The following is a 280,264-nucleotide window of genomic DNA, read 5'->3' as shown; positions in this document are numbered from 1 at the left end:
TTGGGTGTTGGAGGCTACCAAACATGCAAATGCACTTGAAAAGCTGAATTTTTAATTCCAGTACTTTTGGTTTGTAATTTGTGACTGACAAAATAAAGCCACCTTCCTGATGAATCTACTGTTCACTGTGTTCTCTGTCACAAATTCAGTTTTCAGGTGAATTGGAAAATGAATCAAGTAAAAGATCAAGTATGTTAAATACTGGTTTATTTTGCTTTCCAATGCACCATCTAAAGGTTTGCAATAGGCATCCCATGCATAACTAGAACACGTGAAAGCCCAACATAATGAATTGCGAATGCACAAAGAATTTGGTGTTTCATTAGTTTTTCATAGGTGCAACCAATAAACATGTGAAAAGCTTTGTAATATAAATATACTATGCCCATTATTTTTTTTAATCTGATTAAGCAATGAGTAAATTAAAAAATAAAAGTAAATACAAAAATAAATGGAATAACCACCAGTAGTGACTTTCACTATCTAAATTACATAAACCACTTTTTCATGTTATAGCTTTGTCCCTATGACTGGTGGTCTATTTTATTTTCTCTTGGCTTTCTTCCCAGCTTTCCTATGTCTTGTTTTGGCTTGTTATTGCAGCTTTCCGGCCTTCCTGCTTCTCTCCCTGAGCTCGGCTTCCCTGCCTCTCCTAAGGCCCCAGATGAAGCACAGCTGCAGCATGTCAATATTGCACCTTCTCTCTTCACCGCTTCCTCAGCCTGTGTCTGCTGCTCACACAGCTTCATATTCTGTCCTGTGCTTCACTGTTAACCCTACCAAAGACAGGGAGTCAAAAAGCACTCGAATCCAGGTCATATTGGAATTTCCCTCAAGTGGCCAGTAGTTTGGAGTAATTCTTTTTTTATATATTACAGTATATGGGAAGAGGGAATAAGTTCTACAGTTGACTCTGCATATTATATAGTCACCATCAGTATGGAAGCGCCTGTAAAACACTGCTGCCTTAACCTTTTCTGTTTAGGCCTCGATAAAACTTTCTGTAAATATAACTGAGAGAATGCCCTAATATTGCTATTCTGCTTAACTTTCAACCTCAAAACATAGCTGTTCAAGGTGGTAAAATGTTTAAGTAGCTTCTGATGTTCTTTACTTATTTTTTTACCTTACCTTTTTAGGCACAGGTTATGCCAGGCAGATTCTGACTGATTCAGAGAAAGAATAGCAGTCAAATTTAATATTTGAGCAACAGAACCACTTACAGATTGTAAACATCATAAAAAGGTGAGAAAATGAATAATATTCCCCTTTAATTTGGCACATTCCTGGAATAACACCCAAGTGTAAGAATTCAGTAACTTGCTGGGCCAACTTTTACATGCTGGGTCAACACACTTACCTCCTGTGGGTTGTTTTTGCCATTTATTTCAGTGCTGGGTTTTGTCTCCAGTCGTCTTGGTAAGTGGACAGCTTACATTATGTGGCAGACAAGGTGCTATAATATATATGCAGATATTCTTCATGTTACTAATTTTCATAATGACTTAGTAAAACCAAATTTTCTGCAACTAACTTGGGATCAGTAAGGGATTTGTGAGGATTACCCAGCACTGTAATGGTAATTAAAAAAAATAAAAAAATAAAATATATATATATATATATATATATATATATATATATATATATATATATATATATATATATATATATATATACTGCATTTCATAATCTCAACTATAACAATAAAGGTGTGTGTGTTCCCTACAATAATATCATCCTGTTACAGTGGTAGAATCTATTAAGTTATTTATACTGGCTATAGCAATGTATTGATTTATAAAGCATTTGAGCCTCATCATTTGTATGGTTATTTTTTATATCTAGTGAACTGTGTGGACTTGTAAAACTGGAATCTGAAGCAGGTAAAGCACAAGCAGAGTCCATGTGAGCTTCCCCTATAAAGAGCAAGTAGCGGGGTTCTGAAAAATACAGCATTACACGTCCCCACGTGTTGTTACAACTGTTTAAATAACGTACCTGTCATTTTTCCTTTCATTGTTGTCATCCCGTCAACTTTTTACACGTATGACTTTAAAGTCTGTTTCAAAGCTCTTTTCAAAATGTCTGCTCTTGTGCACTGGGGTTTCAGATCCCTCCTTGAGATCTGTCCTTCACTGTATGAAGAGCAATTAAATAAAAAAAACATGTTCGGTACCACATCATGGATAGTTATTGCCGTGGAGACGTCTACATTTTTCAGAACTCCGCTACTTACTCTTTAAGAACTCCACTAACAACCCACGTAAACTATTCTCTACCTTCTCCTCCCTCCTAAACCCTCCCCCCCCTCCTACTCCCTCCTCTATCTCCCCTGACGACTTTGCCTCCTTCTTCTCTTCTAAAATCTCAGATATCCGCAAACTCTTTAACACCTCTCCCTCCCCCGCACCCCCTCCTGCTCCAACCCCTACACCCACTACATCCCCTACTAACTCGCCCTCCCTCTCCACCTTCTTGCCCCTCTCAGACTCTGACCTCTCCTCCCTGCTCCAGGGTCACAAACCCACCACGTGTGCCTTGGACCCCCTCCCCACTCACCTCTTTCAAGCTGCTGCTCCTGCTCTACTCCCCTTCATCTCCTCCCTCCTCAACACCTCTCTACTTTCTGGCATCTTCCCCTCTGCCTTCAAAAAAGCCTCTATCACTCCCCTCCTCAAAAAACCTACCCTCGACCCCACCTCCCTCCAGAGCTACCGTCCTGTCTCCCTCCTACCCTTCCTCTCCAAAACCCTCGAGCGGACTGTACACCGCCAGCTCTCTGCTTTCCTGTCCAACCACTCTCTGCTTGACCCTCTCCAATCTGGCTTCCGCTCTGCTCACTCCACTGAAACCGCCCTTCTCTCTGTCACCAACTCACTTAAGTGTGCCCGAGCTGCCTCTCTCTCCTCTGTCCTAATTCTCCTCGACCTCTCTGCTGCCTTTGACACTGTTGATCACTCTATTCTACTATCATCTCTTGCTGACCTGGGGATCTCTGGCACTGCTCTGGCCTGGTTCTCCTCCTACCTCTCCAACCGCACTTACCAGGTAACCTGGCGTGGAGCAACCTCCACACCTCACCCTCTCTTGACTGGAGTCCCCCAAGGGTCAGTCTTGGGTCCTCTCCTGTTCTCTCTCTACACCCGCTCCCTGGGCCCCCTCATCGCATCCTATGGTTTCTCATACAATTTCTATGCTGATGATGCTCAGATTTTCCTCTCCTTCCCCACCTCTGACTCCACCATCTCCTCCCGTATCTCTACCTGTCTGTCTGCTATTTCCTCCTGGATGCACTCGCATCACCTCAAACTCAACCTCTCTAAATCTGACCTCCTTTTCTTTCCCTCCTCCTCCCCCTCCTCTGATCTCTCTATCTCTGTTCCTCTGGAATCTACCACACTCTCTCCCTCTTCCTCAGCTAAAAACCTTGGAGTCACCCTGGACCCCTGCCTCTCTTATTCCCAGCACATCTCCACTCTGGCACGCACTTGCAGATTCTTCCTGAGCAACATCCGAAGAATCCGACCCTTCCTCACCAACTATGCTACCCAGCTCCTGGTCCAGGCCCTGGTACTCTCCCGCCTAGACTACTGCAACTCCCTCCTGGCTGGCCTCCCTGCGTCCGCCACCCGTCCGCTCCAGCTCATCCAGAACTCTGCTGCTCGCCTGGTGTTCTCTCTACCTCGCTTCGCCCACGCTACTCCACTACTCCGCTCGCTCCACTGGCTCCCGATCACCGCTCGCATCCAGTTCAAGACTCTTGTACTAGCCTACAGATGCCTTGATCAGACTGCACCCAGCTACCTCCAGACCCTCATCTCTCCCTACACCCCCACTCGACCTCTCCGCTCCGCCTGCACTAGAAGACTGGCTCTACCTCCGCTACGCTCCCCTGCCTCCCGAGCCCGCTCCTTCTCCACCCTTGCTCCGCAGTGGTGGAACGACCTTCCTACAGATGTCAGGACTGCCCAGTCCCTGACCACATTCCGGCGCCTCCTTAAGACTCACCTCTTCAAACAGCACCTGTAGAACTCCTCTGTTGTATCCTGGGACACTATCACCCTTCATTTAAATATGCTTTATTTTGCTCTTATCTGCCCCCTATTTTACTGCATTTAATCCTGTACCTCAGAATATTGTAATCTCCCAAGTGTTTAATCTGTAGTATTTTGTACTTAATCATATCCTGATGTAACTATCACTACTTAATCATATCCTGATGTAACTTTCACTATTATCTGCTGTATTATTGAATTGTGGTTTGTCACACTTGAGAATTATTGTATTTCTTGTTCTTATTGTATGACTTATATTGTAACACTTGAATGTATTTGTATTTGCTTGCGATTGTAAGTCGCCCTGGATAAGGGCGTCTGCTAAGAAATAAATAATAATAATAATAATAATTAAGCATGAGGCTTCTGGGAGTTTGGCTTCTTTTGAAACTCTCAGAAGGAAGTCCACTGTTGTCCATCTCTGCTTTTTGATAACGCTCATGTTCATGAAATCTCCATGTGACCTCTTCAACTGTAATACAGGAATTCAGGAAACTGCAGCAATGAAATGTCAGGCCTATATAGTGATGACAATACCTACGTTTTTTTTTTTAACTGGAATTATTTTCTTAGCCCTATGTACTTTAAAAACCTTTGCTATTCGAAATAAATATCCCTAGCTATTAAAAACTGAATTGTAAGATCTGAACATTTTGAGCAGTGGAAAAAAACGCAGCTGAGCACTGCACAATGGAAAGACGGTTTTATTTTGTGTGGTAAGACAGATCAATCCAGAAGGAAGAGGATGAATACTAAAACCAGTATGTTTAGAAAGTGGAATATGAAAATTACTTTTTTGGGATTCTATCCGTTAACTTTGAAAATGTTCTGTGTGGCACAGGAAACTGCTGAAGATTTGCATGAGCTGAGCGAACAGCTGTAAAGCTCTTTGTGATTGGCACTGTTTGAAATGGAAATATCTTCACCTCAGAGCATCAAATAGAATTAATTATATTTTAGATTTGTTAGGCGCAATGTTTTTTTTCCCATATCAAACAAATTCTAAAGCAGAATGTAATGGAAAAAAATTAATTTACCCGGTGTCAAGGACAGTATTTGAATTCCCTTTGATCATTAAAATCTTTTGATTGCTGCCTAATTGAAACTCAAAAGACAAGATGAATGGCATTAACGGTTAGTAATATACATTTTTCTAATACCTTATTTCTTAGGTAAAGCTGTGTTTTGCATTCGTATTTTAGTTTTATTTCAGTAAGTAGGGTGTAATTATTATTAATGTAGGCGTCCTCAATTATTTTTGTAATATTAATGGAGGAGAGACATAAAGCAACAAAGAACAATCTGTTCTGGTAACAATTATTAAAGTAATATGAGCAGCCAGGGAGCTATCTGTTAAAAGACAGATGCTTTTTTCTGCATTTAGTTTTTAAAGGGGCCTTTCCTTAAAATTGTATTTACTGTATTTTCAAGGTGATTTGGAGTTTGATCCCTAGGTGTCCTGAATATTGCCCAATTATACAGTCTATTGATACAGGTCTATATATTGCTAGAACTAGGATATGCAAGGAGTGATAGATCTCTGAGTATTTTGCATACATTTATGTAAACTGTTATATATTAAGTACCCTGCAGGTGGTTTTGGTTTATGTATTTATGGTTTAGTCTTTGTGTTCCAAAGAAGCTGGAAGTGACTTGATCAAGTGTTTCCTTTAACCATTACTGAATGGGTATTTACCTCCTAAAGACCCGAATCCGGAATATTGTATACCAAAGCTGCTGTTTGAGCCTGTGACACAGTCGTGACCCCGCCCCCGAGGGATCAAAAAGGATTGCACTCACAGATCTCGGCGCCACTTTTCCTTTCAAGATTGACCTGATCGGAGAGCCTGTTCAGATACGTAAATGTTTTCTTATTAGTGTATTTTTTCTCATTTTATGTGTTTTTACACATTTTGTATGTGATAATTTAACAAATTGCTGTAATAGTTTTTCTATTTACACATATTTGTGTGCACTACAGCCTTTTGCTAGTTACGTCCCATTACGTCAGGCAGGACCGGGCCAAGGTGCTCCTAGTAGCCCCATATTGACCCAGGATATTGATCCTCGCTGGTGGCTAAACGTGGTGCTTAATGCACTCATGAAGCCTCCATTTGAACCCCTGCATTCAGCTGAGCTGAAATTGTTATCTTTTAAAGCTTGCTATCATCTCAGCAAAGTGGGTGAGTGAGATGCAGGCATTATCTATTGCAAAAGCTTGCTTGTTTTTTAGAGAGGCCAGGACAAAGGTCGCGGTCCGTACCAATCCTGCCTATCTTGGCCTTCCATGTCAACCAGTCTGTGGAATTGGAAGCTTTACATCCACCTGCTTTCCAGTCTGACGGATCAACAATTCCATATGCTTTGCCCAGTTCAGGCCCTGACTGATGATGTTGACAGGACAAAAAGTTGGAGGCAGTCTGAACAATTTTTTAAGCAGCGGCTGCCCAATTGGATAGCAGACACAGTCAGGTCTGCCAACTTGCCCCCTCCAGAAAATCTCAATCTGACCATTCCTCCAGGGGCCTTGCAATGCAGCAATGTGAGCTACTCCCCATACCTTCTCTAGGTTCTACAGGCTAAATGTTATGGATCCTCAAAACCCTGATTTTGGAGCTAGAGTGTTAAGGACGACTTCCCAGTCGACCCTTACAATACAGGGACAGAGGTGAAATTCTCCTTCAATTTTTACCCTAGTTACTTGTTACTGGGGTACCGAATGGTGACGCACATGGCAGCCTCTTACCTTCGTCTTGTAGCATTCTGGTCAATCTGCAATAATGCTCTTGCGACGGCTTGGGTATACTCACCTATTCAGTAATGGTTACAATTCGTTCTTAAAAGGGAACATTAGGTTATTATCATTATAGTTCCCTGAAATAGAAATGTAACCATTAACCTTCAAGGTCGATGTGTCCATTATTTGCAGCAGGCTTGAAGGAAAAATGACACTGAGATCTGTGAGTGCAGTCCTAGCGTTATGTGTAGACTAAGGTCATCCTGTGTTTAAATACTTGAGACATTTTGAAAAATCCAATCAGGGCAAGAGAATGACTGATTCTACAATAAACCACAAGTCAATAAAAAATTGAATTTTTTAAAACCATCTAAAATAAAATATGCCACTTATTCTTCCATATCCAATCTCAGTATAGATTAAAAAATTGGAAAATGAAAATTGCATGTCCTCCTGAAGATTTTTTTTTTTTTATTATATATCACAATTACATTGTCAAATTTCTAGAATCTTAGAAAAAATTATAATTCAATGTCCGTAAAGGAAACTCCAGAAATCACTCGGCTTGTCTGTCAAACATGTTTCCAGGGAGTCCTGGCCAAGATGTCATTGCTTTGTACATGATGTGGGACACTTTAATCAATTAAAATACCAGAATATCTTTGTTCTGGTCAGAATGATGCAGTGTACATTCTGTTCGTCTGTCTGTTTCACACTAGTATCTCTGTCTAATTGGCTGTGTACATGAATGATATACATTCCTAATGTAATGATGGATATATTTCTTCATGGATACTGTAACTAACATTAGATACAGTAACTAACTAACTCACAGAAACCAAATAGTTACATTTCATTCAAACTTCATGAGGTACATCTTTCATAATATAATGGAATTATTATTTTTGATTATATAATAATGTATTACCTTACATACAAGATGCAACAGCTACAGAGTAGGTATTACAAAGTGCACCCACTAGATGCTGCTCTTAGTACAGTCAATCTCACAACAAATAATTATAAGGGAAGAATTGTGATTATAGGCTGTACTCTGATGTACTCTGCAGTATATCTTGTCTCGAGTCAATAGGTCACACTGGATATACTTTTTTCTTGTAATTCAATTTGTAAGGGTTCCATTTGAGAATGTCCACTGCGAGTAAACAATTTATTTATATAATCGTCGGAAGACCAATTGGTCCATATAATTCCACCAGGTCATGCACTGTATAACTGTGGAAGCATAATGAAGAGATGTAACATTTCTAAATTTGGTATTTGGTGCAGTGCAACTGTATCTAAACCTCTCAGCAGAAGATGCAATTTAGCAATGTTTCCATCAAGGGCTTAAGCAAAGAGTTCAGTCACAAAACATTTCACCAATTTAATTGGAGACTTCAGTTGGAGATCATTAGGAAGGATTATTTCCAATCACAGGTGAAATGTTATAAAAAGTATTAAGGAGATATAGCTGCCACACAATCAAAGTAATTGCTTGCTTTCTGTTTAATAGCTAGGCTGGACTTTATTTTAACATTTAATTTTTTCATGAATTTCGGTCCCCCTGACAACCTAAGAGTGTGGCTTAGAGATTGAAGCTGACAATGGCCTTCCTTACAATCCCTTCAATGTAGATGAAAACATTCAAGTGCAGGCTTCCAGAGGCAAGCAGCTTCCCACTGCTTGTCATAGCATAAGAACCTGTTCATGATGATCTAACTAAGCAGTAACTACACATCTTAGAGGTCCTTAACTGCCGATAATGACAGTGGTTGGGCGCAGAGCCCATAGGGTCGAGGGCCTTCAACAACCAATAGGTCATTAACAGTTCTGTTTACATTCACTGGTCAACCTTGGTTATCTGAAGAGAATCTTGTGTCCAATGTTTCATTATGTTTATGATTATGTACCGATGACAGTATTTAATTTAATTATTCAATATTCATTAGGCTGCAGCAAGGGTTTTGACCTACATCCAAATAGCTTTAACGACTGTACACATTTCCTCAATCATTTTGCATCATTAAAAAAATGGGGGGGGGGGGGGTCTACCTACAAATCTGTGAAATTAAGCTAGCACAATAAACGCTTCTGTGTCATCGTAGCCGCTTGTTCTTTTTCAGGAAGGTTGTTGCCAAGGTAACTTGCTTGTGTGTGAGAGAGAGTGTGAAGTGTCTATAGGTTTCAAGCAGTGTATAAAGACAGGCTGTTCCCTAATGTTCCCTAAATCTGCATGTCCTTCTTTACAGGACTGTGCCCTCCCACCCCCCCTGCATGGAATCTTTTTAAATGTGTTAGATACGGTAACCGATAAAACATGTGTATTTTCAACTCAATCCCCTAGGTTATGCTGTTTACCCAAGAACCAAGTGTGAACATTTTGACTAAACCCAAATCCTTCTAACATCCACTCCAATACTGTACTAACCCGAGGTGACTTGTGGCTGGTTTCACAGACTCCAATTAGCAGCTGTATGTAATTCTTTTCATATTTAGACTTAATTTCTATAAACCCCTTCTCATTCTGCGAAAACATGGTGTCCCAAAAGCACATGAACATATATGCCTTTGCCAGTGTGCATACATGTCATAGTTTATTTATAGATCACATATATAATACTGTTAGTGTTGGTAAAGACTTTAATCATGCATTGCTAGTAATGTATTTCCACAAGGTGGCTTTTTTTTCTTGTAAAAGTTTTTTTTTTCCACCAGATTTATACCTTAACATAATTTTTGAGTAACAGAATTAGTTGCAGATTCAAATTAGGTATTTTAATGGACGAAGCAAGAAATGATCAAATAAAGTATCAGATATCATACACTGGTCTTTGTAAATCAGAGAATGTTTAACAGTGAATAAAGATATTTTAATGACTGCATTTTGAATATAGTCGAAAATACATATTCAACCTAGTGTGTATATATATATGAAATATAAATTAAATTAAAAAAAAAAAACTCAAACAGAACTGTATTTATTTTGTAGCTCTAGATGAATGTGATCCCAGAACAATTAGCGAATCACCTACTGTGCAATTATGGTTGTAGGGAAAGAAAAAAACTGTTAAATTACAAATATACCCTGCAGAAATATTGCTATACAATGGGGTTAACCAGTGAACAATGTTATTTAAAACAGTTCTAACCAAGGTTTTGAAATCCGTTTCTTTCTGCTGAAGATCTTTTGGTTTATTTGTACTTCAGTTTGGAATATGCAGCTATGTCAAAGCCTGTGCTATGTAACTTAATGTTGCTGCTGCTTCCTGGTGCCAACGTCTTCCTGTGTTTGCAGATCAGTTTCACTCCAGTTGTCTAGCTGGTGGCCATATGAACTAGCACATAGAAAGTAATTCGATAGCAGGAAGAAACAGGTTCATTTATTTTGATCTTCAACTTCTCCATTATACAGATCTAATTGTGTACATGCACCCATGGTGGTGGGGGGGGGAGTAGCTGTGATGTTGCAGAGACCCTCCTTTATGTGAGGCATTGAAGGCGTATGCTATTTGTTTAATATCAGATGATCTGTGTTTTATATAATTCTCTCCTGCTGTTTCTGCTTTCTTGTTCAACTTTGAGGGCTGCTTCTGAAAATGTATTTCATGTAATATCCACACTAGGGTACAGCTGTCATTTTTAGCTGTGCAGCAGTAAATGTGAGCTGGTAAATAGAAACTCTCCTCAAAATCACAGTTGAGAAGAGGCAGAAACTGTATCCAGACATTATGTTGAAGAAGATCTTCCCCTGGTGTCTTGGCCATTTCAAAATTCTGTCTAAATATTTTTATTGAATAATTTTATTCAAGTAATTCTCTAACAATTGAGACAGGACACCCCTAGAAATTAGATGTTAAATAATGAATAACATATAAATACACTTGTAGACAGCAGGTTATGTAAATAACCATTTATATTATTAGGTTACAAATACAGAAAATACAGAAATAAATAATTAAAAAATGAACACAAAGTATGTTTTTGTTCATGAAAATAAAAATGCTAACAAATATTGAAAGCAACTGACATTTTAAAATGTGTTGGTATTAATTCGTTGGCATAGATTGTTGTTCATTTGTAGATGTTCTCATACTGTACATCAAATGCACTTAACTGGTTACCATGGAGAATATTACATGATAACGGCATCTAGGAACCCAGTATATTTTTGAATGTTTGTCTATGCATGAGTTTTCATATTTCATAAATGATAACAGTGGCCTACTGACAGATAGACAACAATTCTACTTCAGTAAAGAAAAATAACTGGTTTTGTTGCGACAAGTTGTTATTTTGCATATGTCACATCTTTCTATCATCCTCACTCGTGTGGTAAAACTCATCCCATAATGAACCATGCAGTATCTATTAAACAATGATGGTAACCAACAGCAACACATTATCACCTTCCTTTATTATCAACTTCTATTATGTTTAGATAGATGTTAAAGTCATTTTTTGTATAATTTCCAAATCAGCCAACATGCAGGTGCAGTTGTGCAGAGGTTCCCAATTTCCAGAGAAATATCTCCCAAATTGACACTGGCGAGAGAATCAATTGATATACATGACCACTGCTGTTAGGTTCTTAGGCTTATTTTAAATGTGAATACTTACAGTACTACTAAATTAGCTCTAATGTACATTTATAATTTATCAGCCAGGGTGGCCAAATAAAGATTGGAAACCCCTTAATCTTCCAGATGCATTTAACCTACATAGATGTAAATCGGCTAAATTCTAATAATTATGTAAATTGCACATCCATGCAAATCAAACACTTCAAAGGAAGTCATTTTTGTTATGGGGGTTTGCAGGGCATGAAGTTAAGGTCATGAAGGGCAAGGCAATGTTGCCTTTTTTGAGTGTGAAGATTCAGGGGCACCAAGGCAGTTCTAGGGGGCAAAAAGGCAAAACATAAATCCAACCCAAGGGCACAGATTGCATACTCATTCATAAAACAACAAAAAAGAAATACAGAGAGCCAATTATGTTGATGCAATTTTTATTCAAACAAACACAAATCAAGTGATTCAAACACTAATGTAAAAATAAAATGGTATAAAAAAAATCAAATTTAAAACAACATAAACTTTCATAAAGAAAAAAATACAAAGTGTAATTTGGCAAAAAATAAATATTTGGGTATTTTTTTTTACTACACTCCACACACCACTAATACAGAGATTAGATTAGAGGCTTAGATACAGCCTTAAGTGCTACAACAGCACAAATAAGTGATGTCAGTGAAGGGAGAGTTAAAGATAGATTTTCAGGCAAACTGGCTGAAGATTTACCCATGGCTGGAGTTCAATAAAGAAAGTGGTCAAACAAGTTGTTCGGTCTGCAGTGTCTGCGGAAATGTAGTTTGCTAACCGCTGTTAAAAACCTGTACAAACAATGCGGCTTTGAAAAAAACAAAAAATAGAAACTTGGAGAGTGCTCTGCATCACAAAACAGCTGGATGATGTTAGACGTTTACATTTGAGCCATTTGAGAAACTTTATATAGTTTCACAGTTTTTGAAATGTACAGTTGTAAAGGATTTACAGTTGTGTTATGGTGCATTGCTGGAAACTCGATTCAGGAAAAAAAAAGCTGTTTTTAAGCATACTTCTAACCCCTTTTGTGAAAGTGCACGTTTTACTAGTTAAAAAACAGAACTACGTAAGGTAGTTACAATGTATTACACAAAAATAAATGAAAACAAATCGATGCACTTATTAAGATTGTGTTTTGTCACGCCCTGGGTTTGTTTTTTGGTTCTGATGCCTTTATGATTTGGCTAAAATCCAGAAACTCAAAATAAATAGTGTTATGTGTTGTTGGTACGCTTGGCAAGCTTCCCCTGACAATTATGAATCATGAAAGCAGAACAGCTCTATAAATAACAACGTGATTATACATGCTATACAAGCTTATTTTACATATTAAGATTACATTTTGATGGCTTTAATTTCAAGCTTTAAATATTCTTCATATACCGGTTCTGTCACAGATCATATCCTTATCAGTTTTAGTTGGTTAAGAAAAAATATATATTTAAATATAATAAAGACTCAAGAGGCAGGTGCAGGAATTGTATTTTCTTCAATTTATTCACTGATGAGAATCTTTTCAGATTTTTACTGCAGTCTGTGATTCACTCTTAGGAGAAAGTACAAGTTAATTTTACAAAACTAGAACAGAATTACTTCTGTGCCATTTTTGCGGGGTTTGAATATTACAAAATATTACAAATCCAATAAGGTTTTGATGAGGTTGTATAATGAACTGATGATATCAAACTTGGAGTACTGGTCACCACAATAACAAGGAGACCTTGTGGGCCTGGAGAGAGTCCAGCAAAGAGCAACCAGACTAATCCCAGCAGGGCTTAAAGGACTGAGCTCTGAAGATAGTCTGAAAGAACTGAATCTATTTAGCCTAGAACAAAGAAGAATTAGGGGTGGGGACATGGCCAAAGTCTTTAAAATCTTAAAAGGAGTTGATCAAGTTAACCCTAACCAATATTTTAAGTCCTACACAGAAACCAGGACCAGAGCACATATTTTGGAAATTATGTGGAGATAGACAGGGAAGGAGACACTTCACACAGAGAGTGGTGAGGGTGTGGAATGGGGTTTGCATGTTGTTGATGCTGAATCACTTGGATCCTTTAAGACCCAACTTGACAGTCTTGAATGGCCTCCTGTCGTTTGTAAATTTAGTTTTGTTCTTTTGTTCTTATATTTTTTGTCTACACAAAAATAGATAAATACAGAGGGAAAGACATCTTGTTGCATTTCTTATACTCACATCTTCTACACACACACACACACACACACACACACACACATATATATATATATATTAACCAAATAGACAAATTGATCAATTAAATTTGCAGGCAGGAAGTGTTGATTATATGCCGTGGGGTATAGGGTTAGGTCAAGTAGGTTAATGATTTCAATTGCTATGCATGTTGTACTCGATAGAACAAGCCATCCGACTCAAGGAACATCTGCCATGTTCAGGACACATCTGCAGGCAGTGAAATGGCAAAGTAAGAGGAATATGGTTACAGAACATTCTAGAGTATAATTTACTGAAGTTTGATTATAATTTATTTGCAAAGAATAACTTCAAATGGGATTTTAACAACACTCACTCACATTTAAATTATTGCAATAATAGTGTCCCCTCACCTATTTGTTAATAATTGGTCATTTATTAATCACTACAAGTCAACTGCTAACAAATACTTCATTCTGTGTGTAGGATTTTTTTTCCTGCTTTCTAGATAATGCTAGTCATATGATGGTGACTGGAACAAAGAAACCAAAGAGGAGCAGACTGACAGAAAATTACATCAAATGTTATCAACTGTATAGTATGGAGAGTGGAAATGAAAGTAGACAGAGCTCCTTTAAATGCGAGACATCTGAAGACTACTCTGGGTTTAAAAGGTCGTCCATCTGCTGCACCCTGTTGTTGGTAGCTGATTGGTATGAGAAACCGCACATGACCAGGGCTGAAAATGGTCCGATTGTAAGAATGATATCCTCGGGCCCCCTGATGATCAAAGCAAGTTACTTTCACTCAAGGCTGTTGGGATACAGGCATAATTCATCTTTCTCAAGGGCTATGCACTCATATGCCTACATACTGTATCTGTTCATTTAACCCAAGAGGGAAGAATGAACAGAGACAAGCATTGCAGTTTTTCGAATGTAGAGGTAAAACTTATTTTTAAAACATATTTTTTATAAAGTCAAGTACCAGTAGATAAATGTTTTGGCGAATGATATCATTACTGATTTAATTTTATAAGAGTTTATGATTGAGTTTATGAAGTTATGGATGAATGTTTTCTTAACAACATAATCTACAGTATGGATTTTTGTTAAGTAAATCAAGACCTAACTATTGCTGCGCCGTCCACAGAGGTTGCCCAAAGACAAAAATGACCTCAAAAGTGAAAATCACAAACTGAAGTGTTGATAGATCAATAAACTCACAGTGCTAATTGAACAGGTCATTAATCAAAATCAGGTTTACAGGAAATGGTGTTTCTGAAAATAAATACAAATGTAAAAAAAATGAAATATGACAATAAATAGTAAATCAAGTATGCTTTGAAAAAGAGTATGATACTTTAAATGGTAAACACAAAAGGTTTTAATGTTTAATCGCCTGCAAGTAACACATGTGGCAGAAAACCTAATGCATTCTCCCTGCTGCACTTCCTCTAATATGTTATTTTTGTGTGACCAACTTAACAATCACATAGCTTCAATTCTGTACCTTTCTGTACCTTACCTTACAGTAAAGTGCAATATAACTGAGCAGGGCAGTGAGGCATTCTTAACTAACTGAACCTGCACGGGTTTATGGGTACAGAAATATCTATTTTATGTTCCAATGCTTGCAAACAAAACCCCAGTGTGCACCATTAAGTAGTAATGTGCAGACTCCCAGTCCTTAACTATCCAGTTAATGACTGGCTAGAATACTTACAGTACCTAAGGGAACGCTAAGGGCATGTAGCCCTCTAGCCCTCTTGTCATTAAACTGCGCTGGTAATAGATTGACCTAATATATTTTATTACAAACCTAACTCTTTTTAACCTTTTCAGGGAATGTTACTGTCTCTCCAAAAGTGTAACTGACAAGAGTTATTTTCATAAACAAATTGTTAAATAACGGTTGTAGCAACCTACAAACAAAGAACTGTGGTCTCTTTAAAAACACTGCAGTTGTATTGTTACAGGTACACATGTGATCAGGATTTGACAGTACTCTTATTGAAAATGACAACACCCACAGTCATAAACTTCCCAGTTGCTACAGATTTCTCATTCCCTGTTTGAATATATATGTTATCACTGCACAGGAGTGTTTTCTCTGAGGTCATTTGAACAATTTGAGTGCCTTTAAAATGCTTAAACAAAGATTTTAACAGAACAATGTAAAAGTGCAATTTGTACTGTGGAACAGCAGGAACGCAAGCGCTGCTTGCATGGTAGTCAAAAGGTTAAGGGGTTTACTGTTAACCAAATATTCCACCTAGCAAAAAGTTCAACATTAAGGAGACCATGATTTGGTTGACCGCTTGAATAATGGTCTATTTCATTTTCCAGGAGATTTTTAATGTTCAGAGGTACTGAAACATAGAAGTGGATAATACTGAGTGGGTGCAGTTCCCTTTCAAGTACGAAATGTACCCATTACCTAATGGGACATAATCTCTTATAGCGGAATTACCTGGGCACTTTTATACAAGCTACTCCTTTAAGAGCCCAGTATGCGTCAGACGTCGTGTCTGCTCCCAGGACATAAATACAAGTGATGCATAAGGCTTGCCACCATTTTCTCTTTCAGCTTTGCCTGAGGAAGGAGTGAGCTCTGACTAAGCCTTAACTACAGAGATGAGTTGATTAATTCTCTCTCTTGTTTCATATTTGATGAATTCTTCTTAGCTTTAGGTTCTGATTAAGTCCTCTCTGCCCTGTGTGTGAAGCCCGTGGCTCACACTCTCTCCTTTGCTGCTTGGCTCTTCGTCAGTCGATATTAAATTCTTGCTAGCGCCTTTTCATACATATTTATAAATATTATATATATTTTTTAGCAAGTTTCTAATTTTTTTCTGTTTTTCTTTCAGAAACCCAGTGCGCGCGTAGGCTGTCTTTGTACTTGAGTCCGCCTCGGTACACAGACAGTATACTGAGCAAGCCATCTGGTTTCTTCCAGTCAGCTTTTCTCGCTACAGAGACACTGCCAGTGTTAATGACTTTTTAGATACACTGCGCTGTCAAATTGGAGAATATTCTGAGTGTCTCTATGTTGTTGCTCTGTTTGTTTTGCTGCACTGACTATGAAGGCGACTACATTATTTTCTAGTTAGCAGGCAGCTGCAGCCCCTGTCTGTTTTACAGAGCATGCTTGCAGTTTACAAGTGACAGGAGCACACTTCCTGGCAGGACAGCTTTTGAAGGGTGCTCAGAGGTTAAGCCCCCCTAGAAAGGACCTTGTCCCTCACTGGCGACTTAATGTCGTCTTGGATGTGCTTACAAAACATTTGAGCCCCTACATTCAGCAGAGCTGAAATTCCTGTCATTAAAGACAGCTTTCTGGCCTGCTATTACCTTTGCTAAGCAGGTAGGTGAAATGCCAGCATTCTCAACAGTGAAAGCCTGTTTGTTTTTTGATGAGGCTAGAACTAAGGTTACTCTCTGCACTAATCCTGCTTTTCTCCCTAAAAGCATTTCTGCTTTCCATATCAACCAGTCAGTGGAACTGGAGGCCTTCCATCCACCTCCTTTCCAGTGTGAGGGAGAGGAAGTTCCATACACTCTGTCTGGTTAGGGCACTGGCGTATTATGCTGACTGCACCCAGAGTTGGTGGTAATCAGAGCAATTGTTTATTTGCTTTGGGTCTAAGTTCCACAGACAAGCCCTGTCTAAACAGCAGCTGTCAAGGTGGATTGCAGACACGGTCAGGATTGCATACGATCTAGCCAACCTGCATCCACCAGAAAAGGTCACTGGTCACACCACAAGAGGCCTTGCAACCTCTTGGGCGTTATTCCAGGGCGCATCTGTCGCAGACATTTGCAACGCTGCAGTATGGGCCACACCTCATACTTTTACCAGGTTCTATTGACTGAATGTCGTAGATCAGCAGAACCCTGGTTTTGGGACCAGAGTGTTAAGAGCAGCCACTCATTCTGTTCTATAACACATTTTTTCATTATTGTTCCATTTTAAGTCCTGGGGTGTTAAATACTTGCAGCATATACACTGCATGATGTTTCTCCCTCACTATACTGCAGACTTTATGCCACAGACCCTTATCAGTTTTGTTAAAGTAATATATTTATCAATAGAGATGAAAGCCAATATTTGTATCCCAAGCCTTGCCCAAGTAATTGTATCTCAAAGCAGTGCAGTTGTTAGCTAGTATGGCTTGTATCTTTAGAGCATTAATAGCTTCTGACAGCAGATGCCACAAAAAATATATATATATTGTGGCACAAAGGACAATAATGCCTAACCCTTACACTCCTCTGGGGAAGTTAGCTAGACTAGGCAGAACACTAAAGTGCTTTGACAGCAGTTGCACGTTGTTAGCAGTATTTAAAAAGTGCAGTTTATTAACCTTCATTCCTATACTGTGCATGCATGTGTTTGTGTTACGTCCCCCTTAGGGTTTAAATACAATACCAGGAATACGATAAGCAGTAAAACAAGAGCAGCAATAATAAATATGCTTATAAGCATGTTTTTTAATGCCAGTGAAACATAATTAAAAATACACGCAGAATCCACAATGCTTTTAACTTTCACTACTCAGGATCTGATAGAGTGTATGCACAGCAATTATGTGAACATCATCTCACTGATGCAACCCTGCAGGCAAGAGCCCAGTCTGGGAAGCCTCAGATGGGCCTGTTGGGCACCTGACCAATAGTGATCTCTTGAGTGCTGTGAGGCAAACTAGCTCGGTCTTTTTTCTACCCTAACCATGGTTTGTAACTAAGTGGGATGTGAATTGTATGCAAAGATTTTTAGAAACACCTGCAATTTTCTTTTTAAATAATCAGTTAAGAACAGGTGTGTGGAGACACGTTGCTCATGGTGACTGCACACCTGCAGCTGCAGTTTTAAATTTTAAATATTGCTGCTGTTTTGTTTCATGCATTCTTCAAGTATCTGAAGCTGTTATTTTAATTGCTACACTGAGTCATTGATACATGGCTAAAAATACGATTCTATTAATATTCCTTGGTAAAAAAAAAAGAAACGCAGGGTTGGGAATACCCCACACCCCCATCGTAATTAGCATTGTCTTCTCTTTATTTTTACATTCTACTTACTTTGTGACACATCTTCACTCAACACAAACAAAACTGTTTACTGCATTTTAATACACACTGCATTTTATTGTAATTTACTTTATAACTTCTTACACAGACTTTAAAATCTGAACCTAATTGTTATTTATTTATGTATTTATTTATTTTATTTATTCAATCCACAGTCTCTTTGTTGTTAAGGTCCGACCCATCCACGCTCTACACTGGCTACAGAAACTGCAGATCAGCTGCACTCAGTACTAAAGACCAGGGTGCTCTCGCCACAGCCGATCGAGATTTTGAGAGAAAAAATATATATATGTAAGGAAATTGATTATCATTTTAAATAAAAACAATTCTGTTTAACTTCTGACAGTGTTAGACCAATGTATAATTATAAAAAAGCTGAATATGCAAGTAACCTGTAGTTCTTAATTATGGCTATAATGGCGGCAAAGTTCACTTTTTAAAAGCTGTTGACTCAGACTCTGTTTGATCTTTATGTAGTTAAATAAATTTTTCTTAATGTAGTTGAACTTACATTTCTAATGTTACAAACTCGCCATTTAAAGTGAATCATATTTACAGAGTATGGCAGAAACATCAGAGCAATGCAAATACAACATATTTCAGTTTGACTGTTGAAATATGTATTCGTCATACGTAAATCGGCTTTGTATTGCCGGTAGCAGACACATTCCATATTATTGTAGCAATTGATATTCCATTGCATTAAAATAACAACAATGCTCTTAAAAGCTTATTTCAGAAAACAACCAATCAACAAAATAACACTGGCATTCTTTGGCTTAATATTCTGTCAAACACTGGAATGTACAATCAATCAAATTCTAACCTCCTTAGGAAATGAAGTCAGCAGAGACCGCTACCTCGGTGCCAAGCTCTAGCTAGTTTTTCTCCAGGTCTGCTGAAAAATGACTTTATAATTCGAATTGTACACAGGGGAAATTTTTACTTTTAAAATATGAATCCTATTGAAAGACCATTTAAAGATTTGTAGAGACAATGTCACAGAGTGTTTATTTTCCAAAGGATATCACTAACAAAAAAAATAAATAAATAAAAGGTCTGAGTTTAACATGGAAACAAAGTTGAAACCACAACTATTGTATATGAGGCTATGGCATCTCCACAGTGCCCTACATTCATTCTCATTATATTGATATTGTATGCTGTTGCTTAATAATTTTTAACCCACTCTGGCCTACACTAATCGATTCGACCAAATCTAATGACTCTGCTTGAGGTCAGGAAATATGTCTGTTAGCTTTGATCTTAAGAAATATAATTTGTACACAAACGTTCTTAATGGTGAGTACAGTACATATGAGTATGCTTTATTGATCAGGAGCTATGATTAGTTCTTATCTACCCCAATTAGAAAAAGATGTTCAGTTAAAAAAGGTAATCTTATAAGGATAATTACAGGCTAGTCATGACTAAAATCTAAATCACAATTGTTTATTTTCAGCTAGTAAGAGAAAGTGCAGTATGCAATTCCTTTTCCTTAGTAACGTGTTTACCTCTTCTGACGTCTGGAAAATCAGTTATACCGTTATTATTATTATTATTATTATTATTATTATTATTATTATTATTATTATTATTTCAAGCAGGACTTAACATGGGTGCATAGATTTTCTTCATTTAATAATAAATGTATTACTTAATCTTACCTCCATGCCTGTATGATTGTACAACTTGATCTTTTTTATTTTTGGTTTTGATGGATTTGATGCCAAAATATATACAGTAGTGTAATTATCCAGATTCAGATAAGTAATATGACATATAAAACTACACCCCACAATGCAGTAAAACTAAGTTTGTATATTATAATATATAAAAAGATTTCTATTGAAAATATTATCAAGTGTTTTACGCTTTATTTTAAGCTGCTGTAACCAAAAGTGTTACCCAGGACGCTGAACACAGGCTGTTAAAAATGAATGTACTAGGAGTGCCGTGGGGTCTTGGAGCTGACCTGTGAAAGTACCATATGTGTCTAAATCCGTGCAGCATTTTTACAATGCCCCCTCTGTGTGTGTTTCTTGTATAGTGAAGTTAATCAATGGCTTCTAAACTTCTCTAAGATGGAGACAAAGATCTAGAGATTTACATACATACCACTACCAGCATGGGAGAAATGTATTTATTTGACTGATTTTACTGATTATATAACATACAATTTGACATGTGAAAAATCAGTGTGAATGTGTCTCAGAACTGAACAGATCTGCTCATTCATCTTAGATATGATTATACAGTATATAGATATATAGCTCCTGGAGGAACACATTTAAGACACTTATGTACTGGTACCGTAAACAAAACATATCACCCTTTTATATAAAAGAAATGTTAAATTGATAATGGAAAAGCTCAGAACATGCGTTTGTTTCCTAATTAGTCTTATTAAGAAAGGGTCTCTTTCACATTAAAATGATTGATTCCCATGATGCCGGTATGGTTACGTTGGCATATAAACAATGCTTACATTCAATGATTATTAATGTGTCTTATTACATTTATATCGCTGTCATTTAAGGTTATTTTACAGCTGCATTATGGTGTTAATAAACAAGCGCCTTTTAAAATAAAGCACTAGAGGGTGCCCAATAACTTTTAAATTACAAAATGAAATCCAATTTCTCAGAGGATTTGGTATTGCACTTTTGCAGATGGTGTATTTTCAGTGCATTTTTACTTCAAAATACTTAAAAGCCCTCAAAACACCATCTGCACAAGTGTAGTATTGAATCACAAAAACATCATCTGTGATTTTATATCAAGGGCTTTATACTGTGTCTTAACACGCTGCACGGAAAGACCCAGTGCTCGAGTACTTTTTTTTGGTTCCAGCACTTTTTGGAACCTTTTGGACATTAAATATAAATATTTTCCAGTAAACTATGTTCGAATTTGACCACACACATATGACAATGTATCAAAGAATACTGCTGTTGCCTCATTCCGGACGTTGCGACAGCAAACTCACGCTGCCTGAGCGTGGTCACGGACTCGCGTCAACCACCACGTCACGGACCAGCAACCTCTCTGGATTGGACCTCATGAAACAGTAAATAACATTACTGGTAAATCTCACTGTTCTGATACATGGTTACAAAGGAGTTTTGCTAGCCATGCATTTATGCATAAATCCTAGTCATGATACACAGTTGTCAATTGAATTGAAATTGCCGACCAACCTATTATGAGATTCAGAAAAGAATCCTGGTGCACTGAACAACAATGCTTTGAGTACCTTCAAAGGGGAAGGTAACTTGATCAATTGCCTTATCTCTGTTAAAGCTAGTGGCACGATATTGTATCTAAACAATAATGTTCAATGTAGAATGTAGTGTTTGGTATTTGGAACTAATAAATGGTAAACATTGTTAAGAGTTGAAATACGGTCTGGTCTAATTCTTATTGCGTAACAAAGTAGTTCATTCCATCTTTAAACCTTACAATGCTAATGCAAATCACGTAAAGCAGTATCCAGCAGGAGTTTTACACAGCGATGGAGATAAAGTCTTCTGTACGTCCTGCAACGTTATTGTAGATCACTACCGAGAATCGGCTGTTAACAGGCATTTAGATTCAAGTGTTAGAGAAAGGCGGAAATCCAGAGCAGTACTGCAACTGCTTTACTTGCAAAGAAACGAAAAACGGTGACTTCCATGTTCAATTTTGACCTGACAGAGGTGTTTGTTTGCACAAATATCCCTCTTGAAAAATTGCACAACCAAAAGTTACGTAAATTCTTGTGTGGATTGATTCCTTCATCAGCCCAGCTGAGACATGAATACTTACCTAAAGTTGCCTAGTATCACAAGCAGGAGATTATGGAATTGGTAAAACAGTCTGGTTGTTAGTCAGTGGTCACTAACGAGTCGACTGATGCCCAAGATCAGTATGGGTTACGCATTGTATTTGTTTTTCAAGACCTGACTGGTCAACATGCATCTGACGTACTAGATCCGAAAGCTGTCCTTGCAGATACACTTTACCTACAGGCTGTTAATTACAACACTGTTTCATAAGCTACGGTACAGAGCTTGAATAACTTTGACAATGATTTTGATGATGTCAGTGCATTTATCTCTATATTTGATGGTTAAAAAAATAATAATAATCCGTATACATAATTTATAAAATAGTTCCGTGCACATTCCACGAAATACATTACTTTACCTGTGACACTGTAGTGAATTTTAAAAAAAAATTCACAGGGCCTCAGTTATAATAAATCCTCCTTGAGGCACAGGTCTGGGCATGTTTTGCGGACTGTACAGTGGTTATATTGAAATAAGCACTGTTACAGCAGGGTAAGGGCATATATATTGGAGACTTTGATGTAAAAAATGGTAACTCTAACAGATATATCCTCAGGTTCCTCGATCTCAAGGAAGTAAGCCACAGCTTTCACATACCTAAGGCATTCCTTTATTCGTCAGTGATATGTTCTTCGGTTTATTTCTGGCTTAGAGCCAGTGAATCCAGCTTTCAAAGTCAGCTCATCTCCATTGTCGTATTTTCCTTTCCAACTGTGACTCAGATTCACGAAAAAGTTAAAGTAAATGAAGAAAATAAACAATGTGGGCCACAATAGAGACCTGACATAACAATTGTAATATTCAGGGGAAGTATGTTTTAAAAATCAGCAAACATTTTTCGTTTGAGCAGCAAATGCCTCTTTGAATACTACCTGGGGCAGTGGTACTCACTTGTGGCATTTTCAATCAATTCCAAGATTTTGTTCCAACTGTAAGGTGAAGGGTTAAACAAATATATGTATATTGCGCTCGGCACAGCTGCAAAGTAAGCAGTTGTGGGAGGATGTTTAGATTCAGGATACAGACGAACAAGGAACTGATAAAGAGGGGTAAATTTAACCTTGAGCAGAAGATGTTCTGTGGCTGAAACAACATTGCTGATACACAAATAAATTGATATTATAAAGAGAACAGAGTAAACAGAGTTCAGATTAACACACAATTAGGAGTGACAGGGCAGTGAAAAAGCATACCTGAATCCTCCCCTGGCAATAGACTATTGCCATACCAGGCTGCTTTTCTCAAAATAAGGTAACCATTCATTATCGCTACATTAGTGTCTAATGGTAACGTTTAAGCTATATGTGTGTAACTTTTGAATATTAGAATTAATAAAGGAAACTATGTCCTTAAATAATGATTGTGATCTAGAACTTCTTGAACCCTTTAACAACCTAGTCGTTGAATGTTTAATTGAATCTAGGTGTTGGAACAAGTTCCTGAGCCTATATTTACCGTTCTTGTGTGAATAAATAACTTGATTTGTTTGTACCCATAAAGTTTAAAATTGTCACTTGCATAATTTAATCCTGGTTTATCAAGTAAGGTACTCGTTTGCACATTTCTAAGTAATATGAGTTAATGGCCAGGATTTTCAAAAACCAGTGTTATTGTATCAAACCCATGGTATAGTAACGAGAGCTTTAGTAGCAAGTGATTTTGAAACAAAATGTGTTAATTAAATCAATAGGTTAATGCTTTGAAATTGAGTCTGTTAATGAACGCATTTCCCGTTAAAAAGTTTAATTGTCGCAGGTCACATACATCACTTCCTGTGTCAACGATAAGGGGAACTCGTTAATCAAAATGAATGGAAGCATAATTTGCTGTTATGGAAACTACTACCATACAGGGAGACAGCTCTCCCACCAGCGAGCAGCAGCCAAATGGAAATAAAAAATAATGGGGATATCTATTTTGTGTATGATAATCTGTAACCGAGTGTACTTAATTTGATAAATGATTGTGCAGCCTAATGTGGGGTTTTAAAAATCTAAATCGACCATAACTAGGACTGATTGGTACAATATAGTCTAGCATTTTGATTTTGTTTGATAGCATGCTAATACAGTTAATCTACAACATAGTGCTGAAAATGATTGCTTTTGCCATTTTATTTCTTTATATTCAAACCTTATAAATTAGCATTTAATACAATATATTTTTATGGGAAGTTTAAACTTCAGCTGAAAGTTAGCAAATTCAACTAGACAACTGCATTACAAAAAAAAAGTTTAATGCACGTTTGAAGAGGAGCCAGGGGAATGCTACATTTTTATTTTATTTTCGATCGCCTGCATTTTATCCTCCCACTACCCCTACAGAATATGTTGTAACCTAGAAACTACTTGGCATGCATTGTCCATTAACACCCACATATTTTTTAGACTGTAACCTGCTTCATTCAACCCCAAGCTCTTCTGTCATCTTTGAAACATACACTCAGATAGAATAGCTTCAGGCGATGGCAACCCACACTGTGGTCAACAAGTATAATGGAATAGAATTACAGAGACCAGATGAGGGATTCTGAAACCCTTCAATTACCGCAGGTTATATCAGAGTAGCCTGAAACCTACTGGAGTACAATATACTTCTGCATATATTTTCAGTGTAAAAAAGTCAGTGTGGACTGTGTGATGATAACTGGAAGGACAATATTTGTTAATATTAATATTTACTCCATGTATCTGCTATGTACCCTCATGGAAAAGCAGGGAAAGAAATAACCACAAAGCAGTTCAAGTTACTGGGTCATTCCAGCTGAAGTGGACCAAATTCTGGTTTAGGAATCATCAGCCAAGTTTTTGCTTTATTTGTGGTTGATGATGGAGATGGAGATGATGGTTCAAAGTTAGATGTGTGCAAAAGAAGGACTTTGTATGTATGCCCCACATGGTGAGAATGTGGCCAGATCTTTGACCTGTTTTGTTGGGGTGGGCGGGGCAGGGCAGGGGGGTTGACCAAGAGAAATAATGCTATGTATTATTTATAGCTTATTTCAAAGGATTTCCAACCAAAAATACTGAGTTAAGGTGTTGAGCAACCCCGTCCACTTGAGCTGGAATGACCCTAAGTTTTATTGTGAGGATTCTTATTGGGATCTTTATGAATTGAGCCAGGTTAATACATAGTTGAAGTTCTCAAGGATCTAAAAACAGCCTTACGACAAGCACACCACATTTTTTGTCAAGGGAAATGCACACTGAGTTTCTCTTGGCTTCACCTGCAGAAATGTTTTTGAAAATGAAGACCTCATGTCTAGTCCAGAAGAAAACTATTGCTCAAAAATAAACTGTGCAGATGTACAGAACCAAATAATGGGAACTTACAAAATTAATGTTTTGTGGCTTGTCCATTGCCTAAAATCTACAGCACAGTACAAAATAACCCAGGACTGAAATCACATGCATCATGCAACGGCTGCTTTCCTAATTTCAGTGTATATGTTCATTTATCATTGAAGCCATCGGTAAAAGTCTCATGTTATCCTCTCAGTACAGTACAGCACAGCAATCAGACCACAAGAATGTTATTTCCCTTTACCATGTCAGTAACTTGAAATGCGTTTTCCTCAGTTTAAAAAAAATGGAATGTATTAAATACTTGTGTTGATGGCTTCAATTAATATTGGGAATACAGTACATATGATTAAGAGCAATTTGGAATCATTAGTATCTGTAGAGTAAACAGTGGGTTATAATGATTTGCATTTGGCTAATAACTAATGTGCATATGCTCTATTGAGATCAGTTAGGTTTTAAAATGTTGTTCCTAATTAGCTAATCTAAATGCAAAACAAGTCACTACTGTATTCTACAACCAAGCACATACTCAAAATAAATTTATTTATTAAGTTACCCTCTTACGTTAGTGCGGTCAATCTAGAAATCTGTTGAAGAAATCAAGGGCTGCAACAATGCCTTTAAAAAAAAATGAAAAAGCATAACCTTGTATTCAAGACAACTAAAGCCACCCTACATGAATGAATATTTCAGTCTTGGTTTTGCTTTTTTTATATGATGAAAATGTATTAAAAATATGTGGTGGAAGAACTTTATAACCCACAGACAAGTGTATTTAATTATTAATAAGAAGAAATAGGTTATCTAAAGAAAATGGAATTGTGGTTTATCATGTTTTTCCAGACTGCCTGTGAATTTAATGTCATTTATTTAGGAGCAAAAATAGAAACATTAGGGCTCTCTATATGTCTTGTTAAATGTGTTATGACAACATCAAATGCTTATAATGTAGTAATAACATAATATTACATTGTTATAACATGTAACAAAAGCATACAAATAGTTGGTGTTAAAGTTTTTGATATTATTTGTCAATATTATTTATTCAAATAAAGTATAACCAAACAATGAATCTCTGGTGCAATAGATAGATTCATGTAAATAGTGTTCCAAGTTTTCTCTGAATGTCCCAACACCTTTTGTTCTATCTGAAATATTATTTAAATCAGACCCTTAGTCTGAACCAATAGTGAAAATCAGAGCTTCAACTTACAGCTTAAGAATAGAAAAATGCAAAATATAAACTGCAGCAAACAAGCCAATTATGTCTGGGTAAAGTTTTATTTAGAAGAGTCCTTCATCAATGCACAATTTAATTAAAACACGGTCCACTGAACCTTTCCGGTTTTGTCAACACTGCTGTAAAAGTATCAGTTCCACTTGCCTGTTTTAGTGCATCTCTCAATACTCTCCTACATGAAAACCGTCAGTTTAATGTGTTTGTCATGACGCTTTGGGTATGCTCACTCACTTTGACCTGTCTCAGCTCTCAATGTGATTAAACTCTTCAATTTGAAACCCAGTGTACAGTTTGTGGAAATCAAGAAAAAGGCATATCATTACATTATACAATTGTACCACAGGAATAAGACTAGGATATGTCATCTGGTGGTAATGTAACTGCTGGGAAAACAATAGATAATTGCCTTCGTTTCTCAGTTGCCTGAGCATATGCAGCTCACCTAAGCAAGTTCCTGGCATTGTGTCATCATTTACATATTTAATTAGCCAGAAACTGTAATGGATATTGTTTGGATACTAATGGACCTATTATTATATTTACCCTACTCATAATGTAAAGGAATAACAAATATATTTGTATTGAATGAGGCACACATATTAACTACAGTCAGACTCAAGCAAGGTAATGAGATCTAATAGAATAAAATGAGTTATTAGATATATCTCTCTACACTGTATATAATATCATATAGGGATGATGACTGCCGACATTAACCCTTTGTACAGCAGCTAAGGAAAAGGTCGATAAAAATGCATTTTTTTTATTATACAAGTCCAAAAATAATAGTGTTTAATGTATCTGCATGCTGCATAACCCTCCTACTCCTTCATGCTCATCCTCTGCAAATTAATCACCACTAAATGGCAGTGTGGTGCCATTTGCCCATTCTAACACAGAGTATCATATGTCCAGTTCCAAGAATCTCTATCCCTGAATTGACAAATGCTGTTTTCAGGCAAACTGGCAGCAGTGTGGAGTAGTGGTTAGGGCTCTGGACTCTTGACCGGAGGGTCATGGGTTCAATTCCCGGTGGGGACACTGCTGCTGTACCCTTGAGCAAGGTACTTTACCTAAATTGCTTCAGTAAAAACCCAACTGTATAAATGGGTAATTGTATGTAAAAATAATGTGATATCTTGTAAGTCGCCCTGGATAAGTGCGTCTGCTAAGAAATAAATTATTATTATTATTATTATTAAACTAATTAAGTTGAAATAATTTTCAAGTGTCCCATGGGGATCCCTATAATCTTCTTTAGTTTAATAATTGTTTCCAATGGGAGAGCGTACTGATACAAATATTCTACTGTGCAACTTCATAACCTCACTGCAGGCTGTACGTTTAATCATAATTACACCACACAAAGCTACACATGCCATACTAATGGTCCTATGAACAAAATATAAACATATAGAAATTGTTAAGTGGAATAGTGACATGGTAAATGTAGTTCATTGTTAGACATGTCATGTTATGCATTATAGGAAAGAATGCTAGATGGTGCTATTGGTTAACATTACCTGATTATTTCACATTTTAAAGTCAGAGTGTATGCATGACACAGACTCAAGAAACATCTGGTTAGCTTTGCTGGGTGCTTTCATTACATTCCCATGACTGGCCACTGCACAATTTTCCTCACAACTTTAATTGGCTAAACACTGTTGATCAGTGAAGCTTTGGAACGATACTGCATATGTTCTGAATGTGACTGCAGAAATGATTGCTTTGTTGGGACACATTCCCAACTATCTGTGCATTTTGTTCTACTGCATTATGAGTGAGTGTGATTTTTGACATGTACAAACTAATTTACTAATACTACTTGTAATACTCTTGACTTTCCTCGCCTTTTTACACGTATAACTTTAAAGTCTGTTTCAAAGCTCTTTTCAAAATGGGAGCTCTAGTGCATTGGGGTTTTTGAGATCTGTCCTCTAAATCACTGCAGGAAAAGCGATTTAAAAAATATATAAAAAAACCAAACACATAACAACATGCCCTCTGGCTTTTCTGTTCTTTACCACATCATGGATTGTTATTGCTGTTTTACCTGTTTGACAATGTGGGCAATAATCCTAATACTATCAGTGCACTAGAGCAGACATTTTGAAAAGAGCTTTGAAACAGACTTCAAAGTTATACGTGTAAAACGTTGTCAGGATGTTAACAATGAAAATTAACAATTACAGGTATATTATTTCAACAGTTGTAGCAGCACGTGGGGACGTGCAACGCTATATTTTCAGGACCCCGCTACTTACTCTTTAATATTTATTTCAAATGTTAAGATTTTACCCAAATTGAATGTCATTCTGTCACACGTACATGATTTATATATACTGTGTATATATATACATATATATATATATATATTTATAAATATATATATATATGTGTGTGTGTGTGTGTGTGTGTGTATATATATATATATGTGATGATGCATCTGTCGCCTGGTTACCTACTGCCACACATTAAAAAAAATAAAAATAATACAATCTAAAACAGATCTTTTTTTATATATATATATAAACTCTTGACTGCATTGATAGTATGGATTTTAATAGACACTCATTTTACATTTCTTCATGAATCAGTTTAATTGAGTTGCTGTCATGATGGTTTCTACGGTTTGACAAATCATCACCAGTTTACAATAATTTGAATACATGTTAAAAGTATATTCAATTCTACCAAAAAAGAAAAATGGACTTGTAAGAATATGACTATATGCCCATTAAGCAAGCCATAACGTACCACAGCTCATTTCGAAGTGCTCTTATTTTATTTAAAATTATGTGATAACTGCAATATATACATATATATATATATATATATATATATATATATATATATATAATATATAGTGTGTGTGTGTGCATGCATGTGCCTAAAACTGCTTCATTGAGCATGTTGCATTATCTTTTTATTTATTTTACAGGCATATCCATTAAGTATTAAAGTGATTTAAAGAATGGCTATTTGACTACAAACAAGCCTTACAACAATCGGGAGAATAATAAGGTGCTGCTAGGGTAATTGTCATTATATTAATGATGTGCCCTTGAAGGGTCATCTTTTTAGTGTACTCTGTAAAGCATATTTTCCTATCATACAGAAGACTGATTATGCACCATGCTAATATCCCTCCTTCCCAGCAGTTTATCTCCTTTGCCCATGACTCACTCCCCAAGGCTGTAATCTTCCTTGGTTTTACCAAACGTGGGTGACACAAAGATTGAGGTTATTACAGTACATTTCCTGCAAGATGTAATTTCGAAACTAGGACTTACCTCTTATATTGTAGAGTTTCATTCTGGTTTCCGCAGTCTTCCATGTTTTTTTTTTTTTTTTTTTTTGTTATATTAGGAAAACCATATTAACAGATTTGACAACATTTAATTAACTGTAATGTAGTTTAAGATGCACAGATTAATATATATACATATATATGTACTCTTCTCAGGGAAAAAAAAGATTTAAATCTAAAAAAAGGGTTTCAATATATAGGAATTACTTTAATAGTCATACTAGAACTGTTAGCAATTATTGTTTAATTAGCTTTGGTGGGTAGTGAAGATTAGATGAGAAATTATGCATTTACAGAATACATTTGTTTGTAAAATCCCATCAGCCATTTAGATTCAAATTTTGAACTGCTTAATTCAGGGATACTAATGCATATTGATAAAGGATTATTGAACTTGGCTTTGAGAAAATAATTATTAGATCAATACTCTGAGTAGCTGTAATGATTCTGGTATTTCACCACCAATTGTTTTAGGTGGTGATGACTGGGATGCCAAATGGTAATGATCCAGTGCAGACAAATGTACTTGAGACAGCCCTTAATGGTGACAAGCTAATATACAGAGGCAGTCCTATATAGCTGTATATCTGCTGCTTGCTGGAGTTAATAAGTCTTGTTTCCAAGTACCTGCCCAACAGAGATTGGGTTTCAAATTAACTGGATCAAAATACAGTAATACAAGATGTGGATCTGGAACCAGTACCAATGGATTTAAAAAAAGAATCAGCTGTATAGATCTGGACAGATGGAAACACAACTGGACTTTTCTGTCTACGATAACAAGGTAATACAGTAGTGTATTCATGCAATGGGGACCTCACATACTCCTGACATTTAGAGTAGGCTCTATACCAAGCACAGCAAACATGCCATACGTTGCATGCTGAGATTTACACGTCTTGTGACCACAGACCAATAAAACAACCAGAGATTTTGGATAACAAGAGAGTTCTGTTGTGTTTTCTTGAACCTGAACCTGTTCTATTTAAAAATAGATCAGTAATTTAGTTCCAGGTCCATATGAACCAAGCTTTTTGGATCCAGCCTAGACATTTCTGAGTGGGTACATGGGACACAACACAGAAGTCTCAATTATTTATTTTAGATTTCTATTGCACCACCTACTTTCCTAATAGTCTTCAGGAACAGATTCCATAGGTAAGGAGCACTATAGCTAAGAGCCCTGTCAGACATTTCTCCTGGACTGCCTTCATGTAATGTTAAAGAAAAACAAAAATTTTACAGGAAAAACATGTATAATTGACTGTCCCTTTTCTTTGAACTGTGTAATGTATGAGGCAAACTGTCACAGTAAAATAACATTGAATTTAAAAATATTCAGAGCAGCAGGATATTTACTCATAGCCTTGCCAGTTGCTGCTTGGTCATCTTGTGCACTCAATTAAACATTACAGGCCATTTTGTTATGTAAGACCTCATTAGGAGTCATATATAAAATCTGCTGCATATATTGCTATGGTTATGATAGTTATTCCCCCAACACAGAATCATTACAGCATACTCATTTCATCTACAATTCATTTTACCAAGTAGCCTTTTAAAACATATTCAGTTCTTTTACAAGAGCAGAATATATAGTATTCATATTCATATGTCTACATTAATCCTGTTCATTTTATACGTAACATTAAAGGGCTTTAGAATTCTAATTGCAATGTGTTGTTTTACGAATATACATAAGATTACACGGCATGCATAATAATTAAAAACATTACATTGGTGTGTTTCACATGTGGTATTGTAGTGCTGAACGAGAAGGCTCAGAGAATCCGAATCAATAGATTTTTTTTTTTGTTGAGGGGGGATATGGGTAACACTTTAAAGAGTGCATCGAGTGTGCAAGGAGATAACAGTCTTCCAAGTGGATGAAATGAGAAACACTTGATGCATACTCAAGTTATTGCTATTATATGACAAGTGCTGGGGACATTCCTTTTTTTTAGGACCAGGAATTGAATAAAAAAATCATCTTTCGCTCTGAAACTGACTTCAACTGAGTCAATGACTCTGAATCTGTGATGTGCTGTAAATGACAGCTCTTGTGATGCTTGCTTATTGAAACTGTACAGTGTCCTGTGTAATACACCGGCAATAAAAATAATAGGCCATGGCAACACATTTTTATAAAACTTATATTTGAAAGCATTGTAAGAAACCTTTTTATTTCTTTAACACTGTTCAGAAACCAACAACATACCTCTTTTTGTTGTTTTAATTAATAAAATGAAGCTGACACTGTGATAGGTGACATTGATTCAAGATATGGACATTAATCAGGTTTTTTTTGTTTGTTTTTGTTTTAAAAAAAGGTCCAGTTACAGTATGTTTAATTAGTATATCATGGAATTTAAAAAAAAAATGTTAATGACAAAACCAATGAAAAACATATAAATGTTGAACAATAATGGTCCCAGTATATCAACACAATGCTATATAGTACAGCTAAACCATGGACTCGTTGATTTGTGATAGCCTGACGTTTTCTTTTAAGTCTCTTCCAGGTGTTTTGGAAAGCATTTCTTTAGAACAACTGATGATATATGATTATAAGAGTATATTCACTTGATCTAAACAGAGATAAAAAAATCGTCAAGTGTATGTTAGTTTCATAGTTTATTTCTGTCTTTAAAAATTATATACATGATGGTATTTAGAGGCACCGTTGTTTAGATCTATTGAATACATCCAATAGTTGGTCATTTCAGGTACAGAATTGAATTATCAAAAGTATCACAGCAGTGTTACCATATACTGCAGAGCATATTACAAGTGCTCATGGTCAAGCCAGTCTCCTATCCTAATAAACAGAAGGGAGTCACTCCGCTCTCTTCATAAATCTCAGAACACATTACAATATTCTTATCATTAGCCGGTGAGCTATGGCTTTACAATGCTCCTAATATAGTTCAGAATGTCCCTAGAAGAAAAGAATACCAGGAATAAATCAGGGTTTGTGTATCATTCATCAGATCCCGAGGCAATTGTGGATCTGTCATCTTCAATGAAGTTTGTGTGGGGATGATGCTTTGCAGTTTGAATTCCCATCACAAAGACGGATAGATTTTTTAAAAAAATGCCCATCGTATCACTATGTATATGTTGGTCTGTCTGGACATGCCACAGCAGTTGAGCTGTAGTTCCCAATTCTACAGAATAAATGCTTGGCTTTTGCAAATGTAGATATTAGAAAATATAATGGCCAAACGGTATTAAAGTCACAGATTAATTTAACATTTCAAAGAAGGGACTACAGATAAAACAATGTAGGTTGTTTATTAAATCAAAAATCCACCCAAAATAACTGCTTGAAAATGGGCCATACAAGAGCACTTAAAATGTTATTTTATGCCATTTACTCTTTAAAATCTCCCACTGTTCTCTGCTTCTTTATTGAAGGCCAATGTGGGTGTAACTAGAATATGAAAATACAAAATGATTGTACATGGAGGGAGGAGTGCAATTTGTACTAATGTACAGCATACACGTTTAACTGTTCTCAATCAATCAATCTTTATTTTATATAGCGCTTTTCATAGTGTACCACCATCACAAAGTGCTTTACAAGATACAGTAAAAAGAAAAATGCATATACATTAAATATAGTGAAAAACAATGCATAATACATTAAATACAAGGCTAGGATGTAAAAAGAATTTTAAAACATTGTGGATGTTAGAAAAAAAAAGTAGCAACGATACAACAGCTAATAACAGATATCAGGCTTAAAGAGCATGGAAAGCAAGATAGAACAGAGAGTCGGTGCCATGAAGCTAATGGTGCATACTGTCATCATTATCATACAATAGATATTTCTGATCATTCATTTCTAGCCTTTATAACTACTATGTACATCTACATACATCTACAGTCTGTGTATCTTCAACTCAATAGATCTGAAAGCGACACATTTAGTTTTACCCACCCAAAAATGCTTGGCTTTGATGAAATAATTAAGCTAATTGCAAAACCCAGAATGTCGCAATTTGAAATTATAATCATGGTTGCTTTTTTTAAACAGATGTCAAATTTCCATGTGTGCTGTTGGTGAGCTTGTCACCAACCATGTCTTTGTAGTTTCTATAAAAAAATCACATTGTCTCCACTATGCAGCTGACACTCAAGCTCAAGTAAAGGCCTTTACCAGTTTTTTATGTCTCAGTTTTGTAATATTGCTACTTCTGTATGTATTTTGTTCTTTTATTTGAAATGTAAAATCCTTGCTGTGCACGTTCTGGCTGTTAATGAATGAACATGTATTGTAAGTTTGGTATGGTGTCTTCAGGAAGAAGACAGTAACTTAAGGATATTGTGGATATTGAAAGCACTTTATCATCGCCAAGGCAATACGGGACACATGTATAAGATTTGCAATGACATTCCTGAGTAATTGTACTGCATCAGACCAGGAGAACTGTAACCTTGTCATGAACAAAAGGGAAGTTACAATAAAGCTGCAGATGCAGATTATATGTTTATAATCCGTCCCCGTGGTCCTTTTACAGGACAGGGCCGGAAAATTAAACTTCTCACCTGCAGAAGAAACCTGTTCTCTGATTCTATTAAAAGCACAAATCCCTTTGCTGTACATCTCGTTCACGTTTATGGACCAGCACGTCTTATCCTACTCACTGTTGATCCAGGAAGTTGATACTCCAACTCCATATTATGTGGGGCCTTCTTTTCAAGAAAATAAAAATGTGACATTATACATTTTAGAGGTGAAGGAAAAAATATTCAACTCATTTATGGTGTTAAATAAATTATGTATCTATTAGCAGCCAGTCAAGTTATAAATGGACAACTCACAAACAATTGAGGGCTGTAGTATATATTCTGCCTTTTAATAGTACCTGGATTTGTATATAAAATGCATTAGCTTGAGTATCATCTTCAGGTGTGATGTGGAAATGGTCAGTTCAGTCTTTAATTTTATTTATTTTACTTTTGTAATGTTCTGAGGCTGAACTCACCTTACAAGGCACTATTCTGAAAAAGAGGCCTTTGTGGTCTCAAAAGCTAGTGTATTTTATACAAATGTATCTGATCCTACTACAAGGTAACAGCAAAAAACATCCAATATATGGACCAGCACTGCCTAGCTTTTTCTACGGTATACATACCTGTAGTGGTAAGAAAACAATTTTGCAATGACCCTGATATGGACTTTCCTTTGGTTTTAGGAAAAGTGTTTCTTACAGGCTAAGACCACAGATGTGCTACTTGTTGGGTCAAGTCATAAATTGCGATTTTACTGGAAATTGCACCATCTGACCAGAACACCAGCAAAATCCTATTTGTGCTGACTCCTACAGGAAATAACTAATTCAGAAACTGTTCAGAATTACTCAGTGGCTGTCAGTATTGTTTAAATAAACAATCATAAACCAATACCATAAATGTAACAAACGGAATAAACCATGAAATGATAAAATTATTGTCAACAGTATTTATTGTTGTCTAGCTTTGCATGTACCCTATGTACAAGCTTGCCACACCAGATCCACAATGTGATGGATGGTATAAAAGGCTTAATCACATGGTAAGGTGACAATTGATTTTGACAGCTACATATTTATTGTCTGACTGTTTTGAGCATAAATAGCTAGCTGCAGGCTCAGCAAGTCTGATTAATGGTGTTGTCTGGCACTGTATAATTACTCCGGCTTTCTTATTAACACGCTGCTGAATTCACATCTGCCACAGGGGCTGACTTTTCCAGAAAGTTGGCAAATACAATCTCATTTGTCCAGTGTGCTTCTGACTCCCTGCCGGTTTCAGTCTGTTGTTTGGGAAGATTGTACCTGTTTGCTCTTCATTGTCTGGTGGGTTGATGGTCTGTTAGTGGCATCAGACTGGCAGCTTCCCACAAGTTTCCACTCCCAGACACAGCTGTAATACATTATACATGTCAACTGCTGGGGAAAAAAGAACTATTCCTAAATGCTTAGTGATTATGTTTTCACTTGTAGATTTGTTATCATATTTGAGCGGTGATAATGATGCATGCTATACATCAACAGGCCAATGTTATTGCTTATTATACCAAGCCTGTCACATTATGTCTGTCTCCATCAATCCACTGCTTTACGCTATGTGTTGTGTTCAAGGATAGTTAAAAATAACAGACTGCTTTTGAAAAGCAGACAGGTGTTACCTTTGTTTGTCTCTGCTTTTAGTTTAAATCTTTGCTATAGTCACTCCCCTTTTATTTTATTTATTTCTTAGCAGAGGCCCTTATCCAGGACCACTTACTATTGTTACAAGATATCACATTATTTTTAATTACCCATTTATACAGTTGGGTTTTTACTGGAGCAATCTAGGTAAAGTACCTTGCTCAAGGGTACAGCAGCAGTGTCCCCCACTTGGGATTGAACACACAACCCTCTGGTCAAGAGTCCAGAGCCCTAACCACTACTCCACACTGCTGCCCCAGCAGTTGTAAAACAGAAAAAGCAACTCAAAGTGTAGTAAAAAAGCAATCAAATTCAAGGTACCAGAAGTGTACAGATTGATTGTGAATATGACATTTTTTAGAAGTAAATCACAGCATGCGAAGAAAAGAACATTATCATAAAAAAAAAAAAATGTTTTTGCAGGTTACTGTTTAGTAACATTTGAAATGTAAAACAGGAAATCCATACTTTCCTTGAAAATCGCTGAGCTGTGATATAAATTCACTGTTCTAGTAAGAATGACAGGGTAAGCTGCCAAGGCACAAGCAGGAGGCCAGTATAGCTGTGATATGGAAAGCAGGTCTCTCCTTTCTGAACTCGCTTTGCCTTCCACTGGATCAAGGGAACTGGAGCACAGTGCGGTTATCAAAGAGATTAAACCTTTAACATATAATACCAGTGTTAGACATTCTAGTATATTATAGACAAATTTGACAGTGAGACTTCAGAGCTGTTCAGGTACCTCAGCACACCTGAACAGTAAAGATAACTATTTTCAGTCACTCTATTTAGCTATTTACCAAAGTATAACAACACACGCTTTATAATTATGCTGATATTCTGTTCGTGGGTGGGTGAAGATACTCAGCTTTTTGTCTGTGAATGCAGCATAACAGACAAACTCTTGGGTGCAATTATTTTTTATTTGACAGTATAGAAGAAGAAACAGCCAAGTTAAAATAATATATGGGTAAATATATGTATGAAATAAACCATGTATAAAGTAAATTAGATAAATACAGATGATATGCTTTTTTGTTGATGTTATTATTGTAACACACAACATAGAAGGTATTTATTAGTATGCTGTGTTAAATTTATGTTTATTTCTGTACCTTTGGAATATATATCAACATAGAAGTCAAGTTTCCTGTTGTCATTTACATTACCATTAAAATGGTTTGTTGAGTATTTATCAATACACATAGGCCTATATGTTCATGTCACCACACATAAGGAAATGTCAGTGACTTGGGACAATAGGATAATCACATAGAACTGTCAATACATTAGCCATCTATTCATACAACAGGAGCAGCATATTATTTCTTGTTAATCAGCTCCAAATTATTTTAGGCCCAGTTCATTCATACAAGGCTGAATCAGTGTTAATAATGAATGAAATGTCTTAACATGCATTTGCTTTTTTTTTTTTTTTAAAAAAAGGCCCCTAGAATTCTAATCACACTTTTAATAATGATGAAATTAATAAATTCTGAATTCTTGATGATTATATTGAAGAGCAAGTAGCTTCAAATGTCATGTTATTTATTTTAATTTCTCTTACTGTTTGCAATCATTGAAGTTCTTGGTTCTCTTGCTCTGAATCTGCCTTTGTCTGACTTTGAATTGAATTCTGCTAGCCCCACCTACTCTTTATTTGTATATTCGAGAGTTGATGGGGCTGGCCCGGGAGCTCCAGGTTCCCTCCCTATAGACATATGATTCTGTTATGTGTATTATTTATTAGAAATGTATGTGAGTGTTATATCTATGGAAAAAGGAACTTGAGTTCCTAGGATGTATTTATAGGTATAAATGATTTCCATTACATGAGAGTAGGTGTTAAAACCTCTGATATTGGACTCAGCTCTCACCAAGATAAGCACCAACTAAGACATAGCTTCTTTTACTGTAAACTAATGTGATCCATTTGCGTTTCCTTCCATCTGATGATGTAGATATCCTTCTGTCTGGTGTTGATGGCTGAAGTGTAAAGCTGGCTCCAGGGATCAGCCTATTTTGCCTCCCTGGCACATCAGCACACACAATGGCTGCAATGCTGGCTCCAGGGATGAACCACAGTGCAGCCCCAATGGGGTCTATTTCCTGTCAGCTGTCTCTCCAGACTGTCACAAGTAAACCAAGGCAGAAAACTAATAATGCCTGAACACCTACCACTGTATCTTATAAATACAGCCAAAACACTCAATAATAGTGATTAGGGGGGAAATGAAATCCTTTCATTTGTAGTCAGAAAACATAAATGACTTCTGCACAGTTTGAAATGCATTTATCAGGGTGCAACAATATCCCCGTTCAGCTGTTCTCTGCAGTTGTATTATATTGGCTGAGTGTAAAAGATCCCTTCCTGACTGCAGTGGCGGCCCGTCTGCTTAGCCAACTGAGGCACAGCTTCACTAAGAATTAAACGGTTCAATTATAATTCCAAAAGATTAATATATATATATATATATATATATATATATATATATATATATATATATATATATATATATATATATATATTTGCATATTCGTTTTTTAAATGAGTTGATAGAAAATACACAAAATTAACTACAATTGAACATATTCATTGAATAAAATTCCCAAAAGCGCTCGTGACAATACTGAAAAGTTACCGGAGCCTCCACGAAACCGGAAGCTCATCACCAGAGAACAGAAACTAAGTTGATTTTATCAAGTGGTGCTGTTACCATGGCAATGGAACACGCATAGCAGTTCTGCGTGAAGGCGTTGCTACAGTAACCGAAGGCACATCTTGAAGGCGGTCAAACTGACGGGGTGTGTAGCGTCGGAGGGAAGCGACGCGCAGGAGATAAAATATTTTCAACATTTGCCGCACCATGCCGTGACGTATACCACTAATCAGGGGAAAGTACTCTGCATGGAGGGTGACGGAAGTAGAGGCGGAGTTGAAATTGAACGTGACAATTTTGTGGTTTCGAATACCGGTATCTTTGGTTTTGGCCTTCACCTGCCGTAACATCTTCAGCATCACCGACATTCTGTATGATGTCCTTCAGAAAAAGGCTGTCGATGTAAACTACTGCAGTTCGCAAATTCAGTCAACAGTTGCCTGGATTGGTGAACTGCTTGAGGGAGAGTAGTTCAAAGAAGTGTTTAATTCTGCAGCCACTGCCCTCGCCAACTGCCCTGCACAAAGGCCAACAAGGAAAGGATCCTCTGAAGACAGTCAGAACAAGGTTTTGCCACTACTTTGAAATCCTCAATAACATCGTTGCCCAGCTTTCTCTCCGGTTACAGACATAAGAGCCCTCCACTTCTTCGATCTGTCAGACTCAACGCGATTTCCAGCTTTCAGCAAGCAGTTCCCCATAGATGCCTTCAACTTGCTCTCCAACTCGTACGGCAGCTACTTTGACTTTGATCATCTGAAAAATGAGTTTGGTGTGGTTTTCAGATATGATCACTTTCAGGTGATATCCTGCATTTAATCAACGGAAATGGACTGCATGAGGTGCTGAAGGAAGTGTGTCGCTTTTTCTGTTTAGTTGTCATGATACCAGCAACAACAGTCAGTGTGGAACAAAGCTTCTCCTGCCTGAAGCACATCAAGACCTACCTGAGGAGCACTGTGAATCAAGGTTGTCTAACTGCACTGAAAAAGAACTGCTGTCTTTCCTGGAGAAGCAACCGACATGGTACGATGATGTAATCGCACGCTTTGCTTCAAAAAAAGAAAGACGGATCAACCTTCACTACAAATAAGGTAGGCATACATTTATTTATTTATTTTTGAATGGACGTATATGCCAATTTCTTGCCACAGCATCACAAACTGTCTAATTTTGAATTAATTATTCTTTAAAAGCCAGGAATCTTGGAGTTATTTTAGATCCTGCTTTGGCTTCTGAGGACCATTTACATTTAATTACTACGATTTCTTTTTGGCACCTGAAAAATATAGCTAGGTTAAATCTTATGCTGTCCCAGGCTGAGGCTGATACATTAATTCATGCGTTTGTAATCTCTAGGGTATATGGGAATTCCTTGTTTGCTAGTCTCCCTGATGCCTCATTAAATAGGTTGCAGCTAGTACAAAATGCCTCAGTAAGAATACTTACACACACTAAGTCTATTTGCAATGTTTCCCCAGTTTTAAGGTCACTACATTGGCTTCCAGTGAAGCAGCGCATTTCAAAACGCTGCTACTCACTTATAATGCTATTCATGGTTCTGGCCGTGCCTATTTACAGATATCGTACTTTGAGATCTGCAGATGATGGTCTCTTCTTGGTAATTCCTGGAACTCGTTTAAAACCTATGGTGTGAGGCCTTTTAGTTCTCAAGCTCCCTAAATGAAATTCTTACGGTATGGTATGATACAAACTTTAATTACATGCCACTTTTAAGGAGCAAAACAGATGATAACATCAAAGAAAACTTGCTTATTGTATACACTCCATTAAAATGTCTTTATTAACTCAACTGCAGGAATACTGACAAGGTCAACATTTCGATCAGAAGATCAGCAATTGACATATGTTGTAAACATAGTTTTCTATTAACAGCGTTTGAAAAAGGACATTGGTTAGCTTGGTAAAGAAAATATCTAAATTGAGAACCAAATAGGATATTGAAAATATCACATATGACCAAGAAATATTAAATTGTGGTGTAAATAAAAATGTTCAGTGACAAAATACAATTAAATCCAATGGTCATTGTTTTTGTGACAGGAAAGTTGCTTCCCTACTAACTTACTGGCATGAGCACAACAAAAGGACAAAGTAGCAGGAATCACAGAATGGCAAGTATGTATAGTATTTGTATTCTGTATTTAGAATTAATTAAAGACTAGCCGCTATCCGAGAGACGACAGCCCCTCTTCTACCCTTCATCGGTTTACCCCAGTCCTCCACCCTTCTGTCTTGAAGTCTCTTTCCTTCCTCCTCCCCTCCATCTCCTTTGGCATCACCCAAACTTGCTTGACAGCCATTAGAGGTCTCACTACTTTCAAAGCCACGCCTATCCTACATGTGTTGACAAATTTGTTGTGAATACTGTTTTCTAAAACTTAATCATGACGTCACCTTGCTTTTTATTGCATTTTCACATTGTGATTAGATGAATAATATGAATGAATTAATCATTATTTCATATTCTAATAATGAGTGTTTGATTATTGCCCATTTCTGTTACATTCATATCAAGGTTATTTTGTATCTTCAGCAGTAAACATTGATTAAAAGTAATGCAATTTATTTTCATATTTAAGTTTTAATTTTAACATGCTTAGGCATCATTGTAAAGGTCCTGCATATTCAAAAGGAGTACTCTTACAGCTTATCATTGTAAAAATATAACTTCCTGGTACTCTTATTTGTGTAGATGTAGTTTCCTGTAGAATTATTAAACTGAGAGCACCTGCTGCAGCTTGCATGCTGTTTACTATCACCAGGAAGGGACACACACAATATGAGACAATAAATCCATTTCCATTAAATTATCATTCTCATACAGCGCATTGATGTGCCGGGTGACCTGCATCTATCTCAGGAAAAGTGACTCTGCAAGGTTTCATTATAGGTATTTTATTAGCCTGTTGATGGGACTGCATCTGCTCTGATTCGAGTCTTGCTCCATCTTTATTATGTTTGTTGTCAGAAATTAAATTACATTTGGAACCATTTGAATACTAAAACGTCTCTGAAAAATATGCATCTGTATTGCTGATACAGATTTCTTAATTATGGTTTATTTCATTCAGTGTTTTTTGTTTTTAAATACCTTTTCAGCTTGTGTAGGGTTGACTGTAGAGATCTGTTAACCAGCGGTATAGCTGTGAAACCAAAAGATGTTTTCAAACTGGTTTTCATTTTGTTCGTCTTTGCCTGATAATCCTCCCTGAGGACTCAGTAAGTATTCCAGAATAAATTCCATGCAATCATGAATGAGTTTGAAAATACATGTTTCACAGTAAATGATGTGTGACTGAAAATTATACAGTAGGTACTACAATGGGTCCTCGCAGCTGGCAATTTTGAGGAGCAAAAAAATCAGAAGGCATCTACAATTGTATTGTACCATCTTTTAAATGTACCATCTTACAATTGTGTCTACCATCTTTTCAAGACATTTAAAGAGTCAGGAATTGTACGTGTGAGTGCTTCACTAACCAGGACAATGTCTGGTTGAATGGTGGCGCAAACATGAGATAAGGGAATAAGAGTCATACTGAGAGGTTCAAATACCTCTTCTGAAATGTTCCTTCTGTTTTTCATTCAATTTTACAGTGTTTAAGAGATCAATGAGTGTGGACTGCAGCTATTTAAACAGCAGAGAACAAGTAATGGTATCTGTGGCTTAAAATCAGTACGTTCTAAGCGCAAAAAGTCATTTTAATAACAGCTAAAGGCATTTAGGTAATGTATTGTGCAGTTAACAAAATAAATGTTGCCCGTGAGACTGCCTTGAACCATGTGTGTGTAAGAGAACCCAAAGCACAGCAAAGGGACAGGCAATAGCTAATGACTGTATATTCAATCAATCGCAGAATACAAAAGCAAAGGGGTTGGATTCAGATTTTGTAATCCGATTATTTTCTCTGAATGGCTTGAGAATTCTCACTGTCCCCAGGTAATTGCAGCCAATATTTTCATGCAGTTTGCCAGCGCTCATTTGTTTTCACAATAGAACCAAAAATGTAACACTGCAGCAAACAAAGTGTTAATTATTGCTAGCTAACTTTAGTAACATACATCTGTTAGGTAAATAAACTTCATTTTTTAAATGTTTTTTTCCCTGTGAAAGTTGTGTTGCTTGTATGCAGGTACCTGGTATTTGGTTAAAATGGTACATAGAGCTAACACAATAATGACAGTACATCTTACCTAATATGTATTGCCAGCATTTCATTGATCTCATATGGCAAATATGTATTTGATTTTTAAATTAATGTTATGAATTGTATTTTTTTTTTCAAAGCTATTAATGAAGAAAAAGTAGTGATCGCTCCAGATATCTTATTGCAAAACTTCCGCCAGTTACATGTGAGACACTGGAAAAGCAGCGATTGGAAGCATAAAGCAGGGGTGTGGCAGAAGTGTAGCAATGAAAAATCTACAAGGAGTGATTGGCAAATTGTTTTTTTTTATATTAATATATGTGTCAGAACGTATTACCACACAATAATATCTCTCGAGTTGGTTTTGAGCTGTATTGCACGAGTGCATTACTACTATCTCTTTTATACAGGAATAAAAATGTGAAAGCATACAAATTTACTAGGCTTATTTTGTTATATTTATCTATTCTGTATTTCCCCTCTCCTCCCTGTAAACAAGATGGATTTGGTCATTTCTAGCTTTTCTGGTGCAAAGGCCAGAACCTGACGATAACTTATTTTGTGAAGTGGAGTATGAAGCAGCCTCTGAATCATTACTTAGAATATAATCACCATCATCTCCCTAACAATCATGCAACAGTTCACCTAAACATGGCATTACACTTAGAAAAATCAATGTGATTGGAGTGGGATACAGTTATATCCTGGAACATAGGTGAAAGCCATACAACTCATTGTCCAAATGCTTTTTACAGCCATCAGTCTATAATGATTTTGAGTCACTTGTTTGGAAAAGATTTCATTAAAGATCCTGAAGATATATGCAGTCTTACAGAATCACCTATTGATTCACCAAAAGTGCATTTGTACAGGGCAAAAGTTATTGCAGGTCAAAAGTTTAGGATAAAGAACATACAGTATAGTTGAGTGTCTCTAATATCACTTCAAAGGGACAAAGTTGACTTTATCAGGAGTTCACCAATAACCTGGTAAAATAAGCACCAAAACACAGAAGAAATGCTGATACAACAGGTATGCCTATTTTGTTGTGGAACAAAGGACAGCCCAGCACAGCCCAATGTCCGTTTGAGCTCCCAAGACCTCCCCAATTGCCTTGCCAATGCTGCACTCCCTATGGAATCCCCAGCGAAGACTGGTCTTTTTGATGTTGATTAAAACAATTATTAACGAGTAGTGTATGTCAAATGACATTTTCTTTGTTTAATGCTTCCTTCCCCATTCTGAATGGTTCTCACTGCAAGGTACATGTAAGCAAAGCATACAATAAAAAATTTCTATAGATTTATGACATGTTTAGATAAAAATCTACATGTTTGTTTCCTTTTTTTTCATTTATCTACATTTGAACCTGCTTCAAGGTCAGCATCATTTTTCACATGACTAAAAAAAAACAGAAGATAAAAACAAATCATTGAAGGCTGTCTGGAAAGAGCTCAATATCGAAACATTCCTCCATTAATGCCTGGAGACTAAATAAGATGAGAGTGTGAAAGGCTTTTTATTTCTACTGGTTTAACAATAGCAGCTGGCAGGAGGCTCCAGCACTGGTCCTTTTAGATAGAGTATCTTTGTTGCTGCCTTTTTTTTCTGTTGATCCTGCATGAAAAAAATAGGATGTATACACATTAACAACAACATAAAAAGAAAACACAAACTGTAACACCAGCTGAGCTGGATAGTACAGGAAACAAACAGGGAATAGGTTACAAGCCACATACAATATACAGTTTGTAATTTTATTCTGACACCACTGAGAAGCAGTTTCTTCTTTCCAGGAACACTATAACTGCCTTCACCAAACACAGATGTTTCGGATTGCATTTGTCCGTAATCCGATAAACTCTCAATCTTAGACACATATTTTAACCTTTGCAGTGCTGTGCGATTATAATTCTATTTCGAGACACTCTGTATGTGCGTGCACTAGTTCATGTGTTCACCCCCTGCTGTGAAATCATCAACCTGCTCAACCCATTCTGGGGCTTTTGCATTATTTGTGGAAGTACTTCATTAACTTCCATCCAGTTATTCAGCACTGACAGATCCATCTCCCTCAATGGGTTTACATTACTTGGACAATTTTAACAATTAGATGTTACATCTCTGCAATTGTTTCATGGTTAACAAACTCAGTAAATAAATATACATGTAGTACCGTATCCATGTAGTACGAAACAAATTGCAAAAATGCACCAGTAACTTTCTGAGGTTTAAGAATTCAGTCCCCCTTCCGTTGACAAGCGTGATTCTTCTGCATTTTAATCCACAGTAGTGGGTACTCTACAAAATGCACATAATTGAGAGTAATTGCAGTTATTGGGTTAGTGGCTGAGGGACTCAAATGGATTTGATGGTGAACATTAAATAAAAAAAAAAAACACCACACAATTAATTTAATTGGTCAGTCTCTGCTTGAAATGAGAATGTTGTATTTTTGTATTATTATTATTATATTCTTATTATTATTATTATTATTATTATTATTATTATTATTACTATTATTAATATTATTATTATTTACAATGTGTTACCGCTACTGTACATGGAAAAGCAGACAAAGCACCCACACAAAGCCATGCCTTGACCTTTAATGAGCATATCACACTACCCCATGCATTATTCTCTCTCTCTCTCTCTCTCTCTCTCTCTCTCTCTCTCTCTCTCTCTCTCTCTCTCTCTCGCTTCCCCAAGCACACACAAGATGCCAATTTTGGAAAATGTGATCATCAAAAGATGATCAAGATGAAAGACAGCAGCAGACCCTTTATTTTTTCTTTCATTCATCACAGTGGATTGAGATCCCTCAGTTCTCTGCAGGCACCTTTCCTCAGCTGTGACAACTGTTATCTTAGGCTCTTCAAGTCTCTGAAGTCACTGGTGCACATCTTAAGTCGCCAGACAGGTACTTCTAACTGAAGGGCCTCTCAAGAAACATGTTCAGCTCCCCTGTGTATCCAGAGACATCACCATCGACGAATAATTGTTGAATTACAACAAGTTCAGATGTAGAGAGAAGAGACAATGACATACATATTTCAGAAAAAAGAAAAAAATATACATAGCTTTCTGTCACAGGGGCAGAAGCAACAAATGAGGTTCCCATCAGATGAGATATTTCTGTTGTCACAGCAGGATCAAGTTACAAAAGTAGCAAGAAAAATACTATAATTAAACATTGACAGAAGGTGGATTAATGGATCCACTTTTGTCAAAGTCCACAATTTGATTCCAGACGTATTAACATTATTAGTACCCTCATTCATGGCACTGCTCCCTCCCAAATTTTGACCAAAATCCAATTAATGTGCTTGGAGGTGTTCTGAGAAAAGAGCCAGGTCGAGCCATGTAAAGAAAAAATACAAACGGTACTGTAAAAGATTGTTAGAATTTGGGGATTTATTGCACACTCAATCAAAATGTTTGTATTAGATTAAACTAAACCTGAACTACAGAGTCTTAAAAACTGCACATGTTTGTGTGAGGCAAGGCCTACCCACCTTGGACAAAGACACACTTTTTCTCTACACGTGTGATAATCAGCACTGTGGACCTGGTTATATCATGTTGAGCCTTACCTTCTGTACATGTCTCCTTGCTCCCCCAATCAACTACTGCAATGATACATATAATTTCCTCATTTATTTTAACCAAAAGCAATCAGTGATCTTGCAGTGATGCAACTACATTAGAGCCATATTATATCCCTTTGTGTGTGACTTTTGTCTTATACCAGGGAGGAATTGGATTGCAATAATAACTGGTTAACTACAATGGTTTTGCACAATGGCCGCAACAGAGCTTTTGGTGGAACGTGCCGTGTCTCTTGCCATGTTGCACAACTTTTAATAACCTTCCTTCACTTGTCACGCTCTTTACTGCATTATATTCAACTTCAACATGAATGCTGCCCAATACCCTGAGAGGTGCTTGAGACCACAGTTGCAGAGCAGAATTGTCTTGGTTCAGTTTTGGCAGCTTGTATCATCACTAATAAGTGAACAAGTTAAAAACAACTTCCATCCTGTGTTTTATTCCATGAAATGGTGCCTTTCTCTGGCTGACTAACACCACCTTTGAAGTTAATCACATATTCTTGTGTGCTTGTCTTACTTGACTTCAATAAAGTCATACAGGCACAAGCAGTCAGCAGTGAGAAAACGGCATTCTGTAGTCTTATGTCCTCCACAACGAAAACAGGGCTTCCTGGTTTCCGATGTCTCTTTGGACCTCTGAAACTTTTTGTCCCCCTATCTCCGAAGGTTTTGCCTAGTTTGATAAACCTTGGTCAATGTAGAGGCAACTGATGCTGTCGCAGGGCGGAGGACACTGGCATTCATTGATGCAATTTCAGCGGCCAGAGCTTTCTCTTCAATCATTCTGAACGTCAGATTAGGTTCAGCCAGCAGTTGGCGTTGCAGGGCTGCATCCTGTCCACCACATATACACAACACACAACGGAAAAGCAACAGTTATTGTGCTGAAAGGGTCCCATCTTGTCGCCAGTATTATATCCCTTTCTTGTGCGGCTGTTGTCTGTAATAAGCAGGCAGGAATTTAATTACAATGGTTTAATACAATGGTTTAGGAACACCGGAACAAGAATGTGTCTTTAACTCAGTTACAGCTTCTCTATAGCTTAACTAGTAGCACATGCTTGTAATGTCACACACTGCTTTAGAATAACATAACCCCATCAATCAGCTCACAGCACATTCAATACATCACATGCCACATAATGGGATTTTTAAAATGTGCTTTTCTGAAGGTAAAACCTTTTTTTTGTTTAGATTGCATTATACATAGTGCTGGGACAAATATCTGAATATTTGAATGAGTATTTTTGGACATGTATTCGGATACAAGAATCAGATGTTTGTATTCACTAGAAATGACAAATACCGCGACAGTTTCAAAACTGGCAAATGAAAAAGAGCTCTGTGTGATATGTGAGATTACATATACAGCAGCTCTTGAGCCCCGGTTTAAAAGTTTTAGACAGCAAAAAGTAAACAAACCAGATTATGTGCACGCGCGCATAGTGATCTCTATGGAATGGCATCTGGGTTAAAAATGTGTTGTGCTTCTTTGAGCGAGTCAGAATCTCATGAGACAAAAAAAAGGCAAGCACGTCATTCTGAAATGTCTCGCTTAAACAGTGCCCAACTTGCTGGAAATGTTGTTGTGACAGGATGGACCGAGGTTTGAGACTCAGAGACAGTTGAAAGTTCAAAATAAAGATTTTAATAAACAAAAAAACAAAATAAACCAGCACAAGGGCCAAACAAAGAGATTTAAACACAAAATACAAACAAAACAAAAACTTACAAAATAAAGTTTCCAGGCTGGGCCTTGCCTTCACTGGAACAGAAAAACACCACATACAAACACACTCTTGCTTCTGGAACTCTCTTTCTCCTACTCTCCCCTAGCCAGGGCCTCTCCCCTGGCTTTTATCCCCTGTGGCTGGAGCCCAATTATTCAATAATTACTGATTAGTCAATTAGGGCTCCAGCCACATTCTCACATGTTTTTCTGGCAGGGAGGAATTTTAACCCCCTCCCTGCCAGTCCCAACATTGATCATAAAGACGGGGCAGTACCCCGTCACAGTTGTGTAGTGATTTTTATATAAATTGTATATAATATATATTTTATGTTGCAACTTTGTTATGTGGAATGTAATAAATGAGAACCAAAATGGTGAGTTTGTCCCCCTTTTCCCTATTTTACAACACCATTTCCACGTTTGTTTTATTTGAAATGTTTAAAGTAAAATTTCAGTTTTCTTTCGCTTGTTCAGCTACAAAAAGGCACAAGTAAACCTCATGTTATTACTTTATGAAAACGTGTCTAAGGCCACTGTTTACTGTGAAGAAACGGCAATGGCAAGAAATGAAAAAAGTTAAAAATAAATAAAATGCAGTGTCAACTTTATGTACTGTTTATTTTGGAAATAAACAAAACAACGTCTAACTTGAACTGCTGTTTGGCATCCTTTGTTTTGTAGTTGCACTGGGTTAAAGTAAGGCCTACACAACATATTCTTTACTCCTGGGATATTCTTTTACTTTAATGTGCTACATATTGTAATGTCTTGCTATAAAATAAAGGCACACACACAGTGGCCACACCCCACAGACCCTACTGCTATGCTGTCTGTGCCTGCGTTCAGAGCAATATACCGGTAATGGCTTTCATTACTTTTTGAAAATGAACAAATATCCAAACAAATATTTAAATTATTAGCAAATATCCGAACATGAAAATCCTGTGTTTGTCCCAGCACTAATTATACAGCAGCTTTATTACCATAATCATTGCTGCATATTATCTGGTTCCATTCCAATTTAGTACCCAATTCAAGAAAGAAGCTGCAGAATCCCATTACAACACCTACTGTCATCATTTGCAATGCATGTGACTTTCCTATAACCCCCACTTTGCACTTCATCAACGGGGCTGTGCTTAATGAATGTGGGGTCTATTCAGATGATATCAATGAGGTTGCTATTAGGACAATGTAATTAAGGCTGCGGTATCACTGACATAAAGCTACTCTTTTCTATTCAATTGTTTTTTTTGTGATGGTAATAAAGGTCGGCAGTAAAATACCTCTTTGCAACATATTCTATTCTTAATCAAATATGTTATTACTGATAATTATTTATTAGCAAGTCCTTCCAAAGTGGCTTTTAAACACAGATTATTTCTCTTAAGACTAAAGAAAATGAAATACTACACCAGACAAATGAGTATCAGCATTTGATTTAAATATATTTTATTATTCCATTCATTAATTTAGTCTTCCATCATTAATTATTAGGACCTTACCGAAGCATATTTTTTTTCATTCCATGTAGATAAGTCGTGAATTAAAAGTGTCCATTCAGAATGTGGAATGGTAAATGATTTTGCTCCGTGGAGAATTTCATTGTATGCAAATCTTCCTATGTTAGAAAGTGTTTTGTTTTTTTACTGAGTGGCATCATGAGACAGTAGAGGACATTAACCTTGCCCTTGCCTCGTCTGACCTGCCCCATGATGTATTCATTAATCTCCAAGGCTAGCAGCTTTCCCATCTCCCCTGTCATTGCTTGAATTGCTCAAGCAACATCAAACACAGAATGGAGAGAACATGACTGGAATTTAAACAGACATAAAAATCACCAGAGCCAGTGATTAAAGGAGCACTAAAACCTCCTCAACATAATCTGAAACTTGAAAGGTCGCTGGCTGTCAGTTATACTATTTTCTTTCCCCATGCATTGTTGCTGCCAAATTGGTGGAAAACTAATGCAGACTGAAATAAATAAACCAGTCTAGTTCACTGTGGCAAAGTGCCCCGCCCCTGTGTGCATTTGTGTGTTCTGTGTATGTATGTATGCGTGTGTATGTTAATGTTGGTGTATAGATTGGTACACGGGATATAAACGGGTCTGTGTTTCACGTGTGTTTAAAGTGTATAATTATATTTAGGCACGAGGATGGCACATCACTTCACGTGCAGATAAAATATGTATAATGTGTGGCACGGGGTTGCACGTAATGAATTCACGTGCTGGGATTCAAGTGAATAATTAATTGGTAATTGAATCCCAGCACAACAGTATAAATAGGCACATTTTTAGTCACTCGTGGTTGGGTGTTCGGAAGAGGAGAACGGGTGAGAGAGAGAGGAGAGTTAAAATAAGCAAAATCATAAACGTAAAGTGTTTGTTCTCACCGTGTTTGTTTGTCTCCGTGCACCGTTTGTTAAGTGTCAGTCGTTTTGTCTGTCTGTTTATTTTGGCGTCAAGTGCCGTGTCCTGTTTTGTATTCCGTTGTTCAAACCTTTTATTTGTTAATAAACGCTGAGTGCAGCCATTGCACTCAGCTCATCACAACCACTGTCTGTGTTTGAATTCCTTTCTGGTCTGACGCAACCCACTCTGGCCGTCTTTGTGACATTCACATGTTATGTTTTTGTCATTTTCCCTTTTCTTTCTTTCTGTTTTTTCAGCTAAATGTTTCAGCAAATGCTTTCATCTTAATGAGCATAAACAGCTCACATTGTTATTTTTTCTTTTTCTAATGGATCAGGTATTACATTCAGTACCGGGTATCAAACTCACTTATTGTATTTTGTCCTGCCAAAGGATTCCTTAACAGTTTTCTCTCTGCTGAAATCTTTAGAACTGTGAATTATTTCTGGACTAGCTTTGAGTTGCCATAACAACAAGGTATGTAAGTAAAATGCATATTTCTGGCAATAGATATAAACAACCCATTAGAAGTGTTGTACCATAAAAAAAACAGGTCATCATGATCTACACTCACAGAACATTTTTGATGTGTCTATCTCGAGCCAAATGATCCTCGAACATCCACACTTCCAGGAGTATCTGGTAGAGGACGAATAGGGAATCTGTACATCCACCGCATTTGCAATATAATCTCATAAATAAATGCTCAAACATTGTTTCATGAACATGAACAAAAAGACATGCCAATCTGATAGCTTCTTCTATCCCTGACATAAACATTTTTTGTGGTACATTTATTGGATGAGCATTGGTCCTACAGCCGCTAGACCACTGGAGACAGCAGGCACTGGCAAAAGTAGATAGAAAATGCCACCCCCTAAAGTCTCAGATCTTTGCTTAATATAGCATTGATGTATTGTTTCTTTTATAGCAAAACCATCAAATCTAATTGTGAAGATATTGAGATCAATTTAATTGATCTAAATGCTGGGGGATCTGTTAAAAAAAACTTCCATCTCTGGCATTACAACAACATCTAAAGACAAAAGAGATGCACAGGTACTCTTAGATATGTTAGTTTTTACAAAGTGTACCTCTTTTAATGATTCAAATGACAAATGTGTAACCTTTCAATGTACTGGTATTTAATACCAATTTAAAATCACTTGGGTATTGAGAAAGAAAAACACATTTGATCAATGATTTGCCCTTATAGGCTGGCAATAGACTGAAGTATTCTATAACTGTCCTTAAAATTTCAGACCAGTGTAATTGGCCTTTTCTTATATAGTCATTAAGCAAGTGCCAGGGCTGATTAAGCAAGTGCCCCTCTGGCACAATATAATGGCAGGTTATGAACGACAGACAGAGTTTGATGAAATGAGGACCATTTATAACTGTAAACTACTTGGGCTCCTATTACTGCTCAATGGAATGGAAAAAATAATGCAAGCACTTAAAGTGTTAAGGTGGATACCATATTGTTCAAGAAAAAAATACGTTTTTGCAGCAGAAATGAAAATAAATGTGTTTAAGACTGGACCAAAAATACAAGCTATTGTATTATGTGGGTAAAGGTTTGACGTTATTTATTTTTTTAAATCCAATAATCCAATTAATATGTTGGTGGTTTGTGCTTTTCTTGTCATCTGTGATGGTAGTGCATGTTCTTGTTTTGGAAATCAGCATGGTTTTCATGGGATTTGGGCTCCGGCATCTTGCACATGTTAACACCTTGCTTGCTATGTTGTAACACAATTCTTTCTGCACTGGATACTAAAATCAGTATATTAACTTACAGCATGATACACGTGTAAAATTCAGATAATAACATTGGAACCAAAACACTGTATAATAAACATTAACACACATATTAACACACACCAGAGAATAATAACAAAGCCTATGCTAAATACTGTAGTGTCTATAACAATTATTATTTATTTCTTAGCAGACGCCCTGTGGCAATGTGCTCTGCCCCTGTGTGCATTTCTGTGTTGTATGTTGCGTGTGTTAATGTTGGTGTATAGAGATTGGTACACGGGATATAAACGAGTCTGTGTTTCACGTGGTATTTAAGATGTAATTGTATTTAAGCACGAGGTTGCACGTAATTAATTCACGTGCTGGGATTCAAGTGAATAATTAATTAGTAATTGAATCCCAGCACAACAGTATAAATAGATGCACGTTTCATTCACTCGGGGTTGGGTGTTCGGTGAGTGGAGAACGGGATTGGAGACGGAGGTAAAGAGAAGAATAAGAATAAGAATAATAGTAATAATAGTTAAAGTATCTGCTCACCGTGTTTGTTTGTTTGTCTGTTTACTGTTTAGTCCGTTTTTGTTTATCTATTTATTTTGGCGTAAGTGCCGTGTCCTGTTTTGTGTCCTGTCTGTTTAAACCTTTTATTTCGTTTAATAAACGCTGAGTGCCACCATTGCACTCAGCATTACTCATCACCACCGTCTGTCTGTTTCTTCCGGGTCTGACGTGTCACCACTCAGCCAGCCTTGTGACACGCCCTTATCCAGGGCGACTTACAATTGTTACAAGATACCACATTATTTTTACATACAATTACATTATTTCTGTTTTTACACATTTTACAGGTGGGTTTTTACTGGAGCAATCTAGGTAAAGTACCTTGCTCAAGGGTACAGCAGCAGTGTCCCCCACCTGGGATTGAACCCATGACCCTCTGGTCAAGAGTCCAGAGCCCTAACCACTACTCCACACTGCTGCATGTATATTGCAATTATATGAATATTCATTAGGCCTAATTGGGTCGATTAAGCGCTTGGATTCCTGCAGTCTATTCATTAACTTAAAAGTCAATGCTTATGTGTTTAGAAGCAAGGTAGAAAGTTATAACAGCACACAATGATTCAACCTTATTTTTGCAAATTGTAATATATTCTTCTACCGGCATCATCATAATAAAAAATACAAAACCCTGTCAGAACATTCCGTTTGTGCATGAAGTGACCATTGCAAACAAATGTGAATACATTTGAACACTGCAGTGTAGCTGTCATTCTTATCAAATTAATGTGTGTGTCAGAATCTGTATAGCAACTTGGTGGTGAGCAATAAAATAATGGCTAAATTAAAGCTGATGTTTGAATGAATGAGTTACCGACATGCCGTTTTGCGAATGTATTCAATCCTAAGGATTTCGAAATTGGTCTTTCACTGTGGAGTGACGGTGAGTGACTGTGTATGCCATGTGAATTGCAATCGGTTTTCATTGTCAAGCAGGATGGGCGACACAGATTCTTTAATCTGCAGCGAGATGTCTTAACTAAATAAAAACCGACAATACAGTTTTAGGATTTCAAAGCTGAATATTCCACATTGAGGGGAATACTGAGTAGGTAAACTAAGAAAATACTGAAATAGTTTCCATTTATTACCAGGTCATTTTCAGCTGATACAAAGAAATACAAATATGAATTGTACAATGTGATGTGATACGGAACCCCATACTGTGTATTATGTATCTGAATCCCGGGACACAAAATAAGACTGGTGTTAAAAAGCACTGCGCTGTTGGAGAAGCTGTGGTCCTTTCTGCCCTGTGGGCAATAAAAATAGCAAAATTACACATCAAGTGACTGTATGTTAAAGAGCACATTTAAATCTAAACAACAAGTTAATATATGTTGTCCTGCCCAGTTTATGTTATACATGTACATGAGCTTTGATTAAAGGATATGCTTTCTTTACCCGTTCATCCCACTTTTATCCTGAGCTTTATCTATCATTATAAACCATTACAAGGCCAGCTTTAGTGCTTCTCTTTCATATGCAACTGCTCATGCATATGAAGGTGAAAACAGTTACTACCTACTGTGTATTTGTTAAAAACATTATTGTTGCAATATCTTAATTACAACTTATTATCATGCTATTAGTCCTGTGATTTCTGTTATCTATTACTGTGTTGATATAAAGAGTAATCATCTAATTTGACAGAATCTAACAGAGGCAGACATTAATCATTCTGAAAGGAGTCAACCACCAATTGAATTAAATTAATGATTTATTGAATTGACAGATAAACATGCCCGTAAATGATTATGTTATTTGAATCTGGCCCATGGCCTTGCCCATTGGAGCTCGTTAGCCACCCCTGCGCTGGCAAAACTACAATAAATTAAATATATGAATTACATTAAAACTAATGCCAGCGGGCAGGACAAGTGGCACCCGAGGCCAATTTCTCCCTAGACAAGGCATGCTGCAATCATCGAACCCTATAAATACCCTCTTCATCTACGACCCTTATCGTTCGGCAGGGGAGGAGGGGGACAAAACAAATACTGAACAATAAGGGCCGTAGATGAAGAGGGTATTTATCGGGTTTGATGATTGCGTATTTGATTAGGGGAGCGGTTTCTCCTTTCAGAAATACAACTAAGTTTCCATTTCTAGTTATTTATTGGGGTTTATGAAAGTCACTTGACCAATCAGAAACCTAGCGTGCAGAGGCACAGACAATGGACAACAAGTTTAAACATTAGAGAACTCTATAGCCAATGCTTATACAAGATGTGTTATTGCATTGCTCAGAAGAGTTTAGTCATAATCCCATAGATGGTAGCTTCACACCATTGGCTTTTCTGCCAAGCACAGACACCAAATGTCTGAACCTGTGGTTCCTCTTGTACTATTGAAACAATACATCACCAGTAGGGTAAAACTAACTTATGATGCTCTTGACCCAGCTCCCACTCCTTATTAGTAGGTATACTTTCCAACGTTTGGTGAATTCTGCTTAACAATCCGACACTAAAGGGTCAAAAGCGATGCCAGTATAAACTCTTGGCTTGGCCTGTTATCCCTGCTGTCACTTTCCTAACATCCTGCTTAAACCCCAAAAGTCAGAAAATCATCAAACAACGTAGTCAAAAGTTGCAGATAATGTTAAAATGGCTTGAAACTTTCTACTGACTCAAATTCAATGTGTTGTGTACAGACAGTGCCTGCCAACACTTTTACACATACTAAAAAATGTTCAGTGTTGGATTGTAAACACATTCTATTCTGTAGAAACTATTATGTATATTGAAGTCATGTTTATTATTAATATTTTTTCTTTTATTTTACCACAAGTACTGTAATTATCTAATAAAAAAATTACCATTAAATGATGCTTCACACATTCTAATCCACTTACAGCCGTACAGAAGGACATGTCAAAAATGTGTCAACTAAACAAAAAAGAATCCTTTTGAACCTTTCAATTTTTGTGACAAAAATGCACTGTGCAGTGATAAAAGGTATCCTTATCTTCTTTTCAGCTTTGAAATAACATCAACACTATTAGGATATAATTCAAAATAGATGGTTCTTTGCTGCCAGAATAGTGTAAAAGTACTGATGTTACAGGTGGAAAATGACCTGATTGCTTAATACAACGTTACTAACAATATTCAGTAAGTCCAACAGATAACTCAATGTAGATTCTTGTGAACAAAGTTCTTTCTCAGTGAATCATCCATTCTCCCTGCTTGCTGGGAAATGGCCTTTACACACCTCATCCTCTCCCTCTGCTTTTGCAACTCATTGACTACCAGCTCCCTCCGTTGAGCTGGGTTTGCCTTGTGCCATGTAGGAGGAGCTAAACTGAGACCAAGACCCCCTCTTCCATGCTGAACCTGCCTCATGATATCACCGATTCAAAGGGCAGCCTTTACCATAAAGTCCCACTCTGCTGAGGCAACATGGAACTCCCAACCATTTCCTGATGTATGAACTGATTAAAGCTTCCAGCTTCTCAACTGTTGTCAAAGAAACCTCATACACAGTCAATGACCACAGCAGCCTTGACAATAGACCAAACTGAAAGCACCAGAGTTTCAGTTTGCCCTGTAAAGCGCTGCTGTCTATGCTCTTCCACCCTTCCGCTGCTTGTTGTCTAACTTCTCCCACATGAGCTGTGTCCTTTAGATCCCCGTCGTACCATCTCCCAAGACTTTTCACTGGCTTCTCAGACACTGTTGGTATTGCCTCAACATTAATGTAGAACCTTTTATCTACTACTTTACCTTTAATTATAGAGATGCTCCTTGATTTAGCGGGCTTGAATTTACTTACAGATACAATTATTACAGCAAAAATAGCCTTTCAAATTATTTGAAATTATATTTAATTGATGACTCACTAATTGGGCTTGACATTAATACACTCACAAATGATTTCACAGCTTGAGTAATCAGATGCAGTTTTAAAGTACAATGGACCACAGCTGAGACTCTTATTTATACAAAGATAATAAAGATAATAAAGTGGAACCCACTTAGACGATGACTCATCAAGAACAGGGGAAAATAATAGAGTAGAAAAGAATCATAGAAAGAAATATATACAAAACCAGAACAGAAAATATTTTTGTAAGATATTTTTTGTATTACTTTGTGAATGTTTTAAAATAGCTATCTAAAAATAGCTAATATATCTAACCCTGTTACCAGTCACTGAGATACAAATTATTTTAAAACATTGGAAAGCACTCATTTATACATATACAAGGTAGCCTCAGGTCATTTAAATGGGGGCCTGATCATTTTTAATTTTAAAAGTAATGTGTTAAGAGCACTTTCTATGAATGGTGTGTAAATGATCGGTGAGAAGGGTGAGCAAGCAACCTGACTGAACAAATAATCAACTTCTTTTGTGTTACGTGGGAGGAAGCATTAGACTTCAAGACTTACGTCGAGCTGTATTCTGATGAATAGACATGATTTTGCTGTATTTAAAAATACATACATATATATATATATATATATATATATATATATATATATATATATATATATATATAATTAATTTCTTAGCAGACTGCTGCTGTACCCTTGAGCAAGGTACTTTACCTAGATTGCTCCAGTAAAAATCCAACTGTATAAATGGGTAATTGTATGTAAAAATAATGTGTAAAAAATAATGTGATACCTTGTAACAATTGTAAGTCGCCCTGGATAAGGGCGTCTGCTAAGAAATAATAAATAATAATATTTTACCATATATTTTAAATACAAGCAGACCATTTGAAATAGCTTGCAAATATATATATATATATATATGGGTCATATATTAAATGCCTTAATTAATACATGTTAAAGTTAAAGAAATTAAACACGTGTGAGTGTTCAAAGATACTGAGCAAATGTTAATGTTAATTTTTTACCTAAATGAAAATGAAAAGAAAGAGAATATAAACAAATTAAGTAGCTTGATGAGCAGCATCATACTGGTTCTCAGCAGGTGTAACTGGTACAACAGATGGAAAGATTGTTTTTGATGGTTTTTCAATTGACAGTGGTTGCATATTTATGAGTCCTAATGTTCCTGAAAAGCAATGGGAAGCTAGTTTGAGGATAACTGCTTTTGATCGACGGCACCCTTGCTGAATGATAATATTTTGTTTCTTGTTACTGTACGAATGCAATATGTATCACCTATCAGTATTTTATTTGGACATTTTAACTGTTTTATTTTAGTTAAACCCAATATATAGGTCAATGTCCATACATTATCACTGATTTGGTCCACATACAATATGTACAGAAGTTTTTAAGGCCTTTCATGTTTTAATAGCATAAACTGTATACATGCAATGTGATATACATCTGATACTGTTAAAAATACTTGCCACATCATGTTGTACCGCCTTTGTAAAAGACAATCTGTACGCTTATTGTTCACTTGCATCTATAATGCTGAATAAAAGATGCAATGCACACTTTCTTCAGCTATTCTGCCATGTAACTGTAAATATGAATTTAAAAAGGCAACGTGTTCCTTATATGCTAAGTAATAAGATTCTGTTTTTACTACCTGTAAATGTTTCCCATCATGTTTTATTGCAACGAAAGAATAGCCAGTCTTATATATCCTAATTTGCCTGCAACAGCGACCTTCCCAGCCTGAAATCTCATTTAGGGCTCATCTTCAGCCCTGGGACAATGCTAGGAATGATAATGAAGAGCTCCATTATCTTTGTTATTATTCATGTTTTCCATCCTTTAACATACAGTATGTGCATTGGCAGTAGGCACATATATTGACTTCTTGTATACAAAGCGCCCAAGTTTTTTTTTTAATTATTATTATTATTATTTTGTTAGTAAATGTGGTTTGAAATGTATAATACATTATAGAAAAATCCATATTCACTTTCTAAAATTAACATAGGCAGTATCCCCCATTGATATAATACAATTTAAAATACCCTAAAATTGATTTATAGGCTGCATTCACACTGGGTCCGTTTCAAACGGACTCAGTCTGGTTTGTTTCGTTTGAAACAACGTATCAATGTGCTTGCTGTTTAACACTATCTGAAATGTCTTAACCTGCTCTGCTGTAAAGCCAAAACTACATGTTGTCTCTAATACAGACTGGAAACTGTACATACAGTACGTTGGATAATTTGCTTATTGAATTAATTATATCTGACCACAATATTTTGCAAACTTCAGTCAAGTTTGAAAAAAAAAAGCTGTAGAAAAATATGATACTACATAAAGGACACAATAAAACAGACCCTGTTTTTAATGCATGATTCCTTTTCCTCATATTGGAGCCACATGAATCAAAGGGGTCATTCTCTCCAGTCAAGAATTCTATATTTTGGTCTACTGTTAGTCCATGGTTTCTCTTAGTTGTTGAGTGAGCCAAGACGATTTATTTATTTACGTAACCCTTGAAAAGTTTACTGTATAAATGCATGGTAAACATGATTAACCATGAAAAATAGCAGCAACTGCATAGTATACAGTATAAGCACATTTAGCCTTCATTTGAGAATTGTCACTCCTAAAAGAAAGAAAGTGGCAATGCATTTTCATGGAATGTCACAAATGTCACTTGGCATCTCTGCAGCGGTATATTTTAATCATTTACATAATAGACCGTTTCTGTTTTCATTGTGTTTTATATTGGTTTTATATTCTTATTTTTGATACATTTTATTTCCTGTTATTACTACAACTGACTCTGAGCCTTCAAAATAATAAAAAAAGAAATAGTTAAAAAAAATAGCTGCCTTGTTTCCTCAAAATTTCTAAAATATACTGTGTCTGTAACATTTCATTTTATAGTTCAACTGAATTCCCAGATATGGGTTGATTTGAAACGCAGTGACTGAAATTCGTGCATTAGACCTTGGTGACTGATAGAGATCCTCAATTACTCAACAACAGGGGTGAGAATTCTTGTCAGTTTACATAAAGCACAAAAGGTTGAGCATGAAATGAAAATAAAAACCTATTACAACAAAACATATACACATGGATGTATTGGTGTTCGTCACTCCCAACTTGGCAGTGTGAGATTATTTGCATATAAGTTCTTCGGTGGTGGCATGTCATCACAGATAAGTTGTTTTTAATAAAAAGAAGTACCCAGAAGGCCAGATACTGAATGATAACCAAGAGCACCAACAAAATATTATGTAGTATACTGGTACTTATACTGTGGTTCCTGTTAGTATTGGCCCCCTAATGGTTTCAGGTTATTTAGCTGTCTGAATGTACTGCTGATAGCTAATGACATACTTAATTATCTTTCAGTGGTAATATATATATATATATATATATATATATATATATATATATATATATATATATAAATGATCATAAATAAAAATGAACAAATTATTTGTAAAACACAGTCTTGGTCATAAGTATTGACACCCATTCAGCCTGTCTACATTAACATTCTAAACCTTCATCACAACTTCTAGACAAGTCATTTTTGCACAAGTCAGGGGATATCTGTGACCAATTAACAGATCAGTGTGGGAGGTACTGCAAAGGGCGACAGGGATGACACAGTAAATAAACTGGACAGCTCTCTTTATATGCTCCATACTGCACCCCTTGAATCAGAGATACACCTATCACTAGCTGACAGGTGTATCATATAACCCCTGACCCTATGGGGTGGAGTTTGGAGCACATGTGTGGTTTCCCTTTACCAAGATGGCCACCACAACCCGACCATAGACTTAAGGTCTGGTCCATCTTGGAGAGGAAGTGGAAGTTAGAGAGCACTGTGCCCCTACGCGTTGGAAGGCCGAACTTCACCACTGCGGAAATCCCTTTACCCTGCCACAGTCAGTTTCAACTGCTCAGTACCTGAAGACTGTCATTTTACACTACCTTCCCCAACCTGATCCAGCAATGCTCAACTGGATTAAACTAAGAATCTGAATGTTTCCACTCTAGTGTTCATATCTCTTTACCTCTTTTTTACAACAGTGGTCAGAAATACCAGTAACGAAAGGGCATCCCCTCATACAATATGACCTGCTTCACTAGCCTGCCATTGAAATGAGACCAGAGAAAATACCAGGCTAGGTTCCATGTGATACAGACCGTCATTCATTCCTAAATAAATATTATCAGCCTCTTAATTGTAATGAACCTCTTAGATCCAGCAGTGCCAGACAGCGAGTATCGTAACATACTGCGAATGCCTTTTACATCAGAACAACAGTAGGGAGTTTAACGATGTCTGCATGCATTTGCCAAGTAGCAAGACATTAAATTGTGCATTGAGGTGGTAATGCAGTAAATATGAGCAAACTGACACACTGGCAACAGCTGTGAGAACAATGCGTTCACTACCTATGACTCAATGACACCCATGTCCTTGTGGCTTTAGCAGCTGTTTGCCACAAACCAATGACAGGTGCCTCTTGCTAAATGGTTGTTAAATTGAACACAGCATAACAATTTCATGTTTTTAGAATATATATATATATATATATATATATATATATATATATATATATATATATATATATATATATAGCATAGATTATCACAAGTGCTGTACAATGTAACAAAACAATGTTACAATGGTAATCAAAGAGCAGAAATAGAAATATCAGGATTTTTTTTACACAAATAAATAAAGGCTGTGTGGTCCAGTGGTTAAAGAAAAGGGCTTATAACCAGGAGGTCCCCGGTTCAAATCCCGGCTCACTCACTGACTCATTGTGTCACTTAACCTCCTTGTGCTCCATCTTTCAGGTGAGACGTAATTGTAAGTGACTCTGCAGCTGATGCATCGTTCATACTTCCTAGTCTCTGTAAGTTGCCTTGGATAAAGGCGTCTGCTAAATAAACAAATAATAAATGCCTCTGTTGTTTCCAAGGTGAAGTTAAAACAACTTAAAACACCATTCTAGATATATTTTAGGTATTGTCCTGGGCTAAGGATCTGCACTAAGGGATGAGCCTTGATGGACAGAAAAGCCTCCTCTCATAGTATGTGTTTGTGCAAAGCCCTTAATTTCAGAGAAAGAACTTCACAGCCGTACGTCTCAGCTGATGGTACCAGTGATGTGTTGTGAGTCAGTACAGCATATTCAACACAATACAGTATATTCAACAATCTCCTTATACAAATAATGCAGTGTTTTGCTATTTTAAGGATGTGTTTTCAATGTTCAAGAATAACAGGAGCAACAACCTCAATGCCCTTTATAAAAAAAAATGGTTTCTGTGTACCCAGCTATTAATCTTGTCTGTCATTTAAATAGAGGACCTACCTCCTTTGGCTGTGATTATGCAGATAATGCCAGTTACCCTGTATGCCTGGAGACAAGTTAGGTTGTTTATTAAGGTCATACCAGAGGGGCAGAGTTTAGAAACTTCTGACAGCTATGCTAGATGTTACTTAATTACATGCTGCCACAGTTCGGTGTTTCATAATATTTACTTGTATCTTCTTATACAACATATTATTCACACTTTGTATGAAAACAAACTTGGTATAGGAATATCAGGGATCAAGGACAACGATATGGAAAAATGTATGACATACATAACAACTTAATTTTCTGCCTTAACTATACGTTTTTGCTTTGCTTTTTGCAGTCAGTTTATTAAACTAACTCAATGTGCATCCTTCAACAAAGAAAACTACTGTAAGCTCAATTCCATATAAACTAAAATGAAACAGCCATTTTTCCAGGAGCTTACACATACAACTAATCCCAACACATTTTTACCACAAATTAATTTAATCGCAACTTTAAAATCACTATCATATAACAAAATTGCTATTCAGTCCCCCAGTGGGACGTTTGAAATATTATTCTCTATAAAACAGATGCTATTCTAAGTGTGAATGCTCCCTAAGCCTTTAGTACCGGAAGAATAAGAGACTTGCATGCAAAGTACAGACGTCATACCAGAAATTTCCAATACATTTCAAAATGTGTTTTTGTTTCTTTTTTTTTTAAATGCACTAATAGCTAAAAGCGGTTTGCACACAGATATAAAAAAATATTAAAAAAGAAAAAAAAAGGTTAAAATCTCATGCATAAAATGAAATGTGAATATATGCATAACAAATAAGGGGCTCAGGAGATATACCTCCAAGCAGGAATTTATTTCATTTCATGAATCTTCATAAGGAGAGTAAAATAGCTTATTCCCGAAGCCTGTATATTAAAAAGGCCCCCTTGTTATTTTCAGAATATAGAATGTGTATCCAATGGCAAGTACGATTCAAATCATTGGAGCTCACACCCCTGTTTGCTGCTAACTCCATGACAGCAGAGGACTTGATTCATTATAACAAAAGAAAAGGATGAAAGCTAAAGTGAAATCTTCACTTGGCTGCTTAGTCCCGTCTCAACCAGTTTTAATTTGCGTCTTTCCACCTGCTATCACAGTCATTACTGACCTGCTTGTCAGCTCATAAAATCACTCCAGTTCAGCTCAATGCATTTTATGGATGATGCTCAAATTTGTTTGTTTTTTCTTGTTGATTTTTTTTGTGTTTTGTTTTTGATTACTTAAAGGGACTCCATAAATCTGTGTTGCATTTCCATTCATTATGTAGGACTCAAATATGAAAGAATGTTTTTTTGAAAACATGATATCTGGTACTACACTACTTTATAGAAAACTGTTTGCAAGTCATGCTCTCAGACAGTTTTGCAGTTCTTTGGACATTTCACCTGGAGGGGAAAGTTGTCTCCACCCCTTCACAACTTCTTTCCTTTTATTCCCCGATCGACTGACATGCTTTCAGACAATGACATTCTTTGATCCAGAAGACTGAGCTGAGGTAAAACGCAAAGAGAAAGAACTTCACAGCCGTACATCTCAGAGTGCAAATGTAGCAGATTTTCTGAGAGTAAGGCATGGAATTTGAGAATTCTCCTTAGTAGTAGACATCATGATTAAAACCTAAAAATACATGTTGACAATAACATGCATGCACATCTGAAACCTCTCTAAGTAATAGAAGTGCAAAACAGGTAAGAGTTATTGAATAATTTTGCTAGCTACAGTGACTTAATGCCTATTTACTTTTCATGCAGAAAGACTGGATGGGTCATTTTTCTTATTCTGCTTTTTTGTTTTACCACAGAAATTGGTTTCTGCCATGGTGACAGCCAGCCTGGGATCACATTGGATGAAACATTGCAGAATAACATTTTTGAGATAAAATGAAGAACAAATACCATATTCTGTCCTTCACCATTATTGGATAGCATTACGGGTACCCGTGCACTTTCTAGAGAATTTGCGTAACCTGATAAAGATGAGAAGTTGTATAGATCAAATACAAATATGTGCTTACTTTTATCTTTGAATCGATTTTATTAGTCAGCTCTGCAGTTAAAATACATTATTTCAGTTTATTATTTCTTATTATCTATTTAACTGTATGCATAAAAAAATATGCATTTCAAAATATGATCATATTTGTTTTTTTATGATTTTCTGTATCATAATTTGTAAAGGGCAGTATATCAGAGGCAGTCCTTACAAAGGTTGAAAAAAGGTGTTTTATGGAGCCTGCCAATCTGTCCAGTTTAAAAAAGAACCTTAAATAGGAATATCTAAGGAGAGAGGCAGTTAACTTGTATTATGTTTACAGGAAAAGGCAAGAAATACAGGTATTTCAGTAACTGTAAAACAAGCATATGGAGTTTCAGTTTTCTCTATAGATTGTTAATCATTTGATCCATACTGATTGCAATTATTTTACTCAAAAGGACATCAAATGAAACATCTGAATCAAATTTACTGGACAGTGACATTGGCATTCTGCATTAGATTTAGGTAGGGGGTTAACAATCAAATCATTGTCCCAGTAGATTGTGCTTAACCCTTGTCAGACATCATATAATGCATCATAAAAGTCACAAAACGTTTTTTTCTTAGCAGGCATACAGTACCATCTTCTGAACTACTGCTGCTTTCCTCACCAGTCCATTTTCTCTCAGACTATCCTTTAAGTGACTATATTATATATCATTTACATGTATAACCTTTATTCTGGTAATTGTGTCATTTATATTTTTTTTACAGATATAATATTTGATATGTATTTCAGTATTTTGACTTGACTTGTCTTGGTATTTGGTCTTGCCCTTGAACCTCAAATTTGGATATTTTGAATTTTGAGTGCCCAATTATTTTAATTGACATTTTTTTTCCCCAATTTAGGATCCAACTATGCTCCTTCACAGCAGCAATTGCCCACAACAGCCCAGGAGAACTGATTGTCAGTGGGTGTCCCCTGATCTCACAGCCAAGCCAATTTGTTCTTTACACCCAGAGCTTGAATGGATGTCAACAAGCTACCGGCCTCAGGAGAACAAAGAACTGCCATGCAACTTTTCACTTGAGCTCAATGTTGGGTCCAGTTTGGTCCACTGTAGCACAATGAGTAAAAACAGTCCCCTAACCCAGTGTTGTGCAGTGTGGGGGTCGGTAAGGGGGGACGCAACTATGACTAAAGGGGCAGTTCTGGAATTTTTATTTTTTTTTAATATTAAATGAATACATAAATGACAGCTAATTAGTCAGTGTTCTTACCTTTCAAATGAGTTGTTGACAATCACTCTAGGACTTGTAGAACCAGAGAACAGCAATATCTTGCTGCTGAGTGACAAAATGTCTGCATTTCACAACAAATTTGTGCTGTGGTAAAATCAGTTTGAGAACGCCAACTGTGAAATGTTTCCATGTCTCAGTGAATTCCTCGAGGAAAATGAGTTGACATAGTCTTATTTATGGTGTTGTTTCTACTCATCTCGAAAATGATTTGAATCACAGTGTTAATCATAACGTTGATTCTACTCATCTCGAAAATTATTTGAATCACAGTGTTAATCATAACGTTGTTTCTACTCATCTCGAAAATGATTTGAATCACAGTGTTAATCATAACGTTGTTTCTACTCATCTTGCAAAGCTTCAGCGTCAATTCGCGGATCAATTTCAAGAATCCACAGAAGAATATAATTGGATCTGGACTCCACTCGATGCCGACATAACAACAGCTTCCCATCGGTCAATGGCACCTCAAGAAAAGCTTATAGAACTATCTAGTGATAGAACTCTTCAGTTCTCTTATTCAAGTCAACAAAATATATGCTAAGAAAAGGGGGAGGCATTTAAAAAGTTTGTGCACCGCTGCCCTAGCCCCCAGAGAGCCTGGGCCAATGGTCTCTGTGGAATCACCAGCGAAGACCGGCTTCTTCGTACAGCCAGGACGGGACCTGCAAACCTCTGACTGCATGACTCACTTTACACATCATTCGGCCGCATCTTGACCAGATGATTCCATTCAGGGAACCTCAAATTTGCTTTTTTATCTAGAGCATTAGACAATATAATATCAAGCATCCCTACAGTAGAACAAAGAGTGCTCAAAGCCAGAAGATGTTCTCCTGATGTCAAAATAAAATCACAAATTGCTCACATTTTATTATCTTGACTGCCACACAGTTAGCTGGAAAGCATCAGAGAACATGAGAAATAAATTCGAATATTGTTTTGCAATTTAACATGCAGTCTGTAGAGAAGGAAATTGAATTACTTGCTCATTAATAGCTTAATGTTGTTTGTTAAGAATGAAATCTCCCCATTAAAGAGTACTTACAGTAATAAATTACAAATATGTCATTACACTGAGTAATTGCTATCTTACATATGTTACAATTTGATTATGCATGGATATACATTTTTATTTTTAAATCTAAGCAACCATTAAAACTAAATACATCTAGTGGAGGACCAACTGTGCCATTATGTGGGAAATGTATTTATTTTTAACAGGGGGATCTTAAGTGCAAGTTATCATCCTGTGCCAATTCAGATGACTGACATCAATATTTACATTTTGCAATAGCTAACACATTTGTATCCACAATACTGTAGTAGTGTTCATTTTAAAGTAGATTTTCTATATATCATTGTTTTTGCATAATTAACATAGCTTTGTCACATTGTGACACAAATAAGGATTAATAGTTAAGCCTCAGTGAATATAACCATGTATTTAGGTTTGCAGAATATTATCTGGAAATACTGGAACTAAACAATGTGGCTTAGAATTGCCATCATCATCATCATCAAAGACAATTTGAAAGAATTTCAGAAGTCCAAAATATCCAGAAGCATGCTCATTAAAAGCAATGTTGCAGTTCCTGATTTAATTTCCCCCAGTTGTCTCCTCAGTCTTTATATTGAATTTCAGAGTTCAAGATCGTAAACGAGCAGTTTAAAACCATACAAAGTCTTGTGCCCATGGCAACTATGATCCTTAAATGCAAATGTACCTTAATTAATACAAGAGGGCTGCCTCTATTGCAGTCATCATGAATGCTGTGCTACTCTAAGGAGACAGTTGGCATTTGAATAAGGGATCATAATTTCGAGCCAGTGTAAATGTTAATGTTTAAAAATACGACCACTAAATGACAGTTCATAAAAATTACACTTGAACAGTACCATACTACACTGATTATATTCAAACTCTATGGACTCCATATATTCACAAAGCTTCACTAGTTATTTAAAACAAAATCTATTTTAGTTTATTAAACAAAGATGTTCATGAAACTGTTCTCGACTGTTGTTAAATAAGCCAACACAAAGTGAGTAGCAAACTGTTTTTTATTCATAGAAAAACATTATTTAAAAAAGTAAAGTCCAGGTGGTGTATATTTGATTGAAACTGTTGGGCAGTCCAAAAAACATATGTAAATGTGTTCCCACCACTCCCTGTTGGCACCTGGGAAAGTCTGGAATCAAGCAGATGCCAACCACATTGCCCTGCACTTTCTAAATCATTTTGTTCATATCTGAGTTAACTAATGCCAACTGTCTGCTCACTCTCAGTGGTTCTAGGGGAAAATTCAATTACATGTTTTTAAATGTGAGCTACCATTTTGAGCATTGGATGGTTGTGAAGGGTACAGCTCTTATTGAGATCCTGGAAAGTGTGTAGTTCATTATCTATAAACATAACATTAGTGTTGATGCTATTAGAGGGTGGTTTGTAAATGTAAGGTTTGCCTAATATATGCAGTCCTCACAATCTTCATACATATCTACCCTGTTTTGCTTTAATCAAACCTGGTTGTGGGTTTGGGCTTTTCTGCTTTATCTATTGGCTTCTTTTTCCTTTTCTAAAGGTCTGATACTTGAAAGTGTAACCCTGTCTTTTCTGTACTCTGCGTTGAACTTTTTTTTTTTTTTTTTTTGCTGTGTGTGTGTGACCCCTTCTCGCGCTGCAAGCCCCATACAAAGCAGACTGGAGACCGGTTTCTCAGTTCAGGTCTTGTTTTATTGCTCTGACAAAGTCACAGACATGTAGCAAACATGCTTTATCATTCTCAATCAATTACTACAGTGGTTAAGAATCTATTACATCTATCCAAGTACAATACTTTTATTTAAATGTTTAAGGAAAGATTATGAAGTCACTATACAAACAGGTAGTAATAATATGGAACAACTCAGATATGCAGCGTCACCTGAAAATTGCACGCCCGGAGTGACTTTCTCCCACGCATATGGGCAATTGACCTTGACCTTTACATCATTAAATGTTTTTATAAATTTAACAAAACAAATAATTCATTTTGAGAAATTGTCATGACGATACAGTTTTAACAACAACAATACCATATAAATAAAAATGAGAAATGATTAAATCCCCAAATTATTTATAACACATTTAAAGGAACAGTGCGTATTAATTTTGCACCTGTTACAAAAGCATTTGGGAATTGACAATCTTCACACATTCTCGGTTCCTAGCATTTTATTTATATCAGTGTATGATGAAAAACTGTCTGGTATTCTGAAAAAGAAGTGGGCCAGTTAAGCTTCTGTCCCTTTCAGCTAGATCCATTCAAAGAAATGTGTCACGTCATAAACCTCTTTGGTACAATGCTTACCTAGGCTTGACCATGGTTTCACTATGCTTTAGGGTAAGGAGCCATGCTTTCACTGTGCTAAGGGTAAGGAACCCCCTAAGACCACGGAGGTGGCCCTAGAATCTTGCAGCCCTCTTGTTTTTTAAACCTGCCAAAATTTAATTTCTGTAGTGAATAAAATAGTTTTACACCCTTTCAATATGGCCGACATTTTGAAGTGTTGGTATTGAAGATTTTCTTGTAATCCATTTACCACAATTTTTCTTGTCAACCATTTACCATGATTGTGTGCTGTGGAGGCCAGGAAAATTGAAAAGTGCACTAAGGGACATTCAGCAAAGTCTTAAAATCGTAAACATCAAGCACACTAGGCGCCCTCATTACCAGAACATTTGTCAGTCAAATGGCTAGTATCTCAAAACTCATTCGATAAAGAACACGTCCAGAGATCATCTAGAAAGGGCTTTATATCTTACGTCAATCCATTTGTCCCTGTTGTACAGTATGTCAGAGTTCGCCTCCTCCTCCCCAGCCTCCACCTGTTTTTTCAGATTCGTCTAAGGGGGAGGGCAGCTATCCTGACTCCCTGCCTATGGCTTCCCTACAGTCAGCATCTCCACTATCAGCAAACTAAATCATGGGCAAAGGCCAAAGAGGTAATGAAAATATTTATAACGTAGTATGTGTTGTCTAAGCTGTAATAAATATTATTCCTTCTAACAGATGAGGTTTTCTGACTCAATTAAAGTATTCTGCAATGTAAGCATTCAACCTGCACTTAAGGCATTCAAGGAAATAGTAAATGCTTACACAGTTGAAAGTGCCTAATTAAAAAAGCTATTTAAATTAATTTAATTATTGTTTTTACCCAGGATAGTTGACTGGGATGCTGAATTTTAATTAAGGTGCTCCTTATAAAAGGTTATCATCCTAATAAAAATTGGACATTTTTGTAAAGCAAAAAAGTAAAGATAAGCAAAGATAAAAAAAAGTAAAGATAAGCAAAAATCAGAGGTCTTCACAGCTCTGGGCAGACCTGAGGACCCGAGACCCAGTGCATCCCATCTCCAAGATGCAAAAAGCTACGCATTACTGATACACTTCCCACAGTACCAGACTTTGCATTATTTTGAGATATGCGCATGTGTGTTCCAGCTTCAAGTGTTGCTAGCGAGGCCGCTTTTAGTATTGACAGAATATACTAATATATACAAGTATAGGAGCAAGTATATATTTTGTTTGTAAGTATGTTTGATTCAATTATGCCTTTACTTTGTATTTTTTTAATATTATGTTGTGTTTGTGTGTGAGACAAAGCGCCTCAGGATTGGACTTCTGAACTCTAATCCCACTGTTTATGTGTGTGTGTGCCTCTGTGTGTCTCTGTCTATGTCCCCTACGCAGTGTTTCTACGACCAGGTATAGTTTATTTTTTGGGACTGCACTCATGGGGAAAGCCTGAAAAGCACATGAACCATTATTGTTATTATTAAGAGTTTTACTTCGGGTCGGGTCAGGTCGGGTTTGGTATGAACGATGCCGGTTCCGGGTCGGATCAGGTTTGTTATTTTGGACCCGTGAAGACTTCTACTATAAATACTAAATGTCGCTAAATATTGATTTTAAAATGCATTTTTAAATAAGCACTTTTAGAGAGACATTTAAATGCTTATTAATACTTTGTAAACAGTAAAACAAAATTAGGGAAAGTTTCCCCCACCAGTTCCAGCACGTTGCTTATCCTGTATGTGATGGAACTGAGAAGTTCTTCAAAATGTCTTTCTACCCACCCCTCACCATCACATTAGACAGCCTCGACCCCATCAGGTCGGGGTTAATTACATTTCCAAGACAATGTGATATGTTCAGATTGTTTTGTACTTGTCTGTATTCTTGCAGCAGCAGCATTCAGCAGCATTCTGAACCAGTTGCACGATTCAGATTATTTTAATGGCATTATTTGTTAGAATTAAACAAATGTAGAATATTTAGGTTGCTATTTAATGTATTATTGTATTCTGTTGTGTTGTGTACTGCACAGCTAATGTGGTACTGTAGCTTTAATTAGAAGCCCGACATGCACTGTTGAATGATGTTCTTCAGATCGGGTTTGGGTTTGGGTTCTGCATCGTGATGGGGTCATTCGCAAGACAACCCCACCCCAAACACGAAAAGATTCCTGGGTTCTAAATATTTTAATTAACCCCAACCTGATGGGGGTGTATTTCGGGTTGGGGTCCTAACATATTGTGGCAAACTTTGGTTCCTGCAGGCAGGGGCTTCTCACAGGTGGAGGTCAGACACGAACCCGGGACCTCCCACTTTCAAGCATAGCGCCGATACCACTGTACAAAAGAGCCGAGCTCCCTTGCAGGAGCTAGTATCGGATTTATGTCTTCATGTTTAGATTGCAACACCTATCAGCCCTGACCCCTACCCCATGCACGCTATAATATATATATATATATATATATATATATATATAATATATATATATATATATATATATATAAAGAGAACATCTGACTCCTGATTCTACGATTGACGCTATGTGAAAAATGTGCAACCTTTGGATCATATTGAAGTGGAGGAAACCCTCACCCTCCAAAAAAAGTCTTTCCATTTTAACAATGCAAATAAATTGCAACTTTTGTTTATGATTCTTTTCATTACTTGTTTTGTTTCAGTGAACCCCTTCAAATACTGTGCATGGAACTTTCAATATTACTTTCCTGAAAACTGTTCGTTTCAGGCTCTCAAAGGACAGACTAAGATGAATGAGGGCATTACTTTTGATATATAATGGATGTTCATAAGTACCCATTTAAAACAGCTTGAAAAGACAGGAAGTTTCCGTAAAGAAAAAAATAAAACATGGCATAAGTCATAGGTCATTACAGCTTCTTTTGACAAAGATAAATGGCTAACAGACTTGAGTTATTGCAACAGACAGGTCAAAGATAACAAGGTACACTGAGGTGCTTCAAATTAGCAATATTACACAAACCCTACTAATCTGATAAAACTAGAAGACTGGAAGCAGTCCAGGAATACATCAATGCTTTATTCTCTTGTATAAGAAACAAGAAGTAGAGGCAATAACATAAAGTCTATATTAGAATGTAATTTCCTTGAGTTGTCTCTGATTTTGAATTGTCACAAGGATATTGTGTTATTATATTTGTGTGTGTGTGTGTGTGTGTGTGTATATGACACCGATACATTAAAATGGCACCAGCAATGCTAACAGCAAGCTGAACGTGTCACTCCAACCCTGTCAACCAATCAGAGTTTGTGCATGTTCAAAGTTCTGAAGTAAAAAATAATTATCGGTCAAATATGCTTAAAAAATTGATCAAATAAGTTGGTTTCTGTGCTTTTACCTCTGAATTTATAATTGAGTCTTAAAAGTTGTGGATAAATCTTCTATCTGCAAAACCATTTTTCAAAAGGAGGGGTGACAGTAACATACAAGTAAAAACTTCAGACTGTTAAAACAATATTTACTGTTGTAAAAGAAGGATTTTTTTTTATTATAATGTGCTTCCTATAGTCCAGACAGTTAGAGACTCAAGACAGCAATCAGAAGCTCATATGTTGTTTCTTAATATAGTAATGTTTTAAATGTACTGTGTTTCACAAAATGCTGCCTGCTAATTAATGTAATAGTGCACTTATCTTTCCTGCCTGGGTTTTGTTGAAAATGATAAAAGCGCCTTGGCTGTTTCAACCATTACCTTGAGTGAGGCCAATTAATTTCAATAATCCACTCCAATGCCATTTGTATCCTGGTACAAGTGTGCTCTGCTAGTCCTTTTAAATATCCGTCAGTAAAAAGGACTACTGATGTTCTCTGTTCACTGTTTTGCATGCAGTGGAACCATAACAGCAAAAATCTTTTGGAAATGATGATTTAATTTTCTTCATTTTCTAGTGACTGATGAGTATCCTATTGGATCCTGATCCTGATTCTCCTTAGATATAGAACTGTTTGCTGTTTTTTAATTCTATCTATCTATCTATCTATCTATCTATCTATCTATCTATCTATCTATCTATCTATAGTGGTGGAGTGGCTGTATGTTTACGATTCCATAATAACGAGCATGGAGACTGCCAGTTGTTTTCCAACACAATACGTGATGATTCCTCTATGTCCAGTTGGAGCAATATCTAAACACAGGATCCCTAACGGAACGACTAATCCATTTATCCAACGGCAACCCAGCAGGTACCTTTATCCTTCGGCTCTATAGATTTTCTGCTCACACCAAGTGGTTTTAGCACCGTGTAGGTATACTGACTCCCAAGCATTTCCACAATAACATGTGTTTTCCTGACTTTTTCAGGATTTTCAGGAAACACTCCTCTGCTCATTCTTAGGCTGACATACACATTTTCAGCCACTTATTATCCTTATTATATCACACAATCTATCGATCTATCAATATACAGAGGAGCTTTAACAATTTTTATAGTGGAGGTGCTGAAAGCCATTGAGCAAAACTGTAACCCCTGTATATGATGGCAGCCATGCATTCAGTTGCTATTATGTTAAACAAGTTAATAAAGTGAAGCAGCATCAGCACCTTTTTATCTATTTAAGTAAAAATGCTTTAACCACAGTCCTGTGCTACAATGTTTACATCATACTCACCATAAAACGTTTAGGGCAAACAATCGAAAAGAAGCGTATAATGTTATGATCCATTTAAATACTGCAATTTAGGAATGTCTTGTTTACTTGCAAAAACAGGTTGAATAGTTCATTTTTTTACAGTACAGTTTTGATGTAGACAAGGACAGTCAGAAGACTGCAAAGGATTACTTAACAGGAATAGAGGCAACTTGTGTTTTAGTACTGCTCCACAAAGCAGCACCCCCCATTAACACCATTTGTGATTGGCTGATTTTAGTAGGTGGTGCTGCTGCAGGATTTACTTTTAAAAGTTCACTTCCAACTCTGTTTTCAATAAAATGCACAGTACTTTTACATTTATAATACTTTTCTGTGTTCTTCTGCAATTGAAATTTGATTTCAGTCTTACCGGTACTGTATCGCCAATAAAAACTGACAGTATGCATTTGTCTTAAACTCCCAAGAATTGCTGTATAACTGCAGTAGTACTAGAAACAGTAAAGGAAAAGTGTCAGTAACATGTCGTACAAGTTCTCAGGGACTGTCACGGACCCACTAAAAGACTAAAAGACAGGAGTTTGCTACTCTGCTTTAGGTAGAAGCAAATCTCAGGTTAAGAAATACCAATGTCTTTTCCATGTGATCACTGAGCCATAATCTAATGAACATTTCAAAACTCTTTGGGTTTGGACTGAATGTGTAATACCCTCTAAGTATGGTATGGCTTGAGGTTCGGGCTTCATGCACACCCAGACTTGCAGTTCAGCTGGAGGCTGGTACTAAGGTTGCACGCCTGTATCTGAGGAAATGTCCGCTGGTTGCAGTGGTAAGCCTGGGGGACTTGGTGTGGTAATTTGGAGCTGATTGGGAGTTTTGATTATAAAGATATATTTATATCAGTATGCAGAGCAAGAACCTGTTAACAGTCATTACTATTCACAGTCAGAAATGTCAAGTGTGTTTCTATGGGTTTAATAAAGTGATACTTAAGTACTATATAAGTACTTATAAGAACCAGAAAATTGTCCCTACTGTGCTTCAGAAATAGATAGGAATGGGATATATAAAAAAATGTCAGGATAGATGTCCTCAAGAAATAAGGAATTCACCATCAGTGAGTAAATTCTGGTTAAATTATTATTTAAATGCTGTATTCCTTGTAATATATGCTTTCCTGACTTCAATACTGCTCTGCATAAAGGCCAATATAATAATCTACTAATCAATTATTTATTTAAATTTATGTAATTAGTGATCAATGGATTTCACGGTATAAATGAAATCGTACCAGTGTTAGTATACAGCAGTCAAAAAGGATCCCCTTCCTTTTTAACCCCCCCCCCCATTTCATTGTATACATTCACGAGAAATATAAAGAGGTTTGTAATCTAGATACATCTCTACAATATATTATTAAAACAAACACAGTAGATGCTACATTATTCTTTTTTACTTTTTCAAAGTACACTACCTCCCCTGCATGTGAAAAAATACCTCATATATAATCACACGCCCTATCAGTGAAAATCAGTCAGAGAAAAATCAATTGACTTCTCTTCATCTGCTGCCGCCCTTTAGCTGGAAGGTGTTTAATTCTCTGGGTTTCAAATGAAAATGTCAATTTATTTAAGCTCACTTGCTTTTGAACAAAAGTTTGTCTGCATGAGAAACATTGACCAGTACCTATAATTCAATAATATCAATGTGTTTTAAAATGAGATTTAGTATTAAAAAAAAAAAAAAAACATACTTACTACACTGTAGGAAAATTCCAAATGTATGCAATCACCCTTCGGCCTTAATCAGTAGAAGAAAGCAATGCACCTTTTAAAATGACTTGGACAGAAATAGTTTACAGTAATTTGAAAATCATTATTGATTTTTTTAAAAAAAAAACATAATTTAGACAGCCCCGATTTTCTCTTTAATCTATGCTCCCTTCCTGCTGCAGTTCCAGACAACAGCTCAGGAGAACTGTAGGTCACTGGGTGTCCACTGATACCACGACCAAGCCAACTGCCTTTTTTAAACCAAGGACTTTGAGAATGGATGTTGGCGAGCTACCAGCCTCTGGAGGACAAAGCACAGTAACGTCTACTTTGATGTGATTTGGAGAAACAGCCCCTGATGATTTTGCTTCCATAACCCACAGGAGAGCCAGAGCCAAAACAACACTACCTGTGGAATCCCCAGTGAGGATGTAGCTCATGTTAATGGAATCAGTATTAAAAGACAGAGTAAACTTCATTATTAAAAAAGCAGAACATTGCAATTTATTATTATTGATAAATGGGACTGTAACAGGGTGAGATCTGTGCTGGCTGTCTGACGCATGCATGGTTCTGGAAGAGGGCAGGAAGAGGGCAGTCACTCCGTAGGATCCACCCGTCAATCATGGCAGTGGCACAGAGAGGTTGGGTGAGGGTGTGCGGTCTCTCCCTCTCTCCGAGTGGTTGGGAGGTGGGTCTTTGGGGGGTGGTGCTGGGCCTATAAAAATGATGCTGTGTTGTTCCCTCAGCCCAGCCCAGCGGGAGCTCTGCTAGAGAACGGAGAAAGCCGGAAAAGAAAAGTAAACAAATAAGCGATCAATGTTGATGTACCCGAGGGGGAACATGTTTTGAGATAGCTGGGGAACCCTGGACAACCCCACGAAGTATAAAACAAAGGGAATAACACAGCGTATGCTGGAAACCCGGGCCGTGCAAATAGCGATGGTTGGGGATGCTGAATAAAGCAGCACCTTTTATTTTGTAGTTTTATTACTGTGTTTTATTTTCACTTTTCCTTTGTGCCTTTTTGTTTTCATTATTATTTTAAGCACCTGCGAGTGAACGGCCAACCTTTTACCATTGCTGGTATTGGCTTGTGCACTGCAAGCAATGCTACAGTGCCACCTTGTGGCGGAAATAAATCAGTGTGCCAAATGGCGTTTCAACTAAAGTTCTGTCTCCTGTGTGTCAGTGAATTTCCCCCACCCTTCCACAGGAACTAGACATACATTTTTTATGATCTGGATGGAAGTTTTATAAGCATGGTTGGAATGACATATATCAACTGGAGTGTTCCAGTTTTTGTTCCTCAAATAAATGATGGTCTAATCTGTTACACTGTAAAGAATATACTGTAGTAAGGTACTGTATGTATAATAAGTCAATATTATGCTTCCACTTACTACTGTAGCTTCCACACCAATCAATTACGTGAATGTCTTTCTACAATTCAATGAGCACTTGAAATCAATATTCTTCAGAGACAGATATTCTGAAATAATATGAGAAATAAAATACCTTAGTAATGCACCATGACGAATCGGATATAGATGTAACTAGATTGACATCATGTTAACCATTCCGTTTGACCAGAAAATGTACAATCTCAACAGTGTGTTATTCAAAATGGCATCTTGTCTGACAGTTAAACCCTTGGGAATACACCAAGTAAACAAAGCTTTAGCATTGCTTTGATTAATATACTATCGATTCTCAGATCACATTATCATGATTAAGAATAAGCAGAAACTCAAACTGAAATGTAAACGCATGAAGTAACAACACCTGCTGTGTCATCCTCTTAGAATTCCTGGCAAAGAACCAATCAAGTATTTTTTGATATGTGAGTTGCAGGGTTTCCTTTACTTTATTTTGATATTATTTTTGTGATATAGCACCAATTTTTATCTGTTTTAAAGAAATGTATTCACACAATTTAAGAAACAAACAAAAACCAATAGAAACAAATACAAATCTTATAAATGCAAACATATTGTTTTATATTGACCTAGAAGTGATTTCCAGTGAACAGTCAGACAAGACTTCAAAGTGCAGTAGTATAATATAAACAATGTGTGTTTAAAATACAAAACCAAAATAGGGTTGTTGTCCTTTACTGACTTACTTATCACTGAACTACCTGGACTGAACATCCACTGAACTTCAGCTCTCACAAGACTCTTTTACCTTGTTTTAACTGCATGTCTAAACCTCGAGAGACTGGTCTAGAAAGCACTAGAGAAGCCTGGTTTCCTTTCCACTGTAGGGCCACAATCCTGAAACTGATGCAATGCATACTGTATATAGTATATAGTACTTCCACAGACTTGTATGTAATTCAAATATACAACTATTGACAACAACAGCAACCACAATACATTATGAATGCGAATTGGTTAAGAAATGTATATAAGTTGGTAATATCATCAGAGCACAGATCTGAGAGTTAACATTGCAGCCCTATCCTCAAAATCCCAGCTCTCCTTTCCAGATTTAACTGAATCAAATATTTAGCTGTTAAAAACATGTTCCAATGAGTGAGGCTCTTGGTATTGTACTACTATCGACTATAGCACCAAAGACAGCAGGCCTTGCATATTGTTAAAACTAAAAAGCAGTGACGTGAGGATCTGTCTGAGCAGTGTGGTGGGACGGCTGAACTTTCAAATTTAAGATTTGTTTATTGTTTAACAATGATTATATATATATTTGTATACAATTGTAGTATCTGAAAATAAAGTTATAACAGAATGCAACTGGTATTTTAATGCTATACATGTAGCAGAGTTCTTCATATCTGTTATTGGTACAGTCAAAGATTAGAAACGTAAGATGAAGCCCACTGTTTGTTAATTAACTTTTAAAGGGCACAGAAGTGTTACTATGCAGTTTGCGTCAGACATAGGAAAAAAGGTTTTCTATTAAGTCTCTTCAGTCAAGAAAACTAAGTAAAGATGACTCACTATAACATCATTGATCTGTGTGCCAGTGTCACACACAGGCCCTGAGCTCCCAGTGGTCCTGCACAGTAATAGATTGTCACTTCACTTTAACGTACAGAGAATAGATCCACATAATAAAATGCTTTCTCTTTGAACACAATTTAGATATGAAATAAATTGGTACTGTAAATTACAAAAAGAAAAAGGTTTTAGCAAAGCAATAAAAATAAAAAAAGAAAAAACAATTGTATTTGAGGCTCCACAAATCTAAAACAAATAATATATTACTAAATGTATGGTAGATTTATCTTAAACATAAACGATAAATATTGCATTACTAATGTAATATATTGCACTGCAGGAACTTTTAAAGCATATATTTATATCAGTTTGCTCCCCCAGGGCCAACAGTTGAAACATTGATTTCTGTTTTTGTTTTCCTATTTCCCATTGTTTTACTTATTCTGTGTGCTGAGTCAGCATCCCATTTCTGCAAAGATTAATACAATATTTCCTATCAGAATAAATGTATTACCCTGTCTATTGATCAGTTTCTTCTGGAAATCATTTCATCACCCCTTGGTTAGAAGAGATTACATTTTTATTTATGCAACAAGAAGCTAATCTGATTAATAAAGTTAATTTGTCATGCAGGAGTTGTGTTTCAACCAAGTATATATATATATATATATATACTGGTACATAACCTCACCATGCAGTGCAAAATGTGTTAGAAACCAACAGAGTCATCGGTACATTGGTATTATTATTATTATTTATTTCTTAGCAGATGCCCTTATCCAGGGCGACTTACAGTCGTAAGCAATAATATTAGAGCAAATGGGATGCATGTGCTTGTACATTAGTCACAGTCCACTGTGTGAATACAATGTTAATGTGTGTAATAACTGGTTTACTTTTGACAGTTATTTTTTTTAACTTAGTGTTCTGGAAGGGCAATGAGTGAAGTTTAAAGAAATGAATGCAGAAAAGTCATTTATTTTTTATCAGACTGGCTTTGAGTGTCCTCATTTTTTTTTTAGGTATTTTATCGATTAATAGTAATAAAAAAATAATAAAAAAAGAAACACCTACTTTAAAAGTTATTAAAAGCCATTTTAAATAAAAGTGACATGAAAGTGACAGGAAAACTGCACCCTCAAATAAATGTAAAAAAAAAAATTCTCAAGGGAATATCCTTTTATGGTTGAGTCAGTTACCAGTAATACTTTGCTATAAGATATTATTAATGCATGTTTGATGTTTAATTTAGCATGTATTTCACAGGGTTGTAAGGTTAGAGTCTAGTACGCATGAAACTATGTATGAAATCGCAGCGGTAAATGTACAGAGGCAGAACAAAAAAGCAGAGCTTAAGAGCTTTATATTGGAAGGTTGGGTTGTCTTCGTGCCTTTTAGTACCTCCTTTAAAGGACACCCTTCCAGTTGCTGTGCCTCAGTCATCAGAGAAGAACGTGGGACAAGCTGGAAACAATATTACTAAAGAATACCTTTCCATGAAGTGTGGTTCTTTCATAACCAATAGTGAATAGCACAGAATTAAAGGTAAGACAATTCACGTTTGAAATGTTGACACCACAAGACAGCAACTCCCCTATATTTATTAACAGCAGGGAGGTATTCCCGACAGTTAACCTTTTGCACCACACTTGCAACATATTGCTAGGGTTGAAATACTATAGTGCTTCAAGTATGTATGCAATTTACTGAGATAAAATCACTCCCCGCTCTCTCCCATTGCACATATTACACACAATTTATAAAACAATTGACCTGATGGTATTTTGGAAGCTTCACATAATAGTAACAAGATGCAAGCACCTGGGATAAAGGGCACTGCAGTATAACTGTACTCCAACCAGCTCAATGTGGAGATCATTAAACTGGAGATAGACTTCAATTCAGCAAGGCAGGTCTAAGTCTTGTTCAAATCATCCATTGCCTCAATTGCTAGATTTCAGTAATTTGTTCCAAAGGGTTAACATTACAGCCACCCTGTACATTTACAGCAGTAAATTGCCGATTTCCCTTTCAGATACGCATCTGAGCATGACAGCGAACTCTTAAACACGATTCTATGGCCACTAACACACTTCACCAGATGGCTCAGAAGTTTTCCTAACATGGCAGTGTCCATGTTTACAATGACTTCTGGCACCCAGACTGGAAGATGCTTTTTTCTAGAATTTCGATGTCATCACACCATCACCCTACTATTCTTTTCTAGATTTTGGAAATATGCGCCTGGAATGGGTAGGCCAGTCCCAATTTGATACGATTAACTTCATTCCATGAATCAAATTCAGGGGAAAAACTGAAGAATGGTCATCTTTCTGAGACAGAAATACACATTCCTCATCATCTGTAATCCCGTTGCAAATTGTGTTAAAAAAATGCATATTGCACAATTTCAGAACAAATAACACATGGGGCAATGAAACTTGGTATAAAAAAAATGACCAACCAGGGAAAGGATGCAGAGCTACGTCAGTGCTTATCAAATAACCACATGACTATCAAAAATACATTCTTAGGAATTTAACAATCTCAAAATAGGTTAATCTGTTTTTGAAATATCATTCTACAAAGTTGTTGTAAACGTCCTTTTTAATGCAATGCGTTTTTAATTAATAGCATGGCTCTCATGATGAATGACATCCAAAATATTAGGATAGTCCCTCCTTCAATACCATAAAATGACGCCCGCTGGCACAGCACTTTGAAGTTTGTTGTAAACCAATGTCATGGTAAAAAAGGACAGGGTGAAAAAAATGTTTTCAACAATAATCGCGCTACAATCATACCATGTTACCTCTATTTTTGTGGTAAATAGAATGCTGCTGAAGATCATATTTTGGTTTTCCATGTGTTTCACAAAAAGGTTTTAGGTGCTCAATGTTAGAGTTTTCTATAGCGTACAGCTTCTTAATCATTTTTTGAATTCATTAAAATTAAATACATTTTTTCAGCCCTCCACTCTTTTTAAAATACATTTAAAATGGGATGCTTCAGAACAAACTTGGCCATTCTTGCAAATTCAGTACAATAGTATAATAGTTTCATCTTCACTAGAAGTGGTGTATGGTCTACATTAGTTTATGAACTGTTAACAACTAGTTTACCAATATATTAACAAACTGTGTTCATTTCATGTTAATAGTTAATCAATATATACTAATCTATTTATAAAATAACAAAAAAATATGACAAAATAAAATCTGATCTTCTTTTGCAAAACATTACTGCAGTAACATCTTTAATTAAAACACATTCAACTTGATTTCATTTTCAATGATAGAATTGACTTGAAGTTGATAACCCCGAAGTAGGGATCTGTTATTTGCTGAACAGTTTTAATTGGCCTTTTAAAAATACATTTTAAAAAAAAAGTTTCTTTATTGATAGTAAGCCAGATGTCAACAGTTAATAAACTAAATTGTGGTTTAATGAACTGAAATACAGTTGTTAAAAGAATGAGTACTGGTATATGAAAATAATAAGATTGTCTACACTGTTTTTTTTTTTTGCATGTGCAGCTGCGCATAGAAAATACGAAACCTTTTCTGAGTAATAAAACTGCATTCCACATAGTTACGCTGCTCCCATGAATCCCATGAGCCACACTTCAGTGTGCAAAGAAATATCTTTTGTTTTACTGAAATCCTTCACACTTCACTGCCATAATTCACATACAATTAGTAAATTGTTTGTGCCAAACTGGGGGATGCAGAAAGCTTAACAGTTACAAAGCTCAGGCAAATACTTAACAAGCTGTTTATTTTAGAAAGCTAAGCTCATTAGGTTATATTGTTTTTGAATTTTTTTTTTTGTGGAATTTTGAAATGCTTAAAAAGCATTTTAGATATCAACCCTTCTTCTTCTTCTTCTTCTTCTTCTTCTTCTTCTTCTTCTTCTTCTTCTTCTTCTTCTTCTTCTTCCCTGTGGTGTTCACCAGTTAACTGCCCAGGCAGTAAATCATGTCATTATAACTATTTATCCTGTGGTGTAATGACCCTCCAGAACCAAAGTTGTCAACCATTGCAATATACTGTAGGGTTTGAGTTCACAGGTAGTGCTGATAGGGTATGTCAGCACCCTGAATGCACTGTAGAGGGCGCAAGTGAGGATCAAACCAGTTTCCAGGTTCAGAGCCTTAACACAGACTGGACATGTCCTGCCACACCTTTATATTACTCAACTGAAGTAGCTACCAGAGAGAGTTCACCAACACCTTTTTTTTAAATAAATGTACTTACAACAAAATTATTTGATTGGGAAAATGACATTGTTAAATACCTGCTGTCATTGTATGAAGTAGGGCAGCAGTGTGGAGTAGTGGTTAGGGCTCTGGACTCATGACCGGAGGGTTGTGGGTTCAATCCCCAGTGGGGGACACTGCTGTTGTACCCTTGAGCAAGGTACTTTACCTAGATTGCTCCAGTGAAAACCCAACTGTATAAATGGGTAATTGTATGTAAAAATAATGTGATATCTGTATAATGTGAAATAATGTATAATGTGATATCTGTATAATGTGAAATAATGTATAATGTGATATCTTGTAACAATTGTAAGTCGCCCTGGATAAGGGTGTCTACTAAGAAATAAATAATAATAATAATAATAATGAAGTCCTATCCTCACAGTCACAGGACTGTCTATACTAAGGGCAAAACTACATTGGTTTAACATTCTGTTAGAGCATTTGATGTAAAATACCTTGTCAGTGTGTTGAAATGAGTTCCCCTGTGCTTGATCTGAGACAACAACAATGTGCTACAGCAGTGCAAACTCCTCTACATACTGATTAAGCTGTTTGGGGAGCTCTGGTAGATGAACCAATACAAATGAATTGGGTGCTTCTGATAAACTGCTGGTTTATTCCCTAACAAAAATATACAGTGGGGACAATATGGTTACTAGGGATTGTTTTATTCCCTTAAAGGTTTAATTGGTTACTTCCGAGAAGAAGAAGAAATTCATAGAAGTATATTACTTAATCAGGCATCAGTTTTAACAAAAAGAACCATAAAGAGTATTAAACATAGAATGGGGTTTCTAGCTAAACAATACTATAAATGGTGTTACTTCACATCCAAAGTCACATGAAAGAAAATATTTTTGACCAATAATTTGAATTGCCATGGCGACACCCATAAGTTTGTTCCTGTGTATATATGATACTAGTTACCTCTACCATGCCTTTAAATCACGTCAATGCATACACAGACATTGTACATGCCAATAAAATAAATAATCTAAGTGCCTTTAACAACCAGATGTGTGCACAAACGCAACCCCCAATACCAACGGCAAAAGGTGTTTAGCAAAACCTTATATCTTATCCTGGTATGTTAAAAAGTGGGAGAGATGACAGGAAAGTTCAACTTGATAAGAGTATTGCATATTAATAGTGGCGGTGCAATCCATCAAAGTCAAGCCTTGACTTCAGTCGGAGGTGCTTGTATTAACACCACCATGCTTCATTTCATCTCACTGCCATTTGAAACACTGGATTTTTTTAATGCAAATATGATAATTCTCTAACATTCTATTTATTAGGGTGATAATTAAAAATCCTACTTCATCATGTTCATTTCTTTCACCTAATACAAAAGGGAAGCAGATGTCAAAGGCACAATCTGTCCACACAAATGAGTGGCAGTATTACGTGAAAATACCCTGTGCTTGACCTATCCTTATGCTGTTTTAATGTGGGTACATATAATGGTGCATAGGCTACAAGAGGCACTGTGCTTCCAAACCTTCATTTTAAACTAGCAAACTGGGCAATAATTCATGAAAGGAGCAGACTTGTCCTTGGTTTTGGGACATTTTTAGGGTGTTTAAAGTCATTCTAAATCGTGGTGAGTTGCACCAATATAATTACAAAATAATGTAATTCTAAAATGTTGAACAGCAGAACATTATCAAGTTTGCAAGTGTGTCGATTGAAAGGTTATAATGGTTCTGCAATGGTAGAAACACCCACCAGATATTTTAGTTAAGGGTAGTCAGTTATTTTATGTTAGCGATGCATGTTATACATGGGAATCACCTTTTAACACCAAAATAGATCTTTCAGATAGAACATCTCATTTTCAAAGATTCCATGAGATTAAGATATCAACATATCCACATCAGTATTTTAAATAAGTAGGTCCTACCGTCCTATCAATATAACTCAGCCAGAACAGTTTTTAGTTACACATGTGTCTTGTTTTTCATGAGGTATGATGGATTTCTTCAAGGACAGCGTTATAAGCTGAAGCTGAAAATTGATCTGAATTGATCTGGTAAACATATAAGATTTCACTGGCCCTATTTTGAAGTTAGTCAATGACATTTTTCTGAAGATCATTATTGTTTTTTTGTAATGGTTTCAAACTAGTAAGAAACAACAGGTGGGCAATAATTTAGCTGCTTCTTCTATCCACAGTTAAACTGTTTCTTGCTAGTATTATATTGCTACAATTGTTTTATTCCTTTTAGAAAGCATAAAGCATGCCTTTGCTTGTACTTCAAAACAGGACCCTGCATTATGCACCTGTATTATCCTGCTTTATTGCAAGAACTTTGGGGGGGGGGGGGGGGGGGGGGGATATATAAGGAATAATGTACACCCAACTGTACATAATAAAGCTACAATTCCCTCAAGAGTTTTGGTGACATATAGGATGTAATTGCGATTTAAATGGAAGTACTGCCTTATTATAAGTTACTGTAAGTATTTTAATTGTTGCAGCATTTTCTTGAACTTTGATTTTTCTTTTTTGTGCCTCCTCATAAATCAAAATAATTTGAAATCTGGACATTTCTTTACAACTCAGCTGTGATCCATGTTCCTTTATTTGTACAGTCAGTGGTGTACACAAAACAATATGTATCACTTATACACTTATATGGAGGGTCATTAAAACAGCACCCATTATTTAGTTTTTAGTTTATGTGAGGATAAATACATTTACAAAAAACTGCTTATAAGAGTGGTCTTTAAAGCAGGCGCTCTTTTGTTTTTTTTTTAAAACTGGGACTTCATCATTAGTCACTATGGACTGGTGCAGTTATGACAACAATAATATATTTTATTTTCATATTTTAATTCAAACTATTTTTGTACACAAAAGAAAGACAAAAGAGCTCCTGGATGTTATTGTACTGGTACGATCTTTTCTATGTGGTATCATACCTTGTGGGAGAACAATAAATGAAAGGATTTGCATTTCAATGGTCTGCAGCAGAATACACTGTACTATTTTTCTAATAGCAGGTTGCTTTTATTAAAATAAATGGTTGGAATGCAGTTTTTCAAAATCGTTTATTTGTGGATCAAAGTAGATTAATAAATAAACATTACTTCTGATTTTAAACAGAACAGGAAAGGAATAAACCTAATATAGAGAATACTGTGTGGCCTACTGGGTCTGAATAAGCGAAGGGTGAAAAATGTTCTGAGATAAAGGAGTTGAGATTCATAACAGTGTTAAATAATGTTTTGATAATGAATTGTACATGTAATATGTACAAGGTGCTAATTGTATTAGTGTTTGTTTGATAAAAGCATTACTGCCACTTTGTGCTTTTACAAATGCTATAGTTCACAGGACTATTGTGTGCTATTACATAGTCATAGTGGGCAGTTTAATGCATTGTGACATTGTCTGAGACATAAAAAATAGCCCTAATACAGATACATCATGGTGTGTTGATTTGCAAGGTCCCAGATTAGAACACAGCTCAAAGAGTACCAGTAAATAACAAAAGACCCTCTGGCAGAACTCCCCTGCATTGCCTCGTTCAACATTCTACACTGATAAAAACTGACAGCAGTTATCGATTATCACACATTAGTAATTGGATTTGACAAATGACCTGATGTGCATCTTAAAAAGGTTGTGTAATGAACACCAGGTGGTGACAGACATTGAACAAAGGAAGACACACACTGGGGCAGGCGCATTGATGTTTATCTCTAGGGGTCCCTACACTTTACCTTCTCTCTTCTGCAAGCTATTGGCTCTTTCTTTTTATGTAAGGGCATCTCCCCCTGAGTTTTATGATCATACCTGCCCCACTTGTATACCACCTTCCTGAATATATATACAATAACTGTACTTAAAATATACAGCAGAGCATAATCCTGCCTGGTAGACCAAAATATTAGGTTTGACAGCAAAATGTAATCGTCTGACAGCAACAATTGCTGTTGTTAGGCATTGCACCAGCAGGAGAGGACGGAAAATCAATTGAATGAGAATGGCCCCCAAAGGGAGCATTTTCTTTTAGTTTAGATGTCATGGCAGCACCAAAGCAAATACGGGAACATTTTTTTCTGTGATCATTTTGATGTATCATTGATTATTTATCAATGCCATAGACAGTAAAATAAAGATTTGAGATTCATTTGCACAGCACTGGTTAACATATTAGTGTGCTTGATTTTAAAGCTTTATGTATGACTATTCCAACAGATGTCTGTGTTAGGATCCCAGGTAGAAATCTAACCCTATTAGCTTTGGGTTCATAGAGGATAATTAAAATAAAATAACTCTAACCCTCACCCTAACCTTAACCCCAAAACCGATGGGGTCATGTTTCACCTTGGGATCCAATCATATTATCTCACTATGGAAAACAACAAGAATTAGGTACAAAAAATATGATAAGGACATCACAACTTGACATAGTTAGACATAAGAAGAGAGGCCAAGGATTAGAGAAGGTATGGAGTCTGAACTGCTCCGTCATCGCCTCATAGAGGGGTCTCTCGGGCCACGCCTGAGGTCTCCTTGCTAGTTACTATAGAGAGGCTCACATTTCTACTGCTTGTACTGTCTGTTTTGTGGATATATAGCGGTCTATTCTTAGTCTTCATTGATATCAAACAGAATCTTTCAAAAGCCTCCAAATTCACCAAACCAACAACACCAAAGAATGTTAAAAAATTAAATAACAAACAGCGCTGACTCTAATGAGCAGGAAATTTATATACAAAAAAACCCCTGCAGGAACACCAATAATGCATTTCTGGCCTTTTAATACAAAGTCGGAGGAAGATTCCATATGGGGTCATCTGACAGATACGACTCAAAAGTATTCAGGTCAAACGGTGAAGGAAAGTTTGTTGAATAATGAGCATATTATATTCTCTGAATATGTGAAGGACCCACAACGTTGGATAAGAATTGTGGTTTCAGAAAGCTAGTACATTCTACATTCAATTATGAAAAGAAATCCCCTTATCTCATTATGTCCAGCTCTGCAGGTCATCACGAGACTCTGGAAACAACGTCTCATTCATTCTCTGCCTTGCATAAGAAATAAAGATTTGAAATGAGGTCTGTTTGGAACAACAGCACTGAAATACTGTACTGTAGGAGTGCTCATTGGTTTTAACCCCTTAAAAGTGTAATAACTATGGGACATCACAGACTCCCCCCATGCTTTGGGAGTGCACCTCAAGTGAGGTTCTTGTCAGGAATGAATGGGACAAGAACCTCATTCCCTGTATTAGGGAATACTATATAATGAGTGGAAGTGAATGAACAGAGGCAAAAAATTGAGGTTTGTTGACACTAATGGTATGGCATTTGTGACAAATTTCGCTTAGCTGTGTAAAAATGTTGTGATGTGTGACAAATGTCCACCAGGTAACCACCAAAATAATGTAAAGAAAACTTGTCTGGAAAATTCTAACTGCCTACAACTGAACATACTTCATCATGCCATTCAAATCATGTGACAAAATGGGCTTTACACTTGGAGGGTCCCAGCAGAATTGAAAAGTCACATTGTCACATGGTTTGAACCGACTGCGCCTGTTAGAGTTCACTGCCAAAATCAAGAGAAAAGTGGCACAAATAAATAAAATGACATCTGCAGCTACTTGCTCTTTAATGTATGACCTTCACACCTAGTCTTCCAGGGTTGAGAGTGAATCTAGTGAAAGAGCTGTATCCTGCTGTGCCAGCTTGCCACTCTGTATTTTTTACCAGTTGTAATTACAATTTGATGGTTCAATGGTAAGTGTTCCTGAATTTTTAACTGTCTGTTTTTTTCCCCTTTAATAGCAGATAAGAAGTTGCAGATATCCAAAATAAAGATGATAAAATTATAAACTGCTAAGCAGGGGCCGTATGAATGTGTGTGTACAGCACTTTCATCTGAAAATGGGTCTGTTGGTTACTAGGACTCTTTATGACCTGATTTCATAAACACAGACTAACAGGGATTTCCTAGCACAGTTTTTTTTTTCTTACAGTGCAGTTCAGAGGTATTGCAGTACTACAGAATGTGCTGATAGCAGATTATACATACTTCCAAAAAATATATAACGCCTGATTCTGTCTTGATTTCACCCGTCAATTTCCATCACTACACCAGTCTTAATGCACGCAACTAAGTAGTGGTATTAAAACAATTTGGCAGTGTAGTATGTTAACTTAGTAAATCTGACCAACAGTTTAACTGGATATACTATTCTTCATTGTCACATACTTTATAACATCATGTTACTTGGCTGTATTCAAAAGCCTGAATCAAATGTGACCACAGCATTCCACTTAAACTATGCTCCTTATTTATGGCCTAGCATGGACAGTCTTCTGTAGAAACTAACATGTATCATATGATCTTAATTAGAAGAAAAATAGGTTTAGTGTTTAATTGTGCCACCTACTGTGCTACTAGCATCAATAAATCTAATTCAGAACTGCTGTCATGAGAATTGTAATGAAAGTTTAATTCCAAGTAATCCCAAGCTCTATGCATTTCTAGTAATCATAATAGCACCTCTTTCCCTTACTAGGCTTTTTTCTTGCAGGGGGTCATTTTAGTGCATCAATGGAACATATATATATATATACTGTATATATATAGAAGTCAAAAGCCTCCACACATTGCAGTTTTACCCAAAGAGTGAAACACAGATGGGGAAGTAATCAATACATATGGTTTTAGTTGAAAAAAAAATAGAAACACACTGAGAGTGAAGGGCCATCATGACAGCCAGGCCAGTGCTGATTTGATGTGATGAGACTATGATGTGTTGTTCTGGAGAGATACATTAGCATCCTTCAATGAGTGACATGTAGCTTTGAGGACATGAGGAATTCGTTGTGTATGAGGGAACAATATATAATGAGTAGAAGTGAATGAACAGAGGCAAAAAATGTAGGTCTGTTGACATGCCTACCAATGTCGCTATAACCCATACACAAACACTTGTACTTTAACTCTGTTACATACTTCTTTACCGTTAATATATAAATTACAAAATCCATTTAGAAGTTTTCCAAACCGTAACAAAACTTTATTTAGTCCATGATACATTCAAAAAGGGAAAAGGTTGCTAAATTGTGGTGTCACTGGTTTGAATTGACTTTGCAGTTTCAGGAAGGAGACATCCACCATTAGAATGATAATGAACAAATTATTAGATTGACAGATAAATATGCCCGTAAATGATTACATTGTTATTTGAGTTTGGCCCATTGCCTTGTCCATTGGAGCACGTTAGCCGCTCCTATGCTGGCAGAAACTATGAAGAATATTAAATGAATAAATATAAATGAATAACTAATGCCAGCGGGCAGGTCAAGTGGCACTTGAGGCCATCTTCCCCCGAGACAAAGCAGGCTGCAAGGTGGAGGCAGGGAAGGAGGGGGACCAAACAAAGAAACCACAAGGGGGTGATACCATATACCATATATCGGGCGTGACGATTATGTATTTGATTAATGGAAAGATTCTCCTTTCAGAAATACAACAAAGTTTCCAAGGTGCCGAAAGGTACGTTTTTGTTTTCAACTCTACCCATATTGTAAAAAAGAAATGTAGAAACGTAATATGGTATGGTTGATGTAATGAATGGAGTGTTTGTGAGAGTTCTAGAGAAGGTCAAACTGGCCCTTCAATTCTCAAGACAGAGACATCTAAATCTAGACAGAAAAATAGATTCAAAATTAATAGAGTTAATATGCTTTGCTTATTTGCTTTTTAGAGGTTAAAAACAAAGTAAGACACGATAAATTGTTTTTACAGATATTGTTTATTAATGATCTTATATTTCTAGAGACAAGTACAATATTGTATGGATTAAATATATGTACACAGTATAATACTTTAATGCACATTCTCACTAAAATACACAATAGACTGGGATTGAACTTGTATCTTGTGGTTTTAAAGCCTTCTTTTCAAAACAGATTTGTTCTTTGCTCTTGTAGATTCTCATTGCTTCCCAAATAAGATCAATTGAATTGAAATCAAATCAATGTTATATACAAAGGCAACCTGTCAAGACAGCAGCACATTCTTCAGTTTGAGGCAAAAAAAAAATCATCAGTAACCATAAAATCATCCAATATTACCATACATTTGGTTACAGATTATCTTTTACAGTCAGGGCATTGAACACTGCCCAAACATACAGTGCAAAATCCAACAGTACAACCGTCTTTTGAGATATCGTAACATGGGCAACCAACCGGAGACACACTTGTAGGAATTCAATGAGAACAATATTTAAAATATTTATAATAGGCACGTGGGCACTGAAACTTTGAGAACCACGAGAGTAACCAACCTCTTAAAAGCACGCTGTAGATTGAGTGATTTAAAAATGTGAAAAGTCCATAACCTGCTCATTCCTGCAATTAAGTTGTTTCTTCTATATCATTACAACAAGTGATTATGGACGTAAAAAAAAGTATTGGTGCTTTTAAAAAGCCTTCAGAATATGTATACTTTTTGTTTAAGTAGTCCCAGTGAATTGTGGCTCCTTAAATAAGAGACTTAAAATGTTAAAATAAATACAACATAAGAAAACATAATAATTGAAAACCCTCCCAAAAAAGCAACATCTGCATGCAATGACAAGAGATGTCCAAAAAGATGGCTGAAGTCACTTTCCATTTAATATTACATTGTTTACCTACCTTTGATCCTAGTAGGATTTTTTCCCGATTGCCCAATATTGTCTGTAATTGCATTATTATTTTATGTTTCACATAAAAGGTAAGACAAATCTGAATTATCTGCTCTTCTCTGCCAATATATATATATATATATATATATATATATATATATATATATATATATATATATATATATATGTAGAAGCTAGTAGTGTTTTCATGACCTTTATATTACTAAAGAGCTTAACAGCAGAACAAAAAATGAATGTAAACAACTGATACATTTCATGTAATTAAAAATGCATCAAGTTCTTAACCCATTCTCACCACAGCTGTGTTAGAACAGCCCCCTCATAGAATTAAGGCGTAACAACTGCAAAGATCCAGATCTGTCTGTGTTTTGTTTCACAAGCTCTTCAAAAAGGCAGTGTCAAAAGCAATACAAGACATGCTGTTTCTGCCATTGAATCAGCATTCGACTAATGGACCAATTTATTATTAGTTTAAGCAGTATCAGCAGTGTTTTACCCAAGACCTGATGCTTTCACAATGGAATGGCACCATGTTCACAGCTATTTTTAAAATCGTACATGACACTTCACCTTTTTACTCTTTTATAGGTATTTCCTTGGTATACTCACTAAATAACACACTTTATTATTATTATTTGTTTATTTAGCAGACGCCTTTATCCAAGGCGACTTACAGAGATTAGGGTCTATGAACTATGCATCAGCTGCAGAGTCACTTACAACTATGTCTCACCTGAAAGACGGAGCACTAGGAGGTAAAGTGACTTGCTCAGGGTCACACAATGAGTCCATGGCTGAGGTGGGATTTAAACCAGGGACCTCCTGGTTACAAACCCTTTTCTTTAACCACTGGACCACACAGCCTCCTAGAAGACTTTAGAAAAATGCAACTTTAGAAGTTGCATTTTGGTATCGCTAGACTTGTTTTTGTTCTAGCCTTCGGAATGATGAGACATTTTTTTTTTAAGTTTTAATTTATTTTCTTATGAAAGAATTGAACCTCAACGCTGTCAAATCAATTCATGCCTGTAAACAGTGAGGCTCTGAGTGAATATTTAATAGCCATTTGAAAATCCAGGCAACTGCTTTGATACTCGGAAGGCCTCTCAGAGGGACTACTTAATCATATCCTGATGTAACTTTCACTATTATCTGCTGTATTATTGAATTGTGGTTTGTCACACTTGAGAATTATTGTATTTCTTGTTCTTATTGTATGACTTATATTGTAACACTTGAATGTATTTGTATTTGCTTGCGATTGTAAGTCGCCCTGGATAAGGGCGTCTGCTAAGAAATAAATAATAATAATAATAATAATTAAAGTCGTGTGCAGATATGTGTTCTCTGTTTGTTGAAGTGTAAACAGAGATGTATTTTGAAAGATTCTCAAGGGAACCCTTTCACCTCCACCCTTTAGCTCCATATTAATCCTGCAGCAACTTTCCTCCAAGGGTGATTTATTGGCCCCTTCGTCACATTACTGAATGTAACAGAAATACAGTAGGAAAAGCTCTACAGTAGAGTAGGATTATGGGTTTACAGCGCCAATATTACAATCTGCTTAAGAGACTCATAGGTAAGGTGAACATATCCTTTGGTTTAGTAATGTTTAGGGCTGTACCTGAACCCTTTCTTCATTTATCAATAATGCACATACACGATATGGACAAAAAACAAACAAAAAAAACAACCTTTTTGTAATACTGAGAGGTCAAGATCCCATTTGGTAGGCAGACACACACACAAACACCCACTCACACAATGCCACAGATTTCCATTTCAGTAGTTCAGAGCAGTCCTAGGATTTAAAGCATGCAGAGCAACTGGTGTTTTTTGTAGAGTTTAGCTGTGGAGACACGGTGTCTGGAACCTCAGACTGCATTAGGTCGCTTTCGTTGGCAAATATATGTTTCACAAGGCAGTTGGCTGCTTCATCAATGTTTACATTGTCCTGCAAAAAAAAAAAAACTTTCATTAAATCATTAAATTGTATTTACCGATTTGAAATCCAGTTTCACACTAAAAATTCAGTAAAGTAAGCAAAAACTCCTGTTGCTGGTATTGATTTCAGCAAGTCACTTTAAGAATAATTGCAGATAATTATCCCATTTCACAAGGACCCTTTTGACAGAAGCTGTATTAATGTCACAATAAAATGTTTGAAAAATTATTTTATAATAAGTATCGCACTAAAATTAACTACCATGGCTCCTAAAACAAGGGAATACATGGTTAATAGACCCTCTTCAGAAAGCAAGTGCTTTCCTTTAATGACAGTTTGTGGGCTAATATGAAATTAGTTCATCTGTATTGATTTGAAAGGTTATTTAATGCATTTATCGCACCAAATTGACCACTTCCCCCAGAGTTCCCCCAGAGTTAACCCAGAAGATTTCTCCTCTGTGAGTTTTCACCATGATGTGAGAAATTATTTGTGAATTTCCTATAGTGCAATCACTGTTTTATTGGTCATATGAGTTCATATTGGTTGATGCTGAACAATCTATCGTAACTGAATTTGCTGTCACACATATGTCCTCTATACTGGGTACAACCTGACCCAAAGCAGCTTTTTTGACTGAAAGTTTTGGGAGAACAAATTTGAGGCTGAATTGTTCATTCAATGTCATGTGTTCAGATGGGTCTAATCAAGGAAAGTCAACAGGAAAACAGCAGCTACTTGAGGTTCTTGCAAGGCATTCTCAATAATCACCAGTCAGGGGGCACTGGCAGCCTGTAGCTTAATCTCTATTACTTCAATAATCTCATGACCAAAAAGAACAATTGTGGTATGTGGTTATAAATATACTTGTGTACATTATGCATCAGAGTGAAGAGAACACAGGGATGATGGTATTTACCCTTAAGAGCAAAGTGCCTAAAGCTGTATTTGCATACTTTGTAACTGCATCTTTTATCAATTGAAATCCAAAGCAAATTGCTTCTGGGAGAAGGATCTTTTTCTCCACTATTAACAGCTCCTGTAGCATCATATTCAGCAAGAGAGGACTCCAGATATGTATCTGGGGACAAGTTAGTCCACCCGCACTACCATAAAACAGATGGTGTGATCTGGTTGCTAAGGAACTACAAGTGAAGATTTTGTACTACATCTTCCAATTAAACTTTAGTTGGAAAGTGTTTTGAAATACATACATTCATACAATAAACAGAGTTAATATGGATTCATTCAAATATAAAAATATCAGGTATGTGTTTCACTCATTCAGTTTGCTCTGGTTACTGTATAGATGTACACTGTTAAAAGGTTATTTGAATCAGACCCTAAGTTGCCTTAGTGGTTTAACAGATTTTATTTTATTTTATTTTTTTACTGTGCATGTAAAATGATGTAACACAGTTTTGCCACTAGAAGGAATTAAATATTACATCACAGTAGGAATCTCATAATAATACCGTATGATGAGAAAATCTCACTTTTCTAGTGATTGGTTTAAACATTCATGCAGGACACAGGATACTAGAAAACAGCAGGTGCAGTGAATGAAACATCATGCAAACAACTACAAATGGAATCAACACACATGAAGCAAAACCAATTGCCAACAATGGTAGAACATTTAAGAGATAAGTCAGGGAAGCTTAAGTGCGTTTGATAGTAACCCCATCAAATACAACACCAACAGAATATATGATATCCACTCCACAAAATGTTAGAGCAGCTACGTGGTGTGACACAAGTGTCATTACTGGCTGCTCTGACCTTGAGTGTCTGAAAATCAGCTTGTATCCTACACAGCACTGTAAACTATATATATTTCTAAAATGAATAGTTATATAACAATAATTAAAAAGTATAGCTAATCTTAGTGTGATGTTGTTTTTTATCTGATACAAATTTCAGATGGATGTATCTCATCAATATCAGGGTCTACTATATACGATAAACACTTACTGTATATTAATGAGGTTTAACAGGGAAGACTTCTGATTTTTTTCTAATTTTATTAATAGGGCCATACAAAATCATTAAAAACAAAAACAAAATAGCAGGTATTTTATTCATTTACTTGCCATTTACAGCATGTTTTTACTATTTATACAACCACTTGTGAGAGGATTTGTGCATGGAACACACAACTACTGAAACCATTTAATGATAGCTGCTTAAATCTATGCATGGATGTACTATATCTATTTTTTTGGATGCAGATAAAAAAAGAGGAAATGTTGCAGGTGGGTAACTATAAAAAACAAAAACATACAATGATGTTTCTTTTTGCACGCTTGAAAATATGCCTTTAAGGAAGTCACGGAGCAGGATGAAATAATTTGGTAGCAAATTCAGGCACCCTGTTCCACATTAATTTACTTGGTAGGGAGGTGTACTGTTCTTTTGTCCCTACTCTATCTGACTTAATACAGGCTCAATACCGACTTTATTCTTCCTGGATTATCCCTGATAACTCACATAGATGCTTGTATTGTTACAATTTTTTCTCTGAAAAGATATGCAGGTTCTTTTACAGTTCACAATTGTATTGCATTGTAATTAGCAACAATAAGAGTTCAACAATAAGGTTAACATATGTTACTATCAAAACCAATCAATCAATCCGATTCTGATATTCCTGCATCTGATCTAACAGGTCAGAGTGGACAGTAAATATCATGTTATGGTAACACTAATTCAATTGAGTAAACAATTGACTTCAGTGAACAGTCAAACAAAAGGGGACATTACACGTAACCATGGAGACAGATGAATGAGAAAGTGAAGTGGCTGAGGTGGGATTTAAACCAGGGACCTCCTTAGAAGTTGCGGCAGCTAAGCTTTTTAGAACAGTTCAAAATAATTTTCCTGGTCAAACACAATATTTGAACACCACTTACAGCTACTTGATTGCAAGTATCATAAAAAAGTTAATGGAAATAAAATCAAATAAAACAGTTAAAAATACATTTTAAGCTACTGTACTTGTTCTTTAAAGAGAGGAACACTGTCTCTAATATCTCTAGGCAAAGAATTCCACAACCTCTCCAAAAACAATAGATTTAACACAAAATACAAAAGAAACATGTTTGGCATGTAGTAGCATACATTTTGTAATGAAAGCTACTGTAAGCTGTGTAACTGGATTTTGTTTATAAAACCTGATCTCCCTTTGATTCTTCAAGAATGTGGCGTCATTTGCTAATCTCTTAGCACTTTGCTGCTGTAAGTCAACAAATAGTACACCAAAGCCTGCTTCCCCAATCCGCTGGATTAATAAGCAAGCTGCTTACAGAATACATGATCGATATAACCTGTCTGTGACCTCTCTGTTTAAATATATCCCACAGGCTACTTTAAAATCTGACATGAAATTCCTTTGATATTTAACAAGTCATTTTCACAAAGATAATTAAGGCCTGTTCACCAAGAATATTACTGTACTAAACACCTCTGAGGCTGCTTCAGTAAAGGAACTGATAAGGTGCCTTGTTTTTGTTTCAAAGGGGTGAAACATCAAAGAAGTTTAACCCTTTCAATACCAGGATTTATTCACGACTGGCCCCCTCTCATTATTCCACTGAAGATGTTTTTGGTTCTTCTTTGACATCCTTTATCCAGCCATTCATCAGGATGCAGGTTCTGTACCTTCATCTCACGAAATCCCACATTATTGTATACGATATTCAACCTATAATAAAAACATGTGCAAATCTCTCTCTCTCTCTCTCTCTCTCTCTCTCTCTCTCTCTCTCTCTCTCTCTCTCTCTCTCTCTCTCTCTCTCTCTATCACATGTCTTGTCTTGTTGTTCCTCTGCAAATACTGACTCATATATACAGCATAGCTTTTATAATGACCTCAGTCCTATGTACCACAGAAAGACATTGGAGGGGACACTGCTGTTGTACCCTTGAGCAAGGTACTTTACCTAGATTGCTCCAGTAAAAACCCAACTGTATAAATGGGTAATTGTATGTAAAAATAATGTGATATATGTATAATGTGATATCTTGTAACAATTGTAAGTCGCCCTGGATAAGGGCGTCTGCTAAGAAATAAATAATAATAAATAATAACTCCATTTCTAAACTCCTGCCATCTTGTGTAACTGTTCACACTCGAATGTCTACTCGACTATCAGCTCAGTGACTGAAGGAAACTCACATGCTTCAGCAACAAGTCGTACTACTGTCATTTAAAGTGGTGGCCATGGATACTGCTCCGTCTTACATTGCTTAGCCTTTCCTAATGATTTTTACCTTTGAAACATATCGAACTGTAACCATTTTACTATGTTGGCTGCAATTAGCAGAACTGAGAAGTTATTTGCCTTATGAAGCACTATGTTAAAACCAAGAGCCTTACATGCCCCATTAGCTTTTTTTATTTTAAACATTTTGTACAGTTGTTTATGGATTACAACATAATACGTATAGCAGAAAATAAGATATAGTGTGATATAGGTCACAAAACATTTAATCTGTCTGAAAAAATGCCCAAAATATTAAATACTCATTCATGGCTTGTTTGTTTTTTACTTACAGGAAGTTAATTTTGTGTGCCATGCTTTCCCGATATAGAATACAGGGTATTTCTCCATTTAAGACATATTTCAAATTTCACTTTAATATCTGTAATATCTTAAAAGCTGTATAATAACTGATATTAACAACAAAAAAATATATAATTATACATTATAATTATTTCTAATTTATTTAACTCAATACCACTTAAAACAAGTTTTTCTCAGTATGGTTTAAAATAAATACACAAATCCTTACCTTTGCAGATGTTTCAAACCAGCCAACAAACCCATTGTCTTTGCAGAACTGGTCCATTTTGATGCCGTTGTTCATGAACACCTCCCTTCCCTGATCACATTTGTTTGCCAGGAGCACAGCAGAGATGGGCTTGCCGTTTGAAAGAGTCAGTTTTGAGTCTAAATCCTCTTTCCATTTCGTCACTGCGTCAAATGTTGACAGCCTGGAAACATCAAAGACGATGAATGCTCCCATGGCCTCCCGGTAATAAACTCGCGTCATATTTCCAAAACGTTCTTGACCTTGCCAATCAAAAAAGAAGAAAAAAAATAGCTGTATATATATATATATATATATATATATATATATATATATATATATATATATATATGCTCTTTATCTTTCATTCTATGTAATTCCACCTACTAACCCTAGCACTATCTAAATAACACATGATCTATCAACATCTACCAACATGTCCAATAGGGGTCATGTCTAGGCTCTGTGTATTGCCGGTTCTGTGCCAGAGAGGTGCCATCTGGTAAGCTAGTAAACAACCTTGGATCTGTCTCCAGAAATGCAAGGTAGGCAAACTACACCTTTAACATGTAGGGGATGAGTATGATAATCCACACTGTCAATGCAGACACAGCCCTGGCACTCTGCAGGAACTGAAGATTCCTCTGCTGGACATTCTGTCCCACTAGATTGGAATGAATCAGTCTGCAATACTAAATATAATACCTGTTTTGTATGGCTGTTATGGATGGATTATACTGTTCCAGTACTTGTCAGTATGCAGTTTATATTGCATGGAAGGTGCTGTAAAAAAAACTGTTAGGTAATCATAGTGAAATTGAAAGATGTGGATGTCATTTGCATAAGGTGTTATATTGGAGGTTTTAGAGTGGTCATTAGAATGCTGCTGTTGTAACGAAGTTGACTTTTAAAGCACTGTACATATGTATAGCACACACAACTACTCTTATAAACCAAAGGCCAAAACAGTTGCAAAAGCCAATTTACAATAAAACATAGTCAAACCTACATTATAAAATGAAAATATACAGGCCAAAACAATTCAAAGACCTTCTTCAAGTTCATTTTGAAGGAATTGAGTTCTAGAGGCATACAGTTTCTATGCTCCACCAAAAAACCACAGGGCACTTCCAGAGACACGTGGAATGAGCAGCTCTTAAATATTGGTAGGAACAAGACCATGTTAGGTCTTGCAGGTCAGTAATTACATTCTCCGTTATCACACTGTAAGTCAACAAAGAGATTTCAAAACACAATGTGCTACCTAGCCATGGTTTTAGGTAAAATATAAGTTGCAGGGTTCTGAACAAGCTGCAACCTGATCAAAAGCCCATTACAGAAGCCAATGAAAACAGGAGTGCAATAATCAATTCAGGTCATAACAAATAACTGTAGGCTACAGCTGACTTGTGCTAAACAAAAACGCTAGCTACAAACAGCCTACTGTAGTAACGTGCCTCTGATGTTTTAAGTTGTTAATACAGTAAGCACCCAGCCAGGACATCATACAAGGACTGCAATCTCTATTCCCTAGTATTACATGTGCGCTGTATAGATCTCATGGTCTGGCATGTGGGCATACCAGATGAGAAGTTAAGTCATGTGCTTGGCAGTAATCTCATTGTGTCTGACCTTTAACATATGGCATTCAAATGGAGAAAAAAACATGACTTGTTTAATTTGTTATACAAATTTGTTATACAAACTGCATCCCTGCTATGTATTCTGCAAGTCAGTTTCAGTACTTATGGGAAAGACAAATGGTTTGACTGACTAGATAGAAAGCAGGTACTAGGCACTTGGTTGGTTGGGGCTTCTGTATCAAATACTGAACAAATAACTGATGTTTCTGCTTCACTGCAACGTAACTGACATTAATGGTAACCTATTTCTCAGCCATTACATGTGCCACATATTTAAAGTTTACACATCCAATCCAGTACAGTATATAATTATGTATTGCCATTATTAAAATACAATAAATAACCTACCTATATAAATTTATATAACTATTAAAACCCAACCAGTTCCTAGAACAAAAAAATATGCAATTTAACATGGTGGCTAGGGGTGCGCCAATACTCATATTTTCTGAGTAATTACCTTTAAGAAGTATTTGTCTGCAGGTATTAAATAAACCCATTTATTAATGTATTGATTTCAAAACAAGAAAAGCTGACCTTCCATCACCTTTACAATTGAGTACCAATCAATGGCAATTAACATTCACATTGAGTGTTTTAAAAACCGATTGGAAGCGAATTTTCCTCATCCTGGTTGCTGTCATTTTTACTGCCGAACTTCCATACCAAGGGTGTAAACTGACAATGAAAATGTGTCGTAAAACTAGCAAATGCAAATGATTCATTATGTAAATGTGCCTGTTCCTTAAACCTAACTCAAGAGCTACCGCTGTGGAAACTGGGATTTGTATTTCTTTATCGAGTTTAATCACAAATTACATCTTGCCCAGGACTACAATCCCACAATTCACTGCAGAGGTGATGCATTTCTAAGGAAAGTGAAATGAGAATAACTTCATATCAAAAGTATAAAAAAGGTAAGACAAATAATCACTTAAAAATATAAATTAGTTTTAGTTGGTTTGATCATTTGATTCAATTTTATTAATGCCTAACAACCCCAAATTTCTTAAAGATAATTACACAGAAAATATATGTATCGGCAAACTCCTAATGGTGACACATTTAAAATAATAATAATAATAATAATAATAATAATAGTAATAATAATAATAATAATGGGAACGAATAAAGAACAATAATACATTGATTTATTTCCAGTATACCATGTTTGGCCTACATTTCTCCAGTAGTTAATATTAATGATCCCTTGTAGAGGTCTGAATCAAAGTACAATTAATGATCTTAATTCTTTATTATGTCTGTGGTGTCTAAAAATAGGAAATAATGAAATTATTCGACATCCCCTTGGTTTCGGAACTTCACTGGGCGCTGAAATGAATTACAGTATTTTATTATTATGCAATAGCTTTCGAACAAGTTTTCTGGCTTCTGCTATACTATATTTTAAGCAAGTTTCATCTTGTATGCCATTTACAGAAGATCTCAAAGTGCTTTACAAACACCAGACTGAAGCACTTACACAGCCGTTGAAGTGCAGCCACCTTTGACGGGAGTGCACTTGGTGATGGTACAATATACTGCCTGGTCACTACATTAGGACCTGTCTCCCTGATTAGATTTGGAATCGCCCTGGTGTGAGCATATTCTCCTGCTATTCCCCGGGGCTTTTGATTACTCAGGAAGGCTGTACTAATCTCGTATTTTACTGAAGCATGGTCACGGACCAATTCCATCCAACAATGCTGTATTTTTTCCCTGATTTTTACTTGCACCCATGCACCCATCCACCATGCCAACATTGTTTTGAGGAGCATTTCAGAACCTTCAGTCATCTTGCATGGCCTACACAATCCCCGGATCTCAATCCAATTCAGGATGTTTGGCATGAACTTAAATGATGCATCTGTCTTTATGGTCCTCTGCTTACCTCTCTGCACCAGTTGCATCAAATATAGATGACTGAATTAAATAACATTACCCAGACACCTTCCAGCACCTGGTGGTGTCTACAGTGTGCCACATTGTGTCAAGGCTGTGATCAGGACAAACGGTAGCCCAGCCCTATATTGTATTAGGTGAATGTCCTTATAAAGTGGACAAGCAGTGTATATTCACCATAAGAAGAACATTCAAATTCATTAATTGTAAAGGGAACATATCAAATATGTGTACATTTATTCATAGCTGCTCTGGTATTAGTGAACCCCTGTACATGATTATATCTGTACAGTATAAAATAACCTATAATATTACAATAATTGTTCAAGGTTCCACTGTACAAAATAAATTATTTAAATACCATTTCCAAATTTGAGATGTAGTGCAAAGATATTTCTGCTAAAGGATTACTCTTCTGTTGTTATTTACAATGACATTCTGTGCCTGACTTGGAAATCTCTCTCACATGATACAGAAGCACATGACTTGCACACACCAAGGCCCACCGAGGCTACAGACAAGAAGAGACTTTTCTATAATTAAAATAGGGAGTTTGTCTAATGCTTCAGTAATCATGTGGAAATGATCATTAAGTGCAGGGTTTAGGGTGTATGACAAGAATGCTGGTGTAAGCTTGCCTCATTCCTTGTAAAGTTCAGGCTACAGCATTGTAACACGGTAATGAAAAAGAAAGATGTAGTATCTCATTCCATTTCAAAAGCTTTAAAAGGTTGCTATGTACAGAACATCAGCTGAATAGATGTTTCCTGTGAAATGTTTTCAGTATAAATGCTGAAAAATAGCTCTAATGACATAACATATAACCTCAAAATGCTGCAAGTCTTAGCATGACAATGCCAATTGGCAGGCAGGTTTCCTACTTATAGGGATAATAGTTTAAACATTTCCCAGGTGTTGAATGTTTTAGAATTTTTTGGTCACAAATATACATGTCAAATTATAGATGTTTGTTTGGGCTTATACAGTAGCATGCACAGGGGTAATTTTTGGTAATACTAACTTTAAGGTTTATTTAAGGTCTATTCATATACATATAACTGTATGTGGAGTATAAAAACAGAATCCAACTGCCCTAATAAACCACTGAATGGTTTAACAAGTATATAGGTGTATAATAAATATATGTTTAGTAATGTTCTTTAATTTATGGATCCCTTCAATAAAAAACAGTTTTCATTAAAGCATTGCTCTGGTGCAAATATCATAACGGTATTCATAAAATATTGGGAAATAAATCTTGTCAATTTTTTTTTTCTTCTTCACTTCTCAAAATGTATTGGTAGTAATCGTAGTGGTAGCAGTAAATGTAAAATAAATTGCATATTAGGCTACCGTAGAAGCTAGATCAGGCTAATAATGGTTTATTTATCAATCTGTATCAATTAATAAACCAATGAATTTATCGCCATAGTAAACTTTTATTCCCAACGTTCCTTCATTTTAAAAAGAACATGTTCCAAGTTCCAAGACTACTTTCTCACAGCCCTTTGACATTCCTGGGAACCCTGGTGGGAACCTCACTGAATTCCCATAGAATAATGAATGTACAGCCAACTGAATTTTCTTCTAGATGGGTGTTACCAATAAAAACGTGAACAGGACAAGACAAGTGTGCTACAATTAGAAACGTCAACTTCTACAAAACAGTCAAATATTTCTATAATGTACAAAAGAGAATTATGTGCCTATACCACTTTTCCTGGCTCCTGTTCCAGTATGGGCTATCTAATACCATAAGCTTATTATAACATAACATGATTATATAATGTATTTTTTCTAAACGGTAATTCAATTACAACTTTACAGTAAAATTACCATTGTAGTAAATTGCAATTGAAGAAACACAAAATGCGATCGTATTCTAATATTTTATAAGATACAAATGACGAATGGAAGATACAGTACTGGCAAATCTTTCAATACATTAGCTACAGCAACCCACACGTTGAAGATGTGGCGTGTAATTGAATATACGATGGCATTCTCGCCAATATCTGCAACATAGCCCCACTGTATTTAATATATCAGATTTTAAACAGTTGATATATACGTTTAAAACATGTGCAATTATTATTATTAGTAGTAGTCGTAGTAGTCCTATTTAAGGTACGTTTGGGGACTACACCAACTGTCAAAAGACAGCTGGAAAAAAATTCTATTTAGCACCCTTGAGGGTGCTATATTAGTAGTAGTATAATTATATTTCTAAAGAAGATTGTTCTTACCTGCTATGTCCCACAGCTGGAGTCTGACAACAGTGTCAGTGTCCCAATTCAAAACTTTTAAAGCAAAGTCTACTCCAATGGTTGCCCTGTAATTCTGAGAGTAGTTTTGGTGAACATAACGCTTAATTATGCTCGTCTTTCCCACTCCTAAATCACCGATTACCAAAATTTTGTAAAGATGTTCTTTCTGGTTGTTCTGCATGGCGAATCAGGCTGACTAATAATGATACCAATTATACCCCGTGTAATCGTTCTTTATGGAGTAAAATAAATAAGAAGCCGACTTCTTTAAATGAAGGAGGAACGCCCAGAGAACTCAAAAGGAGTGACAAGCCGATGCTAAAACTTGTGACTCCCAACTTCGCTCGCTAGTCCTCAGCAAATTTACAACTGTGACTAACCACAATACCATAGCAATTTAAGAGGCGATTAATTTGAAGAAAACGTTAAATCTAATGCTAAACCGCTAAAGTCTCCCTCGTTTCCATTGAGTTTTCTTTAAAAAAAAAACAAAAAAAAAAAAAAAAACGTCCTTTTTCTATTTGTAATATTTCACACACACACACACACTCACAATAAAAGTGATTTTATGGATGTGAGAGATGATAATGCATTATTTCGTGGTGTGTATCTTTTAAAATAAAAATAGCATTTTACGAATCCTGGGGTATAGTTTAGGCCAATAATAGTATATAATTTAGGATTAGGTAGGATTTGTATTTTGGTGTTACGTCTAAAAACTGTAATAATAGCCAATTTAGCATGAAACACATTTCTTATTCAGTTTGCAATTATATCCTATAGGAGTCAGAAAGGATATTTTTGTAGATTTTTTTCCTGACAAAGATACAGTAGGATATCAAGACAAAGTATCTTTAATCGTTTTTAGCCCAACACAATTATTTACGAGGTCTTAAGCCTCCAGGAAGTGAAGAATGGCTCGTACTGTACATCATTTTGTTGCCTAAATAGAATTTGACAAAATCGCCGTTATACCAGGCATCTTTCCGTGACATAATAGAAATACACAAATAAACACAAATACCTGTCTGGGAATCTAAAGTACCATTACAAATTGTAATGTTGTGTGATGCACTGCCGTCACAGATTCTGTCCTCAGAGTGAGATGAGATGAAGTTAAATGCACTTTAACCACGGAATCCAGTTCAGTTAAATGTGCTGTGAGGTCTAAACCTTGATCCCATTGTATTTTTGTCCACATTACAAAACCTCCACATAATTTGTCACAATTGGCTGCTGAGGATTTACTGGTACCAGATCAGCAAACGGAGGTCACTCATATTCACATTAACTGTAAAAAGCATCTTGTTAAATACAGATCACTACATACAGAAGTCACTTCACACGATTTCCTGCTGGCAGCACCATTCCCATTTCCAGTCCTGACCTCTCCCACTCCAACACTAACAGTGTTGTGATTTACACACCATCGCCATCCTAGGACTTGACAAAGAGGTCATCGTTTTAACAGACATTTAGAATGGCCATACAAACACACATAAAATACACCGTGTCACTCTCACAATGCTAAAATCTTGATTGTGGTGTGCATAGTGTAGCACCGTTATTGTAGCTAACTAAATAATTCCACATCTTGTTCCAAGTCTTTCCATTAGAGACATTGATTTCTAAGATGCAGCTTTTAAATAAATACATGTTTACTGCAACATGAGTTTTCATTTTAAAACATGCTATCTGGTACTAGATTACGTTCTCAGTTTCCATGCCTAATTCTCAGGAAATCTGGATCAAAGCACTAGGGGAATCAGCTAGTTAGTTAATGACAGGACAGAAGCTGTTGAAAAGAATGAGAACAATTTTACTCTCCAGGTGAAATGACCCAGGAAGTGCAAGACAATCTGAAAGCATGGCTTGCAAACAGAGATTTCCTTAACCTAATGTAGTACCAGATATCATGTTATGTTTCTTTCAAAACTGCACACTTGAGACCTATATAACGCATGGAAGTATGTGAAGTAATATTTATAGAATTATAAGGCACAACCTTTGTTTTTTTGTTAAGTTTTAAAATGTGTTTTCTGAAACAGGAGCAGGCAATACTGGTATTTCCCGTCCATGCTCTTAATTATAAAATTATACACACACACATTCTCCTGACCAGGCTGTCACCTGTTCTAAAATGTCATTAAAGTACAAATATAAAAAAGAGAGAAAATACATATAATGCATCAAGTAGACCTAGCAATCATCTTGACATTGCTCTTACGAACAAAAAAATACTCATTTACCCACTATGCCTCTAGCCAGAGACGATAAATAAAATGACAGTCAATAACATCTGTAATGATGAGAAAAAGCTTACTTAATTTGCTTTCACTGATGTGACTCGTCTTTAAAAAAGACAGATATAAGAATGTAAAAATAACATTTAAAAAAAGAGTCTATGCTAGTGTTAACCCCTTTAGTCAGAATCGCAAGCTGGTCCCAGTAAAACCTTTACACCCAAATAGAACTGGTTTATTGATTTTTTCTTAACTCAAATTAATAAACATACAAATCAATTATCACATACTGTAGCTTGTTAGATTAATAAAAAGGACTAAAAAACGTGTCTCTGTTTGCTACTAGCTAAATATGAACAGTGCACATTTTTTCTTCTATTCTTTAAACCCCTTGCTCAAACTGGTCCCCATGGTGCTTTCAATACAGCAAGCTTTGCAGACTGAGCACTTTCTTCATTTCTGTTTCTTGGTTCCAGAAGTTCAACGTTGTCCAAAATGGACAGGGAATAAAGTGTTAAGAAGTTAGCGGACATTGTTTTTTTGTGTAAAACCACTTTCATAAACAAGGGCTGGGGTGATGAGCTTGCTTCCCTTAGGATCCCATTGTTTACTTATCAGTCTAACAAGACATCACAGCTTCTGGTCACATTCATCTACAGGCTCAACATAAATTAATATATTATTTTAACAGCGATTTATACAGACTGCTGTTACATAGGGTCAATTTCCTCGATATGAATGTGAAGCGGTAGCATGACTTATGGTGGAAATAATGGAAAATTATTTTAAAAATCTGCTTTATTTTAATCTTTGCATATGTTAAACAAAATGGGCTTCCAAACTGCTCTGCCCTCTAGTGGTGTTATACCCACTTGTAAAACCCAAGTGTTTATACGGTCATTTCCATCTGATTTAGTAGCAGTCAGAAACCAGGAGATCTGAGGGTTGTATTTCAGAGGCCTCAAAAAATAAGATCTTCATAAAACATCCAGCATTACAATATTAAGGGAAATGAAAATGGAAAAAATAAATAAAAATATTAAAATAGAGAGTAAAACGTGTAACAAATACAAACTCATTTAAAATCACTGCACACAACTCTCTCTCTTGGTTACACTCCCATTTTATTTTTCATTTTAAAAGCATGATTTTCGACTTTAGATGTCTTCCATAGAGGGACACAAAATGTATAGATTAAAAATATTTCCTGACGTGTAAACATTTCATTAATAGGAAATAGTGATTTTATTTGCATATATATATAAAAAAACACAACCACCAAGGCACATTTTTTTGTATTTATCCCTTTTAAAACAAATCACAAGAGTAAATGTCTCCCTGTTTGAAGGGGGTCTCCTAATCAGATACAGCTGTTCAGAGATGTCGTCATAAAGAAAATGTATCTGGCTAGAGCTACTGTTAAATCTTTGGTGGAAAACAACGCCTTGTTCCAAGTACCTACCTAAAAGTCTGAGTTTTAAATGAACAGGTCCATGGAAACAAGGCACACAAATGATACTGTTACCCCCCTTTTAATTGCATGCCACAAATGTTTGTAAATTTTGCTATGTCCATTTAAATCGGCTGCTAATTGCACAATATACTGTATGTAGTGCTGTTTGGCCTTCATCGCTAAAATAGATTGGAATTTCTTGGGGTATAGGTTTACAGTACTTGCTTAATAAGGACCCCCTCAAATCAGTAGACACGTACAGTCCCATAAAAATCTACAGTTTAAGGATTGGAGTTGCAGCCACAGCAATGCTTTCTATCGCACACTCATCAGAACCTCTGCGGATTCTGAAGTACCCGTCCTCACCCCACCCGGTTCCCCAGCTGTTTTTCACAATCCAGTACTTCTCTCCTGTCCCGGGGTCACTGCCATACCCTACCAGCAGCACAGCGTGATTGGTCAGCTCAAAGGGGTTGAACTCATCCATCAGACCTGTGTGGTGATAAATCCCACCTTGATAATGCATGAAATCGCCATAGACCTCAAAAGCAACCCCCATGGGGCCGTACTTGACCAGTTCCAGTTTCATCAGCGCTTCGTTGCAGGCTCCATAGAAGCCGCCTACATAGTGGTACTCCGAGGTGTAGTAACGGAAGCATTCGGGCTTCGGTGTGCATGGAGAGTCCTTCCCAATGTAGGGGAAGCACTTTTCTTCAACCATGCCAAAGTCTTGGATGTATTTTCCAATTAGGTAAGGAAACCCTCCATCACAACCTGTAAAGATAGGATGTCAATGACACACAACATTGTGAATTTATTTATTTTGCATTACAAAACAGACTGAGAAATAGTTGTATACATTGGTTAATTGTTATGTCCCTCTTCCCTTCTCTGGACTTCTCTTAATGGTCTAAACTGGGGAACAGCTTAATACCGCGTCTCAGGTTTGATATATTGCTAATCTTTGAAGTTTAGGGGTTGAATAAAATCACCTCTGGGGACAGACAGACCACCTGCTGATAAAGGGCAGCAATCTTTAGATCAGGAGCCATTTAGAATTATTTAACTAGAACCATTATTTTATGTTCCAATAGTATCACATTTAAAAGGGTGTAAATTACTTAAACAGATTTTGTCTGTAATTTATTGTTTGCATAATTTATTAACACATCAGGTTTTAGTTTCATTACACAAGTTAGTTCCTAGATGGTTTCAGCATCAGAATTGCAAATTTAAGTGAGGCATTAGATACTCTTAGTTGGATAACAGGTGCATTACTATGTATGAGCTTGTCCAAAAGTTTTGAAAGAACAAGGTAACTGTTAAACAGAGGTTCTCACACATACCACCTGGAACAGTACATTTATGTATTACAGTCCCTTACTGCCCTACTTGTGTTAGCTCAGAATTGTTTGAACACCCCTTGACCTAAACAGACTGTCCTCCACCGCACTGACAGGCGCTGCTGTTTGCATGATGGTTGCTGTCCCAACTGTACACCGAGAGGCAAAAATGAGATGCCTGAATACATTGCACTAGAACTGCAGATCTGTCTAGAATGACAGCTAACTGGAGTTTGGGTCAGACTTAATTCGAATAATTGAACTTAGTATTTCTAGAACATCTCTTCTATGCATTTTACGCACCAATTTCAAATTGAGGACTTCTTAGTGCTGGAAATGCCACCACTCAAGTTCTTACAAAAAATATTATTATTATTATTATTACACTGAGCTTATTGTGGTATGACAAGACCCAAGCCTCATTTTGTTAACCTTGTAAGTTAACCATTATATTTTAATTTGTATTTGTGCACTCATCCGGCTTAATTACAAACTGATTCACTCCATATTGACATTAGTGTAATTTTTGCCTGAAAGGTAATTACAATTCTAAAACTAATAAGGACATGTTCAGACTATCTCAAGCCCCAAAATTAAATGATCCCTCGGATGCAAAGTTTGTATTGCTATGTTCATGCTACTAGCTTTATATTAAGGATATCTTTCCACATTAGGCTCATTAAGCTGTTGTTATTTTCCACAGAATACTAGTGTTTCCCTTATTTCATACACACATTTTTATATATATATCGAGTCTCATACGTTATGAAGAAATCTTAAAGAATATGGTCTAGAGGTTTATACAGTTACGAAAGGGAGAGGGACTAAAAGTAATAAAAAAATGCTGCCAGTAACCCCCCCCCCCCCCCCCGTCAGTATTTCTGTGACAGGCAGCCCAAAAGGACAGCTTTACCGGAGTGGAACGCAAACACAGTCCCGTGACAGAAAGTACACCTGCCTCTACCAGAGCGCATCATACATATCCTGAAATCAGCAAGGCTATCAGTCGCCAAACATCCAGGTTTACTGAAGCATGCGCTTGGTCTTAAATACCTTGAGAGTATTCACTACAGGAGACAACTTGCTGTGTGCTGAAAACGGGGGTCTGAGTGTTGTTGGTCAGGATACGAATGCGAGCCTCCAGCATGCCCATCGATGCAAAGGAATAGCAACTGCCACACGCAGCTGGAAAAAAACAGAAATACTTCAATTATTACAAATCTCTGCTTCACACTACTCTTACCATAATATTATACATGTAACACAATGCAATATGCCTATCCTGTACCTGTCAATCACTTCTACCCTGCAAAGGCATTGCATACAACACTGCTGTGTTTACCCCTTTGCTGTATCCCATGTTGTAAGCATCTTTGCAAAACAGTATATGTTTTATCCAGATCACCTTTGTTGCTGGTTCTCTATACTCACAAAAGCCGTTAATTTCAAATCAAAGCATTTGGGAAAATGAAACGGAAACAAATAAGTAAATATTTACTTGGATGGGATCATCCTATATAAATGTTTGTAAATGTGTCCGGTTTTATTTTAGGTGATCGTACACAGTGCTGGCACAGGTGAAGTAAGGACTCCATTTTAGATTATTCTCACACAATTTCCGGCTTCCTGTATTCCTGGCAAAAGTATGCCACCCACGCTGTATGCTTATTGTACACAATGGCTGCAGGCAGGGTAAAGGTGGAAACAATTAAAGAGATCCCCAGAAGAGTCCCTCAACGTTACTAACATAGATGAGGCTCAAATGGTTTAACTGACTCACTTCAGGCTCATTTCACCGGAGTAAAATCTAAAATAACTTGTGTAAATGACAAAGGGAATTTTGCGGCTGTTGATAAGTTTATAAGGCAAGAAAAGTACCCCTGGATCCAACTGATTGCGCAGAAAATTTCAACCCTGTTCCTGATCAGCATTAAATAAAAAAAATAAAAAAATGCTTTTTTGTTCACAATGGATCAGATACCTCTGCTTGATAATAGCATTAGTGGTGGAGAAAATGCTAACACAGATCCTTTCTGCCAACACCTCATCTGGCAAAGGTGTCCCCTGGCAACAGTGCCCTTTATATATAGGCTCTGCTCATTGCAAGCAGAGTAAATCAAGCTGGGAATACAACTACACCTCCGTTTCAGGATTCCTGTCCCAACATATTCCAGTAACTCTTAGATCATTTTCTTCTCTGCTCTAGTTTTTTTTTTTTTTTTTTTTTTTTTGTATAATTTAAGTGCCAATTCACTGGTACCAATCTGTACGTAAGAGTTACACAACACACACATTATGTTTGTTTAAATGAAACACTGCCACAAATCAGTGGCACAAATGCTACATTCGAAACGGTCCCTTGCATTTGGAAGTATTTTAGGCAAAAAGAGAAAGAGAACAAAAGATTACAGCATGGAGTATGTGGTCTGTGGAGATGATCACTATGTAAAAATACAGTAAACTCACAGAAACAAAAAACACAGAAAGACGTTGGAGAGAATGCAATTTGTTTGGTTATTGTTGACTTGGGGACAAACAAACATAACAGGATATATAAAACCACAAACTATAAAGCACAAAGTGGTTTAGGGGACAGCAAACAGCTAGTACATCCATCTATCTATATGCAGAATAACTACTATGAATACTTAACTAGCATGACAGGGCTCCCGAGTGGCGCATCCAGTAAAGGCGCTCCGCGCGGAGTGCAGGATGTGCCCTATAGCCTGGAGATCGCAGGTTCGAATCCAGGCTATGTCACAGCTGACCGTGACCGGGAGTTCCTAGGGGGCGGCGCACAATTGGCTGCACAATTGGCTCACCGCGCATCAGCGACCCCTGTGGCCGATAGGGCGCCTGTGGCTCTGCAGCGGAGCCGCCAGATCTGTGTTGTCCTCCGGCACTATAGGTCTGGTGGCATTGCTGTGGATCTGCAGTGTGAAAAATGACGGCTTGGCAGGAGCACGTTTCGGAGGACGCGTGTTCCAGCCTCTGTTTCCCGAGTCGGCGGGGGGGTTGCGAGCGGTGAGCCGGGGATGCATGCTAAATTGGGGTGAAATCGGGGTAAAATAATTGCCGATGACTAAATTTAAGAAAAAAAAAAAAAAAAAACTAGCATGATAAGAAAATTGGTCTTAAGTGGCTATGTTTCCACAAGGTTAACGCACAAAAGTGGTATATTTACAGCATGATAGATTTCTGCTCAAGTTTAAAACAATGATTCCATGTGCAAATACAGTAGGGGTTTAAAAGCATTTTAATGCAACTGGCATTGTTGTAGTGTTTAGCATTTATATATAACTGTGTGGAGACAAACATGGGGCTAATAGTACAGGAAACTGCTTCAAAAGTGAAGCAAACAAGGACATCTTCACACTACAGAGCACTTTACAAATACTTTAGATGGTTATTCAGACAAGAACTCTACTTTAGGTATAGTATACTGTAAATACTTTATTGAATAAAATATCCAGTCAGTGTGCAATCGTTACTATGCATGACTTGCATGTGTGTATATTTTTAGACGGGTGCACGGCATGACATATCACGCATTATGCAAGTTGTCAAGACATCTGTTGATTATGAATCATTCTTCACCACCAGATTATCGTTTTATTTGCATCTATAATACAGATGGGTGCTGCACACATTTCTTTTAAATAAGCTTACCAGTAAGAGGCAAGAGGATTACTCCAGGTGTCTTAATGTAACAAAAAAAAAGATTCTCTGCAATAAATTAATTGTCCACATTTTTTACGGCTCCACACCAAAAAAAAAAAAAAAACACCATCTACGTGCTCTTCAAATTGAATGCCGTAATTTAACTAACGACAGGAGGCAGGAAGCATTTCAAACCAGGCAGCGCGGCTGTATCATTAGCACAGCTCTTCCTGTAGTTTAAGATGCTTCATTTGCATATCCCGCCTGTCACAAGAATTTCCAGGAAAGCTCTGCAGAGATAAGCATCAGCCATTTAAAAAGGGAGCTTTTCAAATCAAAAGATCCATGTTACTTCCCCCCCCCCCAACGCGACTGCAAAATATGAGTTCATATGCAGGCAATACTGACAGCCCTAAAGTCTTATAACCTACTTTCCAACCATTTAAAAGCTTCAAGTGTACAGCAATTGCAAAAATGTTGGCTTTATCTGTATTTGGCACCATTTACCAGCCTATTTAAACCATCTCCCTCTTAATTCTGCAATCTTAATAAATGTATTATATAAGTAACACACGTTACAGGGTAATATTAATAAGAGAAAGTAAATGAATCAGTACATGTAACAATGTAAGCATGGCATAAATACAGGTAGTTTGGTTCCTCCATGTTCTGATGCTTTCAACACATATACAACTAACCACTTTATAGTTCCCGTTACACAGTTATCCCTTGATTTGTTCATTAGTTATTGTTTCCGAGTTCTGTTTATACTTAGGGGGTCTACCTAAATTGCGATTTCGTAGAAATCGGGAAATTGAGGGGTCACAGCAAAATTCACCTCTTTTAGGGGCCAATGCGTACCGGACAAGAACAGAGATAGCAAAAAAAAACAAAAACCTTGTTTAAATGAACTACTGCACAATGCAAGCGATGCAAACTACGTATCTTACTTCTGTAGACAGGCTTTTATTCCTTCGCCATCCTGCGTGCATTGCACTTATGAAAAAAAAAAAAATAACATCCTCAGACAAATAACATTTAGGCTGCTAAACAGAATGTAAAACAAACAACAGCTTTCAGAAAACAAACTCAAGCGCAGAAAAAAAAAAGTATTCCTGTCGGATTTAGCCAAGTTAAATCAGCACTACAGGTATGATCTAGCACAGGCACCTCGCTTCAAACAACCTGCTGCTGCATACTTTTTAAACACAGTTACAATTTTAGACCCGAAGAGGCATGTTTTCTTTGATTTGACTCGGTACTAATAAAATAAATTTGTGGATGGGACAAATAAAATGACAACGAACGTGCTGCATACATTGTCTTTATTAAAGAATGCCAGATACCCTCAGGTAACCGAGTTTTGGGACTGTTTCTAATCGATTTCCACATCTGTATAACTTGGCAAAGCTTTGCCTTACACTGCCAACCAATTCAGCGAGAAGGGTATGACTACAGCCTGCAGAAGCTGTCTCATAGCGGAAGCTGAAGTTATCACATGGTATGTGGTGGGCGTACTTTTATTTCAGCATGTGAGCTCTTTCTTCCTGAAGTTTTCAGCCACAGCAAAATGAAGATGCCTGAGAGTGATACATTTGGTTTTAAAAGCTGCATAAATGTATATTTTTCTTTAAGTATTATCCTGTTTAAATGCTGACTATGAATAAGTTTATCAATTTACTATAACAGATTTGTATTTATTTACATCCATACAGTATTTGTTTTATTAAAATGAGTTTGTACATAAAATAGAATGAAGTGTTTCTTTGTTTTGCTGCAGCTATTATCAGGCTGGGATTAAATCAAAACTAAGCCACCCACCAGTCAAATTACAAACCTGTACTTTCTTTTTTTAAAAAAAGAAGCTTCTTTGTTCAACTCATAAAAACACCTGCCATCAAATTCTGACTTGTAATTTGTGATGAGTGGATGGGTCAAAGTTTTGATTTAATCCCAGCCTTAAACACCAGCAATTGATATGTTTATCGATAGTTAATAACAATTTATTTCTGATATTTTTATGACATCAACCGATTTGTATGTAGTTATTTTAATTTTCTTTGTTAATCCCGTCGCTGTATGAGAATTCTGATCTAAATAAATTACATTAAAGAAGTGTTTCACTATTTAATTCCCCAATTTATACCGCATCATCGTTAACAATAACAACAGCAATCAGGTAACTTGAATCTATTTCCCTACTTAAGGGTTTGGCATCTGTCATAATTGACTTTGAGTAGTGTGCATGGATCCTATTTGTGTGTCAATCTTAAATGTGCGGTCTCTGTGATGACAGCTGCATTTGCCCAAAAAGTTAAATTGTCAGAAAATGGGGAAGCACAGTGGGTCTATGTGAAAGTGATTTTTTTTTTTTTTAATTTAAAGCAAATTTTTTAAAAATACTGTGTGTATATATATGTGTGTGTATATATATATATATATATATATAAAATCTCATTTGTTTGTTTTTTGTAAAGCACAAATGACAACGTACGTTCAATAAAGTTCTAAATTGTATATTGTTTACTTGTTTCTGGTGGAGTGTTTTAAACTGTCTCTAATGTTGTCAACAAAACCAATAAACACTGTTAGTTGGGTAGCATGCAGCGACACATTCTACAAAACACATTCAAATATTAACGAAGCACTGGAAATATCTCCAAGAACAGCGTTACAATTTAAAATGGTACAGGTCACAATTGGTGTTGATTATACAATAGAGTTTTTACACAATCCATGCCTTTCAGTATCTCTACGTAGGAAATGTTAGTCTTGAAGGGCTACTGCAACAAATCCCATCCTGCTTTCTGGTGGATGTGGTTGGAGGGTGTTGTAACGGTTCATTTAAAATCGGGCACACATTATAGCCCTTACAAAAAAGTACTACAGTATTACTATACAAAATATACTATAGTACTAAAGTAAAATGAGAATGCTATAGTAATAAAGTACTATAATACTATACTATTGTACAGTACTACTATTACTGGGCTATAATTAAATTACTATTGTACTGTGCAATACACAGTATTGCTTGCCCTAATGGTTTATTATAAATAAAAAAACAAAAACTCTCAAAAAGAGATTTTTTTTAATGAAAATTGTGTTCAGAACTTTGTTAATTAATGTATTAATAATGTCTTTACTTCCTTTGCCTTGCATGCAAAAATGCATACCTAAATGCTTTCATTTTGAAACTTGAATTATTTTTTTTGTTTTTGTTGGAATTAAGGGGCCTAGTGTTTTGATGTTCATTCCAAACTTTTACAGCATTCTCAATTACATGCACTGTATTTTGCTAGGGGTTGTACGGAAGTTAATCAATCTTTGGTTTGATCCTTCTAGCTCATCAAAACCTTATTCTTTACGTAGATATATCAGGAAATTAGACAATATGTTAGTAAACGTTAGACTTCCATCTGAAATAACACCTACACCTCGTTCCTTACAGCAAAGAATTTTGGAAAGCATCTAAGTGGAGAGCAGTTTTACTTTTTATTCAATGCCCTTGCTTTCACACTGTTTGTGTCATTGGTTCCTCTTTATGCCATTCATTTGTTGTTGGCAGATAAAATGACACAGTACAATTGTGTCAGTAAAGCATTCTCCTAAAAAATGTGTTAAAAAAATGGAAATGCTCTATGACTTAGAAAATGTGTCTTTCAATACACACCTGCCTTTGCACCTGTCAGATAATTGCAGAGATTGGGGTCCAGCATGGTGTATGTCTGCATTTCATTATGAAGGGAACAACAGAGTACTTAGTATGTCCCTCATCAGATTTGCAGTGCATATCTTATTAATAGTCTACCTCAGAAAGCAGAATCGTGTACGTATAAGGCCTCTGTGAATATTCTAAGAGCATTCAATATGATACTTCCAGATTTTAAATTGGATTCAACTATCACAGGTCATAAAATCATGCCCCTGGGAAGTGGTTTTAACAACTGTATGTCTGTCATTCATCGACTAGCTGTGGAACATGCTTCCAAAACAATCTTAATAAATACACTGCTTTGTTGTTAATCACACTTTGTATCATTCTATGAACTACATTAGAGCCACCAAGAGAAATGCAATTCCAGCAGTAATTGTGCATGTGTTTCTTCATACACATGTAAAAATTTTGATCAGTAAGTGTGCTGCAGTTGGTGATCGTGAACTTGCTATAGGGTGTGAAGGATTTTTATATGAGGTAGAAGAAGGTGTAGAGGTGTTTGCAGGTAACCCAGAAGCACTTAAGTGGTGCATTAAATGTATTGGTAGTACTTAAGTACTACTACATAATGCTATGATATACAGTATTAATATAAAGTACTAAAATATACTATCGTACTACTATGATGTCCTATAGTATTAATATAAAATACTATAAATTACTACAGTATTACTATAAAGTACTACAATATACCATAGTACTACTATGATGTACTATAGTATACTATAAAGTAATACAGTATTACTATAAAATATACAAATATGATGGACTATAGTACTACAGCACACCCTCGCTATAACGCCCTTCAACACAACTAACATTCAGCTATAAGTAGGATTCGATATATACATTCAATAACCTGCACAAGTCATTTGGTGACATACATGACAGACTTTATTACAGTCATTTAAAAGATTTCTCTTTTCCAAAAAACACAGTACATATCTTTACTCACCTTCATGTGATATGATCATAAAACACCTGATGTTTTTCACACCACTGAAATGCCAAAGCTAAAAATCAGTTGCAATAAAAGTTAAGGATGTAGGATTCCCCATGCGAGTGCATTTATTTTTTAAACTGTCTTGAAAGTGTTTCAAGAACAGGACTGTAACCATCCTTGGAGAAGTGTTAAATAAATTATTATTATTATTATTATTATTTATTTCTTAGCAGACACTTGAAATGTATTTGCTTACAATCATAAGCAAATACATTTCAAGTGTTAAATAAATAATTACCAGTAACTGTTCCCTCTATTAAATTCTCAGTTACAAATAAACAGTTTCATATGTCTTTAAATGTTAACCCGTATTTGTTGTTCTACTTGGGCATATACATTAGCTTCTAACTATTAAATTGCAGATCAAAATATCAAAACCCTTACCCTTTAAAATGTAGAAAAAGCACTGAAAATCACCAAGTACAGCATACTTTCAAGCTATTACTTTTGAGTACTTGATATTAAAATAGGTTTCAATACTATTGATCAGGAAGGAGAAAAAAAAACCCACTGTTTCCAATCACATATCAGTAATCATCATTCAGGATGAGCATGAAAGAATCAATACCTTGGTTCCGCACTGGGCTCACATAATTCACTCCCTGAACGTTCCTCCAGTCCCATGACTCTGGCACTCCTGCAGCAAGCTTGGCTACTTCTTCTGTCAACGGAGCTGGCTTTGGACGCCTGCCACAGAGCAAAGTCAACATAAGCAGACCGATCAGCATGCCAAGGATACAGTTATATTCTTTTCACAGGTTAAACATTATCTGCTGTTTTCACAGTTTTATTTTACCCAAGGAAACATTAGGTAGTCCGAGGTAAGTGCAGGTTTGGGTCTGTGAAAACTAGCTAGACGTTCAATACCCCAAAATTAAGATTTTAATGTATTTGTTTCTAGATCTAAAGGATACTTTATAGTGCCATCTACATGTTCTATATTATTTATTACCTTACCTGTTACCTTTTTTTTATGTTTCTTCTTGGGTAATTATGTCATGCATCTCTATTCCATTTGCTTCTGAAAATTCTCAAGGCTGATTTTGTGAAGGGAGGTGGGGAAGCAAACACATACAAACAGCTTTTTCCAGATAAAAAGTAAAACTGCCAGGCAATGCAGAACAGCAAAAGGGATAAATCGTAAAAACTGGGTGGTGGGATTCAATGAACAATCTGGGATAGCATTTTGCATCCATGTCACATTAATGCAAAACAACTAACCATTATTAGCATCATATCATTCTGCCATTAAAATTTCACAATGTATGTAACCGAAAGACAGACCCATTATTTGGTGAATGGTGGATATACTTTAGCGGATTTTAATGTCACAGAAAGGAAGCAAAAAGTAAATAGAAATTCAACATTATTCTGTACCTTGGAATTCGCGAGCCGCGACCGCCAGCTCTTCTGATCAGTTCTTCAATGGTAAATGTTTCATGCTCCTTGTAGGTGGTTGCTGTCCAGGATTTCTGCACTGTGTTGATTGCGTTCACATAGTTTGGGTTATACTTGTATGGTTGTTGATACAGCCTTTAAAAACACAAGCCACGATCAAAATCCAGTGCAAAACCACTTTTACAGAGTAGTAACTGCATAGAGCTGAGTAAAGTAAATCACAGATGTGATGCAGGGGTGTATGGCATCCAGTGTATTGAAATGAATACTCATAAGAAATGCTAAATCAAGGCTCATAATCAAACATATTAACAGCAGTGCCTTGCCATTAAGCTAACATTTTACAGACTTTCATTTCACTTTGACTCGACTGAAGCCAACTTACCATGCTTCCACACATTAAATGAAGTTATCTTGCAGCAGATATTAGGACCAGAGCCTGACGCTCATTGTGCTGCACATTTTACGTGTTGTCAGATACATTACAGTGTACTGACTGCAGCAAAATTAGAAACTTGTGAATATGCTGTAGTACTAATGAAAAATAAACATAGGCTTATTGCATAGGATTAGATATTCACAGGCAATATCCTACATTTTGGCAGAGTGCTGGAAAGCAGCAGGCATCAGTGGAACCCACTTATGCCAGCAATAAACAGAGAGCTCCAAAGCATATACTTACAGCTGCCACAGCTTGGGAGATGGCACAGTGTCGACCCTCTGGGGAATAGAGGACAACTTCTTTCCTACAAAGCATGCCCAGTTGTGCCCGAGTACATCATGCACCCATCCTGTTAAGGTTTGGTCGCAATAGCTGGTCACCTTTGAGCCATCTTGCTTATACTGTTAATAAATAATAGTGATTAAAAAAAAAAGTTAGTTGGTCAATGCCGTCCAAAATAGTTTACTTGCATTTCGTCATTACCAAATGCATTTACCTTGCATTTGATAATGAATTAGATAATTTTACAGCAAGATAGACATTTTGGTGTCTTTCTTCCTCTTTTTCTACACCACTTGCTAATTTTAAGGAAATACTAAGTGTGACCACAAAGTACTTCTTCAGAGATGGGGAACGTTACTTAAACATCAATTCTATCACCTTCTACTACAGAATCAGTGGAATCCTTTAGAAGTACTGTATCAGGGCCTACATCTTAGCGCTCCCCTTACTCTAGCATTAAGTGTCCTATAACATGATCAAACAAATAATATTCTATTAAACCCACCTTAAAAAATGCAAACCATTTGTAGTCAGACAGAACCACCTCAAATCCCTGATTATAAATTAAGGTGAAGAAACCAGAATTCCCCAGGTCATCCGACGCCACGTTCAGCTTTTCAAGATGGACAGTAACAGTTTTTACTGCAGGCCCTGTAAAGTAGGTATAAAATGCAGTCATAATAATAACATTTATGATTTACCTCAAAAGACGAGGGAGGGGGAAAGAGGGGAGGTAAGAAATAAAAAAAAAAAACAATTACATCTCAAATGCTTTTTATCCCCAGAAGTTGCAACTTAACCACTCACATTGTTGTGTTTTTTTTTCATAATTGAGTTTGGCTTCCAAACTGTGTGGCAAGCTTACATTGAGTAATGTTAAAATCAATCATGTTTTCCATTTTTGATGGTAAAATGACTCATTTTTTTCATATATCACACACAGTTTAACCAGAAAGCGAGCTTTACCAATTTAAGCCATGCCTGAGGATGTTGATGAAGGTATTTGTAAAACTAGTTTGAAAAAACTCCTTTTTGGACCTATTTGTGTACGTTTTCACATCACAAAGCTATATGTCGTTTTACTTCCTGGTTAAGTAAAGCAATGTAACAATACTATCTTTACAATATTCTATTTTAAATGTGTACGTGTAGGTTTTTTTTTTTTTTTTTTTAAATGATCGAACACTCCAAAGTTTATGCTACACAACTAGTTCATGTATACAAGTAGACACAGCATAATAGATCCTCAGCGCGAACAACTCCAGATCGGTAACTTACCCATCTTGGTGCAGTCGATAGCATGGTCTTGACCGCCGTTCGACACCTGAAAGACCCAAGTGCCCACCAAGTCTTCGTAGGTGCAGTTTGCCGGGGTATCGCAAAATGAGCTCCTCACTCCAAACAGAAATATGCATAGCAACACAGCTTCCAGCTTCATTATTATAACCTGCTACCGGTCTAACGCATGTAATAGAGTTATAGTAAAAAACCGATGTGCATATAGCCAGCTGTGGAAGTTCAGAAAAGTCTCTCAGACACCTTCCTGAACTCTAAAACAAACTGAAAGTAGCTACTCTGTACTTCCCAGTACTTGAGCAACAGACCACTTCCCCGTGTTATCACAAGACAGCTGCCATCACGTGATTTAGTCACATTGTCTGTGGGAGGCTGGGGTTTTGTGTTTTTCTCTGAGAATGCAGATAATAATACACACAATAAAATAGTCAGCTTTTTTTCTTTACAAATAATAATTAATAGGAATTAATGGTTTAAAAATGTTGAAAGAGGTAAATGTTTGAAACACATTTGCTAATCTCAGGGGCAGGCACATATGTGCGTACACAACATGCTGAGTCAAACGGAAAATACATGTACCCACTTTAGTGCAATGCACTAAAACAAGACTGCGTATCTGACATGCTAACATGCTATATAAAATACCAAGTCGTATTTTTTTTTTGGGGGGGGGGGGGCGTGTTACGATACCAACACTTTTTATACATGTATGTTACAGCAATAAGCTGACAATAGGCATTATACTGTATACTAATTCTTACATATATAGTAATTAGTTAATATATAGTCTTAACCTTTTTTTTACTGTGTTCCCTCAAGAGCTTGGTGTGTGGCAGACTTGGCCATCTTTATCAAGGCATCACTGGGCTTTACATTTTGAAATATGGTCTTTTTGTCCAGAAATCCTTGTACATTTCTTTGTTCCTGAAAACTCTCTTTGCAGTTTTGTTACTACCCATGATGGTATGGCATTCTCTATTGGATTCTCTGCTTTTCGTAATTAAAACTGTGTCGTGGCAGTTGGAGCCACCTCAGTTTTTACAGTGTGCTTACTTGCCACCATGTAGGCAGCAATTTGATCAATTGTGGTTCACCGCATAATACAATGTGTGGAATCATGGTAAGTTGGCTTCAGTCGAGTCAAAGTGAAATGAAAGTATGTAAAATGTTAACATAACGGCAAGGCACTGCCGTTAAAGATATGTTTGATTATGAGCCTTGGTTTAGCATTTCTGAGATTTTAGAAGCACATTCAGTTTTGATTAATTCCCTGTCTGAAAGTGCTGAGCAAAAATCATCAGCTAAGAGGTTAGTTAAGGGCAAGCAGCAGCAAAATAGTGTCAGCAGTTTCACAAATTGGGTGAAGAGTTGAGTCATTTAAACCACTCTGAAAGAAGGCTAAATCTGAACGTTTGTGCAATTATATTAAATTCAGTATATCATCTCATTGTTCCACACAGGTAAGGGTGGCAGCTGGGGAGTTTTTTGGATCGTTACACCAGCAGTCAATTGTACTGGCTAGCTCTCCAGTAAAATTAATTTAGGTCCTGGATTTGACAAAAAGGGATGCTGTTCCTGGTAAAAAGCTGCTGTTTCTCAAACATATCCTTACAATACCTTGTTTGGACTGCATCTCATTTAAATGGTATGTTTCTTTATGGTAACAAAATAATCTGCGGATATGTGCAGCAAACAAAAGGGGTTGATTTGAGGAATCTATAGCATACCCTCTAAGGAAAAACCACAGAACATTTTGCAGCACAAGGGAATCCCCCTGGATTGCTTTAACCTTATACCTTTAGGGGTAATCTAGGATAACCATAAGGTCGGTGCTTGAAGCAATCCAGTCCCAATGTACTGTATATATAGGACAAAGAAACTCAATATTTTATTTTTCTATTTTGAGTCTCTTGTTGGGCCAGAAAAGCCAGCAGTAACATAAAAACACCAGAATGTATATCTCAGTCACCTACTGTGGTTCCACCTTCTAATGCTTCCCTGCTAGTTTTTCAATATGGACTGTACTTGTACTGCTTTCTTCAGGAACTGCTGTGATTCATAAAATAGCAATTTAGACGGTTGTTGTTGTGCTTTTTCGTTTCCTAAACTGGCTTTTTTTAAATAAGAAAAACTGCATCTTCACTGAACACCTGCAGCCTTGTATAAACTGTGGAAGCTCTCAAGGCACCTGGCAACATTGCATCTGAGTGTAACCACTGCCACTACCTCTTATGTGCACTGAATTTTCAACAACCAACAACAACAAAAAAAAGCTTGTCAAAAGGATACTGAATATTTCATTTCTGTTAAATACAGATACATTTGTTATATATTTTAATCCCATGCAAAAAAAGTCTGCTTCCCAACAAAGCAAACTATTTGTTTTACAGTTTACCCTTTAATGATTAGCATATAAATAAAGAAACCCTAATTAAAATTCATAGCTATTTTACCCTGTTGTAACTGTCAGTTATGTAACTCTATTAATTTGAACTCAGAGCTAGGCCTCTTACATTAAATAGTCAGAATCCTAACAAGAACAAAAATCAACAAGACAATACAATACAATTAAGGTCTAAATAAAACCCATGTTATTAAAACATCTTATTATTTTAGGATGACTACAAACTGCTAGACAGCAGCTTAATCTACGTAGTTCTAAATGCAAACAAAGATGATTGTGTGGACCAGAGCTCAACCAATTACCCAAATGATGTAGAGGTCAGGTTTTAAACCAAGGGACTTATTTAATCTGTTTTTCATCCAACGCGGATGCATTCCATCCGCTCAAACAGTCCACTAGTGCAACGTTTCTTAAATGCGCTTTCATTCGGCACAGTTCGTGCTGCTTGCATTCTGTTTCCTCGTACTGCATCTGTTGCTGTTAGCTGCTATTGGTCACCATTAACATCAGTATAATCATTGCCTTTTGATTGGCCGAGCTTTCATTCTGATCAGATTTCATTTTGGCATGAGTCACAAATCTCCGCCCATTTCACTTTGTGTCAGTGCTCATTCTTTGATCAACGAGAGAAGACTTTAGCAGTGCAATGTGAAAACAGCAGTATGGAGTTATTATCATTATTATGAAGTAATCATTATTTTCTTTAGTGTGGCGGACAAACTATCTGAAATATTCTAAACGAACATTGCTGCACATGAATTTGAAAGCAAAGATACACATCAGTGTTCGCCATAAGTAAAGGCTGATTGCTTTCACAGGATTCTATACAAAGCTTTCCCAATGGTTTAAATACATGACTCCGGGAGAATAAAATAATTACTTTTTTATTAGTATTCTGGACCAAAGAGAGAACAAAATGTATAAACTGACATTGCTACAAAGTGAAGTGACAGTTAGTTTGGTGGGAGACCTCTAAAAGGCAATAGCTAGCTTCTTTAGTGGTGGTTCCTTATATGACATTTTACTGCTGCTGACTTTACTTATGAGTATTCTGTCTGCAGAACAATTATTAATAACCATTCCCCTGCAGGTATGGGCGTTTCAGTTACACCTCTATTCAGAGCAGTCCCCTGGTAACCTGTCATGCTGTGCAGACGCCTCTTTGTCATAAATAAAATGATCCACAGAAAGTGTGCATGAACCAGCAAACTAAAGCTAAATATTATGATTTTACTGCAATACATTATTAACAATCCTTTAAGGTTCAGGGAATGTCATGGAATATTACAGTGATTGTGTTTTGTATGCAAGCGAATCAAAGTGGTGCATCTTTAAAACCAGTTTGATTTTGTACAATTATATAGTTCTAGCTATGCTGCCAAATCATTCTTGTGTACCTTTCTTAACATTTCCTTCTTTACTGAATCAGTTTTCATCAAGTTCAAGTACCTGCACATACTTTACTGCTCAAGTTTCTTTGTTGATCAACAGCCAGCTGCTGAGTGGTCTTCAAGCTATGTACTTACAGTAATTGAGCCAAAACTGCATACTTTCTCCTCATGTTGCATGCATGCATTCACTTTCTTTTACTAATGATATTGACATAATGCTCCAGTTGTTACGTTTGGCAAATGGTGTTCCTTAATGCAGTAAAGAAAAATTTAGATTTACATTTAGTGATATTGGTCATATTGGTCAACTGTGTCAATATTCCTTGGAAACTAGAAGCCTCAAAGAGAATGCATTCGTCCCAGTAAACAATAGCTATTCCTTTGCTGTGATAAATGTACACGCTGCAACAAGGCTGCTGATCTGTCTGAATATTTATGGCCCAAACCTTGATATTCATAAAATGGAGTTGTTAAAATTTCAAGGGTATCTCCGCTAGGTCATCAGTGCTTGTAAAATTGAACATACTCTCCTCGGGCCTGTGATGTATGTCTATTCTAACCAGCTCTGTAAAATACTTAATAGTGCTTCTTCTTGTATTCCAGATCAGCTATAGTAAACTTCTCAGACAAAGGAAAGACATAAAATGCATTATGCTGAAGTGAAACAAAAAGTGTCCACAAGACAGAAATAATAACAGGAATATATAATAAGGACTCATCCTGTGCCCCTTTTGTTGACTGGAGGAAGTTATTTAACCCTTTCATACAAAAAGAACTCTCCACTATATGGGGACATATAGAAGATATAGGGGTGCATGGAAGATGCAAATGCATGATGGCCTCATATGAGGAGGCTATTTTTCCCCATATAAAGCAATGAAAAAATGTTTCACAGGTGCACTTATAAGATAATGGAAACATTTATTGTCTCTGATTACCATAGAACACTACTCATTAGCTGAATTTATGCAGTGCATAATATAAAACCCTGTAGTCTTTACATTTCCCAAGCCATTTTATATTCTCAGCTAATCAACTGTTCCAAGACTGAACAATAATTGCCGGCAGAACAGCACTCTAGGGCTATGTGTGAAATGCTGTGTGTGGACTTGAGGTGCTCTACTGAAGGATGCATGGGGCACTCAAAGGTGTATAAGAGCATACTTGAGATAGCAGCAAAAGCTTGTGAAACCGTAAAAGGAGAACCCACACCAGTCTGAACAAAACTCCAGACCCCCATCCCCAGAGGACATCACTGTAACTTAAAGCCAGTTGCAAAAGTTGCTTGCAAGACTGCAGTTACTGTAGGTATGATATTGGAAATTAGATACAACACATTTAAAGACAATAAAATACAAGGCTGTCGTCAAAAACAATGACTTCTCTATGTACCTTGTACTGCGTAGAAATCCATCATTATCATAGAGCAAAGAGACCGCTCGTTTAACTGTATTTGGCTACTGCTTTGATTGGTATAATTAGTTTGTTTCTGGATCACTTGGTTTTTTTTAGTAACATATTGCTAGTGACTGAAGATATATTTTTCTGGTGTCTCAGTTGATTTTGGAACAGGGACCACACTACACTGGAGGTATTTATAATACAGAAACCAAGTTACTTCTACTCAATTGTTTTAATGTCTGACTATCTAACAGGTGTATGTTCAGCTATAGTGACTACATTTCAAGATACTATTAGTCTTTCCCCTCTGTTTTACCCCAGCATTTGTTAAATCTATATTTAATCCTCTGGAGATGAGTTTCAATCCTTATCAAACAATTTTCTCTTCTAGCAAAAATAAGACAAATCCAGTTTAGGAAAAAATGAAACATTAACAGCAGAACTAAGAGAACAGTGACACGATTTTATAATTTTAAACAAAACATTTAGGTAAAATGCCAGACGCCCTCTATATGCAGCACTTCAAATGTTATTACAATACATTTGTAAGTGACTGATAAGCTTCATATCCTGTTCCACTGTTGAGCAAGCAGTGGCCATTAACTTCCACGCTAAAATGCAATTTTGGTTAAAAGCAAAATAAAACCAGAATTTTAATGTAAGGTCTCTAAAGTTATTACATTGCCTACATTGTTTGTAGCATGAATGTAGTATTAACAGTTTTGATTTCCCTCTCACAAAAACAGTGCAAATTGCATTTTGGTGTAAAGACTTTGATACATTTGGCCATTTAAGTTTTTCTAACTGTTTTTGGAATCTTTCCTTGCAGTAAGGGCAATAAGGTGGCAAAAGGCGTTGTTTCAAAAAGCGTTTCTAAGCAGATGCAGATCTTGATTGAAGGAAGGTAATTTTCTTAATGCATCTGTTTAATTTAGGCTTAAATAACTTTATTTTTCATACTGTATCACATCTTAACTATATAGTCATTGCAAATGCATTCAATGACATTACTATGGCAGTGACAATATATTCTTTAGCATACATGTCAGACGCAGCGGTCATAACCTGCTAGATAATTGACTGCGGCAATAGGGCCTAGAGCCAAAGGTGAGCGCACTTTATGAAAGTTCAATTATCTACAGGTACTGACCGCTGCACAGAATATTTATGCTGTTATAAACCAAATAAATGTTTGTTGTGCATTGACATTTTTTTAAAATTAGTTTTTAGGTTATATTTTGGTTGGACCAGGTTGCATGGAGTTTCAGTTTCCATTTAAAAGCAGGTTGTAAGATTCTAAAGTTGTATTCACTTTTAAAGGGCATGTACGTGTGGGATAATCACTGCTCAGAACCTGATACGATCCGCGAGGTTTATAATAGGTGTACAGTGTCACCAACCGAAGTGGGGTCCTTTAATAAACTGTTGGCATGCCATATGAGGCTCAAGGAAGAGATGCTTTAGTGTAAGAACTTGGTAAGATATGATTGACCTCCAGGTCATGCAATTACATTGCAAAGTGGTTATGTTATTATTTGCTTATGCAAGGTTCAGTCAATAACTGGAGGTAAACCAAATGTGCGGTCTGATAGTTTATACTCATGCAAACAACTCTTGTACACGAAAGAAGTAAAGAGGTACATACATTATTCTTTGGCAAATGCAAGGTCACTGCAGACTTGCGAATGATTAGTTATGTAAACACATTTCTGTTTGATATTTGTTGAATTGAAGACGACAATGTCAAGGTTGAAGAGCTTTTAATAGGCTGTGCAAAGATCCAGGTTTGGATTCAGAGAATGTCTGATGATTGAGTGACATTTGGTTACAACACAATAAACATGAATGTAATACAAACGTAGTGAACACAACACCTTATGCATATATCAGAGGTCTTTTGGAATGATTTCCATTCCTTAAAGACATTTGATACCGTGGTCTTTGATTTACTGGTTGCAGCTGCAGCAGATTTCGTATCAATGTCATATTGAAATGTGCTGTCCAACTCTCCCCCCTGACTTTTAGTTATTATTAGACTTGATTCTAGGATAAGCAATTACCCAGACAAGCTTCCATAGACTAATCCTTGTATTTACTGTAATTGAGATTTCAATGCCTCAGGCCCAGTCATGCCATGTTAAAAAATAACAAATATTAAAGCGGTTTAAACAACAGGTGGTATAAACATTGAGACAACAAAAGGATTACAAAAAGAAAAACAATCAGGGGACTCCATGTTTATGACAGCTTATTGGAAAGTTATATTCTGGCGTAATAAAACAGATAAAAAATCAATTCTCTTAGCATTGGCAGCATTATCACTGGTCCACTTATTGTTATGCTGTTTGTTCTTTGCTTGTTTTATTTACTATAATTGGTGATATGCACATTTTCCAGTCACCACACAATAGATTTCGAATATATAAGGAGTCTTTATTTTTTTACAGGCACCATGTAAAGACCAGGTTACCGTCGAGCCCACTCCCTGTCAATTTGCGGACAAAGTTTCCCACCACAGAACATCTGCCAGTCATCAAGCTGAATGACTGATTTGCTTGAAGTCAGCACATAACTAACCTTTAAAAAAAAAATATAAAGTATCTAGTCTATGTACTTGGAGACAACAGTCTCCCTCGCTGGTAAAAAGTCCTTGACTTAAGGCAAAGACAGAAGGCATGTTTGAGAGCTAAACTGAGGCCACAGTGGTGCATTAAACTTCAGAGTTTTAAGATAACTGATATTCCATACCAAGGTGTTCTTTAAGTTATTGTGTAAGTACATAGTGCATTAAAAAAAAATCAAAAAAATCAAAAATAAACAAAGAATACAAGTGATTCCCTATCCTGTACAGACCCAGGCCCATATTTGTAGCGACAAGCAGCTAGCCTGTATAATTACTGATTCTGAACAGGTTGCAACTGGATAACGTCATTGGATTATGTTGGCTGGAAACAAATTGCACCTGATGGCATTTGTTTTTATACAGTTTATAGTTGGTGAAAAGAGCCTTTGTAAGACTAATATAAATATTTAATTTCACAACTGAATGTTTTATTTAAAATGATAATACATACCAAATCCTGATCACAGTGAGAACTAAATTGGAATTCTAGTAGAAATGCAAGCTCTTTTGATGTGGACTGAACATTCATATTATACCCTATGATAGAGTATGTGAGTGCAACCACTGAAAGATGGGAGCAGACCCTGTCGGGTTTCTTTGTAAACACCGCTCAGGTGCCCAGTTTTATTCACCGGCAGCACACACAAAAGAAAACAAAAATCACTGCCAATACTAGCAACGGTAACAACCGAGCGAGCGTACACAACGGTGTAAAATTATAGAATACAAATGCGAAAAAGAAAACACTGACAAAAAACATGTATATATTAAAAGGTGCCGTAACACTGAAGGAGGTCCCGCAAACACACTTCTAACTCGCTATACTTTCGCAGGATTAAAATCCATCAACTAATCCCTATTGTATTCCTCTACAATAATAAATTGATCATAGACATGAAGATTTATTATAAATTAAACATTGAAGAGAGAAAATAACACTAAGGATAATTTAGTATAGAAAATACATTTTTAAGCCTCATTTACAACAGCTGATTTGACCTGCCTGCAGAACTTGGGCTGTAAGTCTATCTTGCAGGAGAGAGAAGAGATGTAGTATTTAATTTCACCATTACGACTGTTTCATTTTAACCATGCTATGTAATACCTAATTAAAAGCATAAAAAGTATGAAAACACAACAAAAAGCTTTGGGGGGGGGGGGGGGGGGGGGATCGAATAATTGACTTATCTGAACAAGAGCGAGCCACCTCTGTTGTCTTCAGTTGGGTATTTTTCCTGCATATATATCCAGGTTGATCCAGGTTCTTGTATCTTCTCATGAACACTATTGTTGACTTAGTTGAACACTACCCAGTGATCAGGGGAATTAAGCACTGGGCAGACGAAGTGTAATGCATTCTACAGGTGGGTGGTAGGTTACGTGCGGTTGACGTCAATTAAATTTGGGGGTGATGGACCATGGGGAAAGGGTAGTGGTGTATAGTGACGCAATTCAGTGGCCCACACAGGAATAGTGTTCTGTTTCCATTACTGTGACTATATGGATGACTGAAACAGCACGTTTATATTTATTGTACACAAAAACACGATTTTATTTAAGTTAAATATACTAGCTTAAGTCATGTCAAATATGAAATTAATATATTTTAAGAGTAAAATGAACATTGGAAACAGGTACAGTTAAAGAAAATGTGACTATTGTGCCTTGCAATTAACAGACCTTTAACCGTTTTCTTTCTACTTAAGTTACCGGTAATACCTAACAATTTAAACAAAACATGTTGAATAACTTTGACAATCCAAATACTTTCATAAGAATTGGTTGTCCATAAATAAATAAACAACATACATGTACCACAGGTTTTAATAATGTTCAAAAAGTACTCTACAGTACATTAACAATTTTTTTTCCTTTTTTATGGTTAGAAAACTCAAAAACAGTGAAATGCGTTCCTATACAGCTTGGATCATATATATTTTTTTACATTTACAAAGCTGAATGAAACTATTAAAAATGTCAATAAATAGTAATAAAAATTTGTTCCAGTTTCACGTCCATAGCATTTTACATTCTATATTTCAGTAGGCAGAAAAGCAGCAGAAAACTTAGAACACATTTTACACACACACAAAAAAAAACATTTAAAACAGTTATCAAAGGTAAGTAACAAAAAGAAGTTGCACTTAAATAGCCCATACAGAATTCTTAGAATTGGCACTGGTTCATGTTGAAATTATTAATATACATGAAAATGTTTCTCATCAATAGAATTGGACAAATGTCTTTTTCCCAAACAATCACAGCCTCCATAGGATTCTATGGATCACATTCCCTCAATATTACCTTTTAATATACACATGATTTTTGTTAACATTCTATATAACATAATCTTTTTTTTTTTTTTGCAGTACTTTTTATATTCATCTTCTTCAAAAAATATTCTGAAAGCATTCAGTATGCACAGCAGTTAAAAATATCCAGGTACATTTCATATTAACGGCATGTTACCATAGTATCAAAATACCATGGCTATTAAAATTGAATTTATTTCCTGCAATAATAGTCAGGGTTTGAGATCTGTAACATTTATTTGCTGGACTAGAAATATACGTAATCTGGATATCACATATTTAAGTGATTATGTACAGTTTTACTGTTCAAAAACACTATCCATACTCTTTAGTAGTAAGTCTCCTCCCATGGCAACATCTGGCATGAGCTGGTGCCTATTGCAAATGTAAAAGGCCATGACATCATGTTACAGTGCTCTGGCAAAATGGCTGCCAGTTCAACCAATGATAATAACAATGACTGACCAGTACCAACTGTGTGCAGAGAGGCATAGTCATGGGAGGAGCTGGAACACATATGGTTTTGAATATTTCCTATAAGACTATGGCCGAAAATAGGTATCCTTTACTTCCTTTCGAATTATGTTGTAACCATAAACAATATATAATTTAATTAGTTTTTTTTTTCTCTCTTTAGTGTCTATAGCTGCCATTAACAGGCTTTGAGTTTGATTGGATTAGAAAATGTTTTTGACCTTGTAGGCATATTTCCTACTCCCATATTGTGACACTGAGCTTTCAACTCTATGTATATACTAGTAGGAGGCTGTGTGGTCCAGTGGTTAAAGAAAAGGGCTTGTAAGCAGGAGGTCCCTGGTTCAAATCCCACCTCAGCCACTGACTCATTGTGTGACCCTGAGCAAGTCATTTAAACTCCTTGTGCTCCGTCTTTCGGGTGAGACATAATTGTAAATGACTCTGCAGCTGATGCATAATTCACACACCATAGTCTCTGTAAGTCGCCTTGGATAAAGGCGTCTGCTAAATAAACAAATAATAATACTATACTGTTGTTTTGAAATTCATCAGTATGGTGATACTGGTAAATCCTAAACACCATCATCAGGTATGGTTAAAACAAGTTTGGTGATTTACTGGAATGAAAATGTTTAGTAGAAGAATATCATTGAATTGTCTCTCAAAAGATCTAAAAGAAAAAAAAGATAACAAATTCAATATTTTTCACAATTCAAAGACCAGTTAGAGATAGTTATAGAGACATTCTGAAAAATATCACTTCAAATAAATGTATACATCAAACTTCATTTTTAGCTATACCCTTTAACATGTTAATTTTTTTCATTAATAAGATATTCTAGATATTTTTAGATTGCCTGACCACAAATGGGTTACTTATATAAGGAAATAAACATATTTTAAATAAGAACACATGTGCCCCTGCTTGAGTAGTGCCTTAGCATTGTTGTTATTTTATAAAATGGTGACGAGCCATTAAGGTTGAAATTATAGCGCCGCTATAGGCATCAACGTGCCATGGAGACATACCATTTATGTCTCTCTTGCAGCAGTCTCAAGTTTCTCTAAAGCATTGGTTATACTTGTGGCCTCACTCACTTGCCCGAAACATGACTAATTATAGTAATACTCAACATATCTACTTTATTGATGTAATACCTACTGACCAATAATTGTTATGGATTACATTTATTTAACCTTTTTTTACCAGCAGCATATTGTATTACTGGTATATTAAATTTAGGAGCTATGTATTACTTTTGGAATTGTTAATATTGCTTTGATGTATGACCCGTTCTTTTTTTTTGGGGGGGGGGGGGGGGGGTCGGTCAACATATATATTATGGACAATTGATTCACAACTGTTTTTATTAACATTAAGTTCAGTAGAACCAATGTATGCAGACTTACAATATGATACATATTTGAAGTATGAGCTTCCCTTTATATTTACATTTTTATGATACAAAAATGTTTTAATCCTGTGTTTACTGGCATCTTGGTGAACAAATTACGTTCAATATCAGACCATTCACATTTGTGCACTATTCCATCAATATAAAGTACATTCCACCTTTTCTCGGTACAGTAGTTGTCCAGTTTACAGTTGTTTAATCCTACCTCTGTGATAAACCATGTCTTTCATATGCAAAATATTTGCACTGGGAAATGAAGAGCCTGTCTTAAAATGGATTTAAAAAGAAGAACACTAACAGATGCAAGGCATGGAGCAAAATGTCTCCTTTACTGCAAATGTTCTTTATACTTTTCTTTGTGATTCCACAACATGGACACTGTTCACTGTACAAAAGCCATCATTATTATGAATTGCTATTTCTTTGTTCACATTAACATATTTTCTTTGCTTGTTTTTTGCTTTGAAATGGCTGATTCACAGATATACTGGCCAGTACCCTGGCTTTGTTTCAGTAAATGGCAGCACATCAACTGTGTCTATATTTCTTTTTACTTTACGATTCTATACTATTAGGATCTATTGTCAATGTAATTGTTTTGGTCCCATATTATGTATTACTATTTAGAAAATATACATTCCAACTTTTAAGAAAATGTGAAGTTCACTTTTGGGGAAAAAAGACAAACAAACAAGCAAACAAACAAATATTCTTTTTTGAGTTACACAATCGTCTATATATACATTTAATTTGTCATGGTAGTAAAGCAAAGCACTTTTTTATAGCGTGTTTGATAATTTGCCGCTATAGCCTCCCAAATTTGTTTATATTTACAGTATTTGCAAAGCTGACCAAATCTAACACCAAAAAGCATTCCAGTCTAGTTTTTTTGTAGCTCCAACCCCCCCTGAAATCTGTATTTTCCAGTACACAAGACAGCACTCAACCTCTGACATTTTGTATTGCCTGTAGTTTTTCTATGTACACAGTTAACAAAACAATACAAACAAATATATTCAGAGCCCAACTGTAATGCAAACTGAAATGTTCCATTAGTGCCAGAATTTGGACAGCCCTAATTAGTTGAAAGCCCATGTTTTCTAAGGCCACTGCCAAATTAAAACCACAAAAAGATACTACAAAGTCATGTTGACTTTGAACACCCCACATTTCAAATAATTCAAAACAAAATGTTCATCAGTTTCACCAGACGTATTTCATATCATCATCTCGTGCTTTATCTATTTCCACCACTGAATTCATGTAAACGTGTTTTTTTTTAATTTTATTTTGCCATACACTATGTTAAAGATTCAGAGAATCTTGCACTGTATTCGCTTTCCCTATTCCATGACTGTGTTCACAGCGAAGAGGAGCTCTGACTGTAATCCCTCAGCACAAGCGTATCGTACTTAGGCGATGAGGGGATGCAGAGTGCCGACTCAGAGACGGGAGAGGTTGGCGAGGCGCTTCCGGAGTCAATGGAGTCTCTAAAAGGAGAGGGAGGGGTAAGAGCCACCAGCTCTTCGAAGTCCGTTTTGACTGCCGAAGACTCTGAGGTGCCATCTTTAATACTGGTAGACGATGTCTTGCTGGCACCCTGCGAGTGCCCGTTCCCGTCGATGGCAGGGAGGGGCTGGACCTCAGCGAATGTAGTCATGGTGGTGGGGAGCTGCATCTCCCTGGGAATCAGGTAAGTCGGGCAGTTAGTCGTGGAGCCCACAGCCCCTGGAGGGGATGTGGAAAGCATCATGCTGTTTAACTCACTGATGTTGGCGGTGAAACGGTTGACTACGCAGCTGATCTGGTCCATCAGAGAACCTTGGGAGGAGCTGCTCCTCTGTGGGTTGTCAGCAAGATAGGATGGGGCCTCTTCCTCCTTCCGCCCGACTGAGGATGCTCTTTGACTCACAGTGCAGATTGGAGAAGGCGTCTGTGGTCGGTACTGAAGTGGATAGTGCTCCTCGGCTTCTGAGACTTCATATAACATTTTGGAACTGGTGTTGGGTGTGGTGTTGCTGATGAACTTGTTTTCTGAGGCCTTGGAGAAAGGTTTGATGACTGCGGTCTGATTGTTTTCTCTCTTCTTGATGTGGACGGACAAGCGTTTCCAGAGGTGGTGTCCCCTGTTACTTTGTTCAGTTTGGGCCCAGGTCACTGACTTTCCATTTGAGCTGCATAGGAGTGAAAATAAAAACAAACAGAAAACATAAGAATTGTAGATTTTGTATCCTGCTTTGCAGATAATGTTTACAAATCTATCTTTCATGATATTATCTGGGGCAAAATATCCTATATCAGAATTACGGTTAAAATATCCAACAAATATCAGTTCTCTCTACAGCTGAACACCCATATTGGCACTGCTGTTCTTATCTCATTTTTGCTGACCAACCAGTAGCATCATTATTATTATTATTATTATTATTATTATTATTATTATTATTATTATTATTATTATTATTATTATTATACAAGGTTTTTGAGTTTGTTACATGAAGGACATCCACTGTTAAAAAAAGAGTCACTGTACAGATAAAGCTACTTTTCAGTGAATCTACTTTTGAAACAAAATAAAATCCAAGTACTAAAAGACTTCTTCACAGAAACCAAGAAAGAAAAACAGAAGAAATGTTTAAATTTCTCAAATAATTTAAAAAGCAGAGGAAATAGAGTGTCAAATATCCATTTAAACTTGTTCACTGCAGAATACAGGGATTCTATCTGAAATACTAGAGGACCAATGAATATCACTCCAATACACTCACAAAAGACACTTAAGAGGATATCACACATGTTCAAGACTTAACAGCATACACTGACCCTGGAAAACTAACAAAAGGTTTAGGTGGAAAGAATCACTACAGGAGAGGAATGCATTCTAGGAGAGTTGAAAGATGATCTAAAAGACATATATTATGCTAGTCTCATCATTCATTCATAACATGATTGAAAAATGTTTTTTGTTCCTCAAATAGTTCCAAATCTGTTTACAGACCAAAAAATCCTATGATTCAAGGACTTGATTCATTGTCAGTGGTGATATCACAAAGGGACTAGATAATAGCGACCCCTCACTTATAAATATAGCACTACACCACTGATAACAGCTGTTCAAAGGTCCTCAAAATTAGGCATCACATTTTATCCTCAGCATCCAACGGATCATCATGCAGCAGTACTTCAAAAAAAAAAAAAAAAAGACAAATATTCCAATCCTGCCACTGACCTCCTGAAACTGTGCCTGTTAGCTTTATATCATACAGTATGGATACTACTAAAAACATTTTAGTCACCTTTTTGTGATATGACAACTGACTACATCCAACCAGGAAGGCTAGATTTCTGCAGCTGGCACATACTAGAAATAAAGTACAAATCCAGGATTTAAAAATAAATGGTTCGCTTGTTTCTGTGAATGTGCAATATAGCAGAGGCAAGACGCGGACCAGCAACCATGCACATTCCACTGCATGAAAGAGCTAGACTTGTTTGTCAGGGGTCAGAATCCATAACAGCAGTACATCACACAACACTGACCATTACAAATGCATAGCGTTTTAAACAAGGGTCAAACCCTAGTAAAACAGCATGGAAGTTCTGCTTTAAACCTTTAGATCTTACTAGAACAGAAAGCTGTAAAAAACAAATGCCACAAGACAAAAATGTCACAATACCCATTTCTGCAATATAATATATCATGAGAAGGTATCAATACATTGAAGGCAAATCTAGACTCTGCAGACATGTATTTAACTAGAATACAATCCTCGCTGGCATTTCATATAAACTATGCTATGCTGGTAACCCAAGCATTGCTTTTTTAACAGATAAAAAATATAACATTGAAAAGGATTAAGAAGCAAACCAAACCCTAAAAAAAATCCTGTTGTTTCATGAATAATAGATTACAGTACTTGGTGCTTGTCAAGGCTTTCTTGTTCAAATGAAATAATACTAATTTATTTTTTTTAAAAATGTAAAATTCATAAAGTTGATTAGCAGGCACAAAATTGTCTGTACAGTGTTGCCAACATTCTATTCCACCCATAAACAACACTGAATATGATTTTTGGCATGTATATAAATTATTGTGTTCATATAGTATAGCCAGAAAAATAGCAAGCCTCTGTCTGATGGAAATAAAGGCTGATATTTTGTTGTAGCAGTTGTGTTTTTGTGTATCTGTTTGTGGGTGTATGCTTGTGTGAAAAGGATGTTTTCCTGGTTTTGTCATTTCATTTCGATACAGCACTTATAGTTATTACATTATATAGTAAAACAGTGATTTATACTTAGGCACTTTGACATTCTGTGGTGTGTGTCCTTTTTTTTTATTCCAGGCTGAGTAGACAGTCAGAAGGTCAGGCATTTGTCTTCTATTGCTTGTGTATCGTTCTTGTCTCAGATAGCCTTGGCCTTTGTCCAGAAAGTATTTGTCCTCTAAAACACTTTACTTGCAGATCCTTCTTCAGAAGGCAATAATCACTGCTTAAATTAAATAATGGGTTGGCAGGATAAAGACTTACTCTTGCTGTCCTTATCTCCCTGTCTCTGGGATTGCTGTCTGTGACCTGGGTCTACTCTAAACATTTAGCTTCTTTTAATTCATTTTTAATTAAGAGATATTTTAACCAGCTGCTGTTAGTATTATCATTTATTTCTTAGCAGATGCCCTTATCCAGGGTGACTTACAATTATTACAAGATATCACATTATTTTTACATACAATTACATTATTTTTTACACACAATTACCCATTTATACAGTTGGGTTTTTACTGGAGCAAGTACCTTGCTCAAGGGTACAGCAGCAGTGTCCCCCACCTGGGATTGAACCCACGACCCTGCGGTCAAGAGTCCAGAGCCCTAACCACTACACACTGCTGCTGCAAGTGCCATCAATGTTGTAAAGCTGTTGCTATTGTTTTGGTAAATTCATGTTTATTAAATGTTTTTGGGGTAGCTGTGTTGTTAGTGAGATTGGAACAACAGGAAAGGTTCAGTTGGCGTCCTCCAATCCCACAACCAAGCCAGCTTCCTCTTTTACACCCAGGAACTCGAGAGCGGATTTCAGCAAGCTACCAACCTCTGGAGGTGTCTGCTCTGAGCTCACTGGGCGCCTGGCTAGTAGGCTTTGCTGTAGCATGATGAGGAGAAGCAGTCCTTGCTTTGCTTCCATAACCCACGGGAGCACCAGAGCCAATGCGACGCTCCCTTCAGAATCCCCAGCATAGACCGGTGACTGCACAGTCAGGAAGCGAACCCCACACAGATACAGTAGTGTTGCCAATGTTCATTTTGCATTTGTAGAGCTGGAAATATCTACACTTTTATATTCCATTTTCAAGTGTAATTTTCCTTCACGTTGATTAATTCAGTTGTTTTTAGTTTTAAATTATAATATAAAAACAATGTTATTATGAGATTTTCTAAACCAGTAGCTTATTCAAGAAATTACATAAATGCATTCAACCACCATCGCCTTGAAATTGTGACTAAAACCTAAGAGTGCATGTTGACTTTTGCATTTGCTGCAGTTGTTATTGCACCTTGTTTGCGAAGTGAACCTATTATTAAACCACTGAAGAAAACACAGTTAGCAATGCGATTAAAATGGTCTTACCTTAAAGTCTCTCCAGAGGAGCCTCTCCTTTTCCACAGGTTGACCAAACTGCTGGAGCGGCTGGCAGCCGAGGACGATTTGCCGTCACGGACGTGCATGCGTACCACAGTGGAGGTGGTGAAAGCGCTGCGTACATTCCTCTCCGGCTTGGCCAGAATGATATAGATCTTTGGCACAAACATGCAGCCCAGTGCCACCGTGGCACTCAGGCTGACGGAGAAGCACATGGTGATGATTTTATAATTGCTGCCAAAGTAGATGGGCACGAAGGCAAGCCATATGATGCAAGTGGTATACATGGTGAAGGCGATGTATTTCGCTTCATTGAAGTTGGCAGGGACATTCCTGGTCTTGAACGCATAGAAAGTGCAGCTCAGAATCAACAATCCGTTGTATCCCAAAGGAGCGACTACCCCTATGTTAGTGGTGTTGCAGATTAGGTTGACTTCGCGGATGCTGGGGTAATCATGTATGACTTCAGGGGGCTGCATTATGAAAAGAGCTACGATGATAGCCAGTTGGATGCAGATTAGTATGAAAGAAATCACCAACTGGGCACAGGCACTCATGAACCGGGGTTTCTTGGTGCAGATCTTCTTCTTGCTTCCTGCAAGAATCCGAGCTATACGGTTAGTCTTGGTTACCAAAGCGGAGTAGCTCATTGCAGGGGACAGTCCAATGCCAATCCTTTGGAGATAGCAGTATATGATGTGAGGTTTGGTTATGAGACAGAAAGTGCATAGGTAGCCCAAACAGATGCCTGCTAAAATAATGTAGCACAGTTCCCGACTGGATGACTTGACCACGGGGGTGTCGCGGTACGTGATAAATATAAAAGTCACAAATAAAGTTGCTAGCAGACCTAGACAGGAAAACACGACAGCTGCAATTGGTTCAGGATCCCCCCATCTGAGATACTCCACTGGGATCGGGTCACAGTCTGCATGCCAGGAGACAAGAAGCACATTTTTGATTAGTTTCTTAAATTCTTTTATAATTAGTTTTAAAATGTAACCTTCAAAGAGCAATTAAGTTAAAAGACAGATTTAATTACACTGGCACTTAATAAGCATGATAATAAACTAGACGAAATGACTAGATATACAAATTTACATCTTGGCATTGCAGAATTTGTATTGAAGAGAATTTAATTTCTAACATGGAATGGGTGTTTCTACTTTAGGAACAATAAAAAGTCAAATTTAAATGTGCCATGGTGCAATGCTGCTAATGCATTCCCAGACCACTTAAAGTACAGTGGGAGTGCAGTATTTAAACTCACAAGGATTATACATACCGGTACTCAACACTAAAAAAAAAAAATGATGTCTACCCAATTACTGAGTACCAATCAATAACAATCTCACAGTGTCATTGAATATAGAGTTTTGCTTGTTTCCTTCTGCCTCTTTTCCACTGTACAACCAAGCCACGCCGGGGCGGTACCGAGCCCTCACGGTGCGGTTAAGGAGAGCCTGGGTTGTTTTTCCACTGCAGAGCCAAGCCGTGCCACTGACGTCACACGCAACGAAAGACAGTTGTTATTAATTATTGTTATTAATTAACTCAGTTTGCCAAAAGATGCACAAACAAATGGTGTTAAAAAATTAACAGAATTTCTTTATAATCCACAAATTTTACTGATTATATCGACTTACTAAAGTTCAGTTAGTTCTGTTGAAGGGGAAAAAAGAAGGTTTTAAAAATATGATTTGGGCTTCCCGAGTGGCGCATCCAGTAAAGGAGCTCCGCGTGGAGTGCAGCATGCGCCCTATAGCCTGGAGATCGCAGGTTAGAATCCAGGCTATGTCATTGCCGACCGTGACTGGGGGTTCTTAGGGGGCGGCGCACAATTGACCGAGCGCTGCCCGGGTAAGGAGGGATTAGGTCGGCAGGGGAATCCATGGTTCACCGCACACCAGCGACCCCTGTAGTTGATAGGGCGCCTGCTGAACTGCGGTCGAGCCATTCAGATGTGTGTTGTCCTCCGGCACTATAGGTCTGGTGGCTTTGCTGTGGATCTGCAGTGCGAAAAATGACAGCTTGGCAGGAGCACGTTTCAGAGAACGAGTGTTTCAGCCTCTGTTTCCTGAGTTGCCGGGGGGTTGCAGCAGTGGACTGGGATAAAAACAATAATTGGGGATTCCAAACTTGGGAGAAACTGGGGTAAAAACTCCCTCTCTCTCTCTCTCTCTCTCTCTCTCTCTCTCTCTCTCTCTCTCTCTCTCTCTCTCTCTCCAATATATATATATATATATATATATATATATATATATATATATATATATATATATTGTATATATATACTGTATATATATATATATATATATATATATATATATATATATATATATATATATATATATGATTTGCCAAAGATATCCCATTTAAGGATTGTTGTTGTTTTTTCTAGAGTTGTTTTTTGTTTTGGTGCTTAAAAAAAAGAAGCTGCGTGAGCGCAATGAGAGTCGTAGTTGTATGTCTGGTACAGCTGTACAGTATTTTGTTTGACAATATTTTTGTAAATAAGTTTAGAATTGTTTTATTTTCTGCATTTTTTTCTTTATATTAATAGAATAAAAGTCAAGGGTGAGAAATTTGGTAGAATTTTGTGTTTTAGGGTGTGTTAGTTAAGTGTACCGTACCCGCGGTTTATGTCCGTTTGCTTCAAATCGTCAGAAATTCGGGCATAAACTTCCTCACTTCTGATGCACGACTCCAGATCTTCCTGAACACTTCTTTCTGCCTACAGAGAAACTAGAGTCTGTATTTCCTCAGCGTCCCAAGGCTGTACTTTTCTCTCATCACACTCGCTGCCGCCATGTTTTGTTTTTCTTTCTGGAGTGTACTGACTGATGCAACTTAATGATGAACACCCTTAACCCCGGCTCAGAGCCAGATTCAGATGTCTTGTGAGGCCGGAGTTTCACGGTTTGGTTCTCGCTCGGCTCAACAAATACCCAGTGGAGAATCACCCGAACCCGTACCCTACCGAGCCTCACAGGTTGGATGTGCCAGTGGAGAAGGGTATTAGTGAATTGTGGGGTTGTAGTCTATTGCGAGATTTGACCTACGATTAAACTTAACAAAGAAATACACGTCCTAGAATATGTATTAAGGTAGGGCTTAAGAAAGGTCACGTGTACATGACAAATCAGTTGAATTTGCCACAGGTGAAAGGAATTCACTCAACGTGAAAGTTAATTGCTATTGATTGGTGCTCAATTGTAAAAGTTGAGGGAACGGCAGCCTTCCTTGTGAAATGAACACATTCAGTTTAACACCTGCCAAAAAACATCTTAAAGGGAATTACTTGGAAAATCAGAGGAGCTGCACAGCCCTAATTAAAACCCCAGCTCTAACTTTAACCTTGAAATGTAATGATGAGGGGAGGGATTGCAAGACAGTGTCTTCAATTTCCAAAAGGCCAGACAACCTTAACTTTATCTTCCGCGAAGCAGGTTGACGTCTGTACCAGATGTTTATCCTAAAGCCAATCTCATAAAGCCATTTCTAATTTTAGTGAACAGGTGGGTAGCTGTTTTTCTTTATAATTCAGGATTTTTTTTCTTGGTTAGTTTTCAGGTACTCCGTTTACCATTTACAACGTGAACACATTAATTAAAACAAATGTATTATACCTCTCCATCCATTATGGAGCTTATACGCGTAAACTAGCATTTGCACCCTGTTGCTTCCAATCAAGAAAAAACAGTAAGCGCAGTGAAAGCTAAGTACCTTCTGCCAGAGGCAATTCCTGTCAAGATGAAACATTAACATTCATTTAGCAACCAAAACATGCCACTATGCTTTAAACGAATCTAATCAGAAACGGACATCCCAGATATTTATTTCCAATGCGCAATCTGCAGAATTCATCGAAGCCACCGTGGTGGAAGGGCCGTGTTGGAGGTGCAATCCTTCCGATTTTAAACTACTTACTGCTTACATTACAATACGCACAGGAAGGATTCAAAAGAAGTACACAGGTGTTAATCTAAAGTGGCTTAATTCCCCTTGGCCTGATTCACAGAGGTGTAGAATGTAACCTACATATTCTGTCATCCCAGACATAACCTTAAGGAGAGATTGGAGTGGTGTGCAAATGTAGGATGAGTAAACTTCCCAACAACAATAAATACAGAGTCACTATTCAGTGTGAACTGCAGCATCATATTGCAGCCTTCAATTTGATCTACTGTTTTGTCAGACAAGGCAATTCATGTAAAAAGGTTTGCCTTGTTAAATATTTTTTTTAAATAAATAAATTACAGTACTGATACATGTTGGAAATGTCTCAGAGGAAAGTAATGAGGTTAACAAACTGTAATCATGTTGCCAGAGGCATGCTGTTTTAATTTGATTTGTATCAAATAGGTCTCTCTGGGGGGCTTAAAGGTTGAATAATGAATTTATTATTATTTGTTTATTTAGCAGATGCCTTTATCCAAGGCGACTTACAGAGACTAGGGTGTGTGAACTATGCATTTGTTGTTTATTCATTAAAATTACACCTCTTTAATTCGGTTTTGAAATTGCAAGTCAGACATTCAGGACAACCCCCCTCAGTTAATAAGTCTTAACACTCCATCTTCTGAACAGAACGTGCCTCTAGTCATTCAACATGAGAGAAATTCAGACCTCAGGATTCACTCCAGTCACTTGACCGAAAATAAATAATTGACAGTTACATAACCCAGCTTACAGTATAGCATCTAATATGTCGTACACACACACACTTCATAGACACATACCTCTTCTCTCTCCTGTTTGCAGCTAGAGAGGAAACCTGTACATGATGTGAAAGCTAGCAGAAGGGGTTTCTGTTGCACCTACATTACAGCACCTAGATTGTTATATTGTCAAGTAATTCATCAAATCGTCATCGCTAGACAGCATCCCTCACTATTACATCAATGTTCTGTTTGTTTGTTTGGCATTTCTTTAAAGCTGTAATGTACAAGGATAGTGGTGCCACAATAAAACAGAATCCCACCCTGGATATATTTGCTACTTATTTATTTGCAGAAAGACATCATCAAGAGTGTAACCCAAATGAGACATATCATCTTTGACTTACTCAATCAGATCCTCATAACAATGCATTAAATCAACAGAAAACTATTGTGAAGGCCATCAATCTTTGATAGTTTATTTCAAGTAGTTTCATTAACAGCTATTCAAAGTTAAGGGGTATATTTTAATGATTTAAACAGTGGCAGATCTAAATAATGGTGTTCTTAAAATCTATATCAATCCAGCTGGAGTTTTCCCCCTGGGGTGATTTATAGACCCACGTATTTACATCAATACATACAATAAAAAGACAGTGTGAAAATAATTGGAACTTAAGGAACAAGTGAAATCGAACAAGGTTAGTCCGGTCGGTCCACTGTTGAATAATAATCATAAGCTGAAACATACCTACAAATATCTTTTTAGTTTATTTTACTGTAACATGTAAGTAGCCATGTCGGTTCACATACAAGATGTATGAACAAGTGTGTATATTGGTATACATATATTATTTATTTTCTTTAGTCACACTGCTGTAATTCCTCAGATACCAGCTTTCTAGTTAAGTAACCTCTCATCCTTTTACTTATGGAACTTAAATCTGAGTTATTGTTCTATAATTTACACGTGTCTGTTTTAAATTCATTATCTGGGCATTAAATTAAAGGAACGCATTGGACTTAAGCAACACTAGGGCCTTGTATTCACAAGGATCCCTGACAGATATGGAGATGAGTTGCAGCCATGCATTCATCATCAGTCTATGTCACGCCTTTCAGCAGTTTATTATACCCTTAATAAAATCCCTAGTTTCTCTCCTGCACTGGGCACATTTTATTGAAAGACATCAGAACACTGATGCATTAGTTGTTTCTCAATTAGGTTGTACCACTATTTGATATCATATCATTTTAAAGGTTTTGCAACAATTACCAAATGTAGTCTGATCCTAACATACTATATTTCATTATAATACATGAATGTACAACTATGGCCAAAAGTTTTGTATCACCCTATAGAATTAACTAATTTTGCTTCATAAAGTTCAATGAAACCTGCTGAATAATGTTACGTTAACTTATTGATTTATATACCACTTTGTATTTTTCCATATAGTTAACGAAAAACAGTCCCCAAAAAATGTCACTTTTGCAATATAATTTTGTAGTTTCTTTGATTATATGATGTTAAATAAAAGATCTAAATTACGTTTGTATAATTTTTTTTTTTTTTTAATTATGTCTCAATCCTAAAATTCTAAGTGATGCAAAAGTTTTTGGCATAGCTGTACCTGCAGGGCGGCGCCATGTTTCACTGTGTGGAACTGCTCCTCGAGCAGAACGGGCTGTTTGACTGAATAAGCGGAACACGTTCCACAGCATGAAGATAGAACAGTTTCACCAAATCAGATTGTCCAGTTCTGTTCTGTCTGTTCAGTCTTGCTTGTTTATCATGATGCGGTCAGCATTTTAAAATACACTTTCCTCTCTATGTGGAACAGGAGACGGAATAGGAAAAAGGTAGGCAAAATTCATAGCTGTCCAGTCCAGGATCCCCTTAGATTGAACATACTGCTTCTGAGGGTGTTGCTGGGCAGTCTGGGGTCAGGACACCCAGGAGTATTGCACAAATGGTTTCAAGAGGTTCAATAAACAACTACGTCACAACCAGACCTACTATACGTAATGGCTACAGAGCAATAGGAACCAGGAATTATTACTCACTGAGACCAAGTGGAGTAATTCATCTTGGTTCACGTTCTACACCCATTCATATAATAAGCATAGATTTCAAATGTTTACACATTTCAGCTCATTAACAGTTGAAACAGTTGCAAAATGTTACAGTAAGAAAGCCTTAAAAACTATGAAGGTACTAGATTGCTTTATTTCCAGCTCAGCGGAAGCAGTGATGTTTTTTTTTTCTTTATCCCTTACCTGTGAGATCGTCATTGGGCCAGGATCCCAGCACGCAGGCCTGGCAGGTATATTCATCAAAGATGATTTCATTGTCTTTACACGGTGTACACGTCCAGCAGCAGCTCACTTCACCCTTGCGGATCACCTGGGAAGAAAATGTAAGGAGAATTAACACAGCATTATGGTAACCTCCCTCCTTTTGAATCTAATAGGCAGAGACATCATTAACATCCTCTATAAAATACTCTATTAAAAAAAAAAAAAACTATGGCAGAAGTTCCCATACAAAGTCACTTCACTCGCATCATGCTCACAATTAGACTGTGGGAGTTTGACATTGCTGCCTAGTAACACACCTCCAGAACTGCTGCATCGCCTCACAAAATGCAGTGCAATCCACAATGGCAGCAGTAACAAAGAAAACGTGGATTGACAAAGCTAAGTGGAATCCCATAAACCTCTTTGTTGTCGTCAGCATAACCCAAAATGCTCACATCACCTTACCTTTATTTGCCCTTTCTCGCACGGGTCACTGCAGACCGATCGGATGATTGTATTTTTGTCTGACCAGATCTCATCATCATCCATTTTCAGTCCACTGCTGTCCCAGCTTCCAACACTGATGTAATCAAAGTAATCCTTCCCGATTTTCTTAAAATTCATTATCTCATACCTGTAAAATATTTATTTATTTAAAAAAAAAAAAAAATTATAACTCATGATGAATAAGACAAATATACACAGTCTTCCTGGAAATTGAATTCGATTTTGTATACTGTGTTATATAATAAGCCAGTTACCTTCCTGGCGAGTCTCCGTTCTCATCAAATAAGATTCCTTCTCCAGAAACCCCACTGAAGTTGGTTTTCATCAGGAATTCTAATAGTGTTCTTCCATCTATGGGTTTCATGGCATCACAGAGTCCTGCATATCCTGGACAAAGGGCTTGCTGCATAAAGTGTAGTCCGTAGGCCATGGAGTAGATAGCATTGATCACAAACCCCATCTTGCTGTCTTGAACATACTGCTCTTTTAAAGACATGCGACCTGGGGGAATAAGGCACAAAGTATTTACTGTAGGCTGAACCAACATATTCCATAATCTCTCACCTCCAGTCTAACACGGCCAGTGCTGTGGTTTGGTTCTTACATTTGCACAAATGAACCTTTGTTACAAATGTGTATTTTTCATTTCTTACACTCCGCAAAACCGAAGTGTTCGCCAGGCGTCTGTAACCTTTGTCTCTCTGGGTTGCAATCTTTTATTTCATAGCTTGTCATTGGATGTTAAATGAGACTAAAGAGAAAAGAAGATTCTTCCTGGTTTAGGGTGAAAGATAAACTTAAACTACAAGTCTTATATTTGTGATAGACCAGCACAGTAGAAATATGTCTAACATTTTCTTTATACATTTGGGGAAATGCACTGAACCCATAGCATTGACATTGATATTGTAAGAGAAACCCTGCAGCCTGATACAAGACTGGTAACCACCTTGGATCTATTTATTTAGCTGACATAGTGTATTGATTGGTCTTAAAAAAACAAAAGGGATAGAGACTTAATTGCTACGTGAAGTAACAGAAAAGATTCAAAAGAGAGCTGGTACAGACTAGGAAACATGGGAGAGATGTTATATTAAGATAATATTACTTCACAAAGATATTATTTGTATTTATAAGAACGCATGCAGTTAGTAAAACCACTCAATAATGTCGTAATTAAACAAAACAGTCAAATATATGACTTAGAAACTGAATACAGTGGACACTTACAAATAAGCACTTTTAATTTCATCAAAAAAAAAACCCTATTAGGATAAACAAACATAAAATACGTACTGTACAAGACATGGTGGGATGAAGGTGATACAAGGACATTCAATCTTCTCAATCACATTCCAGGAAATGTAACTGAGTTGCATTGCATAAGCTGAATGCATAATGTACGAAGACTGAAAAAGATCAGTGCACCAGATGTGACCCCACTGAACTGGAGAGCTGATATCTGCAATATCATTTTACTGGACTGAGATTTCAGAAAGGAGAACAAATGAAACAAGAAAGTACATGTACCATTGCTATTGCTAGTACATTTTGTGAATTTGTATATGTACGTATGTACTGATGTATGTTCACTGGGCTCAGTTAATGATTATAAAACCAAAATAGTTAAGAATCTCCAATCAATCAGAAGTTGCATTGGGGTCAGACTGGAGGATCATGTGATCCATTCAATGACTTTTCTTAACAGACTCTCCACAGGCCTGTTGAAGTATGTTGGTGCACCGTGATTACTCTATGACAAGGATTTGGGATAACAAAATCGTAACCTTATCTTGTCACATTACTGTATGGAATCCATTGTCGGGTTGTCCTGTACAATCCAAATACCTCCACTATTAAGATACAAAAATATAGGTTATAAAAATCTAACGGTGCTTGTGAGTCTCTGCCTTGAGTTTCCATTGAAGTGTTTTAAATAACTAGTGAAACAGTGGAACTCACTTATTATCCTAACCATTGCATCACGATAGCATTTGCAAAAAATTGCAATATCATATTTCCATGATAGTGTGTAAAACAAGTCTCTGTGTTTATTTATTCAAATGGTTATTACTGATTTTCAATTAAATATAAGTATCAAAAACAGATTTGAAAGATTTCCAGATCCCCTGCTCCACTGCAATTGACAAGCGCATAGTCTGTTGTATAAAAGCCTAAATGTCCAAAAACACGTTCTGTTTAACATTTTTGATATGAAAATGCATGTAATTACAATTGATTATAAAGTTTATCCATTATGATTTACATGATAACAATTTCTTACTCATTTTGAATTGGGGAAATTACATTTTATTCAAATACTCCCATTAGTCCAAGATCCTTTGAACTTATTCATAACAAAGACACTGAAAATGAATGGTATAAAAGGTGCTGCATTTATAAATACATGGATATTAAATTAAACATGTAAAGTTCATTAAAATGAATTAATTCAACCAGCTCTGAAAAATACACACCTGAGTGCACTTAAATATAATAAACAATGGCCTAAATGAGATTTGCATCAAAAGACAGCATAATAAAACAAAAAACATGAACCTCATATGCTTTTCTTTCTGTAATTAACATTAGAATAGGCTGAACTATTAAATGAATGTAGTTCATATTGTTTTTGTTAGGAAAAATGTGTTGGGGTGATCACATGATCAGCTGATCAACACAATTATAATTTAAATACGGGATGCTAATTTAGCTTACTTTGAAGTGGCCTAAAAGCTCCCAATCATGTCACTGATATCAAATGTAATAAAAAGTAATTAAAAAATTGGTGAATTTTTGGGCAGAATAAAATATTTTGTTTTAACATATCACGTGTTTTAGTTGCCAGTTCAATTTACATTAATCTGCCCATACTACAATATGTTTTCTGCGAGTTGATGGACATTTGTTGGTTTTAATGTATGTGGGCCAGACAACACGGTATATAGTGATTGTCTTGTATTCCTTGTATAAGAAATTCATGAAAAAAAACATGAAAAAAAGTATGTATATGAATCAAAACTCAATTCAACATCGAAGACATTAAAAATGAATGTATTTATGTGATTAATTTAGTATGTTTCTTTACTATCTCTAACAAGGGTCTCGTTCACTCAAAGCCTAGTTTTCAACACCCCTGGCAAGCGTTCCTAGGAACACAAATGCACATAAACGGGATACTGCACTTACAGTGCAACAGCACCCTAGAATTTTGAGAATCAGGAGCCTTCTGTTTCTTTAAGCACTGTCACTTGTCACCTCTAGAATCCACCTTGCTATGATAAGAAGGCTAGACTTGAATAACCTTTGACAATGCACTCCTGATTAAACCACATCTAAACATCCCAACATAAAGTGGAACTATTTACTGTAGTATGTAAATGCCATCTACTAAAGAAAAATGTGCATGGCTTTTTCTTTTGGAACAACCATTATTACAATGCAAGAACTTTATTATTTATAACAGTATTCTTAGTCTTTCTCAATATAAGCGGTATACCTGTTTTATAGAAAGCTACATAAAACCTGCTACTTACTATTACAGGTGCGATTGTATTTGAAATTCTCCTGCGCATGTCCCTTGAGTCTGCATTGAAAGCGGTGCTGCCAGAATTCAGGGAACCAGGGATTCCTTAGGTTGGTCTCAGGTCGTAGCTTCAGGTAATACTCATCAAACCACTTGACATCTGGTGACTGCAGCTTTATTGTTATGCCCCCTGTTGCCTCTCTCTGATACCCTTCTGTGACGTCATACCGGTCTGCCCAGCCATCACTACAGTACAAGGGGAGAAACAGAGGGGAATCAAGCAGTAAGAAAATGGGTACATTAAACTGTCTGATTTATAACAAATGCTCAGTGTTTAGTAAGTATGCAAAACTGTTAAAACAAAATAAAATAAGGAAAATAGTTATGTACTACCAGTGCAGAACAACAAAACACAATACTATTGATCATTTTAAACACCTGTAGCTTACATATATACCAATGAAAAAAGAAATAAAACCACCAATATTATTAAATCCAACTTTGTCGGACGAATGAAATAAAAAAATCAACAATGTGGTTTTCAATTTCTTTACTTTTAAAAATCATGATTTTGTCATGTGATATTGTATTTGCTAAGTTTAGTATTGAGCTTTAATTAAGTTGACCATATGGCTTTGTGTTCAGAGGGACAGTTTCAGCCAGTTCAGGCTCTTCAACTCGCGTTATCTGTCTCAGGTACTATTCTCTCCTTTAAGAGAAGCAGCACTACGCTTACCAGAATGCATTGGGTTGTGAGTTGAAAAGCCTGAACTACCCCCACTGCCCCGCTGAACACTAAGCCATATGGTCACCTTAGCTTTAATGCATTTTCCATTTGCAGTGAACAAAAGACACACTGAAGAAGACAGTTTCCCAATACTCCATGAATCCTGGTACTTCCTGAATTTCCAGTTTTCCAAAAACACATGCTCATATAACAACATGACAAAAATATTGTAAAATATTTGAATTTATTTTGAGGAATTGCATTTTGGGTTTCCTTTGACTTTAAGCAGAGACTAATTTATGAAGGATATAACAGGTTACAGAATGTGGAAATAAGAAATAAACTTGAAATATACTGAAAAAGATGAAACTGGGCATAAATGTTCCCCCTTTAAAACACAGTTCAGTTATACTTTGATGTCCAAATGATGTTAATGAAAGATTTTAAATCAGAAACCAAGCCTGAAGGTAAGTAGTGAATTCTGCATCATGCTGTCATTTATATAACATTTTCACTTTGACTGCTTCTGTCTCTGAAATGTTACAAATAACCAGATTTCAGTGTACCAATGCCTTATACACACTTCTGTAACATGCACAAATTAGACTGCAATAGGCTCCATCTGTGGAATATTGAAGTAAACTAAGTTTAAAAAAAACAGCACTTCAAGCATGCAAAAGTATGCACTGACAATGTAAAACAGATGTTCTCTGTTGTTGGTTTTAAGTACAGAATAGGAGCACAGAAGTAGCAGAATATACCAGTATTTCTGAAGTTAATGCTGATAGATATCAGCACAAGACAAGCAGCAAGGCTTTTTCTTTTGAGCTTCTATCTAAGTCCCTGGTGTATTACACATGATTTATCAACCATGAGTATCAACCAGCCACACTGATTTTTATAGGAAATACTTAGCTCTGCCTTGGGTATTCCAAAGACTCCATTATTTGATATTACTGTACAATTATATACCTTGCCACTGACATACAAAATGGTTGTTGGATGTAAATACATGCCTTTTATTTTTACTGAAGTAGTTCATAAAATGTAAGTATATGTAAAATGGATGAATGTCACAAGATTTGTGAGTACATTTTTCTTTTCATTTTCTGTTCTGTTGTGTGTGTATTTTTGTATGCTCATAGCTCAGTTCCCAGCAATTATTAAATAATGAAACTGCATGGAAGCTAGGGAAGACAGTAACAGATTCATATCTGAAGGGCTCTATGAGGCTGGAAAGTCCACAGGGCTAGAGGACTAAATTCTTATTGCTCTAACTACAAAACTGTATTTTGTAGCATCCAATAAAGCTGCCATATATAACTACACCTTTTTAATTCAGGGGCTTGTAAAAAAAAAAAAAAATTGTACATAGTTTGTTCACTATATTTAGGATTTTAATTGGTAAATTTGGAGTAAAAGTCCTTGAGAATTTCACCCGAGCATCACTGTTGACCCCACTTCTTCTTTTCAAGTGGTGTGTTGATGCATGCTGTCTTCAACAGTGACACTGTCAGCAGTAACAGACAATTACCATACGGCATAAAAGGACCTGCTACTGCACACAAGGTTACTCAAGAAAGGGAAATTCATCTCCAAAAGTTTCATAATTGGAAGAACTGAAGTGTGAGTATTCATAAAATGTAATAAAAATATACTGAGAGAAAGAAAGAAGAAACAGTCAGAGGGAGGGAGACAGAGAGTTGGTCACACTCTTCTAAATGGAATTTAAACCCTGTTTTATTTAATGATTGCTAGAACGTGTTGTTTAGTGCTTAATTGGCATATTTTAATGAATGCTGTGCAGACGTTTATTGAACAGCAGGAGTCTAAACATAATACAGCTACCATATTTTCAGTTAAACAGTTATAAGGAAAACAGCCACCAGTAGAATTTATCCAAGAATGGAGACTTTACACCCAAAATGAAATGAGTACTGGGGGCTTTTTCTAATTGTGTTAATTTCATCAGCTCCCTTTGGCCTTGTTTCTTTTCAAGCATGGAGTTTGAACTGTCAGCTGTCTCCCATAGGCTTCTAAAGTGCAGTATGTGAAGACACCATTTTGAAATTGGGTCATGCTTTTCTTTGTGTGATGTTAATAAGGGTGCTAAATAAATCCTCACCTGAGGGGCACACACCAGTGAGATACTTTAATGATGCCATTATTTAGATCAATGCATATCTAATTTGACAGACAGACGATGCTGGGTAACTGTGTTAATGCAGTGCAATGAAAAATGCATTGGTTAAGAAAGAAAAAAAAAAAGATTTGAACTGCCTCTGCGTGTTTTTCAGTAGATAAATTAGCAATCTCAATCTGAAATCACACAGCTTCTCTGTTGACCTTGGCAGCTTAGTTAAAGTCATCTTTTAATTCTACTTCAAAATTATTCAGATTTAAAATAAAGAATGTCTATATAAACTTTGTAAGATTCTCAGTTAACTGGTTTTCTTTACTGACAACCCCAGGAGATGGATAAGTAAAAAAAAAAAAAAATGCTTGATCCACAATGAAAAGGGACTGAGAAATGAGAGCAAAGAGTGACAGACAAGCAGCCAGACATGAGATTGTCAACCCCATTGTCAGCTGTTGAGCTATTATATATGTATGTATGTATATATATATATATATATATATATATATATATATATATATATATATATATATATATACACCGTATTCCTGTTCGAATTGGGTGTACGGTATATACATATATGAGACAGATGATCATGCTATACATAGCACTGCATTGCCCAAAGTCCAAACCTTTGTTTTCTGGGGGTAATACAAAACTTTAGGTTTTATAGCTTATGCTTTTTTTTATCTAGGGAGTTGTTGTCTTCAGTAAATCTGCCTAAAGCTACCACAGAATAGCACCCCACAATTCTAACTCACACTAGATGGACAATGATCCTCTAAACTGTATTTGTCCCAATTGTAATGCATGCAGCCAAGCAACTGCACCCAATTCCCCTAGGTGTTTATTTTTTTGATATATATTTTTATATTTCATACACTGCTATTTGCTGTGCTTTAAGCTATAAGATCCATGTCATTTTTTGTTGCTGCAAGTGAATTCTTCTCAAGCATAACAGCAGATCTCAAAACTGGATGCCCTTGATCCTAAAGGCAAGGACAATGATACTGAAGCAAAGCCCCAGACCCTGGATTAGCCTGATCAGAGAAAGTACCATGGTGAATGACAAAACCTACTGTAAAAATCCCAACATTCATAGCAAAAATTGACTGCTACTTGGAATTTAACAAGGGAACAGACTCTTTATAATACATCCACACACATGATTGGGCACTGACATAATTCTGGGTCAATGCCTGCATTATTGCTTTCTGAACACAAACTATCTTTCTGATGCCAAAATTCACACTGGTAGCATTATCTCTGTATCTTCTGCACAAGAGGTAAAACCAGACACGGGTTGCCTGACCTGTATTGGATCACAGATGGCGTTTATGCACGCTTGAACTGTTTCACTAGCTCACAACGTCCTGCTTTCTTATAAATAAGGGGGTTTTACCTCAGAAAGGACAGATGATATACACCCTGCTTAATTGCTTGTGGCTCGCGAGTTATGAGGCGGTGCCTGGACCATGCTGTGCAGTCTCAAAATGACAGCAGCTTGCCGAACACTGTGACTTTACATTACTCGGTAGTCAGGTGAGCAGACTAGGATACAGTGATTAAGGCAGGGATGCTGCAATGAATTATGACCAGCTCTCCAAACACATAGCTAGCTGCTGGAGAACTTTGAACAGTAGCAGATGCATCACATCAACAGTTGGTCTTGTCCACCTCTACAGATGGGGGGTCACTGAAATGGAAGGATTGTCTCCTTGTGGGAATAGAGGGATTATTTGGAACTGTTATCAATTATTTATGAGCAAGATTTGATATTGTCATTTTGGCTCACCATCCCCACTTTAAACATAAGTGTTTTTAAACATAATATGCATATTGTGTGTGTGTGTGTATGTGTGTAATGTTGGGGGGGCAGGAACTGCAAAAACATGGGAGGTACTATTTGGTAACAGCAGATGACGGCTTAATTCAGCTTCAACATTTCAAAATATTTCAACAAATATTTAACTACAGACTTAATGGGGCCTCTTGCTGTATAGTACATCTGAAATGTTGTTCCCATTGAAAACATACTACAAGATTTCCATTACATGAGAGTAGGTGTTAAAACTTTATGCTGATATTGGACAGCTCTCGCCAAGATAAGCACCAACTAAGACATCTTTTACTGTAAACTAATGTGAGTCATTTGCGTTTCCTTCCATCTGATGATGTAGTTATCCTTCTGCCTGGTGCTGATGGCTGAAGTGTAATGCTGGCTCCAGGGATCAGCCTATTTTGACTCCCTGGCGCATCAGCACACACAACAGCTGCAATGCTGGCTCCAGGGATCAACCACTGTGCGGTCTCCTTAGCGCATCAGCATGACGACTAAGCTAAGTAGGGTACTTCTAGGGGTCTTCAAGTGGACACCTTCCATCCTTGGTGTTTCGTCGACTAGCCTCGATAGTTCTTCACCAGTCAGAAAGGATTGGTTGTTATTTATACAGATCAATTAACAGTCCCATCTTAATCGATGTTGTGTTGAATATATTTGTTTATTTAGCAGACGCCTTTATCCAAGGCGACTTACAGAGACTAGGGTGTGTAAACTATGCATCAGCTGCAGAGTCATTTACAATTACATCTCACCCTAAAGACGGAGCACAAGGAGGTTAAGTGACTTGCTCAGGGTCACACAATGAGTGGCTGTGGTGGGATTTGAACCGGGGACCTCCTGGTTGCAAGCCCTTTTCTTTGACCACTGGACCACACAGCCTCCTATGTGTGCACATACCGCTTGTGTATGAAATGCGGAAATTGTTTCCTGAGGTCATACACTGAGCTGGACCCTTTTCAATACAGTCCTGTGTCTTCATCTTAATTCTGCATCCTCCAAGCATCCATTCTCATTTTCAGTGCTTGAGGCCTTGAGTCCTTTTGTCCTCTCTATTAGTGCTAATCAGTACTGCAATCCAGAGGAATATCAAATAAATACATCCTTACTGCTTGGATTCCTGTCAAGAGAGCCCAGGTCTGCTATTAGATACAATTTACTAATGGAATTGTTTTCCCCTTATGGACGAATTCACCATTTTTAAAAAATCCTTAAATTGTATTGCCTGTAAGATATGACAATGCAGATGTTACATTAATATTCATGACCTGAATGGAAGTCAAATGATGTCCTGTTTATGGCACTCATGGATTGCAATCCCCTACTATACATCCATAGGATACAAGAGCTCTAAATGTGTTTCTAATAATATCCGGCAACCAAAATGACTTATTGTGCAGGAGCTGCATTTTTAAAAATATGAACCACACAGCTGCAGCATAGAACAAGAGTCTAAGTGAATGTGCCCAGTGCAAGTTATCATTAAATCAATCCTGTAATTTATTGCTAATTTAAAGTAATTCTGAATGTTACATTTCATACATTTATAGATTAGCACGGATCAGCTTTTCTTATTATACATTTCCCTCAACACCTGTTAGAGGTTGTGAAAAACACTGAATTAACATGCATTGCATGCAGAGCCATTTCATTTCTTCTTTGATTTTGTGCACAAAAGGGAAGTATCTTAATTTCTCATCTTCAGCTAAGCTCAGTTACATCAAGAGCTATACACGTCATCATGTCAAAGACTTCCCCAGATCTATCTAGCTACCTACCTATATATCTACCTAGGGTTACTACAAAGACAGCAGGACACTTATCAGTGTGTCTGTGAAAAAAAAAACATCGAAGGATGCTGTACGTCAAAAGAAAATGCACCTGCTGATGCTGTGTTCCTTTGAAAATGCACCTGGCTATTCCTCAGGATAAATGAAGCCCATATTAGGCTAGTGAAATTAACTTTGAGCTAAATTGCACTTTTTGACTTGTGGTGGTAGTCTAACAGTAATCTCCTGTATGTGTCACAAAGCGTACTGTTTGTCTGCAAAGTACAGTAGTAATATTAACTGATTTCAGTCAATTCAATTTCAGAATCACTATTCCAATTATTTAATGTGTGACAGGGATTAGGCACAGGGAAGTGATGGCATGTCAACACTGTGTTTCCACCAAAATAGGGTTAGTAAAGAATTAACACTGTCACAGAACGTAACATTTGTTTAAGATAAACCCAACCACATTTCACTTAAAGCTTAATTGATATGATTTGTAAATACTAAAGTTGTCCTTTATATTGTATAGATCACTCTGAAAAATGTAATCTGCAGCTGAAATCCCACAATCATTTTCAATTTCTGACACAAATATGATTAATTGGGGCCTACCTATAAAACCTTGATAGTTAGGCCTTCTGTTAAAACAATAGTATATTTATGTTCCCCTTGGCCTTAAAAACATTATTTCTTTCTACATGATTCACCATTGGCTATAGTGCAATGAAAGATCTTGTTCCTGCTTCTTACTTCACCTAGTTCACACCCTGCTTTCTGTCACCAGGGTGTACTCTAGCTAAACAATTTCAAGCAAACTGAAACATATAATTATTTACCACCGCAATACCGTAGGAAGCTGCCATTTAGGTAACCGCCACACATAAGCTCAGTTTTATACATATGAGAAAGGTGGAAAAGGGGAAATTGTTACATCCTGTAAAATTGTAACAATTGGCAGCACTAGGGAAATAAAGCAGACATCTCCCATCTTCCATTTGATTACATGGTCAGTGCTTTTGTTATTGTCTGCCTGAAGTTGGACACCTTGTGTTATCAGACATCTGGTCCCTCGTGCACGGGTTTGTATTGGACAACTTTTTTTCTTCAAGGTGGCCAAGCGAATGACAGCAGTGAGTGGTGTATGAATCAATGTGTCTAACCAAATTTTAAAAAGCAATCGCTTTATTTAACCTATTTACCGAGCCTACAAAAGGGCAATTGTTTTTTGGTAGTACACTCTTGGGAATTCTAATACAAATTGTCAGACACTAACACAATTTGTAAAACTAACCTCTTCTTTAATTTTATGGGACTAATCAATATTGTCAGATACACCACAAGCCACATAAAGGAATCCTATACAACTGGTATAAAGTACGTCTGGAAACCAAAGACATGTGTAATGGCGCTGGCTTAACTAAGAAGGCATTGCTTAATTGAATTCTACTGAGAAAGTGACTAGAGTGTTTCCTATATTTTATTTCGTTAGAGGGTGGATTCATATAGCTGTGCAGTTGACATTTGCAACACCAATGCATTTTTGCACGTACCTGCATATGAACATGAATATGTCAAATGTTAAATGTCCAGCATGTAGTGTTCATGTAAAAGCCCACATTTGCAATTCTGAAATAGCACAAGGAAATATTAGGAAACAAAAGTAGTTGTATCATTTGAAAGGCATTAACAAATATATACTCTAAACCTGAATGAAGGTCATGAGTAACTATAGTATATAAGATGGATGATGGATCTAAAAAATATCAGCTTCTTAATAAAATGTCCGTTCCCTGCAGATATATAACACACAAACTGGAAAGCCATTTCATTTGTGGATGTCTCACAGACAGAAAATGTGTTTTGATTTGATACTCTTAATGCCACTGGCAGATTAATGCTGTTTTAAACTTTGAAGGTTTTCAGGTCTTGGGGCAAGTACACTAAAACTGTCTAAGTAATGGCTATATTTTGGGCTTATTCCTTAAAGTCAGTAATGACGTTATCGGCAATGACAGATAACAGTAGGGAGCTTGTTATTGTCCCTTATTTCATTTTTTTTTCAACTATCTTTCAGTTATGTGTTGTCTAAACACAAAGCTTGTCTTTGACACATCATCAAGAAGAAACATTTTAAAAGGCATTAATCATTCAACTGCATTAATCCATCAATATATTTTACTTACAATGGAGTTGTCTCTTATGAGTGCACCCAGGGACAAAGACGTATTTATTTTCAAATTGCAGAGAGAAATACACAACTGAAATTAGGAAATTGGGTGTAAAACAAAAAAAAAGCGACACAGATTGAATCTATTGTAAAAAAAAGGAAACATTTTTAATGACACACTTTAATATTATACTTACAGTTGGAAGGATTATAGACCAGCACACAGCTAAATACGAATTCACTTATATTCCCAATACAATATATTTGATATTTAAAGTGCTTAGTTAATCAGATTTGAAGTCAGTTCAGCACATTTGCAAAAAAGCAACACATTGCATTTGGTAATCTAACAATGATTCATTAACATATTTGCCATTAGGAATATAACACTCTTGAACCCAAACAATTGATTTCTAATGAATACCAGTATCTAAAATACGTATGGATGTAACCAGTTTAGATCAGGTTGTCAGAAGCTTTATCAGTAATATTGCAGCTGGTCCTTAAGCACACTACATCTTTGCAAATAACTCAGTGTAAAAACATCTTCAGAAAATGACAGCCACTATTTCCGTGGTTTTCACACTGAACTATAATTGCAATTTGGACTGCATTACTGGCAATTATCGACAACAAAACAAGCAGCCCCGTCATTAAACAATAGGAGCGGTAACACAAAGAGATTGCTGTTAATTGTGCAATTTTCCATTAACCTAAATCCTATCTGCCTGAATGTTGTGCAGGTGTTTAATAGCAGAATGATCCTTCATTAATCAGAGTCCACTAACACCAGAGTTCTCTGGCGATAATATATTACTCACTGTTTGCACATGCAATCTTCTACACAATCAGCCAGCCTCCTACAGAGTTCCAGAGAGATTGGGGTTTTGATGTATATTGTGACCTTTATTTGTATTCATTCCCATGCTCTTCTTACAAGCTGATGGCAATTTGACCTGTCAGGTTTACAGGTTATTAAGAAAGCAATATCAACAAAAACATTTAAAGAAAATAATAAATAACAATTGTCTTCATTTTTGTTTGTAACAAGCTGTTAGCCTCCATTTCGAGTTATGAGAGCCGACACAACTAGAGAAAACTGAAAGTATCTTATATTTGGCCAGATAAGTGGAGGTGTGGGGTTATGACACAAATCTGACCTTTAGCAACAGAATACACTTCAATTCATAACAATCAGTCTTCATCACCTAGAGCAATTTCTGTCACAACTCATCAGTTTTCTGTCATCTACATCCATCTTTAGTTTGTAGGACTGACAGACTCCTCTTTTCATCATGACAATATACAAAAATGGAAAATTGTGAACCTTGTGCAATGGCATGAACTATGTGTTATACAAGCGTCCTGCACTGCTTTCAATGGAAAGGAAATTTAGCTTGACTTAATCAGGCCCCAAAGGGCACATTGCGGCCTACGCTTTGAGACATTCTGTTCAAGCACCTATAATATGATCAGCTTTGCTATAATGTAGTGTTCTTTGTAGCACACTTCAGTTTTCCCAAGAGACACCTTCAAAAATCACTTGTCAGTCTCAGAGAACACATTATATTATACAACGTAAGTGGTTGGTGATTACTTGTATTGTAGGGTTACAAGACAGCCAGTGTGTGTGTATGATGGAATAACGGCACAAGTAACTCTTTTAGATACTGTATATGCAAACTGTAATATGATACACATAAAAACAATCAGACAGACGGGTAAACAGTCTTCATTCACCCATGAGATTATGATACGCTCTAGAGATTTTGGTAAAGTATGTTCTTAGCAGGTTTCATTACAATTTCGCAAGCGATTCTCAGTATACCCAGCGGGGGGAAAAACAAAACAACAAAAAAAACAAAAAACACTATTCTACTTTCTATGTAACATTCCCAAGAATGTAATCAAACCAGCAGGCTAAGTGGGTTATTTGGCAGCAGCACTTTTAAAAGCCCACATTTGATTTTCCAGGTTAGTCTTGATTAAAAAGTCTTAATCCCACACTAACTGAAAATTGTAATTCCCCCTACTAGTGAGAAAAGACCATACATCTCATTATCACCACTGAAAGTGACTTTCAGAGTAATGTCACTCTGGTGTTTCATTAACGGATCATTTAACCTTCCATCAGTAAGATTCAGGAGGGTTGGTCTATGTTATTAGTTTGGTTGCATGGGATTTTTTCCCCCCCAACTGTTAATAAATGGTTCTCCTCCTGTCATTGAAAGCAATAAAAATCAAGAGACCAATTACTGGTACTGCTTGAACAATGACTGGTGAAGGAAGAAGATCAGCAGATTTTATTAGAGAATGTCACACAGTCAGCCAGGATGTCTTGGTGGATTTATTTGTAAAATGTATTTCTTTATCTTGTTCTCTTTCTATAAGACTACCTCACTTTAAAAAAATACAATAACCTAATGACATGCTGTAATATGTATCATTTTCCATGTGGGAGGCTTTCCCATGAAATGATCCTCATAGTGTAATTCAAACGGTGCTATGTGTTCCCTGTAGTATACATGCTCTACATGTTCATGTTCAGTCAGTCAAACGTATTCAGAATGAAAGTAAGACTGAATGTGAATTACACATGTTTAGAATGGCTTCTTAATGATTCTTCCTATTGCATATTCCTAATGTACTCTGCAATGCTTATATTGCCAGTATAGCCGGCATATTTGTCACAAAAGTTTTGGGAGAAAAGTAAAAATAACACTTAGTAATAAATGAATTACAGTATGTGCTATGCTGTTTCAAATACATTTTTTCTGATTGCTTGAATAAATCTCTGCGAGTTGCCATAGAAACAATTCAATGGCTCAATCATATAAAATACTCCAGCTGATTCAAGCACCCTTAAAGACATCAGGTTTGCCATAATATGCATGTAGTGTTCTATATCACACCCTTCAGTATTGCCTGAATCTGAAGAAACACCTTCTAAAAAAGCACCAACCTCAGAGAGCACTAGATCATGGAATAAAATATAAGTGGACTGTGATTACAACTCTGAAGAATGCTTGTATTACCGTATATAGTTATGTGTTTCAGATTAGTGGGGGCCTAAATCACAGCATAAGGTTTAGGGGTGGATAATTCAAAAACCTGTGGAAGTAATGTAGAAATCTTTCTCAAATGTTACTGTATGGGATATTACATTTGCATTATTTGTTTGCCATAAATGAGGAATGATCAAATAACTTCTGGACAAATTGGAATTGTTCTGTACAATGGTAACACTTCATCACCTCAAACTCAACCTCTCGAAATCTATCTCCATTCCTCTGGAATCTACCACGCTCTCTCCCTCCTCCTCAGCCAAGAACCTCAAGTAACCCTGGATCCCTGTCTCTCTTACTGCCAGCACATCTCCACTCTAGCACGCACCTGCAGTTTCTTCTGGAGCAACATACGAAGAATCCGACCCTTCCTCACCAACTACTCCACGCAACTCCCTCCTGGCCGGCCTCCCTGTATCTGCCACCTGTCCGCTCCAGCTCATCCAGAACTCTCTGCCTTGCTTCTCCCACGTTACTCCACTGTTCCACTCCCGATCACCACTCGCATCCAGTTCAAGACTCTTGTACTCACCTACCGATGCCTTGACCAGACTGCACCCAGTTACCTCCAGACCCTCATCTCTCCCTACACCCCCACCCGAACTCTCCACTCTGCCTGCACTAGAAGACTGGCTGTACCTCCTCTACGCTCCCCTGCCTCCAGAGCCCACTCCCGCTCCTTCTCCACCCTCGCCCCGCAGTGGTGGAACGACCTTCCTACTAATGTCAGGACTACCCAGTCCCTGACCAACTTCCGGCGCCTCCTCAAGACACACCTATTCAGACAACATCTGTAAAACTCAACTCTACCTCTGGACAATAAAGCACTCTGTCCTTAATGCACTTTAACTTGCATTTATCTGCTCCCTATTTTACTGTATTTAATCCTGCACTTAACCCAGTCTGTAGTACTTTGTATTTCACATGCACTCGTATCTAACCCTGATGTATCTATCAACACTTATCTGCTCTCAAACTGCCCGATATCAAATTGTACTGTGTTTTGTATTTGCTCTTATTAGGACTGAAGTCACTGTATTTTGTATCTTGATCTTAATTGTACTGTAATTCTTGATATGTATTTTTGTATACAACTGTAAGTCGCCCTGGGTAAGGACGTCTGCTAAGAAATAAATAATAAAATACAGGATTAAACAGCCTTCTTCGTTCCATTCAAATTATATGACAATATGACCTTTCAGCTTTGCCTGCCCCACATACTCTACATTCATATAGCCAGGGAGTAGTGATTGCAAACACTTTAAAATATAGGGGAAATGTAAAAATGAAATGAAATTGACATTTGAAGATTCTTATTCTTTAAAACAAGCCCCGTATCTCTTTACTCAACATGTTCAGTTAGCAAAATGCCCCAAAGTATATCAACTCACACATCTCAGATGGAGGGGTATGTAATGAACCATGCTGTGCTGTAAAAATAGCGCATTCCTCCTTTCTATTCTGTGCCAAAGGCTTCTGTAATCAAGGTAACTTATGATCAGACTAACTGGCCTGCTGAGTCATAAGCTCTGAACATGACAAGCTAAAATGCCAGGGGCTTGTTAACTCCTTTCAAATGACAGGGAGTAGAACAAATAAGTCACAAAACATATTCTAGACAATAAGAATGCATATTATAAATTGAGCTGTACATTGTCACCAATCATTTAAAATATGGCACTGATATAACACAGAGTAAAGTACACTGCCTCTGTCTTAAATAATACATGTCTATACACACCTCTGCTGGCTGTTAGACTGGAATATCTTGCTGTCTAAATCACAATTCCATGCACTTCTGTACTGTAGATGTTTTTGTATTTTTGATCCTGTAATAGCAACAGCTGTAGGGGGGGCTTTTAGCTCGACAAACTGTAATAGTAATGAGAGTCTCTGCATTCTGGGTCAATGACCCAGTTGATTAGCTTGTAAAATAAAGTATAATAACAAATCTGGCATTTAAAATTGTTCAGCAAACATGGACTGTACTCTGTACTGTTTAATATGTTTTAAAAAAGACAATCTTGATATTTTAAATGCTGCCATAAAACAGGATTACTGTATCAGCTAAGGCTAGAGATGCGGACACTACGTTTTCATATAGCAGTTTTACTGGCAAAGCGTCCATTTCATGACAGATGCTTAACCAGGCTTTTTCATCATGCTAGTAAAAGAAAGATTAAAATGTGATCTTGATTTTATAACAGTTTTCATTTAGTATAATGCACTATTCTGGATACAAATGTGCTTATAAGAACTACAATATTCAACGGACTGTCAAAATGTTGTCACTTCAGGTGGTCCAAAATAAAAGTTAATTAAAAAAAGATACTTAAATCCCCTGGACTATATCTTTGGGAAAGGGAGCACTCAAATAGAGTTTTAGCACCATGCCAACAATTTGTGTGCAATAATGTGGCACTAAGTACTCATATGTTAAAAGAGTGTTATATTGACTTGAAACTCCCCCACTTAAAATTAAACACATGCTGAAACAGGGAACAGGTGTTTAGATGCCTTTCATGCGTTAGTGTCTTGAAACATACTCCTGTGTGCAAGTGTACATTGAATCAAACAATATTAGAAGAGGTTTCCCTAAAGGTTTACAAGCAATCATTCGTAAACCTCTAGAGAAAACTGAACTTCCCTACTCTGGCAGACAAAAACCCATGATTCATACCCTTCTAGCACAAAGCTTGACAGAGATAAATAGGGTTTTCAAGAAAGCATCTAAAAACAACAATGCTATTTATATCCTTTAACTCTGTGAAGCAAACATATTTTTTCTTACTAAATTGGATACAAATTATGCAACCCGGGAAATGTGTATTTCAAGGGATGTTCTAAAAGCCTTCCTTTGTATGATTGTATGATTTTGTTTTTCAGTCAGTGCTTGAATACTGTTTAAGACATTACAGGAACATTGCTTAATCCAGTTCAAGATGGCCAATGATCTTCTGCTTTGCCATGAAGTCCTTGGTGGAAATTATGAGCGAGTAGTTTCAAAAGTCATTTTACTACATTTTGCAAATGCCCTTAATATGGTTCTGTTGCTCTAATATTGAATGAATATATTTTTTTCCTAAATCTCCCTTCTCCTTCGAGATTTATTTAAACTGGGCTGGAGATCCTACATAAGCACCTGCACTGTACAGCCTTCCTCATTAAATTCAAATCATATGACAAAATGACCTTTCAACTCTGCCAGTCCCGGCTATTCTCTCTATATACACATGCAGAGTAGATGGGGCTGGCACAGTTGAATTGTCATATGACTTGAATGGAAGAAGGAATCATTTTCTTTTAGATTCAGAGTTACTCTACACTGTACATACAATCTATTTTGAAACTCATCTTTCATTAATCTCCAGGTGCAGTGGCAGTGTTCATATATTTGGTCAACATTTTCAGCTTTTAAAACATTTTTCCAAAAGTCTCTATTTTGTGCATAAGGCAATGGGTGAAGCAATACACGGTAATTTACTTTCAACTATAGTGGTTTCTAGAATGCAAGTTTCTCTCAAGCAGGAATGGGAGAGTTGCGAAAAGCTAGGTGTTTTATCGGCTTTCTGATTTGCAGTTTCTCTTCATAATGGTTGAGAACAGGGCAAAGTCTGTTGTGAAAAACAATACTTTTCAAAAAGTATTACTCTTGATGACATATAGGAAGTCATCTGCATTAAACTGAATCCTGAATACCGAACCACACCCAATGCTCCTATAAAGTGTACACCTTCTCTTACTAATGAGGAACAGACATTGAATGACTAGAGTGAGGTCACTGTTTGATGCAGCTCCAGATTTTAAATTTACATTTCAAGAAATGCCTCAATGCCTTCTGATTATTTTTGTTCATATTCTCAGAATTGCGATAATAGATGGGAGCTGCAAGTTATGCTTCAATCGCTCTTGATGTCCCAGTGTTACTTATACCAGACAAAGTGGAAAACAAAGGCTGTCACTACTTGACTGTCAAATTACCACTCAAGAGATAATTAGTATTGTTGTATCAGATGGATACATGCTTTATTGTGGCCGAAGTTCAGAAGCAATGGGGTGGAACATATTCCAGGCTCTTTATAACTGTCAGCCAAGCAAGAGAAACAGCCTTTACTGTACATAGGAGAAGTAATGGAAATAGTATATAGAAATAGTGAAACTACAAGAAACTCAGGAAGATACAGCCTTTTCACCAATGATTTTATTAGCCAAAATGCTTGTCTACTTGTTTGTCTACAGTACATGGCACCTAAATCCTAGAGAGACCACTGAATATGGAGATTATGCGATAAAAACTAATCTCCATATATTCTGTAGTAATAGCAGTTATTTTCTGTAAGGGTCATTGAGTGGCTGAAGGTTAGCAATGCTCTATTTTCACCTTACGCCTGGTAAATGTGCAGGGCTCTTAAAGTAAGCCAGCAAACACTTGCCAGAGAACTTTGCTCCAACAAAAACTACTTTGTGACGGCTCCTGGCAGGACCATTTTATCATTTTATAAACAAAATATTCCTATCCAACAAATAATCTCAATAAAATGTAACTTTTATACAGTGAAGGTTACAGTGATAGAAACAGAGCAAAACAGCCAAAATACCGCGTCAACAAAGGAAATAATGTCACCTGATAAAGTGCATAATCACCTCTACTCAGATCCTGCCAGAGAATGCCCTCAAAAGGGATGTTTTAGTCAGTGAAGGTAACCAATCCACTGATACACACAACCCTCTCCGGTGTGGTAGCAAGCCACCTAAACTGTGGTCACGTTTCTCAGTCCAAAATGACCAATTGTTTTGAGACAGGTGATTTCGCAGGTCATTAGGAGACTGGGGGACAGTGGTTCTGCTCTCATGCTGCAGATGATAAACCTATTTGATATCCTCAGACAATAAAAAAAAGCATACAATTCATTTTTATATTTTGTATGTTGGCGATGTGGTATCTTAATCTGGTTTACAGTGCTACCATTCATTTATTTACAACATCTTTGGCATGATTTGAGAACATTGTGGATTACTATGTATTTAGTTTAATATTATTCATGTGGTGTGTTAATAGTAATTTATTCTGATGACCCACCACACCACACCCTCAGTATGTGTTATTCATTGCAGTCATTATATGCTGCACATGCTAGAACAGATTATGTCCAATTAATATAACTTCATCCCTTACCTTTTTATCATGCAATGCACTGATCAAGGTTGACCGGTCATGCATTAATCCAACACTGCATGACAATAAAAGCTGCAACAGTTCCACATTGAGACTTATCAATATTTCTGCAAACTGTGAGAGGCTTGGACATGGTCATTTCTGTATTTGTGTGAAAATGGGGATTAATCACAATTACCTATTATTTTAACACAGTAAAGGACCATGAAAACGGTATAAACTTCCAACTAGGCTGCTTTTAATCAGATATATACAAGGAAGACTAGCAACAAAAAAAAAAGAGTTGCCGCTACAACATTGTGACCTGGGGGCAATCAGCAAGCATGCTGAAGTGAGGGAGATAACATATATTAATCCTAGCAGCAGCTGTAGCTTCATTTAGGTTTAATGAAGCATAAATGAATAACTACAAATTGACATCAAACAGCCACCAGTCAGCATGCTACAGCTGGCACATCCAGGGTTTCAACAGCTTGTTTGAAAGAAAATTACATGTTGAGACTGAGGACTACATTTGCAGTAGTACCTTTCTTGACAATTTCACTGGATTTTACTTTTCACAAAGCTTTATTTAAAGATTTTTTTGTATGTTTTTATTAATAAAATACAGCTTGATACGTATGGAACTGTTGTAGACTGTTTAAGAAACATACAACAGTCCAGGTCAGATTCATTCAAGCTGTTAATATCATCCAAGATTAAACTCTGATACAGTGACAACAGATTTGGATGCAAAATCTGAATTTTATAGCAACTGGGGAATTTATGACCGTTGGCAGTGTCAGAACAGCGTTGAAAAATCAGATTGCTTACACATGACATTTGCATATAAAAAAAATACATTGTAAGCAATATGATTTCTAATATGTATTTTATAAGGGTAATGTTTAAGGTATTTTCTGAAGTAATCCTCAGACACTCCTTGTTTTGTGCATCTATATTTTAAACCTGCTTCCATTAAACCCATTTGGAAACCCAGTTAAAAAAGATAAAAACGGGACCCATATATATATATATATACCTAGCTCTCTTTGACCACTAACTAAACATAAACACTGGAACCTAAACCAAAAAACAGGACAGCTAAGCTGTTTACCTGTAGCAAAAGAAACAAAACAACACACACTGTTTTCACACAGATCACACCAAAATGCTTTACACTACCTTTTCCTTTTTGTTTACAGCTGTATATATATATATACACACACACACACACACACACACACACACACACACACACACACACACACACACACACACACACACACACACACACACACACACACACACACACACACACACACACACACACACACACACACACACACACACACACACACACACACACACACACACACACCAGCGCAGTCGGGCTTCTACACACATCAGCAACCATGAGCAAACTAACTGCTCTCCTTATATACCCTGCACCTGGCTCTAATTTACAATCATAGCCAGGTGCAGGTGATAATTAACAATAAAACAATTAACAAAACAATTAAACCAAAAATGTGCCTACGCACAGGTTTTTCTGCAGGGAGGATTTAACCCCCCCACCCCCCTGCTGTCTTACAATATATATATATATATATATATATATATATATATATATGAATTAATTGCTACATCACTAATGTCACCCTATCTCTTTATAAACTGTTTTTTAACAGTGTTAAACAATGCCATGATTGGTAAGCATTGGCTCTGTTAATATGAAATAAAACTGAACCTAAATGGGAATTCATGTCCGTGGCTAAATGTTTCTCTGCACACCTAAAGTGTGAAGAAAATAGAATTACTAGGATTACTTGATAATATTAATCCTTGTTAATATCTGCAAATGTATACGAACTAAAAAATAAAACAGATTAAAGCCTGTACCTGGTAAAACTCTACTTAGAGTAGGTCTGATAAGCTCAGCCTTTCCATACAAACCCTGTAGAAATAAGAAAATCTATACTAAATCTTGACTGCTGTTTGCTAAAAGCTGTTTCTATTTGTAAATGCCTTAACAGAGCCAGTTTCAAAGAGCACTCCTCCATCCTCCTTCCCCCCAGCCCAGCATTTCATCTAACTATAACAAACCAGCCAAAATCACGAACAATATTTCAAATTGCTGTCATCCACTGGAAAGTGTCCTAGAGAGCCCAAAGCATTTTCACACAATACACTATTTGGCATCTTGACAGTTTGCTACAGTTCCTGAGAGGGGAAACCTGTCTCCTCAAATCAGGTTATGTAGGCCATGACATAATTTCTCTAAAAATGCAGTGTAAATATTAGACAATGAGACATATTTACTAAGTTTTTTGCACCTCTACAAAGTTTGCAATATTAAAAATGTCCCTGAGTGGCTCACCCAGTTAAAGTGCTGCCACTGGGAGTGCAGGATGAGTCACACAGCTTAGACGGCGCCAATTCATGTCTGGGCTGTGCAAAGAGGCCGAACTTTACTAAGGGACTCCGAAGGGGGCATCTCATTGGCTCTGATGCTCCCGGGGTTGGGGATGGGAAACCGACAGGGATTCCTTCTCCTCATTGCGCAACAGCATACCCTACTGGCCAGACACCGAGCACATTCAGAGTGGATAAAAAGCAGGGCTGACCTCTGTTCGCCAGGAACGGTAGTCCGATCACCTCTGCTCTGGATTGCTCAGCGTAAAACCTATTCTGGGTTTAGGCTTGTGAGATCAGAACATTTGTGCTGTCAGGGGACTAATAACAATTAGTCACTCTAAATTAAAAAATAAATAAATAAATAAATAGTCTATTATTCTGAATTACTATTTAGTATATTGTTTGGTGTAAAAAGTAGCAGAGCACATATCAAGTACAGCAGGAATATGACAAATGGAAAGGATACTGATGGAACTGTTATAGCAGGAAAAGATTAAACAGTCTGGGGTCTAGGTACCAGGGTTCCCTGAAAAGTTCACCTGTATATCCAGTTCCACAGCCACAAACCATCATTTCTGCGGCACTACACAGAACACAGTATATCAACAAACAAGCTCTGGGCCTCCTAACAACATCCTAGTTGCATCAATTAAAAATTATGAAATACACCTCATGCCAGAACTGATTAGTAAGGGGTGAATGTATCCCTGTGCTGCCATTTAAAATTACCAGCCAGTTTTCCCCAACAGAATTTTTATTTTTCAATGTAAAGACTATTAGCGCAACAGTACTTGTATATTATAGTTTGTGATATAAATACCAGATATATAATTTAGGCCCGTGCTGGTAGGGGTTCTGTGGGCAAATCGCGACTCACTAAAGAAGCAAGAAACAAGTTGTGTTGTGTATTTTAGAGCAGGATTGCCATTAGAGCAGGGAAGCCATTTTGTCATCTAAGAAAGCCATAAATTAACCATGAAAAGGTAAGATATTGCATGTCAGGTATGATTGTGACCCTAAAAAGCACCTATGGTGCCATAATCGCACCTACTTTTATAAGCTTTTTAAACTATAGTGCAAACTGGTGTTATTATTCAGGTTCAATTATAAACTATTGGAACAATCCTAAAAATAAAAAATAAAATGGTATTGGGGTGCAAATTAGGTCCTAATATTTGTCCCAAACTACTGAAGAGCAATTTAGACTGTAAAGATACAACCTAATAGATTATAATGGCATGTCATGTATCTGTCCCACTTGCACAGAGCAGCACGTGACCTGGATGTGTCAAAGACCCCGACAGCTCAGATGATAGGGTTTTCCATGCGTGAAGGATTTCCATTTCCATATCATGACGGTAGACAAATGTTTCAGCTAAAGCCTTCCTCTGTGTTATCATTTCTGTAAACACATTGCCGATATCTCACAAGTGTCTACCTTGGCTGGTACTGTATATATCGTTGTAGGGTCCTTGTAGATGTTAAACCTGACAGGACATGCAGAAGACAGTTAATATCTTTACTTGTCTTTTCATTGTTTCATTGTGGCTTTTTCAAATGACAAAAGGGCCTGCTGATATATGTGTTGCCATGGCAACATGCAGCAGTGAAGGTTTCTGTGGAAATCCTGCTCAAAAATATACAACGTATATCCAGATTTAGTCAGTTTTATAGACAAAAATATATTATGCCTTCCTACACCTGTGATTAAAATATATTATGCCTTCCTACACATGTGATTAAAGTTTCTCACCTTGTGACTGATTTATGTCTACACAGGAATTTTTTATCAGTCAATATTTGAAGATGCAGGTTTAGGTTAGGATCTACTCCTATTTTTGATACTGCTTGTCAGACATTTAATAAATCTAAAATTTAGACGCAGCCATGATTAAATACATTATAAAAGCACATGGCATTAGAAACCTAAATTTCAGAGAACAAACAGCAAAGCATTTACTTAGTGAGGTAAAATGTCCTTTTAGAATCACTCCTAATACCAGCCGAGGCATTTTTTTTGTCAAAAACGATTAGAGGATACAGGACATTCCCTCAGTGATGTGGTAATCCTCCATAATCTGGACTACATATTAACTATTTTATGCATTTACTGTAGTATTTTTTTTTATAACACGAAATGCAGTATGTAGGATAAATTAGATACAACCCAATTAACTGTATACCGTGTATAATTCCTTAATAAATGTGATAAAATATTATTGCAGATGTTATGGTAGCCAAACCCTGGCCATCATATATATATATATATATATATATATATATATATATATATATATATATATATAGTTTTTTACATATACAGAAAGGGTGAAGAAATACAGATAAATGAATTTTAACCCGTATCATGCATTGAACCAGAAGACATAATAAGAAAATGCACCTTCATCTTCTTGCAACAATTACAGATTTCCAGAGATTAAGGCATGGAAACTGGGAACTTTCTTTAACTTCATTTAGTACAAGAACTTTGCACACCTAAAACCCACTGTTTGTAGCTAATGAAAGTGCAAAACAGGCAAGTCATATTTTAAAATGATTGTGTTAGCTACAATCACTTTAATGAACAATACACACAAAATAGCACATTAACTCTTGCGGTCTAACACTTGAGGATTGCGTGCTACTTGCTACTAAATGATTGATGGTTGTCAGGTTTGAGTGAATTGCCGGTCTGTCAACGTTGTTTATATTCATTGAAATAGCTGCCTGAAGCAACGCCTAGCTTTACATTCAAGTCACCTCTAAAAGTTACCCAATGTCACTTAAACGCTTTGGTATTTTGGATTGGAATTCACATTGACTGGCGTGCAATGCTCTATCAGTAGTGTCCAACTGACGCTCATAACCAAGCTCAAAGTGAGATTTCCCCAGTAGAGTTGAAGACCTGCAGTTTAAATAGGTTTCATATCATGAAAGCAATTTTAAACAGTTCCAGATGAATAGTCATCACTTTTTCTGTCAGTCAAGCCAAACCAGGTTGGCTTATCTATAAGACACAGACAGAAACATGGTACCAACAGACCACTTTAACAATAAGCACCGTCCCAAAGTATAATCCCTGCATAAATTGTTGCTGGAATACAGTCCTGTGATATTTGAACTTATTGAGCATATGTTTGCTACAAACTGATGTGGCAGTTGCAAGATTGGTTGCTTCAACGGGCACAGTTTGTCTTTTTTTAGGCAAATAACTGATTGGAAGTCCAGCGGAAAAAAAAAAAAAATAGGTACCTATTGTGTCTTTGCTGACCAGTAGTATTTTAGACATTTATTTTGACAGCTTACAAAAGCAGAAAAGTGAACTAGAAAAAGCTGGCACTTGAGTGGATTGCTATGAATCTGACAAAGCAGCAGGCCTCTATAACTTCTGATAGAAGCCAGCTGGAGCTGGAAGCTGATGGTACTGAATCATTTTCTTACATTGTTTTGTCCTTCACAGCAAAGCTAACTTTTCACTCTGTTTGTTATGTGTGGCACAGGGAAATAGGAGTCTGTACAAGACAGACCCTGGCAACATTAATTAGATAATGCATGTTGAGGGTAATATACAGGTCTGTATCAGTTTTCTCAGGAGAGCTTCAATGAAGAGTGTCGTCTATGTGGTCCATTTGGACTCAAACATGTTTATTTGAATTAAGAGAACCTTGTGATATGTAACTGAATTTAGGGTTTAAGTGCTAGGTAATTTCTCAGGTTTTACCTTTGTGATTTATTTGGCTACCATTTTTTTCTGTATATTTAGTATATCTGAGAACCTAAATGAAAGTACACACACCAGAGCCCAATAATTTAAAAAAATCCTCATTACAAAAAGCTCACCTTACTCCCTAATCGGATCCCTGACACATATAGCATGTTCAGGATCCATAAAGCGTAGAGCTGTGGTTCACAGCTCTGACTCTCGAAATGCATTCCAGTCAAGATCATTTTCCAACCTGGTTCTAAATAAATAATGAAACCAGTGGAGACGCAGTTCAGAATAGTGGCACTGATTGTAATCTGTACCACACCAATGCCTTGTCTAGACATTCTTATGCTCTTTTAAACTTATATATTAAATAAAAAATCAATAATAATAATTATTTGGGCAAAAATACAAATTAGTAAGAGTTTATTACACTTAGTTCATGGTTAATGACATACTGTAACTTTCAAATTCATATTTTGGTCCAAAATACATTTGAACAATTATCTTTAGTAAAGAAAAGTCATAATTAAGTACTGACACACATTCAGTGTATATTCATTCAAATGCATCACCTTCTTTGGATTTATCACAGCATTATACAATTTGTAATACCATTTACATGTATGCTATAGAGAGACCAAGCATCATTCGCCTTTAATGTGTATTAACATTGCATAAGTTAATGGGTCTTGAGACTAATGCCATTCTCGAGCTCTAGAAGATGTATCAAACATAAATCTTAGAAAATGTTTTGCCAGAGCAGCTTTCCATTTTTCGCTAAGGCATTAACACTTAAGCATGGCTGACAGTTTTTCAAAAGGTAACAAAATGTAAATGTAAATGCCTGATCACATATTTCAGTTTGTTTCGACTGCTGAGATTGCTTGAGATCGGAATACCTTTAAATGTAAATCGTTAAGTAGGGATAAGTACTTTTTTCATTACAAGTCATGCTGAAAATCTCTCAAACTGATAAAAAGAAATTAAACACTAACTGCAATGGCCTCACTTATATTCTATATTTTTGAATGTGTCTAATTTTCAAAATGGACCTTTGTAATTCTAATAATAAGCTTAAATGCAACCTGTGTGCACTTTGCTGTTACCATCAGTAGACGTTGACACCTCTACAGTACTACAAAATTCAGAAGATAAATGAAGCCGTGCTGTTGGCACTTATAATGCAAGAAGAATCTGCATAGGATACAGGATTGTTTGGCAGAACTAACATTGTATATTGCAGAGTGCTGTGCTGCATATGCCCCTGTTCTTTGTCCAACCCTGCAGTAATCTAGCATTGTAATTAAATTGCCTGCAGCTAAAATTCAGCCTTCAAGTCACATTACTTAATAAACTATTTGTAACTCTTTCCAGTGATTAATCGCAGGAATCTCAAAGTCAAATTACCTTAACTTATGGCACAGTTTCAAAATATTTCATTTTCCTTCATGCATTTAAAAAAACACCTGGTTTATTTCTAAAACAAATGTTAATGCTTCTTCCTGTGGTTAAAATAGGATGAAAAGCCCTTTCATCCACCTTCTGCTGTTTTACAAGTCTATTGATGCAGTTCATGCAATTCATTAGGCCTCTGTATTTGCTATATGTGTCGGCTGACTGCAAAGTCCTGTAGGGATTCAGGGAATTTGATCAATAATGTCAGATTTCTAATGCACCGGTTCAATTAGAAAAAAACTAAAGTCTTTTTCCCTTCACTGCTGTTGAATAGCCTCATCCTTGCCAGCTATCACTGCCTCTTTACTGCACAGAGTTGAAAAATGCTGCCAGCTACCAGCGAAAGGGGGTTTAAGTATTTTATCCACGTTATCTGCTGCCTTCAGCTATTACCGCCAGACTCGTCTGCTCTGCTCTCATCTATAAAGTAAGTCACAGTCCAGAAATATGGTATAGCTACATTTTAATAGATATGAGAATGGCTGGGTGCTATCCAAATCAGTGCTGGTGGAGGAGGATGTTACTGGATTAGAGGTAGAACGAGGTGCCACTAAGGAGTCCCTGAACACTAATGATGTTGGTTATGAGTCTGTTATAAATTTTATTGTTTTGATATCATTGGCGTTGAAAGAGAAGCATGTTTTTGTTGTTGTTGTTTGTTTTTTTTTAACATACTCAACAGCATTTTTATTCAAACCTCAAAACACAACATTTGTTGAACCCAAGTATATGAGATTATTTGGGGGTCTTTATCGGCTGTATTAAACTAACATTTCAGAAAAAAAGTCTATGAAGCTGATTTTTTTCACCATGCATGGTTCTGACATCATCAAAAACAATTCTAAATACTCAGAATGCCTCAGGCTACAAACATCATGAACTAGTTTTACAATCAGAGTCGTGCAAATATGAAAGTTATTCAGCCTGCTAAATCCAGGATACTAACCTAATAATTGCTTCCCACATAAAAGTGAACTAAATACACCCCCACTTGAATATATTGGATGGTGAGAAATAATGCCTAAAGATGATAGGCGTATGTTAAAGGTTAAATTCCGATTATTGTATTTAAAAAAAAAAATTAAAACTATCAACCCCCCCCCCCCCCCCAAAAAAAAAATGCTTTTAGTGTATCAACATCTTCAAATGTTAGTGGACTATCGAGTCAGCTGAACTTAAAATAGCTTGTGTATTGATTTTGGTGGCGTCTGCTATGACAGCTCTGTTGTTTTATGAATGGCTATCCTGTACCTTTGTCCAGACTCATCCGCAATAATATTTACTATATGGCAAACTCAGGGAGCTATGAGCGAGACAATAAAGAAGATGGATCTGTCCCCTTCTGCTTTCTTTATTAGCAGCTGTCTGTACTTCGAGCGACAAAAACTGTAAAACACAGCCTTCTGCAGCAGAATCCTATTATTTATTCTGATAGTAAAATGTCTTTTCAGAGCCGTATGGGGAACATCTGCTGTTGTATTGAATATTAGTAGCAAGGAGATAACATACAGTCATAATTATAGTCGGGGATCAGTAGTATGTGATAACACCACCACACCGTGAAACTGAATGTTTAAAGTGATTGTAGCTAACAAAATAATTTCATTCATTTTCCATGCCATCTATTCACTATATACATCTCAAAAGTGCAATGAAAGAAAACTATGTTTTACCAAACATATATTTTTTATTTTCAAACATGATAACTGAACCAATAAGATGTTTCACCCCCAAGACACTGCTGAGGTGAAATGGCCTAGGAAGTTTAAGTGTAACAGAGTTCCTGAAAGACAAGGCAAGCAAACTTTCTTTTACTTAATACCAGATGCTATGTTTTAAAATATTAGCATTTAATATGAATAACTGCAGACATGTACTTAATAAACGTTTACTTCATAGGAATTCAATACAGAGTTGGTTAATATACCTGAGCAATGTTGTATCATTCATTAGTTAGTTTAATAAAGCAAACATAAAAACAACAACCCTACAATGTTACCTGTTGATGTTTATTCTCATTCCAGTCGTCCAGGCATAAGAGGAACATAATATTTGTATCCATTACTGTATTTAGCACAGAGCCCATTATTGTCTTCTTTATATACTGATGGGGATGAGGATGATGAGGATGATGATGGGAGTGACAATCAGGAGAAATGGTTTTCAAGACATCAAACACTGCAGCCACTGGAATAGAATCACAACCAATTTCAACCAGGGGAGTTTTAAATGTGCTGTGCTGAGCTGTGCTGTGCGTGTTGTGCTGAGCTGTACTGTGCTGTGCTGCGCTGAGCTGTGCTGATCTGTGCTGAGCTGTGGTGCACTGAGCTGTCCTGTGCTGTGCTGAGCTGAGCTGTGCTGTGCTCTGCTGTGCTGTGCGGTGCTGAGCTGAGCTGTGCTGTGCTGTGCTGAGCTGTACTGAGCTGAGCTGAGCTGTGCTGTGCTGCGCTGAGCTGTACTGAGCCGAGCTGTGCTGTGCTGTGCTGTGTTGTGCTGTGCTGTGCTGTGGGGTCCAAAGAAGTTGAGCTCCTCAGCAAATATGGTCACTTTCAAAAATGATATAAAGTATACAGTATTACCTTGCAAATATGTATAAAGCATTTGTAAATGTAGTTGTTGCAGTTTATAAAATAGTCAAGTATGCTTTATTAAACATTTTGCGTAATATAACAAGCATCAATAAAGTGTGTGGTGGTGGATTAAAGGAGTTTGTTACCACACATTACAAAAAACCTAGCAACACAACTAACACATTCTGTGTATTCTATTGCAATACATTTATCACTGAAATCAATAAGCAAAATACTACTTTATGACAACTAACAACTGTGCAATTAAGGTTATTTGGTGTATTACTTTCTGTAGCAGTGCATACATACAACTTCAAGGAGTAGGTTATTATAATGATTTTAAAGGTGGTGGTATAAAGATCCAGTACAATTCAGATCAATTGACTTGGTCCCGTTTGTGTTATTTTTAATACAAGCTCAGTCATTACAGTGTTGTGCATGACCCAGAGAGCTGTAAAACTGAAAACCGTTCAGTCTGAGTAAGACAATCACAAATAAACAACAGTCCAGCCTGGTAACTGGAATCAATCCTCAAAATCCAAACAATTGCTTATTCAATATGATTTTATTTCTAATTACTGGGATTATAGATTTTTATTGTAACTGTGAAACATATTGGAGGTGTTGAACTTGAGTTACAATCACACCTGCTTATACAGTACAAACTCCAATCAAACAACACTGTAGAAAAAAAACATTTGGTTTTATCTTACCATTATAAAATGGTAAAATGATACATTAAGAATATTTTCTCAAAGTGTTAATGTTGTATTGTAAGAAAATAAGGTTAGACTTAAAAGGTATTGTGGCAGGGTGAAAGCCCTACATGTAAATAGAGTGTGTGTGTGTGTGTGTGCGTGTGTGTGTGTGTGTGTGTGTGTGTGTGTGCGTGTGTGCTATATATATATATAGGGTTGGCAGGGAGGGGGTTAAAATCCTCCCTGCCAGAATACATGTGAGAATGTGGCTGGAGCCTTAATGGAATGATTGATTATTAATTAGGCTCCAGTCACATAGGATATAAGGGAAGATAAATCCCTTTGTTAGGGGTTGGTGTTTGAGAGGAGTGCTGGTGAGTTGTGTCTATACTGTGTTATGGAGAAAATGGTCAGTGAAGGCGAATGCCCAGCCTGACAGCCGAATTGTTTTTGTTTAATCTTTTATTTTGGCCTTTGTGCCTGTTTGTTTGTCAATAAACATGTGCACCAGTGTGTTTGATTGCAGCTTTCTGGTCTCTGAGTTTCTAGGGGGGTGCTATCCCACTCCTTACACCAAATGTAACAGGATAGCCTCAGGAATGAAACTCAGAGTCCAGAAAGCTGCAGTTGAAAGCGTGGGTGCGCATGTTTATTAACAAACAAATAAACAGACACAAGGGCCAAAATAAAAGATTAAACAAAAACAAGCATTTCTCCTCCCTTATAGTCGGGTGGCTGGAGCCTCAATAACCATCAATCATTCATATCTTTGTGCTTATGGGAATCTGACAGGCGTTCACATTTGGGATTCCACTAAACAGATTGCATTCCAGGAACCATCATTTAATATTCCTTCTGTGTTTGCAACATGATCAAGTAATTGTGTAGATCAGAATTGTTTAGCTCTAATGATGTCTGACCACAAATAGTAATGTGAAGTAACCAGATCAGATAGAGTACGTGTTTAAACTATGCAATTGATTTTGTTTCGCTGAACCCCCCAAGTCTCCATCATGTCACTTATTTTTCGCAGGTCTCTTATATTGTGGTTAATTAAAACCTGTGCCTGGTCCTTAATTGACAGAGCCTTCTATAAACTTGAATGGACTCTCTCAGAGTAGGTTTAAACAAGTGTATGGAATAAATAATATTACAAACATTTACATAAGAGTTTGCTCACCTTCCAAGCAGTAGGAACTCCCCTACTAGGTTTTGTCTCTTCATAGCCATTAGAATTCCTCGGACAGTCATGCCCTCACAGAAACAGGCCACCACTCGTGCCTTGGGGAGGTGGCTCATCAGCTTCCCCAGTAGTTTATCGAAGTTCTGCTCACCAGCATTGCTGTAGATCTTGTAGGAATGAGCAATGCAGATCCCTTCCTTGGCTGCCATGTCTTTGAAGGCCTCCATCCCGCTTTCTCCGTAGTTACCTAAAACATGCGACAGGAATTCGGTTGAATCTTAGAATGTATCATAGTAGCAGCAGTATATAGAGAACGAGTGGGAGGGTAGGGAAATCAATTTCATTGTAACTCTAAAGTTTTAATGGACTGGGTATTGATTTCCTCGGAAAAACACAAAACATTACAAGACTTTGAAAGATGGAGGTTGAGTTACTAGTTCTTTTTTAGGTAATTTACATTATAATGTTGTTGATCCTAAATCACACTGTTAGTGCACAGAATTTTCTTAAGCTTTACTCCATTTAACATTAATCAATATACTGTAGTTCTTTGACATAATATATTAAACATTTTGGAATATGTAGCTTAAATAGCAGCACATTGAATATGCAAGCTTTACTAAAATGTTAATGGAGCCAATGATTTCTAATTTCTGGGAGATATACTGCATTTTATTCAGAGGTGGCTATAAATACTGTAACGAGCACAGAGTTTGGCTGCTTTATTAGGCATACCCATGCACACTCTTTAGGTCAATGCAGCACTATGAAAGTGTGGGGTTTAACTCACTGACAAGCACTTTTCAGATATCACTGTCTTTTGCACCAGTTGTTTTCCTCAATCACACACCAGTTATTTTAGACCATGTAAACCAATCAGTAATTTTCTCCTGGGGCATTTGCTGTTACATTATTTATTTTATTTTTTATTTATTTATTTCTTAGCAGACGCCCTTATCCAGGGCGACTTACAATCGCAAGCAAATACAAATACATTCAAGTGTTACAATATAAGTCATACAATAAGAACAAGAAATACAATAATTCTCAAGTGTGACAAACCACAATTCAATAATACAGCAGATAATAGTGAAAGTTACATCAGGATATGATTAAGTAGTGATAGTTACATCAGGATATGATTAAGTACAAAATACTACAGATTAAACACTTGGGAGATTACAATATTCTGAGGTACAGGATTAAATGCAGTAAAATAGGGGGCAGATAAGAGCAAAATAAAGCATATTTAAATGAAGGGTGATAGTGTCCCAGGATACAACAGAGGAGTTCTACAGGTGCTGTTTGAAGAGGTGAGTCTTAAGGAGGCGCCGGAATGTGGTCAGGGACTGGGCAGTCCTGACATCTGTAGGAAGGTCGTTCCACCACTGCGGAGCAAGGGTGGAGAAGGAGCGGGCTCGGGAGGCAGGGGAGCGTAGCGGAGGTAGAGCCAGTCTTCTAGTGCAGGCGGAGCGGAGAGGTCGAGTGGGGGTGTAGGGAGAGATGAGGGTCTGGAGGTAGCTGGGTGCAGTCTGATCAAGGCATCTGTAGGCTAGTACAAGAGTCTTGAACTGGATGCGAGCGGTGATCGGGAGCCAGTGGAGCGAGCGGAGTAGTGGAGTAGCGTGGGCGAAGCGAGGTAGAGAGAACACCAGGCGAGCAGCAGAGTTCTGGATGAGCTGGAGCGGACGGGTGGCGGACGCAGGGAGGCCAGCCAGGAGGGAGTTGCAGTAGTCTAGGCGGGAGAGTACCAGGGCCTGGACCAGGAGCTGGGTAGCATAGTTGGTGAGGAAGGGTCGGATTCTTCGGATGTTGCTCAGGAAGAATCTGCAAGTGCGTGCCAGAGTGGAGATGTGCTGGGAATAAGAGAGGCAGGGGTCCAGGGTGACTCCAAGGTTTTTAGCTGAGGAAGAGGGAGAGAGTGTGGTAGATTCCAGAGGAACAGAGATAGAGAGATCAGAGGAGGGGGAGGAGGAGGGAAAGAAAAGGAGGTCAGATTTAGAGAGGTTGAGTTTGAGGTGATGCGAGTGCATCCAGGAGGAAATAGCAGACAGACAGGTAGAGATACGGGAGGAGATGGTGGAGTCAGAGGTGGGGAAGGAGAGGAAAATCTGAGCATCATCAGCATAGAAATGGTATGAGAAACCATAGGATGCGATGAGGGGGCCCAGGGAGCGGGTGTAGAGAGAGAACAGGAGAGGACCCAAGACTGACCCTTGGGGGACTCCAGTCAAGAGAGGGTGAGGTGTGGAGGTTGCTCCACGCCAGGTTACCTGGTAAGTGCGGTTGGAGAGGTAGGAGGAGAACCAGGCCAGAGCAGTGCCAGAGATCCCCAGGTCAGCAAGAGATGATAGTAGAATAGAGTGATCAACAGTGTCAAAGGCAGCAGAGAGGTCGAGGAGAATTAGGACAGAGGAGAGAGAGGCAGCTCGGGCACACTTAAGTGAGTTGGTGACAGAGAGAAGGGCGGTTTCAGTGGAGTGAGCAGAGCGGAAGCCAGATTGGAGAGGGTCAAGCAGAGAGTGGTTGGACAGGAAAGCAGAGAGCTGGCGGTGTACAGTCCGCTCGAGGGTTTTGGAGAGGAAGGGTAGGAGGGAGACAGGACGGTAGCTCTGGAGGGAGGTGGGGTCGAGGGTAGGTTTTTTGAGGAGGGGAGTGATAGAGGCTTTTTTGAAGGCAGAGGGGAAGATGCCAGAAAGTAGAGAGGTGTTGAGTAGAGAGGTGTTGAGGAGGGAGGAGATGAAGGGGAGTAGAGCATTTAAAGATGCATGACACACTGGTTCTTGAAATCCCAGGTGCAGCTGCTGTTTGGAATACAGATTTTTGTCAAGTAGGGCACTCATTACAATGCCCCTTTAGAATCTCAAATCTTTTCTTCCATCCAAAAATAACAATAATATTCTGCTGTAAAATAATGCCTGTTCCAAAATGATCACCACTCTTCCTGCTATTGGCTAAAGAACCCATAAATGAGACACTTTATTAAAAGACTTGGCAATTTGTCGCTGATACACACTACAGTATATTTTCAAATGCATTGTGTGAATACTTTCAACAGAAGTCCTGAAGCTGCTAGGCAGTGACACAGCACAAAAATTAGGTAATGGGCAAAAACATTAGAGATGCATGAGATTTTGAATCTGAGCCAAACTTGAATGACCCACATCCATTATTGATTGAATTAGATGTCTAGGTTGGAAAGGGGAGATTCCTGTTATTCAAATGAAGACTGGGTCACCCCTTCCCTTCAGAAAATGCATGGTAATTTCATGGTTATTGTCCTACTTGGTGTTTAATGGGTTCTAAAAATGTCTGCTTTTGAAATATATTTAACAGCCAAGTCACTTTCTGTTTTGATGGCAACTCAAGTAAATACTTCACCCATAGTATTCACTTTTTTAACTGGAGCATTCGTCTATGATGTGATACAAATAGAATAATGTATGGGTCAGAATATATTATCACACAATATATGTCTCGAGTTGGATTATCAACCCAACACCAATGAGAGACTTATATTATTGTGTGGTAATAATATATTGTATGATAATAAAATATTCTGACCCATATGTTATTTTACATATTCTGTGTTTCTTAAAGCATATAAAAATTAACAATTAAAAACAAACCGCCAGCATTATCACTTCGTTCACTACAAAGTATTGTGGGAACAAAAATGTCAAGTAGATGGGAGCATGATCTTGTAAACGAGAACACGTCTCCTGGTGAACACTATGTGGATATCACGTTTTACCCTTGGTTTACATATTTGTTTTGGTTCCCTGAGCTACACAGACGCTTGCAGGTGGCATCCATGACCTCCTGCTGCTGCAGGTTGTAGTAAAAACACACGTGTTAAATTTGCAGAATGACTGAATGGCAAGAAAAAGGCGACTTCAAAGAGGATGCTTTCACAAGTGCCTGCAGCTGAAACTACCTGCAAACAAACTACTAAGTCACAAAGGTCTGATTTGTGATGCGTGCATAGAAAGGTAAGCTATGGATGAAAGTAGTAAAGAGCCCCCCAGGAATCTTATTTCATTCAGAAATGTAATAGATAACGGGACACTGCAGCTTCAAATTAATAAGCAAACAGGTTCTAATCTTCCAGGTTCATTTTCAAATGTTTGTTCAGATATTAAACAATATTGCTGCTCAGTCAACTGAAAGAAATACAATAAGCTAATAACGGACTAACTGTGATGCTACAGTGAGTCATCAGATATCCCTTCACTATAGTCATTAGATACCCCCTCACTACAGTATTTTAATGATCAAATTCAAATCAGCATCAGAGCTACAGTAAATATTGCCTCTCTTTAACTCTTTGTTAACCCAGATCGTGTTTCAGGGGGGCAAATTGTTTTGAAAATCAGTGATAAACTGTTTTGAAAGTTTAGCACCAGAGACTCTACACCCCCTGCTTTTCAATGACAGAAACCATTTAATTAGAAGGCCGATCTATCTATTTGTGTCATTCACAATAAGTTTTTATCTAAAGCTTACATAATAATGCAGCAGTAGGCTGTGGTTAATCATAACATTTATGATTTTTTTTTTTTGTATAATTATTAATATTAAAGCAATCACTGAACCACGCAAGATGACTCTTCAAACATGACACCAGTGTACTATCCATTTATAGGAAGATTTAAAACAGGTTCAAGGATTCATAGTGTTCCCCATTCCCCTTATTTAAATTACAACCATTCATTAATGAATGAGCAGCAGTACTGAGGTCAATTATAATGCAGTATATATATATATATATATATATATATATATATATATATTAAATGACTGCTTGCCTTTACTCATTACAGCTATCCTGACTGCTGGTATCGGGCATGTTGTGCCACTGAGCTCTCACATTGGACGTAAGAAAAATGAAATATAAAAATCAGTGGTATAGAAACCTTTAAGGCTCCATGGAAGAATCAGTCTAGATTTTTCTATTGTTCCTAAAACCTATGTGGATTTACTTCTCTTCTGATGGATTCAGCCAATGTAAAGCCTCAAACTGGATTTTTTAAAAATGTTTTTGACTACTGTATATTGGGATAACAACTGCAGGGGCTCAGAAAAGAGGGTCAAACTGACTCATTTTGACTAGCTTATTATACCTTTCTCAATTTCAAGTTAGATTTCGAAATGTCACATGTTTTCATTTTTTTTAAGCTATAAAAATGAAGACAAATGACTCAGTAAGGAACCATGTAAAAAACATACTTAGAGAAACATAGTTAAAAGTAATGCAAGAAGGTAACATCAATTAGAAGATTTCGAGAAACTGATTTTTTTCGAAATTCAAAAAAATAATACAGGTAGATTAATCTTGAAAGGGAAGTTGGCTTTACTACTCCAGTCAAATAAGAGTAGTCTGGCACATCTCTAAGCTGAAATTAATATAACAGCTCGGGAACAACCGTCTGTATAAAAGAGAACAATCTGTCTTTCTTAGAGTTCCTCCAAGCCTACACAAGACGTTCAACCAATTCTATATAGTACAAAGCAAACTCTATAAAGAACCACTCCATCCTAAAACTATCCAGCAGTAATTCCAAGTCATGCATTTCTAGTTTCTGTCATTTCATTTTGAACGGTCAATACAGTGATAAAACAATTTTCTCTGCTTTACAAAGAGTGGGTGTCAGGACTCACCAGATGCTGTGAAGCATTCAGTGATATATTAGTTCTTCAAATGCACTGATAAAAACTGAAGAGCAGAGCAGGCTGTGAAGCTGGCTTTGCTCTTCACAGGACAGCATGGCCCCTTATTACTGCAAAGTGCACTTAATTCTGTTCAGATCCTGCAGACACCCACACGTTGCAGTTTAGAAGACAAAGGGTGAATTCATCACCCAACTCTACACATACACACATCTCATTCCCTCTCAAAACACACCACAGAGCACATCAATTGGAAATGTTTCTGGATCGAATGACCTTTTTCATTCATTAAATATAAGTCTATATCTGCATTCATCTTGTTATTTTTTTGTATTCTATGCATTTATTTGCACTTAAGTATAAGGCTCTTTTTTATACAAAAGGTTCTTTATTTGCAGAAGAAATTAATATTTTAAACAGTCACATGTTTTTTGAGCAGAGATCCAACAGATTTACAGACATGAAAAATTGTGCAGATCCAGGTTAATGGTATCTCGTGACCCGAGTTTGTGCTTCTGTCCCTTTTGCTCAAGTACCAAGGTTTTCTATTTGAACCGCAGTTTGTGATGTGAATTAGTGGAAAGCATTGCTTCCAACACCTGTCAAGCGAGCGTCTCGACCGCTGTGCAAAATAATTTGAATTAGTTTCGTATTGTTTTACATCAAGATTTACAATTGATTGTTTGAAATTATGGATGCATTAGTTAAAATGCTTGCTTCTAACCACTGTAACCGTGTGGCATGTGTGGTGACGTCACGGACCAGGAAGTACCAGAAACAAAACAATGGATGGGTGAAGCTGAACGCTACTGCGCTCAGCGTATTTATTAAATAATAAAACAAAAGATTTAAACAAACAAAACACTAAACAAAAAGGCACGTTGGCCTAACAAATAAACAAACAAATAAGCGTGCTGATTTTAGCACCAGCATGATACTTAGCAGTTGTTTTTTAAATGTAGTCTCTCTCTCTCTCTCTCTCTCTCTCTCTCTCTCTCTCTCTCTCTCTCTCTCTCTCTCTCTCTCTCTCTCTCTCCCTCTCCCGCAGCATGGACAGCTGCAAGTTCTTATACTCTGGCCGAGGGGTTAGCTAGCTGTTAATTATCTTATTACCCCTCGGCCACAGTCTGCACGAGTTTAGTAAGGATGTGTGACTGTCAGCTTGTTAAATAATCAGTAGCTGATCAGCCACGCATCCTCACTGGGTTTTTAAATTATAAAAACAACAATAAATACGCGGCGCAAACAAAAATACAAATAATAGTAAATATATATATTGGGGCGGGACACTCCGCCACAAACGCACTATTTTTTTTTTTGCATTAGAACATGTTGGAGATTACAGCACATACTTATGTGAGAATTGCAAATCAGTCAGCAAACTACGGATTTATGAGTGATTTTAAAATGCATTGCACTACACAAACAATATAGTGTGGTTTCTCAATTATGACTCCTGACAACAGCGTTATAACGATTATTTATTTATTTCTTAGCAGACGCCCTTATCCAGGGCGACTTACAATTGTTACAAGATATCACATTATTTTTACATACAATTACCCATTTATACAGTTGGATTTTTACTGGAGCAATCTAGGTAAAGTACCTTGCTCAAGGGTACAGCAGCAGTGTCCCCCACCGGGGATTGAACCCACAACCCTCCGGTCAAGAATCCAGAGCCCTAACCACTACTCCACACTGCTGCCCCGATGGATTCCTTAAGCAATAAGATTGAATAACTTACAAGAAGAAACAAACATTTTGAGACCTTCAATTTTATTATTCTACCAGTTACTCTTTTGAAAACTATTAACAGAGAATAAATACAAATGTTTCAGTTTAGTAGATATAAGAATAATGTACCATATTTACAATAACTAACTATAATAAACATAAAAAAGTAGCAGGCTTATATATATATATATATATATATATATATATATATATATATATATATATATATATATATACACACAGCACAATGGCTTGTGAAACCTGAAAGGCATTATCCAGGTTGGTAGTGACTGGATATCCCTTATGCCATGTTCTAATACAACCACAGTATGCTATTATATGTATCCTAGGATACACTGTTCATAAGATGTGATTGATTTTCAAAGTGATTGGGGTGCATGAGCAAGTTCAGGCAAAACCCAAGGGATTTGTATATGTGTACTGTACTCTTTGAAAACACAGCTTGATGTCAGCTTTGGAAAATCTAGTATTAAAACGATTCATATTATACATAAAGCAACAGAGCGAGGCCTCATGTGCAGCATTGTAATGTTGAATAGTGAAGTGTGGTCAGTAGAAATAATGACTGAGCTTACCAGAAAAGGTGTAACTTTAACTGTGCATGATAGGATCCAAAAGCAAGATGATCATTCTGCAGTCATGCCAGTCTCTTAATTAGGACAAAAATGTAAAGGACCAACTAAGTGGGTTATCCCTAAACAATGACTCATTATTCAAATAGGACCATTTGTGTCCAAAGGTTATGAAAAAAAAAGCTTAAGAGTAGAAAAACAGACGATTAATTGAATATACATACAAAGTAGAAAATGCAGTTTTTTTGGTTTATTTGTTTGCTTTACCGTACCTTTACGGAGTTTGCTTTCATTTTGAGAAGTTATTATTGCAATTACTAAAACATTGTCTGTGTTACTATGCCTTGGCTATGAGTTTAGAAGCTTTAACAGCCAAAGTGTCTTTATATTAGAAGCACCATTATTTGAGTAATTACATAAGACCTACTCCGAATGATTACAGACATTATACAAAGTAACGGGACAGTAAAATTGAAGCTACTCTTTAATGTATTTATTTTTTAACAGTTATTATTTTACCAAAAATGCATCGTTGTTTTTTTTAAATCCATTCAGATTTGATCCAAAACCATATCCAAATAATTTCAACGAATCTCAAATCTAAGAACTAGAACTCTCTACACAAAATAACACCTAAACTTCTCTCAAATTATAGACCACTGTGCCCTTACTGTAAAATACAGAGTGCTTTTTCGTGTTGGAAGAAAATATTCAGGAGCTGCTTTTCATTTTCTTCGACATGGAAAGGGTTTTATTTCCTTGACCTGCTGTATACATTTACCACAGACGGTAGCTGCCCTTCTTCGAAATTTAAAGATAAAAGGGTGTATTGTTTTTTTTAAATGTGTCTTCAGAGGTTCAAGTGTTGTTCTGATTGTACAGAATACATAAATAGCATGTTAGTGTATCTGGGTACAAGGCCACAAGTGGTGTTATTATAATATGAAAGGGAGCAGAACAATCTACAAAGTACCATATTTTGTTCAGCAAACATGCTCTAAAGGTCATGACTGGTACAAAACACCATTGGGTCTATGTTTCACTTGTAACAAAATGTAGTATTAACTTGAAGATAAAAAAGATGTGCTTTTTAAAACGCTCAAAACTGTCTGCTTATGCAAAGTTTCTCTCTTAATCACTATTATTGAATCACTATTCTAGTACTGAAAAAGGAAAACACATTCTGTGGTTTACTGGCAGGTGAACGCTAAATCCTGATTTACTGGAAACGGAGAGAGAACAGACTTCAAAATATATTAGTATTATACCAGCTTTACAATCTCCTGGCTTGTTTCTTTTTTTAATTATGTAATGTTAATTTCAAAGATGTAAGATGATTTAAATTCTACTTGTATTATGGAAATGAGAAAGATCATCTTTAGGTCCATGAGCTTAGTATTCTCAAATGTTGATTAAGGACCAGGCAAGTGTCATGGGGGGCTGCTTGGCATGCACATGTTATCACTGGCTGCCTTATTTCGCTGTATCTTCGTCTCATTGCTGGCTGTTTAATTCTGGGCTTGATTCCAAGTCAGACGTCTGTGCATGTGGTGTAATAAGAGAGTATCTAAGTCAATCTGACACCCGGGGCCTCCACCGAATTCAAGAAAACAGAATCCACAGTAAAACCTGTATTTACGGCCACAGATAAGCCACCACCTGCTCTTCTTACCAGACCGTAAACCACAGAACAGATTTTAATTATTTCAATGCAAGTGTAGGAAAGAGGCACCTTCAATAAATAGCCACCCAATACTGAAGAGAAGGAAATAACTGGGGGTGTACCACGGGATGACACAGGAGCTCAGAATGAATGGGTTAGGGTTAGGGTTGAGTTTCACATTTATCTCAAGTGATTCAGTTTCAGTATTTACTAACCCTTTTAAAAGTTTGCCATAGTAAAAACCGCAATATACTAATTTAAATTGTTGTTGCGTCTTCTTAGCAAGATCTCTAGCATTATACATTGCGAGAGTCATGCACATTGTTCAAATAAATAGCGGGAGTTGAGTTGTGGTTTGCTGCAGCAGAGGGTACCCGAAGGATAACAACTATACATGCAAGGGTGCAAGAATCAAAATAACATTGTTTTTGTTAAATGTAAACGTAATCTGGGGCCCCCACCTTCACCCCCAAAACGCTTTTCACAATCATACAGTAGCCCCTCGCTAAACTGGACATGTTTCTCTGACATAAGGAGGTGTCAGGTTTAAAAACAATACAATAAAATCGCACACACATACATTTATAGTACTCAACGCATGTGTGCAGTATATTGCTCCCAACATGTTGGGGAAACTAGAAATGTCATAGAAATTTGTTTTCAAGGCTTGTAAGTGCACCCTGACTTTAGTGTAAATTAGGTACTTGGGTGTTCGCCTCAAAAAAGCATTGAGCACAACTGGCAAAAAATGCCAGCAACAATGGCGACTGTTTAAAACATGCTTTCAAAAGCTCTTAACAAATTGATGCAATTGTAAGTGTCACAATTGCCAGGAGCTTTAGTACATCTCATTATAATATTTGAGAACCCTCATTTGCACTATCTGCGCCCCCTTTTGGCTAACTGATGCAGTAATCGCCCATAATTAGATATTCATCTAAGGTTGAACTGCAAAGAAAAACTGCTGCCGCAAAGCATTCCTTAAAAAGTCGCTAACAGCATTGCGCATGGTTAGTGCATTTAATTGACTCATTTGCAACTGGTTTGCGACTATTGCGACAGGTGAAACACTTTAGTACATCGACCCCTTAGCCCTATCAACATAGTTGCATATATTTTTTTGACAGTCCATACAATCACAAACCCAGCACTGACAGATGACACCATACCCTCTCATCTATCGATGTGTCATTGTTTGTTTTTTTGGTATTTCTTTAAAGCCACTACAAAATATACAGTGCCTATAGAAATTCTACACCCCCTGTCAAAATGTTCACCTCTTGTTGCCTTATAGCCTGGAATTAAAATGCATTAAAATATTTTTTTTTTCATTTATCTACACATCCTACCCCACAACTTCCAAGTGAAAAAAAATATTATAAAAATTTGTAGAAAATTAGTAGTGTGGAGTAGTGGTTAGGGCTCTGGACTCTTGACCGGAGGGTCGTGGGTCGTGGGTTCAATCCCAGGTGGGGGGACACTGCTGCTGTACCCTTGAGCAAGGTACTTTATCTAGATTGCTCCAGTAAAAACCCAACTGTATAAATGGGGAATTGTATGTATACATAATGCGTAAATAAATAATGTAATTGTAAAAATAATGTGATATCTTGTAACAATTGTAAGTCGCCCTGGATAAGGGCGTCTGCTAAGAAATAAATAATAATAATAATAATAATAATAATAATAATAATAATGATAATAATAATAATAATTAAATTAATTAAAGTGTCCACCCCCTTGTAATAGCAATCCTAAATTAGCTCAGGTGTAACCAATCGCCTTCAAAATCACACACCAAGTTAAGTGGCCTCCACCTGTGTTAAATTGTAGTGATTCACATGATTTCAGGATAAATTCAGCAGTTCCTGTAGGTTCCCTCTGCTGGGTAGTGCACTTCAAAGCAAAGACTCAACCATGAGCACCAAGGCGCTTTCAAAAGAACTCCGGGACAATTGTTGAAAGGCACAGATCAGGGGATGGGTATAAAAAGGATGTGAGGAAGGGATTCGCACCCAAGGGCTAGACCCAGGACATTTAAATGAGATTGTCTTTGGGACGCCAACTGCCAACCAGTCGTGTATTCCTCATGGTGCTCGTAACCTCAATCGTTGTTGCTTAGACAAAGAACAGGTGAAACCATAATCTTGATTGGGAAACAAGTTGTCTTTTGTGTTCCTCTTCCTTTAAACCTGTTGGGGTCAAGTTTCAATTGTAAATAAATGAATGTAGCTACTAGGTCAAGGTTACAGTTTCTCATAGTGTAAAATAACAGTAAAAGATGACATTGTATTTTATAGATGAATCAGGTTGAAAAAAGGAATTGATTAATTGATCGATGGTTGATTATCCAGGATGGATATTATTCTGCCCACCCATGCAGGTTCTATAACAAAGACACTTTGGATTTCAGATGATCACAGTCTTGATTTCAGATGATCGCAGCCTGTCAATAGCTATGTTATTATTATGAACTAACACAGATTTTCCGTAACCCAGTTTATCTGTCTTTCCTTAAGTAGATGTTTCCGCCTGTTTATATTGAAACACAATATATATGTACACGACTGAAAGCCTCCAAAAAGACAGGTTAAACCGGCTAAGCAATAAAAAAAAAAAGTTCAAACCAAACCCCTGGCTTGTCATATACTGTAAGGCCATACTTACCAGCTATGTGCAAATTCCTCTAATTAGGCTCTCAGTGTAATCTGCACATGACAGATGGCATCTCATGCCTTGTCTGCCCTAAGAGGACTTGTCTCTGGAATGACATTAAAGGGAATCTAGCACTGAGCTGTGCCCTATCACTTTGATAGAACTGATCTCAAAATTGAAAACGTCAGAAGCAGATAATGGCATTTTCAAGAAAGCACAGCTGTAAGGAACTTCAGTGGCAAACAGTGTGTAATACAATTTGGATATAATTGCAGTAGAACATGAATGGCAAATGGTTTAAAGGTATAGAACTCCATATGGTTTAATTCTTTTTTTCATAATTTCCCAGCACTACGGTAGAGCTTACAAGTGACATTCATAACCTTCCACTGCTGAAGGCAGTCAAAGCAGTGTGCAAAAAATCAGTGTAAAGCAGGCCTTTATATAATGTTAGAAAGCGTGGTCCCTTTGTTCATTAAATGTCTCGGTACACAGATTATCAAAAATAGTACAATATTTTAATAAGCAATGTGTCCCATGCTTGTAGCAGCAGGAGGTTCTAATGTTATCAGCAAGCTCAGCTGTGGCTTAAGCAAGAAAAACTAAACGGGATCTCCTTTTTACAACATTCAGGTTTTACAGGAAGAAAATGTGATATTGTCACCATTGGATCTTTAGGGGAAAAAAATTGGTGTAGTAGAAGGGACCTGGAATGTGACAGATTACAAAACAAGCATCAGGGCCATTTCACTTCAATGACCTAGAACTTAATAGCCAAAGAAAAACAAAACATCTCTTTAGAAATGATATACATGCAAATGTAGAACAGTTCATTTGATACAGACAGTTTTTACACTTAATAATTATCTGAAGCCTTATTTTTTTGTCACCATAAGCTTTTCTCTCGAAATACTTTTCATCGTCGCTCTTCAACAGCAAATCATGCTCAAAAGCCGCGGATTGCACTATACGATCTTACCTATCTGACGACAGTATGTTATTCACACTGGCCTCCCTTGTGTACATCTTAGATAGTTCTACATTGATGGCCATTCTGTTCGCATAAGCAGTGATTTAGATACATATGATTAATCTAACTGATCAAATCAATTTAATGGAGGGAGCGATTCATCCAATGAGCATCCATATGCAAATGATGTGTACAGCGTAAAATAGACGTCAATTTGAGAAAGAAAGTTGCTCGACTCCTTCACAATCTAAATAATTACCCTATGAGACAAACTGCTGTTTTTCTTTTCAGAAGATGCCCATTCATTTATGGAAAATTTCTCTTTGGGACACATTGTGGTGTAGTGACGTGGCGGTCGAGGCTGGCCAGTGGCAGAAATAGCAAACCCAGAGGCGGCAGACTGCGATTCAGTGCTTTTGTACACTTTTACTGATTCACAAACAAAAGGTTTAAACAAAAATACTAATCCAAAACATCAAAAAACAGCACCCAAGCACAGCTATCCTGGTGCACAAGCTCGCTCTCTCTCTCTCTCTCTCTCTCTCTCTCTCTCTCTCTCTCTCTCTCTCTCTCTCTCTCTCTCTCTCTCTCTCTCTCTCTCTCTCTCTCTCTTAATCAGTCAATCAACCCCCCCCCCAAAAGACACCACACCAATCCATTTAACTTAATAACCATGTAGCTCTGAAAAGGGTGGCCATCTTGGCTCCAAGCTGTTCACCCAGTCCTGAGCCAAGATGGCTGCCAGCCATATACAATTCTATCAGTGTAAATTGGGATGATTTACTTTGTGTTGTTTGTCTCATGCGAAGAGAATGTTCTGGGTGGGTGAGTAAGTCTATTTAGATTAGATTATGCACATTATTAAATGTTATTAATAATAGTTGCAGCTATGATAAAATTCACCCTTACAGATCCCTTACAGATTCCACGGTTCATACAAAACCAAACTTGCAGTAAAAAGAAAATTCTTAAGGTCCCTGAGTGATCCACCTGGTAAAGGACTGGCTTGGGATCCCATAGGGAGCAACACATATGCCCTGGCACTCCCTCAGATTGGGGGAGTAAAGTCGTCAGGGACTGCTTCACCTCATTTCTTATTGTTGTCCCTACAGGCAGGTGCATGTTGAGCTCCAGAGGACTCCTGCAGGGCTGCCTTTTGTCCTCCTGGTTTAAAAAGGCAATTTACTTGGTAGTCGGATCGGAGAACACACACTGACTATCAGTTCTCTCTTGTGGGGAGAAATCAAATTGTTTAAATAAATTACACAAATACCAAAAGGGGATATGCTCTTCCAATATGCTGATTTGACTTTGCTTTGGTATGTACACTGACTGGTGGTGGCCTGTTTGCCTCCATCGCTTCACAACCTGGGATACTGTTGACAGACAATTCAGTGACAATTCTCATTTGATGGCAGATATCTTGCTAGCAATTTACCACTTGACTGGTGATCCCTGTAGCTCATCTTGGTCACACAGATTGAGGCAGAATGATCCTAACGCCATTTCCAGGGCTTTGAAATTTAATTCACAGTTGCAGTCTTTGTCTGCAAATTGCCAACACCTGTTTACACCTCACTGAGCTGATTTTATAGTGTTCTCTTTGAACGCGACATGCTTCTGCCTCAGAAGCATCCTTGAATACACTGCTCTTATTGTTCAAATCCTGACAGAAGCCTTTCCTCACTCCAGTTTGAAGACAGGCTTGTGGCTGCTTTAGTCGCCTGTATAGAACTAGACAAGTACAATATAGTATCAGGTTGGTTTGTCTGTAACCTTATACAGTATTTATTTATGCTGACAACAGGTTTCTCATGTTAACTGCCTTGTATAATTTCCTTGTAATGTAATGTTTCAAATGCATAATATTACTCTTTAGGAATGCATAATACGGAAATCTCATTATCTGCATGTCAACCTGTAACAGGGGTTTGGTTTCAATTAAATCTTCATAGTTCCTATTAATCAATGAGAGAGATTAAAAAAACTTCAGCAGAGTGGGTATGTAATCGGAAATCAGGTTGAAAAAGGTGTGATTGTCTGGCTTTGCTAAAGTATATTTACAGTATATATAATACTTACTGATGACTTCATTGCTTTACTAAGCTGGTATATATTGACTCACGATTTTTCATGTTAATAAGATCACAAAGTAACACGGAGAAGAACACACTGGTAAAATTCTATAATTCGACTGTAGTATACAGTGATTCAGATATTGACTACTACTGTATATTGCATTCCTGTAATTCTGGGCAAAAATCCCATTGTGTCTTATGGATTTGCATTGCTGTCTAAATCAGAGCCATGTTTGCTGAAGAATGTGTTTCGTATACCGCACATTATCAGCCTCTAGAAATTTATCACACAGACAAATTGGAACTATTTAGCGTCAACAACAGCAGAAAAGATTATAGCCTTGCCCACTAAGTTCCATCACCATCCAATCTCTGTAAGATGTATGAAAACTGCTGCAAGGCCCTTAAATACTTAGTTATACAAGACATTGTAACCTTGAAAGGCTGCATTAGAGAACACCTTTGTTATATTTCTTCAGTCTCTTTGGAAGGTGTTTTCCTGGGTGCACATACATGACATTCTCACAACACAAGGAAAGCAAACCTACACTGGGAAGTTGAAGGCCTAAAGCTAGTTCCTAACATTGTTTTAGGACAATGATTTGTTTTGGCTTTGGGACACATTCACAAAGACTTTTTACTCCAGAGGTTCAGTACTTTTAAGAGTCATTGAATTGCATCCCTGGGTTGTTTATTTCAAGTATTTTAACTTCAATGGGTGTTTTTCTTCTTTCTGAGAAGATGGTGCTGGTTCTCTTATTCCCCCACCATTCACTTCTAAATACATATCGACCAATCAGTAGACTTGTGTTGTTTGCTATTACTTTAATTGCATCTTTGTAGATGAAGTATCCCCTTGTCTCTGACTAGTCTTGCCCCTTTCAGACACTGTTAATTATTTACTTCTTCCCATTTTTACGGTCAACCAATATTAACTGATCTAGACCTGAAATACTGCACAGACCATCACACGACTTCTTTGCATAGCTACATAATGCCTCATAACGTGCCTATTTTACACGTAAACGGTCTCGCTTCTTAGAATCCTGCTTGGCACTCCAAATTGTGTTTTGTGCACATGTAAATATTTTAGTATGAGTTTAATTTTACAGGGATGGGGATAACATTCCCTATACTTGGGCAAAAACCTTGTGAGGATGTGGTCAGGCTGAATTAGACAATTGATTGGAAACGTAGCCTCGAGCTGGGAGACAGCTCAGGACTCAATAAGAGTAGGTGCCTGAGTGCTCTCTCCTGGTTACTGTGACAGTTATCTGGTCGAATAACTACTGCAAACTACTGCTTAAAGGCCACTGACATTTTGTTTATTTTCTATATAAAAGTGCACTTAATTGCATTTCTGTGACTCCAGAATCTTGTGTGCCTTAACTGTCGCACACGTTTTAGGAAATGGGCCATATTCACAAAGTGTTTACAACCGTGCTTAACACCTGTTTATATTTTATTTATTTTATTTATTTATTTTTTTCTAAAAAAAAATGCTCCAAATAAATCTGTAAAATTAGAAGCTTTACCCACCGTGCTAAATGCTTTGTGAAAATTGCCTGATTTATTCAAGTCATTGGGCCAGAGTTATTGAAAAGGAAGCATTGGCTGTTTCCTTGCTTCTAAAAGTCTTTAACTGTTCTATAAACCACGAGGACACCTCACCTTTATATAACTGAAATGGTATTTATATGTTTTAGTTTTTTTTTTTTTTTAGTTTACCTGCAACTTTAATTTTCATTTCTTTTCTTGTGCTGGTGTGCACATTTCCACACCAATAAACTGCTAATGAATCCTATTTCAAATAGCCCAGAAGAGCTTGGCCCTCTCACTTGTCTTTGTCATGGCAACTAAGTTAATACCCGTGAGAGACTCCAAGCTATGTAGTCATTGATCATTGTGGGAAGGGCCAGTTGAGAGTGTGACTTTCCTGAAACGTTTGTATTACTTTAAAAGACAATCCGCTGGGACTAATTACACTACGTATTATGGGACTAGTTGTTCACATGACCAGGATATGCTTTTAGGGTACAGTATGTTACACATTTCCATGGGTAGGTGCTGTTTGAGAGGCGGATTGATTTCTTCTGTGTGTCTTGAAATGATATGCGTCTGCTATAATTCCTTCTATTGAGGTGTGTGCAAGGAAGCTATGAAGTCAGCTATGAAGTCAGCGTTGAAAGGAAACTGTAACTGTTTTCCTAAAAGAGCAGCGATAGGTTTCACATTTTTTATAAACCACTCGTTTCACCAAATAATAAAAAGGACAGAATCCATTAAAGGTGGTTGAAAGAACACCAAGTCATTTCAAATTCTGCTGGATTGCACTTTTAATTCATAACAAAATACTATTGCAAAAAAGGGTGTTTGAAAAGATTGAGGCAGCAGGCAGAATGTTAATAAACTCCCTTTGTAATCTCTGAATGTCACTCACCAGCTGTGGAGCCACCAATCCAACCATCTGTAAAGAGGTGAACGTGAGTTGCCTGCTTAATTTGAAATGCCAATTGGAAAAAAAAAAAACTTGTCCCCTTAAAAACAAATAAAGATCACCTTGCAGGGATTTGCCTGGTATTCAATCCACATTCAATTTATTTTTACACTACCTGTAATTGTGTCAAACCTTAATGGGTTTCACTCCAAATAATGGGTGGAAGTCCATAAGAATTCCATAGGAATAGATTTTATTAATCTGATGTTCCAATATACATCATTATGAATATCTGTGTAACTAGAAATTCATTACAAAAAAAACCTACAAAACATTCTGTATTCCGGTGCTGTTCATGTCATGCTGATGCAGTTCTGCTGGAATGCATTCATTTTAAACAACCACTCATTTAAGCCCCTTTAGAACCAAATACAGGCTGCTGTAACATTCAGCAACATATTGGTTTTAAAAGAGTAAGCAGCATTTCCCATACTATTTTAATGGTGTTTGCAATCAAGTTGAGTGGTTCTTGGTGGCTCCAATATTGAGTTGTTATCATTTGCTGTAAATCTGCCTGTACTCAGCTTTACATTTACTTTTTGAGCTTGTCAGGAGAATCATTAAAGCAAACTCCAAGATATAAATTCAGATTTAGAGAACCCAGAACCACTCAGACTGATTTCAAGCACTATGAAATAATAAGGGGGTGAGGCTGTGTGTGGGGTGGGGTGTGTGGGGGGTGGGGGGGGGGGTATAAACAAACCCACTAAAATAACATTTGAAGCTGCTTGCTGTTGCTCAAGAGTTGTCATTATTATTTGAGTATTAAAGAACACGGATCACAGGTCTGGTCATTAAAGGTTTAAGACACACCAATATGGAATGTGGAATGAGAAATGTGCCAGTGTTGCATGAACAGCTTGAATTTAAATTAATATTATTATTTTTAGCAAATGTTTTTGTTCAAGTAGACCAGGCAATCACAATGCCCCAAGGTCCTAGAAAACTGCAGTGCCTTATCAGCATTTTCATTCCATTTCATTTTCCTTGTCTGAATGATTATTCGTTAATTTGCTGAAAATACATTCTGCACACTGACTCTGAATAATGCAGAATTCTTGCACAATATGAAAATAATAAAGGAGCATATACACATTTTATAGTGCTCTATAAAAACTTCAACTTCAAGGGATTTCTGAAACTGATAATGGGTCCTATTTATAAATATTTTAACTGATGAGTTATTCAATTAAAGTTTTTTTATAAAACTAATATTAATATTCATGAAACTGTATAATGACATTGGTGTTGACTTCTTTAATGCTTTTCAGCACTAAGTAACTTTACAGGATAACTAATTAAATAGTTGCAGTGTCTTATGCTAAATAATAATAATAATAATAATAATAATAATAATAATAATAATAATAATAATAATAATAATAATAATACAAAAATAGGAATAGCTATTAATATTAGTGTATTAACTTAGCTTTTTGGTCCGCTTCTTTTGAGACATGTTATCTTTCCTATGCTACTAGAATAAACAGCAGTTTAGGAAGGTTTCATGACTATATAGAGGATGCTCCATATTCATTCCTGGAATACTGTGGTTCTTTCACAAATGAAGACATGGTTGTTTTGGGGCATCATTGTGATTGCATGTACGTATTATGTTTATATAACAAAAACATTTAAATATAACTTGTGAATAGGGCCCAATACATCAATAAAACTAATCAATAACCCATAGCAAGAAAACAAAAGTAATATTACAACACAGCACAATATAAAAATGTCCTCAAAATACAGTGTGTTGATATTTTATTCCAGACTTGACTTTTCACTTTTCACATTTCTGCTCTTCATACAAGTTTTTTTTGGTATCTCCTCTTTGATTTCCTCTCTAAATTGCCATTCTTTTGCAGAACACTCACTTCAAATGGCTTTTTCTGTACCTTAAACGATGAGTAGATGTTGTTTTAAACCAGGGTATTGCTCTGATCTTCTATTTCCATTATGTGGTTCATTCCTAGTGTTGAGGCAATCATAGTAAGTAAAGGTGTCTGCATCACCAATTGACCTGATTACAAAGTCTCAGGCTGCAGGGTCGGTCAAAAACGCTGCAAAGTACAATTACGGGCCAACGTAGGACATCAGCAAATGGCATCTCTGTCTAAATTCTCCATGTGATAATGCGTTACTGTTATCAACTGCTACATTTTTCATTCATTTATTTACTAATTTCATTTTTTCACACAAGGATAAACCATATATGCATTGACTGTCTGTTTAGTAAACAGTTAATTCCTTGTATAAGCTTTCGAGGGTAGGTTGGAGGGATCACCCTCTCAGTACTGATTAAAGTGACTGATTATACCGGCAAATCTCACACTCTACTGACCGACCACCCACAAAAGGTGGCTGTTGATTGAAGCATATATTTTGAGTTATATCATTTTTAATGATGCAACTCTGAAGTGGCACCATGCAGATTTACATGTTTTTATAACTGGTTATAAGTTCAGTGATTATACATGTTTCTGGATGTGTTTTAAAAGGTAAAAACTACCTGGCACAGGGTAAGTTGTTCAGTTTTTTTATTTTCTTATCAGGATCAAAATATAAAAAATGACTGCTGATAAAACATGATTTTTTGTTAACATGTAGGAACATTTGCTAATGTGTGTTTGGCATATCTAAGTAAACATTTTCTCTTGAGAAAATGATTGAGTCAACTGCCATTATGACCACCGAGAAATGAGTGGCGCTCAGTTGAGAGAGATGCAAATGAGGGAAGTTTGCGATTAAACTAGTAAGTCACATTAATTCAAATTATTGTATCAAAGAAGACACATTTTTAGAATCACTTTTAACATAAAATTGCTTTATGCATTGACTGATTGTAAGCATGTTGTGACTGAGTAAAAAATAATTCATATCGTGGTTATATGATTCTATTTTTGAAGATGTTTTTGGGAGCATATTTAAAGTAAGTTATGTGCCTGCATTTAAAGTTTGCTTTAGCCGTATTTACCAGTGTATTTTGCACCGTTTTGAACTGTGGTGAGCATATTATTAGCACAACACAGTGGAAATAATACTACTCAGTTTCAAATTACCAAACTGGTTTTAGTGAAAAACTGCTCACACTTTGTGGATTAGCAAAAAAATAGTGAGAAGTGGCATTATTCTGCATTTAAATATATGCAATACAGCTGTTTCTGAAACGGGGCTGTAGTTTATGTGTAAAAATGACATGCACTTAGGACTGCTACATGCAAGGGTGTTTTTTTGTTTTTTTATACACATGTTTTAAACAGCGATGAGCGCATTAGCAGAATATAGTGGAATTACATGTATAATTATCTTCGCTTCTCCATTACAATATGATTGTGGTATGATACTGTGTTTTACAGCTGTTATAATGGCTAAGGCTAAACCTGCCTGAATTTCAGTTCATATTACGCCAGTATGAAAAGGCTTGAGTATTACAGTGCTGATAATGTGAGATAACACTACTTTAAATTACTACTTATACACTTAAAATATGAGGCTATTGGTCAGTTTTTCAATAAACTTTCATAAATAATATTAAACATGTTAAACAAGTATTTTGTCTTTTATTTGCATTTTCACAATGTACAGTTCCAAAACGATCACAGATTTGTTTTCCCCTGCCGATTTTCTCGCGTTTTCAATTGTAAAAATAAACACTGAAAAAAGAAAGGAAGAAAACAAAGACACCTAATTATTAGATTATACATGTCAGGATTTATAAAAGGGGTTGCATTACATTATTATTTTGTTTTTGTTGTTGATTAGTTTTTACTGTGGGCCAATAGTTACAATGCTATAAAACAAGCAAATACCAGTTTACCATAATTAAAATGTAATTACGGCACCACTATACTTGTGGCAAAAACTGCAAAATAATTACTGACAATTTTTAGTTTTATCAGGCAGTGTTAGCATTAAATAATTGCACACAGTTATAATAGTTTTTTGTTCAGTATTTAGTTATTTTCAAGCTATAATGATAACAGTGCCATAATTCATTTTAATCCTAGGGTTAGTTGCATGTAGGAGCAGTTCAGTTGCTGGCTTGAGATGTGTCTTGCTAATTTTATAAAGTTACATTTTGCCCTTCCTTCAAAACCACGACCGCAACGCTGCTGGTACTGTGTCCTGACGTCATCGTCCCACCACAAGAAGAGCCAACACTATCACATCAGAACAGTCTTGTCATTTTTAGGAGGCTGTAGTAAGATTAAATCCCACACAGAGAAGAAGCACCAAAGATCAAATAGTTCTCATAGCACATCTTTTTCTGACACTGTTGTAACATATCTGAAAGGTTTTCATCTCGTCTTTTGATTTGAATTGTAAAGTTCGGGCTCTGCATGTGGCTGGCTGCTGAATAAAACATGTAACACAAAAGTTATTTGATCTTTTTCTTCGCTTGGCTGCACATTCACTACACTTCCTTCCTGGTTCCACATTGACAGTCATGAAGATTGAATAATAACTCAAATGAGTATTTTAATGAGCTCAAGATAAGGTAGCTCCCTTGCTTTATTCAACAAGATGGGCTAGTTATATGTTATCCCTCACAGAGAGACAAGCAGCAAAGCACTTTAAAACAAACATCAGGGTCAATTTTAATGATTTAAACTGAACAGATCTTAATACTGCTGCAGTTTAACTCAGTGTTAATCCCTTTAGTGTTTTTTTTCCCCAATGACTAACTGACCTCTTTATTAATATCAATAAATACACTTCAAATAAAGTGAAAAGAAATCATGCTTATGGGGTCTATTGAATTTATCTAAAAAGTGAAGGTTCTAAATACAGACAATGTCTTCAATACAATATCTGCAATCCCTTTGGTGTCTTTTTCTGAATACAAATTAACTTAGTCAAAGTTCAGACAAGCATTCTGACAAGAAGTATTTTTCAATGTTGGGAGGGGTGCTGTTTAATCATATATTCAGCGGTGGAAAAAAAAAACCCTGAAACTTGCTTGCTGCTCCCAATCTGGTTGTAAGTAAAACCGGTCGGTACCACTTACCTTCCAGCAGGTACATATCAAGGGTTCAGTGGGCTTATTATAATCTTCTGAGCTCATCCATGTGAACATGTTTTTATTAAATAATTAGTAAAATTACATTTGCCATTATTGTGAGTTGTTTGTAATGCAATTACTCAAGTATTATTATTATTATTATTATTATTATTATTATTATTATTATTATTATTATTATTATTATTATTTTGTATTAAGTGCTTTCATCTATGAGTTCAGGAGCTTGGTGGATCTTGTTACGAAGAGTAGGCACACACTGTAGACTTACCTACATTGCTAATCATCCATATGAATTGTTGATACATACAGCTAATGTTAGTTGGTAGGGTCCCTACAAGCCCATATGGATGGGGTGATGTTCCTTGATAATGTTTCATTCACTGGTTTAATAACATTTGTCTTTCTATTATATTTTTATAGTATTCACTGATATTAGTAAAGGGCTGCAATAAACCCCGTCACTGATTAGATAGTTAAAGTAGACCACTTATGTGATTTAACAACACAACATGTATGTACATCAACAACAAAAAAAAAAACAGACAGATAGAGGTAATCAAAACGATCATCAATTTACTGCATTAGCTGAATGCATTTAAAACTGCTTCCTATTATTAGAGTCTTTCTCTGGAGGGGCACCTGGGGAGCAGGGCATTTAGACTATGTTGTCAAAATGTGTTAGCGAGTTTCCATTCACTGTAACTACAGTATACACTTACTGAAATGTGAACATAATTAAAGGTTTCCAACTGTTAATTACAAATCTCAATTTTTTTTTGTATTCTTTGTCTACAGATATACAAGAAGAGTAATTGGTTGTGATTTATTGCCGGTTAACAGAAGCGAATTCTGAAAACAGGGCTCTTTATCTTTCTTTCATCTAGACTTTCCAGCTCAGATGAGTGTTTTTCATGGGCTTGATGACTGACTGAGCAGAACAAAGTGAAGAATAAAGTGAGCTAAGTCCTTGAGCTGCTCAACCAAGGTCACATCACATTGAAGAAAATACATAAATACGTTTGCATTTGTATTCACAATGCATTTTATTAATGTTCCCCACAATGCACAGTATACGGCTTCATATGTATAAAGCCTTACGAACGTATGCAGAACAAACACAGTGTTAGTGCTCACCTAAATGTACTTTGTCGATGCGAGCAACCATTAACTTGATGGAATTTAGGGTCATAACAGTCTTATACAGTGATCAGTTTGGTAATACAAAATGGTATCTAAAATTATTAGCACAGTTTCAAGTTTAAATATCCATATTTATTGATATTGTACTATAGTAAGGCTCAGTTGTGTAACACTTTAAAATATGCTATATATATACTTTAAAAACCTTTGTATAAGTCTGTTTTCTAGGTATTTTTAGGGGGTCCTAAAAAGGGGGGAGCGACTTATACACTGGTGTGACCTACAGGCTTTTTCATGAAATTGTTGTCTCAAAAAGGGAGGGGTGACTTACACACAGGTGCAACTTATACACCATTTTTTACGGGGTATATATATATATATATATATATATATATATATATATATATATATATATATATATATTAAAATGAATGTGCCTCTTATTAGGTAAAGATAATTGATCGTGTTGCTAAGTACATCATATGTACTTTTTCTTAAGAACTATCCATAATGACAACTCTACACTCTCACAGTTTCACTACATACATATAAAACAACAGTATAGATAATGTGTTGGTTCAAGAAACGTAGGACATCAATTTAAAATTGGGTTTTTAGACTGGAAAAATACATGTTTGTGACAATTCATAGTGCATAAAAAATTCAAGTAGAGAAATTGTTAAACCACTACGTAAGCACACGCATTTTCCTAGCTGGTAATTAGCAGTGTACTAATTTATCCAGAATACCCTCCCTAGTCCCTCCCCACAGAACCTAGAAATAGCATTCCCTCATCAACCTCTTCCTAGTCTCCCTGTGGGAGGTCAGTGTGGCTCCCAATAATAATCCAGTTTTTCCGTGGGAACATCACACAGTGCACTGTACATCGAGTCAACCCTGAATGAAGCACACCTCTGACAAAAGGATTGGAACAGACTGATATAACCACTATGAGTTCTGCTGCTCTAAAGTGTCTAAATATTGACTTCGGGTTACCAGGTATGCAAGCATGCAAAGCATTACAGGACTCTGCAAATCACAGATTGAAATTGTAACTCAGTGGAGCATAAGCAGTTGAACTCAGTACTAAAAGGCAACCTGATTCTTAATCTGAGACTCAAAAAATAACATTCTTTGAAATGTACCATAATGAGTACTACAGTAGCTAGACAGTCACCACAGACATTAAAAATAACTTCTTAGCCCATATCCAGGATCAACTGGGGGCAATGAAGGGATATGCACAAAAGTCCACAGTACTTTTCTTAATGCACAGCAAGGGACCATACCGCAGACTGTAAATAGATGTTCCCTCTAAAAGGTTGACATTAATATAATATAATATGGTGTCTGCTACACTATGTCTAAGATATCTTGATTTTTGTAAAGCTTACCTTCAGTGTGAATGGCTGAGACGTAGGTCCAGTTATATCTTTTTACAATGTCCACCATTGCCCGGGCCTGTTGAGCATCCGATGGAACCACCCTCATGAAGTACTTGTACAATGTTTTATCACTGAGGTCCATGCTTGTGGCAGAATAGGCAATTTGAGGTATATTAAAGAGTTGAAGCAGGTTCTGGACCTGAATGGCCACGGAGCTGGAGCCTGGACCTATCACCCCAACAATTGGCTTTTTGACAAGGACCGGTGTGGTGGCGCTATCTGTGCAGCGCACCAATCCCTCTTCTTCCTCCGAGGAGACAAGCGAGTCCCTTATGAATTCGATGCTCTGCTCCAGAGCTACAGCAGAATGCCAGCAGGAGTCCCGGATTTCACAGCCTAGGGTTATGTTTGGTAAGATTTTGGGATCTGAGTTGATTCTGTCCAGAGTATGGAGCATGGCTTCCACCCTTTGGATGCCATATTGCTCCCGTATCACCCCACACTTCCTCTCATGCACTTTGTCTGCAGGGGGTTGATGGTGGACCGAGAACAGGGCCCCAATGATGATGTCCCCAGTTACATGAGCAACTACCCGCCTTTCATTTGCCTGGGCGCCGACCAGGAAGCTAAAGTTTACCAAGCCAATTTCTTCTGATAACAAGATCACCAGCAACAGAAAGATGCTCATCTTTAAAAAATGCTTTAAGCTTGAGGAAGCTTCATTATTGGAGGAACAACACCAGGGGAAGGAAATTCAAAGAACATTTAAAACGCCTTCTGCTCTCCTGTGGACAAGGTAAAGCACTCATATGTCATTTCCATTCAGTTTTTAATGAAGAAATGTTGTCTCCAAGGCAACGTCTTGTAGAAAAGGTGGATGTGTTCGTAGGCTTCATCACCTTTGAAAAAGAGGAAACGGAAATTTACTTTTAAGATACAATCACACTGAGATAAAAAATAGTGTTGTTTTTCTTTCTGACTTCAACAAATCAAGTGATATTGAAAATGGTGAACTAGTATAGTATTTTACATGTACAATTGTCTGTACATTCAATGATTCATAATTATAAACTAACGCTGGAGAATCTACTCGTTAGATCTTATTTTACAGTACACTCTTCCACAGATTATAGAATAATATAGAGACCCATAATGCATTTTCTGCTTTCTCTGGAACCCGTAATATGTTCTATAGAATAGAGGGTTCTAAGTCTGGAACCGTTAAATAGGAGTTCCAAAAATGATGAATCATGCTTCTACTTCAACCTAGACAGAGGTTTCAGAGAAAGCACGAAGGAACCATTTGGTTCTATATACTGTAGAACTCCCTGCAAAGTGTTTTTTTTTAATTGGTGGTGATAGATATTAAAGACCATGGCTTTTTAAGGTCAGTCCCGTGCTTGTCTCTTGGATTAAGAACAATCTCAGTATATCGGATTGAACAGCGTGCAATAAATCATGGAGCATTCGTCACCACTGTAAAAAAAAAACATTCATCATTATTTTACAGTTTAGCTGGCAGCCGAGCTGCATGGTAATTTTCAATAAAGTGACTGTAAATCAATGTATGGTCTTTTCTGTAAAAAAACCCTGCAATTTACTATTAGAAAATCTACAAGATTTTACTGTTAAATAATTGTTTTAATCTTTATATGAGATAAAATCATTGTACAGAGAAATACATTTAAATTCATGTCAAACCAATCTAAAACAACAGTTTAAAATATTAAAATAACACTTAAACTCTGTTGAGTTTACAGTTTAGAACGGTAAAGGAATACTTAAATCCCTATAATATATTTTTCCCACATGTGCACGGTTAAAAACTTAGGTTTGTATTGTAACGAAATAGGACCCTTTACAAACAACATTGTCGGGTTCTCCTTCAGTAACTGGCGCCACACAGTCAAAACAAAACTCCGCTGCATTTCAAAAGCTGCGTCAAGCTGACTGCACAGCCGTAGAATGGGTCACTCGCACGTTAATTTGCTGAGTCCAGAAAAAGCAGCTCTCTAAACTCCAGCAGCCATTACTACCTTATGGTAACACAGCCCTCTTTATAATCTTAACACAATAACGTAATACAATACCCCACAGCAATGTACACAGATCCACAATAAGTAATTAGTAAACCATAACACAACAGTAAATAACAATAACACATCGATAAGTTACAATATCCCTAACAATTCCACAGTCCCAGCGTCCTTTGCGTTACTTGATGCAAATAAGCCGCGCAAATGTAAAACTGGGATTTTGCACGATTTTATTATACTCTACTAAAACGTAATGGGACGTGTACCATTAAGAACAACACAAAAAGTGTGCAAAGTGATCAGTACAGGCTAGTTTGTAAGACATTTAAAGTTCCTACAATAAGTAAACACACAGAGGTACTGTTCTTGAACGCCAGCTCCTGCGTTCCTTACTTAAACACGTTTTCTAAGGGTGAAACGTAAGGGGATACAAACAACCTAAAAACAGGGAATTCTTGTTATTAATAATACGAACAATAATACCATTATTATTATTATTATTATTATTATTATTATTATTATTATTATTATTATTATTATTATTATTATTATTATTACTACTATTATTATTATTATTATTATTATTATAACTGCCTTAAGCAGTAAATGCAGGTTTCTTTAACAACAAAATGACAGTCATAATGCGATCGAAGGTCAATATTTTGAGATACTAAGATGAACTTCCAAGATTTCACGTTTTTTCTAATGTTTTTTTGTAGAACACCGTATGTTAGCTCCTTCAATACACTACAATACAATGAATCAAATATGTAACAATAAATAAATAAATAAATAAATAAATAAATAAATAAATAAATGTCTGATATTTAAAAAACGAACAACTTAATACAGACAAAACACCACCTTTTAGCCTCATGCCATTTTTTTAATAATGAAAAATAATTTTAATTGTTACTGTGTCGTAGTTAGATTTGTTGGCTGTTTCTTTTTGTTCGTTTCTTGTTAAAAAAAACACTTTTTAAATATTATTTATTATTTAAATAATAATAATAATAATAATAATAATAATAATAATAATAATAATAATAATAATAATAATAATAATAATAATATAAACTGCATTATTATACATTGACCTTAATAAATCATTTTATTAAACAGTGTTTTTGAAATGTCCTTGCTTTGGAAGATTTGATTGAGAAGGTCTGTAGTTGTCAATTGCTGTACGTGCACAACAAGTACTATCAAGCGTTTGGGAGCTGTCCGTGGTGCTGAAGCACATAATAATACAATAGGGCATTTCTGACAGTGTTCATGTTTTATTTTCAGAAATTGAAATACGGTCAAGTCATATTCATTTGTATATTACTATTGTCAAGCGATAATATGATCACTTGTAACGGCAAAAAGGTTCACTGCACACCATTGTTCAAAAGGAACACAACGCACCGAATCAGAATGTTTAAATCAACAGGGCGAGATGTTTATAACAAGACCCTAGTCTAAAAAATGTGTATATCGAATTATAATGCTGCACCCTCTTGGGAAAAAGAGTGACTTTTTCAATTATGTCGTCATTTTAACTCGTCGTCGTGTGACATTTAAAATCAATACCCCTGAGGGAGAAATAAAACACCTTGAAGAAAACTGCAAAGGAATGAAAGTGCAACAAAACTCTCCAGACGAGTTCATGTTACAGTACCAGCAGTGTTTGTGAAATGGATACAAGCATTGTAGTAACGACCGTTACTAACCTAAAAGAAACACATTTCACTACAGTAAAGACTAATTACAAAACATGCAGGTAACTGAATAAAGCAATAAATACATACATAAACGCATAAACAAATAAATACATACATACATCACAAATATGATATCAAATACAACCGCACAATATTAAAGAAAACAATATCAGCACGTGCATCGGTATTTTAAAACTGGGTATTCCAAATGGGGAGACAACATGTCTTTCATAATATGCCATCTTCCACGGTTTAGACTCTTTAGGACTGCATCCGGTACAATTGAAACTTACCTTTACAAGACTGCGCAGGTCAGAGCTTGTGTATGTAATTCAATTCCGTTCTTATATGTTTTTACTTATTGCATTGGCAATGTGGACCCACTGTTCTGGCAGTGAAAGTAAAAACACCTCGTCTCGTCTTGTCACGCAGCAAGCTGTTTCCAAACGATCAGTGTTTCCCCCCTCTAAATACAGCGGCAACTTGCGCCTGGGTTTTTTTTTTTAGGAAAAGTACTTGTATTTAAAGACACACTCTACTCGTTCCCTTTCTTCTGAATTCCTACTTATGCTTTAAAATATCCACTGCAAGAGTCTATTTAAAAAACAAGTATATTCCCGATCCCAAGGAATGTCTACAAAACACATAACCAATCAAAGCGACTCTTAGTGCACCCTTGTGTTATACCAATATACTCTGCAGCTACCAAAAATGAACCTGCCTGTGAGTAAGCCTCACTGCGCTGAATTGTTCATGCCTTAGAGAAAGAATAGATATCCCACATGCATAAGGGTTGCATGATCTAATCAATCCCCGAAAGGATGCATTCTTCAGTTATGCCTCTGACCTGCACACCCCACCCCCCTCCTCCCATCTCCTCTCCCATCCTCCGGCCCCCTCATTCTTTCAATAGGTTGGATGCCGACCATAACTCAGGGTAAATTATCTGAATGACCGTTAGGTTATTGACTAACGATCCAATGACACTTACCAATCAGCAAAAGACTGGGCATGCATCTTATATGGTTATTGACTTTCTGATAAGAGTTGACATTTGTAAACAATTTAAAACTGTAATAAGAGATTTCATTCTTTTAAAAAAAAATGTATTTCTTTACAATAGCCAGAACCAGTATAATTCCAGAGCGCCATCTTGTGGTAAAGAGCGCAGATTATCGAGCACCACCCAAGTCATCTTTCTATCTTTTCTATGATCTATATTACACATTTCGCTATCGTGTGTCGATGACTTATACATGAACGTGGCTTTAATTAAAGGAGCTTTTTGTCATAATATTGTAATATTTGTCTCACTTTTATACAACACACATATGCTAAGCACAACCTATTGTCCGGTTGTGCCTATAATCCTGCACATTATCAAGCGTAACTCTATCAAATCCATCCGACATTACCACATCATCCTAAAACTCACTCAAATAATGGTATTGTGCTTAAAAATAAAAATAAAAAAGCTGTATTTAGTGCTGATATACGCTTCCTGCAGGTTAGAGTCCACAGTGCACAAACATGATAATACACTATAAACCTCTATTGAAAATGATGATTTGGCGTATGAACAATACGAAAATATACACACAGACACAGACACAGACCATTTTTTTTTGCCTCCGACTTCTTTTTTTAATGTATCCTGTTTTCAGTGGATTGTCCTTTCTCAAGATCAAAACGTCTTTATCGATTTCATTTCACGCATACCCGATTGGCTAAGCTGCCCCCAGATTCGTCTATACTTGACCAGTGCAAAGGAATGCAACAGTATCTTTATTGAAATGTAAAGGGAGTATCAGAGAGTAGGGTAAGCTGCTCAGCGTCATTCGAACTGTATACAGTATATGGACTGATAATGCAAGAAAGGAATCATTATTTCAAATGGTACCGTGACGCGTCTTATTCAATAATTATACTCTATAGTTGGGTAGTCTAAATAATAAAGCTAATTTTCAAGACGACTTGATTTGATCCACTTAGATGGCCAGTTAAGTGCTTGCAATATCTGTCTAAAATTCGCTTTATATGCGTAGTTTATTGCCTGTTTATTGCGCACATTAGCCCCAGTGTTTCGGTTAAATAGTGATGTTTATAAATGATATCTCAGCATAGCATTTAAATTAATTGAGAAAACTCGGTTAAAGTATCACATGTCAATTTTACTAATAGGTTAACTCAAACTGCTAAATGATATTCACAATACCATGAGCTACAATCATAAAGCAAACAGCAATTCATGCCCTGTGTAGTTTAGTTCTAGTGATACAATAAAGTGTACTTTAGTACCAGGTTTAAGTCATTATTTATTTCAATCATATTAATGAAGATGCGGGCTACAAATTTAACATATTTGTACATATCATAATTTTCCTAACGTAGTGTTGCCACACTTACAACAGGAATATAGTTAAACTGGTAGCCATCATTATTTGACTCAAGCTTCTCTCAATATCAACATTCTGTTACATGAAACAGGAAACACATATATTTTTTTAAACTGAGTATTACATACCTGAATAGTTGTCCGGGATTTCATATAACCTAGATAGTCCGAATCTAGTATATTCTATACAGACCACTGAATGAAGATTTGAACATCACGATTAATCCACTTTTCACCATGGCAACAGAAACATCTCTCTCTCTCTCTCTCTCTCTCTCTCTCTCTCTCTCTCTCTCTCTCTCTCTCTCTCTCTCTCTCTCTCTCTCTCTCTCTCTCTCTCCCTCCCTCTCTCTCTCCCTCTCTCTCTCTCTCTCTCTCTCTCTCTCTCTCTCTCTCTCTCTCTCTCTCTCGTTAAGTAAGCATTTCTCTTTTAACACGACTTAATCGATCACGCAGGAGAGATTGGGGCAACCGATGCACAGTTTATTCGAAGAAAGAAAGCCCACAGTTTTAAACAATAACGGTTTTTTTTTGTTTTTTTGGCATGTCTCTCTCTGTAGCAGAATGTGTGACTTTCTATCCATGTAAACCGTGCTCAAGCAGATTTCCCTGACAACATTGCACTGTTAGGATTAATCACGTCAAATGCCATTGCCAACTAGATGGGGGATTATAGACCAGCGAAAAATCATAGCTAAACATGCCTGTCTACTCAATTCCATTAACTCCATTTCCTGTTTGTACAGCACACGCGATTCTTTTAAAATTTCATTGCCCGTCAACTGTAATTCTCTTGAGATAGACCTTCAGAATGGGACTCGTGCATTGATGGTAACTCAGACTGTAAAGTCCAGCACAGTAATGGTAATCACATATTGTGCCGTAACACAACACATTTACGACTATGGTAAGCTAACACCATTTATTTTTTTCTTTAATGGCTTCAAATAACCAACTCAGGTTTGAGCTCATATACCTTGGATTGTTTCTTGCTAGTACTGCTCCAGTAAAGTCAAATATAATCTGAACTAGCAGTCCATCACATTTTCTGCCTCTATATTTCACACCTGTTACCACAACCTGGGAAAGCTTTTTTTCTATGGTATTGTAGAGTACTTTTCATGTTTCTCATGGGATGTTTATGCAAGTACAATACAAAATAGTAAGTTCAGCTTTCTGTGGATGGTGCTGTGGTTCTGAATTGGAGCTATGGATGGGAATTGCAAACCAATAGGGATTGATTCATTTTTGTATTCATTCATTTTTAAATAACTATGCCAAAAACAATACGTTTGCCTATTTATGTACTGTACAGTGACTCAGAAAAGATTTAGACACCCTTGCTGGTTTGTTTCACTTGTGGGTGGAACATTTGTTGCCCATTTGTTATGACTGCAGATGGCAAATGTTTTGCCCATTAACCTTCAACAGAACACCTCGTGGAAGATATTAATTACAAAAAATGATGTTAATTTGAAGGTTAACTGGACGCAGAACCCTTGTTTGAGACAAAACATTTTTAAAAGCAAGACATCTTACAAGCGCAGTGGCATCCCAAATGTTATCAATGTATTAATTTATTTTTTAAATATTTTTGTAGATTGGCCACTTATATTATAGGGGACCACAATTAGTAACTGTAACATGCTAGATCTTAGGCACAAACTGGCGACCACGCACACCGCCAGCAAGAGTCTGAACAACTAAGCAAAAGAACCTTCAGAGGTCAGAATCTCTAACTGACCATTACAGAAGGAAGGTGTTTGAGAGGAGTAAAATGGGCAACAACAGTCTCACGCCCATCTTAAACCAGCAATGGTGGCTGAACCAGTGCTTGAGTCACTGCATATAAAAAGTGAGGCAAGCACAAAAACTGTATTAACTATGAACTATGAATGAACGCATACTATGAATGCGTCATTTTATATTGACAAACAGAATAGGCATAATCTGAACATAAATAACACATTGCAGCATACCCTCAGGCAATATGCAGTCTGATCCAGTAGTTTAGCATGTTCCTCTATTAAATTAACATTCATAATGCTGAATGTATTTTTCTCCAAGCACACTGGCTCTGCACATGACAATGCGTTTTAAATATGGATTAGGCTATTACCACCACAGTGGATAGGCTAATAAATGATAACAGATAGGTTGTCACAGTAAAATGGCATTATAAAATAGGTCCAACTTTAGTCAATGAGTGTCAACTAGATAATGTCATTTTAGTGGAATAACAAAGTGATATATATTACATCTACTGCTACAGAGCCAACTCCAGTAGGTAGCTATTCTATCAATGGACCTGTTTTCTTTTCCAATGTGTATTATATGCACTTGCCATAGTTTAGTGTTCTTCTGAATACAAATCTATCCTTTGTCATGCTTGCCTATGCTTTCACTATTCGTTTACACATTGATTACATTCTTATCAGCTGCACATCAGATATATAGTTAAGAACACACTCTTATTCATACACACTTATCCACTCACACATCTCTCTTAATCCCTTTACTTCGGGATTTGTCTATTTGCAATACCTCCAGCTTGCATTAAAAATCCACCATTTCTGAGATCGTACTCTGCTCCTTTTATAACCACACAATAACTAATCTAATCTGTACAGTACTTGCCACTATACTGTAGATGCAATCTAATAATTCAAAAGAATAAGACGACCCTTGTATACCTTTAATTATGAAGTATCCAATAGCCGTATATACAAAAGGTATACTTTCTAGTCAAACTTTAATAAAAAGCTGTAACTGTGTCCTCTTTATGTGTTGTTGAAGGGTAAGTACAGCAATTAATAAGCAGGGCTGGTATTAAGTGGCTTGGTTTGGGGAATAGCCACAACTCATACCATTTACTCAGTGAATCGAGATCTTTTTCAGCCAAGTGAATCAAGCCAATCCTGATCATTGATCTGAAGAGTTCATGCTGTTTATTAGATTAACTGTGACATACAAACACTAGCAATCACTGTTATAGACTAATGTTGCAACATTGTGTTCCCCATGGCTTGTTTTGTGTCATTACCAAAACTGATTATTCTACGCTGATTAGATCTTACACAGCTTGCGTGTATACTGTAGACCCCAAGTGAATTAGTGCCAGCGCTAGGCTTTCAATGCACTTCATACTACAGAAAACACTTATTTTTAGATGACCAGGTGTGTTAAAATCAATAAGTAGTTAATATTTAGATATATTCCTTTCATTACATTTCAGTTATGTGTAGCGCATTCACTTGGTTGTTTTACATTGGTCAATCCACTGCTTCCAGGATGTGCAGAAAAAGACATTAGTGTGTAGAAAGCTTACTTACTAAATCGTGCTCTTCAAAATGCAGCTGTAATGTGGATAGAAAGCTACAATAAACACCTCCATTCTTACCTTGATTATAGATTGCTTTCTGATTGCAGAGCGTAGCATTTCTATCCACAAACTGGACCTTGATAAGGATGTACACTGACACCCCCTGCTAGACCAGGGGTAGAATGACTGCTAATTTGACAGAGTCGACTAGTCAAAGTAAAAATATATTTTAAAACTGTATGGCATCTTTTAAAACTATTTCTTGATTTTTCTAAATGTCCTGTATATGCTACTCGCTTATTTCATCAGTGTCACAATTAACTTCCGTTTCAATGCAAACAGCTGAATACCATTCAAATATTGACATTGCTAGCCCGCTACCAGTTTACGCTTTAAACACACAAAAACATGACTATTTGTTAGGTCTGTAGTATTGCTGCAGTAAAATGCTGCTCTGGTGCTGCTGCTGCTGTTGCTTTGTAATTGATGGCATCGATTAGTCAACTACCGATTTCTGAAGTCGTCTGTCACTTTTCTAGTCTACTAGTTGCTACCATATGCTAGGCATTTATCATGTTATAGCGTGTCACAGCATGCACATACCGGTAATTAAATGACCTGTTCTGGGTTTCGGAATTAGACAATACCAGGTATGGGTAGAAAATTATCTGAATTAAATACAGACCAACAACCTGATAGAAAATGTGTCTAGCAAAGACTGGGCAGTGAGATACTGCCAGCAATCTTGAAACACTAAATGCCAATGTTAGAGACATGGATGCGATGCAGTTAGATAATGTATAGACAAGGCATTGCATATTCACGAAGGATATCATTGTACTTATAAAGAGTGACAAAGCTTTAATAACAAAAGTAGTTTCATCAAAGAGCAAACAATAGGCACATGGAGAGTGTTTTTTATCACATGAATTTAGGCTGATGTCTCCGTAACCAAGGGAACAAACAAGTATGAGCTGCACTTTACTTCAGTGCATAAAAGCAGGAGAGAGCCAGCAAGGCTTTAAAATAGATGACCCAGGAGTAAGATTCGAGTGGTACAGAACATATTTAAAGTTAAACGTAGCTTCCCAAGGCAAGCATTACCAGCTGCCATTGGCTGCTTGATCGGGTCTTACTGCTTGAAAATTGTTGTTCCCAACAGTTGAATGCTGTATATTATGTACTGCTCCAGTGCTTTCAATATGTAATACATAAAAGCACAGGGAAAAACATCACATCATATTTCACAAGAGGTGGTCCAAACCTGAACTGATGGAATATGCAGGTCAGGACTGAGGTACTTAACTTCACAGAGCTACTAGGGGAAGCTAATGAATGTTTGACTTGAAAGTGGGTGCATTCTGAATCTCTTTTTGTGTATGCACCACAGGGGCATTTCAAATGCTTTTTGGGCTCTATATTACCATAATATATTGAATGATGGATGAATGAATGACCAGGCTTATGTTAGACAGGGAGTAAGATGACAACAGAGCAATGTGGTTCTGACCTCACAAGAAAACACACCTATGCTCTTGTTGCAGTAGATATTTTACAAAAAAATTAAAATGACGATTAAATGTGTTTAAAACCAACAGGCCATAAGCTAATGAATCAGGGGCATCCCAGATGACACCTAGGCAGACTGCAGCCTAGCAAAAACTACTGTCTGTAAAAGTGAGCTCGGGGGGGACTCTCGAGTGAGAATAACGAATAGGTGTACTGACTTTTAATCGAGGCACATTGTGCTGCTACCTCACCAGAAAGAAAGGAACACTCATTCCAGGATTGCAGCCAAAGATGCAAACAATGCCACAAGCTTCTGGGGGGGATCAGAGATGTATGAAACAGTTTACAATTAAAGCAGTTCACAAAACTACTGAAATTTGTTTCAGGTCATCCAGGTAGACGGGTAACAGTAGGTTCCAATACATCTTACAGGCAATGTTATAACTTAAATGGATGTGATCTTGGCTCTAAGTTTAGATGTGAGAACCGGATAATGTTTTTTAAAGGACAAAAACGTTTCATTCAGCTATTATTTCCACTGCCTAACAGAACGGATGCTGTATGCTAGTCACATAACTGATAAAACCAAGCCCTTGGCAATTAATTACTTCATTATTTACGTCAAGAAACTGGGTTTAATATATTTGTCACAGCACAATACAGTGTTGTGAGACTTTGTTATAGACACATTTCAGGACTCATTTAATCATCAATGAATATGATAAAACTGTAGCTGAATCATATTTAGATATGTTAAAGCCTTTTTACTGGCCCATACAAAAATCCCTAGTGTAAATATACAGTATACAAATACAAAGCTCCCTAAAAGGCTTTTGAATTTGAGATTCCTCTGAACTTCAGCACTGTGCAGCATCTTGATTGTTATTATCATTTTATTTTACACAGTACAAAATAAGTGGAAGGAAGATGGATGGAAATCGAAATATATTTATTTGTCTTGCTGTGTTTATTTTCTTTTCCATTGTAAATTAAACATTAAATGGAAGTGTTGAGAAAAGGATACCTTTATCAACCCACTCTACAAGGGCAGCTGTTGTTTCCATAGTTACAATTTGTATGTATGATGGTTTTATAACATCCCTTTGTTCAAGTGTGAGAAAAAAAAGCAGTTAAATGATTGGATGGGTTATTGGATGTTACTACAAAAAGTAATGTTGGTATTTTTCTTACAGCTTTACAAATGATATGTATATATATATATATATATATATATATATATATATATATATATATATATATATATATATATATATATATATACTACAGTATGTGGTGAATTACATCACAATCACATGAATATATTTAAATAGAAATAAATGAGTGTAGTTGCCATGACATCCAAAGCCTATAAGTACCTCCACTGTTTGTTTTCACATTTTTCACAAACACATTTTCCCTTGACAAAGGTATGTAAATATATATATATATATATATATATATATATATATATATATATATATATATATATATATATAGTTATTTTTTTATTTATTGGGCTCAGTTTTCACCAAACCCATGACTTATTTAATTTAGTAAGGTAAAACAAATCTGAATTTCTGTAATTACATGTGTGATATGTTTTATATTTCCCTTTCCCTATTAAATAACATATCTTGTGTTAGGGGTGCAGATGAACCCAAAGTGAAAACGAATCCCACAGTGACCACAGTTTAAATCCCAGAGGAATACAAGAACACAGATTACAGTGTCACATTGTGCTAAACAGCAAGGAATCTATTTCAAATGCAACCAAACTAACCTAGATTTCTCTAGGCAAGATTCTGCATCTACATCCTGTGGTAAGATCTTTAATCTCTGTTATACAGCAGCTCAGAAAGCAAACCTGACTGAAAACATTAGACATTTCAATATATTGTAAGCTGAAATATTTTAAAAAATGCCACTTTATAATAGTGTCCATAATTACATATGAACAAGTGCATAATTTACTTTTAAATACAAATGAACAATAATACATACTTAACCCTAACACTAAGATTAATTAATCATGATTAAGCATACCTTTTAAAATAACACAAATGCAAGTCATTATTGAATGTGTCCTAAATTTATGCTTTCCTCAAATGAAATAAATTGGAAATATGTTACTTTTTTAAAACGTGTAACCAAAAAATATTTATAAAACGGAATGGGGCAATACAGCTTTAAAACCCCTGTATATTAGAACTCATCCGGAATTTTGTGAACATGACATGCAATTGTTTTTTCCTATCATGCTAATTAAATATCACAAAAGAAGCACTTACTGGAAATGAAATGTTTCAAATGCAGTTCCAAGTCAGATCACACATACTGTACTACTGGTGGCTTGAGGTACTTGCCAATATTTTTTTTAGATAACTTTACAATTTCATTTACACTTACAATGACAGGACTTGACAGGGTATTGACAATATCTAGTTTGGGATCAGATTTAATGCTGCTGTTATTTTCACATTATTGTTTTTCAAATTTGCAGATGACTCATACTGTCTTTAATATTCATTTTTTATCACATTGCAGTGTCTGAAGAACCTTTACTGACATATATATATATATATATATATATATATATATATATATATATATATATATATATATATATATACAGTATATTTACTAGAAATGTATTTCAACATATCATCATTTTAATTATAATACAGTATAGAATCATGCAATTCATTTTAGTAAAATTTACGAATCAGCGTTTTTCTGTGGCAACACCATTAAGTTAAAAAATGAGGGATTCAAACATTCATCTTAACATAATGTACTGTATTGTGAGAACATTCTGGAATGTGTGCTGCAGTGCAATCAACAGAGCGGTCTCCTCCAGACTTCAGTATTTGTATTTAATCAGATCTGTTTTTGTCTCTGATCCTTCTTGGTACACAATTTACAAGATGAATATGTACCATTAGTGCACAGCAAGACTGAGAGGCACACCTGAAGAGCAATTCATGTTTTGTTTAACACTTTAAAAAATAAATACATAAAAAAAGATGTGAGATTCTTAGTGTATATAACATTCCCTGAACCTAGATTCTAAAATTCTGTATTACCTATAATTCAAAGTATTATCCTTATTAAAAAAAATGTATTGCAGTTTATCATTATCATTTGCATAGTAGGAGGAGTAGATCAAGAGATGCGGGAGGAGATGTGGGAATCTAAGGAGGGAAAGAAGAGGAAGATCTGGGCATCATCAGCGTAAAGGTGGTAGGAGAAGCTAAAAGAGGAATTTAGAATGCAGTTGATATGAGGAGTACCATTTTCTTATGTCATTTACTCCCCATAATTCGGTACAAGCACCAAATCTGAAGGGAATATGAATGTAAGGTAAATGTCAGAGGTTGGGATAAGCACACCAATATATGTTTTGGTTCCTGTTCCAAAATTTGACAGCGTACCGTTTTTATATTCTAACGATGCAATACTATTTCAATTAAGTGACAGGACTGACTGTCATATATGTAAATGAGGGGATTAGCAATGGGGACACGTGGAGTGCAGGATGCGCCCTATAGCCTGGACGTCACCAGTTTGAGCTATTCCACTGCTGACCATGGACGGGAACTCCCAGGGGGCAACGCACAGTTGGCTGAGCACTGCCCGGGGGGGAGGGCTTAGGTTGGCCAGGGTATCCTTGACTCACCACGCACCAGCGACCCCCGTAGACTGGCCAGACGCCTGCGGGCTTGCCTGTAAGCTGCCCAGAGCTGCATTGTCCTCCGATGCTGTAGCTCTGGGTTGGCTGCATGGTGGGCCTACAGAATGAAAAGAAGCGGTCGGCTGACGGCAGGTGCTTTGGAGGACAGCGTGTGTTCGTCTTCGCTGCTCCCGAGTCAGCACAGGGGTGGTAGCGGTGGACTGAGCCTAGTACTATTACTAAAACGGGATACAAATTAATTGGCGACTACTAAATTTTAAAAAAGCATTGTAATTGGAAGTCTTATATTGAAACCAGAACTATTATGCAGTTATTAACTTTATTTATTTTACATGTATCTACCTAAATAAATGGCTAACCTTTTAAATTCCAAGATCTCTGAAAGTGTAAACTTTGCATTGAATTATATCACATACTGTTGAACCATGTTCATTTTAAGAAATAATTTGACATAATACAGTAGTGGGAAACTTTTTATTTTTTAATAATTTAAAAAAAAGGAATGTGATTCTATATAGCTCAAGGGTTTTTTTTAAATCCTGTGATGTTCATACTTCTGTTAGTGATTTTGCACGAGGAGGGATTAGCACTACCTCGCGCACAGGCACAAGATCATGTGATAGGCTTATGATTCTGAGTATCCAAGCACTGGCAGAGGTACGCTAAGCACAGGGCCATTCAGACCGTATGACGTTCTGTTCTTTTATAATTCAAAGATCTCATTCATGATCTATGCATAACACAGCAGTTTTTGTTCTACTCAGAACACATTAATTTACCCTAAAAATTCAGTTTGTTTAAAATCAATTACTATACAAAGATATTTTAAACTGTTTTTTCCTACTTGTAGTATTTTGATTTAGTTATTAACCGTAGATAGGAAATCAAATACTGTTTGACATGTGTAATGTACTGTGTACATGCGGAAATGTTAAAGATAACAAAGAATGTATAGTTTTACTAATGAAGCGATAAAGCTAGGCTTTTACAGGAAGATAGATTTCCTTTAATTAATGATATTATGAATTTTAGCTATGTTTCAATTAGCAGAATCAAACGTGCCAGATTAATCCGTTTTTTAAAATCCCTTTTTTGTTGTTGTTGTAAAAGTGACTTTCCTAAACTGCGTTTAAATTCTCCATTGATTAGTAAACACCAAAGACTATACATGCAATCAGTGTTGCTTGAATAATACTGCTTTACGTTGAATAATTAATCAAATTCGTTTAAAAATAAATAAATAAATAATAGTTTACCCAATTACTAGCCGTGCTTATTTAATTCAATTGAGAAGACGTTGGCTGCTATTGTTTGCAAGAGCAATAAACGTGTTGTAGTTTATTAACAGCACTAACATAATATATAATCTGATTACATCAACACACTTTGAATGAAAAAAATATGTTCTACACACACAGTACAGTTTGTTGAGAGGAAATACTCTGCTAAATGCATAACATAAATTAAGTAACTTGGCGCTGCAGGAACAAAGTCTTGGTTTTGCTACAAATCTGAGAAAACAGGACCGTGATTTTTTTTAATCCCAAACACGTGATGGAATAAGGAGGGTGTATGCATAACTTGAGAGTTAACTTTTTAAGCATTTCTTTTTGATTGTAGGACTTGAAGTGACAGTTTAAGTTGGTCCTCTATCTCAAGCAATGTTTCTTTTAAAGTTTATTGGCTTTTTAGCTATTTTCCGCTCTTCTTACCAACAGTTCCCAAGAGCGTGTGCTACAGCCGAAGCCCTCCTAAGCAAAGAGTGCTGTCCAGTTTGGGATGGGGACGCATCTGTTTGCGGGGAGAGCTCTAGAAGAGGCTCTTGCCAAGATGTTTCTGTCACAGATGCCGCGGACGGGCCCCAGTTCCCACACTCTAATGTCGATGACAGAGAGAAGTGGCCCTTGGTGTTTTACAACAGGACTTGTCAGTGCGTTGGCAACTTTATGGGCTACAACTGCGGTGATTGCAAGTTCGGCTTCTTTGGACCCAACTGCGACGAGAGAAGAGAGTCCATTCGAAGGAGTATTTTCCAGCTAACCACAGCTGAAAAAAATAAATTCATAGCGTACCTAAATTTGGCTAAGAATACTGTCAGTACAGATTATGTAATAGCTACTGGCACCTACATACAAATGAACAACGGGTCCACCCCAATGTTTAGAAACATCAGTGTTTATGACCTGTTTGTATGGATGCACTACTACGCGTCTAGGGACACTTTGCTTGGTGGGTCCAATAATGTATGGAGGGATATCGATTTCGCCCACGAAGCCCCAGCGTTTTTGCCTTGGCACCGAGTGTTTCTGCTGCTCTGGGAGCAAGGTATACGAAAGTTGACGGGAGACCAGAACTTCACTGTTCCTTATTGGGACTGGAGAGACGCGCAGGACTGTGATGTATGCACTGATGAGTATCTGGGAGGTCGTCATCCCACCAACCCCAATATTCTCAGTCCAGCTTCATTCTTCTCTTCTTGGCAGGTATACATCACATCATTAAACCCTTACCCATGTTATGCAATATATATTTTTAATTATGCAATAGAAAAATAATACAACAACAATAACAATGTATAGATACAAATCCAATCGTAATCTAATGATTCGTTGGCGTCTGTTTTTGTAGATTTCTTATATTCTTACCCTTTTGTGCAGGGCTTCATTGGAAGCAGCCTTTGAGTTTGTTTACGTTCCAGTTTGTTTACATTCCTTAAAGGTTATGTCATCTGCTGAAACACAAGCTTTCTCCCCCTTAAAAGTACTCTGTCCATTCTGTTACCATGTGGGAAAACATAGTCATGCCCTGCTATATATGCAGCAGCAGGAGGTTATTATGTAATCTGTAGCCCAGGGAAGCAAAACACAATTTTAACAAAGAGGGGTAAAAAAAAAGATGTCGTCGTACTGATAGATTTGGATGAATGGAATTTAGTTCATTTTTAAAATATGGTAAGCAATGCAAAATAAATAATATAAAAATGCCTATGTGCCTTATGTATATAATTTGTTTTTCAGTGCTAGTTTTATTTGGAAGTTCAAATTCTGTTATTCAAATGGCTTATTGCCAGTCAGGGAAATATTGGAGCTTGATGAAGTAATAAATGGCAATTATACAACAATGTAATACATACAAGTTGCAGATTAGATTGTACATTGTAGAAGGGACTGTTGACAGCTCCAAATTGATACTGGAACAAGATGTGATCGAGTTTTACAGACTGCTTTCATGTCACAGGAGGAAATATGTCATTACTTTTACTGTGTGGTGCTAACCAAACTGCATTTGAATTATCAGTTCATATATTACCATAGTGCTGAAACCCATATATTTTATTTGGCCCAGAATTTAATGTCTGGTGTCTGTTACAAAAACACATTATAAACGGTTGAATTCTGGATTAATGTGATAAAGATTAAAAAAAAATGTACACTAAGGCTCATTGATTATACTTAGATAATAAGTACCTGGGAGTTCTTTATTGAAGCATACAGTTACTGAAGACTATTTTTTCCCCGTTTTTTTCAATAAACAACCATTCTTCCAAAACTAATAAAACAAGGATCTATAAACTGGGATCAATATAAGACAACATGATATTAAATATTTCTTTACAGAAGCCAATCCAAGAAAAAATAGTTGCAGGTTATTTATAAAGTTATGGTTTGTAGTGGTTTGCCAATAATGGTACTGAACTAACCTTCATTTTAAGCAATGTACTCAATGTGCTATTTTAAAGCTGAAATGCTATTTGGTATGTCAGTGTAATAAGGAGAAAGAATCTTGCAACAGAGAAGAGAATGTGTTATATTTTTCATGCCATTATTATATTCTCCAAATAAATCAAATCATGCTTGCCATCACTTTCCTTTACAAACTACTTTTAAAGAGGACTGTCCAGGTATAAAACTGTTGTCTGTTGGCACCACATACTACCTCTCACAATGGACCTGAGGCTTTTACCATTTCCAAACCTGTGAAAAATAAATCCAGTTGTTGAATCTGGTAGTCAAGTTTTGTAGTAGATAATACAGCTTTGCTCCCTGTTCTGTTCACACTAGAAACTAATTGGAGATTGTATGCATCTTATTCTTTCTTGAGTGTAGACAGACAACAGCTGGAGTTGACTGAAGTGCAGTTCTTTGATATGTGCACATGTAAAGCACATTTTTACATGCATGACACGTGCACAATCAAACGTGGCTTACTTTGTTTGCACATGTTAACGCAGGGTCAAATTATTCTGCTTGTAATTAATACAGACTCGAAACTACCCCAGGAAGTGGATTAGTTAGTGTGAACAAAACAGGTTGCACGTCTTGCTTCAGTGCGCACTCAGTACCCCTCTAAAGTGCCAATGTGGAAATAGCATTAGACGGTCAGGGTATAAGTCATCTGAAAATTACCAAGTTTCAATGGTGGCCTATTGTTGATGTATCTTTAATTAACCAATGTATTACAGTTGCTATTTTAACTCAATGGCATTGTTCTTTTATTTTTTTGTGAAAGTTTTCAGTGATGAAGGGACTACAAACTGTTGCTTTACTTGTAAAGCAGTTGCTTGGGCTCATCCGGAATTTGCTTATTGGCGACTAGCAATCTGGCTGTTGAATTAGGATACTGATGCATATTTTAATTTAGCTTTAAAGATGAAGAAATTAGATTTAAATTTCATTAAATCTATTTTTTTCTAAATGTAATAGTTGTTGTTGTCCATGCATGAATATGAGTTGTTAACAATGGGAAGTGGCCATACCCTCAGTACCACCTTGTGTATCTTCTACACACCATTCAGTATGATGCCAGTTACCCCCTGCCTGTCTTCAGCGTTTGGATTATTGTGCATTATTAATGGACGTCTGTCAGCTGTCTTCTCTTATCAGGCACCAGTCGATTTCTGACCACACTATCCGTATTTGTACCTTGGAGCTTTTACCATTCCTAGAGAGGCGTGGCACACATAAAATCATCTCACTATAAATAGAAGGTGGTAATGTTTTTAAACTGTGTTTTTAGTGTTTGCCTTTAGGTAGCATGGAAACTATGCCATTTTATTTGGAAAAGGAGTGATTATACCTTTTAAGAAACTGAATAATGTAATAATAAAAAAAAAAACTATGTGAAATTATAATAAGTTATCATCGAAATGTGGAAAAGGGATAACAAACACTACCACCAAATAAACACCCAGTACTGAATTATGAAAAATATTACTTTCACTAGTACCAGGAGTGGGACAAAACACTAGAGGGGAAACAAGTGTTTATTGATTTACTATCTCAAACACATGTATCAATAATTCATAATAAAACATTTGTAGAACAGGACCTTTTAGAGAAACAGATCTCAATCCCACCAACGCTCCAGGAGAGGTGTGATTGAAAGCGTAGTCTCATCTCAAGTGGGTGAGCACAGAAACCCTGAGAACATACAATAACTGAATGTTTTGTCCTAGTCTGAGGGCTGTGGGTCTTGGTCTACCTCAGCCATGTTAAAATGCCTAGGGCCATAAAATCTGCTGATAACGAAGTGTTGGAGTTTAGGAGGAGGAAGCAAACAACATAAGCTACAGTACAGATAGCAAACAAGGCCTCAGGCCAAGAAGACTGGACCATTAGAACTGGGGGGTGAGGGGAGTATTTCTTAATGGTTATATCTGAACTATAGAAGATAACATAACTTTTGAGTGTTCTTTCTGCAGGTAATTTGCACAAAATCCGAGGAGTACAACAGGTTAGAGACTTTATGTAACGGGACTGGTGAAGGGCCCATTCTGCGTAACCCAGGCAACCATGACAGGATCAGAACACCCAGGCTGCCTACATCTGCGGAGGTGGAATTCTGTTTGAGTCTGACAGAGTATGAAACTGAACCCATGGATAAGTTTGCAAACATGAGCTTCAGGAACACCTTGGAAGGTAAAATATCTCTCATACTGTTACATTTCTTACCCTTTCTATGCCAATATCCTTTGAAAGAAGTATGTTTTTATCAGTTTATTCTAAGTTGTTAAATTTAAATGTGGGGATGGATATATTTTAGATACCTGGTATTTCATTTAATGACTGTTACCCCCAGTCATATCCGTGTCATTTTGGTTTGTTTTTAATAGTTTTGTCAGGCTACATTGGCTTAATTAAGTTAACAGGAACTAACCCTCATGTCATAATTCTTCGCTCCATTCACAGTCCCCAATTAGCACTAATCCTGGACCAGCCCATGTTACAATAACAAAGGTAGTCCAAGATTAGTGGTAGTCTCTGGGATCGGTAAAACTATAACGTGGCTAATCAAGGTTAAATAACCAACCCAAAAAACATTTAAAATATAAATTAAACAACTTTAAAAGTTATTATAAGTTCATACTTCTCACATACGTCTGTTCTGTGATTTACAGAAGGCTTTTCATGATAGCAATATTGTTATGTTTCACTGATGCTATTAATTGAATATGATTGGTTATCGAAACATCTCTGGTGATTTACTTATTCTGCTGCATTGTGATAGAGCAAAGCAGAATCTATAAGTAGAAAAGATCACCATTACCATTTTCTATTATGCAGTTTACTTTGCTGCATGTGTGATAAACAAATTATTTTCAATTGCCATCATTTCTTCAAGTAGGACAATCTCTGTAATCTGACCTTGTGCCACTTTGCTATTCTAATGCGGCTGACATTCTGACCAGGTTTTGCAGATCCTTCTGATGGCATGGCCAACAGAGCACGGAGCACCTTACACAACTCGCTTCACATCTTCATGAATGGCTCCATGTCTCAAGTCCAAGGATCGGCTAACGACCCGATCTTTGTGCTTCATCATGTGTTCGTCGACAGGTGGGTATGGATAATGTAACCTCTGTAAATAGCTGTGGCTCTACAAACGCTGCACATGGGGTGAATGATATTCCAATGGTGCTTGAAAAGTTCCAAGAATTATGAACTAGAAGATTATTCTACTGAGCTTCTTTAATACTTATGACGTTTTCCATATAATTCCCACCGATAGACAGCCACGTGGTTTCCCCATTGTTGTTAAAAGCTTTATTATAAGCCTCATGGATAGTCTCAGCCAATCAGGAGCAGTCATTATCCCACAGGTAGATGTCCTCTAACAGGACTTTAGAATCCTAAAACCTGATTTAAACGGTGCCATAAATGTCAAGCAGCCAAAGACATCCAGACCAAAATAAAACCTAAAAACACATTTAATAAATGTCTTCATACACAAAAACAGTTGTTCGGTGTATGATAGTGCGTGAAGGCACAGCTGTGGTGTGAGGGTGAGTCATACAGTCAGGGGAGCGTAGGTTCGCAGCAGACCCTACTGGTCAGGTGCCTGGTGAGCTCAAGCAGACAAATGAAGGTCTGGCCTTTGTCCTCTAGAGGCTGCTAGATCGCCGCTCATGGCTTCCTGGGTGTAAAGAGGCAATTGGCTTCTTCATGGGATTTGGAGGACAAAAATCAGGGGTAATTTAATTGGACTAAATAAAAATAAGCATTGATAAGCTCCATGGTGACCAGACATTATCTAGCCATTAATGCTTAAGCAAACAACTGTTTGGTTGATGCCTGGATCCAACTTAAAGGGGATGGCTGCTCCATAGTGTTTCACCTTTATAGCTATTCCATTGGTAGAAATAAAAAGGGTTGCAATGAAAAAGATACTGAAGCTAATTAAGGGAAGGGATATTTATTTTATACACTTAGCTACTACACTTTATGCTGTAGTGAAGTCTATGACTGTTTGGTTTCTCTTTTTATTTATTTATTTTGTTTGTTCGTATTTTTATATTCAGAAAGCCAATTTATTCATCTTATCATGCATTTCCCCCACCACAACAATTATTTAATATCTGCCAGCCGATCAAAGGAATTCAAATTATTCAGTGCCCTAATTTTAACTCGACATGGAATGCACTCAGCAGCCAAAAGCAGACTTTCCCAATCTTGTTATTAAAACATCAAAGTGTGTCAGGTTTTGAAATCATGAAATTGTAATGTATTTGACCTTGAAAAATGCCAATTTGCATAGTTCAAGGGACTTTGTTTCCATGTTAAACATTTCTGCTTCTTCAACTGTAGGAAATCATTTGGTTGTCTTCCTTCATATAGTTAGAGGCAGGCTCCATTTACATAAAATTAATCCCAGTTATTTCTTATTTAAACATGATGTGGAGAACCTTAACTATTATACTGTAAACAAAATACACACTGCCTGGCCAATTGAACATGTGTGGGATGAACTTGAACAATGCATTGGTTATCACAATCCTCTGCCTACCTCTCTGTACCATATTGCATGAAATAATAATGACTGAATGGGTTATTAGGAACTTGAATTATTTTGTTAGCTGACTGCCAGTCTCCCGTTCAGTGTGTTATAAATAGAACACAGGGATGATTGCTGGACAGTGGATTATGACGCGTAATCTTGCCATGGCAATTATTAAATAGAGTTGTATTGTGTGAAAAAAAAGATTTAAAACCAGAAAAAAGGATCTTGAAAACATACATAATGCTGTATGTGGGTGGTGACGAAAAGTAGAGTTCCTTGTGAGCTTTTCTTTTTTTTTTTCTCTCTCACAAGAACTCTAAATCGCCCACACATCTTTGAATGCTTTTAGTGAAGAACAACTTGTGGGCTGGAGCATGTGAAATAAAAACACTGGCTGGGGTCTAGATAAGCACAAAAATAAAGTGTGTCTGAATAATAGATTGCAGAATCCTAATAACAAGCCCTCTGGCAATGTAATATCTTACTGAAATGGGGGTAGATCATAAAGAAAAGTGTTTTCACACAGGGAACTCGTTAAGCTTTCACACAACAATAAGCCGAGATGCTCTTTTGTGGGGTTTTTTGTTTTTGTTTTAAACATGTGAGTATAAATGCTATATAATTAGATAAATACATTTTATACGTATTATCATTTCTCTTCTTTTTTTGCATACTGTTAAATAAGTTCTACAAAAGTGGAATGGTATACTTTTTTTTTTTTTTTTTAAATATGTTGACAGAATAAAATCATCTAAAGCTACAGTGGATACAAAATGGTAACCCAGAATAGATGGTAGTCCCCTCTTCAAAAATATGCACGCGATTTCAGAAGTCCATTGGCACTGTAAATAATTTGCTACCTATGTAGAAAGAGTCGGTGGGACATTTGTTCTTCATGTTATAATGGTGACCCCCAGGGACTGTGTTTCAATCATGTTTAACCCACCCATTCATTTTTTTTACCCATTACACTGGGAAGTGGAGCCATAATGCCTGTCAGTAGCGTGTTTTAATCTGTGTGCTGTGCACGTAAATACCATTCCATTCTAACATTCAACCTATAGCATCTTTGAGCAGTGGCTGAGGAGACACCAGCCTGTGGGAGCGGCCTACCCTGCAGCTAACGCACCAATCGGACACAACCATGGCTATCACATGGTCCCGTTTATTCCGCTGTACAGGAACGGTGATTTCTTCCTTTCGTCGCGGGAGCTGGGATATGATTATGCTTATTTGTTGGAGCCAGGTGAGCCCTCAGTATCCTAATTTAATTTTATATGAAAGTCCCTGTTGACTACAATATATGGTAGGGTGTTTTGTATCACAAAGAGCTAGCTGCATCCCTAGTTAAAAGGCACAAAAAACATTTTTAAGTCATGTTGAGCTGAAGTAGCTCGGGTCATAGTGTTTTTCAGTGTAACAGCAGGTGGTGTTGTACTTCACAACGATAGTCGAAAGCTGTGGTTTTGTCACAGTACTGCATATTCATTAAATAGTGTCCCTAAAACTACAAAACCAAATTTAAAAAAATGAACAACACAGAAAAATTCAATGCAATGCTGGTTTTTATCAGGTAAGCCCTGGTGATAGTAGTTTGTACTTGTTGGAGTTACATCCTAATAAATAGAAAAAAAAGAAAGAAATGAGAGCTGCCTATTATGCCAGTCCCTTCAGTGCAAACAATGAGTTGAGACTGGTATAGTAGTCTGTATTTTATAGTATTATTTGGTCAGTTTGTCCCTGAAATTCAAGTAGATCTAAAGCGACAGTCATACTAAATGTGTTTATTTTCCACTGTGGGCAAACTGACTTCCTAAATGTAAAAACAATAACCAAAATGTTAACAAGCACAGTAAACCAGTATTTGTTTTTCCAGGACAAAGGTTCCTGGAGGAGTTTTTGGCACCATACCTGGATCAAGCACGGCAGATCTGGCAGTGGCTGCTAGCAGCTGGGATACTCGGGGCGTTGGTGGCGGCCATCTTGGTCTTGTCAGTCGTGCTGACCTGTCGCAAGAGGAAGAGGAGAAGGTCCTCTTATGAAGAGAGACAGCCTCTGCTCCACGACAGTGATGAGAGCCAGAACCTCAATTACCAAACTACACTGTGACTGAAAACAGGAGTCTAGATAAGGACGGGCAAGTCTGCTGTGAGACATGCTGCAACCTCTCACGAATGTGTTTGTGGACCACAGGTAGCAAATTGCAAATGTGACAGTGCATTTGTGTGGAGTGTGGGCACAACATCGCTACAACAGTTCATAAAACAGATTTGCATGCATAAGTAAACGTGACCTGGCATAGCTAATATTGTATTGCTGTTTTTTTTTTTTTTTTTTTTAAATGTGATCCAGTAATGATCTAATAAATGTACACTACAATATCAGTGTTAGTTTGGATGAAATGGAACGCATCATGAATAGATTATTACTTCATTGGATATCAATAAGAAATTATGTTTTTGTTTACAAGGAATTACGTTTGAATCCTGTCATTTTTTAAAATCCAATTGTATTTTTTATTTATTTTACTTTATTTGTATTTTATTTTAAAACAACAGGGTACTATGGTGTTTATGACAGAACTACTTTGACAGTTTTTCATCCAGGTTTCAGTAAAAGTCTGATCACTTATGACTTGCCCATCTCTAACTGCATTCCTTGATTGTTACGTAAATGTAAGTATTGAAAAAAAACATTTATTAAACTGAGAAATATGCTGTGATTTTTGTATTGATTTACACTCTCACGGTACAAAAGCAATAATGTAATGCCTCGCCCCTCTGAAATTTTCAAGCACTTAATGTTAATATATATTTTTTTGTTATCGTTTGTTTTTCGATTGAGAGCCATTTCCATGGCTACAGGCCTTTTGTATTTGGTTGGCTTCTGTTGTTTACAGTGACATGTGAACCAATATGATTGGCTATAGGGGGTGCACCTAAAAAATCCACTGAAAATAATAACCGGAGAGAAACCCATGGGAGGTTTGGGTACATTTACAATGGTTATGTAACTATAAATATTCCCCATACTGAATAAAGGAGCCCCAGTGAATCAGATGCAATAGCAGTAGATCAGGTCAGAACATGCTCTGCAAAAACATACCCACCGCAACAGCAGAGAACAGCTGCCACCAAACCAATGAGCAGCTGTTCAGAGTGCAACAATGGAGAGTGCACCGCAAAAGCAAGGCAGCAGAGGGAGCTCTACTTACCTGGATCTGCAATGACACCAAGAAGGAAAGATAAAGTGTTAACAAAGTACTTAATTTCCCTGTATGTACTGTAATACATCACAGTAACCTTTCAAGTGCTGTACATGGCATTTATTCTATATAGCTAGGGGCGTTCAACTGACTTGGCGGGATACCAGATTGGGATGATATATCGCGACTATGGAAGGTTAGGTTTGGCTATTTCCGCAACAGCAGGACCTTTGGGATCACTCTAGTAGATGAAACCTTAATAAAGGCTTTTAATGTGTTCTACTGGCTTTTAGATACCTTTCCAGAGAAGTTTCCAGATGATTTAAAGCTAATTTCTCTTAGTACATATTTAACTGGTATGATCAAGGCCTCCAGGCTGTTTTTCTTCTTCCTGAAATGTATTTCCCCATTGATAGCTAATACAAAAATGTATATACTGATATAGTATATTCACTTGCATTATATAGCCTCATGTATTATGAGTGAATGACACACATTACTTCTATGGTTAAAAACCAAAACTAATAAAACATTACTAAACTAGATATTCCTATACAAGGATGTATTTTACTTCCTTTTAGTGCATCATTATGACATTTGTGTATTAAAATCATTCCAAGCCTTTTGTATCACACAATGAGTGTTTTACTCATTTAGTAGAAAAAATAAATCTTTAATTGATTTATGCTTAAATGTCACATTATCACTCATCTAGTAGCACCATTTTTGAAAAGTGCAAAACTAAAACTGGACATTTCTCCCTGGAAAAATAACCACCCACACACATGAAATATGCAACATGTCAACATGTCATTGATTTTAGTAAAAACAAATGGTTTTAATACAAAGATAGCTGTTTTTAATCCAGCTATATTGAAAGCCCTGCAAGGTAAAATGTGATTGTTTTTTTCACTCATGGAATATAAAAGTCAATTAGTAAATGAAAGAATAAAGAGGTTTGCTGCAGATCATACTGTACTTGGTATCAGAAAAAAATTACAATTCAAGATAACCTTTTTGTATTATAAAATGTGTGTCCATATCAAAAGCTTTATTATAATGCGTACATGATACACCAATCCTCTCAGATTTCAAATTTAATAAATAAAATGCACATGTAAAAAAAAAATCTAAACATTTTGCATAGGTATTTAAAACATTTTGCATACAGTGAATACTATAAAAGTTTAAATACATGCCAGTTGAATTTCAATGTGCACCCACATTAGCAGATGTTCATTTACAATGGTCCTACTATTTCTTCTCCCTCCAAGAACCAGATTTATTTTTCTGTGGCATGAAAGATAAGGCTGATCTTTCTTGTTTCCCAGTCCACTTACTAATTGCACTTCAGTTACATTAACACTAGAAGCCCCGCAGCAGTCATTTTGGAGTTTTTTGGTTTTAAAATGTAATTTTCACCAGTGGTGTAACACATATGGGGCTGTGTGTTCGTGTACCTTTCTGTCCGTATGTATTAAATATTCTCACAAAGCATGAAACGTGGGAGTGCAGAAATAAAGGAGATATATTACATTATAACTAAAAGCCCCGAGAGCAGTCACACTGATGGCCACACAGAAAACAATTATATTGTGATTATACAGAACGGTATTCTACTTTATTATTTTTATTTAACAGTCTGCAATGTGTTTAGTTGTAATCAGATTAGTCTCTACTCTCTGCCTGAGTGAATGACTGACAGGCACCTGCTTGCCAGTTTTGGTCAGTCAATTAGCATCATGACTTTACCAAGGAGAGAATATATTTTAGCACAGGAACTTCACAAGAAGCATTTGGAACAGAGGGAGACTACCAAGCGTGTACCCACAGCTGAAGCTGGCAACCTCTTTTGCAAGAGATGCCAATGCCAGGTTGGCAAGTGCAATAAAAATAAAACTTCGAGCAGCTGTGCCCTGTGAAGAAGGGTGGCGTGGAGAAACGCATTATCTGTATTGATTGTGAACAGCCTTAGACTCAAGGTAAAGGAAAACCATTTTGTCAAAAAAAAAAGAAAAAGAAAATTTGACTTTTTATAACCTTCTGTAAAATGTTTTCTTCTAAGTTTATTTATCTACGTCGTTCAGTTGCTTTTGCTCATCTGATAATAAACCGATTGCTGTTGAAAAGTTAAAAATGTATTGCTATCGTTTCAGTTTTATAAATATGTATGTTGTAAACTGATGTCTGTTCAGATGTTTATTTACATTTTCTTGTTTTGATTTGTAAAATAAACTTTCATATTATATATATATATATATATATATATATATATATATATATATATATATATATATATATATATATATATAATATGCTTCGGTTGTTCAGATGTTTATGTAATGTACTCAATAAAAAAACCTAATTACATCCGACTGTTTCTCCTTTCGTTATACTATTTACAGTGTTTTGAATACAGCCGTCAGAAGTCTGCTGCGGGGCTTCCAGGTATGAGTATATCTCCGGTCCTTCTAGTGTTAAGGCATGTTCAGCTGAATGACTCTTTGTTGTATTCAAATGTTGTCCCAGAGGAGCTGGTGCTGTTACTGAGTTTGTGTAAGGTCTTGGAGATTTTTTTTGGCCCACAGCAAAATACACCAACATTTTTCCTGTAAATTAAAATAAAACAAATTATTACCTATAATGGAAAAAATCATACAAACATATATATATATATATATATATATATATATATATAAACAGAGCAGAGGTCCTGCACACTGATAAATGGTAATTACATGGACAACAGTAATTGCATGGATAGTAGCTACAATGTCCCATTTTCAACACCCACCCAACACAGATGATTGAAAAAGTTTCATTAGTCAACAAGAAAATATAAACACATCCAAGAAAACCAAAATCTGACTTGGCTCTGGTAAAATCTTATCTAACTGAGATGGCAGAGCACATAACTCCAGAATAAATACCCATGTCTGAGCTTGACACACACCTAGCAAATTTAATTTGCTGTGTAGCAAAAAAAGCCGGCAGCAAGTATGAACCTGACACTCTGTGTAGCAGCCCGCTGTTTGAAAGCGGACTCTCTCCTTGCATTGCTGTTTCCTCTTATTAACAGCATTGCTTTCAAGGGTCAGGGCCTTCCCCAGAGGTTCTGTACAGACTGTATAGGCTGGGGATTTCTGCTTCACGAAGAGCTACATTTCCTTCAGCTACGTGCCTTGGCTTCTCTTTATATATCTGGTAGGTGGCATCTTTTTAAAGATTGCTACAATACTATTCTGAATTCAACACTTGTTATTGTGATTTATGCATTAAGAAAAGAGACAGCAGTGAGTATGATCCCGGAAAGGTATGTTCTGTTGGGAGTAGTACTGAACAACAACATACTTGATCATATTTTTTAAATCCATGCAATATAAAAAAATACAACATATGGTTTGCAGTGCGTTTCGAGGAAACATTTAATCTCGGGGGTTCTGTGCCATTTCATATATATGATGTCACATAACCACCTAAATGAAATATTTTCTCATAATGCACAGCAGACCATATATAAATCAACATGACTGATTTAAAAAAAACAAAAAAAACACTCTATACTTTGACAGTGTCTCTACTTACTGTCTATTGCACTTTGAGATTTCTTCAAAAAGAAGTTTCCATCGAGGTCTTCCTATGATAAGCCTCGAGTTCAGTGCCCGATACCTGTCACCAATGAGATTCTACAGCAAAAAAAAAAAACATGTTGGTAGCATTGCCTATATTTACTAAAAGCTTAGGATCCAACTACTCTCTTCTAGGTGTTGTTTTGAGGCCTCTTACTTACAAAGTAAGTGAGTATGACTAAAGATTCATGGAACTTATAATTAAACTTGACTTGAGAGTCATACTGTTTTATACCACATATTGAAGACAAGGGGCCCAATTTCCATCTGTTTGTACCAGTTCAAGATTTGCCTAAATGATTTTGAAATGTGTCACTATTTGCTTCGTACAAAGAGAAACCCTCTTCTAGAATGACCTTGTTCCAGTGTGAGTTGTGACTATGACCCTGCGCAAAACTTGACCTGCCTCAAATGTATTGGTTTTAAAGAACTACTATCAGCGTGACCAACAGGAGGATGATAAGAGACTGCAAAGTCGTTCCTGCAGAGGCTACATTGTGTACCATGGAATTGAACTGAAAAGGGGACATGTTCTTAATAGCTGTTGTTAGCACGACAGCCTAACCTTGAGAGTTCGCCATTATCTCAACTACAATGAGACACGAGTACAAATCAATTTGTAGACAAAGTCCAGTTACAGAGAACTCCTCCCAGGATGAACAGTACTGTGCCCATTGCATTTCTCTGTTTCAATATCCTGTACCACATTCACCACCTGCCTGCAAGTCTTTTTTTTTTCAATCCACATAAAAATGAGTTTTTCTGGTCAGAGGGAAAACACAAGGTTTTATTCTAGATTATATCTTAACTAGCTATTTGTGGTTTGATAAACGACTGCTAAGCACAGGACTTATTTTCGTTCTCCAGAGTCAGCATTTCAATGGCTCTATTACACTAATAGCATATGCCTGGTTAGTATTTAACCTATTGTAGCTAGACAGTCTCTTCCCCTCTGCTGTATGCACTGAACAGATGGGAAAGGCAGGCTCTTATAGTTACATAGACACACACTAAAACCAGATACCTCCTTGAAATCAAGTGAATAATCTGGACCAGTTAAACCACTCTAACAGCAGTTACTCAGGCAACTCGACACTAACATTACTGTAGAAGACTGATTGCCTGACTGTGCTGTTACAGGTGTATTTTTATATCTAGAAAGGTATGGTTTATAAGTATACAGTATTTATAATATAAATAAAAAACGGTATGAAAGGCAAACACTGTTTTTAAAGACTTCCCTTAGAGTCCTGCACAATTTGGCAAGAATAACTGAAAGAATGGAAACTCAATTATGTTTCAACCTGACTTTATGTTGTTTCCCTCGTCTGTAACTGGCTTTCTCATCATTTCTGAGTCATCCAAATGGGCTCCATACCTGTATCCCATCTGTACGACTGAGGTACAGCTTGATGTTTAAGTAGTCTGGACGATTCTCCTGCCAAAGCTGTGAGGAAAAAAAAAAAATACAAAAAAGAAACTAAAAATAAATGGAGATGTAACCTTTGAATGCGAGGTAGGCAACAACATGAGACAGGACATTTGTGTAGGAGAGTTCTGACCTTTCAACTTAAGCCCCTTTCACACTGGCATGCTCTACCCAGGTTGGAACCTACCCGGGTCAGGACCTGGTGTTGGGTAGGTGATTTCACACTGCTTTTGATAAAGCAGGGTTGACCTTGATGACAGACGCAATTACACAATGCACGTATCAATGCCCCGGAAGCAGCTTGTTACAGATGCTTCCATCCAAGCTCCTCTGGATTGAACCTTCGGCCCATATGTTGATTAGATGAAATGTTTCTTCATCCCTGCTGCAGTCTGGCTCATGCTAAGTCTCAAGCAATAAAAACTATGGCTAAACAGGATAAACAAAAATGTTCTTTGCGGAAGTAAAAAACTTTCACGCAGACGTGGCCATTATTTCGACGGCTTACGAACGGCCATCATGCATTTTGTCTCGCTCCACCCAGGTCAAAGCGTGCCAACCCGGGTACGACCCAGGTACGTGGTTTCACACTATGCGGGACTGTGACCCGGGTAGCCAGAACCTGGGTCTGAACCTAGGTAGAACTGCAAGTTTGAAAGGAAGGGGCTTTCCAGTAGCACACATTCTGAGTGTAATGGGCTCTGCAGAGGACTTTCTGCAACGACAGACAGCTTTTCTCTCCCTCCCTCCCTCCCTGTGCTGACTGTGCAATGCTAAACATTATCCTATACTACCACAGACAAGACATAAATCTGTGGCTTGGGGGGGGAGGGGGGGGGGGGGATACCAGTTTGAGATTAAAGCATTAGAAATCATCCCTGACCAGGCTGCTTAACTGCTGCTGTCTTTTGTCTTTTGGAGACACCTTTATTTTGTCTTATAATGTCGAAGTAGACAAATAGACACATGTTTCAGCTAGCGCCTTCTACAGTATGGTAGTATTTTTATATCAGTGAGGAAGTGGTAGTCCCTCCCTATGTAAACAACACCCTTCATTGTGATTAGTCTGCATATGGTGGGTGATCTGTAATGGGGTAAGGAAGAAGCACTCCCTTGAAATAATTAAGTTTTATTCTTCTTGTTAAATGTGTTCTGGAAAAAAATGTTGCTCCTTTCATTTTTTTCAGTAGTGTATTTCTATGCAAAACTGCTAAAGTTATTACAGCACTAATCCACCAGGTGGAGATATACCTTAAACTTAAACCCTATTATAATGAAAGATTTAAAACATTATAGAGGGTAAATTAATTAATACATAATATCCATGAGGGAAAGACATCCCACCTATAATAGTCTGGAATCAAATGGCTCTTTATACTTTGACTCTTTTTGTCACTCCAAGCATAGTGTTAATGTATCAGTTTTTAATGAAACACAAGCACACGTCCAAGTCTAACTGGTAGTAGCAATACTGCCAGACCGATCATTTAGTTACAATAAACTAGAGTACATTCTATCTCCTGGATTTACAAAGTAACCTACAGGATTTCACACAAAATATTTTTTTCAGCCTATATTTGTGAAGAGAATCTATAAAGAAATATTCAGACATGCCTATGTGCAGCTATACTGATTTGATCATACAACTGATATGAAAATAATTAACTCCAGCTAAACATGTTATGGCCTGTGACAAAAAACTCATCCCGAGAGCTGGCTGCTGAAGAGTATTGTTGCTGTGGAAGGAATCACTACAGCTATCACAGAAGACATAGTGTCTGAGATCACTGCAGTTCACTTAATAAAAGGTACCACCATAACCAGCTTACTATTTCACAGTAGCTGTCTGGAAAAATCTAAGGTTCATTAAATATATAGATAATTTGATTAGGAAAGTAAGAAAGTAAGGGTTGCTGTTTTATTGCTACAATTTACTCTTATTTAATTTTACTTTAATTGTAGCTGACAGAATACTGTAATTACATGATTTTTAAGATTTTAAAAATGTGTCTGCATTATCTTAGTATTCCAAGTGGCAAATTCTTTTTTTCAGTCTTTGTGAGTTCATTGCTTGATATAATTTAGAAATAAAAATGGATACATTTAAGAAGTCAGTCACTGTGATCTAAATTTTCACTTCTTAAATAACTTTGTAGTACCAACAATTGCAGATGTTTTTCAGAATTCACAGGTCACAAATCGCTGTCTGTTATCAAAGACTCCCAGAGAAAGAGACCTTCAAATACCTTCTGATGCAGAGCACATAGCAGATCTGCAAACCAGTAGAAGGACTGGATTTCCCTGCAGACCCAGATCAAATAGAGCCTCCTGAGTTTAAAATGCCTCCATTCATCTCTGGAAGAAAAAAAGACAAATGTGTCAGAGTCCTTAAATACAGTATTCATTATTATTCTGGGAAAGTTTTTTTTTTTTTGTGAACTTAACATTTGTATAGTCCATTATTATTTGTATTAGTTTTACATGCTTTAGGGTTGCAACTTAATTACTACACCTTTACCAGGGCTACAGACAATAGTTTAATTTATTACATTTAGATATTTCAACATGAAGGGCATTTTGAAAGAAAATGTGAAGTGAATTTGACTGGACGTTTCAGACTTACAGTAGTGTGTGAAGTACAGAAGCAAATGGGGTGACTCCTATACCTCCAGCGACACACAGGCTGACTTCATAGTTAAAGACTTCTTCAGATGGACTCCCAAACGGCCCATCTATATACAGCCTAGAAAAACCACAGAAGCATATTGTTAAAATGGTGAACGGTCTGGAGTCACTGGAAGGTCAAGAACTGGAGGCACAGGAAATGGAACCTGTAAAACAATGGGATTACCAGAACCTATCGTAGCAGGGATTTGCTACTGGCTTGAATTTTGACAATAAAGACAACAGCACAGAAAGGACTGCACTTTCGACTTCTGAAGATGAAGTGAGATGAGATTTGTCAGGTGGTATCACCTGGCGTAAAAATCTTTAAGGTAGACAACAAAAGAAAACTTTTATTTCCATCTGCTGGCAAATTGAAGTGCTTTGACATCTGCATTTCTTCAGAAAAAAGAGACTATCAAAATGGTTAATCTGTTGCTTTTACCAATTCCACAGAGCTGCTTCTCTGGGCATGGTTGAAAACTTACAGCAAATTGTAAAAAGTATACATTTAAATGGAGTATATATTTTTTCTTGTATTCGACCATGGATGTTGTGACTGTTGCTACTTATTCAAAGTGATTGGGCTCAAAGCTAATACAAAATCCAAGTTATCGATGAAAATGGTAAGCATGAATAGGGTATAGAAACCGGAAAAAGTTTTTAGGACAGAATGGAGTGCATAGCATCCCAATAACCATTCACTGCTAAGACAAAGAAGATATTTGTGAAGAATGAAACTCAATTTACCTTTAGAAATTTAGAAAATGCTTATAAACATTACAGTTACAATGTGATTTGTCTTTATTTATTTATTTTTTACATCATTCAACACAGTGGATTAAAAAGTGTACATTTATAAAATTGCACTTTTCTAATAACCCACTTTTCTAATGTAATAAGAAGCTACACTTTCATACACACATATATAATATAGAGTCATATAACGAACTAAATAGCAAATACAGATGTTCAGAACTGTTAAAGTAATACAATACTGTAATTACTGTAACTGCAATTACTTCACTCTGATAATTGCATTTCACTCCACTTAGTCAACACTGCTAAACATTCTCATACTGTAGGTCAGCTGATGTATCTTAGACAAAATAAACACCAGATTTCCGTCCTCAGTGCTGGAATGGAACGTGAAGTCTTAGGAAGGTCGTCTTTTTTTTCTGCTATGCAAGTAACAATGTGCCTCTCCACTCTTACCGTGGGAAGAGGCATGTTACTACTTGAATAGCAAACAGGCATGTTACAATCTACAGAAATAACTAGCAAGCATCTCCATCCAACCCATTTCTTTTTTTTTTGCCCTTATGCCGAAAGCAATGGTGGTTTGCGTAACCATTATTTACTAATAATAATAATTTTTAAAAATAGATTTATTTTCTGTTTTATTGTTGATAGTCTTGCTGTCATGTACAATAAACTCCTATTCTAATTAATGCTACCCAATACCACCTTAAAAGGGAAGGATGATATCATATTGCGACTCCAGGCACCAATGGAATGTCTTTTGCATTACACTATTCTGTGGTGCGTCCAGGAGCTGTAGGCTATGAATACTTGATGCCATGGTGGTTGCTCCTCTCTGTTCTTTTAACAGTGTCTCATTTACTCTGAAATTAAGTAAAGTTGATTTTGCTGTACTTCACCAGCATCAACCAAATACACTCATATAATTCATCTCTACCTGAGACAATGCTCCTATAAACATACATTTAACCTTACTGAAAATTAATCAAATGGCATTTGTTCTAAAATACAGAAAGGGATGCTGTAAAAAAAAAAAAAATACTATTAAACGTACAGTGTTTATTTAAATGATGATGCAAACACAGACCGCCATGAACATTCATCCATTCTGTAAAATAGCAGCTCAACCATCTAGAGGCCAAAATAAATACCGATACCAAGTTGCACCACAATCGGATAAACGGTCTTGATGATACTGCTGAAAAAAGGCTCCTCTATATGGTATTATTTGTTTATTTAGCAGATACCTTTATCCAAGGTGACTATAGAGTGTGTGAACTATGCATCAGCTGCAGAGTCACTTACAACAACGTCTCACCCAAAAGACAGAGCACAAGCTTAAATGACTTGCTCAATGTCACACAGTGAGGGAGCCGGGATTTGAACTGGGGACCTCCTGGTTACGAGCCCTTTTCTTTAACCACCAGACCACACAGCCTCCAGGAGATGGAGGTAGACTGTAGAATTGAAAAGCTAAAAAAAAATATAAAGTGGAAAAAATCTGAAGCCAATTTTCGGTTGGGAAACTGATCTATCTTTCAACAGGTCAGTTTTTCCGCACTGGTGGAATCTGTCAGGGAAGCAGATTGCTGGTTGTTGATAAAGCTGTGTCTCCCAGCAAAGGGAATAAAGTAAGACAACTGCTGACATGCAGCACAGGCCGCGTTCCAGTTTGGCCTTCAAATCACTGCTGCCAACTACAAAAGCTTGGCTATTGTGCTGCCCAATACAACTAAACATTGCCCTGGGTGCGTCTGTCATTTTCTGTTAGACATCAAATGCAAGACAGAAGAAGGGAAAGGAAAGGCTGTGAATTGTAATTTAGAAAGAGTGCTTTCATTAGAAGTAATGATGAATTACCAGCCAAAGCCATTCTGGGAAGTATGAGTCCAGTTCTCAGTCTTAAACACAGCTGTACTGTACTTATGGTTTAGTCTTTTTAACGGTTGAGTATTTAAAGTTGTGGATAAATCTAACATATAACCTAGACCTAGCCACGTATGGAGGAGTTGTACTTCAAATTCCATCGTGAGAACATGCCATAATTCAAGATGTTATGAGTGACAGGTTTGACTGATGGGATACAGCAGTGCCCTGCAGGCTAAGGTTCCTTCTCTGCAGCATTATAGAAATATGCCTGGGTTGTCAACCTTTTGTAAGACTATGACTGACAAGAAATATTAGCCCTGAAGCCAGGACATTCATACTGTAAATATGAGGAATGCTACTGCACCCAAACTGACCATAAAAATGCAGATCATTGGAGAGAACTCCGACCAGGGTATTCAAAGCAATTTATTCAGTGCATAGTTTGCGCAGAAACTTTTTTTTTTGTAAACATTGTAAAAGATATTTCTTGAAAATTATCTTTTTTTTCTTCAGTTGAGCGTTTCTGAAGGGTATTGACAATGTCGACCCAAGGGACTTTTTCGAAAAACTTAACAATCTCTGCTAAAAATGTTGTTTTCATCTTAAGGATGTATTTGAGCACAGGAATACCTTGAATCTGATAATTCAAGTACTGACAGAATAAAAATAAAATAAATGATCTGTGTAGTATTGATGTAGTGTAACTGAATCCATTCTCATTTTACTCAAAACTGCAGTAAAAGGTGTGAATTATCAAATACAGTTCAACATTGGTTAATGCTAGAAGTGGATAACCCTACAAATTAACATACTGCATAAAATCCAAAAAGCACATTCATCAGTCGTACATTATATTATGCAGCATTTTTACTGGACTTACGTGGGATATCTTCTTTGCTGGACAATAGGTAGGATCTCAGAGTCTGGGGTCGATTTTGAAAGCAACAGCTCCTTAAATTGTTCTGTGAAAATTAACAAAAATAAATAAATAAAACCTATAATGGCAGTTATAACCAATATAAGGGTATCAAACAGTATTAATGCACCTTCTGGTCATACAGTAGCTTTTAGAGTTAATATGTAAAAAAGAAAACACAACCTGCAACTCGTTTGAGGTGTAACTGTTTACGGACATGGTAAGTGTTCGATTTTTTTCCCCCCCAGAGGAAATAAAGGGGCCTATGCTAAAACAGTGTAACCAACAGCACAGCTGGCTTATCTGAACTAGCAGCATGTCTAGAAATAGTCACCTGTAAGGCTTGCTTGTGTAAGAGTTCATAAACAGCTATGTCACATGTATAAAACAAGAGTCAGTTTCCCTTGCCAGGAAATCAAAGCAATGCACTGACATATAAAACAACAAAACTACAAATAATTTACCAACCAATCACAGGTAAACTCGGGGGAGTAGTGGACTCACAGCCCAATAAAGGGGACTTCTCTGTAACTGGGCAGACCTAAGGCAAATACATTGTAATGTTAAGAAATGTAAAGTACTGCATATTGGAATTACATCTCTTCAGCCTAGAAAAGAGACGGGAAGGAGGGGACTCTAAAATCCAAAATGGTATAGATGAAGGTAACCCAAGACACTACTTCATATTCAGCACAGAGTAGAACAAGATGCATAAATGGAAGCCGAGTAAAAGTAAGTTAAGAACAGAAGGTAGGAAGCACTTTTTATTAAACATTTACAAATGCATGGAATAGCCTACAGGGGAACATTTATTTAAAAAATAAATAAATAAACAAATTGCCCAATTAAATTAGATCCCCCTCCGTCGAGATGAAAGGCGTGCTAATAAGAGACAAGCCTGATGGGCCGAATGGCCTCTTCTCATTCCCAAACTGTTATTATGTTCTTATTTACATAGCAAAGCTATTTTAAGAGGCATTGCTAAAATGTGTATGTGCTAAACATGGGCCTGTTCATTACAATTCATGAAACAGTATAACGGAACACATGCAGCAGTTCTGTTTAGCACACTCTCAGCATGGAATGTTTATGATGTCATTCAAGTCACCAGGGAACATATGCCTTAACAAACGATCCCTTGAATATCAAAGCAAGATAGAGTAGCCAAAGAAAACTGTGTATGTACATAAAACGTACAGGCAATTAACCAACAACCAAATGCCCCTGCTTTATACACTTTCTAAAGGTTAAACTCCAAGCCTCTTTAATGAGTTTGGTTAATATAGGGCTGGATGTTTGTAATGTTCAGAACTGACACCTGAAATCAAAGTTGCACGCATCGAATGGTGAAGAGAAAAATGGTACAACTTATGCAAAGGTAAGACTGTTTTAAAGCACAATATTACAAAATCATTTTCAAAAACCAATTTCTAAAAATAATTACAAATATAAATTTAACAGTATAAAGCGAGAAAAGAAAGTATTCCTACCTGCAACTAGTATACCGTTGACATTATTTTATTCCTGTTAGAATTTGTCTGTGAACTGGCTTCTACATCGTACCAAGACATCCAGGAACTGGCTTTTAATGCTCTGCAGCTATCCTTTCATTGTTCTCTAAATCACTATCAACACTGCACTGCATTAAAAACATTTCACAAGTTCTGAGAAACAAACGACACACACACACACACACACAAAAAAACACTGACCCCATCATCCAAGGCCTAATTATTCAACCACATGCAGATGACCGGAGGCCATTGAAACACACAGGGGGTGTGTTTATAGATGCCTAGGGCTGTAAAGAAATGTACAAGCTGAAGCTTCCCTGGCTCTATGCCACTACTACTCCAGGTGTTTAAATGAAGTGGTGTCGAAGGGATATATAGGAGGTCTCCTCCCTCTGGACCAAAACTCAACCATAGGCCCACGGGCTGTAGGAGAGGTTGTCTTTCAGAATACAGGCACTAAATTAGGTCTTTTGAATAATGTCCCTCCTACACTGAGCACAGAGTAGCATAAGTTAGTGAATGTCTGAGAAAAAAAATTAAAAAAAAGTTTCAGACATTTGATTTCATTTTTATTCATTGTTTGATTTCATTTGTATAAAGTGTCAGTGCAATTTAAGGTATCATTTGCATCTTAAATAAACAGAAATGCCCCAGAGACCATTGGAACACAATGGCCCACATGTATCAAGGTATTTAGATCAAATCTGCAACATATTTTGTAAAAATAAAATAAAAACTGGTAATGTTACAAAAGAAATAAGAGACAACCCAGAGATTCACTTAATGACCCCAAAGTGTGCCACACTTGTTTGTTATTTATCTTGTACCGTTAACAGTTTGACTTTCCTTTAACACAAAATGTTGCTAACTACAGATTGGTGGTAAAAATATTGATACAGCTAGCTCAAAGTATATAAAGATTATAAAACGCTGATCAAGTTAATTACTATTTTAAAAGCAGTGGATGTATTATTAGTAGTATTATTACTACGGTTCAAAGATATTGCAGAAATTAGTAATGTACATCCCTCAGGCAAAACAAAGGTAGTTTGTGATATTGAAGTGTGATAGAGATTATTTGAGATTTCTGCTGGGAAGTCTCTGAGACTATTACTATCAAATGTCGGAAATGTTGATTTTGGTTTGTTAAAATAGGTATGTATGAGATACTAAAAAGGCATTTTCAGTGTTTAGCTTGATAATTCAGAGAAACACTTGATCTCAGCTGACATGTAACCGTTTTGTTGCAGATCTAGTGCTCTTTTGCCAAAATCAATTCACCAGTTTATAGTCACTAGAGCTGCACAAACCGATTATTCGACTATTTCAATAAATTTGGATTTGTGGTGATTGCTTTTCTTAGACGCCGAAGAACAGTAATCCACACAAATCCAAGCAGCTGCTTCTACACTTTTTACTTTGAATGGTAAATTATTCAATCAACACCAATGACCCTCACCTGATTTCTGTGGAGAGCTCAATCCAAATGATCGAATAATCAGTTTGTGTAGCACTAATAGGAGCACAAATTAAACATGTTTATGGGTTTTCAACAGCACTTCTACAAAACAATTCATCAGTCACCCTGTATTACATGTGTGGTCATTCCCCATTTAGATAATTGAGTGCTAATTGGGGAGTGGCCAGATGTACATAAGGAAGGATAAATCCTTTGTCTGGTAGAGGAGTTTGAGTTCTGGGGAAGCGATTCATTCCCTAATGAAAAAAAGGCAATGTCTTTCCCACAGAGCTGTGTAACAGACTGTGTTTTCGTGTCCCGAGCAGATGTGAGGTGCTGAAATCATTTTATAGACCCCCCCAGAGCCCGCATAGCTTTAAAGCCTCCAAGTCTAAATTGGTTCATGGTGCTTTTTAAAAAGAATTAGTCATCTGGCTACCCAATGCCTGTTGTACTTAAACTGCTGGTTTATAAATGGCCTATATTTCTCATCCAAGACTGTTTTGGCATAGATTCCATGTTAATGCACATTTTTCTTGAATGTGATTTTTAACTGGGAGTTCCTGTTTGTGAACTAGAAAAATCTTTAGAACTCACTCGTCCAGTCTCCAAGCACTCGAAGATGGACCCCAAAGGTTGTTCTCTTTTCAGTCGGACACTAGAATACAAAACATTCCACAGTTAATGTATCTAGCACTTAATATCTTGATAAAAGCATGCTACATACAAACATTCATACGCACTATTTGTTCAAACATACAGTTGGATTCAATTCTGCTTTAATCAACCCTGAAAAATAAAATCTAAAAGAAATTTCAGTTCAGCTTTTCCAGACACAAACTTTAGGATCTACATATTCCTAATACATAATATCTTACCTGTTTAATATCATTTTACCTGTGTTCTATATGATTTTCTGTTATTTATGCATAGGTTATTCGCTTATTAACTATTCCAGCATAAAATGCTTCTGAAAAGAAAAGGACACATATTATTGTTGCACTTGAAGCCCAATGGTAAAGCATTGTGCAAAGAAACCAGTACAACACTGCTATGCTTCGCCCCCCTCACTTCCACATTTAGCCTGAGGAGACTTTTTAGAAGCACTTTTACTGGAATAGTTAGTAAAAATAACAAATAAATGAGAGAAGAAGAAAATATATAGGACCACACACACATAGGATATTTAACAGGTAGGAAATTAGATATTAGGGAAAAGTAGATGATGTGAAGATTATATTAATTATTGCTATAAGACATGTCGGACTATATTATCAAAGCGTTTCCTCCACTCTGTAATTAACTCCTGTATAACACTAAAAAACTATGTTTGTGTTACAAAATAAAAAATAAAAAAAACAAATGAGTTCTGACGAAAACTGGAAATATATATCTTGGCTGTTTGGTTCCGGTTTTGTAAAATAAACAGGTGTTTTACCTCTTTCAGAAAATAGGAGTTAATTAAAGACTGGAGGAAACGCTTTGAAAATATGGCCTATCATCTTGTGCAGTTTGAGCTGGCTGCTCAAATTGTGAAATTAAGTCTGTTATAATGCCCTACAAATGACGCATTGCATCATTTCAAATGTGAAGACTGTACTTACAAATTATTATTATTATTATTATTATTATTATTATTATTATTATTATTATTATTATTAATAATAATAAACATAAAACTTTTTTTAAATAACTTTAGAACTATGCTTTATTATATTCAATGTACAGGACGACATCTATACACAGGATAAGACATACTGGAATTTTGACATTTATTAGTTGGTGATTCACAAATTAAGTTCACAACTTTTGCAACACCACCTTTAAAATCAGACCTGTATGGTAACATTCCCTGCTTGCAAACATGACACCTCAGAACAGATGATCAGAGCTGTAATTTGAGGTCATCTGCAGACTTCTACAGAGCGTTTGAGGAAAAGCAGACTCCACCAGCGAGCAGTACGACAGCCTGCCAACAGGAAGCAAGGAAATACTGGCTTTTCCTGAAAAGGTGGACCTCTTGGGAAGAGTAAGAGAGACTGCAAGTGGTACATCACCTGGATATTTCTTTTTCGGATGAAGCAAACGGCTAAGATTTCCAAACCAGTGGATAGTTGAATCAGATATTCCTACAGTGATAATAAAAGTCTTATACAGATCCCTGCCAGAATAACCTTAACACCCCAGTTTCATGACAAACTTTAGCTGTGTCTGGTGTAGTCTGTACATTATGAGAAAATAACATGTGCACGGTTTAGCTTTGGCTTGACCCAGCATCACTGTCTTTTAATGCCTGAAGACTCCTGGACATTTGTTTTGCAAGATGTCCAATACACACAACGCAATGAAGGGGATTTACTTCCAGGAGTCACGGGACTGACAGAAAGTAAGAATATGACTTCATCAAAACAGAATGCAGAGGCACAACTGGTAGTGGTTTTCAACCCCGGTCCTGGGGACCCCCTGTGTCTGCTGGTTTTCATTCCAACCGAGCTCTCAATTACTTAACTAGACCCTTAATTGAACTAATAATTTGCTTAATTAGACCTTTTTAATTGTTTTCAGCTCTTAAACAGTTGCAGAGGTCAAGTTACTTATAAAATGTTATAACTGACTTGAAATTTGCAATTGTTTAAGAGCTGAAAACAATTTAAAAGGTCTAATTAAGTAAATTATCAGTTGAATTAAGGGTCTAGTTAAGTAATTGAGAGCTCAGTTGGAATGAAAACCATTGGTTTAAGACACCCCACTTACAATGGGAAAGTCTAAAAAAATAAATAAATAAATAAATAAAAAATATATATATAATGTAATTATTATGCAAAAAAAACAAACAAAAAAACAATCAGAAATGTTGTTTAATTTTATGTTTACAGTAGGGATTTCAGGGGGATTCTTTCAAGCAGCAAAATGATTATGTGTGGCCTGTAATCTATCCACAACTTCTATTTACCTACATACAAAGAGCTTCGCTGTATCCTGTACATCTCCCTCCAACACCACATTACAACATTAGAGATTGCTTATTCTAGAACAACAACCTGGATTTAAAAAACACATTTGTTCCAGGAGTGCTCTGGGACCACAGAAGAAAATAAATGTGTGAGAAGCAATGCCTTTGCTTAACACCAGACTAAATGAGAGGGAAATACACTTGACAGTGTCATTTAGTTTCCATTTCCGAATGTATTTATATGAAGCATAAACAGCAGTTTGAGTGGAATAGAGGATGACGTGTGGTATAATACTGTGCCAAGCAGCGCAAGGGACTACGTTACAGCTCCAAATAGGCATTTATTAACGGGGCACAGGTATGGGTTAGGTACTTGGTATTTATTGTTGCAAAAGCTATTTTTCAGGGAACTAAATGCAGTAAACAGGGGATTATCTGTTGTATTAGTTCAGAAGATTAGTTGAGGAGGAATTCTTGTTATTGAAAGGATGTCCTGCCCTTTCCCACAATCAAGTATAGACCAGATCACCATGGTTTAAAAGATACAAAATATTCTGTCATTTCCAAAAGGTAAAGATATTTTAACACTTAACTAGTGAACTCAAAAATACTAATATTACTGAAGCCTAAATATGGGCATGTGCCAAGTTTATTAACAATGAAGTTGCTGCAGTTTATTGTATTTATTATTATACTTCTAAATATTCTCATATTTGCAATTGTAAACCGATTATCAGCTAAGGGCACTGTATTCGCTGGAGGTAGAGCCCTGGAAATGTCGGCTTGTATTGTTTTTATTTTATTACTGTTATAAACTGCCAATTAAAATGTGCTCAGTTAATTCAATTATGGGGTCAGTTCTGAGCTCTACAATCAAGAATTCCTTTATATTAAAGATAACCTGATAGCAGCGCTGTTCATCAGCTATGAACAACTGTTGTTTCTAACTAAGAGGAGAGTTTTCATTTTCAGCTGTTTTGTTTTTTGGACATGAAATGGTTAAAAGTAAGATTACTAAGGTGTAAAATCAGTTGATGCCATCAGGGCAAGTACAGTTACTGGATTTGGTCTTGTATGTAAATGTATTTTCATGTGTCAAAAACCTCAGTATTAATGGGAGAAATCCTAATACCGTGTCCAAGACTTGTATGCATATTTTTATATGGAGACAGTGAATCTGAATTTCATCAAACTATTTTCTATTGTATCTTCAGCCAGGGCAATATTCAGTGCACACACATGCATATGCACATAGAATTATTGAAGACACATCAGCTAGGTAACTTGAAACAGATGGTCTTTATCTACCTTGTCAAAAAGGGTGAAAAAATTGCTACTTGCATTTTGATCAGTGGGAATATATAACACAACCAGGGTCCCTAAATGAGTACTGGGTTGGAGTTCATGGAGGTGGATGCATATTTTCGAAGCCAAAGGGACTAATTAAACGCTGGACATGTCAGTGTTAACACACTTCCTTTGTTTCCTTGATTTTTTACAGGTCAGGGACTCTGCAGTACTGGAGGAAGTTTCATGTAATCCTGACATGGTGGCACCAAGCATTATGCACACCGTTCATAATTTCTAACTCATTTATTTGTTCCTAATATTAAAAGTAATTGAGTTTTCTATTTGTTTTAGCCAATACTTCAATTCACAGTTGAATAAAAGGTAACCTATAACTAAAGTGTTTTTCTTAGTTTTTTTTTTTTTTTTTTACATATTTATTGTGACCTTCAAATCAAAACACAATACATCATTTATTTATTTACTTGATTAATGATGTTATCTATTAACCATGTTTGTTTATTTATATTTTTAATACATTATATTAAAAGCTGTCCAGGAGCTCCATAAATACAATTCAGAGTTAATTGACAAAGCATGTAGTGTTATAAAGTACAAATGTTTAGTGAGTATATCAAAAATAAAGATAAAAAAAGACAAGGACTTACCACTGTAAGAGTGAATGGATGACTCTCAAAGGTCGATATACTTGGACACTGTAAAACGATGTACTAAAAGAAAAGAATTATGGAAAAAAATAATTATAGGTTTCTCAAATCAAAATAGTGTCAATCAATTGCCTTGTTTCCGTTAATGAAAAACAGCAAAATAAGCCGGAAAAGAAATACACCCACCCCTTGTTATATCGCCCCTCGCTATACTGCGGATTCGGACATATTGCGGTCCTGGAGTTGGCTCCCCATTTATACAGTCTAACTGCGCATGCCTTAGCTGCAATATACATAGGCAATTTCACTTAGAATTACTGATTGTTTTATTTCGTACTGCACATCACAAACTACAATATACAGAACAATTATAAACAAAGCATTAATATCATACTGTTACCATATACACACACATTGCACAACACAAAGCAAATTAAATATCTACTTGCTGAAGCTTTTTTTTTTTTTAAGCAATGCACTAGCAAAAGTCACAGGGCAGTGACATCAGCTCCCTAGCAACAAGCCTCCTATGTTGGGAATGGATTCTTTCAATGCAGCAGTTTGGGCATTTGAGAAAGGAGAGGAAGGTTCATGAAATTAATTGGAGACTTAAGTTGATGAGAAGCAATTACCCTCCGCAGTACAAATTAAAACGGTGTGCTGCTTTTATTCGAAAAATGAGAAAAAGCGGGTTGCGTAGAGGATTTATATTGGACCCTGATGCCCCCGAAAAAAACGAGGGAGTGGTTGTACAGTACTTGTTAGCCTATTTGTTTTTCTATGGGTCTCTAGCTATATCGCGGCCCTCGATATATAGCGGATTTGTATTGGACCCTTGCGATATATCGAGTGGGTGGTGTAATATATTACATTGTTATTATATAAAAGATATACGGACGACTAAAACAAGTCTTTGTTTATTTTGCTTTTAGATATCAGTGTTCTATTACCCTCACCTGGCCGGGACGGGCCTTGAAGTCTTTCTTCACCATGCGCACCTCGATGACATCACACGGGAGGCTAGTCACAGACACAATGGTGACCGGTCGACTATTTCGAAAGTACCTGTAAAGTCTTTCTGCACAGTAAAGGCAAAGAGGGCCAGACACCCACAGCCAAGTCTGTTACAGATGCAAAAAAAGGTAAAATCATTCTACTGTAGCTAGGCAAGTATTTATTTATTTATTTATTTTTTTAAGCAATCAAAAATAGAAATGTATTTGTTAAATTTTAACAGGTCAGAAAAGCCTGAAGCATCAATACAGGTTATTCAGTTCAGTACTTTCAGGCAAGTTGCACATGCTGTAATTCTTAAAGATCATAAATCACAAACAGCTACAAACTAGAACCGCATATTTGCAACTGTAATGGGTGATACATTATCAAGATGAACAGACAGAATTCTACTCATAAGAAATATATTTTCTTATGCTCACAGATTAATTAGTGCTAGAAAAAACATGTTTTACTACTCCACCACTTTTGAGGGGGGGGGGGGGGGGGGGGGGAGAGACGAAACCATTCTGACAGCTGACACACAGTTTGCTGGAAACCTCACAGATCATCTCAGCCAAACAGGTTCCCTGTAGAGGGCATTATCCCAAAGGTAGATGCCCTCTAAAAGCTAAAACGAGACTAATCTCGAAACTCACTTTAAAACAGCGACATACATTTCAAGTAGCCTAAGCGATTACATCCAACACATAACCTAAAAACACATTTAAAAAATGTCTTCAAACGCAAAAAACATTAGTTTGTTTAGTAAAAGCATTAATATCCTCCACAGTAGTCATTACCGGTAGACAATGAACCTTGACCTTTGTTTTATAAGATCCTGAAAGGCAGCTATGATGGGTCAAACAACCTCTTTATATTCCTAAAATGTCACAAATTGGGTTGAACTTTGTAGGATCTATGTCCAGTGAATACAGTGCCCTTAGCTGATTATCCGTTTACAATTGGCAAATGCCTGAAAAAAATGTCTTCATATACAGTGGATTGAAAAAGATATTCAGTGGAATGAAACTGTAGTTTATTTCACCCTGTGCTGAAATACTGTCACACACAGCCCTCACAAAAAAATAGATTGGGGTGCCACGGCCCACAGACATGAGTTAAGTTAATCACTTAGGTGGTTCAATTTGAATAAGTGCCTGCGTTTCAGCAGGCCAAGCAGGAAGTCGTCCCTATGGTAAGAAGCCCCTACTGTATCCATCATACCAGCCCAGTCTGATTGCTCTGGGTGGATGGGATATAGTCTTAGCATCACTCAGAACCTGTCAGGAAAGAACTGGAGCACAGCACGCAGAAGTGTATCTGCCATCATGATATTAATTTACAACTTCTTCAAGATCATGCTGCATGTTCAACATGATCCATTAATCCAGGCAGGAGAACTCCAGAATTTTTTATTTTTTTTTACCAGTATGCAGTTATGTCCAATATTATGATATTCTTAATACCTCGAGTTAAATAATGTGGCCAAGCTCTATTACAATTCGATAAATAAATGGGTCCATATGCAAGTGTGAAGCACCGATGGACAGACAGACATGCATCTCTACTCTATATATCCTTACATTTTGATGTTCTGCCACCAGTGTAAATATATCACACGTTAAATACTGACCTAACCATGTTCTAATACAATTAGACAAGCGGTTCTCTAGATATAGCTGAAAAGGTGGGGATGTGCATCTTCTGTAGTGAATTAAAATATGTCATAAGGCTTAGTAAACATACATAAAAAAACAGAATTAGCACACATATTATGACACTCTCTGCTAAGTTACAGACCTCAGGGAAATGCGATTTGAAATGTGGCTCCTCTTTGCAGACATTGCCAAAGTTGTCTTCAACATGAGGCTGTGGTTTGAGGAAGTCCTCATGAGAACGTTCCAGGTGAGATTCAGGAAGGGGCTCTGGTTTCAGTCGCCGCACCTGGAGAGTTTTATTAGGACTGAAGCATCCAGGACGGTGGGCTTCAACGTTGCTCTGATATTTTAGTGCACCCCTAAAAACAGCAAAATAATGAAATATTACACACAGTACACACAGCTGTCCTTACGACCTGCTTGATATAAAGAGCAGCTGAGCTCACCACTAAGAGCACTCTGTCAGTCAATCGAAGATCTCCCTCTATTACAAAAACAACTCTCTTTATACTTTTCATTCTGGTGGTTGTAATGTTAGTGGTCTCACTGCATTATTAACCAGCAAGAAAACCAGAACGCTCTTTAAAATTACAAAAAAATATAATTCCAGTTGTTTCATGCTGTATCCTGTATGCATCACTTACAGAGGACCTTACAAGTAGCAAAGTAAAGAGGCAGATGAGGTGGGAAATGAACCTTAGATGCCCTGGTTAATTACATCTTTACTGTCATAACACACTTACAGTAATGAGATCTAACTAGAGACCCCCGAACTGCATCAGCAGCAACCTTCCTTTCAAACTACACCAGGGCCTTCATCTAAAGGCTGCCTGATCTATTCCTCATTGCAAGTGGTTTTTCAACATGCTTTAAATGGGGACGATTATTCTCTAGTGTTAATGACAAGCCTTTCGGTAAAATCAAAGGTCTCTTCACAGGTTAAATAAATTACAGCTTTGATCTACAAACAAACTGACTAAAGCAGGCAACTGTATTGAGTCACAAGGGCCCAACTGGCCAGAGTACAGAGCTAAAAACAAAGAACCAGGCAATCTGCTAAAGTGCATCACTGTTAAGCGCATACAATATAGTTCTTTGATCACACCAAAAAAAAAAAAAGAAAAAAGAAAACACTACATCTATCAAAATCACTTGGATGCTAGCACTGAATTTTCATATTCTGATCTTACAGCTGAGGTCAATACACATAGTATGTTAATGCCCAAAATAAGTGAGAAGATAGGGAATTTCTCTTTGTAGAACCAGGCAGTTAATGTAATCAGAATGATGACTTGTGTGATAAGGGTGACAGCATGAAGATGAACAGTATACACTGCCTTTTACTTGTCATAGCTGCTCTGAAGTGCTCATTGTACTGGCCGCCTTGCGTGACTTGCTGTGTGTGCTCTTTCATTAAAGGGCAGGTTTTAACACAGTCCCTCCGACAGCCTGTCTTGCTGAAAGCTAACATTGCGGGTGTTAAACAAGCCACTCTGACAAGTGTTATGTCTATGGGAAACATGCAATAGCTTCACAGTCAAATTCACAACTTGCTTTCCTGCAAGTTATACATATACTAGATTGTTGGCTCTCTTTAATAGTTGCTGCTGAGCTATAGCTACAAGACCATGTCAATTATTAAAAGACCTACCTGTTTATATATATATATATATATATATATATATATATATATATATATATAAACAAAGACATGTAGCTACTCCTTTAGTTTTTACTTTAAAATGAATTACAAAAATTGTGGCAAGCACTGGCCCCAAGGTAGCATTTAATTGTTTATAGAATGACCCTTGTGTTTTAGCTGTTATGATACGATGATAATATGCTGAACTATGCTTGTTAAGTATAGTTTTGTGTTTATAACTATTAATACCTGCCTCAGGTCAGGACTATCGATGAAAAGGAGGCATTGGCTACATTGATTTTATATTGCATCATGTTCCGGATAAGAACACACTACTGAAACTGCTACGTACATCACTGCAGTATGATTTTCATGTATATTTACAAGGTGCAAGACATTCAGCCTCTGTTTAACTCAAACCTTAATCTCCCATCCTGTTATGCAAACATCTGGTGTCTTGCTGAGATTTTAGGAAAGCAATCCACATTGTTAAAGTGGAACTGCGTTCATTTGAATTTGCAGTATCTTCTGCAGATTTAAGCTACTTTCTCGCATATAAGTGTCATTAAAGAACTACGACTCCTCTACACTGACATGCATTTCAACCATTCCTATTAAATCATGAAAGAGGGGTTGCTTTGTTTCAATATAAGCATCCGTTTCTGAACCAGCAAGCATTGCTGCTGCCCAGTATTTTGTGTCTATCAGTAATATTACACAGCTGCTTATTAAACTTACTGAACGCCCACCTTGAACCTCTCTATTTATCATCTATATATATATATGGCTTTGCGGATTTATGGAATATAACCACACACTGTATCCAGATATGGTGGAAAGAGGCCTACAAAAGTATCCCAGAAAGTTTACAATTCATAACTTCCTTAGAAGCATCAACAAAAAATGATATAAAACAAAAGGAGATGAAGTCCTGGTGACCAATTTCCACTTACCCAGCCACATGAAGCAACAGCAGAATGTAGAAGACAATGAAGAGGTTATGGGTGTACCAGAAAATGTCATAGTTAGAGACTCTGAAAACGAAAAGCAAACCTAACTGGATTATATTAACCAACAGCCCAGTGTTTATTTTTGTTGATTGAACTTGCTGGTTCAAATGTCCCAGACCAAGTCTGTTTGTAAAAGAAAAACATGGCTTCAGTTAAGAGTCAGGTAATGACTGTACAGTATATCTTAGTTTGTCAAAGAATAAGGTCAAACATGTACAAATACACAGAAGAGAATGTCAACCCAAAATGAAAATAAATAGCAATGTTTAACTCAAATGGAACAGGATATACTGTACCTCACCCACAGAATTCAGGTCCAGGCCTGTGGCCATATATAATTTCATTGTGACCTCTTCAGACCTCAGAAGAGTTGGCGATAGACAAGGCCAAGTACCAGATCGAGTTGCTGTGCACATTGCTGTTGGATGTTTTTGATTTGTTGTCACTTAAATTGTATGCCATTTTTTAAGTCGGGTTATTAAACTCAGATACTAAAAGTTAAGTTTTACCTTATGGAGTATGATGAAGCCGTAAACATCAAGAAAAGAATCAACACCATGAGGATACCAGTTACTCCTGGAACTAAAAACAAAATAAGAAATTGTTTTTATCATGAACATTTCAGTGACTTGTTTAATCAAAAACCCCTGGAATATTGTCTTAACCAAATCCAAACAATGCTGACTCACAAAATGAAACACAGATTGAATGATTTAAGGAGTATTTTCAAGTGGTTACATTTTACCCTCAGTGTCTCTCTACAAAGACACAGTTTAACCTGGTACTTAATCCATGTCTATCGTCATGTAGATCAGCAGAGATTCAAACTCAAATAAACTAATATATCTCAGCAAGGTATAGAAGCCATAGTGAAACACTGGGCTATTGGTTCTTTGAGGAAATTTCTGTTTTCCAATTTAATGAATACATTTTTTAGCTAAGAGCCAATAATGATAATGAATAAATCATCAGAAATATAGCCTTCAATAGTGCAACCCATCATGGTGTTGGTGCTGTAAAAATATGTTTTCAAATACTTGAAGGACAGCAGGAATATCATTAGTATGTCCTATTTGCATAAAATGCTAGCTGCTTCTTAGTTCAGTTACAGCAGACAGTAAAGGAGAAATCAACGCATTCTTTGCAACAAGTTAAACATGTTGAATACATTTTAAAAAATACTTACCAGTGGTAAAGATAATTAACCTAGGGTCCTGAAAAACATAGAGATGGAAAAAGATTAATCATATTCTGACAAACATCCTCCAAATGCTTGTTAAACAAAAAACAAAAACACTTTCCAGGAGACCCCTGGACTGACTTTAACCTTGAGGGTTTTAAATATGAGCTTATCCTTTATTAAAGATCAGAACCCTCATTAAATAAAAAGCTTAAGCTTCTAGTTTTGAAATCTAAACAGCCAAAATTCCAAGAACCTTTTTCCCCCTGCACTCTAACCAAGAACATAACCAGCAGTGCAAGGAAGAAATTACATAATACCTTTTTCTAATTTTGTTGTTTGTGAACTACTATATAATGCAAATGGAAACTGGTTCCAAACAGCAAATGGATCCCAGAACCACACCAAGCTGCTACCAGTCAATCAACAGCAACAACATAGCTTGTCAACTCATTGTGTACACCTCTCTGTGTCCTCTGGTTCTGGTGTCTGTGCCAAGTTTGAAATCATGAAATCAGTTGTTTTTCATTGATTCACCCCCCCTAAATTAATCTTCAGTCACAGGATAAGACTAATTGCTCTTCTGTGAACTCTCTCACTAGCGCATTACACCAACTCATCATAACCTCCCTTGACGTTTACTTTTCAACTACTGTACTATTCTAATCCTGAACCTCTCCCTTTCAGATTTTTAAGTCAAGTTCACTTTTCCTGTTGTATGAATCTACAGATTGGTGGAAGGACAGCCTTCAAAAGGGAAAAGAAAATTATATTTTACAGACACATGGGCAACCTTAGAATGTTTTTAAAACCTTGGTTATTATTACTGCAATTGTATATTTTCTTCCCTTGTGTCTTTTGAAGTACAAAACCAGAACAACCACCAAAGACCAGAACTGGAACTTCTACCTGGGCACAAGATCCTTTGAATAAAGAAAACATGTTGAACTATATAATAAAAAAAAACCAATGCATTTAATTAAAATAGTACCAGAAACAAACATCAATGTTGTTTTTAAACTTATTTTTACTAACAAAAAACAACATTTTCTGTAAAATAAGTCCTTTGGTAAATGTCTCATCGTTATATCAATCAGACAAATTATCTCTCAGCTATCTGGGCCCGTTAAATTAAGTATCTGTGAAAAAAAAGAGAGATGATTTCAGCTAGGCTATTTATACTATATAATTAAATGACTTTTTGACAGTGGGTTGGAGATTGTAATAGCCAGTGTTTTGAAGGTATTATACTTCACTGACTCTGTGTAAAGATCAAACCAAGAAGAGTGAAGCTAGTACAAAGAAATCTCATTCTGAATGAATGACTTTAGAGGTATTAATAAACTGCATGACTGTATTGTATGAGGGTGTGTTTTCAGCTTAAACAAATCTACTATTTAAACATGCTCATGACTAAGGTGCAAGTCCTCATTAAAATCTACTGGAAACCCAACAAGGAAACCACAGTAGCTACAGTAATAGCAAATAGTTGGCAGCAGCCATTTTTGTGCACTTCTTTTCAAAGCCTCCAGCTGTCTAAAGTCTACACAACACCACCAAGAGAGGAATTTGTAAGGACAGACACTCCCTTCTTTGTAAATTTATGAAGTATTGCAAGCAGGGAACCAGCTACCCACCAGTCACTGTGTTTACATGACTGACTATTAATAAAATTAATATGCATCAAAAAGTCTTGAAATAGTCACATTACAATAACAATACTGCAATATGAAGTTCCTTCAAAATGTTTAGCATTTCCTGTGTCTGACTCTTCGCAGTCCACTACATTATTTTCTCAGTCATTTTTGCGCCTCTTGCCCTAACTGCAGATTCACAAAGTGCAGAGCAAAAGGCTGTTTTCTAGAGTTTTTTTCAAGATTCTGCAAAGTAATCTTTTACACCACCTGTTTGTAAGTAACCTTACAGCTACTGTAACTGACACATATTTGACATTGACGCAAGCAAATACAGGAAGACAGTTACCCATCAGACTCAGAGCATCAATATGAAAACACAACTCCATTCAGGTATTCTCTCAATAATATAAACAAGAACACGCCTGTTGTTGTATAAATTAATTTGTCTCTTTAATTTGCCCAATTTGTAAACAAACAAAAAAACATTGTAAAAGATTTTAAAAAGAATAAAATTAATATACCCCATTAAACATTGAAGTTTTGCCATTATTAATATTAAGTAAATTGAAAGCACTATCCCACTGTGGAATGGTGTTCCATCTCCTCATAGAAAGTAAAGAATTTCCAACAAATATAGCGTTATACATCCCCATGCGTTGCTACAACTGTTTAAATAACGTATCTGTCATTTTTCTTTTCATTTGGCATTGTGTGCTCTGAGAGCCAATGTCTCTGCTTCCCTGCCTACTCTGCATACTACAATGCCAAAAAAAACTTTTAAGAATGTGTTTGTTAACATTGATCTATTAAGCTAAATCAGAATTATTATATTTTTGGTTAAATCTAGAAAGAAATACACGATTTACACTCAATCTGGGAAAATCACTGTTAAAATATAAATACATGGAAGCTGCCATTTCAGCTCTGTTCACTGCAGTTTCACGGACACTTGCCACTTCAAACATCATTTCTCTGGTTCTACAAGTCCTAGAGTGATCGTCAACGGCTCATTTGAAAGGCAAGAACTTGGACTTTAACTGGTATTTATGTGTTTATTTAATAAAAACAAAAACCTTTTACAGAACTGCCTCTAGTCATAGTCACTCCTCCCTTACTGACTCTCCGTGCCCCCCGCTTTGTGCACCACTGCTCTAAATCACTGCAGGAAGAGCAAGAAACAAAATGACATAAAAACATAACAAGTGCTCTGGCTTTTCTGTTCCGTACCACATCATGAATCGTTATTGCTGTGTTACCTGTTTGACAATGTGTGCGATAACCCTCACACCAGAGCGGCCACTTTGAGCAAAGTGAAAGTCTAAGGATTTGATTTTAGTTTAGGTAACACAAACTAAACACAGGGGAACAAACTGGTTCCTGCCTGCATTCCTCCCTTAGATAACCCTAAGATCCCAGAGACTGAGGGTTTGCTCAACTGCGTGGCAGTTAAGCAAAATTGGCTGTTGCATTAAAGTGGCCTGTTTATTAAATCAAAATAATAAAAAGGAAGATTGTTATAAAGCTGTTAAAAAGGGGACCTTGGTTCTTACCTCCCCCTTGTAGTGAGCAACATTAAGTGAAGGGAAATCTTCACTGTACCGCGCAGAGAAATTCAGAATGTTCACCATGTGGGCTGCAACATGGACCACTGCAAGAGAAGAGATGCAGCAAAGGGCTTAGAAAATGTAGGTCAAAATGCACATAAATAATGTATGTTGTGTTTAAACATGACACGACATGTTTAATGAACACAGATAAACATCTTTAGCAGTCAGTTTTCTACTATTCAGCTGTATTTAGTTTTAGTCTTTCTTTTTCCCGTTAGCAATATAAATTATATTATTTATATATATATATATATATATATATATATATATATATATATATATATATAGCCAACATTGTTGGTGAGGCTCTTTTACCAAATATATACAGCTATAGCCAAAATTTTTGCATCACCCTATAGAATTAAGTAATTTTGCTTCATAAAGTAAAATGAAATCTGCTGAATAATGTTATGCTAACATATTGAGTTACATACCACTTTATAGTTTCCAATATACTTAACAAAAAACTGACAAAAAATGACAATTGGGACATTTCGAAATCTAACATGAAATACTGTACGATTATTATGGCTTTTGGTATACACTTTTGCAGTTGTAGTTACCTTGCTTACATGATGTTAAATAAAATATCGAAAATATTTTCATATTATATATATATTATTTTTTATTATTGTCTCAATCCTAAATTTCTAGGTGTTGCAAACTTGTGGCCATGACTGTAAGCATGGAATCTAAAGCATAGTAACAAAAAAGGGGTGGAGCAACATTTCACAAACATAATCTTTGACAAAAAGAGCCTCTGGAGTTTATCTTGGCCGGCAAAGTCTACCAATTAATGTTTATACACAGTATCTTGAGAAAACAAAGGGGTTGTCAGGAGCAGAACTGCAACTTAACAATTCTGACCACAAACGAATGCCTCCCGTGACATGCTTTTTCATTAAAGACACGCTAATTTAACCCTAAACAGCATCCCCCAGACATCTGGTAAATCATTGTTGGTCATGGTCGCTAATGGTGTGATGACCAATACTGTACCAAGCATGGTCTGCAACGGGTAAGCACTGTTAATAAGAGTTAACCATGTCAATAATTCCTGGTTTAGCCATGTAAAAACAACATTTTCTGCTCTCTTAAAACTCAAGTTGTATTTGAAGTTAAACAGACAAATCACAGAGAGAGATCACAGTTAGAAAAGCAATCAGAATAATCAGGTATATTTACAAAAAAATGATTCCAGTTTCCAGGCCTAATGTATTTTAGAAAATGTTACAAAATGAGAAACAAACAAGTATTTCAGACACCTTGGTTTAGACTAAAGTTTGCCGTTTGATTCTAGTTTTGTGAAATGAATTGGTGTTTTTATTAATAGGTTTGGTAACGATAATGGACACAAAACCTTAAGACTGTCAATTTACAAATGTAAAACAGAGCAATGGCGTTTACAACTGGATCAGCTTTGCTAAAAGCGCATTCCACACTTCATACTTTAATTCTGGGACTCACATCATTATAAAGGTCAACCAGTCACAACTGCTGTCTTTAATGTTTCAAAACACAGAAACTGGGCAATCAGATCTGGCCCCTGGGATAGGAAACAGGACACTAACACTGCCCTGGAGGTGTGGGGTGTGTTTGCTAATTATAAAGCTGCAGCATGTGTGAAAATGGCCACGCTTGACAATCTCATTGTGTGATGCCATTATAAAAATCAGATGCATCAGTGCGAATTGTAGCATTTCCCCAACAAAGATTACAATATGTCCCTCCAACAAGATCAAAACTAATCTGATGTACTGTCAGCAAATTAAGCATTTGTGAAACACTGCCAGGGATAACAGCTGGTGTTTGTGGAATGCAGAACCAACATGAGTTGTGGCACCAACTCATATTTACAGTGGTTAAAAAAGTTCACTTTTTCTTTATTAACCCAATGAATGAATTGTGATAGTCAGTGCTAATACAATTAGAAGTAGTTCAGCATTCCTACAAAATGCTATTTTATCATCGTCCAGCCCTGTCTGACGACACAACGAGCATTCCCTCCCCCAACCCCCCAGACACTCCGGAAGACTCCTGTTTAAATCACTTAATGAACTTTAAAAGTGACACAGAACACAGAATATCCCTGCACCCACTTCTGTTTCCTTAAAACTGTCTTGTTAAGGATACACTTGCTATGAACTGTTTTGTTTTTTTTGTTTTCGCTGAGGATTTCTTTTGTTTCTTTTGTCTGCTTTGAAACAGCCTCATGATGTTAATGTTAAGATACTGCATGCTCTTCCTGCATGCATCCATGTAAGACAGTTTATAGAAAAGGGAACATCTAGAAGATTTCTGCAGGGTAGACCCCAGAATTGCAAACAAACACCTGCAATATGCAGGCCACACTTGTGTAATTAGGCACTCCCTTGTGACGTACTCTGAAACTGTAAGAGGCGATAACCACTGGCCGTGTATCCTTTCAGTACAGTAAACACCTTTGACCCAATTTTATGAACCCTAAAAAAAATGTTTTTTTAAAATTGATTTTGATAACAAAAAAATGTAAGATAAACACCACGTTATTTTTGAAGTATTTTGTGTTTTTTTTGTTAATGCAGTTATATTTTTAATTTCCATTTTTCCGAATGTCTGCGCATATTAAACTTGACACAAATTACGTGCCAGATATGTGCCAGTTTCTCAAATAGTTGTAAAGCCCAGCTGCATGTCCCCCCCCCCCCCCCCAGGACTGTTGAAGAGAGAAAGAAACAGCAAAGGTATATTTTTTCTATTTAATAAAAGTATTGTAGTATTAAATTAGCTAACATAGCGGCCATATTTCCAGTAAAACACCACGGTGCGTGTCAATTTTTAATGCTACAAGAAAATACATACATTGGTAACACTGGCTATAGTTTACGCTCTCAGGATTCTGTTAGTTTGGCAGTTCCAAGGGTTCACACACGTTTGGGAGAAGTATCTTTCACACATCAGCTCCCAAAAATGCTCTAGGGTATACTTTAGCAAAAGGTGGAGTCAAAACAGTTAAAAGGATAAACGGTTACTGTCGACTGAACTAGAATTTTAAATATAAATACAACACGATACGTTAACTGTTCGATTTGCACCATATCAGGTCCCAGCGGTATAAGGCAGTGTCCTAGACAATACTTCCACTCAGCCCCACGGGCATTTAAAACCTAAATGTAATACTACATTCCCCATGCAGATGCTCTCCAAACCTCGGCGTGGAGCCGACTCCTTCTCCAGGACGAGCATCTGAGACACTCCTGCTGAAACAGCTGCAGTTGGATCTACTTAAATGGAGAGAATAAAACGCTGAACAAAAGTTTGGCACGAAAAGGCAGTTGCTAAACTTCATGCATTTAAACTAACTAACTGCAAAACAATTTCAAGACATAGTGTAAACCAGCTAGTTAAAAAAAAAAAAAAGCAGTTGTATTAAATACACCAGGGCCGATTAATGGCAGAATCCATTAATGCCAACCAAGTCAACATATATTTTTTTTACTTTTTAAATCCATTGCCTATAGCTACAATACCCAGAGGCTATGGAACTCAATTCCTAAAGATGTGTGATGCAGACTTAGTTCAAAAGTTCAAATCACAATACAAAAGGTGTTGTTTTCCTGTTCTTCCTGCAGACTTCTACCGCTTTCTTTTACAATCTAGATCCTAGACTTTGATACCTAAATTGCTTACTTGTGCACGTACCCTTTTTTTTTTTTTACACCTTCTTGTGATTATTAAAAGACTCAGAGATATAGTACTGTATTGTATTGTATGAATAAAGTTTCTTGCAGTCATTAAAAGGCTTGTGAGGCTGCCGATTTTAACTATTTCAGTGTTACTCTTCTAAAATCAATAGCACGAAAAAGGATATACAACACTGTGACAGGGAGCACCCTGTCGCTGGGTCTTGCACGGATGTTTGCTGCTGGGACATGCAACAGGAGACGTGTTGCTAGGCAACTAATTGAACAGGCAGGCTTGCCCAGTGCTGAGCTGATCGGGAGCCACAGTTTGAGGTGCTTGCAGCGCCATGCTACACAGAGGGGAGCTTTCTTTACATCAAGGAGAGAGCGTCTGCTCTGCAAGATAACTAGCACGGAACCCTTCAACTGCAAGACAGTGCCTGTCAAGACTCTGCCAGTCAGTCATAAAGACCCAGAGTCGCTGGGAGGCCGGGACTTCGGGAGCAACAGCAGTAGGTTAATATAGGGGGTGTTGATCCCAACAAGTATATGTTTCGCAGTGTAGTAGGTTCCTAGAGTGGGGGGGGGGGTCTCTTTTAATGAGGCTACCGCTCGCTTTGTGTGGCACTTTTATTTTTAGCTTTGTTTTGTTTAGTTTTCTTTATTAAATCTGACACTAGGGCTACCATTGCTGGTACCTTAGTGGCAGAGCCTGTGTGTTTAATTAAATCTGCGCGCCTGTGCGGTGTGTCAACACCCAATGCTCTGTGTCAGTTATTATTTAGCGACGACCCACGCACGTAACACTTCCCCCTGTTAAACACAAACCCAGAAACAGGTATTTAAAATGTATTTTCTGCTTTCAGCGCTAAGCCCCAAACAGAAACGCAGCCCCAAATGGGACATCACTGTACAGTCAGTATCATTCCTCAAAAATACTACAGACTGGTTTCAAGCAAGGAAATCTAACGAGGGCTTCATAGAAGCTGCCTCAGACAGCTTTTTGTAATATCTTTGATGCAGTACATAACAAAAGCCCTTACATCCCTTGATCCATTCTACAAGCTACACATGTTTGTAATGTATTTCTACCGTCTCAATGTTTTTACATCACATTGAACTGCAAACATTCCCCTGAAAACTGTAAATGTTGCACACAAAACAAACACTTTTACTGCACAGGACACATATCAGGCATATGTGTCTAAAAAAATAAAAACTTTTAAAAATGAATTTAAGTCTCTTGCAAAAGACAGGATTCTATTTTAATGGCTGAACAGACATCAGTATTGACCTCTGACACCGTTTAGTGCAATGTACTGTAGAAAGAAACCACCAATAAGACATTTGGTTTAAATATTAAATATAGGACGAAACTGGGCATTACATTAAAAAGACAATAAAGAGAATCTCATATACTTTAAAAGGTGTTAGTTTCCACAAATCCTACTTCTTCTAAAGATTTAAGCATTTAAAATCAATTGAGTGGGTGTTTTGGTAGCAGAACACTGCAATATTATCGCAATAAATATGTTTGCTTACCTGAAAAGATACATACAGTCACACCACATGCTGCATGGAATGTTTTGCTTTTATCCAGCAACCTTCTGGCTTTTCTGCTAGCTACCTGGAAAATAAATAATGGCCAGTATTACCTTGGATAATATGTCTTTTAAACGTACATGATGTACTGACAGCCACCTCAGCTGCAGGCTGAGGGCCAAACAAAAGCATATAAAATAGGAGATAATTTGCAAAATCTCTTGTGTAAACATTGGATACCAGCTTCAAGTTAAAGTTATAAACAGCGGAGTATCATAATAACGCTCAATTATAAACCTGCTTTCTTAATAAATGTATACAATGTTGTTTAACTGGTATAGCTGAAAGAAAGAAACACACACACACACACACAAGGGCCATTGCCATCCCCTGCTCTGCTAAGATTGAACCCCCTGCGGCAGCATGACTGATACCAGCACTACTCATTATAACAGGATTAATGAATGTATTTATTTACCTTCTGTGATCCTCGTAGGAAAGCCAGGAGAGTTCGGCACACGGGCAGCAGCACAAGACTGCAGTTGAGGTTTAGGACAGATGCCGAGGCCCTGCTAATGCACAATCCTAGCTGAACAAAAACAGTAAGGGTCAGAAATTAAACCACAAACAACGTAAAAGCCAGGCCACTCTTTTGTATCCAACAAATGTCCCCACATTCCCAGCGAACCGGTTTCTTTATTTTTTGACATGATAACAAAGGTAGCACTGTCAATTACTTTTCATTGAGTAATGAAATGCCATGACGAGTCCTAATACAACTGTAAGCTTCTTGTGGCACTTGAGGGGGGAACGTGTTCTTTTAACAATTCACATGGCTTTGATAAGAAAAGAATAGAATGATGCAAGCGGTGTCACATATCCATTTTATAATTGTCTCATTACCTGCTAAGACATGTGGATGAATGTGCACATTGACTAGCATAAAAGCTTTGTATTACACAAAACTTAAGCATGATGCAATAAAAAAGAACAAAGACACAGTACCCTCACAGTGATGCTCATCTTTATTCAACTGCCCCAAGCACACAATGTACCTAGAATGGTTCACAATGGGAATAGTATTCAAAGGTTATGCTTTTGACAGTTAGGCAGCTCGCTGTGAGATGTTCCACATTCCAATGCGACGTGTATGTAAGAAACTGTCTTGGAGTGGGTTATTTCGCTTATAAAATGGCTACATTTTTTTTTTTTTTTTAATAATCACACAAACTAGCTTTTTTAAGGAAAATAAAATAAGAAATATATTATGTATCCTTCCAGTGAGAAAAAATAGTCCCTGAAGACTGTTTGATGTTTTTTTTTTTTTTTTCATTTGCCATAAACATTACATTGAACGTGGCCATTTATAGTAAAACATTTTTTAGATGAAATGACATTTGTGAATTGATTTCCCACATCCCACACTGGCACTCAAGAGAGGGGCTTCCAAGTGGTTTATTTATTTATTTATTTTTTTTATAGGAAATGATCCTACTCAGGCTTTGCCGTCTTCAAGAGAAGCTGACCAATAATTTCTCAGGCTGTTTTCACACCGATGTCGGTAACCGGCATAATTTCCCTAGATTGTAAACCAGCATTAGATGATATGTGGACTAAACGACTTCCGTGTCAGTTTACGCAGTGCCGCAGTCCTTCCTGTCCGCGGCGAGCACAACAGAATTCTATGCTGAACCCAACCTTGTTTAAAATCCCAACGGTTGTGTCAGCAGAGACCAGGAGAGATTTATTTAAATTTTGTTTTAAATATGTTTCTGAAATCGGAGGGTAGTGGTGAGATGTATCTGTTGTGTCAAATTTAAAAATTGCATACTCGCTATTCAGTTTTATAAGGCATACGCGCTAGTCAGTTTTATAAGGCGATATTTAGTTTAATAAGTACATGCCGCTGCTGATACAGTATATTACATGCTGAGCGAGACTTGCGTGGTGATTTCTCAGATGGCTTTTGAATAGTGTTACTGCTACTGCTTGCCTCAGAGTTTACTTTGTTCTGTTCTCTGGCTAAATAAACACCACAGTATATTCGCCATATTTTTCTGTCATTCTTAGTGACAGATAAAAAAAAAACAATTGTTGAGTGATTCAAATGCTGTTTCAGTTGTATGTTGACATTTTTACATACAGAAACACTGTTTAGATAATTGTTACTATTAAGGCATAGTAATATTAATAGATAAGGTAAGTAAGTTGGTCTATGATGTCATAGCTGTGCAGTAAGACAATTATTACAGCACAGTCATGTGATATTGTTCAGCCAATCACAGCACTTAATTTATCCAAGCCATTTTATAAGCAACATTGCTTAACAGCATTTGTTTAAAAAAACTGAAACCAACCAGCACATATAACTGGCTTACTTCAAAATGTGTTGAGAACTTCCTTTTACCTTTAATAACTGAAAAATGTATTAGTTTATGAGAGTCCACAATTCCTGACAGTGCTGAAGGAGGTGTAGAAGGGGCGGAGAAGGTTTTTGGTTTTTTTTCTTGAAAACGTCCTGTACATCCCCCAATTTTTTGTTTACATTTATATATTATAAATACAGTACTTCAGTGCGTTCATGGCAATAATCTAATGTTCTCCTTGGCAATAATTCGCTTAAGCTTTATTTTTAAGTGTATTATTGTTACCATAATAATGAACCGCATTCAAGGTTCACTCAAGACTGCCGCAAGTATGACGTAACCCACGTGCTAGATCAAACCAGGGTATTTCGCACAGAAACATTGACTCTGCCAACAAAATGATATATTAGATGGACTATACAGTACTTAAACGTTTCTGTAAAATGTGTGTGTGTGTAATACAACAAACACAAGGCTCTAATAAAGGTATCTGAATTCAGTCGGGACTGTTTTTGCTGTGTTGTTTTACAGATGTATGTGGCGTTCATCAAAGCAATGGGGTCCATCTATTTTCCATTCTCCCAACCAAATAATATGCATGATAACACCGTGTAACAATTTTTTTTTTTTTTTTTTTTTTTTTGTTCCTGGGTAGTAAGTGTTATTTCCTAATTGCTTATGCCTCAAAAGTATAGAAAATGGCTATTATTCCCCACAAACTTTGCTTTTGTGACCAGGACAGTGATATTTTGAAATTTACCTATTTTCCAGAACATTCCAGATAGATTCAGTGCTGAGTAAACTTGGAGTAACTTCTAGAACTTTCTAGAGCTTTCCAGTAATATAAATAGTAGTATAAATACAGGGGCCTTAAGCCCACCAGTTCAGTTTAGTTCCAGCTGCCTAAGTGGATACATATCTGCATTTTTCTGAGATGGCATCAAGAGGCTGCAAGCATCCGGCAGACGCATTTTGCTATGTCTGCGGCCAATTTATCAAGACAAGAGCGAAAAAGTACTCCGTGGAAGCATCTGCTAAGATGTGTGAGGCCTACAAGGCATATTTCGGCATGCCTGTCGGGGATCAAGACAAACCCTGGGCACCTGATTTCACCTGCGAGCACTGCAAAAAAACTCTGGAAGGTAAGATGGACAATTGTTGCTCGGAATTTTATGTTATAAAATTTGTTAAAATTTTTTAAATTGTAAAAGTTTTTAATTTTAAAATGTTTTACAATTTTCAATGTTATTGAAAAAATATATCATATATGAAAAATGCTGCGAGAATCTCTTACACATTAGTCATGGGTGAAATAAATGTATTTTTGTAGGATGGTACAGAGGGGAAAAGAGAGCAATGAAGTTCGCTATCCCAAGAATTTGGCGGGAACCCACTGACCACTCAAGCAACTGCTACTTCTGCATGGTGGACCCTTCCAAGCGGACCGAGTTCTCTGTGGGGAGGAACAACGTCAAGTGGGAGCCACTGGTGGACCCCCGGAAGGTGCTGATGCCACCACTGAACATCAAATTGGGCCTTATGAAACAATTTGTCAGATCTCTAGATAAGGAGTCGGCAGCCTTCAAGTACCTTCAAGACTTCTTCCCTAAGCTGTCTGAGGCAAAGGTCAAAGCCGGTGTCTTCGTCGGACCACAGATAAAGAAGATCCTGGAGTGCAACGAATTCCCCAAGAAGCTCACTAGTAAGGAGAAAGCGGCTTGGAACAGCTTTGTCGCAGTGGTTCGGGGCTTCCTGGGCAATCACAAGGCCGAAAACTATGTGGAGCTGGTTGAGACTCTGGTGAAGAACTACGGCACAATGGGCTGTAGGATGTCCCTCAAAGTCCATATCCTTGATGCTCATCTTGATAAATTCAAGGAGAACATGGGAGCGTACTCGGAGGAGCAAGGCGAGCGCTTCCACCAGGATATACTGGACTTTGAACGCCGCTACCAAGGACAGTATAACGAGAACATGATGGGAAACTACATTTGGGGGCTGATTCGTGAAAGTGATTTACAGTATAATCGTAAATCTCAGAAAACTACTCACTTCTAAATCTTTTGTCATTTTTGTATTACTTTAGTATAAATACATGTTAATTTGGATTCATATGTTGTTTTTTTCTGACTTTATGTGAACGAAAAGACACAAATCCGCCCGTTTTCTCATTGGAAATAGGTAAATTTCAAAATATCACTGTCCTGGTCACAAAAGCAAAGTTTGTGGGGAATAATAGCCATTTTCTATACTTTTGAGGCATAAGCAATTAGGAAATAACACTTACTACCCAGAAACAAAAATTGTGTTACATAGTGTAATCTGTTTGCAGTCAACTCCACAATACCAGCTGTGAGACGTCTTTTGATTGTCATCTCCTCACTTCGTGTTATCGCCTCTTACATAGCATATACCGTAATTTTATAATTAAACAGCACACAGTGTTTACTTGACTTACCCCCAGCATTCTGTGCAGATAATAATATTGTGGACCACTGTAGTACAGTATGAACGTTTTCCAAAACAGCCACACGTTGACAGCCAACCACAAGAGCTGAAATTAAACAATGAAAACAATCTAAAAAAGAAATACCGTTAAGATGAAACACGTTTTTAGACCACTGTACTTATCACAAGTGTTTTAAACCAAGGTGGTTATATGTTCACTACTACCTGGAAATATGAAATCAACTGCAAAACGTAATTAAAAGTGCATACAAAAATTAAATAAAACAATACAACACAACAATTCTACTTTTATCGACATATACAAGAAATCAGGCAAACTACATACTTTGTAAATACATTTTTTTAGAATCGTGCTCATCAATCAAAAGAAACAAGGTGTCTAAGCAGCAACAGTAATTTCATTTAAAATGTAATCTTACCAGAAGTAGATGTTTTCCACACTCGTTAGATATCCAACTTTTCCATGCCATATTAAGCCTCATGGGTTTAATTTTGGTTGCAGTGCTCTGTTTGCCAGTTTGGTAATTTACTTAAATTAGAGATTCCCTTTCCCTCACCGCTAAATCAAATGCCTTCCTCTTCTAAACACAATGGCGCTACCCCTGACTTTATAACATTCCTTTGATCTCCATTCTGTTTTCTTGCATAAATTGTGTTCGGTCACGTTAACATTGGATCAGCATTTTTGTTTTCTAAGTTACACCGCTGTTTCTCTGTCTGCACAAGTTCTTCGTGAACTCGCCCCGTTGTCCAAAAAGTAATCCTCCAAAACGTTCTGTTGCGGGAGAGACGTGTTCCCAGGAATGTAACCAAATCGTGGGACCAGCGACTGGCGACACCCGGAAATGACTATACCACTGCTAAAACAAAAACACTGAAATCATATTACCCACCATATAACCTTCGGCTTGGTCAACTCTCCTGCTACTTTTGCTAGATTTCGGTATGTGATTAAGCTGCGCTCTCGGTGCCATAAAGGGTGTAGTGGAGCAGTGTCACGCAATAAATAAAGATTATTGTGTACGCATTCATATTGGGTTCACTTCCAATTCTTATAATTTCTGGTAGATTTAAATTAATAAAGCAGAAAATGACCATCTTACCAATAGCAATCTAGAATTATGGACGATTTGTATTGGGTTTATAAACTAAAACAAATAATATTGCCAGAAACCGTACTGATGTTGTTAAATCGTTCTTGACCTTCGGGATTTTTATTCATTGAAACCTTTGTACTGAATTATGTGTGTATCTGGTATTTAGCAGCAAACCATTATTAACCATAAGGTTAGGGTAGGTTAGCATTGCATCATTATGCAAAAGTACTGGCACAGCTACATTGAGAACCTTTGTTTTTTAGATGCAATTTTTAGGCAAGAGGAAAACATGTATTCCTATAATCACAGGTCCCTATCTAAGTAACAGGATGCTAGAAGTCACACATACTTGTAAAAACAAAACACTAAAGAAAATGGTTCAACCCATTTAGTGTCGACATGTCCACATTATGCCCTTGAAAAACAGAATATTCACATCAAAATATTACACTGAACTGTTGTACTAATTCTTACAAAAATGAGTACAAAATCCACTCAGGTATTGGTACAGATATATATATATATATATATATATATATATATATATATATATATATATATATATATATATATATATATAATCTGATTATATAAAGGTGGGCAATATGTTCCCTGTTTATGCCACTCACACCCCTTGCTTACTAAATATCTTGCAAATTCTGAATAGAAGATCATTATATCTTCACATATATGCAAAACACTTTAGCAATCCATCCCACAAGTGCTCTGGCACAGCTGTTATGCATGCTATAAACAGTACCGCTTCAAATTCAGTAAGAAAGGTTGCCATAATATAGAGAAGGTTTTAAGTTTCTAAAGAGCAAGCAATAGTCTAGTTTACACTGTCCACTTTTGTTGCGACTGTTGAGCAACACAAGTTTCCAGTGTATGACCTCCTGGCAACTTCAGCAAGCAACTCGCTAAACACATCGACTTTCCCCATGGGAGATGATTAACAGATAACAGCACAACTATTTTGATTTAAGCAACTTAATGAAACTTAGTGAAACGTGCTTAAAGTGAGCATTGAGAGGTCCGGAAGTTTACTTGTGTTGTGCTTATCTTTGTTTTGTGCACATTTTACTATTTCACAGATGTAATGTTTAGTCTCTTAATTGCCGTTTGGACATTAAAATCATAGTAAATCTACCTTGCATCCAAACACCCGAGTTTTCTTTTTTTACTAAACTTGGCAGTAAACTGCAGTTTTTTCCTCTGACACAATTTTCTAGTGCACCAGAAAAGGTCCCTGAAGAAACGGTGTCTTTCTCAGAGCAAAGCAGAGCTTTGCAAGAATGCAGAGCTTTGCAAGAATGCATCCAGACATTTTAAGGTCATTATTATTAAGGAGTTTATTAGCTGGTCACGCAATTAGATTGTCCCTTTAAAGATATGACATGCCGTTGCTTTAGCACCTTAAAGCCAGTGAAACACCAGGCAACTGAAGTAACGCTTTGTAATAGCTGATTTGAGCTACTTATTAAAAATTGTTTTAAAATGTCCTCTACAACGAGTTGCTTGAAAAGTTGACAGTTAGTTGACAGGTGTTACATAGTCTTAACAGGTTCAATAAGAAATAAGTAGGAGTTCTATAATATTATTATTAGTTTATTTAGCAGATAGATGCCTTTATCCAAGGCGACTTACAGAGACCTATAGGGTGTGTGAACTATGCATCAGCTGCAGAGTCACTTACAGCAACGTCTCACCCGAAAGACGGAGCACAAGGAGGTTAAGTGACTTGCTCAGGGTCACAAAGTGAGTCACTGATTGAACCAGGATTTGACCCAGGGACTTTTTGGTTACAAGCCCTTTTCTTTAACCACTGGACCACACAGCCTCCTATGCTTCATATTTGCAACACAGGTTAAGGGCACCATCAGATTATGGGGTCCTATGGTACTATTTCTAACCCCTTTGTTTTCTATTTAACAGAGTATATAAAATCTTCCATTGTTCACGGTTGTGTGTGCCTGCTTATAATAAACAGAGGAGCTAAACTTCATGAATAATAATCACTTTGTTGTCCACAGTGGCACAGAATACTAGGGAAAACCCTGAAGTGATCGTAGCTAACAAAATAATTCCTTTAATCTTACCTGTTGGTTATTTCCATTCGATACATAGGGCTCAAATGAACCCTGTGTTCTAAGCACTTTTACAGGGCTTGTTTGACAGGAAAATCTTTATCTTTGTAGTATGTTGACAGATGCCTGCATCTATGTATTTACCTATTGGCTTGATGTTATTAAATGCCAAATCAGCACAGCACAAAATAATCCAGAGGCACATTTATGGTCTTGACAAGTTTCTCAAAATCTACTTAAATGTTCTTGCATCAAATAAAAGAACTTGGACACAAATCAACAGCAATGTTAATGAGTCCTGCATGTAATGTACTAACAGAATCATATTGCTATTTTTGAGCTGGAGAAAAAGAACACACCCATGACTCATATACTGTTTCTTTGTAGAATATCAATAATGATTCACTGAAGACAGCTTTCAGTATGATGAAAAAGTGAATGCTGTTTTTTAACGTTATTATAAACCGAGCAATTGTTTTTATGTATGAAGACAGTTATGTGTTTGTAGACGTTGTTTGGGACAGGATCTTTAGGCTGCTTGAAATGTATTTTGCCGATTAAAAGCAAGTTTCCAAATTCTGAAATGTAATTTGCTTTAGAGGGCATCTGCCTGTGGGATACAGAGCGTTCTAATTGGAGCTTGATTGGATGAGAAGATCAGTGATGTTTATAACTAGCTTTGGTACAAAGCTAAAGAGTAAAATAGCTGTAACAAGTGTTTGTGACTGATCTCTACAGTTAAGATAAAGAGATGCAATACACAAGGCTTTCTTCAAGGGAGCCTTGCAGTTTTGTGTAGTAATAAATTGATGCATTAGTTCAACCCTGGCGCCTGCTGGATTGTTACAATACTATTACCTAATCAACTCTTTGAAGGCAATTAGTTATTATTTCGAGCATATTTACAGAGCAGCCTTACTAACTGTCTACAATGAACCTATCAATGAACCTGTCAATTAACCTATTGATTGCGCTACAACATAACAACAATAACGTAAAACAGTGAAGCAGAAATCTGTAACAAAAGATTTTTTTTCTATCAATAAATTCCTGCCAGTCCTTTTTTCTTGCTCTGGAATACAAAAGCTAACTTATTCCTCTGGTGAATAGATGCACAGATCTATACACTATGTGGAGATAGCAGTAAACTATGGCCCTGAAGTCAAATCTATCTTTTCAAACATTCATACTGTATAAATGGAGCTGACAGCCTATGATTTCCATTACATGAGAGTAGATGTTAAAACTTCATGATGATTTGAACTCGGCTCTCGCCAAGATAAGCACCAACTAAGACGTAGCTTTACAGTAAACTAATGTGATCCATCTGCATCTCCACCCATTTGCGTTTCTTTCCATCTGATGATGTAGATATCCTTCTGCCTGGTGTTGATGGCTGAAGTGTAATGCTGGCTCCAGGGATCAGCTTATTTTGTCTCCCCAGCGCATCAGCAAACACAGCGGCTGCGATGCTGGCTCCAGGGATCAACCACAGCGCGGTCTCCCCAGCGCATCAGCATGACAACCGTCTGGATTGAGCTAAGTAGGGTACACCTTTGGGGTCTTCAAGTGGGCACCTTCCATCCTCTGTGTTTCGTTGACTAGCCCACGACACCTCAAGAGGGCTCGACAGTGATTCCAGCATCACCCGCCTCCGTCACCCACTCAACTCAGCCCAGCTTACTTACCCGTACATCAGCGTTGCTTTCTTTCTATTGTGCTTGAGATCCCCAGCCAGAATCTTTCTGTCTCAACCACAGACAGTTGCTGCTCCTTTCTGCTGCTTCAGATAAGTTATTCACTGTGCAACACAACTCTTGACCACTGAACCCGACATCTCTGAGAAATGGTTGGAACTCCCAACCATTTCCTGACGTATGAACTGATTAAAGCTTCCAGCTTCTCAACTGTTGTCAAAGCAACCTCATACGCAGTCAGTGGCCACAGTAGCCTTGGCAGTAGACCAAACTGAAAGCACCAGAGTTTTAGTTTGCCTGGTAAAGCGCTGCTGTCTATGCTCTTCAACCCTTCCGCTGCTTGTTGTCTAACTTCTCCCACACGAACTGTGTCCTTTAGATCCCTGTCGTAACATCTCCCCAGACACTTCACTGGCTTCTCGGACACTGTTGGTATTGCCTCACCATGAATGTAGAACCTTTTATCTACTACTTTACCTTTAATTATAGAGATGATCCTTGATTTAGTGGTCTTGAATTGCATTCATGCCCATTCTATGTTTTTGGTTAATTTGCCCAATAACAGATTAGTGCAGGCTACTCTTGCAGTCATGGTTGTCATATGAAAATTGGAATCTATAGGTTTTTGTTTTAATGCAAACTTTACTCTTGGAAAAAGCCTTTTGTGAGATGTATCATGTATATAATAAAACCACAATACAATACAGTAAGTAACTGGTGACCAAAGAGATTGGATATTAATGCTTAAGGGCCCTGCCATTTATTTATATTAAAACAAAATGGAAATATTTTCTGGGGTTTACTAGCTGGTTAGAAAAGTTAACCAATTAGTTCACGTGCCTGTAAAGACAAAATGTACTGTTGTACTTTACATGTTATATATCTTTTTAATACTACCAATGTCTTTGGTATCCATGACTACCATATTTTAGCATTTGGTTGAGTTCAGTAGTTTTGGTTTACATGGTGGTTATAATAAACATAAAAAATAAATAAAACACCTCATAACAAAATGGCAATAGTGGAGAAACCATTTGTCATAAAACACTGACATTTGGTAAGTAAAGTCGCCACATTATGCTTGCCGCAACATCCCCAGTGGCCTTTGAAGTGTGCGGTTTTACACCATTCAACAGGCCTGTTTTTTGCCCCTGAAACATTGATGAAAAAAGTCTAAATATTCCCATCAGATGAAGTAAGTGTACAAAGTGAAATCTAAGATACTACCCTTGTATTTTCCACCTGCGAGACCACGCTTGGCCAATTTATTCTGCCTTATAGAGTACACTGATTGGAATAATATTGAAAATGTATTATAAAAGGTTATTTCATCTCTCATTAGTTTTACTTTAAAGAGTACTGCATATCATTGCTGGGAGTTATATTACTGAGTGGAGTATTTAACATTACAATCTAGTGTATCTTAATTATTGCTTTCATGATGATTTTCAAAGCTATTGCCCTAGACAGTGCTGTTATGTTTAAAATACATGGGCTGTGTTCTGTTTTCAGAGATAAGGGAGATGTTTATTTTTCATAAACTGAGTCATGTTAAAACTGAAATGTAACTGTGGCAAAGTGGTTTGCAGTGCACAGGTGTACAGGTGATGCAGTGCTCCAGAGAATGTCAACAACAGTGTTACTGGTGAAATGATGGTGTATTTTGTAATCCAATAGTCTGATGACAACAGTAAACAATACATGGTGTCACTGGCAGTACCCAACAATGTGTACTGCTCAGCTAAATGAACACGAGGTTCAGTCCCGAAATAATAAGCACAGTATTTAAACACACACAATACACAAACACGAGTCCTAGTCCAGGGTGAGTACTATTAGTGCTAGTGGTGCAAATACAATTTATCCGTGAACAATAGTGCAGTGTTGTCCAGGTTTGTGCTGGCCTGTAGCGACAGCTCCGGATCGTGTTAGCCATCTATAAATAACAAACAGGTATTTAATTAGACACGACAAAACAAATAAAACACTCACGATACTTTAACACGGTTCTCCTTCCGGGTTAGCGTTAACCATAACAAAGGAACAGATCACCTTGCTACGTTTCCTTATAAACCGTCAATCATGCCCCCTTGGTTAACGATTGCAACCGCTCCTCCAATCCGCGGATGCTACATCGTTTCCCTTCCAGGTCGATGACTTAGTGTACTGTAGCGCCGCCCCTTTTCTAGGTGGTTGACTTCCGCCTAACCCTGGGAATGAGTTGTCTGGCCATCCAGTCTAGGGCACTCTGTTCCCTTTACACAGCGCCCTCACAGGTCGGGAGGGAGATTTATCACCAAGAATCATTCTGTCCCTGTCACAGCCCTATAGTGATTATTGTGCGTGCCTTCTTTCACTCTAATTATGTTGGTGGAATGAAGGATCAGAGCAGAGGAAAAGGAATACACAGAAGGAGGGAAACAGTCTCAGGAGTGAGAGTGTCTGTCAAACCATGCACTCAGGTTTAAAGAGCACTTTTGCATTTTAGGTTTTCAATATGCACATCCAAATGAGCCGAATATCCCACTTGGAAGCTACTGTATTATTTGACTCTTTGCATAAGGCATTGCTGGTATCTGGTGGGCACTTTGTTACTGTACTGTAGTGCCTGGTTATAGAATCAATGAGGGTATGTATTCATGGTCTCTGTAGATTGCCAGGGCATGATTTCCTATTAGTGCATTACCATAAAAGCTCCCCTCACAGGGATTTTGTAAAGAAGTTGGTTGTAACTTTGATCTGGTGGCTGTATGATTCTGTTTTCAAAGGAGTAATCTTAGCCCAGTTCATTTAATAGAAACCTTTGCAGACACTCTCTCATATAGGCCAGGATTTTGTAATGGTTCTTGGTCTACGCCTGGTGAAATGGGTTATATGTGTTTAAGTATGAACGGAGCCAACTCTTTCAGAGCTGCAGAAGTGTCTCCTCCCAGACATGGGGAAGTTCATCCCATACAAGGATGGCTGGCTCCAGGAACATGCAATAAACAGAAGGTTGAGCAATTTATTTTGGCTTATTTTTAACATGACAGAAATCTGTCTCTTAATTCAAAAAGGCACATTTCCAGAGAAGAATAAACCATTTGCAACAGTAGAAAACTAGCAAGGAAAAACTGTAATAATGAATTTGTATTGAGTAGTTTCTTGCTAGTTGTATTCCTTATTAGAAAATGGTTCAGTATCATCAGCCAATCAGCTTCCAGCTGTAGCAGGCATTAATACATAGTATTCCTCTCTGACAAAGTGCTGTGCCTTTGCACTAGCTTCAAAATTGATTTTTTTCCCCAGACAACATTGTTTGTCATGTTACAGGCAATAGTTTTCTATGAGCAGCACAGAACAAGAGTAGGGCTAAGTGTGAAAGTGAATTAGTGAATTAGGAGAAAGGACAACAACAAGATGTGGTACCTTTCAGTAATTAAAAAAGACATTTAGTTCAAATCTTACTCATTTATAAGTTAATACACTGTCTATAGGATGTCACGTATTATACAGTATAAGAGATCTCGTGCAGTTTGGGTGAGAGCACTGCAAAGTGAAGCTGAGTAAAGACATGGCAGGGCTTACTTTCATTTAATCAAATGAAGGGTGTTCCTCTAGCCAAAAATAAGCACAAAAAGCTTACTATACTTTCTGTTGGAGGTAGTGTAAAAAGAAACCCCAGATAATGAATCAGTGCTTTATGATTCTTTTGGTGTATAGTTCTGTTTTTATGCGTTCCAATGGTTATACTATGTTGCCCAATGTTGACTTGGTATACCACAGCAAATACTGATGAGGGATAACCGATACCTACTATATACTGTATCAGAAAATGTATTCTGCCTAATGAATGCAGAAAAAAAGAAATAAATTAAATGCAAAAAACAAGATTCACTCTTGGTCGTGGTGCACTGCATACACACTATAACACACAATAACACTGTACCAAAAACAATTAATTGTGTAATAATCTGAAACTACATACTGTACTGTATCTTTCTAAATGTTGTGATTGTACTGTACAAACAGAAATGCTGAATCTCAGATACCTTGCAAAGAACAAAAGATATTGAATTTCCCCATCTGCGTGTAACCAGCGACCTCTAGTGGTTTACAGAAGTGATTGCAGCTTTTATCAGGCAGTAACCCTATTAACCCTATTTATTATTATTATTATTATTATTATTATTATTATTATTATTATTACTTATTTATTTCTTAGCAGATACCCTTATCCAGGGTGAATTACAATTGTTACAAGATATCACATTATACACATTATACATTATACAGATATCACATTATTTTTTACATACAATTACCCATTTATACAGTTAGGTTTTTTACTGGAGCAATCTTGAATTTACCATTTACTGTTGTTTATCTTGGAAAACTAGTCATTTTAAGTACTCCCAGATTTTCAGATTGCTTTTGTATTTCTTTAGTGAATACACAATTCTTGGTTTTATATTTTACTTCAGTCTTGTCTGACAGCACATTGGAAACCACCTTCAAACCTGACAAACCCTAAAACACCAACGTAACCCTATCAACTGCATCTGATTACCTTGACGGTCTGAGCAGCTGAGCTAATAGCATCTTCTATGGGTTAGATGAGGTACAGTGTAGCTTTAAAAGAGAAGCCAAACACAAAGCAGGTCAGGAAAGAAGCAGAGATCACAGGATCTCTGTGGAATGAAGGATCACAGAGCAGGAGAAAAGAAAGTCACAGAAGGTGATGTGAACACACTGCTGACAGACAATGAGAGCATATAAGAGTAAAGTCTCAGGAGTGTCTCTCAAACTATGCACTCAGGGTTAAAGAGTAATCATTTATTTTGAGTTTTCACTACGCAGATCCAAATGAGCCAAATACTCCACTTGGAAGATATTGTATTATTTCACTCTTTGCATAAGGCATTACTGGTATCTGGATGGCACTTTGTTCCTGTACCTTGATACTGGGTGTAGAATCAATGAGGGTATGTATTCATAGTCTGTATTCATGAAGATTGCTAGAGAATGGTTTCCTATTAGTGCATCAATGCAAATAAGAATGATTATAGTAAATTTACAATGTTTATTCCTGAGATGTTCAACTAATATTGAAATACAAGCTGGCAATATCAAACTGACTTATACTGTAAACATACTTTTACAGATTGTATTTTTATGTATAGTCTGACCTGCTTCCCCTAATTAATGGAAACCTAATATCTTGGCAGGTTCAAGGTTAATAGCATACTGATCCTCACTCCCATTGTTTAATGCTTTGTTAAGCAGGATAAATCCATTATAAGTGGGACCCGAGTGCAGCTGGTACAAGTTTAAGCATTTACAGCAATGCATCTGTCATTTAATCAGACAAACAACTTAAAAAAAATATATATACTGTACTGCCTACTAGACCACTTATTTATGATCAGATTTTAACATTACTCCAAGATCAGCATAACTTTGTCAGAAAGGAAAAGCTTCTGCTCATCATAACCAAAAATAAATAAAACATCTTAGACATGCAGGGGTTAATTGAATTGTACTACTTATGTCTTGGTACTAAATTTGGGTTTGGTTCGACCCCTATTAAACCCTACTCCAATGTACCAAACACTTATACCAATGAATTGGTTTAGCAAGACCCATTTAGTGGTTTATTTTAGACCTGTTTTAAACCAGCTCTTTTTAATGACTAATGCCACAAATTAACTTGTTCCTTGTGAATTCAGCTACACAGTAATTGTCTTGTATCTTGTAATATTGAAATGCCTATCTGAAACCTAAAATACAATTGAGTATAGCCTTTAAATGACTATATGGTACATTTTTAAATAGTTTAGCAGCAATGTCTGGTAAACTATGGCAAGCCGAATCGTCATTAAGAGATATCTCAAATTGTATTTTAAGATATCTTGAAATATTTAGAGATATCTGTACCTTTTTGAAGATATCTTCATTTCAATTTGAGATACTGTATCTAAACATGAAATAAAGATAAATGCAATTAATTTACAGATATCTTTAAATAATGTTTTGCTAGTATGGTACTCCAAACTGTCATTTAGCGATATCTAGAAATAACTTCCTGTTCATTTAGAGATCTCTCTAAATCATTTAGAGATATCTTGAAATGCACCGAAAGTAATTTCAAGATCTCTCCTGTGAAAATGCTATATGTTTTGAATGGATTTCCTGTCCATTTAGAAAAGTCCGACGCATATCCGATTGCGTTGGGACAAGAGTAAGGGTGGATAAAAAGGAGGATAAATTAATCTTGTTTTAAATACCATTATACAC

General features: G+C 36.7%; 5 protein-coding genes across 8 annotated transcripts; 1 reads left to right on the top strand and 4 right to left on the bottom strand.

The window, feature by feature from the left end:
• Window positions 1–90,759: 90,759 nt before the first annotated feature.
• On the bottom strand, window positions 90,760–104,571 carry LOC117973068 (ras-related protein Rab-38-like). Its single transcript, XM_059028502.1, has 3 exons — window positions 104,221–104,571; window positions 98,412–98,692; window positions 90,760–93,626 (listed from the first exon to the last, which is right to left on the bottom strand). Exons 1-3 carry the CDS (start codon window positions 104,420–104,422, stop codon window positions 93,474–93,476), a joined length of 636 nt encoding a protein of 211 aa, XP_058884485.1. The 5' UTR covers window positions 104,423–104,571; the 3' UTR covers window positions 90,760–93,473.
• A 3,020-nt stretch (window positions 104,572–107,591) lies between these two features.
• LOC131737718 (dipeptidyl peptidase 1-like) lies at window positions 107,592–121,423 on the bottom strand. The gene is made up of 7 exons (XM_059028501.1): window positions 121,062–121,423; window positions 120,289–120,434; window positions 119,742–119,902; window positions 119,039–119,194; window positions 118,230–118,348; window positions 110,334–110,465; window positions 107,592–108,711 (listed from the first exon to the last, which is right to left on the bottom strand). The coding sequence occupies exons 1-7, from the start codon at window positions 121,219–121,221 to the stop codon at window positions 108,212–108,214; spliced, it is 1,374 nt and encodes a 457-aa protein (XP_058884484.1). The 5' UTR covers window positions 121,222–121,423; the 3' UTR covers window positions 107,592–108,211.
• A 9,283-nt stretch (window positions 121,424–130,706) lies between these two features.
• On the bottom strand, window positions 130,707–210,454 carry LOC117972761 (metabotropic glutamate receptor 5-like). 2 transcript variants are annotated; one of them, XM_059028498.1, is made up of 9 exons: window positions 210,314–210,454; window positions 204,057–204,946; window positions 178,631–178,880; window positions 149,745–149,980; window positions 146,463–146,709; window positions 146,167–146,335; window positions 145,681–145,807; window positions 138,728–139,667; window positions 130,707–135,276 (listed from the first exon to the last, which is right to left on the bottom strand). In XM_059028498.1, exons 2-9 carry the CDS (start codon window positions 204,733–204,735, stop codon window positions 134,463–134,465), a joined length of 3,462 nt encoding a protein of 1,153 aa, XP_058884481.1. In that variant the 5' UTR covers window positions 204,736–204,946; window positions 210,314–210,454; the 3' UTR covers window positions 130,707–134,462. The 2 variants fall into 2 exon arrangements, with proteins under 2 accessions (XP_058884481.1, XP_058884482.1); XM_059028499.1 differs by lacking the exon at window positions 210,314–210,454 and adding an exon at window positions 208,083–208,609.
• A 9,541-nt stretch (window positions 210,455–219,995) lies between these two features.
• Window positions 219,996–229,700, top strand: LOC117405438 (tyrosinase). 2 transcript variants are annotated; one of them, XM_034008502.3, is made up of 5 exons: window positions 219,999–221,189; window positions 224,408–224,624; window positions 225,395–225,542; window positions 228,048–228,229; window positions 228,860–229,700. In XM_034008502.3, the coding sequence occupies exons 1-5, from the start codon at window positions 220,368–220,370 to the stop codon at window positions 229,090–229,092; spliced, it is 1,602 nt and encodes a 533-aa protein (XP_033864393.3). In that variant the 5' UTR covers window positions 219,999–220,367; the 3' UTR covers window positions 229,093–229,700. The 2 variants fall into 2 exon arrangements, with proteins under 2 accessions (XP_058884480.1, XP_033864393.3); XM_059028497.1 differs by lacking the exon at window positions 228,048–228,229 and having other exon boundaries at window positions 219,996–221,189.
• A 2,806-nt stretch (window positions 229,701–232,506) lies between these two features.
• Window positions 232,507–270,100, bottom strand: LOC131737717 (NADPH oxidase 4-like). Of its 2 annotated transcripts, XM_059028495.1 has the most exons (19): window positions 269,527–270,100; window positions 269,097–269,192; window positions 264,751–264,861; window positions 264,273–264,357; window positions 259,012–259,109; window positions 255,831–255,858; window positions 255,154–255,226; window positions 254,588–254,668; window positions 252,135–252,351; window positions 250,295–250,459; window positions 249,339–249,401; window positions 246,488–246,559; window positions 245,028–245,088; window positions 241,422–241,503; window positions 237,870–237,989; window positions 237,493–237,601; window positions 235,196–235,264; window positions 233,774–233,874; window positions 232,507–232,797 (listed from the first exon to the last, which is right to left on the bottom strand). In XM_059028495.1, the coding sequence occupies exons 1-19, from the start codon at window positions 269,587–269,589 to the stop codon at window positions 232,677–232,679; spliced, it is 1,815 nt and encodes a 604-aa protein (XP_058884478.1). In that variant the 5' UTR covers window positions 269,590–270,100; the 3' UTR covers window positions 232,507–232,676. The 2 variants fall into 2 exon arrangements, with proteins under 2 accessions (XP_058884478.1, XP_058884479.1); XM_059028496.1 differs by lacking the exon at window positions 246,488–246,559 and having other exon boundaries at window positions 269,527–270,097.
• Between the last annotated feature and the right edge of the window lie 10,164 nt (window positions 270,101–280,264).

The sequence above is a fragment of the Acipenser ruthenus genome, chromosome 8, assembly GCF_902713425.1.
Source record: "Acipenser ruthenus chromosome 8, fAciRut3.2 maternal haplotype, whole genome shotgun sequence".
In the NCBI taxonomy this organism is placed as follows: Eukaryota; Metazoa; Chordata; class Actinopteri; order Acipenseriformes; family Acipenseridae; genus Acipenser; species Acipenser ruthenus.
This window is presented reverse-complemented; position numbering and strand designations above follow the sequence as displayed.

What these genes read in the sequence shown, in the direction of transcription:
- LOC117973068 (XM_059028502.1), bottom strand. Translation starts at nt 104,422, where the DNA reads ATGCAGAACAACCAGAAAGAACATCTTTACAAAATTTTGGTAATCGGT. An exon ending in CCAGCTGTGGGACATAGCAG is followed by an intron (nt 98,693 to 104,220) that starts GTAAGAACAATC and finishes TTGATTGGCAAG; the next exon opens with GTCAAGAACGTTTTGGAAAT. An exon ending in GGTTTGAAACATCTGCAAAG is followed by an intron (nt 93,627 to 98,411) that starts GTAAGGATTTGT and finishes TTTTTTTTGCAG; the next exon opens with GACAATGTAAACATTGATGA.
- LOC131737718 (XM_059028501.1), bottom strand. Translation starts at nt 121,221, where the DNA reads ATGAAGCTGGAAGCTGTGTTGCTATGCATATTTCTGTTTGGAGTGAGG. An exon ending in TCTCCCAAGCTGTGGCAGCT is followed by an intron (nt 119,195 to 119,741) that starts GTAAGTATATGC and finishes GTGTTTTTAAAG; the next exon opens with GCTGTATCAACAACCATACA. An exon ending in CTGTAGTGAATACTCTCAAG is followed by an intron (nt 108,712 to 110,333) that starts GTATTTAAGACC and finishes CTATCTTTACAG; the next exon opens with GTTGTGATGGAGGGTTTCCT.
- LOC117972761 (XM_059028498.1), bottom strand. Translation starts at nt 204,735, where the DNA reads ATGAGCATCTTTCTGTTGCTGGTGATCTTGTTATCAGAAGAAATTGGC. An exon ending in CTCAGCCATTCACACTGAAG is followed by an intron (nt 178,881 to 204,056) that starts GTAAGCTTTACA and finishes CGCATGTTTTAG; the next exon opens with GTAACTACGGAGAAAGCGGG. An exon ending in ATACAATCGCACCTGTAATA is followed by an intron (nt 146,710 to 149,744) that starts GTAAGTAGCAGG and finishes TTATTCCCCCAG; the next exon opens with GTCGCATGTCTTTAAAAGAG.
- LOC117405438 (XM_034008502.3), top strand. Translation starts at nt 220,368, where the DNA reads ATGTTTCTTTTAAAGTTTATTGGCTTTTTAGCTATTTTCCGCTCTTCT. An exon ending in CTTCAGGAACACCTTGGAAG is followed by an intron (nt 224,625 to 225,394) that starts GTAAAATATCTC and finishes CATTCTGACCAG; the next exon opens with GTTTTGCAGATCCTTCTGAT. An exon ending in TGCTTATTTGTTGGAGCCAG is followed by an intron (nt 228,230 to 228,859) that starts GTGAGCCCTCAG and finishes TTGTTTTTCCAG; the next exon opens with GACAAAGGTTCCTGGAGGAG.
- LOC131737717 (XM_059028495.1), bottom strand. Translation starts at nt 269,589, where the DNA reads ATGAGGCTTAATATGGCATGGAAAAGTTGGATATCTAACGAGTGTGGA. An exon ending in ATCTGCACAGAATGCTGGGG is followed by an intron (nt 264,862 to 269,096) that starts GTAAGTCAAGTA and finishes GTTTTTGTTCAG; the next exon opens with CTAGGATTGTGCATTAGCAG. An exon ending in CAGCAAAGAAGATATCCCAC is followed by an intron (nt 237,990 to 241,421) that starts GTAAGTCCAGTA and finishes TGGTTTTTCTAG; the next exon opens with GCTGTATATAGATGGGCCGT.